The 278,137-nt window shown below is 38.6% G+C and overlaps 2 protein-coding genes and 102 non-coding genes across 106 annotated transcripts in view; 103 read left to right on the top strand and 1 right to left on the bottom strand.

Annotated features, from left to right (window-relative positions):
* Positions 1 to 20, top strand: part of TRNAD-GUC (transfer RNA aspartic acid (anticodon GUC)) — a 72-nt gene extending 52 nt beyond the window's left edge. The window contains exon 1 of the tRNA in view: positions 1 to 20. This exon is cut by the window's left edge and continues 52 nt beyond it. This is a non-coding gene — a tRNA (tRNA-Asp).
* Positions 21 to 196: 176 nt separating this feature from the next.
* On the top strand, positions 197 to 269 carry TRNAV-CAC (transfer RNA valine (anticodon CAC)). The gene has a single exon. It is a non-coding gene; the product is annotated as a tRNA-Val (tRNA).
* Positions 270 to 356: 87 nt separating this feature from the next.
* Positions 357 to 428, top strand: TRNAD-GUC (transfer RNA aspartic acid (anticodon GUC)). Its single transcript has one exon. It is a non-coding gene; the product is annotated as a tRNA-Asp (tRNA).
* A 178-nt stretch (positions 429 to 606) lies between these two features.
* Positions 607 to 679, top strand: TRNAV-CAC (transfer RNA valine (anticodon CAC)). Its single transcript has one exon. It is a non-coding gene; the product is annotated as a tRNA-Val (tRNA).
* Positions 680 to 1,175: 496 nt separating this feature from the next.
* TRNAD-GUC (transfer RNA aspartic acid (anticodon GUC)) lies at positions 1,176 to 1,247 on the top strand. Its single transcript has one exon. It is a non-coding gene; the product is annotated as a tRNA-Asp (tRNA).
* A 176-nt stretch (positions 1,248 to 1,423) lies between these two features.
* TRNAV-CAC (transfer RNA valine (anticodon CAC)) lies at positions 1,424 to 1,496 on the top strand. Its single transcript has one exon. It is a non-coding gene; the product is annotated as a tRNA-Val (tRNA).
* An 88-nt stretch (positions 1,497 to 1,584) lies between these two features.
* Positions 1,585 to 1,656, top strand: TRNAD-GUC (transfer RNA aspartic acid (anticodon GUC)). The gene has a single exon. It is a non-coding gene; the product is annotated as a tRNA-Asp (tRNA).
* Positions 1,657 to 1,832: 176 nt separating this feature from the next.
* On the top strand, positions 1,833 to 1,905 carry TRNAV-CAC (transfer RNA valine (anticodon CAC)). Its single transcript has one exon. It is a non-coding gene; the product is annotated as a tRNA-Val (tRNA).
* Positions 1,906 to 1,992: 87 nt separating this feature from the next.
* TRNAD-GUC (transfer RNA aspartic acid (anticodon GUC)) lies at positions 1,993 to 2,064 on the top strand. Its single transcript has one exon. It is a non-coding gene; the product is annotated as a tRNA-Asp (tRNA).
* A 336-nt stretch (positions 2,065 to 2,400) lies between these two features.
* On the top strand, positions 2,401 to 2,472 carry TRNAD-GUC (transfer RNA aspartic acid (anticodon GUC)). Its single transcript has one exon. It is a non-coding gene; the product is annotated as a tRNA-Asp (tRNA).
* A 336-nt stretch (positions 2,473 to 2,808) lies between these two features.
* TRNAD-GUC (transfer RNA aspartic acid (anticodon GUC)) lies at positions 2,809 to 2,880 on the top strand. The gene has a single exon. It is a non-coding gene; the product is annotated as a tRNA-Asp (tRNA).
* A 176-nt stretch (positions 2,881 to 3,056) lies between these two features.
* TRNAV-CAC (transfer RNA valine (anticodon CAC)) lies at positions 3,057 to 3,129 on the top strand. The gene has a single exon. It is a non-coding gene; the product is annotated as a tRNA-Val (tRNA).
* A 338-nt stretch (positions 3,130 to 3,467) lies between these two features.
* Positions 3,468 to 3,540, top strand: TRNAV-CAC (transfer RNA valine (anticodon CAC)). The gene has a single exon. It is a non-coding gene; the product is annotated as a tRNA-Val (tRNA).
* An 87-nt stretch (positions 3,541 to 3,627) lies between these two features.
* TRNAD-GUC (transfer RNA aspartic acid (anticodon GUC)) lies at positions 3,628 to 3,699 on the top strand. Its single transcript has one exon. It is a non-coding gene; the product is annotated as a tRNA-Asp (tRNA).
* A 176-nt stretch (positions 3,700 to 3,875) lies between these two features.
* On the top strand, positions 3,876 to 3,948 carry TRNAV-CAC (transfer RNA valine (anticodon CAC)). The gene has a single exon. It is a non-coding gene; the product is annotated as a tRNA-Val (tRNA).
* Positions 3,949 to 4,035: 87 nt separating this feature from the next.
* TRNAD-GUC (transfer RNA aspartic acid (anticodon GUC)) lies at positions 4,036 to 4,107 on the top strand. The gene has a single exon. It is a non-coding gene; the product is annotated as a tRNA-Asp (tRNA).
* Positions 4,108 to 4,285: 178 nt separating this feature from the next.
* On the top strand, positions 4,286 to 4,358 carry TRNAV-CAC (transfer RNA valine (anticodon CAC)). Its single transcript has one exon. It is a non-coding gene; the product is annotated as a tRNA-Val (tRNA).
* A 496-nt stretch (positions 4,359 to 4,854) lies between these two features.
* TRNAD-GUC (transfer RNA aspartic acid (anticodon GUC)) lies at positions 4,855 to 4,926 on the top strand. The gene has a single exon. It is a non-coding gene; the product is annotated as a tRNA-Asp (tRNA).
* Positions 4,927 to 5,102: 176 nt separating this feature from the next.
* Positions 5,103 to 5,175, top strand: TRNAV-CAC (transfer RNA valine (anticodon CAC)). The gene has a single exon. It is a non-coding gene; the product is annotated as a tRNA-Val (tRNA).
* Positions 5,176 to 5,263: 88 nt separating this feature from the next.
* TRNAD-GUC (transfer RNA aspartic acid (anticodon GUC)) lies at positions 5,264 to 5,335 on the top strand. Its single transcript has one exon. It is a non-coding gene; the product is annotated as a tRNA-Asp (tRNA).
* Positions 5,336 to 5,511: 176 nt separating this feature from the next.
* Positions 5,512 to 5,584, top strand: TRNAV-CAC (transfer RNA valine (anticodon CAC)). Its single transcript has one exon. It is a non-coding gene; the product is annotated as a tRNA-Val (tRNA).
* An 87-nt stretch (positions 5,585 to 5,671) lies between these two features.
* On the top strand, positions 5,672 to 5,743 carry TRNAD-GUC (transfer RNA aspartic acid (anticodon GUC)). Its single transcript has one exon. It is a non-coding gene; the product is annotated as a tRNA-Asp (tRNA).
* A 177-nt stretch (positions 5,744 to 5,920) lies between these two features.
* On the top strand, positions 5,921 to 5,993 carry TRNAV-CAC (transfer RNA valine (anticodon CAC)). Its single transcript has one exon. It is a non-coding gene; the product is annotated as a tRNA-Val (tRNA).
* Positions 5,994 to 6,080: 87 nt separating this feature from the next.
* On the top strand, positions 6,081 to 6,152 carry TRNAD-GUC (transfer RNA aspartic acid (anticodon GUC)). The gene has a single exon. It is a non-coding gene; the product is annotated as a tRNA-Asp (tRNA).
* A 337-nt stretch (positions 6,153 to 6,489) lies between these two features.
* TRNAD-GUC (transfer RNA aspartic acid (anticodon GUC)) lies at positions 6,490 to 6,561 on the top strand. Its single transcript has one exon. It is a non-coding gene; the product is annotated as a tRNA-Asp (tRNA).
* A 336-nt stretch (positions 6,562 to 6,897) lies between these two features.
* TRNAD-GUC (transfer RNA aspartic acid (anticodon GUC)) lies at positions 6,898 to 6,969 on the top strand. Its single transcript has one exon. It is a non-coding gene; the product is annotated as a tRNA-Asp (tRNA).
* A 176-nt stretch (positions 6,970 to 7,145) lies between these two features.
* TRNAV-CAC (transfer RNA valine (anticodon CAC)) lies at positions 7,146 to 7,218 on the top strand. Its single transcript has one exon. It is a non-coding gene; the product is annotated as a tRNA-Val (tRNA).
* Positions 7,219 to 7,305: 87 nt separating this feature from the next.
* TRNAD-GUC (transfer RNA aspartic acid (anticodon GUC)) lies at positions 7,306 to 7,377 on the top strand. Its single transcript has one exon. It is a non-coding gene; the product is annotated as a tRNA-Asp (tRNA).
* A 176-nt stretch (positions 7,378 to 7,553) lies between these two features.
* Positions 7,554 to 7,626, top strand: TRNAV-CAC (transfer RNA valine (anticodon CAC)). Its single transcript has one exon. It is a non-coding gene; the product is annotated as a tRNA-Val (tRNA).
* Positions 7,627 to 7,713: 87 nt separating this feature from the next.
* On the top strand, positions 7,714 to 7,785 carry TRNAD-GUC (transfer RNA aspartic acid (anticodon GUC)). Its single transcript has one exon. It is a non-coding gene; the product is annotated as a tRNA-Asp (tRNA).
* A 747-nt stretch (positions 7,786 to 8,532) lies between these two features.
* TRNAD-GUC (transfer RNA aspartic acid (anticodon GUC)) lies at positions 8,533 to 8,604 on the top strand. The gene has a single exon. It is a non-coding gene; the product is annotated as a tRNA-Asp (tRNA).
* A 176-nt stretch (positions 8,605 to 8,780) lies between these two features.
* TRNAV-CAC (transfer RNA valine (anticodon CAC)) lies at positions 8,781 to 8,853 on the top strand. The gene has a single exon. It is a non-coding gene; the product is annotated as a tRNA-Val (tRNA).
* Positions 8,854 to 8,940: 87 nt separating this feature from the next.
* Positions 8,941 to 9,012, top strand: TRNAD-GUC (transfer RNA aspartic acid (anticodon GUC)). Its single transcript has one exon. It is a non-coding gene; the product is annotated as a tRNA-Asp (tRNA).
* Positions 9,013 to 9,188: 176 nt separating this feature from the next.
* Positions 9,189 to 9,261, top strand: TRNAV-CAC (transfer RNA valine (anticodon CAC)). The gene has a single exon. It is a non-coding gene; the product is annotated as a tRNA-Val (tRNA).
* Positions 9,262 to 9,348: 87 nt separating this feature from the next.
* TRNAD-GUC (transfer RNA aspartic acid (anticodon GUC)) lies at positions 9,349 to 9,420 on the top strand. The gene has a single exon. It is a non-coding gene; the product is annotated as a tRNA-Asp (tRNA).
* A 178-nt stretch (positions 9,421 to 9,598) lies between these two features.
* TRNAV-CAC (transfer RNA valine (anticodon CAC)) lies at positions 9,599 to 9,671 on the top strand. Its single transcript has one exon. It is a non-coding gene; the product is annotated as a tRNA-Val (tRNA).
* Positions 9,672 to 10,167: 496 nt separating this feature from the next.
* On the top strand, positions 10,168 to 10,239 carry TRNAD-GUC (transfer RNA aspartic acid (anticodon GUC)). Its single transcript has one exon. It is a non-coding gene; the product is annotated as a tRNA-Asp (tRNA).
* Positions 10,240 to 10,415: 176 nt separating this feature from the next.
* TRNAV-CAC (transfer RNA valine (anticodon CAC)) lies at positions 10,416 to 10,488 on the top strand. Its single transcript has one exon. It is a non-coding gene; the product is annotated as a tRNA-Val (tRNA).
* A 335-nt stretch (positions 10,489 to 10,823) lies between these two features.
* Positions 10,824 to 10,896, top strand: TRNAV-CAC (transfer RNA valine (anticodon CAC)). Its single transcript has one exon. It is a non-coding gene; the product is annotated as a tRNA-Val (tRNA).
* An 87-nt stretch (positions 10,897 to 10,983) lies between these two features.
* Positions 10,984 to 11,055, top strand: TRNAD-GUC (transfer RNA aspartic acid (anticodon GUC)). The gene has a single exon. It is a non-coding gene; the product is annotated as a tRNA-Asp (tRNA).
* Positions 11,056 to 11,231: 176 nt separating this feature from the next.
* On the top strand, positions 11,232 to 11,304 carry TRNAV-CAC (transfer RNA valine (anticodon CAC)). The gene has a single exon. It is a non-coding gene; the product is annotated as a tRNA-Val (tRNA).
* An 87-nt stretch (positions 11,305 to 11,391) lies between these two features.
* On the top strand, positions 11,392 to 11,463 carry TRNAD-GUC (transfer RNA aspartic acid (anticodon GUC)). The gene has a single exon. It is a non-coding gene; the product is annotated as a tRNA-Asp (tRNA).
* A 178-nt stretch (positions 11,464 to 11,641) lies between these two features.
* TRNAV-CAC (transfer RNA valine (anticodon CAC)) lies at positions 11,642 to 11,714 on the top strand. Its single transcript has one exon. It is a non-coding gene; the product is annotated as a tRNA-Val (tRNA).
* Positions 11,715 to 12,210: 496 nt separating this feature from the next.
* TRNAD-GUC (transfer RNA aspartic acid (anticodon GUC)) lies at positions 12,211 to 12,282 on the top strand. Its single transcript has one exon. It is a non-coding gene; the product is annotated as a tRNA-Asp (tRNA).
* Positions 12,283 to 12,458: 176 nt separating this feature from the next.
* TRNAV-CAC (transfer RNA valine (anticodon CAC)) lies at positions 12,459 to 12,531 on the top strand. The gene has a single exon. It is a non-coding gene; the product is annotated as a tRNA-Val (tRNA).
* An 88-nt stretch (positions 12,532 to 12,619) lies between these two features.
* Positions 12,620 to 12,691, top strand: TRNAD-GUC (transfer RNA aspartic acid (anticodon GUC)). Its single transcript has one exon. It is a non-coding gene; the product is annotated as a tRNA-Asp (tRNA).
* A 176-nt stretch (positions 12,692 to 12,867) lies between these two features.
* On the top strand, positions 12,868 to 12,940 carry TRNAV-CAC (transfer RNA valine (anticodon CAC)). Its single transcript has one exon. It is a non-coding gene; the product is annotated as a tRNA-Val (tRNA).
* An 87-nt stretch (positions 12,941 to 13,027) lies between these two features.
* Positions 13,028 to 13,099, top strand: TRNAD-GUC (transfer RNA aspartic acid (anticodon GUC)). Its single transcript has one exon. It is a non-coding gene; the product is annotated as a tRNA-Asp (tRNA).
* Positions 13,100 to 13,276: 177 nt separating this feature from the next.
* On the top strand, positions 13,277 to 13,349 carry TRNAV-CAC (transfer RNA valine (anticodon CAC)). The gene has a single exon. It is a non-coding gene; the product is annotated as a tRNA-Val (tRNA).
* An 87-nt stretch (positions 13,350 to 13,436) lies between these two features.
* Positions 13,437 to 13,508, top strand: TRNAD-GUC (transfer RNA aspartic acid (anticodon GUC)). Its single transcript has one exon. It is a non-coding gene; the product is annotated as a tRNA-Asp (tRNA).
* Positions 13,509 to 13,845: 337 nt separating this feature from the next.
* Positions 13,846 to 13,917, top strand: TRNAD-GUC (transfer RNA aspartic acid (anticodon GUC)). The gene has a single exon. It is a non-coding gene; the product is annotated as a tRNA-Asp (tRNA).
* A 336-nt stretch (positions 13,918 to 14,253) lies between these two features.
* On the top strand, positions 14,254 to 14,325 carry TRNAD-GUC (transfer RNA aspartic acid (anticodon GUC)). The gene has a single exon. It is a non-coding gene; the product is annotated as a tRNA-Asp (tRNA).
* Positions 14,326 to 14,501: 176 nt separating this feature from the next.
* On the top strand, positions 14,502 to 14,574 carry TRNAV-CAC (transfer RNA valine (anticodon CAC)). Its single transcript has one exon. It is a non-coding gene; the product is annotated as a tRNA-Val (tRNA).
* Positions 14,575 to 14,661: 87 nt separating this feature from the next.
* On the top strand, positions 14,662 to 14,733 carry TRNAD-GUC (transfer RNA aspartic acid (anticodon GUC)). Its single transcript has one exon. It is a non-coding gene; the product is annotated as a tRNA-Asp (tRNA).
* Positions 14,734 to 14,909: 176 nt separating this feature from the next.
* On the top strand, positions 14,910 to 14,982 carry TRNAV-CAC (transfer RNA valine (anticodon CAC)). The gene has a single exon. It is a non-coding gene; the product is annotated as a tRNA-Val (tRNA).
* Positions 14,983 to 15,069: 87 nt separating this feature from the next.
* Positions 15,070 to 15,141, top strand: TRNAD-GUC (transfer RNA aspartic acid (anticodon GUC)). The gene has a single exon. It is a non-coding gene; the product is annotated as a tRNA-Asp (tRNA).
* A 585-nt stretch (positions 15,142 to 15,726) lies between these two features.
* TRNAV-CAC (transfer RNA valine (anticodon CAC)) lies at positions 15,727 to 15,799 on the top strand. Its single transcript has one exon. It is a non-coding gene; the product is annotated as a tRNA-Val (tRNA).
* Positions 15,800 to 16,295: 496 nt separating this feature from the next.
* TRNAD-GUC (transfer RNA aspartic acid (anticodon GUC)) lies at positions 16,296 to 16,367 on the top strand. Its single transcript has one exon. It is a non-coding gene; the product is annotated as a tRNA-Asp (tRNA).
* Positions 16,368 to 16,705: 338 nt separating this feature from the next.
* TRNAD-GUC (transfer RNA aspartic acid (anticodon GUC)) lies at positions 16,706 to 16,777 on the top strand. Its single transcript has one exon. It is a non-coding gene; the product is annotated as a tRNA-Asp (tRNA).
* Positions 16,778 to 16,953: 176 nt separating this feature from the next.
* TRNAV-CAC (transfer RNA valine (anticodon CAC)) lies at positions 16,954 to 17,026 on the top strand. The gene has a single exon. It is a non-coding gene; the product is annotated as a tRNA-Val (tRNA).
* Positions 17,027 to 17,113: 87 nt separating this feature from the next.
* TRNAD-GUC (transfer RNA aspartic acid (anticodon GUC)) lies at positions 17,114 to 17,185 on the top strand. Its single transcript has one exon. It is a non-coding gene; the product is annotated as a tRNA-Asp (tRNA).
* Positions 17,186 to 17,361: 176 nt separating this feature from the next.
* Positions 17,362 to 17,434, top strand: TRNAV-CAC (transfer RNA valine (anticodon CAC)). The gene has a single exon. It is a non-coding gene; the product is annotated as a tRNA-Val (tRNA).
* Positions 17,435 to 17,521: 87 nt separating this feature from the next.
* Positions 17,522 to 17,593, top strand: TRNAD-GUC (transfer RNA aspartic acid (anticodon GUC)). Its single transcript has one exon. It is a non-coding gene; the product is annotated as a tRNA-Asp (tRNA).
* A 178-nt stretch (positions 17,594 to 17,771) lies between these two features.
* On the top strand, positions 17,772 to 17,844 carry TRNAV-CAC (transfer RNA valine (anticodon CAC)). Its single transcript has one exon. It is a non-coding gene; the product is annotated as a tRNA-Val (tRNA).
* Positions 17,845 to 18,340: 496 nt separating this feature from the next.
* Positions 18,341 to 18,412, top strand: TRNAD-GUC (transfer RNA aspartic acid (anticodon GUC)). Its single transcript has one exon. It is a non-coding gene; the product is annotated as a tRNA-Asp (tRNA).
* A 176-nt stretch (positions 18,413 to 18,588) lies between these two features.
* TRNAV-CAC (transfer RNA valine (anticodon CAC)) lies at positions 18,589 to 18,661 on the top strand. The gene has a single exon. It is a non-coding gene; the product is annotated as a tRNA-Val (tRNA).
* Positions 18,662 to 18,748: 87 nt separating this feature from the next.
* On the top strand, positions 18,749 to 18,820 carry TRNAD-GUC (transfer RNA aspartic acid (anticodon GUC)). The gene has a single exon. It is a non-coding gene; the product is annotated as a tRNA-Asp (tRNA).
* Positions 18,821 to 19,156: 336 nt separating this feature from the next.
* TRNAD-GUC (transfer RNA aspartic acid (anticodon GUC)) lies at positions 19,157 to 19,228 on the top strand. The gene has a single exon. It is a non-coding gene; the product is annotated as a tRNA-Asp (tRNA).
* Positions 19,229 to 19,564: 336 nt separating this feature from the next.
* On the top strand, positions 19,565 to 19,636 carry TRNAD-GUC (transfer RNA aspartic acid (anticodon GUC)). Its single transcript has one exon. It is a non-coding gene; the product is annotated as a tRNA-Asp (tRNA).
* A 176-nt stretch (positions 19,637 to 19,812) lies between these two features.
* On the top strand, positions 19,813 to 19,885 carry TRNAV-CAC (transfer RNA valine (anticodon CAC)). The gene has a single exon. It is a non-coding gene; the product is annotated as a tRNA-Val (tRNA).
* Positions 19,886 to 20,223: 338 nt separating this feature from the next.
* Positions 20,224 to 20,296, top strand: TRNAV-CAC (transfer RNA valine (anticodon CAC)). Its single transcript has one exon. It is a non-coding gene; the product is annotated as a tRNA-Val (tRNA).
* Positions 20,297 to 20,383: 87 nt separating this feature from the next.
* TRNAD-GUC (transfer RNA aspartic acid (anticodon GUC)) lies at positions 20,384 to 20,455 on the top strand. The gene has a single exon. It is a non-coding gene; the product is annotated as a tRNA-Asp (tRNA).
* A 176-nt stretch (positions 20,456 to 20,631) lies between these two features.
* On the top strand, positions 20,632 to 20,704 carry TRNAV-CAC (transfer RNA valine (anticodon CAC)). The gene has a single exon. It is a non-coding gene; the product is annotated as a tRNA-Val (tRNA).
* Positions 20,705 to 20,791: 87 nt separating this feature from the next.
* TRNAD-GUC (transfer RNA aspartic acid (anticodon GUC)) lies at positions 20,792 to 20,863 on the top strand. Its single transcript has one exon. It is a non-coding gene; the product is annotated as a tRNA-Asp (tRNA).
* Positions 20,864 to 21,041: 178 nt separating this feature from the next.
* On the top strand, positions 21,042 to 21,114 carry TRNAV-CAC (transfer RNA valine (anticodon CAC)). Its single transcript has one exon. It is a non-coding gene; the product is annotated as a tRNA-Val (tRNA).
* Positions 21,115 to 21,611: 497 nt separating this feature from the next.
* Positions 21,612 to 21,683, top strand: TRNAD-GUC (transfer RNA aspartic acid (anticodon GUC)). Its single transcript has one exon. It is a non-coding gene; the product is annotated as a tRNA-Asp (tRNA).
* A 176-nt stretch (positions 21,684 to 21,859) lies between these two features.
* TRNAV-CAC (transfer RNA valine (anticodon CAC)) lies at positions 21,860 to 21,932 on the top strand. Its single transcript has one exon. It is a non-coding gene; the product is annotated as a tRNA-Val (tRNA).
* An 88-nt stretch (positions 21,933 to 22,020) lies between these two features.
* TRNAD-GUC (transfer RNA aspartic acid (anticodon GUC)) lies at positions 22,021 to 22,092 on the top strand. Its single transcript has one exon. It is a non-coding gene; the product is annotated as a tRNA-Asp (tRNA).
* Positions 22,093 to 22,268: 176 nt separating this feature from the next.
* On the top strand, positions 22,269 to 22,341 carry TRNAV-CAC (transfer RNA valine (anticodon CAC)). The gene has a single exon. It is a non-coding gene; the product is annotated as a tRNA-Val (tRNA).
* An 87-nt stretch (positions 22,342 to 22,428) lies between these two features.
* On the top strand, positions 22,429 to 22,500 carry TRNAD-GUC (transfer RNA aspartic acid (anticodon GUC)). Its single transcript has one exon. It is a non-coding gene; the product is annotated as a tRNA-Asp (tRNA).
* Positions 22,501 to 22,836: 336 nt separating this feature from the next.
* TRNAD-GUC (transfer RNA aspartic acid (anticodon GUC)) lies at positions 22,837 to 22,908 on the top strand. Its single transcript has one exon. It is a non-coding gene; the product is annotated as a tRNA-Asp (tRNA).
* A 336-nt stretch (positions 22,909 to 23,244) lies between these two features.
* Positions 23,245 to 23,316, top strand: TRNAD-GUC (transfer RNA aspartic acid (anticodon GUC)). The gene has a single exon. It is a non-coding gene; the product is annotated as a tRNA-Asp (tRNA).
* Positions 23,317 to 23,492: 176 nt separating this feature from the next.
* TRNAV-CAC (transfer RNA valine (anticodon CAC)) lies at positions 23,493 to 23,565 on the top strand. The gene has a single exon. It is a non-coding gene; the product is annotated as a tRNA-Val (tRNA).
* Positions 23,566 to 23,652: 87 nt separating this feature from the next.
* Positions 23,653 to 23,724, top strand: TRNAD-GUC (transfer RNA aspartic acid (anticodon GUC)). Its single transcript has one exon. It is a non-coding gene; the product is annotated as a tRNA-Asp (tRNA).
* A 176-nt stretch (positions 23,725 to 23,900) lies between these two features.
* On the top strand, positions 23,901 to 23,973 carry TRNAV-CAC (transfer RNA valine (anticodon CAC)). Its single transcript has one exon. It is a non-coding gene; the product is annotated as a tRNA-Val (tRNA).
* Positions 23,974 to 24,719: 746 nt separating this feature from the next.
* Positions 24,720 to 24,792, top strand: TRNAV-CAC (transfer RNA valine (anticodon CAC)). The gene has a single exon. It is a non-coding gene; the product is annotated as a tRNA-Val (tRNA).
* Positions 24,793 to 25,129: 337 nt separating this feature from the next.
* Positions 25,130 to 25,202, top strand: TRNAV-CAC (transfer RNA valine (anticodon CAC)). The gene has a single exon. It is a non-coding gene; the product is annotated as a tRNA-Val (tRNA).
* An 87-nt stretch (positions 25,203 to 25,289) lies between these two features.
* TRNAD-GUC (transfer RNA aspartic acid (anticodon GUC)) lies at positions 25,290 to 25,361 on the top strand. Its single transcript has one exon. It is a non-coding gene; the product is annotated as a tRNA-Asp (tRNA).
* A 176-nt stretch (positions 25,362 to 25,537) lies between these two features.
* Positions 25,538 to 25,610, top strand: TRNAV-CAC (transfer RNA valine (anticodon CAC)). Its single transcript has one exon. It is a non-coding gene; the product is annotated as a tRNA-Val (tRNA).
* An 87-nt stretch (positions 25,611 to 25,697) lies between these two features.
* Positions 25,698 to 25,769, top strand: TRNAD-GUC (transfer RNA aspartic acid (anticodon GUC)). The gene has a single exon. It is a non-coding gene; the product is annotated as a tRNA-Asp (tRNA).
* Positions 25,770 to 25,947: 178 nt separating this feature from the next.
* TRNAV-CAC (transfer RNA valine (anticodon CAC)) lies at positions 25,948 to 26,020 on the top strand. Its single transcript has one exon. It is a non-coding gene; the product is annotated as a tRNA-Val (tRNA).
* An 87-nt stretch (positions 26,021 to 26,107) lies between these two features.
* TRNAD-GUC (transfer RNA aspartic acid (anticodon GUC)) lies at positions 26,108 to 26,179 on the top strand. The gene has a single exon. It is a non-coding gene; the product is annotated as a tRNA-Asp (tRNA).
* A 176-nt stretch (positions 26,180 to 26,355) lies between these two features.
* TRNAV-CAC (transfer RNA valine (anticodon CAC)) lies at positions 26,356 to 26,428 on the top strand. The gene has a single exon. It is a non-coding gene; the product is annotated as a tRNA-Val (tRNA).
* A 1,156-nt stretch (positions 26,429 to 27,584) lies between these two features.
* Positions 27,585 to 27,657, top strand: TRNAV-CAC (transfer RNA valine (anticodon CAC)). Its single transcript has one exon. It is a non-coding gene; the product is annotated as a tRNA-Val (tRNA).
* A 747-nt stretch (positions 27,658 to 28,404) lies between these two features.
* Positions 28,405 to 28,477, top strand: TRNAV-CAC (transfer RNA valine (anticodon CAC)). Its single transcript has one exon. It is a non-coding gene; the product is annotated as a tRNA-Val (tRNA).
* Positions 28,478 to 28,564: 87 nt separating this feature from the next.
* TRNAD-GUC (transfer RNA aspartic acid (anticodon GUC)) lies at positions 28,565 to 28,636 on the top strand. Its single transcript has one exon. It is a non-coding gene; the product is annotated as a tRNA-Asp (tRNA).
* Positions 28,637 to 28,812: 176 nt separating this feature from the next.
* Positions 28,813 to 28,885, top strand: TRNAV-CAC (transfer RNA valine (anticodon CAC)). Its single transcript has one exon. It is a non-coding gene; the product is annotated as a tRNA-Val (tRNA).
* Positions 28,886 to 28,972: 87 nt separating this feature from the next.
* On the top strand, positions 28,973 to 29,044 carry TRNAD-GUC (transfer RNA aspartic acid (anticodon GUC)). Its single transcript has one exon. It is a non-coding gene; the product is annotated as a tRNA-Asp (tRNA).
* Positions 29,045 to 29,222: 178 nt separating this feature from the next.
* TRNAV-CAC (transfer RNA valine (anticodon CAC)) lies at positions 29,223 to 29,295 on the top strand. The gene has a single exon. It is a non-coding gene; the product is annotated as a tRNA-Val (tRNA).
* An 87-nt stretch (positions 29,296 to 29,382) lies between these two features.
* On the top strand, positions 29,383 to 29,454 carry TRNAD-GUC (transfer RNA aspartic acid (anticodon GUC)). The gene has a single exon. It is a non-coding gene; the product is annotated as a tRNA-Asp (tRNA).
* A 584-nt stretch (positions 29,455 to 30,038) lies between these two features.
* Positions 30,039 to 30,111, top strand: TRNAV-CAC (transfer RNA valine (anticodon CAC)). Its single transcript has one exon. It is a non-coding gene; the product is annotated as a tRNA-Val (tRNA).
* A 335-nt stretch (positions 30,112 to 30,446) lies between these two features.
* Positions 30,447 to 30,519, top strand: TRNAV-CAC (transfer RNA valine (anticodon CAC)). Its single transcript has one exon. It is a non-coding gene; the product is annotated as a tRNA-Val (tRNA).
* An 11,123-nt stretch (positions 30,520 to 41,642) lies between these two features.
* Positions 41,643 to 42,256, top strand: LOC149941535 (death-associated inhibitor of apoptosis 2-like). The gene is made up of 2 exons (XM_090176955.1): positions 41,643 to 41,707; positions 41,923 to 42,256. The coding sequence occupies exon 2, from the start codon at positions 41,930 to 41,932 to the stop codon at positions 42,245 to 42,247; it is 318 nt and encodes a 105-aa protein (XP_090033081.1). The 5' UTR covers positions 41,643 to 41,707; positions 41,923 to 41,929; the 3' UTR covers positions 42,248 to 42,256.
* Positions 42,257 to 57,332: 15,076 nt separating this feature from the next.
* On the bottom strand, positions 57,333 to 267,290 carry stan (Protocadherin-like wing polarity protein stan). Of its 3 annotated transcripts, none has more exons than XM_090179748.1 (37): positions 265,718 to 267,290; positions 262,094 to 262,817; positions 255,315 to 255,765; positions 245,355 to 245,519; positions 241,758 to 243,456; positions 79,698 to 80,053; positions 71,881 to 72,055; positions 69,262 to 69,387; positions 66,565 to 66,802; positions 66,286 to 66,490; positions 65,709 to 65,818; positions 65,475 to 65,639; positions 65,251 to 65,405; positions 65,144 to 65,167; positions 64,890 to 65,056; positions 64,679 to 64,825; positions 63,997 to 64,285; positions 63,657 to 63,928; positions 62,864 to 63,047; positions 61,923 to 62,024; positions 61,742 to 61,836; positions 61,470 to 61,679; positions 61,204 to 61,390; positions 60,884 to 61,138; positions 60,530 to 60,815; positions 60,313 to 60,460; positions 59,884 to 60,256; positions 59,744 to 59,810; positions 59,622 to 59,688; positions 59,481 to 59,560; positions 59,159 to 59,327; positions 58,999 to 59,094; positions 58,676 to 58,931; positions 58,373 to 58,597; positions 57,918 to 58,298; positions 57,690 to 57,849; positions 57,333 to 57,527 (listed from the first exon to the last, which is right to left on the bottom strand). In XM_090179748.1, the coding sequence occupies exons 1-37, from the start codon at positions 266,598 to 266,600 to the stop codon at positions 57,503 to 57,505; spliced, it is 9,717 nt and encodes a 3,238-aa protein (XP_090035874.1). In that variant the 5' UTR covers positions 266,601 to 267,290; the 3' UTR covers positions 57,333 to 57,502. The 3 variants fall into 3 exon arrangements, with proteins under 3 accessions (XP_090035874.1, XP_090035875.1, XP_090035876.1); XM_090179749.1 differs by having other exon boundaries at positions 58,373 to 58,585; XM_090179750.1 differs by lacking the exon at positions 65,144 to 65,167.
* Positions 267,291 to 278,137: the final 10,847 nt, after the last annotated feature.

Genomic DNA, 278,137 nt, shown 5'->3' with positions numbered 1-278,137 from the left:
TTCGATTCCCCGCCGGGGAGGCATAGCTAGCTGCATTTTTAAAAGATGGCAGAGAGGCATTTTGGTGTCAGCGATTCTGTTTCATCACGATAACAAAAGCGTCCGTTTGGAAAAAAAGTACACGGTTTCGGGCCTTGGTTAAATTGCAATTCTTTCTCCTAGACGATTTCCCTCCGTTTATAATCCGGCTATTGGCGTATCTATGGTGTAGTGGTTATCACGTCCGCCTCACACGCGGAAGGTCCCAAGTTCGAGCCCTGGTAGATACAGACTGATTTTCTTTTGGCTTGTGTTAGAACGAAATATTCGGAGTTTTCTACAAATTTTTAAAAAATTCAAAAAGTGCTACTTTCGGGTCCTCGGTAGTATAGTGGTGAGTATCCCCGCCTGTCACGCGGGAGACCGGGGTTCGATTCCCCGCCGGGGAGGCATAGCTAGCTGCATTTTTAAAAGATGGCAGAGAGGCATTTTGGTGTCAGCGATTCTGTTTCATCACGATAACAAAAGCGTCCGCTTGGAAAAAAAAAGTACACGGTTTCGGGCCTTGGTTAAATTGCAATTCTTTCTCCTAGACGATTTCCCTCCGTTTATAATCCGGCTATTGGCGTATCTATGGTGTAGTGGTTATCACGTCCGCCTCACACGCGGAAGGTCCCAAGTTCGAGCCCTGGTAGATACAGAATGATTTTCTTTTGGCTTGTGTTAGAACGAAATATTCGGAGTTTTCTACAAATTTTTAAAAAATTCAAAAAGGCTACTTTCGGGTCCTCGGTAGTATAGTGGTGAGTATCCCCACCTGTCTCGCGGGAGACCGGGGTTCGATTCCCCGCCGGGGAGGCATAGCTAGCTGCATTTTTAAAAGATGACAGAGAGGCATTTTGGTGTCAGCGATTCTGTTTCATCACGATAACAAAAGCGTCCGCTTGGAAAAAAAAAGTACACGGTTTCAGGCCTTGGTTAAATTGCAATTCTATCTCCTAGACGATTTTCCTGCGTTTATAAACCGGCTATTGGCGTATCTATGGTGTAGTGGTTATCACGTCCGCCTCACACGCGGATGGTCCCAAGTTCGAGCCCTGGTAGATTCAGAATGATTTCCTTTTGGCTTGTGTTAGAACGAAATATTCGGAGTTTTCTACAAATTTTTAAAAAATTCAAAAAGTGCTACTTTCGGGTCCTCGGTAGTATAGTGGTGAGTATCCCCGCCTGTCACGCGGGAGACCGGGGTTCGATTCCCCGCCGGGGAGGCATAGCTAGCTGCATTTTTAAAAGATGGCAGAGAGGCATTTTGGTGTCAGCGATTCTGTTTCATCACGATAACAAAAGCGTCCGTTTGGAAAAAAAGTACACGGTTTCGGGCCTTGGTTAAATTGCAATTCTTTCTCCTAGACGATTTCCCTCCGTTTATAATCCGGCTATTGGCGTATCTATGGTGTAGTGGTTATCACGTCCGCCTCACACGCGGAAGGTCCCAAGTTCGAGCCCTGGTAGATACAGACTGATTTTCTTTTGGCTTGTGTTAGAACGAAATATTCGGAATTTTCTACAAATTTTTAAAAAAATTCAAAAAGTGCTACTTTCGGGTCCTCGGTAGTATAGTGGTGAGTATCCCCGCCTGTCACGCGGGAGACCGGGGTTCGATTCCCCGCCGGGGAGGCATAGCTAGCTGCATTTTTAAAAGATGGCAGAGAGGCATTTTGGTGTCAGCGATTCTGTTTCATCACGATAACAAAAGCGTCCGTTTGGAAAAAAAGTACACGGTTTCGGGCCTTGGTTAAATTGCAATTCTTTCTCCTAGACGATTTCCCTCCGTTTATAATCCGGCTGTTGGCGTATCTATGGTGTAGTGGTTATCACGTCCGCCTCACACGCGGAAGGTCCCAAGTTCGAGCCCTGGTAGATACAGACTGATTTTCTTTTGGCTTGTGTTAGAACGAAATATTCGGAGTTTTCTACAAATTTTTAAAAAATTCAAAAAGTGCTACTTTCGGGTCCTCGGTAGTATAGTGGTGAGTATCCCCGCCTGTCACGCGGGAGACCGGGGTTCGATTCCCCGCCGGGGAGGCATAGCTAGCTGCATTTTTAAAAGATGGCAGAGAGGCATTTTGGTGTCAGCGATTCTGTTTCATCACGATAACAAAAGCGTCCGTTTGGAAAAAAAGTACACGGTTTCGGGCCTTGGTTAAATTGCAATTCTTTCTCCTAGACGATTTTCCTCCGTTTATAATCCGACTATTGGCGTATCTATGGTGTAGTGGTTATCACGTCCGCCTCACACGCGGAAGGTCCCAAGTTCGAGCCCTGGTAGACACAGAATGATTTTCTTTTGGCTTGTGTTAGAACGAAATATTCGGAGTTTTCTACAAATGTTTAAAAAATTCAAAAAGTGCTACTTTCGGGTCCTCGGTAGTATAGTGGTGAGTATCCCCGCCTGTCACGCGGGAGACCGGGGTTCGATTCCCCGCCGGGGAGGCATAGCTAGCTGCATTTTTAAAAGATGGCAGAGAGGCATTTTGGTGTCAGCGATTCTGTTTCATCACGATAACAAAAGCGTCCGTTTGGAAAAAAAGTACACGGTTTCGGGCCTTGGTTAAATTGCAATTCTTTCTCCTAGACGATTTCCCTCCGTTTATAATCCGGCTATTGGCGTATCTATGGTGTAGTGGTTATCACGTCCGCCTCACACGCGGAAGGTCCCAAGTTCGAGCCCTGGTAGACACAGAATGATTTTCTTTTGGCTTGTGTTAGAACGAAATATTCGGAGTTTTCTACAAATTTTTAAAAAATTCAAAAAGTGCTACTTTCGGGTCCTCGGTAGTATAGTGGTGAGTATCCCCGCCTGTCACGCGGGAGACCGGGGTTCGATTCCCCGCCGGGGAGGCATAGCTAGCTGCATTTTTAAAAGATGGCAGAGAGGCATTTTGGTGTCAGCGATTCAGTTTCATCACGATAACAAAAGCGTCCGTTTGGAAAAAAAGTACACGGTTTCGGGCCTTGGTTAAATTGCAATTCTTTCTCCTAGACGATTTCCCTCCGTTTATAATCCGGCTATTGGCGTATCTATGGTGTAGTGGTTATCACGTCCGCCTCACACGCGGAAGGTCCCAAGTTCGAGCCCTGGTAGATACAGACTGATTTTCTTTTGGCTTGTGTTAGAACGAAATATTCGGAATTTTCTACAAATTTTTAAAAAAATTCAAAAAGTGCTACTTTCGGGTCCTCGGTAGTATAGTGGTGAGTATCCTCGCCTGTCACGCGGGAGACCGGTGTTCGATTCCCCGCCGGGGAGGCATAGCTAGCTGCATTTTTAAAAGATGGCAGAGAGGCATTTTGGTGTCAGCGATTCTGTTTCATCACGATAACAAAAGCGTCCGCTTGGAAAAAAAAAGTACACGGTTTCGGGCCTTGGTTAAATTGCAATTCTATCTCCTAGACGATTTTCCTGCGTTTATAATCCGGCTATTGGCGTATCTATGGTGTAGTGGTTATCACGTCCGCCTCACACGCGGATGGTCCCAAGTTCGAGCCCTGGTAGATACAGAATGATTTCCTTTTGGCTTGTGTTAGAACGAAATATTCGGAGTTTTCTACAAATTTTTAAAAAATTCAAAAAGTGCCACTTTCGGGTCCTCGGTAGTATAGTGGTGAGTATCCCCGCCTGTCACGCGGGAGACCGGGGTTCGATTCCCCGCCGGGGAGGCATAGCTAGCTGCATTTTTAAAAGATGGCAGAGAGGCATTTTGGTGTCAGCGATTCTGTTTCATCACGATAACAAAAGCGTCCGTTTGGAAAAAAAGTACACGGTTTCGGGCCTTGGTTAAATTGCAATTCTATCTCCTAGACGATTTTCCTGCGTTTATAATCCGGCTATTGGCGTATCTATGGTGTAGTGGTTATCACGTCCGCCTCACACGCGGAAGGTCCCAAGTTCGAGCCCTGGTAGATACAGACTGATTTTCTTTTGGCTTGTGTTAGAACGAAATATTCGGAGTTTTCTACAAATTTTTAAAAAATTCAAAAAGTGCTACTTTCGGGTCCTCGGTAGTATAGTGGTGAGTATCCCCGCCTGTCACGCGGGAGACCGGGGTTCGATTCCCCGCCGGGGAGGCATAGCTAGCTGCATTTTTAAAAGATGGCAGAGAGGCATTTTGGTGTCAGCGATTCTGTTTCATCACGATAACAAAAGCGTCCGCTTGGAAAAAAAAAGTACACGGTTTCGGGCCTTGGTTAAATTGCAATTCTTTCTCCTAGACGATTTCCCTCCGTTTATAATCCGGCTATTGGCGTATCTATGGTGTAGTGGTTATCACGTCCGCCTCACACGCGGAAGGTCCCAAGTTCGAGCCCTGGTAGATACAGAATGATTTTCTTTTGGCTTGTGTTAGAACGAAATATTCGGAGTTTTCTACAAATTTTTAAAAAATTCAAAAAGGCTACTTTCGGGTCCTCGGTAGTATAGTGGTGAGTATCCCCACCTGTCTCGCGGGAGACCGGGGTTCGATTCCCCGCCGGGGAGGCATAGCTAGCTGCATTTTTAAAAGATGACAGAGAGGCATTTTGGTGTCAGCGATTCTGTTTCATCACGATAACAAAAGCGTCCGCTTGGAAAAAAAAAGTACACGGTTTCAGGCCTTGGTTAAATTGCAATTCTATCTCCTAGACGATTTTCCTGCGTTTATAAACCGGCTATTGGCGTATCTATGGTGTAGTGGTTATCACGTCCGCCTCACACGCGGATGGTCCCAAGTTCGAGCCCTGGTAGATTCAGAATGATTTCCTTTTGGCTTGTGTTAGAACGAAATATTCGGAGTTTTCTACAAATTTTTAAAAAATTCAAAAAGTGCTACTTTCGGGTCCTCGGTAGTATAGTGGTGAGTATCCCCGCCTGTCACGCGGGAGACCGGGGTTCGATTCCCCGCCGGGGAGGCATAGCTAGCTGCATTTTTAAAAGATGGCAGAGAGGCATTTTGGTGTCAGCGATTCTGTTTCATCACGATAACAAAAGCGTCCGTTTGGAAAAAAAGTACACGGTTTCGGGCCTTGGTTAAATTGCAATTCTTTCTCCTAGACGATTTCCCTCCGTTTATAATCCGGCTATTGGCGTATCTATGGTGTAGTGGTTATCACGTCCGCCTCACACGCGGAAGGTCCCAAGTTCGAGCCCTGGTAGATACAGACTGATTTTCTTTTGGCTTGTGTTAGAACGAAATATTCGGAATTTTCTACAAATTTTTAAAAAAATTCAAAAAGTGCTACTTTCGGGTCCTCGGTAGTATAGTGGTGAGTATCCCCGCCTGTCACGCGGGAGACCGGGGTTCGATTCCCCGCCGGGGAGGCATAGCTAGCTGCATTTTTAAAAGATGGCAGAGAGGCATTTTGGTGTCAGCGATTCTGTTTCATCACGATAACAAAAGCGTCCGTTTGGAAAAAAAGTACACGGTTTCGGGCCTTGGTTAAATTGCAATTCTTTCTCCTAGACGATTTCCCTCCGTTTATAATCCGGCTGTTGGCGTATCTATGGTGTAGTGGTTATCACGTCCGCCTCACACGCGGAAGGTCCCAAGTTCGAGCCCTGGTAGATACAGACTGATTTTCTTTTGGCTTGTGTTAGAACGAAATATTCGGAGTTTTCTACAAATTTTTAAAAAATTCAAAAAGTGCTACTTTCGGGTCCTCGGTAGTATAGTGGTGAGTATCCCCGCCTGTCACGCGGGAGACCGGGGTTCGATTCCCCGCCGGGGAGGCATAGCTAGCTGCATTTTTAAAAGATGGCAGAGAGGCATTTTGGTGTCAGCGATTCTGTTTCATCACGATAACAAAAGCGTCCGTTTGGAAAAAAAAGTACACGGTTTCGGGCCTTGGTTAAATTGCAATTCTTTCTCCTAGACGATTTTCCTCCGTTTATAATCCGGCTGTTGGCGTATCTATGGTGTAGTGGTTATCACGTCCGCCTCACACGCGGAAGGTCCCAAGTTCGAGCCCTGGTAGATACAGACTGATTTTCTTTTGGCTTGTGTTAGAACGAAATATTCGGAGTTTTCTACAAATTTTTAAAAAATTCAAAAAGTGCTACTTTCGGGTCCTCGGTAGTATAGTGGTGAGTATCCCCGCCTGTCACGCGGGAGACCGGGGTTCGATTCCCCGCCGGGGAGGCATAGCTAGCTGCATTTTTAAAAGATGGCAGAGAGGCATTTTGGTGTCAGCGATTCTGTTTCATCACGATAACAAAAGCGTCCGTTTGGAAAAAAAAGTACACGGTTTCGGGCCTTGGTTAAATTGCAATTCTTTCTCCTAGACGATTTTCCTCCGTTTATAATCCGACTATTGGCGTATCTATGGTGTAGTGGTTATCACGTCCGCCTCACACGCGGAAGGTCCCAAGTTCGAGCCCTGGTAGACACAGAATGATTTTCTTTTGGCTTGTGTTAGAACGAAATATTCGGAGTTTTCTACAAATGTTTAAAAAATTCAAAAAGTGCTACTTTCGGGTCCTCGGTAGTATAGTGGTGAGTATCCCCGCCTGTCACGCGGGAGACCGGGGTTCGATTCCCCGCCGGGGAGGCATAGCTAGCTGCATTTTTAAAAGATGGCAGAGAGGCATTTTGGTGTCAGCGATTCTGTTTCATCACGATAACAAAAGCGTCCGTTTGGAAAAAAAGTACACGGTTTCGGGCCTTGGTTAAATTGCAATTCTTTCTCCTAGACGATTTCCCTCCGTTTATAATCCGGCTATTGGCGTATCTATGGTGTAGTGGTTATCACGTCCGCCTCACACGCGGAAGGTCCCAAGTTCGAGCCCTGGTAGACACAGAATGATTTTCTTTTGGCTTGTGTTAGAACGAAATATTCGGAGTTTTCTACAAATTTTTAAAAAATTCAAAAAGTGCTACTTTCGGGTCCTCGGTAGTATAGTGGTGAGTATCCCCGCCTGTCACGCGGGAGACCGGGGTTCGATTCCCCGCCGGGGAGGCATAGCTAGCTGCATTTTTAAAAGATGGCAGAGAGGCATTTTGGTGTCAGCGATTCAGTTTCATCACGATAACAAAAGCGTCCGTTTGGAAAAAAAGTACACGGTTTCGGGCCTTGGTTAAATTGCAATTCTTTCTCCTAGACGATTTCCCTCCGTTTATAATCCGGCTATTGGCGTATCTATGGTGTAGTGGTTATCACGTCCGCCTCACACGCGGATGGTCCCAAGTTCGAGCCCTGGTAGATACAGAATGATTTCCTTTTGGCTTGTGTTAGAACGAAATATTCGGTGTTTTCTACAAATTTTTAAAAAATTCAAAAAGTGCCACTTTCGGGTCCTCGGTAGTATAGTGGTGAGTATCCCCGCCTGTCACGCGGGAGACCGGGGTTCGATTCCCCGCCGGGGAGGCATAGCTAGCTGCATTTTTAAAAGATGGCAGAGAGGCATTTTGGTGTCAGCGATTCTGTTTCATCACGATAACAAAAGCGTCCGTTTGGAAAAAAAGTACACGGTTTCGGGCCTTGGTTAAATTGCAATTCTATCTCCTAGACGATTTTCCTGCGTTTATAATCCGGCTATTGGCGTATCTATGGTGTAGTGGTTATCACGTCCGCCTCACACGCGGAAGGTCCCAAGTTCGAGCCCTGGTAGATACAGACTGATTTTCTTTTGGCTTGTGTTAGAACGAAATATTCGGAGTTTTCTACAAATTTTTAAAAAATTCAAAAAGTGCTACTTTCGGGTCCTCGGTAGTATAGTGGTGAGTATCCCCGCCTGTCACGCGGGAGACCGGGGTTCGATTCCCCGCCGGGGAGGCATAGCTAGCTGCATTTTTAAAAGATGGCAGAGAGGCATTTTGGTGTCAGCGATTCTGTTTCATCACGATAACAAAAGCGTCCGCTTGGAAAAAAAAAGTACACGGTTTCGGGCCTTGGTTAAATTGCAATTCTTTCTCCTAGACGATTTCCCTCCGTTTATAATCCGGCTATTGGCGTAACTATGGTGTAGTGGTTATCACGTCCGCCTCACACGCGGAAGGTCCCAAGTTCGAGCCCTGGTAGATACAGAATGATTTTCTTTTGGCTTGTGTTAGAACGAAATATTCGGAGTTTTCTACAAATTTTTAAAAAATTCAAAAAGGCTACTTTCGGGTCCTCGGTAGTATAGTGGTGAGTATCCCCACCTGTCTCGCGGGAGACCGGGGTTCGATTCCCCGCCGGGGAGGCATAGCTAGCTGCATTTTTAAAAGATGACAGAGAGGCATTTTGGTGTCAGCGATTCTGTTTCATCACGATAACAAAAGCGTCCGCTTGGAAAAAAAAAGTACACGGTTTCAGGCCTTGGTTAAATTGCAATTCTATCTCCTAGACGATTTTCCTGCGTTTATAAACCGGCTATTGGCGTATCTATGGTGTAGTGGTTATCACGTCCGCCTCACACGCGGATGGTCCCAAGTTCGAGCCCTGGTAGATTCAGAATGATTTCCTTTTGGCTTGTGTTAGAACGAAATATTCGGAGTTTTCTACAAATTTTTAAAAAATTCAAAAAGTGCTACTTTCGGGTCCTCGGTAGTATAGTGGTGAGTATCCCCGCCTGTCACGCGGGAGACCGGGGTTCGATTCCCCGCCGGGGAGGCATAGCTAGCTGCATTTTTAAAAGATGGCAGAGAGGCATTTTGGTGTCAGCGATTCAGTTTCATCACGATAACAAAAGCGTCCGTTTGGAAAAAAAGTACACGGTTTCGGGCCTTGGTTAAATTGCAATTCTTTCTCCTAGACGATTTCCCTCCGTTTATAATCCGGCTATTGGCGTATCTATGGTGTAGTGGTTATCACGTCCGCCTCACACGCGGATGGTCCCAAGTTCGAGCCCTGGTAGATACAGAATGATTTCCTTTTGGCTTGTGTTAGAACGAAATATTCGGTGTTTTCTACAAATTTTTAAAAAATTCAAAAAGTGCCACTTTCGGGTCCTCGGTAGTATAGTGGTGAGTATCCCCGCCTGTCACGCGGGAGACCGGGGTTCGATTCCCCGCCGGGGAGGCATAGCTAGCTGCATTTTTAAAAGATGGCAGAGAGGCATTTTGGTGTCAGCGATTCTGTTTCATCACGATAACAAAAGCGTCCGTTTGGAAAAAAAGTACACGGTTTCGGGCCTTGGTTAAATTGCAATTCTATCTCCTAGACGATTTTCCTGCGTTTATAATCCGGCTATTGGCGTATCTATGGTGTAGTGGTTATCACGTCCGCCTCACACGCGGAAGGTCCCAAGTTCGAGCCCTGGTAGATACAGACTGATTTTCTTTTGGCTTGTGTTAGAACGAAATATTCGGAGTTTTCTACAAATTTTTAAAAAATTCAAAAAGTGCTACTTTCGGGTCCTCGGTAGTATAGTGGTGAGTATCCCCGCCTGTCACGCGGGAGACCGGGGTTCGATTCCCCGCCGGGGAGGCATAGCTAGCTGCATTTTTAAAAGATGGCAGAGAGGCATTTTGGTGTCAGCGATTCTGTTTCATCACGATAACAAAAGCGTCCGCTTGGAAAAAAAAAGTACACGGTTTCGGGCCTTGGTTAAATTGCAATTCTTTCTCCTAGACGATTTCCCTCCGTTTATAATCCGGCTATTGGCGTATCTATGGTGTAGTGGTTATCACGTCCGCCTCACACGCGGAAGGTCCCAAGTTCGAGCCCTGGTAGATACAGAATGATTTTCTTTTGGCTTGTGTTAGAACGAAATATTCGGAGTTTTCTACAAATTTTTAAAAAATTCAAAAAGGCTACTTTCGGGTCCTCGGTAGTATAGTGGTGAGTATCCCCACCTGTCTCGCGGGAGACCGGGGTTCGATTCCCCGCCGGGGAGGCATAGCTAGCTGCATTTTTAAAAGATGACAGAGAGGCATTTTGGTGTCAGCGATTCTGTTTCATCACGATAACAAAAGCGTCCGCTTGGAAAAAAAAAGTACACGGTTTCAGGCCTTGGTTAAATTGCAATTCTATCTCCTAGACGATTTTCCTGCGTTTATAAACCGGCTATTGGCGTATCTATGGTGTAGTGGTTATCACGTCCGCCTCACACGCGGATGGTCCCAAGTTCGAGCCCTGGTAGATTCAGAATGATTTCCTTTTGGCTTGTGTTAGAACGAAATATTCGGAGTTTTCTACAAATTTTTAAAAAATTCAAAAAGTGCTACTTTCGGGTCCTCGGTAGTATAGTGGTGAGTATCCCCGCCTGTCACGCGGGAGACCGGGGTTCGATTCCCCGCCGGGGAGGCATAGCTAGCTGCATTTTTAAAAGATGGCAGAGAGGCATTTTGGTGTCAGCGATTCTGTTTCATCACGATAACAAAAGCGTCCGTTTGGAAAAAAAGTACACGGTTTCGGGCCTTGGTTAAATTGCAATTCTTTCTCCTAGACGATTTCCCTCCGTTTATAATCCGGCTATTGGCGTATCTATGGTGTAGTGGTTATCACGTCCGCCTCACACGCGGAAGGTCCCAAGTTCGAGCCCTGGTAGATACAGACTGATTTTCTTTTGGCTTGTGTTAGAACGAAATATTCGGAGTTTTCTACAAATTTTTAAAAAATTCAAAAAGTGCTACTTTCGGGTCCTCGGTAGTATAGTGGTGAGTGTCCCCGCCTGTCACGCGGGAGACCGGGGTTCGATTCCCCGCCGGGGAGGCATAGCTAGCTGCATTTTTAAAAGATGGCAGAGAGGCATTTTGGTGTCAGCGATTCTGTTTCATCACGATAACAAAAGCGTCCGTTTGGAAAAAAAGTACACGGTTTCGGGCCTTGGTTAAATTGCAATTCTTTCTCCTAGACGATTTTCCTCCGTTTATAATCCGACTATTGGCGTATCTATGGTGTAGTGGTTATCACGTCCGCCTCACACGCGGATGGTCCCAAGTTCGAGCCCTGGTAGATACAGAATGATTTCCTTTTGGCTTGTGTTAGAACGAAATATTCGGTGTTTTCTACAAATTTTTAAAAAATTCAAAAAGTGCCACTTTCGGGTCCTCGGTAGTATAGTGGTGAGTATCCCCGCCTGTCACGCGGGAGACCGGGGTTCGATTCCCCGCCGGGGAGGCATAGCTAGCTGCATTTTTAAAAGATGGCAGAGAGGCATTTTGGTGTCAGCGATTCTGTTTCATCACGATAACAAAAGCGTCCGTTTGGAAAAAAAGTACACGGTTTCGGGCCTTGGTTAAATTGCAATTCTATCTCCTAGACGATTTTCCTGCGTTTATAATCCGGCTATTGGCGTATCTATGGTGTAGTGGTTATCACGTCCGCCTCACACGCGGAAGGTCCCAAGTTCGAGCCCTGGTAGATACAGACTGATTTTCTTTTGGCTTGTGTTAGAACGAAATATTCGGAGTTTTCTACAAATTTTTAAAAAATTCAAAAAGTGCTACTTTCGGGTCCTCGGTAGTATAGTGGTGAGTATCCCCGCCTGTCACGCGGGAGACCGGGGTTCGATTCCCCGCCGGGGAGGCATAGCTAGCTGCATTTTTAAAAGATGGCAGAGAGGCATTTTGGTGTCAGCGATTCTGTTTCATCACGATAACAAAAGCGTCCGCTTGGAAAAAAAAAGTACACGGTTTCGGGCCTTGGTTAAATTGCAATTCTTTCTCCTAGACGATTTCCCTCCGTTTATAATCCGGCTATTGGCGTATCTATGGTGTAGTGGTTATCACGTCCGCCTCACACGCGGAAGGTCCCAAGTTCGAGCCCTGGTAGATACAGAATGATTTTCTTTTGGCTTGTGTTAGAACGAAATATTCGGAGTTTTCTACAAATTTTTAAAAAATTCAAAAAGGCTACTTTCGGGTCCTCGGTAGTATAGTGGTGAGTATCCCCACCTGTCTCGCGGGAGACCGGGGTTCGATTCCCCGCCGGGGAGGCATAGCTAGCTGCATTTTTAAAAGATGACAGAGAGGCATTTTGGTGTCAGCGATTCTGTTTCATCACGATAACAAAAGCGTCCGCTTGGAAAAAAAAAGTACACGGTTTCAGGCCTTGGTTAAATTGCAATTCTATCTCCTAGACGATTTTCCTGCGTTTATAAACCGGCTATTGGCGTATCTATGGTGTAGTGGTTATCACGTCCGCCTCACACGCGGATGGTCCCAAGTTCGAGCCCTGGTAGATTCAGAATGATTTCCTTTTGGCTTGTGTTAGAACGAAATATTCGGAGTTTTCTACAAATTTTTAAAAAATTCAAAAAGTGCTACTTTCGGGTCCTCGGTAGTATAGTGGTGAGTATCCCCGCCTGTCACGCGGGAGACCGGGGTTCGATTCCCCGCCGGGGAGGCATAGCTAGCTGCATTTTTAAAAGATGGCAGAGAGGCATTTTGGTGTCAGCGATTCTGTTTCATCACGATAACAAAAGCGTCCGTTTGGAAAAAAAGTACACGGTTTCGGGCCTTGGTTAAATTGCAATTCTTTCTCCTAGACGATTTCCCTCCGTTTATAATCCGGCTATTGGCGTATCTATGGTGTAGTGGTTATCACGTCCGCCTCACACGCGGAAGGTCCCAAGTTCGAGCCCTGGTAGATACAGACTGATTTTCTTTTGGCTTGTGTTAGAACGAAATATTCGGAATTTTCTACAAATTTTTAAAAAAATTCAAAAAGTGCTACTTTCGGGTCCTCGGTAGTATAGTGGTGAGTATCCCCGCCTGTCACGCGGGAGACCGGGGTTCGATTCCCCGCCGGGGAGGCATAGCTAGCTGCATTTTTAAAAGATGGCAGAGAGGCATTTTGGTGTCAGCGATTCTGTTTCATCACGATAACAAAAGCGTCCGTTTGGAAAAAAAGTACACGGTTTCGGGCCTTGGTTAAATTGCAATTCTTTCTCCTAGACGATTTCCCTCCGTTTATAATCCGGCTGTTGGCGTATCTATGGTGTAGTGGTTATCACGTCCGCCTCACACGCGGAAGGTCCCAAGTTCGAGCCCTGGTAGATACAGACTGATTTTCTTTTGGCTTGTGTTAGAACGAAATATTCGGAGTTTTCTACAAATTTTTAAAAAATTCAAAAAGTGCTACTTTCGGGTCCTCGGTAGTATAGTGGTGAGTATCCCCGCCTGTCACGCGGGAGACCGGGGTTCGATTCCCCGCCGGGGAGGCATAGCTAGCTGCATTTTTAAAAGATGGCAGAGAGGCATTTTGGTGTCAGCGATTCTGTTTCATCACGATAACAAAAACGTCCGTTTGGAAAAAAAAGTACACGGTTTCGGGCCTTGGTTAAATTGCAATTCTTTCTCCTAGACGATTTTCCTCCGTTTATAATCCGGCTGTTGGCGTATCTATGGTGTAGTGGTTATCACGTCCGCCTCACACGCGGAAGGTCCCAAGTTCGAGCCCTGGTAGATACAGACTGATTTTCTTTTGGCTTGTGTTAGAACGAAATATTCGGAGTTTTCTACAAATTTTTAAAAAATTCAAAAAGTGCTACTTTCGGGTCCTCGGTAGTATAGTGGTGAGTATCCCCGCCTGTCACGCGGGAGACCGGGGTTCGATTCCCCGCCGGGGAGGCATAGCTAGCTGCATTTTTAAAAGATGGCAGAGAGGCATTTTGGTGTCAGCGATTCTGTTTCATCACGATAACAAAAGCGTCCGTTTGGAAAAAAAAGTACACGGTTTCGGGCCTTGGTTAAATTGCAATTCTTTCTCCTAGACGATTTTCCTCCGTTTATAATCCGACTATTGGCGTATCTATGGTGTAGTGGTTATCACGTCCGCCTCACACGCGGAAGGTCCCAAGTTCGAGCCCTGGTAGACACAGAATGATTTTCTTTTGGCTTGTGTTAGAACGAAATATTCGGAGTTTTCTACAAATGTTTAAAAAATTCAAAAAGTGCTACTTTCGGGTCCTCGGTAGTATAGTGGTGAGTATCCCCGCCTGTCACGCGGGAGACCGGGGTTCGATTCCCCGCCGGGGAGGCATAGCTAGCTGCATTTTTAAAAGATGGCAGAGAGGCATTTTGGTGTCAGCGATTCTGTTTCATCACGATAACAAAAGCGTCCGTTTGGAAAAAAAGTACACGGTTTCGGGCCTTGGTTAAATTGCAATTCTTTCTCCTAGACGATTTCCCTCCGTTTATAATCCGGCTATTGGCGTATCTATGGTGTAGTGGTTATCACGTCCGCCTCACACGCGGAAGGTCCCAAGTTCGAGCCCTGGTAGACACAGAATGATTTTCTTTTGGCTTGTGTTAGAACGAAATATTCGGAGTTTTCTACAAATTTTTAAAAAATTCAAAAAGTGCTACTTTCGGGTCCTCGGTAGTATAGTGGTGAGTATCCCCGCCTGTCACGCGGGAGACCGGGGTTCGATTCCCCGCCGGGGAGGCATAGCTAGCTGCATTTTTAAAAGATGGCAGAGAGGCATTTTGGTGTCAGCGATTCAGTTTCATCACGATAACAAAAGCGTCCGTTTGGAAAAAAAGTACACGGTTTCGGGCCTTGGTTAAATTGCAATTCTTTCTCCTAGACGATTTCCCTCCGTTTATAATCCGGCTATTGGCGTATCTATGGTGTAGTGGTTATCACGTCCGCCTCACACGCGGATGGTCCCAAGTTCGAGCCCTGGTAGATACAGAATGATTTCCTTTTGGCTTGTGTTAGAACGAAATATTCGGTGTTTTCTACAAATTTTTAAAAAATTCAAAAAGTGCCACTTTCGGGTCCTCGGTAGTATAGTGGTGAGTATCCCCGCCTGTCACGCGGGAGACCGGGGTTCGATTCCCCGCCGGGGAGGCATAGCTAGCTGCATTTTTAAAAGATGGCAGAGAGGCATTTTGGTGTCAGCGATTCTGTTTCATCACGATAACAAAAGCGTCCGTTTGGAAAAAAAGTACACGGTTTCGGGCCTTGGTTAAATTGCAATTCTATCTCCTAGACGATTTTCCTGCGTTTATAATCCGGCTATTGGCGTATCTATGGTGTAGTGGTTATCACGTCCGCCTCACACGCGGAAGGTCCCAAGTTCGAGCCCTGGTAGATACAGACTGATTTTCTTTTGGCTTGTGTTAGAACGAAATATTCGGAGTTTTCTACAAATTTTTAAAAAATTCAAAAAGTGCTACTTTCGGGTCCTCGGTAGTATAGTGGTGAGTATCCCCGCCTGTCACGCGGGAGACCGGGGTTCGATTCCCCGCCGGGGAGGCATAGCTAGCTGCATTTTTAAAAGATGGCAGAGAGGCATTTTGGTGTCAGCGATTCTGTTTCATCACGATAACAAAAGCGTCCGCTTGGAAAAAAAAAGTACACGGTTTCGGGCCTTGGTTAAATTGCAATTCTTTCTCCTAGACGATTTCCCTCCGTTTATAATCCGGCTATTGGCGTAACTATGGTGTAGTGGTTATCACGTCCGCCTCACACGCGGAAGGTCCCAAGTTCGAGCCCTGGTAGATACAGAATGATTTTCTTTTGGCTTGTGTTAGAACGAAATATTCGGAGTTTTCTACAAATTTTTAAAAAATTCAAAAAGGCTACTTTCGGGTCCTCGGTAGTATAGTGGTGAGTATCCCCACCTGTCTCGCGGGAGACCGGGGTTCGATTCCCCGCCGGGGAGGCATAGCTAGCTGCATTTTTAAAAGATGACAGAGAGGCATTTTGGTGTCAGCGATTCAGTTTCATCACGATAACAAAAGCGTCCGTTTGGAAAAAAAGTACACGGTTTCGGGCCTTGGTTAAATTGCAATTCTTTCTCCTAGACGATTTCCCTCCGTTTATAATCCGGCTATTGGCGTATCTATGGTGTAGTGGTTATCACGTCCGCCTCACACGCGGAAGGTCCCAAGTTCGAGCCCTGGTAGATACAGAATGATTTTCTTTTGGCTTGTGTTAGAACGAAATATTCGGAGTTTTCTACAAATTTTTAAAAAATTCAAAAAGGCTACTTTCGGGTCCTCGGTAGTATAGTGGTGAGTATCCCCACCTGTCTCGCGGGAGACCGGGGTTCGATTCCCCGCCGGGGAGGCATAGCTAGCTGCATTTTTAAAAGATGACAGAGAGGCATTTTGGTGTCAGCGATTCTGTTTCATCACGATAACAAAAGCGTCCGCTTGGAAAAAAAAAGTACACGGTTTCAGGCCTTGGTTAAATTGCAATTCTATCTCCTAGACGATTTTCCTGCGTTTATAAACCGGCTATTGGCGTATCTATGGTGTAGTGGTTATCACGTCCGCCTCACACGCGGATGGTCCCAAGTTCGAGCCCTGGTAGATTCAGAATGATTTCCTTTTGGCTTGTGTTAGAACGAAATATTCGGAGTTTTCTACAAATTTTTAAAAAATTCAAAAAGTGCTACTTTCGGGTCCTCGGTAGTATAGTGGTGAGTATCCCCGCCTGTCACGCGGGAGACCGGGGTTCGATTCCCCGCCGGGGAGGCATAGCTAGCTGCATTTTTAAAAGATGGCAGAGAGGCATTTTGGTGTCAGCGATTCTGTTTCATCACGATAACAAAAGCGTCCGCTTGGAAAAAAAAAGTACACGGTTTCAGGCCTTGGTTAAATTGCAATTCTATCTCCTAGACGATTTTCCTGCGTTTATAAACCGGCTATTGGCGTATCTATGGTGTAGTGGTTATCACGTCCGCCTCACACGCGGATGGTCCCAAGTTCGAGCCCTGGTAGATTCAGAATGATTTCCTTTTGGCTTGTGTTAGAACGAAATATTCGGAGTTTTCTACAAATTTTTAAAAAATTCAAAAAGTGCTACTTTCGGGTCCTCGGTAGTATAGTGGTGAGTATCCCCGCCTGTCACGCGGGAGACCGGGGTTCGATTCCCCGCCGGGGAGGCATAGCTAGCTGCATTTTTAAAAGATGGCAGAGAGGCATTTTGGTGTCAGCGATTCAGTTTCATCACGATAACAAAAGCGTCCGTTTGGAAAAAAAGTACACGGTTTCGGGCCTTGGTTAAATTGCAATTCTTTCTCCTAGACGATTTCCCTCCGTTTATAATCCGGCTATTGGCGTATCTATGGTGTAGTGGTTATCACGTCCGCCTCACACGCGGATGGTCCCAAGTTCGAGCCCTGGTAGATACAGAATGATTTCCTTTTGGCTTGTGTTAGAACGAAATATTCGGTGTTTTCTACAAATTTTTAAAAAATTCAAAAAGTGCCACTTTCGGGTCCTCGGTAGTATAGTGGTGAGTATCCCCGCCTGTCACGCGGGAGACCGGGGTTCGATTCCCCGCCGGGGAGGCATAGCTAGCTGCATTTTTAAAAGATGGCAGAGAGGCATTTTGGTGTCAGCGATTCTGTTTCATCACGATAACAAAAGCGTCCGTTTGGAAAAAAAGTACACGGTTTCGGGCCTTGGTTAAATTGCAATTCTATCTCCTAGACGATTTTCCTGCGTTTATAATCCGGCTATTGGCGTATCTATGGTGTAGTGGTTATCACGTCCGCCTCACACGCGGAAGGTCCCAAGTTCGAGCCCTGGTAGATACAGACTGATTTTCTTTTGGCTTGTGTTAGAACGAAATATTCGGAGTTTTCTACAAATTTTTAAAAAATTCAAAAAGTGCTACTTTCGGGTCCTCGGTAGTATAGTGGTGAGTATCCCCGCCTGTCACGCGGGAGACCGGGGTTCGATTCCCCGCCGGGGAGGCATAGCTAGCTGCATTTTTAAAAGATGGCAGAGAGGCATTTTGGTGTCAGCGATTCTGTTTCATCACGATAACAAAAGCGTCCGCTTGGAAAAAAAAAGTACACGGTTTCGGGCCTTGGTTAAATTGCAATTCTTTCTCCTAGACGATTTCCCTCCGTTTATAATCCGGCTATTGGCGTATCTATGGTGTAGTGGTTATCACGTCCGCCTCACACGCGGAAGGTCCCAAGTTCGAGCCCTGGTAGATACAGAATGATTTTCTTTTGGCTTGTGTTAGAACGAAATATTCGGAGTTTTCTACAAATTTTTAAAAAATTCAAAAAGGCTACTTTCGGGTCCTCGGTAGTATAGTGGTGAGTATCCCCACCTGTCTCGCGGGAGACCGGGGTTCGATTCCCCGCCGGGGAGGCATAGCTAGCTGCATTTTTAAAAGATGACAGAGAGGCATTTTGGTGTCAGCGATTCTGTTTCATCACGATAACAAAAGCGTCCGCTTGGAAAAAAAAAGTACACGGTTTCAGGCCTTGGTTAAATTGCAATTCTATCTCCTAGACGATTTTCCTGCGTTTATAAACCGGCTATTGGCGTATCTATGGTGTAGTGGTTATCACGTCCGCCTCACACGCGGATGGTCCCAAGTTCGAGCCCTGGTAGATTCAGAATGATTTCCTTTTGGCTTGTGTTAGAACGAAATATTCGGAGTTTTCTACAAATTTTTAAAAAATTCAAAAAGTGCTACTTTCGGGTCCTCGGTAGTATAGTGGTGAGTATCCCCGCCTGTCACGCGGGAGACCGGGGTTCGATTCCCCGCCGGGGAGGCATAGCTAGCTGCATTTTTAAAAGATGGCAGAGAGGCATTTTGGTGTCAGCGATTCTGTTTCATCACGATAACAAAAGCGTCCGTTTGGAAAAAAAGTACACGGTTTCGGGCCTTGGTTAAATTGCAATTCTTTCTCCTAGACGATTTCCCTCCGTTTATAATCCGGCTATTGGCGTATCTATGGTGTAGTGGTTATCACGTCCGCCTCACACGCGGAAGGTCCCAAGTTCGAGCCCTGGTAGATACAGACTGATTTTCTTTTGGCTTGTGTTAGAACGAAATATTCGGAGTTTTCTACAAATTTTTAAAAAATTCAAAAAGTGCTACTTTCGGGTCCTCGGTAGTATAGTGGTGAGTATCCCCGCCTGTCACGCGGGAGACCGGGGTTCGATTCCCCGCCGGGGAGGCATAGCTAGCTGCATTTTTAAAAGATGGCAGAGAGGCATTTTGGTGTCAGCGATTCTGTTTCATCACGATAACAAAAGCGTCCGTTTGGAAAAAAAGTACACGGTTTCGGGCCTTGGTTAAATTGCAATTCTTTCTCCTAGACGATTTTCCTCCGTTTATAATCCGACTATTGGCGTATCTATGGTGTAGTGGTTATCACGTCCGCCTCACACGCGGAAGGTCCCAAGTTCGAGCCCTGGTAGACACAGAATGATTTTCTTTTGGCTTGTGTTAGAACGAAATATTCGGAGTTTTCTACAAATGTTTAAAAAATTCAAAAAGTGCTACTTTCGGGTCCTCGGTAGTATAGTGGTGAGTATCCCCGCCTGTCACGCGGGAGACCGGGGTTCGATTCCCCGCCGGGGAGGCATAGCTAGCTGCATTTTTAAAAGATGGCAGAGAGGCATTTTGGTGTCAGCGATTCTGTTTCATCACGATAACAAAAGCGTCCGTTTGGAAAAAAAGTACACGGTTTCGGGCCTTGGTTAAATTGCAATTCTTTCTCCTAGACGATTTCCCTCCGTTTATAATCCGGCTATTGGCGTATCTATGGTGTAGTGGTTATCACGTCCGCCTCACACGCGGAAGGTCCCAAGTTCGAGCCCTGGTAGACACAGAATGATTTTCTTTTGGCTTGTGTTAGAACGAAATATTCGGAGTTTTCTACAAATTTTTAAAAAATTCAAAAAGTGCTACTTTCGGGTCCTCGGTAGTATAGTGGTGAGTATCCCCGCCTGTCACGCGGGAGACCGGGGTTCGATTCCCCGCCGGGGAGGCATAGCTAGCTGCATTTTTAAAAGATGGCAGAGAGGCATTTTGGTGTCAGCGATTCAGTTTCATCACGATAACAAAAGCGTCCGTTTGGAAAAAAAGTACACGGTTTCGGGCCTTGGTTAAATTGCAATTCTTTCTCCTAGACGATTTCCCTCCGTTTATAATCCGGCTATTGGCGTATCTATGGTGTAGTGGTTATCACGTCCGCCTCACACGCGGAAGGTCCCAAGTTCGAGCCCTGGTAGATACAGACTGATTTTCTTTTGGCTTGTGTTAGAACGAAATATTCGGAATTTTCTACAAATTTTTAAAAAAATTCAAAAAGTGCTACTTTCGGGTCCTCGGTAGTATAGTGGTGAGTATCCTCGCCTGTCACGCGGGAGACCGGTGTTCGATTCCCCGCCGGGGAGGCATAGCTAGCTGCATTTTTAAAAGATGGCAGAGAGGCATTTTGGTGTCAGCGATTCTGTTTCATCACGATAACAAAAGCGTCCGCTTGGAAAAAAAAAGTACACGGTTTCGGGCCTTGGTTAAATTGCAATTCTATCTCCTAGACGATTTTCCTGCGTTTATAATCCGGCTATTGGCGTATCTATGGTGTAGTGGTTATCACGTCCGCCTCACACGCGGATGGTCCCAAGTTCGAGCCCTGGTAGATACAGAATGATTTCCTTTTGGCTTGTGTTAGAACGAAATATTCGGAGTTTTCTACAAATTTTTAAAAAATTCAAAAAGTGCCACTTTCGGGTCCTCGGTAGTATAGTGGTGAGTATCCCCGCCTGTCACGCGGGAGACCGGGGTTCGATTCCCCGCCGGGGAGGCATAGCTAGCTGCATTTTTAAAAGATGGCAGAGAGGCATTTTGGTGTCAGCGATTCTGTTTCATCACGATAACAAAAGCGTCCGTTTGGAAAAAAAGTACACGGTTTCGGGCCTTGGTTAAATTGCAATTCTTTCTCCTAGACGATTTCCCTCCGTTTATAATCCGGCTATTGGCGTATCTATGGTGTAGTGGTTATCACGTCCGCCTCACACGCGGAAGGTCCCAAGTTCGAGCCCTGGTAGATACAGACTGATTTTCTTTTGGCTTGTGTTAGAACGAAATATTCGGAGTTTTCTACAAATTTTTAAAAAATTCAAAAAGTGCTACTTTCGGGTCCTCGGTAGTATAGTGGTGAGTATCCCCGCCTGTCACGCGGGAGACCGGGGTTCGATTCCCCGCCGGGGAGGCATAGCTAGCTGCATTTTTAAAAGATGGCAGAGAGGCATTTTGGTGTCAGCGATTCTGTTTCATCACGATAACAAAAGCGTCCGCTTGGAAAAAAAAAGTACACGGTTTCGGGCCTTGGTTAAATTGCAATTCTTTCTCCTAGACGATTTCCCTCCGTTTATAATCCGGCTATTGGCGTATCTATGGTGTAGTGGTTATCACGTCCGCCTCACACGCGGAAGGTCCCAAGTTCGAGCCCTGGTAGATACAGAATGATTTTCTTTTGGCTTGTGTTAGAACGAAATATTCGGAGTTTTCTACAAATTTTTAAAAAATTCAAAAAGGCCACTTTCGGGTCCTCGGTAGTATAGTGGTGAGTATCCCCACCTGTCTCGCGGGAGACCGGGGTTCGATTCCCCGCCGGGGAGGCATAGCTAGCTGCATTTTTAAAAGATGACAGAGAGGCATTTTGGTGTCAGCGATTCTGTTTCATCACGATAACAAAAGCGTCCGCTTGGAAAAAAAAAGTACACGGTTTCAGGCCTTGGTTAAATTGCAATTCTATCTCCTAGACGATTTTCCTGCGTTTATAAACCGGCTATTGGCGTATCTATGGTGTAGTGGTTATCACGTCCGCCTCACACGCGGATGGTCCCAAGTTCGAGCCCTGGTAGATTCAGAATGATTTCCTTTTGGCTTGTGTTAGAACGAAATATTCGGAGTTTTCTACAAATTTTTAAAAAATTCAAAAAGGTGCTACTTTCGGGTCCTCGGTAGTATAGTGGTGAGTATCCCCGCCTGTCACGCGGGAGACCGGGGTTCGATTCCCCGCCGGGGAGGCATAGCTAGCTGCATTTTTAAAAGATGGCAGAGAGGCATTTTGGTGTCAGCGATTCTGTTTCATCACGATAACAAAAGCGTCCGTTTGGAAAAAAAGTACACGGTTTCGGGCCTTGGTTAAATTGCAATTCTTTCTCCTAGACGATTTCCCTCCGTTTATAATCCGGCTATTGGCGTATCTATGGTGTAGTGGTTATCACGTCCGCCTCACACGCGGAAGGTCCCAAGTTCGAGCCCTGGTAGATACAGACTGATTTTCTTTTGGCTTGTGTTAGAACGAAATATTCGGAATTTTCTACAAATTTTTAAAAAAATTCAAAAAGTGCTACTTTCGGGTCCTCGGTAGTATAGTGGTGAGTATCCCCGCCTGTCACGCGGGAGACCGGGGTTCGATTCCCCGCCGGGGAGGCATAGCTAGCTGCATTTTTAAAAGATGGCAGAGAGGCATTTTGGTGTCAGCGATTCTGTTTCATCACGATAACAAAAGCGTCCGTTTGGAAAAAAAGTACACGGTTTCGGGCCTTGGTTAAATTGCAATTCTTTCTCCTAGACGATTTCCCTCCGTTTATAATCCGGCTGTTGGCGTATCTATGGTGTAGTGGTTATCACGTCCGCCTCACACGCGGAAGGTCCCAAGTTCGAGCCCTGGTAGATACAGACTGATTTTCTTTTGGCTTGTGTTAGAACGAAATATTCGGAGTTTTCTACAAATTTTTAAAAAATTCAAAAAGTGCTACTTTCGGGTCCTCGGTAGTATAGTGGTGAGTATCCCCGCCTGTCACGCGGGAGACCGGGGTTCGATTCCCCGCCGGGGAGGCATAGCTAGCTGCATTTTTAAAAGATGGCAGAGAGGCATTTTGGTGTCAGCGATTCTGTTTCATCACGATAACAAAAGCGTCCGTTTGGAAAAAAAGTACACGGTTTCGGGCCTTGGTTAAATTGCAATTCTTTCTCCTAGACGATTTTCCTCCGTTTATAATCCGACTATTGGCGTATCTATGGTGTAGTGGTTATCACGTCCGCCTCACACGCGGAAGGTCCCAAGTTCGAGCCCTGGTAGACACAGAATGATTTTCTTTTGGCTTGTGTTAGAACGAAATATTCGGAGTTTTCTACAAATGTTTAAAAAATTCAAAAAGTGCTACTTTCGGGTCCTCGGTAGTATAGTGGTGAGTATCCCCGCCTGTCACGCGGGAGACCGGGGTTCGATTCCCCGCCGGGGAGGCATAGCTAGCTGCATTTTTAAAAGATGGCAGAGAGGCATTTTGGTGTCAGCGATTCTGTTTCATCACGATAACAAAAGCGTCCGTTTGGAAAAAAAGTACACGGTTTCGGGCCTTGGTTAAATTGCAATTCTTTCTCCTAGACGATTTCCCTCCGTTTATAATCCGGCTATTGGCGTATCTATGGTGTAGTGGTTATCACGTCCGCCTCACACGCGGAAGGTCCCAAGTTCGAGCCCTGGTAGACACAGAATGATTTTCTTTTGGCTTGTGTTAGAACGAAATATTCGGAGTTTTCTACAAATTTTTAAAAAATTCAAAAAGTGCTACTTTCGGGTCCTCGGTAGTATAGTGGTGAGTATCCCCGCCTGTCACGCGGGAGACCGGGGTTCGATTCCCCGCCGGGGAGGCATAGCTAGCTGCATTTTTAAAAGATGGCAGAGAGGCATTTTGGTGTCAGCGATTCAGTTTCATCACGATAACAAAAGCGTCCGTTTGGAAAAAAAGTACACGGTTTCGGGCCTTGGTTAAATTGCAATTCTTTCTCCTAGACGATTTTCCTGCGTTTATAATCCGGCTATTGGCGTATCTATGGTGTAGTGGTTATCACGTCCGCCTCACACGCGGATGGTCCCAAGTTCGAGCCCTGGTAGATACAGAATGATTTCCTTTTGGCTTGTGTTAGAACGAAATATTCGGAGTTTTCTACAAATTTTAAAAAAATTCAAAAAGTGCCACTTTCGGGTCCTCGGTAGTATAGTGGTGAGTATCCCCGCCTGTCACGCGGGAGACCGGGGTTCGATTCCCCGCCGGGGAGGCATAGCTAGCTGCATTTTTAAAAGATGGCAGAGAGGCATTTTGGTGTCAGCGATTCTGTTTCATCACGATAACAAAAGCGTCCGTTTGGAAAAAAAGTACACGGTTTCGGGCCTTGGTTAAATTGCAATTCTTTCTCCTAGACGATTTCCCTCCGTTTATAATCCGGCTATTGGCGTATCTATGGTGTAGTGGTTATCACGTCCGCCTCACACGCGGAAGGTCCCAAGTTCGAGCCCTGGTAGATACAGACTGATTTTCTTTTGGCTTGTGTTAGAACGAAATATTCGGAGTTTTCTACAAATTTTTAAAAAATTCAAAAAGTGCTACTTTCGGGTCCTCGGTAGTATAGTGGTGAGTATCCCCGCCTGTCACGCGGGAGACCGGGGTGCGATTCCCCGCCGGGGAGGCATAGCTAGCTGCATTTTTAAAAGATGGCAGAGAGGCATTTTGGTGTCAGCGATTCTGTTTCATCACGATAACAAAAGCGTCCGTTTGGAAAAAAAAGTACACGGTTTCGGGCCTTGGTTAAATTGCAATTCTTTCTCCTAGACGATTTTCCTCCGTTTATAATCCGGCTATTGGCGTATCTATGGTGTAGTGGTTATCACGTCCGCCTCACACGCGGAAGGTCCCAAGTTCGAGCCCTGGTAGACACAGAATGATTTTCTTTTGGCTTGTGTTAGAACGAAATATTCGGAGTTTTCTACAAATTTTTAAAAAATTCAAAAAGTGCTACTTTCGGGTCCTCGGTAGTATAGTGGTGAGTATCCCCGCCTGTCACGCGGGAGACTGGGGTTCGATTCCCCGCCGGGGAGGCATAGCTAGCTGCATTTTTAAAAGATGGCAGAGAGGCATTTTGGTGTCAGCGATTCTGTTTCATCACGATAACAAAAGCGTCCGCTTGGAAAAAAAAAGTACACGGTTTCGGGCCTTGGTTAAATTGCAATTCTTTCTCCTAGACGATTTTCCTCCGTTTATAATCCGGCCATTGGCGTATCTATGGTGTAGTGGTTATCACGTCCGCCTCACACGCGGAAGGTCCCAAGTTCGAGCCCTGGTAGATACAGAATGATTTCCTTTTGGCTTGTGTTAGAACGAAATATTCGGAGTTTTCTACAAATTTTTAAAAAATTCAAAAAGTGCTACTTTCGGGTCCTCGGTAGTATAGTGGTGAGTATCCCCGCCTGTCACGCGGGAGACTGGGGTTCGATTCCCCGCCGGGGAGGCATAGCTAGCTGCATTTTTAAAAGATGGCAGAGAGGCATTTTGGTGTCAGCGATTCTGTTTCATCACGATAACAAAAGCGTCCGCTTGGAAAAAAAAAGTACACGGTTTCGGGCCTTGGTTAAATTGCAATTCTATCTCCTAGACGATTTTCCTGCGTTTATAATCCGGCTATTGGCGTATCTATGGTGTAGTGGTTATCACGTCCGCCTCACACGCGGAAGGTCCCAAGTTCGAGCCCTGGTAGATACAGAATGATTTCCTTTTGGCTTGTGTTAGAACGAAATATTCGGAGTTTTCTACAAATTTTTAAAAAATTCAAAAAGTGCCACTTTCGGGTCCTCGGTAGTATAGTGGTGAGTATCCCCGCCTGTCACGCGGGAGACCGGGGTTCGATTCCCCGCCGGGGAGGCATAGCTAGCTGCATTTTTAAAAGATGGCAGAGAGGCATTTTGGTGTCAGCGATTCTGTTTCATCACGATAACAAAAGCGTCCGTTTGGAAAAAAAGTACACGGTTTCGGGCCTTGGTTAAATTGCAATTCTTTCTCCTAGACGATTTCCCTCCGTTTATAATCCGGCTATTGGCGTATCTATGGTGTAGTGGTTATCACGTCCGCCTCACACGCGGAAGGTCCCAAGTTCGAGCCCTGGTAGATACAGACTGATTTTCTTTTGGCTTGTGTTAGAACGAAATATTCGGAGTTTTCTACAAATTTTTAAAAAATTCAAAAAGTGCTACTTTCGGGTCCTCGGTAGTATAGTGGTGAGTATCCCCGCCTGTCACGCGGGAGACCGGGGTTCGATTCCCCGCCGGGGAGGCATAGCTAGCTGCATTTTTAAAAGATGGCAGAGAGGCATTTTGGTGTCAGCGATTCTGTTTCATCACGATAACAAAAGCGTCCGCTTGGAAAAAAAAAGTACACGGTTTCGGGCCTTGGTTAAATTGCAATTCTATCTCCTAGACGATTTCCCTGCGTTTATAGTCCGGCTATTGGCGTATCTATGGTGTAGTGGTTATCACGTCCGCCTCACACGCGGATGGTCCCAAGTTCGAGCCCTGGTAGATACAGAATGATTTCCTTTTGGCTTGTGTTAGAACGAAATATTCGGAGTTTTCTACAAATTTTTAAAAAATTCAAAAAGTGCCACTTTCGGGTCCTCGGTAGTATAGTGGTGAGTATCCCCGCCTGTCACGCGGGAGACCGGGGTTCGATTCCCCGCCGGGGAGGCATAGCTAGCTGCATTTTTAAAAGATGGCAGAGAGGCATTTTGGTGTCAGCGATTCTGTTTCATCACGATAACAAAAGCGTCCGTTTGGAAAAAAAGTACACGGTTTCGGGCCTTGGTTAAATTGCAATTCTTTCTCCTAGACGATTTCCCTCCGTTTATAATCCGGCTATTGGCGTATCTATGGTGTAGTGGTTATCACGTCCGCCTCACACGCGGAAGGTCCCAAGTTCGAGCCCTGGTAGATACAGACTGATTTTCTTTTGGCTTGTGTTAGAACGAAATATTCGGAGTTTTCTACAAATTTTTAAAAAATTCAAAAAGTGCTACTTTCGGGTCCTCGGTAGTATAGTGGTGAGTATCCCCGCCTGTCACGCGGGAGACCGGGGTGCGATTCCCCGCCGGGGAGGCATAGCTAGCTGCATTTTTAAAAGATGGCAGAGAGGCATTTTGGTGTCAGCGATTCTGTTTCATCACGATAACAAAAGCGTCCGTTTGGAAAAAAAAGTACACGGTTTCGGGCCTTGGTTAAATTGCAATTCTTTCTCCTAGACGATTTTCCTCCGTTTATAATCCGGCTATTGGCGTATCTATGGTGTAGTGGTTATCACGTCCGCCTCACACGCGGAAGGTCCCAAGTTCGAGCCCTGGTAGACACAGAATGATTTTCTTTTGGCTTGTGTTAGAACGAAATATTCGGAGTTTTCTACAAATTTTTAAAAAATTCAAAAAGTGCTACTTTCGGGTCCTCGGTAGTATAGTGGTGAGTATCCCCGCCTGTCACGCGGGAGACTGGGGTTCGATTCCCCGCCGGGGAGGCATAGCTAGCTGCATTTTTAAAAGATGGCAGAGAGGCATTTTGGTGTCAGCGATTCTGTTTCATCACGATAACAAAAGCGTCCGCTTGGAAAAAAAAAGTACACGGTTTCGGGCCTTGGTTAAATTGCAATTCTATCTCCTAGACGATTTTCCTGCGTTTATAATCCGGCTATTGGCGTATCTATGGTGTAGTGGTTATCACGTCCGCCTCACACGCGGATGGTCCCAAGTTCGAGCCCTGGTAGACACAGAATGATTTTCTTTTGGCTTGTGTTAGAACGAAATATTCGGAGTTTTCTACAAATTTTTAAAAAATTCAAAAAGTGCTACTTTCGGGTCCTCGGTAGTTTAGTGGTGAGTATCCCCGCCTGTCACGCGGGAGACTGGGGTTCGATTCCCCGCCGGGGAGGCATAGCTAGCTGCATTTTTAAAAGATGGCAGAGAGGCATTTTGGTGTCAGCGATTCTGTTTCATCACGATAACAAAAGCGTCCGCTTGGAAAAAAAAAGTACACGGTTTCGGGCCTTGGTTAAATTGCAATTCTTTCTCCTAGACGATTTTCCTCCGTTTATAATCCGGCCATTGGCGTATCTATGGTGTAGTGGTTATCACGTCCGCCTCACACGCGGAAGGTCCCAAGTTCGAGCCCTGGTAGATACAGAATGATTTCCTTTTGGCTTGTGTTAGAACGAAATATTCGGAGTTTTCTACAAATTTTTAAAAAATTCAAAAAGTGCTACTTTCGGGTCCTCGGTAGTATAGTGGTGAGTATCCCCGCCTGTCACGCGGGAGACTGGGGTTCGATTCCCCGCCGGGGAGGCATAGCTAGCTGCATTTTTAAAAGATGGCAGAGAGGCATTTTGGTGTCAGCGATTCTGTTTCATCACGATAACAAAAGCGTCCGCTTGGAAAAAAAAAGTACGCGGTTTCGGGCCTTGGTTAAATTGCAATTCTATCTCCTAGACGATTTTCCTGCGTTTATAATCCGGCTATTGGCGTATCTATGGTGTAGTGGTTATCACGTCCGCCTCACACGCGGATGGTCCCAAGTTCGAGCCCTGGTAGACACAGAATGATTTTCTTTTGGCTTGTGTTAGAACGAAATATTCGGAGTTTTCTACAAATTTTTAAAAAATTCAAAAAGTGCTACTTTCGGGTCCTCGGTAGTTTAGTGGTGAGTATCCCCGCCTGTCACGCGGGAGACTGGGGTTCGATTCCCCGCCGGGGAGGCATAGCTAGCTGCATTTTTAAAAGATGGCAGAGAGGCATTTTGGTGTCAGCGATTCTGTTTCATCACGATAACAAAAGCGTCCGCTTGGAAAAAAAAAGTACACGGTTTCGGGCCTTGGTTAAATTGCAATTCTTTCTCCTAGACGATTTTCCTCCGTTTATAATCCGGCTATTGGCGTATCTATGGTGTAGTGGTTATCACGTCCGCCTCACACGCGGAAGGTCCCAAGTTCGAGCCCTGGTAGATACAGAATGATTTCCTTTTGGCTTGTGTTAGAACGAAATATTCGGAGTTTTCTACAAATTTTTAAAAAATTCAAAAAGTGCCACTTTCGGGTCCTCGGTAGTATAGTGGTGAGTATCCCCGCCTGTCACGCGGGAGACCGGGGTTCGATTCCCCGCCGGGGAGGCATAGCTAGCTGCATTTTTAAAAGATGGCAGAGAGGCATTTTGGTGTCAGCGATTCTGTTTCATCACGATAACAAAAGCGTCCGTTTGGAAAAAAAGTACACGGTTTCGGGCCTTGGTTAAATTGCAATTCTTTCTCCTAGACGATTTCCCTCCGTTTATAATCCGGCTATTGGCGTATCTATGGTGTAGTGGTTATCACGTCCGCCTCACACGCGGAAGGTCCCAAGTTCGAGCCCTGGTAGATACAGACTGATTTTCTTTTGGCTTGTGTTAGAACGAAATATTCGGAGTTTTCTACAAATTTTTAAAAAATTCAAAAAGTGCTACTTTCGGGTCCTCGGTAGTATAGTGGTGAGTATCCCCGCCTGTCACGCGGGAGACCGGGGTTCGATTCCCCGCCGGGGAGGCATAGCTAGCTGCATTTTTAAAAGATGGCAGAGAGGCATTTTGGTGTCAGCGATTCTGTTTCATCACGATAACAAAAGCGTCCGCTTGGAAAAAAAAAGTACACGGTTTCGGGCCTTGGTTAAATTGCAATTCTATCTCCTAGACGATTTCCCTGCGTTTATAATCCGGCTATTGGCGTATCTATGGTGTAGTGGTTATCACGTCCGCCTCACACGCGGATGGTCCCAAGTTCGAGCCCTGGTAGATACAGAATGATTTCCTTTTGGCTTGTGTTAGAACGAAATATTCGGAGTTTTCTACAAATTTTTAAAAAATTCAAAAAGTGCCACTTTCGGGTCCTCGGTAGTATAGTGGTGAGTATCCCCGCCTGTCACGCGGGAGACCGGGGTTCGATTCCCCGCCGGGGAGGCATAGCTAGCTGCATTTTTAAAAGATGGCAGAGAGGCATTTTGGTGTCAGCGATTCTGTTTCATCACGATAACAAAAGCGTCCGTTTGGAAAAAAAGTACACGGTTTCGGGCCTTGGTTAAATTGCAATTCTTTCTCCTAGACGATTTTCCTCCGTTTATAATCCGGCTATTGGCGTATCTATGGTGTAGTGGTTATCACGTCCGCCTCACACGCGGAAGGTCCCAAGTTCGAGCCCTGGTAGACACAGAATGATTTTCTTTTGGCTTGTGTTAGAACGAAATATTCGGAGTTTTCTACAAATTTTTAAAAAATTCAAAAAGTGCTACTTTCGGGTCCTCGGTAGTATAGTGGTGAGTATCCCCGCCTGTCACGCGGGAGACTGGGGTTCGATTCCCCGCCGGGGAGTCATAGCTAGCTGCATTTTTAAAAGATGGCAGAGAGGCATTTTGGTGTCAGCGATTCTGTTTCATCACGATAACAAAAGCGTCCGTTTGGAAAAAAAGTACACGGTTTCGGGCCTTGGTTAAATTGCAATTCTTTCTCCTAGACGATTTCCCTCCGTTTATAATCCGGCTATTGGCGTATCTATGGTGTAGTGGTTATCACGTCCGCCTCACACGCGGAAGGTCCCAAGTTCGAGCCCTGGTAGATACAGACTGATTTTCTTTTGGCTTGTGTTAGAACGAAATATTCGGAGTTTTCTACAAATTTTTAAAAAATTCAAAAAGTGCTACTTTCGGGTCCTCGGTAGTATAGTGGTGAGTATCCCCGCCTGTCACGCGGGAGACTGGGGTTCGATTCCCCGCCGGGGAGGCATAGCTAGCTGCATTTTTAAAAGATGGCAGAGAGGCATTTTGGTGTCAGCGATTCTGTTTCATCACGATAACAAAAGCGTCCGTTTGGAAAAAAAGTACACGGTTTCGGGCCTTGGTTAAATTGCAATTCTTTCTCCTAGACGATTTCCCTCCGTTTATAATCCGGCTATTGGCGTATCTATGGTGTAGTGGTTATCACGTCCGCCTCACACGCGGAAGGTCCCAAGTTCGAGCCCTGGTAGATACAGACTGATTTTCTTTTGGCTTGTGTTAGAACGAAATATTCGGAGTTTTCTACAAATTTTTAAAAAATTCAAAAAGTGCTACTTTCGGGTCCTCGGTAGTATAGTGGTGAGTATCCCCGCCTGTCACGCGGGAGACTGGGGTTCGATTCCCCGCCGGGGAGGCATAGCTAGCTGCATTTTTAAAAGATGGCAGAGAGGCATTTTGGTGTCAGCGATTCTGTTTCATCACGATAACAAAAGCGTCCGTTTGGAAAAAAAGTACACGGTTTCGGGCCTTGGTTAAATTGCAATTCTATCTCCTAGACGATTTTCCCCTGTTTATGTTGCGGTCTATAGTGTATCTATGGTGTAGTGCAATGCCGGGTCACTATCAGTTAGATCTCTCAGGGTTTTCCATTTGGCAGTTGACGCGTTTGCTAAGAGACAGACGTGCACGGAAACGGGCCGAAAATCTTGCATCTGGTAATTGGGCCCTAGACAAGGCATCAGCTAAGATGAGCTGCTTGCCAGGTACATATACGAGAGTTACATTATAGCGATTTATTCGAAGAAGCATTCGTTGAAGTCGAGGTGATATCTTGTCATAAGGCTTCTTGCTTAAACCGATTAATGGCTTGTGGTAAGTATTAACTTCCACTGGTCGACCATACGTATAATAGTCGAAGTTCTCGAGGCCAAAGATTACGGAAAGCATTTCTTTCTCTATTTGCGCTTACCTCTGTTGCTTGTCAGTTAGAGAAACAGAGCTATACGCGACTGGTGCGCCATCTTGAAGAAGGACACAACCAAGGCCATTCTTGCAGGCATCCACGGAGATGACCACTGGTTTTGCTTGATCGAAAAACTTTAAAAATTTTCTGAATATTTGAGTCCCAAAGCCACGGAGTTTCCTTTTTCATCGGCTGTCGTAGAGTATGAGTCATGTTAGACAAATGGGGAGTAAATTTCGCTTGATATGTGATCATTCTAAGAAAACGATACAGGTCTTCTTTACTCTTTGGCGCGGCGTATTTTAGAATTGCCCCCACCTTTGAAGGGTTAGGTTCAATGCCCTGATCCGAGATCACATGCCCCAGTACAGAATTCGTGACTTCGCTTGTTGCACTTTTTTCGGGTTAAGTTTAAAATTTTCTTTCCTAGCTATAGTAAGGGTTCTTCTGAGAACTACGCAATGATCTGTCAAGTTCTTAGATCCAAGGGCGGTGTCATCGAAATAAGGGTTAATGTTTGATTCGCCTTCGAAAATTTCATCCATCGCCCTCTGGAATTCTTCGGGGCATTAGTAAGCCCAAAAGGTTGCACTAAGTATCGATACCTTCCCCAAGGTGTAGTAAACGTTGTCAAATAGGACGAGGCTTCGTCCAAAGGTAATTGCCAAAAGCCATCTTTGGCATCTAACAATGTAAATATTTTCGAATTGTTTCCATTTCTTCCATGCGTTTGAGTTCGGCTTGTACTCTGTCATGTAACGCCAATGGGATTTTTCGTTGTGCTGCAACATGTGGAGTTGAGTCTTGTTTCAGTTGTATCTTGACTACTCGCTTTAAACGAACCATTCCGGTAAACACGTCAGAAAACTCTTTAAGTATATTTTCTGGGGTTTCAGAGCTTATGAGTTACAGTGTGTAATTTGTTGACTCGTTCAATAAGACCTAAACGAACACATGCTTGAAGGCACAGTACTGAATATGAGTTCAAACTAGTAACGATGAATCTAAATGTCTCTTCTTTGCCTGTGGAGTCCGTTCTACAGTTCATGTAACATGCTCCAACTATTGGAATTTCGTTGTCGCAATAATCCAATACACGCTGCGTCGTGGCTCTGACCGTTGGTTTCACTGACCATTTCAATAGTTCAATCTTTGGGATAACATTAACTTGCGCGCCTGTATCCAATTTAAATTTGACATTATAGCCATTCACGGTTACTACTTCGAACCATTCTTCTAGGTTTGTATCGTTTCCGTTAATCACATTTACGGTTGTCAGCGCATCGTCATCCTGATCATCCAAATTGATAACTTTTAACGCACCCAAATATACTATACTTTACCATCATGTTCAGATAACGCTTGCACTCGACGCTGGGGTTGTTTGTTCACGTTCTGAGATTTTGTTGTTTCACAAAATTTAAGCCAATGGTTCTTAAAACCACATTTATGACATGTATCCCCATATGCCGGACATTTCCGCGGTGCATGTGTACGACTACAAGATCGACAATTTTACTGACTTGTATTTTCAGCAGGCTTATTCTTCGGTTTATTAATTCCCACATTTCGCTGATTCTGACCTCTTGCGATAGCATTAACCTCAATATTCGGGCTGTTCTGCGGCTTTACATTCACTCACTATGTCCATTAGGCTTTTAGGTTTCTTGCTAGTTTCACGCAGTAACCTTTCTTGCAAGGGTTTATCAAATAAGCCTTGTATCAATTTATCCTGCAACATTCTATCCATACGAGTAGAGCATAGCGCCGAACCAATTTTCAACGGCGGCGGCGGGAACGATAATTAGTTCGGCGGCGGCGTGGCGCGCCGATTTTCAGAAAATAATCGGCGGCGTTGAAAAAAATCGGCGGTGGCGGCGCCTAAGGGGAAAAACTGCCCCCCCCCCCTCAGAAATAGCGCCAGCCTTTTAAAGACCGCTAGAACTTAAATTGTTAAACACATTTAAAAAAATACATGTTTAATAGAATGTATTTTATTAAAATAGGAACCACTTGTTTCCAAAACAAAGAAGAGGTAACTTTGGTTACATACTATCAGATGTAACTTATTTAATCATAAGTGTGCCTGAAAGAATTTTTTCATAATGATACCTTGTTGCAAGGATATGACGTTATTGACGTCACTTCCCAGTCGATGACGGTTTTATCGTCATCAAAACTAGTTCTCGCGTAGGGGGGGAAGGAAGTTAAAACCAGTTTTACGCGACGTTAGTGCTGTATTTTCTTTGGTGGCTGTCAAAGACTATATAAAGTTACGCGTAGCTTTATATAGTCTTTGGTGGCTGTGAAACAAGGTCTCATTTAAATTTTTAATACAGATATGTTAAACAGAGGCACACTTATGAGTAACTATGTCACATCTGATACTATTAAACTAAAACATTTACGCTAGTAATAACAATACTGTACTAATTTACTACCATTTCACTAGTATTATTATCTATACAGTCTTTTTAGAAACTTTTGCTGGGCGCCGCCATTATCGTACAGACAACCAACGAGCCAGCCCTCTACAGCATAAATTTCATCCCCCCAAATCCAGTTTTTCCCCGCGCATTTAAGTCTATTATCACAAATTATTTCATAAACCACTACTTCTACAAACCAAAACCACTATTTCTGCAAATAGAAGAACACCATTACTAGAAATCAAAAATCAAAGGAATTTTTAAAATGTAATAGAATAGTTATTGCTGAATGCAGCCAATGCAGCTGATACGTTTCTGTACTTATTACAAAATACGAGGCGAGGCAACTCCAAAGCCGTTTTCGTTTCTCTCTCTCCTATCCCAGCTATTTGCTGCAGAAAATCTTGTTGCGCGCGGTGCAGTGGTGCCAGATCTTTTGGAAATTATTAATTATTTTTAATTTTATAACGCTAGTACGGTGCACCCAACAGCCTAGGAATCGTAGCACTACCAAAAGAAAAATCTATCTAGTTTAGATCTCAAAACGTAATTATTATACTTTAATAATGAAAATTAATTCGGCGGCGAAATGAAAATGTTTCGGCGGCGGCGGCGGCGGCGGCGGCGCCGCTGAAATTAAATTTATCGGCGGCGGCGTTTCGGCGTTATCTAAATAATCGGCGGCGGCGGCGTTTGATCGGCGGCGCTATCCTCTACATACGAGTACCATAGTTACACTCTTCTACCGCTAGGCGCAGCCTTGAGTAATAGTCTTGAAATCGCTCACCTGATGTTTGTTTCATTTCCAAAAACACAAATGAAGCATATATTTCGTCTTGATAATCTTGAAATTGCTTGTCAAATTCATCCAAAATTGGTTTTAGTGTGAGAATAGTGGCTCCTTGCAGTGGCTGTAGTGCTAGCGATCTGTTTCTTGAGCTCCTCACCATATACGTGCCTAAATATCGCCGTTTTAATTTCGTCAGACGCCTTTGCTTTATCTATGGCTTGTAAAAAATCCTCAAAATCTTGCCGCCAAAATCTCCACTCCTCCGACGCGTTTGTGCCCGCTTGTGCCCGCTTGGAAAGGCTTAACAGGCGGTATATTTCCAGCCATGATTTGTTCGAGTTCTAGGACTCGTTACAAAAAAAACCCATTAATTATAAACGTTAAATCTGAAAGTGAGGTTCGTTAACTACTGTCTGACACCATGTTATATCCTGGTCTCGTTTACTTATATGTTAAACCATGGACATTAGCATATCCATGGTTAAACTAAAGGACTATAAAATAACGACACAAGCTCTTACATGACTTGAACTAGAACTATCTTTATTTACAAATATCACAACCACGGCCAACTTCGATCGCGCGTACCGCGCTTTAGCGGCCCCGTCAATCGCCCTAATTTACCGTGTATATATTTTCCCACCACGCTTTCGCTACGAAAAAAAATTAACGTTAGTCAGATAGGAAAAATCCACAAAAAACAATTATTTTTAAATAAATTTTGAAAAACATTGAATTAAACCGAATGTAGGTCAATATTTAACTAATAGAATTTTTAATATTTTTTTCATGATTCAAATTTTTTAACGGTGTTTATAAATTATAATGGAGTTAATCAGAAACCAAGTACATCCTCTAGAAGAGAAGGGTGTTACCCATGGGGGCGTGAGATTTGAAGCTCAAATCTCACGCTCCCAAGGGTAACCAGTGCTGCCACCCACGCCCCATAAAATCTCGATGTTATCTATTGGAGCGTATCAGCTCGCTATCAATGCTTCGTCTCTCCGAGCCCCGTAAATTTCTGAGCCCTTCGCGATGTTATCAGAAGCATAGAAATGCGACTCCCCACGCCCCGTAAATTCGAATCGCCATATTTTCTACAATCTCATTGCAGTGTTACCAGCCCAAACTCTATAATTTCTTTATCGCTTCCCAACCCTTTAATTTCTAATCTATAGGCAATAAAAAACAAGTCATTTACATTTAAATTTTTTATTTTAGAACTTTGCTTACATGATTACGTAAAATCGGTTCTATGAATAATTGGACATTAAATAAGTTCTATATCTTTGTTTATTCGTTTAGAGGTTTTCATTTGTTCCAACCAAGCACTTGTCAAATTTCCAAAGAGATGCGATGGTAGTCCAGGTCGAGCAACGGCTTCTGCGCGGACTCGTTGTTTATCAATTTCCGCTTCTACTTTGCCTAAGTTTACTTTGTGAGGGTTTAGACTGCAACGTCTAATATGTCGACTCAGTTGTGATTTAAACGATGTATTGCACGTTGTACACGATGTACGTTTACATTTATGGGTTCTTAATCTATAGCTACGTATTCGTTTCTCGCAACTTGGACACTGAATATATTTGTTTCGACCCATTTGGAATATATTCAAAGGAGACAAACACGTACTTTTTACTCGAACCGAGTCTATTCATAAACTGTTCTCGATTTTTGGGGGATCTCCGTATATAAAGTTTAAAATGTGTGTTCTGATTGTAGAAATAATATCAGCCCTATTTTGATTTTCTTCCAAGTTAAGTGTTTCAGATAACGTTTACTTATCCCGCACCTTCCATCCATTTTTTCACATTAATTTGATATAACCTTGTATCTTCCTACAATTCAGTTTTATGCTATGTACAATTCCCTTATTCATTACATCATTCCAAATTTAGTCTAATTCATTCACGGGCGTTGATCTTCTGAAATGGATATTCCAATAAAAGCTTTTTCTTATATCATCGCTTCTGATTAATCTGAATCTTGCCAATATAAAAACATAATATGCTATATCTGAAATGTGAAACGGGGCACCGACGGGGCGCAGGCAGTTCCATACTGGGCTATTTGACCATCAAAATGACCAAATACACGTATACTTGAACATTTCCTTGACTTTATGACTGAAAAATTGTTTAAAGGTCCATCTACTTGGTTACACAATTTGTTAAATACTTGGCTTTAAGGCCATCTAAATTAAAGTTAGAAGCGTAGCACTTTGAAAATGCGTTATTCGGCTGAGAAAAATAGTGCTGCTGAAATTATACTCCTTGCATAGTTGCAACTTACCAAACACGTTTTTACCAAGGCTTAGTGTGTTATTTAATATTATAATTCCGACACCACATTGTATGATCTTCCCCAACGCGACCATTATTAACATTTTTCTATTAAAAATTAAGAATTTAACATTAATTATATTAAATCAAAATAGCTCATTATTGAAAATAGAAATAAAGTAAGTGAAACTATCAAACGATTTTTCACTAGCTTACGTGTTAAGGAAATGCGTGGTAAGTTTAACTACCCTTTCACTTGAAATTAATTTAAACAATATCTAATACACTATTTTGTGGTTAAAAATAAACTAAAATAATCCCAGCAAACACAAGTGGTCCCTGGGACGTCCTACGAATGTCTCAAAAGTGCATTATACGTCCAAGTCCAAACGGATATCCAGACATTGTCGTTGGGACGTGACAAAAATTATATATTTTAGAATTAATATCCAAAGTACATCCAAAATATCGCTAACCAATTTGGACATCTCCTGGATGTCCATTTTAGATCTAAATATCGGTGAATTTAATGGACGTTAGGACAACATCCTTTTATGTCCAAAATGCCAGATTACATCGAAATGTGAATGACGTATGTAGGATGTCCAGGAGATGTAAGTTTTGAAATGTCAGGATTTACATTTGCACGCGTATGCAAATTAATAATTAATTTTAAATAAATGTGCAACGCGAATTTAATTTTGGTTTAGATGACTTTTAAAATAAATATTTATTAAAAATATTATGTTACAATAATTCAAGCAGGACATATTATTGCTACTAGCCCTTACATCCTCTCCCGAAAATTAAAGAAGAAAACGATCCCCTTTGTACAGCCCTCTTGCAATAGTAACAAAGTCGATACGTTGTCTGCTAGAAGGAGTCAACGGTTAAGTCTTAGTGCCTGCACGATTTACGAACCTTGCGGTTAAGTGACATCGTGCCTCGTGGTTCTACATCATTTCTTTTTGCGGGAATTTCTATTATTTGAAAGCATATTGTTAATAATTAAACATTTATTAAGTGCGGATCTAAGGTAGAACGTGTACTTCACGACATTACGTAAATCCAAATAATGTAATTTAAATTAATTATTATTTTGGTACTTCCAACCGCATTGTAGATTTCGCGCAGTTATTCCACTTTATTCCCGATCGGCGGAAATTAGTCTTAATCATGGGCCGATGGAGTAACGGGAAAAAAACGCATCTGTCGTCTACTATAACTCAGGAAAGTCGAGAAACTGGTTTGTTGTTGCGTATTTTTAAGTCATTGTGCTATTTTTCAGAGAAAAATAATTGTCAAGTGCTTGAGATATATTTAAAAAGATAATTGAAACCTATAAAAAAAAACTTTGAAACCATATCTAACTGCTGAATAGATTTTTGGAATAATTATCAGGCACGTAGGAACGTTTTGGATTAAGGGGGGTACAAAATTGAATGTTGAATTGGGCGCCCCCTTCATCGGCAGGTTTTTAGCACCCCTTTTAAAACAATTTGGCACCCCTTCACAAATTCAAGGGGGTAGAAAAATGTCGATTATTTTATGGCTTTGTTTCTTACTTTGAAGGTTTAAATTACCTTTTTAAATAACTCAAGAACTTGACAGTTATATTTTTCTCATGAAAATATCATCATAACTTGAAAATCCGCGCAAACGAGTCTCCCGAAATTCCACAGACGACAGATGCGTTTTTTCCGCGGGTTGGCTATCCCTGTCTTAAAATAATGGGATTATATAGGAAGATCCACACAAAAAACCCTTATAATAACAATTTAATACTTTAAATATTATTTTAATCTACACATTTAATATTGCTTCAATATTTGCCTTAAAGAGTTTTTTAAATTCTAGAATTTAGTATTATAATTTTTGAATTAAACAATTAGATTCTATAACAGATATGCCCAGAGGCTTATTTAGCTATTAGGCGAAGAACGAGCACGCCTATGTGCACCGCGTTTTGAGGGGCGCTTCAGATCTCAATATATCCCATGAATTGATAGTTCGAGACGAGGGGCTGATCAATAGATGAAATTAGAGGTGAGTCGAGCATCCGGTTAAACTGCATTAGGCTGGTTGGGGACAAATGTTTTCGGGCCGGAAATGGGCGGGTTTTTAAAGTTGCATATCGAGTGGGCTTGGGTTTGGACCGGTTTTAAATATGTCAGGCTTGGGCATTTGTCTGTAAAAACCCATTACCCAATAGGGACATGGCACTGTGACGTTGCAAGACGTCACCTATGTTTTTTCCTACATATATGGGTACAGTTTTCATCCATTTGATATCCATTGGACGTCCTTTTCCAGGTCCAGTGGACGTCTCTGGCATATCCATTGGACGTCCTTAAGTACATATTTAGGTACAGTTTTCATCCATTTGATATCCACTGGACGTCCTTTTCCAGGTCCAGTGGACGTCTCAGGCATATCCATTGGACGTCCTTAAGTACATATTTAGGTACAGTTTTCATCCATTTGATATCCACTGGACGTCCTTTTCCAGGTCCAGCGGACGTCTCAGGCATATCCATTGGACGTCCTTAAGTACATATTTAGGTACAGTTTTCATCCATTTGATATCTACTGGACGTCCTTTTCCAGGTCCAGCGGACGTCTCAGGCATATCCATTGGACGTCCTTAAGCATACCTTATTATGTACAGATTTCATCCATTTGGTATCCACTGGACGTCTTTTACCAGGGTAAGTGGACGTCTCACGGACGTAGAAACCTGGGACATTTGAATGGTTTTAGTACGTCCCTTGGGCGTAATCTGCAGGTTTTTGGATATAATACGGATATCCAAAATGTCCAAACTGGATATCTAGTGGATATCCGTGGGACTAGCTTGGGTTTGCTGGGAAACTGAAAGAGTTTGTTCAGAAATTGATATTAGTGTTTAACTAAAAGAAATAGCGTTTAACAAAAATTGTCTTATATATGTTAAAAATAATAGCATGTTTCTTAAATATTATTATAAGTAGTAAAAAAATATATGTTAGATTTACAGGTATAGCGATTCGCGATTAGAATTTTATTATCAATGATCGTTATCTAGTTATCTAATCTCATTGTATGCCATTTCTTATCTTGATAAGTTTACGTTTCACGGATATTTAAAATATCAATCTGTCAAAACCCGTATAATACATAGGAACGTAGAATTTCTTAGTGCCATTATCACGTTACAGCGTGGTTTTTGTTATGGAACCAATTACAATAAGCTATAAACTTGGCTTATCTTTGATAAAAAAAAGTCTCTTATTCCCCAAGAACATGTATATTTATCGAGAATGTACTAGCTCTATTAGATATTTTGGAGGAAGGACGAACTAAAATTTATGCTTGTTTACGAAATTAATTAGCGTATTTAAAAAAAACATTTATTCTTAACAAATGCATTTATGTTAGGGTATGATTTATGGAAAATGTACTTTAATTTCATGGGTTAGGCTTAGAAATTTAGTCTTAGCTATTTACACTTTACAGGTTTTTAGGTCTAGCTTTAATTTTTTACGTATTGGAAAATGTATTTCAGCGTATTATAAGTAAACTTTTAGTCTTAACAAAGTCCACCAGTTAGGAAATGGTTTATGGATAGGAAAATATTTATAAATACTAAAGACAGAAGCAGAAACTAGGAGATCAGAGGAAAAAGAACCAACGCGATCGAAAATAATAATAATAATGCCTTTAATATACGTTTTGCGTTCTTTATTGCATACTATTACCATATTTTAGTTTGGGCTGACTGTATTTAGAACAATCCAAATTAATTAATATTTTCATGTCTTTTTGTTGAAACACTTCTACAGGCGCACATAGGCCCAAAATAGGCACAAATAGGACTAAAATAGATTAACGTACATAAAATGAACTGGTAAAAAACCAGTAAGCATCGAATATATTTCCTAATTAATTAATATTTTCATACAATAAACTATAAACTTGGCTTATCTTTGATAAAAAAACGTCTCTTATTCCCAAGAACTGGTTTATTTTTCGAGAATGTGTTAGCTCGATTAGATCTAACATTTATGCATAGGAGCTCGTGACGTACCGATTCTCACGTGACTCGTTCATTTTTCCGTGCGCGCGTACGATTGATAAGATAACTGAACTTTGACTTAGCGAGATCTTTGTTTTATTTTACGCTACAATCGGAAAGGTTTAAGTAGAAATTCTGTCTTGTTTTATGTTACATTTTCAGCCTTTTGGAGCGTTCATTGTACATACAAAGTAAGTATTTTTCATGAATGTTTATTGTATTAGACAGTATTTGAACTTTAAGGCATATTATACTCATTATATTAAATTTAGGCTTACCAGATAGGAATCTGAATTAGAGTTAAAACATGAATTTTAGTATTCAGCTTTTTTTTAGGCCAAGATTAGCGTAGAAAGTAATTTACTATTTTGTTTTTGTAGTAGACTATATATTTCAGACAATTAGCTTATTGAAAAAGCGTTTAAAATGAGAATGGTATTTTGAAAACGTTTCTACCGTAAAATTGTAACTTTTTTCACTGTAGTTCGCAAAATGGTATTAATAGTATACTAATTTAATGTAAATTTCTAATAATTGTATTGTTTTCTAGGATATGACTCCATCAAAAGCTCTCGAGAGGAATCTACAATGGGTTTTTTTTTCAAGTAGGTTAATTATGTGACGTCAACAATGGGTTTTTTTTTCAAGTGGGTAAAATTATATGACATCAATGGGTATCATTAGATGCAGTTTCGAGCACGAGACGGTTTAATCTCGAGTGTCTAGAGCTGTTATCTCAGAGAGAGACAGCCAATAGAATTTGAGGGTTATTTGAAGTTTAGATCACGTGATGAATTAATCTCAACAAGATAGGAACTGATTAATCTCCCACGCGTCACATCTCTTCGGTGCATTGACGAGTAAAGACCTGCTGTCGGATAGTTCCGTCTTATTTACAGCTCGACAAAGGATTTCCAACCGTAAAGTAAGTAACTATTTTTTCTTTGTAATAGACTATATTTTTAGACATATTTAAAACAATTAGTATATTGAAAAAGCGTTTATATTGAGAATTTTAGCGTAGAATTTTAACCATGTAGGTTTAGTGATTTAGGTTTAGTAGGTTTAATGAGAAAATTAGGCTTAGCATGTAGGCTATAGAAACTAGCTATATGAAAGTATAGAACATATTTTGTCTAGATCAGCTATGGAAAATGAAACGTATCGACTTGAAACGTTTCGTCACTGGAAAAACCCACACGTCACTAAAGAGAAACTAGCGAAGGCTGGATTCTACTACATTCAACGTGGAGATGATGTACGATGTTACAAGTGCCATGGAATCTTAGGCAACTGGGAATCAGGAGATGTACCAGAACTTGAACATGCCAGATGCTTTCCAAACTGTCCGTCGAGGGATAATTCACCCTTGGAAAAAAAGTACCTCTCGCAAGAATGGGACATTCCACCTACGCCAAAAGCAACTACTGTCATCGATAAAAGCTTCTCACCTGCACCCATATAGATATAAGAAATGTATATAAAGGTCTAGATAAATTTCGGGGCGTCTAAGCCTAACATAAAATACGGAATTGACACCTAGCAGACACCGAGGAAGGCATGTGACCAAGAGCGCGAGCTCTCTTAGCATTTTAGTACTAAGTGCTTGACCTTTCCGCAGGCCTTAGTCTTTAGACACCATCTGTTGGTGACTTTTAGTATATTTTTTAAGCAGGAGACGATGGCTCTCGCGACGATTGCACGAGCTTTCTTACCGATAGATAGCGTCTTATAAGGATAGCCTGCAGAAATTACGCGTTTCTGCTAGCTGTCACCTCCGTATTCACTCCCTTTGAAATATTTTATCTAGACCTTTATATACGTTTCTTATATCTATGCCTGCACCTGAAGAAGACGACGTTTGTGACTGTCCCTCGTATGTCAGACGATACTGCTGTTAGACACTACAAATACGTAAGTTAGAACTTTTAATTAAATTATTTATACAAGTTGCAGAAGGTAGTTCGTTTCAACCCTTTAAATGAAATTGTATATATCCATTTCGAATTAATTACAATGATATAGATAAATTACGATTTAAACGGATTATATATAATGTCGGATTAGTCATAGAACCAATTTTACGTAATCATGTAAACAAAGTTCTAAAATAAAAATTAATTAAATTTAAATAACTTGTTTTTATTGCCTATAGATTAGAAATTAAGGCGTTCGGAAGCGATAAAGAAATTATAGAGTTTCGGAATTATAGCGATAAATTCTAGTGATCCGGGGGAGGGGTGGAAAAAATTACGGCTCTTCGTTTTTTCCAACTGCAATTCTGATGTACCCAAAAATGGACCAAAATTGACCAAATGTACCCTAAAAATGACTAAAGTCACCATTTTCGGCCCTATGTACCCCATTTCGGACCAAAAGTACCCCAAACTGGACCTATTAGCTTTATTGTAATGTTAAACTCCCATAGAGATTCCCCTAAAAAGAATAAACTGGCTGTCCAATTTTGGGTACATGATACGATTTAAACGGATTATATTTAATGTCGAATTAGTCATAGAACCGATTTTACGTAATCATGTAAGCAAAGTTCTAAAATAAAAAATTTAAATGTAAATGACTTGTTTTTTATTGCCTATAGATTAGAAATTAAAGGGTTGGGAAGCGATAAAGAAATTATAGAGTTTGGGCTGGCAACACTGCAATGAGATTGTAGAAAATATGGCGATTCGAATTTACGGGGCGTGGGGAGTCGCATTTCTATGCTTCTGATAACATCGCGAAGGGGTCAGAAATTTACGGGGCTCGGAGAGACGAAGCATTGATAGCGAGCTGATACGCTCCAATAGATAACATCGAGATTTTATGGGGCGTGGGTGGCAGCACTGGTTACCCTTGGGAGCGTGAGATTTGAGCTTCAAATCTCACGCCCCCATGGGTAACACCCTTCTCTTCTAGATGCTGCCAGCAACATAGTATTATTGTTTAATACTTGAAACACATGTAAATAAATAAATAAATAAAACAAAAAGTGAAAAGAAGATCACTGTAACTTCAAGTTAAATATATTATTTTAACATTTTTTTATTAAATAATATTAAGTTAAAATATATTACAAGCGCAATAAATTATAATTTTAGGTTTCAACAAGTTTTAAGCTTTCATCTTTTTAAACCTGGAATAATATTGTATATTTAGAAAGGGCCGGTTTGTAATTTTATCTGACTGAAACTTTTTCCATAATAAAGGTACAAACCTGAACAGAAATCATCCTCCTTGAAATGCAGGCTGAAGACCATCTATCTTTTACCTATTTAGTTCCAAAGATGTACCTAAGCATCTTTCATCTTCAATTATATTAGTTTTAAATCTAATTAGATTTACAGAAAATACTACCTAAGAACGGTTATAAACTCGTGGAATTGATATATATATATATATATACCATTAAAAAAGATTTGGTATTATTAAAGATTTATAAATTTTAAGAGATACATTATTTACGCGTCAAAACGCTCTAAACACCTCTACAGCCTTCAAAACTATGTATTCTAATATGGCACCTTCGCGTAAAAAACGCGTCTGTTTTTCTTCATTTAATATTTATAAGGTAATTTTTTTAATTATGAATTATACATAAATATATTGCGAAAAGATAGTTTAACTTACTATACCTTGTTTTTTCTAAATAGGAAAGTGGAAAACCGAAGACAAAACATTTTTCCGCGATTTCGCTTGTATTCCCCGCCTTTGGTGATAGTAGGTTTTTGGTCGTATGTAGCGCCCCTATCGGGATTATTCATACACGCAAATTAACATTAGATGCGAGGCGATTTACAGGGCCGCTAAAGCGCTGTACGCGTGATCGAAGTTGGCCGTGTCACAACTAAAGGATTGGCAACTCGACTAGAGGGCCGGACATAAGAAATACATAACAGAGCTTGGCGCCTTAGACCGCTCGGCCATCCCGACATGAACACTGATGTTAAAATTCTTCCCAGAAATATTATAATTTGACTTTTGACGGCCGAGTGGTCTATGGCGCAAGACTGAAGGCTTTGAAATCCTTATCTCGTTCTATTGCTGAAGGCATGTGCATTCTAGTTCTAATACGAGAGCGTGGGTTCAAATCCCACTTCCGACACCGACGTTTTTTTCATTTAATGTATTTCCAGTCCGAAGTCAAATATTTATGTTCCGGGGGAGAATTTATACGGCCGTGTTCATGTCAGGATGACCGAGCGGTCTATGGCGCCAGAATCAAGGCTTTGAAGAAACTTATCTCGATCAGTTAATGAAAGCAAGTTAATTCTGGTCCTCGTACGAGAGCGTGGGTTCAAATCCCACTTCCGACATCGACCTTTTTTAAATTAAATGTATTTGCTGACAAAATCCAAATATTAATGCTCCTGAGAAGAATTTAAACAGCAATGTTCATGTCAGGAAGGCTGAGCGGTCTAAGGCACTAGACTCCAGGTTTCGAAAACCTTATCTCGATCTGTTGATGGAGGCACGTCAATTCTGTTCCTCGTACGAGGGCGTGGGTCTGAATCCCACATCCGACAACGACCTTTTTTTAATTTAATGTATTTCCAGTCTAAATTCAAATATTAATTTTCCAGTGAGAAATTTGTTAGAGGTTAGGATGGCCATCGTTCATTTAAAAAAATTATCTTTTAAACAATAGGAAGTGCCCATAGAAATCTTATACTCCTACCTAGAATGCTCCCGTCTACGGGAGAACCTGACGCCAAGACATTTTATAGCAACGACTAATGATTATATAGTCTTTGCTTAAGCTTCAGCCAATCAGCGGCCATTCATTGACTACGGCAAGCCGCTAGCGCCATAACATGGCGGTTAAAAATAGTAGAAGCTCATAAGATTTTTACAGGATCCATCCGATCCAAGCTCGCAGAATTCCAATGGGTTTTTGCTGGAGTTTTTCAGATTTTCACATTAACCACTTCAACGTTTTTGGATTTTTATTTAATAATAGTATTAAGATTTTTTGAACTTTTAGTTTTTTTTTGACATTTACTTATTATAAGGAATATTTGAAATCCACTGTGAGGAAGATAAATAAGATTTCGTTTAGGTTCGCTTTGAAAATATTTAAGCCTAGGCCTGACATAGACCCAACTTTGAAAATAGCAGGCAATGTCAATAGCAGTTTTGAGAAGCAGTGACTGAAAGTCCTTAGTATTAACCTTTGTATTTAAAGGTTATTTCACATTTGAAGTAAGTAATATTATATTTACTAGGGCGTCACAAAACCGCAACGGGTATTTTTGACAAAAACCTGAGCGGAACGAGCTAGCGACAATATAAATAATTCAAATATTGAACACACATTTAAAGAAATTAAGGTAATAACTATTATTTTTATGACATACATATCATAGTAGTTTCAGCCTCTCCAGTTCGTTTTTTTTTGAAAGCTAGCCCGGTCTTACTATTGACTTTCAAAAGTTGTTCTACGTTAAATCCGGGATCGAAAATTATGCCGTCCAATGTTTTTACGCGCGAAACGGCAACGTATGCCATGCCGAGAGCGAATTCGTTGGGTCCGAGATCAACAACTGCTTGCTCAAGTGTTAAGCCCTGAGAACGATGAATTCTGATTGCGTAAGCAAGTTGCAGTGGGAATTGCTTACGAGTACAAGTGGCCGCCCCCTTTTTAAACGAAACGGTGACTGGTGGGATCGGTATCAGATTGTTGTATAACGACGAAACAGAGTATGTTGGAAAACTAACAAGCACACAAAGTGGCAACTCGTTTAAATACTCGCGAGTATCGGCGGAAATATAGATAATGTCAATGACTTTGCCTATAGTACCATTGCCAGTTTCCCTATCTCTCAATAAAAAAAACCCTCGAAGGGATTCCCCTCATCAATTACTGTTTTCGAGATATTGCGAAATTTCTGCGAATTATCAGAGCCCCCTCCCCCTCCACTTCTCTACAAAACGTTCCCGTACAACTCGCTCCTATCCCCACCGAGCGCCCGCCCTCTACCCTCTCGCTCTCTCTCTCTCTCTCTCTCTCTCTCTCTCTCTCTCTCTCTCTCTCTCTCTCTCTCTCTCTCTCTCTCTCTCTCTCTCTCTCTCTCTCTCTCTCTCTCTCTCTCTCTCTCTCTCTCTCTCTCTCTCTCTCTCTCTCTCTCTCTCTCTCTCTCTCTCTCTCTCTCTCTCTCTCTCTCCCTCTCCCTCTCGCAACCCGTGGCTCATACAATTCCTCTTTCTCTTCCGCCCCCCCTCCTTTGAAACTTACTAACGGACGACCGTTCCTATCCCCGTCTAGCACCCCCCTACCCTCTCGCTTTCTCTCTCTCTCTCTCGCAACCCGTGGCTCATACCATGCCTCTTTATGTTGCGTCCCCCCCCTCCTTTGAAACTTACTAACGGACGGACGGACGGACGGATGGACGGACAGACGGACAAAACTTTCCCATTGAACTCGCTGCTAAGAGAGCTACGCTCGCTCCGCTCAATTATTATGTTTTTAGAAACTTAGATAAACAAAAACCTTATGAAAGAGTAATTATATCCCAGAAAAAATACATAACACTTAAGAATGACACTTATGACGAATTGACGACAGTCATTGAATTAAACAGCAACAATTATACTGATAATTGTCTTATTTTTCAAAACTTTACCTTCAATTTAATAATATGCTTTTTCTCTGAGAAGCTTAGCCAAGATAAATGTCTCGCACTCTGCTTAAATTTAACATTCCACTGTTAAACAACATATAAGAGATATTACTCAACGAAGACCGATATTTACAATGTTAAATAAAGTGTTTTTAAAAAAGTTCAAGTTCAAGTTCAAGTGTATTAATAGTTATCAGTAGAGTTACATTTTAAGGATATTGCAGTAATTATAGTCCTGAGTTGTTGTTCCACTAGGCTCACTGAACTTCCTGAAGTAATTTTTAACAAATCATAAATTTGAAAGCCCGCCGTTTGTTAACATTTCAAATTTCCCCGAGGCTTAAGGAAACCCAAACTTTTACCTGTACAACGACACATTACCGTCCACCGCAAATCATTTTCTACATGTGAAAATGAAGCATCGAGGAGCCATAACAACAAACAACGCAATCGTTTGCATATAAGAGAAAAATCTTTACGAGTAAAGAAACTGTCTAACATGTTTAAAAACTACATTTGTAAAAAAATAATAATAATAATAATAATAAAAATAAATAGAACTAGACATACAATAGGCTGGTAAAGAAAAAGGGAAAAAGTTCTGGAGATATGTCAAAAGGTTACGACAAGAAGGGAAAGCTATTACCACCAAATTCAAAGGCGTTAAAGCTAGGGATGGATCTCTTCTGTTCACGCAAAAGCAGATAGCTCAACGGATGGGATAATTTATAGAAGACTTGGAAGAGGATCTTCTCACATCCGTCACATCGGTGCCTCCCAAAGAAGTTCCGACCCCCGGCAATACGACTGCTGAATACCAAAATTTTGTTGACAAGGATTCGCTCTTAGCAGACTTTACTGTTATAGAGCTGAAGATTGCACTTAAGAGAATACGTAACATAATGGAAAAGCTGCTGGCCTGATGGTGCATATGGCGAGTGTCTACTAGCTCTAGGCCCTCTTGCAACGATATCCGTAGGGGTAAATGTATTCCGAACGACTGGTATGAAACCCGAGTTACCTTAATTTTCAAGGGCAAGGGTAAAGATGAAACTGACCTAAGTGTCTATAGACCAATCGCTATAACATCAGTTCTTTATAAGGCTTATGCAATTCTATTGAAGAATCGTATGACAAGCTAACTTGAAACTAATGGCGCATTAAGTGAAGCACAAGCGGGTTTTAGAAATGATCGGCGTATCGCGGACAATTTGTTTATTTTAACTAGTTGGATTGAACTATCACGAAAATATAACAAACCACTATTTCTAGCTTTTCTAGATTTGAAAAAGGCACACGATAGCGTTAACCGAGAACTGTTGTGGCAATCGCTATTAAATAAGGGCCTTCCAAAAGAATTTATTCTTCTGATCTCAAATCTATACTCTTCCTGTAATTATGTATATAGTTTAAGATATTTTTATTCTGACTCCGTTCCCAGTAGAATTGGCCTTCGCCAAGGCTGCCCTCTGTCCCCTATACTTTTTGTGATATTTATTGATGACCTACCACGTAATATTGAAAAGCTACACCTAGGTGCCAGTTTACCAGGAACCCAACTACCAATGTCTAACCTAAATCTCTCGTGTCTGCTGTACGCAGATGACATTATCCTCTTAGCAAATTCTTCCAAAGATCTACAAAGCATATTAGATGCATGCTCGCAGTTTGCAATTTCCAAAGGTATGAGTTTTAGTATGGAAAAATCCAACGCGATGATTCTCAATGGCTCTTTCCCAACTAATGAGGAGTATGATTTTAAACTTTGCGGGGAAGCGGTGTCTGTTGTTGATAAGTACACTTATTTAGGTATTGTAATAACATCTAAAGGGGAGCACTTTTACAGTGAAATGTGGAGAATAGTTAAGGGCAAGAGTAGTAGGCTACGTTGGGCAATCAGCAATATGGCCTCGTTTTCCTACAATAGATACTCGGTGGGTCGGACGCTGTGGAAGACTGTAGCTGTACCAGCCCTCACGTATGCTAATGAGGTACTTTGCTTTGCAGGGGATACGAATGAGTGTCTAGAGAGGGCTCAGAAGATGTGGGTAAAATGCTATTAAATAGTGGCCCTTTCGCCGCCAATGCGGCTATACAAGGGGAAATGGGCTGGTCTTCCATGGCCTTCCGGGAGTGTAGAAGTAAAGTCAAATACCTGGGACGTCTAAAGTTCTTGGACCAAAACCGTCTAGTCAAACGGGTATATGACTTTATCAGAAATAATGGTCACGACACCGATTGGACTAAAAGGGTGGCTCAGTTAGATATGATATATAGTGTTGGAACTAGTAGGGGCACATGCTCAAACTACAGGGAGTGGTTAAGGTGTACTGAGTCTGAAATGAAAGATGAAGCGGAGGTATTTTGGAGAGGCCAGGTCAAAGCCAAATCCAGTCTAAAAACGTTTATGTCTAAAATCAAACCCCGTGTAGAGAACTGCTATAACAACAGCTATAGCAGTGGGCTCCTTTTCCAAGCTAGGACAGGGTCGCTGCTGACTGGAGAAAGGCAGGCCGAACTCGGCCCATATAGTCCGGTATGCAAACTATGTGGGGCAGACAAGGAAAATATATGGCATGTGTTGATAGAATGTCCCCAGACAAAAGTAGATGAGGATATTCGCATCTGGAGGGTCACTAATAAAGGAAAACCCCTGGAATCTCTACTCGGTTTAAAGGAGGACCCTTGGGACCATGGTGTAGTCTCCCATATACTGTGCTCCTGGAACAGACTAAAACTAGCTTGGCGAAGGACAAACTTGAGTTGAAATGCTAGTCAGTAACCCCCCCCCCCCTACTCCAGTACAGTGCTATATTTGTGATTTTTTCAAAGTTTATGTACATGTGTTTTTTATTTTGTTGTTTAATTCTCGCTGAGCTCCGCAAGGAGCCGCTCTGTTCAAAAAGAGTGTAGTTCAACTACGGCAATAAAAACCTTTAAACCTTTAAACATTAAACTCGATCACGGCCCCCTGCACGCGCTCATGTGAGGGGGCCGTGACTCGATTGACGTGGGCCAATCAAATGCGAGTTCTTAAGGTGACGTAATCCATAATCGAATTATTATTTTCAGTAACTCAAACTAGATGGCAACGAGTCGTTGCCGTAGTCACTCTTTGAATCGTGATTGGCTGATAATGACGAAACCTCCGAAAATGTAATTGGCCCATTTTGTATTTATACGGAATCATTGCCTGTTCCACACTAGCTTCTTTTTTATCGCGGTATGAAACCGGAATAGTTGGCTCGCGTCCAGAGTTAAGTTTAAACCAGTTCCGATAACGTGATCGGTTCACTTCGTCGTAGTGTGAACAGAACTAGCTCACTTTATTATCAAACCGCGATCGGCACGGCTAGAAAATGTTCGGCGTAAAGAATGTCATTTTATTACTACTAGAAGTACCGTATACGTAATAGACATAACAGATAATTAAATAACAAAAGAAAGAGAAAATATAGAATCGAAAAATTAGGTCTACTATTTAGGAATGTTGTTGTCGACTGCATCTCTATACTCTTTCTTTAATTTTATCGCGGCACTGAATATAGGTTCTCTCGTATCCATTCTTATTCGAGGGTTATTAAAAAATTGTTGTATTATTTAAAAAAAATAGCTCGATAACTGATATTTATTTTAGATAAACGTTCACCTTCATACTGTATATTGATTATATTTAAATAAGACTTATTTTTTTTTTAATATTTAATTTGTTAGGTGACCAAAAGTCATATTTTACTAACGTTATTCGATATAAATATTTAATTTAAAGATTGCAAAGAAATACTTTTTAATAAAATGTTACGGGCACGATTGGTGCGTCCACACGCACTTTAAAATGACGGAAAGCGCACCGAATACGGTTAAAGCGGGTCGAACCCGCACCAAATTTTGTCGTGTGAACACGGTTGTCCCAGGCTCGGCCCACTCCTAAACCGCTCTAAAGTGTCCGTGTGGAAAGGGCTTATGTTATAAGATTTCTATGGAAGTGCCATTCTTATCATTTATAGCGTTTTCCATTTGACTGCTCTAGATCGATCTGATCAACATTTTATGTTCCATTTGCGTGCTCGGATCTGCTCCGATCAAGTTTCGCGTGTTCCTTTTCTAGCTCTAGACAGATTTCGACAGATCAACGGATCGAGCTCGAGATCGGAGCAACTTTTTGCGTGTTCCATTTAGTTCGGTTGGCAAAATGGCAGACCAAAACGCGAAAATTAATATTAATTGCAGATGAAAAACAATAAAGCGCGGGAATATGTTAATGTTATGTTCCATTTGCGGTTTTACTCTAGTCGATTGGGGCGAGATCTATGACGTCAGAGACAGATTCGGAGCGAATCTCGAGAAATCAAATGGAAAACGCTATTAGTGACGTACAGTCCAAATATTGAGATTGATATTTAACCAGATAATTTTTTTGAATCCAATAGTGACGAAAACTTTGTACAGCCAGATGTTGATAATTATTATCAAACATTAGTGACAATTTGCTTCGCCTATAACAACTCCCGCTCGGATTCATTTAATTCTACGCATGACGTCATAGTTCTGTTAGACGACAGGCGAGAGCAATTTTCGCATTGAAAATTATTGGTTTTTTTGGCATTTTAGAGGAAATTATTATTATTGTGCAATCAATTTTTAGTTCAGCCATATTTAACATAATCGTCATAAAAAATATAAAAATCATATATTAAGCTTAACCCTAACAAACTTTTTGCTATTCTTTGTTAGCGAATAACACTTACCTTTTTAATTTCTAAAGAAACCAGATAACCTAAAATTCGATTAGCATCTCACTACTAAACACTTATTCCATTAATTTTGTCACAATTAACACTTAAGCATCTAACTCATTCTAATTCGGGAAACTAAAATATATCTAAAATTTTAATTTACCCTGAGACAAAAGGTACAAAAAGTTCTACTTTTAACTGAATTTTTAGACACCTTCACAGTTCATACTTAACTAACTTTTTAAAAAAATTAATAAAACAACAGAAACAATTAGCTTATTAAACCAAATTTACCCCAATATCCTAACTAAAAAATATTCATAAGAGCACTCCGTTATACAAAGAACTATTTAATGTAAATAAATCGCTTTAAAGCTCTACTCTAACCTCTAAATACAAGTTCCCTTACATCTACTTTGTTACGACTTATCTAATATTAAAATTAGAGTGACGGGCGATATGTGCATCTTCTAGAGCCTAATTCAACTCATCTTATTAATAAAAATTTACTAATAAATCCTTTTTCACACAAAAATTCAATTCATGATCTAAGCCTTTACTAAAGTAACTCATCTCTACCTGAGCATAAACTACACCTTGATTTGAAGTGACAAAACAAACCTATCTATAGTGAAAACTAACAATTTATTTAGCTAAGTAATCTAACAACAACGGTATATAAACTCAATCACTTAATTAAACTAAGGTAAGATTTATCGAGGTACATCGATTACAGGACAAGTTCCTCTAGGAGGATAAAACACCGCCAAATTCTTAAATTTTAAAATTATTCCTTAAAACAATATAAATTAGCATAGAAGGGTATCTAATCCTAGTCTTTACTCTAACTTTTCATCCAACAAACCATAAAATTCATAAAATAATAATATTTCAATAGTTAATCCTATTTTTTTTTTAAATCAAAGTCAAAATGCGCATAAACAAACTTTATATAAACCTTACGTATAACCGCAGCGGCTGGCACGCTTTTAGCTTTCTAATTCACTTTAATCTATATATAAAAAAATTAGATAAACATAAATAATATTTCTACCTCCAAAGTCTATCAAAAACATATAAAACTTTAAAGCAACTATAAAAGATTTTAGCTTAAATTAATCTATCCCATAACTCAAACAAAACAATAACTCTTTAAAAGAATACCTAACTGAACTGCTTAAGAATAATATATATATATATATATATTAACATAATCTAATTTTCCTTTTTCTTGTTTGGGCTAGAAAAGAAAAAAGATAAATTAAGTTTAATAAGACAATTATTCCCTGTGCCTTCAAAGAGCACCGTGCAACAACACCAAAACTTAAAAGTAAGCTAATTAAGCTTTTAGGCCCATAACCTAACGATGAGAATAACTCCTTTTATAATCATAAAACCCGCCAACCTAATTTTCCTAATAATAGTTTTATTAGGGTCAATAATCTCACTTAGAGCTACATCCTGATTTTTAGTCTGATTTGGCCTAGAAATAAACTTGATTTGCCTTATCCCCTTAATCATTAATAAAATAAATTTTAGTCGTTCAGAAGCTGCTATAAAATATTTCTTTGTTCAAGGGGTAGCTTCTTCCATACTTATCATCAGATCCGTACAAATAGAAATAAATTTTTCATTCTCTTCTCTTACGCTCTTAGCATTAATAACAAAAGTAGGAGCAGCCCCCCTACATTTCTGAGTCCCCACGCTCTTAGAGAGCGTAAGTTGGATAAACACATTTATCATCCTCACGTGACAAAAATTGACCCCATTACTCCTAGTAACCTTAACAATAACAAAAATAAATCTCTTATTTTATATTGCACTATCATTAATTTTTGGAGCCTTAAGAGGGTTTAACCAAACTTCTACAAAAAAATTCTAGGATTTTCGTCTATCTCCCATTTAGCCTGGCTCCTAGTAGCGCTAAAACTTAACCTAAAAATCTTTATAATTTATTTTCTTGTCTATTCAGTTACCTTAGCTATTTTATCAAATATTTTAAGTAAACATAATATTAGCTCACTTAACAAAACTATATTTATATTCAAAGGATCCAAGCTACCCCTCTACCTGCTGATGTTAAGTTTGGCGGGAATACCCCCTATAATCGGATTTTTCCCAAAGATCCTCGTTCTAGCACTGCTACTTACAAATGCGAGATATTTCCTAATTCTCTTAATGTTGTTAGGTTCTATAATTAACTTATATTTTTATATACGAGTTACTTACACTGCCCCCCTAAACTACAAAAAGAACAAAACTGACTCTCAATTTTATTCCTTTTGTTAGGCCCTCTAATTATGCTAAGCTATTAAGGCTTTAAGTTAAAAAAAAAACTATAAACCTTCAAAGTTTACATTAATCAAAGTTAAGCTTTAACAACGTATATCTTAAAATTTGCAATTTTAAATTTTTTTAAACTATAAAACCATAGTAAAAGGAATTACCCATCAATAAATTTACAATTTACCTCCTATTTTCAGACATTTTACCGCGATGATTATGCTCAACTAACCATAAGGATATTGGGACACTATATATAATTTTTGGAGTTTGAGCCGCGATGGTTGGCTCTGCCCTAAGCATCCTAATTCGAATTGAGTTAGGGCAACCAGGTTCAATAATAGAAAATGAACAAATTTACAACGTAATTGTTACATCTCACGCTTTTGTTATAATTTTCTTTATAGTTATACCTATTATAATGGGGAGTTTCGGAAACTGATTAGTCCCCTTAATACTAGGAGCCCCAGATATAGCTTTCCCCCGTTTAAACAATATAAGATTTTGGTTACTCCCCCCTTCTTTCCTATTACTTTTAAGATCCACCATAGTAGAAAGTGGGGCCGGAACCGGGTGGACAGTTTACCCTCCCCTCTCAAGAAACTTAGCCCATAGAGGGCCCTCTGTTGATCTCACTATTTTTTCTTTGCATTTAGCAGGTATCTCCTCAATTTTAGGAGCTGTAAATTTTATCACAACTGTTATTAATATACGAACCCCAGGAATAATTTTTGAACGAGTACCTTTATTCGTCTGATCAATTAAAATTACAGCAGTTCTCCTCCTTCTTTCACTACCAGTTCTCGCAGGAGCTATCACAATACTCTTAACTGACCGTAATTTTAATACTTCTTTTTTTGACCCTGCGGGAGGGGGTACCCAATTTTGTACCAACACCTATTCTGATTTTTTGGGCATCCAGAAGTATATATCTTAATTCTCCCCGGATTCGGGATAGTTTCCCACATTATTAGACACCAGACAGGAAAAAAAGAACCATTTGGAACGCTAGGAATAATATACGCAATACTAGCTATTGGTATCTTAGGCTTTGTTGTTTGAGCCCACCACATATTCATAGGAATAGATGTAGATACACGGGCTTACTTCACCGCTGCTACAATAATCATTGCTGTACCTACAGGAATTAAAATTTTCAGCTGATTAGCAACAATGCATGGATCAAAACTAAATTTAGACCCCTCTCTTTATTGAAGCCTAGGTTTTGTCTTTTTATTTACTATAGGGGGACTCACAGGGGTAATCTTGGCAAACTCCTCACTATATATTATTCTCCACGACACCTACTATGTAGTCGCACTTAGTACTAAAATCCGCTCTTGGTCACGTGCCTTCATCGGTGTCTGCTTGGTGTCAATTCCGTATTTTATGTTAGGCTTAGACGCCCCGAAATTTATCTAGACCTTTATACATGTATACATTTCTTATATCTATGGGTATAATGTACAACTCCATATAACTTGAAAAACCTGCAAAGGAAAAGTTGCGACGGGCTTTCGTTTTGCCATGGCAACCGAAAACGTTTTTGACAACAAGTTTTGAAATTTTGCCATTTAGAATAACATGGGAATCTGAAGAATTCAAAAACGTTTAAAATACATTAAAATTGATTTAAAAATTTAAATTTCATCAAGTTTAAATGCAATTTGGTCAATTTGATCAAATTGAGTAAAATGGAAAAATGATAAAATGGTCATGAATTTTAATAATATTTAAAATTTTATGTAAAACAGCAATATTTTTTCAAAATTGAAAAAAAAATCCAAATTGATCAATTTTTATCAAAATTTATTAAATTTGATAAAAATAGATAAAACTTGATTATCTTGTTTTCTCTCTTGCTCGAAATAAGAGAGGCGATCGCCGCTAAACGCTGAATGCACCCCCCTTGGGATACTACTAAATAAATCCGTAAAATATATTAACTTCATTTTCCATTATATCCATCAATTTTCAAATTAATAACTTCCAAATACTGAACTGTGAATGATTATGTAAAATAAAAAATATACTTTTTTAACTCAAAACTTACACCAATTCCATTGCTCCATCATTGGTGTAGGAACAACAAGCAGCAAGAAATTAGCTGTTCTCTCTTCAGGAGCAACGCCCCCATGTACACGTGATACTCATCATACTCTCCAGTTTCTGTTTTCGATAGCGCAACGGCTTTTGGGGCACTCCGGGAACAGTCCAAATAAAAACGCCGTATGGAAGCAATTGTCTCCAAACCATGGAGAAAATTTAAGATATGTTGTAAGACAATTAACATTGACACTTGCACGATAATGAGTGCTGACCAAAAGAGGGTACTTTTTTCATTAGTGAAGTCGCTCTGGTTTGTCAGCTAGCTGCTACGAAGGCAGACCCGTTGTTTACTCTTTTTATTGTCAGCCCAAATTCTCACGTGATAAAATGGTTTTCAAAGCGACTCCTTACTTTTTCTCCATGACCGCCCTGATCCAGTCTTAGGAGTGAAGAGCTGAAGTCGAACACCATGATTGATATTGGCGGTAGCTGTGATCCTCTACTTAAAGGGAATATAACCTCTAGTATTTCTGGCGCCAATGGCTCCAATAATGGTCACTCCCTAATATGACTTTAGACATTTTCCGCTGCTTAGTTCTTCTCCCTAAAATTATTGGAATCTTAGAGAGCACCCCAGACTCCATTTAAGTAACTGGTCATGACCAGATATAAATTGGACTTTTACTGGCGGCACCGCCGCCCCGTATTTACAAGACAGGTTTCATGTGCTCCAGGAGTGTTCAGTTTGTTAAATAGAACACAAATTTCTTGTAGCAAATGAACGTAAGAATTATTTTTATTTGTTTCTTCATTTTTATTATATATATTTTCAATATTTACATTAACTTTTGACATTCATATTTACAATTTCATAATTTGAATTAACACATTATCAGTACATAATTATATCATTGTGAAACTCGCACGATGAAGAGTCCGTTTTTCACTTTTCTTCCATAAAAGAGTATATAAGTCTTTCAATTTTTGGGCTACCCACTATGTTTGCCTTATTTCAGACTTCCCTCGTGAAATTATTCAGACCGACGTTTCATTACTAGCCCTTAAAAGCGAACACAAGAATGTAAGAATTATCGCGGAAGATGCGCGAAATTTCTAGTTAATTTACCTCATAGCTTTTCCATAAAGAAAGCAAAATTCAAAACAAATAAGGTTTTTGTAAACAGCCTGTTGTAACATACATAGTGTTAAATTATTCACTCACTCTGACTCGGATGATACTTCAGTTGTAGTCATAGGAGGTATGACCATTCGTTGGGATAATACTTGATTAGCAGTTGAATAAAGATGTTCTTGACTGTTACTAGGCAAACTATCTCCACGTTCTGGTACGGGAATAATATCATTGGGACTCGGAGAGTTGTCTAATCAATGTGATTTTTACAATTATAGTATGTGTTAAATTTTACAAACTTATTTTACATTTCTATACCTTGAATTGGGGAAATTCTAGATCCTAATGACAGGCTAACATCTGGTAAATTTCTTTTAGGAATCGCCGTTCCCTCCGCAAGGTTTTCCTTGGACCACGCTAGAGGGTGTCTATCTCGTGGTGTTAAGTTTAATCCTAATCTTAAGGAAGACAGACTTTCACAAGGAGAGCCATTACGCCCATTTTGGCCACTGGCAGCGGCTGCAGCTCGCGCTATTCGCTGATAAGGGCTGGAAGGGGAAAATAAGGAAGGTGGCGTTGTCCCAGTTGTTGTTGGATTGGCCGGAACTGACCAATAGCTAGTATACGTGGGATAAGGAGCGATATTTGCATTCAATGTCCCTGTTGACGGTGGAAGTGTAGGCACGTTAAAACCTTGCACTGTAGAAATTTAACAAAATCAAACCATCAGTGAAAAAGAGCTACAAATTGGAATTTTTGGGGAAAAACTTTACATAATTGGGCTTGAGAATTCTCCGCTTCTTCAACTATATTGGGCTTTGAAGTAATCTCTGGCAAGGCTCTGAGGGTTCCCAAGTTCGTTTTTTCTTCTCTGTCATATTCCTCTTCATCTGAAGAATGACTGGAAGCTAAATCCAGAGAAGCGTGATCGACAGACATCTCACTATCCGAATCAGATTCACCATGTCGATGCTGGCTCGCTTCACCTGTATCAGGATCTTTAAAAAATTAGGCAAAGAATCTAAATATGAATTTTAATTTCCGTTAAGTTTTGAAACTAAAAATTTAATACAAACCTTCTTCCTTATTCTTTCTGGATTTATAAAAATATGCCCTTTTTTTACGTCCATGTCGTGTTCTAGAGTCAGACGCTGCGTGACCACCCACTCCCGCTAAGGACGTTGAAGTCGATGTATTCCTCAAATGGGAGTCAGAACGATATGGGCTGCTTGATGTTTTAGTTGTAGAACGACTAGTTGTTGATGAGGTGGAAATGCCAACGTTACGATGAAGAACGTCAAAGGAGGAATTGTTGTAAGCCAAAGCAGAACGCTACGCAAGAAAACATTCAAATAAACTTGGACTCTCAAAGTACCCTTTTTATATAGAAATAAGTTACTGATGTTATAGTAGTCCTGGTACCACCAAGGCTCTCGTCGTAAGGGACTTTTTTCCCTCTCAATCTAGCCCAAGCTAACACTAACTGCTGGCGAACCTATGAAAAAAAACGTAATGAGAATTTTTTTTAAACTCTTGGAAGTAAAGAAAAACTATTTTACCTTGCAATTAATTATACAGTATCCAATAAAAACGTAAACGCCTTCAACCAAACACGATATAGAAAATGCAAAATGTAAAATCTCCAAAGATTCATTAACTGAAAGAACGGCGAGAACCCATGTTGAACCTAAAATTGGCAAGAGCACAATCCCGAGCCATAAAAGAGTCCTATAAAATTTTTAACTAACAGTTACAAATGAGGCAATCCAATAGTGCAGCTATATGCTAAATTTTATGGGTTAAATTTGACACAACATCACTGCTGGTTGATAATTAACCAACCCCAATTATTTTTTTTATATATTTATTGCAATATCTTACCTCAAGTTGCCAAAATCTGTCACAGATTCTTTAATTTGAACACTAGCTCTCATTGCCATAGCAAACACGGCCAAATTTATCTGAAAACCAAAGATATACAATTAATCTTACTTTTTTTTTCAATTGCCAAAAAAAAATTACCAAAACAACAACGCAAATGGGTCCAACCAAACTCCAGACGACACTCTCGTATATTGATAGCCAACAGCTTCAAAATTAAAAAATTAATATCTTTTTTTTGTATTATAAAAAGAAACACTTACAAGTAGTAATTTCCATACTGATCTGCTCTGACACCAACTGAGAGCCCAACAACGATAGCAGGGGCGCCTATACATTATAAAGTATGTCAAATATTTCCATTATCTCTATTAAAACAAAAATTAAGACAATCAATAATTACCATAGCCAATGGAATAATAAAATCTCATTTGCCCATGATTGATATCTCTCATTTCAGTCAGCATTCGGTAGAGGTGAATCCCCTCTAAGAGCATCCAAGAGAAGATACAAAGGAAGAAGTAATGGAGGAAAATTGCTAAAATCTTGCACGGAAACTCTTGTTTAACGAGTTGTTTTCTGGCCTTGAGCGCAATCAGGAATAGAAGTTGGGCAAAGAAAATGGCCATCACTAAATTCTTGTGAATGGTATTGCTATTTGTCTGCAACCCTCTCAAGATACAGAATGCCACAAATGTCAAACTCAGCATGAACAACGAAATTCCGATACCCAAATATGAAACTATATCCTGAGTCATACTTTCATCCGCAATGTACTGTAGTAATAGAATGAAGTAAGAAAACTATGATAAAAATTGTTTCCACTACGCACTTCTCTATCAGTTTCATCCATAAGCAATGCAAAACTAGTCAAATGTCCGCACGAGCAGTTAACGTATGTTTGTTTTTTGGAGTCCACCGGAAAAACACCTTCCGATTCAACTTCACACCCTACCGTTGACCATTTTCCACGCAGGCTTCTATACAAAGTATGGATAAGAAAGATTGCGAAATAATTTTAAGATATAATAGAAAAAAATAAAACTTACGATCCACTGAAATCCCAGAAAGCGCATTGGGGACTGGTATAACCATCTTGATGTAACAAAGGAAACCTCAAACGAATGTTTTGCAGCAAATTTTTAGATAAATTTATTGAATGATTGACTGGTTGAATTATCAATGAGATCAATGGAGAATTAGCTTTAACGGGAATTCCGAATCTATGGCGAATGGAAAGGTCATAAACTTGAGGTAGTAATTTTCCAAGAGTAGGGTATATTGCGTAAGCAATCACTGCTTTATCGCGATCCATCGCTGACGGCGTTTTAAAAGCTACATTAAATGAAAGCAACAATGTAAAATTTTCATTAAATAACACATAACATTAAATAGAAACTTACATCCACCAGATTTTATCCCAATTTCACTTAGAGGCAGAATAATTTTGGTGATGTCATCATTGAATCGTTGTCTCACTGGATAGTTGTTGTATTTGGGAATTATGACACCGGGAACACTGAAATCTTCTTTCAAACTAGAATCCAGAAATTCTGATGGTTCGTGTTCATCAATTACTAAACTCGAACCATTTATATCGCTGACTGTACTAATGTAACTCCACATATCAGTTGGGGACACAGTGTCCAAGCCAAAAACTGTACAATTACATTAAAAATAAATTAAAGCTCAAACCTCTTTCTAGTCAAAGGAGATTGAATACCTAGATTTTGGGCTGTAACTTCAAATGGTTCAGTGAAAGTATCAAATTGATTTCGGGCCAGTGTTTTGCCATATTTTTCAAACAACATCATCAGATGTTCTGGTCCATACCCGGTTAAAGAGACAATTTTCTCCCAATTATTTAAAAACTTTGGTTCCAAAATGGTACTGGCTACTTCAACCAAATTCTTTTCAATGAAATCAATTTCAATTAATACATAACTAACAGATTTATAGAATAGTAAGTTAATAAAATATAAATTTTACCATGATGAAATCTCTATCTTGCCTATGAGTCAAATTAAGTCCATCTTGTTTGGTTTCGTATCTCAAAATGTGATGTAGCAATCGCCCAACTATCAAGACATCTCTTCCATACATTGGAGAAGTCATATTTGTAGCGCTACGAAGCTCAGCAGACAATTTGATAGCCATATAAGTGCTTAAAGGTAGTTTGTTTCTGTCCAATATGTTTAGCTGAAAAAATAACTTTCAAATTAATATTAAATATCGATTTGATGACGGATCGTTTCAATTACTTGAGTGGCCAACTCTAGGAATGTTTCTGAAGTACAATTAAATAAGTTTGGCGGTCGCCAACCACTATCTTGTTCGCAAAATCGATACGCTTTACCTGTGGTATATATATATATGCGTGTTGAAATTAGTTTGAGACATATTTTAAAGTTTTGTACTACTAAAAAATATTAAAAAACTGACCAACTGAGCCTTTGGGACAAGAATGTACAGCTTCTCTCTCAAAGAGAGTTCGATCCCACCAAATTTTTTCTTCAAAAGATCTTGGACATCCATCATAAATTACTGAGGAAGATATAATGTAAGGTATTAAACAAGAATTTAATAGAAGCTCGCCTAAAATCCCTGTCAAAGACCAATGGTCTACTTTGATTTCGCGCTATTTGCTAAGAAACGAATAATATAAGTTGACTGTACTGCCAAAACTTAAAGTTGAAACAAGTGCGTCATGGGAAGGAAATTGTTCCAGTAAAGGGATAGTTAAAGGGAATAGAAATGCAGGTATTTGGTGTGGAACACCAACACTTCCAATATTGGCCGCTCCATTTTATTTAGATCTTTCTGGGCGCTAGTTAGTGAATTCTTAGGGGTCTTCTGTAAATAATGTGTTGAGGCTATATTCCCTTTAAGGGTTGAATACTGGACGTTTTCATTAAGCTACGACCAAAAAACTAACAAAACCGCCATTTGTTTAAGAAGCGCTTTGAATATTTGGTACAACAGTTGCTGAGCAAGGTATTCAGAAATACCCCACAGTGATATCAATTTATGCTGTGATATCCCAGTTCCACGCATAAGCGTGCCCTTTTATTGAGAGCATCAAGTTCCCTATATGATTTTCGGTTCATGGTTACTGGAGTTCAATAAAACGGCAATTGAAAAAAGGCGCTATCGCCAATATTGATAGAAGATTAAAGGGCCAAAGAATAATTAGCTCCTCCACTTCCGTAACTCGTATTAGAATATAAGACCAATCATATTCTTAAATTTTTCTAGCCCTATTTCCAGAGCCTAGCGGGGCGAACTAGTGAAATTCATACGATTAACTGACCCTTTAACATTAACATTTGTAGTAAACCAACGGAATCGTAATTCAAATTTGTTAAAACGGAAACGTTTTTTACCTTCACAGCCTCTAAGGGTGACTTCGGCGAATGGATTGGAACAAGAATCACATCGACGGCCAATAACTCCGTTTCGACAGCGGCACTGACCAGTAATCAGATCGCATCTATTACTAAATGACCCAGTGGCGTAACAATCGCAGTCAAAACAAATATCACTGCTCAGAGGCTGATAATGATTTTCCTAAAAATAAAAAGATACTTTAATGGGTTTGCTGCCCAAAAGTAGGAACAGGACCTTAATATTGAGAGTTATGATTATTAAATTATATTTAGTGTACTATCGGTTATAAGTGCAAATCATTCGTCAGGTTCTGGTAGGCACTATCTATGCTACTACAAACTACATTTAAGAAATTAAAAGAACATTCTTTTATGGTAACAATATAATTATTACGTCTCCTTAATTATTTGTATAATAATATTTAAAAATAAGTTATAAAATATAATAGCTAGCAAATAGTGTACAGGATTTATACAATGTACCCATGAGCATTCATTTACATCATTGGTTTGCCATTAAGTTGCTAAGATGGGAAGAGCATTGTTATTATGACGTTGGTCATGCGCACTGGTAAAAAATTGTTATTCATAGTTGAAATAAATACATTCATGATATAATATTAATTTATCCACTAAAAATCATGTTAGTTCCATTGGTGTGATGTGCCCCCCTGTAACCCACCAGGATGAGATTACTCGTGACGAACGATTTGTATTCGTTATACAGAAGAGATAAGCATGTGCGCTGACCTCCTGATAAAAAGATCCTGGTCAAAATCACTGGAAATACCTCGCATTCGCATTCCCCCGTAGTCTTATTACAATCAGCATCATATCCTTTGTCCACGTCGCAATTGCAGGGACCACAAATGGGATAGCCCCACCAGTTGGACGGGCAAGGTTGGTCCAACGCGTGCTCGCAATACTCGCCAGAATGCAGAGAGTCACAGGAACAATGATAGCCCCGTTTGTGAGTCTGATGGAGGTCGTCGATTTGGCAAACGGCGGTCTCCGAACACGGATTCAGTTGGCAAACTGGTAAACACCTCTCCCCAACGTATCCTAATTATCAGTTTTCAAAATTAGAATAAAAAAAACCAGTAAAGAGCAGAAATAATATAGATTCTTACCAGGGTGACATTCGCACGTGTAGTCTCCCCAGGTGTCCTTGCAGTCGCTGTGAATGGGGCATGGAGAAGAGAGGCACGGGTTGACGGAGTAGCACCCGTCCTTGACGTTATTTTCGACAGTGGGCCGAAGCCAAGACTCGGTGCTACTTCCAATTTGCACCGCTTGAATGCAACCCTCGAATCCCATCACAGGCTCGGACTCTTCCGCGTTGTCTTCGCTTTCTAGGCTGCCAAGTGACACCTTCCCCACGAATGTGCCTCCTATGTTCACATCCATTTCTTTTTTAACCTGAATAGTGCGAAATCAACGTTAGCAAACCATAAATACCTAAAAACATTTGAAAAGATCGTTTACACCATCAGAGGTTAATTTTTAAATACATGAAGTCTGTTTAACCAAATGGCACCAACAGTATGAAACGCAGGAATTTTAAATTATTTAACACAAAGGTTTATTTTCCTCAATTGAATATTTGTTTCAAGTTTTACAAATAAATAAAAATAGAGTTAGAAGTTGGTTTTTTGTAAAGAAACGAACTAATCACTGCCATTCCGCGAAAACGTTTAAATTGGCGCCATCTGGGATAAATAAAAGCATTTAAATCGAACTTCTAATGGCTTTGTTATAAAGGTTTGTTTCCCTGTAAACAATTTACGAATCTATCTTATAATCAATTCTTACGTTGTATTGTCCATAATCGAGCGTCAAGGTGACGTCGCTTCCGATCCATTTGGCCTCGAGATGGTGCCATTTCCCGTCATCAACAGCGATGTCCTTAAGGACGACTTTTTCGTCGTTGTAACTGTAGGCGATCCGGCTGTCTGAAAGCTAGTAAGAGAAGGTGAGGGCGTTAAGAATAAGGAGACCAAATTAACAGCTTGCCGGCACGAACCTCTAAAATGACGTTTCCCGTTTGACCGAGCTGAATTTTCATCAGCAACCCGCTGGGTTTTCTCGTACGGAACGAGAGACTGTTAATCCAGGGCATTTGAACTGGCCGTAAGTGAGGGGTGAGTATTAGCAAACTATTTCCGGCGAAATGTCGAACAGGCTCCATTCCTGTAGGGATTCGAAAAGAAAAACTTTAGAATGCTTATTCGAATAAGGAATACGAAGATAAAAACAGCTGGTGTATAAAAAAATTACCAGGGTCTAATTTTAACCATAGGTCTGCGTGTAATGAAAGGTTAGTCAAATTAGTTGATTAAATGTCGTTAATAACTAAAAAGTACGGTAAATTAAAAAAAACTGACCTTTGCCGCAATCAATTCCGCTGAAACCGAGGGGACAAGTACACGTGAAGGATCCCCAGCCTTCTTGGCAATTACCTCCGTTTCGACAGGGATTGGAAGAACAAAACCCTTTCTTCTGGACGCAGCCGGCAACAGTACCATTATTCGCTACAAAACTGATTCAGGAATGCGTTTTAGAACTAAAAATTTGGCGATGTTTATTTAGAAAATAGAAAGTAATCTACCCATTAAGATCGATTAGATCGTGGTCAATGTACAAGTCCATAATGCAACCGACAAAATGGCGACTGGTGACAGGAAACTCTGTGGGCAATGACGGAAGACCGCCTAGTTGCAGAGGACCAGTAAGATCCAAAAACCGATAGCAAGTTTGCATTAAGTCGGCGCATCTATCAATTAATAATATTCATTAGGTACTCTGTTTAGTTGGAAGAAAATAACCGGTTTCGACACCTCACCTCGCTTCCAAACGGTAAGTATTCGAACTGGCACACTTATAACTAGGAAGAGATTCTGAAAATTTTATAGCTAGCGCGGAGTCGCAGTTGTCCACTGATAAAGTAGCGGTCTAAAAATAAATAACGATGGAAAATTATGGTATGATAAATATTATAAAAACCAAAATTTTTAGTTACATTCTTGACCAGAATCTTCTTACGGAGCGGTTTGCGCGCGGGCCTAACTCTACCATATAAATAATTACAACCCGTTCCTCACAAGAATAGTTTGCTACTGGTGCGGGAAATGGAATACTTGGAAATTAACTGTGTCTCGTCGCGCCATCTTAATATCAAGCGCGTAAATTACGGAAGTCCCAATAAGGTTGTACACTACGATTCGCCATTTAAAACAAAATAGTTACATTGGTTATATACATTTTTGTGAAACATAGTTTGTAGCATAGATGGCGCAAAACTGAAACTGACGAGCGAGTTGAGCAGAAAAACTAAAGAGTGAGCTGACCTCTCCGTAAAAAGATCCTGGCTCGACATTTAAACCGCGTTTAAAAGATTGTTACGATAAATGTACGCTTACTTTATTGAGATAGGTGACTTGTATTTCGTGCCACTGTCCATCGCTGACCCCACCAGGAACGAAGGCTTCCACTCGGGTCACGTTGACGCCCAACGAGAAGAGAAACACCACCTGAGAAGAGACGATCTCCAGCGCGATGAAATCGTGCTGGTCGTTGTAACGGCCATTGTATAATAACAACGCATTCTTCTCTCTCGTAGCGAACCTGATTAGCGACACAAATTTTCCCAATTACATCTGCCACTGTCGACTTATATTTCATAACAGCGTCCATTTTACCTGAGTTTAATTGACAACCGGTGTCTTTGTTTCACGGATGGAAAAGTCAGGAATGTTCCTCGGTAAAAGGTTCTGGCTCGCAGCTCGCACAATTTGGTACTCCACGAACTGTGGGTGCAATTTTCGCAAGACAACTGTCCGTCGTCCACGGAGTCTTTGTGGGTGACGCATTGAGAGCCTCCTTTGCAAAGACCGGGGATACACGAGTCTTCCCACAGATTCACTTCGCAATTTTTCCCTACGTTATAATGTTAAATGGCGTTATTTATGTATTACAAAACACAAATAATGTCTACAGAGTAGTTTAGTCTTTACTTAAAGACTTTGTTTCGCGTCAAAGTATGCCATTTGAACCAACCCATGACCAAAAATACTGCTAAAGTGGTTGTTTGCTAGTATGAATTATATTTATATACACCTAGTTCCAGCAAAACAAATACAACTTTCTGTATACGGTGAAAAGAGTATTTTAACTATTTTTAAGCCGCAGCAAAATTATGAATGGAATATTCACGCAATCAATTTAATTACATACACAAAGGGTTGTTTGAAAATTTAACCGGTAGCTGGATAAGATTTAGCACTCAATAAATGAAGGAGCATGAATGGAATGATCCTAAATTACTATCTAAAATCAGTGTTTGGTCGACGGAAAATGGCGGGTACTAGTTTCGACGCGAAATAAAGTCTGCAAAGTAAGAAATAAAGACTCTTTAAAATATCATTTTCCCCCCCGAATTCTTGTCAGATTGTGTCAAAGGTTAAGGATGGAAAAGTAAAAGAGGCGGCTCTTCAGAAATGAAAAGCAATTGAAAAGAATAGGCGCTTTTTAGTTCTTTGTCGGGGAAACTGTAAATTCGATTTGACCCCGGACAGGCCAGCCAGACGAAGATCAAACCGACATCAAAGGGACAAAATAACAAAAAAAGAATGATCAGTGAAAGAGGAGAGGGGCTCGGGTCGGGGATGTGGAGAGAGAATAACTCCCAAACCGGGTCGAGTCGAGGTTGGGGTCTATTAAATATATACAAAATAATAGTAGCTTCAGCATGTTTCCTACTGAGAAATCACGCTTAGATTTCCGAGTGTCAATGACGGATTTAAGTGGTAGGCTACGATGGTTACAACCTACTCGTAATTTTGGAGTAGGCCCCTAAATATACTGGTATGGCGTTTTTAAGAATTACTTGGGGTTTGGGGACCATTTTACATTGTGTCTCCAAAATAATGCGACTTTCTTTTCAGCAAACAGAAAATAGTACGTGAAAATTGATTATTTTACGAAATATAAATAAAAAAGTCGTACGCGAACCAGTTTCTAAAATACTTTTTTTATTGTCGCGCGTACTCGTCTTTGTACCTTTAAAACTGCCTCTACTTGCCGTGAGATGACGCGCATCACATTCGAGACAATATTTTTAAAATTACTACCAGCGATACGTGACCATCTTGGGGTAGGTGGTCTTTACATTGTCTAGCCTATGTCGAAAAGATCCTGGAGACCCTGTTCTGAGACAGTCGTTAAAAAATTTAACCACTGAAAATTGTCGATCCACGAAAATTTAGCAATCGCTAAGAATTAAAGTCGTCAAATTCGACGAAAAAACAACGGTAACGTAAGTTGGCCATCCCTATCCCGATCGTAGATCTTCTTCGTACTGTCATATAAATCACTCAAAAGCATTCTCTTTAATGAAACCTTGTTCAACGGATATGACGTAAATTAAGTCACTTCCATCTCCGTTACCAAAAATGCGTCCTAAATTTTAAAGAACGGAAACGGAAGCTAACCTGGTATTGAAAACGTGCTTATACAATCTATGGTGCCACGAGATCACGGGATTTTGCTTCCCAGCTGACCTTTTCAATAGCACCAGGGTTATAAGACATTTCCATTTTAGGGTCCACTTAAGCCACGTTCACACTTACCCCCATAAAATCGTTTCGTTTGTAGCGTTTTCCATTTGATTGCTCGAGATTCGCTCCGAATTTGTCTCTAATGTCATAGATCTCGCCCCAATCGACTAGAGTAAAAGCGCAAATGGAACATATTCCCGCGGTTTGTTGTTTTTCGTCTGCTAGTAATTTGAATTTTCGCGTCTCGGTCTGCTATTTTGCCAAAAAATCGAAAAGGAACACGCAAAATTTTTCTCCGATCTCGATCTCGATCCGTTGATCTGTCGAAATCGACAGATCTGTATTGGGCGATCTCGGAGCACCCGAGAGCAGTAAATGGAACACGAGAAACTTAATCGGAGCAGATCCGAGCACGTAAATGGAACTTAAAATGTTGATCAGAGCGATCTAGAGCGCTCGAGAGCAGTCAAATGTAAAACTACATTAGATACCTTATTTGTAAAACTAGCGTGGGAAATTGTGTTGGTTCGCTTTGAATCGCTTTTTAAAAAGGCAAGGCCGGGAAGTAAAATTGCTTGTATTTTCAAATATAACCATACTAAAATTCAAAATTACGTCAAATAATATTACTGTTAGTATTGTAAAATGCCATTAAGCCTTGGCTATAACCGAACCCTCGAGTGTGGCCGGGGCTTTATTGTACGTTTCGAGTGAAACAAGGCCTCATTGAATGGTTTGTTACGGAAATGTTACACAGAAGCATACTTACGAGTGATTATATTACATATGGTTCTGTGATGAAACGAGAAATGTAATCAATCCATAAACGGGGAGACTCACCTGTAAAACCTGGTTTGCATAGGCAAGTGTATCCGCTTTCTCTCCTTAAGCAAGTACCGTTGCCACCGCATGGGCTGGAGTAGCACAAGTTCACTTCGGTATCGCATTCGTACTTGTGATTCATTCCTGTTACGATATCGAATTTAAAAAGAAATCATTAAAATCTACTAAAACATTTCTTTGTTTCTTAAATCGTGGAACAGAACAATATTTATATTATTTCTACTGTTTTTTTCCCGATATTTTCAGATTCAAGAGCACTTAATGCTAATGTGGCTACACTGATAACATAGTTTCCTAATTGGTGCAAACGTTCTCATCGTAGCTTTAGCTGCCATGTTGGTATACCATTTTTATCTGTAGGGAAAAACACGGGTGACGTTCTATGACGTCATAGTCCCTATTCGCCTGATTTATATTAAATATATGAAGTTTCCCTGACATTCCCCTGACTTTGGTTAACCATCTAATTCTTTGATTTCCTCCTGAGTTTTGTCAATGGTCTAATTCTTTGATATTTCCAGACTTTTTATCAACAGCCCAATTTTCTAATATTTCATTGAATTTCAAAAATATATAATTATCTGATATTTCCGTGACGTTTTGTCAACAATCTAATAATCTGATTTTTCCATGACTTTTGTCGGCAATTTAATTATCCGATATTTCCCTGGTTTTTTGTCAACAATATAATTATCCTATATTTCCCTGGCTTTTTGTCAACAATTTAATTATTCGATATTTCCCTGGATTTTTGTCAACAAATTAAAAATCCCATATCTCCATGACTATTTTTGACAATTTAACTATCCGATATTTCCCTGGATTTTTGTCAACAAACTAATTATCCCATATATCCATGACTTTTGTCGACAATTCAACTATCCGATATTTCCAAATTATCCCATATCTTCATGAATTTTGTCGACAACCTAATTATCCGATATTTCCCTTACTGTGACTTATTGTGAACAATCTAATTATTTCTATGTTTCCAGAATTGTATGAACCGCGTAAGCCTAGCCTAATATACAGTTGAAGCTGAAAAGTTCCCCAAAGTCTTGACGTACTTTTAAAATGAGTCGAAAAGAAGCAGACACAATAAAAGGTGGGAAGGAAAAAAAAGCGCTTTTAATGAAATAAAAAGGTTTCTGAGCGTGCCGGTGGAAGGTAAACCGTCACTGGCGAAATGGACAACGTTATTTACTGTCGGATTACGCTCTAGGCGAGTTAAGTACCTACTTGGAAACAAGAGGTACGACAATAAACAAGCCATAATTAAGAAATAAGAAAACAAGAGACGCGTGAAAGAGCTATTTCTAAACCAACAAAAAAAGATTTCTTTTATCGTTCGCGTTACTTAGACTTTAATTCGAGTCGTAGGCTACTGTTGTCGGTCAACTTGTCTGTCAAGTTTTATCTCAACAAATAATTGCGGTGTGAGAACACGGCAATAGACTTTTCGATAAATTCCTAGCTAAACAAGCCAAATACTTTTGTAGGACTTGCAAACTTATATATTCATTGGTGTTAAAAATTCTGCTTTTGATTGGTATTTTCTGAAGCGTCAAATATGAAGTCGATTTTCAAAATATAGATAGATAGTATATTTCAAAATATAGTAAGTCTTTAAACTGAACTATTTACAAAATCAACGAGGTATAGTTAATTAACTATTGATAATGGTTTGTATAAAACTATAACCGTTAAATGATTGGGATTTTGATTAAAAAAAATCCACTATTTATCCAGACAACTAGGTTGGCAGGTTGGCAGATAATCTTTTTTGAATCTCCCTGGTTCCTGAAAAATCGGGTCAAACCTTCTGCCTCTCTATACACAAAAGCCTGACAAAAGTAAATAACCACATAAGTAGTATTTTATAGAATGGTGTATCGGCCAATTTTACGAGCGAAAAAAGTTGGCAACAAACGTCGCGGACAGTTAAGACTAACCTAAATAAAGGGGTTGTCAAAAATCCTTTTTCTGATTCAATACACCGTCTTTCTTAAGCCCTAAAGGTGCTAAAATACGGAGGTAAATTCTATATCGCGCCAATTTTAACAATTTGGTGGTAAGGGGATCAATACTGACTTAAAACAAGATTTAATCTATGTTTTATGTCAAAATTATTAACAAAAAAACCAAACTAAAAAATTCTAAAACCTTAAAAATTGTTTAGTTTTTTAAAATTTTCCACTTTTCAGAATATTAGTGCAATCTGGTAAACCAACGGGTATTTAAAAATTAGCTTCTGAAGGCGTTCCCCCGTGGACGGATCTTATCCCTCGTAAAATATGTATATTATAATATATAGAACATGTGGTCTTTTTAGAAAATTATTAACACCTTACCACAACGCGGGAAAAGTTCATTTCACGCCGAGTAATTAATCTTAGTGTTTGCCAAGCGCGAATTTTTAAAAGTCGTTATCTTCCTTTTAACGTTCTTCGGCGCTTTTACGATTAGTGTAGGTTGCCTGCTTTAGAGAAAATATATTTTACCGACAAAAAACTCTGGTGAAAGTATACGGGGTTAAAACAGTTTAGCTGTATAGCGAGTATACTCGAAAAATGATGGAGATAGAGAGATACGGTGGAAGGATACGAAGGCTCTTACCAGTGAATCCCGGCGGACATCGACAGGCGAAAGTGTTGACGGGGTAGATGGGCCGGAAGAGCAACGTATCGGAAGCGACGAAACCGGAAGCGTTTCCAAACTTGAGGACGGAGAGACATTCTTCGAAGTTGACGCAAGGCTCGCGGACGCAAAGGTTGTCGTCGAACGGAAGAACCTGTATCAACGACAGTTCGAGGCTTAAGTGACTTTTCAAACCGATTCCCGCGCCACTTCATTACGCTTAATTATGTACTCTTTGAATTAAGTATGCCGTAAAATCCTTTGATAGCGATAAATAGGCCAATATTACGTGAAACCATATAAATTATATATTTTACGAGTGAAGTTAATCGCTCGAAACGTGTAACTTTGCAGGCTTTCTCCGGTTTTTCTAAATATACGATTGTGGGAACAAGCTATAGTGCTTGGCGTAATATATCGTATACTATTACATTAAGAAAATGTGCTTAATAAATTAGTACATAGCATTTTGGCGGTAATTATTGCCCATTAAAATCTACGTCGAGACAGCCTAGATTGTGTGTACTTAAATAATAATCAGCTAGATACCCAAGGCACAACCTTAGGCCAAGGTCATCTAGCAACTTTCAATGACTTTCTTCCAGGTGGCCAGGTTACAATGCGTAAGACGGTGGTGGAAAGCTCTCCTTGCCACGCTCTTTATTACCGTTAACCTCTACAAGTTTTTATGGAAAGGAAAACTCCCTCTAACCAGTAACCATTGAGGAGTGAACTTGCAAACTACGAAGAAGGAGTAGTTAAAAGTTTTCACCCAGTGTCCACTCTTCCAAGCCATATCAACATGTTTCCGAAAAACATATATCAACCTATGTTTCCGAAAACATATATCAACCTATGTCTCCTAAAAACATATATCAACCTATGTCTCCTAAAAACATATATCAACCTATGTCTCCTAAAAACATACATATCAACCTATGTCTCCTAAAAACATACATATCAACCTATGTTTCCTAAAAGCATCGAAATCAACCTAAGGTTCCAAAAAGCATCAAAATCATCCTAAGGTTCCTAAAAGCATCAAAATTAACCTAAGGTTCCTAAAAGCATCAAAATCAAATTAAGGTTCCTAAAAGCATCAAAATTAACCTAAGGTTCCTAAAAGCATCAAAATCAAATTAAGGTTCCTAAAAGCATCAAAATTAACCTAAGGTTCCTAAAAGCATCGAAATCAACCTAAGGTTCCTAAAAGCATCAAAATCAACCTAAGGTTCCTAAAAGCATCAAAATCAAATTAAGGTTCCTAAAAGCATCAAAATTAACCTAAGGTTCCTAAAAGCATCGAAATCAACCTAAGGTTCCTAAAAGCATCAAAATCAACCTAAGGTTCCTAAAAGCATCGAAATCATCCTAAGTTCCTAAAAGCATCAAAATCATTTTAAGGTTCCTAAAAGCATCAAAATTAACCTAAGGTTCCTAAAAGCATCAAAATTAACCTAAGGTTCCTAAAAGCATCGAAATCAACCTAAGGTTCCTAAAAGCATCAAAATCAACCTAAGGTTCCTAAAAGCATCGAAATCATCCTAAGTTCCTAAAAGCATCAAAATCATTTTAAGGTTCCTAAAAGCATCAAAATTAACCTAAGGTTCCTAAAAGCATCAAAATTAACCTAAGGTTCCTAAAAGCATCAAAATTAACCTAAGGTTCCTAAAAGCATCAAAATCAAATTAAGGTTCCTAAAAGCATCAAAATTAACCTAAGGTTCCTAAAAGCATCGAAATCAACCTAAGGTTCCTAAAAGCATCGAAATCAACCTAAGGTTCCTAAAAGCATCGAAATCATCCTAAGTTCCTAAAAGCATCAAAATCATTTTAAGGTTCCTAAAAGCATCAAAATTAACCTAAGGTTCCTAAAAGCATCGAAATCAACCTAAGGTTCCTAAAAGCATCGAAATCAACCTAAGGTTCCAAAAAGCATCAAAATCAAATTAAGGTTCCTAAAAGCATCAAAATTAACCTAAGGTTCCTAAAAGCATCGAAATCAACCTAAGGTTCCTAAAAGCATCAAAATTAACCTAAGGTTCCTAAAAGCATCAAAATTAACCTAAGGTTCCTAAAAGCATCAAAATTAACCTAAGGTTCCTAAAAGCATCGAAATTAACCTAAGGTTCCTAAAAGCATCGAAATCAACCTAAGGTTCCAAAAAGCATCAAAATCATCCTAAGGTTCCTAAAAGCATCAAAATTAACCTAAGGTTCCTAAAAGCATCGAAATCAGCCTAAGGTTCCTAAAAGCATCAAAATCAAAATAAGGTTCCTAAAAGCATCTAAAAGCATCAAAATTAACCTAAGGTTCCTAAAAGCATCTAAAAGCATCAAAATCCACCTACTTAAGGTTCCTAAAAGCATAGAAAACAAGTTAAGGTGAAAGTGCTAACCACTCTGGCACCTCACCATCAGATTAAGTGTATACTTCTAGAATAAGCCACTGGGTCAAAATTGGCCGATAACAATTTAAGGGTGAATTGCGTTGTTGGAAAAACCAGTCCCGTTTTAGTCATTCCAAGAACGGGATTGGTTTCTGGGAAAATCTCTTTTGCGGAGATCTCTTTATTTTGAAGAATAGAATGACGCCGCAGAAAGAAGCGAAAGGAGGAGACGGATGAGAAGATGGCGATGACACTTTCTTTGGAGAGAAGAGTCACCATCCGATTTCTGGAAATTCCCCGAAATTGAGATCATAAAACTATTAATCCGCAACCACGAAAAGATGAGAACCAGCTGACAAATCCCCAAATTATATCTTTTGGTAAAACGGACTCAACGATGACCGCTTTTGGACAAAGCTAGGCTTTATTAAAGTAGGGGAGATAAAGGGAACGGATCTTGAAAGTATAAAAAAACGTTATTTCGGCTTTTGAGATTGGAAAACAACTTCCCAGAAATTTGATAAAATGGTTGAGTTCGCATTTTCCGTAACTTATCCATTCCAGATAATAATATTTTCAAGATTTTATACTCAGTCAATGTAGTTGACGTTCTTATGTTCTGACCCTATAACTAGATTGATCAACAAAAGTTGAAATATTAGCAATACAGCAATTGATATACCTTTCTTTTTGGTGTAATTATGTAAAATTAAATAGGCTAATATAAAGGTATCTGCCTATTAGCGCAGTTCCCGTTAGCGCAGTTCCCATTAGCGCGGTTTCCCAATAGCGCGGTTTCTCAAAAGCGCGGTTTCATTATCCAAATTTCAGTGTATATAACTTTGAATATGGAATGACTAGGTTAGGTTAGGTTAGGTTAGCCGGGCTCGCCGCACTCGCGTAGGCACTGTAGGTTAGGTTAGGTGTTTTCAACCCATTTGTTGAGATAGGGAAACCACGCTATTGGGATCTGTGCAAATGGGAACCGCGCTTTTGGGACACTGCGCTTTTGAGAACTGCGCTTTTGGGAAACCGCGCAAATGGGAACTGCGCTAGTGGGCATTAACCAATATAAATAGTGTTCTATGCCTGACGAAAAACGTGCGTAGCGCGCAAATTAAATATTTCAAACTGTGCAATTGTGGATTTTATTTTAAATCTTAAATAGTGTTCTACAAAATACATGATTTCGTATAGAAAGGTTTTTTGCTTAGCAATAAACTTCTTCGTCGCGCACTGTTTATAATTAGAAATTTGGAAAGTCATCTAGTGTTGTTTAGCGCCATCTACAATGTAGTCGGAGCAAAAACTTTCCTCATAAAATCCTAATAACCAAAGTAAACTTTCTATAACCCAAGTGAACACTTTGATATACGATATATATTTTAAAAATATTGGTTTAGTATTGAAAGAACACGAGAGTGAGAGAGAGAGAAGGAGAAACAGAAATCAAATCCGTGACAGCTATCAAAATAAATCACCGTTGCCCTGACAGATATATTATCGTCAAAAAATATCAATAAATGTCTTCAAAAATATGATATCCCAACTGGATATTTCGGCGTCTGCAGGAGCCCTAGGCCGATACTTATCAACTGGACGATTTAACTTGGACCAGTCCGTATTTATTTTGGCAGCAACTCGAGAAGCTCCCCCGCCCGAGGGGACTTCTCAATGACAGACGAAATAATCGCTTCCAACGTGAAATCTTTTTCCTCCCTTGAAACGCGCGAGCCGAGGCTAAGAAACCAGTAAAAACCATATTTCTTTCGCGCTTAATCCAAAATGACCGATTCCCCGATCTCAAAAATTACAGTAAGCCTGATATAATAGTTCGTATCGGGGGAAAAGGCAGAGATACAACTTCATACCGTACTGGTTGTCTTGGTAACGCGGTCGCGTTCGTACACCGATTGAAAGCAAACCGAAGCAAACCGGCCATTTTTATCAAAATTTGTCTCGTCAATGGTCAATGCGTGGGTCAAAATTGATCTTATTTAATGGACGTGGGAAAAGATGCCGTTAGAGCGAATGGAAACCATCGTAAAAAGTCTCTTACAAAGGGCAAAAGCTATAAGTACATCGAGTTGACGGTTGAGATCGAGGTTGTACCAGCTAGCTATTACGGTAGTACCAGCGAGTTAGCAAAGACTCTTTAATTAGGAGGCAAGCTCGCCTATCGCCAGTAATTGCCTTCGCGGATTGTCGGCTATTCAGCGTCGCCCGTGGCTACCGCTACAGTACGTAATGGTCAGCGAGAGAGAGGGGAAATCTTAATGGTCAAGAGGGGCCGAAGAGAATGACCATTTAGCAGTTAGACCTCGTAACGTAAGCGAGGGTTTCCCCGGGCGAGGGCCGTTTGGAAAAGAAATAGACGCGCGCGGAGGGTTCCCACTCATATTGGCCCCCCACGCGACGCCCCACGCGACACCCCTCGCTAATAATTTCTGTCCTCCCAACAATTAATTTGACAGGACCCTTCGTCTTGGCTCCATTGGCGCCCCCTCTTTTAGTCGAGGATAAAAACAAAAGTATAATTCAAAAGGGAAATTACCCGAGGGATAGTAATGGCCGTAATTTCGGCTACTCTCCCCGGCCTCCCTCCAGATCTGGGCCTCTTTTCATTCTAAGACGAACGCCTTTCACAGAGCTAGCTGGCGGAATCTCTCCCGAATGGATTTGCTCAAGCGTCTTCTAGAGGATGAATTGCTCGGCTTCCTTGACAACGACCATTTCCACTTCTTACATCGTTCTTTTTCATTCGTTTCACAAATAAAGGATGGAATATGAAATTAGCCCCCCTCCCCCGTACTTCTTAATAATCATAAGTAACTAAATAGCGATAAGTGTGACACTGCATGTTCTTCCAAGGCGTTCTGCGGTCCAGGGGCGGCTCCAGGATATTTTTAGGTGTAGGCTAATAATGTATATTAATTGTGGGCTACCCTGTTCCTCAATTATGGGCCCCCCTGTTCCTCAAATATGGGCTACCCTGTTCCTCAATTATGGGGCCCCCTGTTCCTCAAATATGGGCTACCTATTTCCTCAAATATGGGCTACCCTGTTCCTTAATTGTGGAGCCCCCTAATCCTCAAATATGGGCTACCCTGTTCCTCAATTGTGCACCCCCCCCCCCCCTGTTTTTAATTGTGGGCTATCCTGTTCTTCAATTGTGGGCTACCCTGTTCCTCAATTGTACTCCCCCTTTAATTTGAGGTCATAAAAATCGTCTTGAGCCTCTTCGATGTGTGGGCCCCTAAGTGCAAACAAACGTACCCTGCTTCGGTTGCATATCGGACGTACAATTACTACTTATCTGATTTGTCGTCAAAATTACTGCCAGGTTAGTTTGATGGCGATAAATTCTAAATCAAGTGAAAATAATATTTATTTTTTAATTTTACGTTTTGATTTAATAACTCATCATTATTTGGCCGAATCAACAGAGAGTTGATAGCTGTAGCATCATTATCTGACAGTTCCAAAGACTAGTAACAACCACTAGAGTTGTCAGTCCTGAGCAGGGTTATGTTTAATATGGTCAATTGGCCAAATATTTCCTATACCTCTAGTTACCGTAAGTGTAAACTTCACATTTCAGCCATCAGGTTTAACTAACGTTAAAAACACATTCGCTTTAAATATTTTCCAATACGATGGTAGTTCTATGTGAAAATTCAATTCATTCAATACGATGGTAGAAAATTCTATTCAAAAGTACCACGCAACACGACAGTCAACAAGCGACAGAGGTCGAATTTCCAAGCCGGCGATGCCTAGAGGGTTGACGAATCCAGAGGGTGGGTCCTTGTTGAGACAAGCAAATTAAATCGCGCGTGACTCTACACGAAAGTAAAGTATAAGGGGGAGAGAGCCGCCCAGGGGTTACGTAATTTTTGAAGGAGGGCCGTGAGAGTCTGCGGGGAAGAGAATCTGCAGGGAAGGGAGGAAGTTGATAAAGAGAAACCAAGAGGAAGATAACGTAATAACAATCTATCCCTCTCTCTCTCTCTCTGCTCCCCCTCTTGTCAAAATACCGTCAAAGATAGCGGGTAGGGCTGGGAAAGCCTCCTCCGCTAGCAAAACAAGGCGCGCGTCTCTCCTTCCCGCGCTCCTCGCGTTATCGTGTCGCTTTTAATTGCAGATTGCGTCACTTTAATTTCGCTTCATTTCCAAGCCAGGGGGCGTCGTCGGCGCGAACCTGCCTCGCGGAGATTGCCTCTAATTGCGTAATGACGTCGCTGTTCCGAGAAAGGAGCCTAAGATCGAACCCGACTCGGACACGGCGCAAGCTGGCGCTAGCGAGGCCCGGAATGGAGCTGGGAAATGACGTCGCCACTCTAATTATATCCAAGTAGGGAAAGGGTAGCGATAATTGTTAGATAGAGGTCGCCACTAGAACGGCCTTACAGGGTGGAGGAGTTAAGGTCGTAGGCCCCGTTGTAACTCGCGTGTTGGTGGGCGTAAACCTTTCTTATTTTCGGGGGAGGGGGGGCGATTATTTTTAACGACTTTCGTGATATCGTGTACCTCACTTTAAATGGGGGGACTTTTTTTTCCCGTGATACCTGGCACGAAACCGAATGTCAAGATTTTTTCGTGGCATTATGTGATTTTTATTTTGTCGCGGGATACGGGGGTTTCATAAACGCCCAAAATATCCGTCGGGTAGATGTACACGAAAGATCGTAAACTTTGTCGCCGAAATTTGATGGTTTTTGGGAGGATCTATTAAGACGAAGTCGTTAATTAATAAAATTGCGACGCTCGCCTATACCCCAAACTACTAAAAAATTTAAAAAATACACTTAACGAAATAACTATTTCCAAACGGGGAGGATTAACGGGACATTGAAGGAATAAAAATTGCAATTTCATAAGTAATTTATGGATCCATAAAATCCTAATATAGCTGCAAATTAAATTTAAATGTAAAAGCGTAAGTCTATAATTATATTTCAAAAGTGTGTTAGTTTAAATAATTCTACGATGAGTGGAAATAATTCTACGATGAGTGGAAATAATTCTACGATGATTGGAAATAATTCTACGATGATTGGAAATAATTCTACGATGATTGGAAATAATTCTACGATGAGTGGAAATAATTCTACGATGAGTGGAAATAATTCTACGATGATTGGAAATAATTCTACGACGAGTGGAAATAATTGTACGACGAGTGGAAATAATTCTACGATGAGTGGAAATAATTCTACGATGAGTGGAGCACGTAGAATTGGCGTCAAAGATAAGCGATTTACGATTTTTACGTTAAAAACAATGCACGCGCTCTCCATGGCGACGAAGACCAAAAGAAAAGATAACTGAATCTTAAGTCCAATGAGTGACCATTCTAGAAATGGCTCGCGGTAAAGCTATTATAAAAACCAGAGAAACGTCTTTACCTCGAGCCCGGTAAGTTTAGTCAGCACGGCCCTGTTGAGATAGACTCGTTCTTGCAAGAACTGTGGATTGTAGAAGTCCTCCATGTCGCGACTTCCGACGCGTCGGGCCGAAAAACTGACGTTGAGGATTCGATCGGCGTCCACGTCCGTGTCCTCTTGGACGTTGAAGATGAAAACGTTCTCCTTAGGACAGGGGACGATGGCCGCGATGCCTTCCACGAAGAACTCGAACAAGGGTGACAAGAAACCGGTCAAGGTCGTTTGGTTCAATCGGACGGTGACGCTGTTGAAGAGCATGGCTTCCGTCACCAGACGAACTTCCAATTGGGCCTGAGCCAGCACTTCGTTCGTGCCATCTGTTGGAGAAAAACACACGATTAAACATCCACTTTACAAGTATTCGCCAATTCTTCCAGCGCGAGTGCGTCAATTAACCCCGAGAAAGAAACCAATTTATTCTATTTACTTTCCATCTATAATATATTATTCGCGAAGAGACACGTTTTTAATCCATTGGGAAATAATGAAAGGCTGTTTTTCCTCAACTCGGCGATAATCGGACCATCAAACGCATCTGACAGATAGAAAGGTCAGTATCCAAGAAGAGCCGAGGGCGACTACCTTTCCAACCTAATAAGTCCGTTTTGACGCGCCCTGAGGAATTCAGAGACAAGCCAGACATTTCCATTGAATTATAGATACACCCAAACATTCGCCAAGACGTTTTCCCAAACTACAGAAAGAAGGTACTAAAAAATGTATAATATATGAAACGCGAAGAGATCAATGATTCGCTGGGAAAACTAAGTTTTTTTTAAGGAAATATTAAGAAAATATACGCAAGTAGACCCTCGCAATATTGAGATTGATCTGTACTTGGTTCTTTTTCAAATTTTTACACCAAGGTTTCTTATTACCAAAAAGTCTAAAGCTACTTATTATACAGGGTGTTTCAAAAGATTATGCAAAAATTTGAAGGAGTTGTAGGGGGTGAGTTGACATGTATGCCTGTTTTTTCCCCCATTTTCCTACTATGAGTTATAAAAACCAAGCAGCAGGGACTGTTTAAGTTGACTTTTTTACGCTGGTTACCTCGATTTGTTTACAGAGTCCTTTTTTACCTATCACACGAACCCAAACCTTAATGTTCGCGTTTTCCCGCTGCTTGGTTTTATGCTTGTCGCTGCCTACTTCCAGGGGCTAGTAGGCCATACTTTGAAGCTCTCTGGCGCACTTTTAACTCATCGTAGGAAAATGGGGAAAAAAACAGGCATACTTCTCAACTCGCCCCCTACAACTCCTTCAAATTTTTCCGTAACCTTTTGAAACACCCTTTATTTCAAAGATGATTTTAAGCAGCGGAATATTTGCGAATAATATTTGTATAAGGAAGCAATTTAATATAGTCGTAACGTATATGTTGCTCTAAAGGAAAGCGTTTTTAGCGAGATACCGGTATAATAACTACGAACGCTCACTCTTTTTGCTGGTACATTATCTGACGATGCTTTGTCTCGGTGATAGTCGCCCAAGGCGCTCATTTTTATCAAGAAGACGGCGGAAAATGGGACAATGAGAGAAAAAACTTGTACAAACGTCTCCGAGGGAAAATGATTGAGATGTTTCGCCGCTGAAGGTCTCTCCCTCTTTTCCATCTGATACATCGTCCGCACAAAGAGCATTCATTTTTAACGCGCGCCTTGCCCACGTACGCCCTATTTCTCGCGAACATTTTGTTCTTTCGGGTCCCTGTTTCGCGGTGGCCCAGACGCCAGATTATTTGCCAACGGGGAATATCCAGACTCGCTTTTCTTCCCGGACGACGACGAGGTCGAATCGGCTGACACATTCTCCCAGCGCGATACGTATCGTATTTGTCACATGACGAATGATTCTGGCCTCAAAAAGTACCTTCCACCCCCCCTCTTTGACGTACAATGAGAGTTTAGAACATGTCAAAGATTTTATAATACATAGCTTCGTGTCTTTTTGAATGTAATAAATAATAAATTTTTTACGTCAAAAATGTCCGCAACTTTTCAAATAATTTGCTTTCTTTATTGTTGCGGCATAAATTAATATATTAATTTAATTTAACCCAGAAGTTTACAATACATCTTTGCTAGGCTAGGCTAATACCCAAGGCTCCACCTTAGGCCTAAGTCATCAAGCGACTTGAGATGAGTATCTATCAAAACAAGCTCTAAGACGTTTGTAAAGAGAGCTACTTTCCCCGTCAAACCACGGCTGTGTAGGCTACAGTACACCGCGTGTAAAATGTTCCTAAGGATATTTACTTGTTTATAAATCATATATTCGTGATATAATAGCTAAAGAAAGTCAGTATATTGTGTATTTCATCCCGCACTATTTTGACATCTGAAATGCAATTTGATTACTAAGCGGAAGCCTACGGAATATTAATAATAATACCACCTTAGACCTAAGTTATCATACGACTTTTAAAGCCATTAATTCAGGTGGCTAGGTTACAATGCGTAGGAGGGTGTTGGTAAATCCCTAATGCCACGCGAGCCAACGGCTCCCTACACTAACTATTACCTTTAACCTCAACAAGTTACATGTTTCTAGAGTAATATTAGATGGTCTCCTAAGAAATAGACCAAAATTAGGTTATTCCCCTGTAGAAGTGTTCCACCCGCCGCACACCGGTGTTCAGGAAGAAGTCAACTACCAGGGGCACGCTTACTAAAACATCTATAGTGATGTGAATTTACAGGTATAAATAAAAACGGTAAATTTACCAGTAAAATTACCATGCATTTTTTATTTAATCAAAATAATGGTTTGATGTCACGATAATTATTATTTTAACATAACCTTAGTTTACATGAAGTAGCGGAGTGGTTAGCACTTTCGCCTCGCAGCAAGAGGAGCTGGGTTCGATCCCAGCTTGTGGCACTGGGTGAAAACTCGGAACTACTCCTTCCGCGTTGAGTTCGCAAGTTCTCTCCCCGCTGGTTTAAGGGGTTTTCCCCCGAGCTCTTCGGTTTCCCCTTCCATAAAAACTTGTAGAGGTTAACGGTAATAGTTAGTGTAGGGAGCTGTTGGCTCGCAGGACTTGCCACCACCCTCCTACGCATTGTAACCCGGCCACCTGAATTAAAGGCTTCAAAAGTCGCTCGATGACTTAGGCCTAAGGTAGTGCCTTGGGTATTAGCCTAGCTAGATGATTATTTTTATCATAAATCTTTTTAACCATTTTAAAATAGATCCATGGAACGAAACTTCAAAATTCAAGATTAAAGAAACCTAATAGATAACCCCTTAGAAATACATTTAAATGTATGGAACGTTAGTGCCGGAAATTCGGAGTCTTCGGTATCTGATTATGAACTCATGTCCGAAATAAAGATATCGTCTTCGCTTTCAATATCAGAATTTCCGTAATTAGCTTGTAAAACTGGTAATGATTCTTTATGCGATGTCTTTAAAAGCTTAAGGTTCGCTTTTTGGCTCGTTTATTTGAAGTTTAACAAAATAATTGTGGGGTGGTTTTTGCTTTATAAAAAAATTGGTAAATTTACCGTAATTTTACCATTTCTCACATCTCTAGACATCCAACGTTCGTTTATCCCTGAACGTAGTATTTTAAACAAACGACGTTAACGATATAAATTAACCGCATTGCTCTAGCCATCCCCGGTATAAAAGAAGAATTCTCGAGGAACACGAATCCAGCGTGACACTCCTTTTTGGCTGGAGCCAGTTCTCTTTCCCTAGCTCTTCTATTCTCTCTGGTGGCGGACAGAAAAATAGCGGCGGAGATAAGAAGAGGCTGTTACCATTGGCGAGAGACGCCTCCTTATCTCCCGGGCCACCGCAAAAAGAGGAGCCCCAGAACGGGAGCGGCCGACAATGGCATCAACACCTCGACAAAAATGGATTCAGCCCGCAACTCCGCTATCTGTACTCTGGGCGAGGGCGCAACGAGCGGGAATCACGGCGTATCAGCCGACACGTTTTTAGTACAAAAGAGAGAAAAACGTTAGGGAAGAAATTGAATACGCTCGCTTATTTCGAGGATACAAGCGAAGATATTGGCCACGACGTGGTCCCAAAATTAGTTGACGACGGTACGAAGGAATGGTACTTGTTATCAATGTGGGTCGCACCGTATCTCGGTCGGAACACATTCGATTAAGCTTCACTCAATGTACGGGTCAAAGTATATAGCTTAGTTAATAGCTGGATGTTGGTAACAACGCCAGTCTATATTTACGTTCCATATCAGAGTCAGTTAGTAGAAATAATTACTGGTAGTTACGTATGGAATGACGTAGAATTGACCTCTTACGAAGAGGGAAATACGAGACTTAAAGGGAATATAACCACTGGTATTTATGTAGCCTCCTATATCCGAAAAGGTACTAATATTAGCTATACAGGGTTGCCACAAAATTTTCAGATTCAAATTCCCTGACTATTCCCTGACCATTTTAAGAGATTTTCCCTGACTTATTAAAGCCGAAATTTTTCTTTTAAATTTTACTTTTATCAGAAGTTAATAAATTTAGATGGACTTATATTTCAGTAAAAAGGTTATTGCAATGTTGAAAAAATTAGCCAAACATTCAAGGAAATAAAAGATAATCGTGGAATTTGTCATACATCTAGAGTTAAATTACCTTCAAAAAGTGCCCAGATAAAATTGAATTCCCTGACTTTTCCCTGAATTTTTACCAATTCTTAAAATTCCCTGACATTTCCCTGACTTTTTAGGCCCATTTTTAAATTCCCTGACTTTTCCCTGATTTCCCTGACGTGCGGCAACCCTGCTAAAGATTTTGACATTTTTGGCGCTGCTTAGTGGTTTGCTAATTTGTTGGTGTTATAATTAAAAGCCTGATGACTGTTTTTAAAAGCCGATAGATTGCGCGGCGATCATTGAAACTCGCGTCATTTTGGGCTACAAAGTAAACGAACTGGCGTTGGGTACGTGGAAACGGTCAAAACAAATTTCCGACCTAACATAATGGGGTGTCATTTATGAGTTCCCCAAGCAGACTATATTTTACGGCAGTTTTGCAGCGTGCAGAAACCGAAAAAGATAAACAGTTTTTGTAGCGCATAGAGGGCGCAGTTTACCGGGTCTTAGTAGAAAGTCAATATCGCGTCGTCACCCCAATATCGAGAAGGCGCCGGACCATTTTACGACACCACGTCCGACTGTTCGTACGAAATACGTCATAGCCTTTGGTCAAGCAGCGCACGCCATTCGCTTTAAGAGGTGTACCACAGGGTGCTCTATCTCTACGCGGGGTAGCCCCAGACAATGACCCGCAAGAACGCCGTATAAAAGTTACTCCATCGCAAACTTAGATTCTCATAAAAAAGTTTCTCAGTGACATAAACGCTTTATGGAAAGTGGTAGCGAGCCCTCTATTAGTCCGAGATGCGGCCTATTTTTACGAGTTGCCCGATATTTTTATAGCATCCTGGACGAAGTATGGGCCCAGGGTGCGAAGATAATATATATATACATCTATATATATATATATATATATATATATATATATATATATATATATCAAAAGGGGGATAAGAGAGGAGGGGGAAGAGCCGGTCCAATTTGCTGCTTTATTATGGTTTATCGAATCGAAGGCAGGGTGCACTGCCTACCGTTATTACCCGAAACGCGCCATTCGTCGGCGTTTCTGATTACCGAAGCTTTTAAACGTGGTTCGTTCCGCAAGCAGACTTTACCCTTTCCGCTAGCATTATATAAAATGTCCAGCGAGCTTTAAATATAATGTAATATAGTGGCGCCGTGCAACGGTGAAAGAGCGAAAGATATAAAAGCATAATGCTCTCGTGCCGTTAGAGGCAGAAATTAGGGGGAACTTTCCTAATAACGGTAGCTTTTAGTTGTAAAAGGGCTGGTCGACCAACATTAGCGCCATCTATGAAAGGGGGGAGCAAATGGACGCACTCTGCCGACAAAATATAAAAGTTAATCTTTATCAGAAAGACCTTTATAGTGGGTTATTATAAGTGGAAGAGTTTTTCCCGAACAAGCTCAATTTATTGTCATTTGGCGAAAGGGCAGTTGCTTTCTTAAGCAAACCTCCACGATGGTTTGTATTGTAGGTCATCAGATATTGACCGGGTTACTTTTGGCTATGGGTTATTTAAGTACATATAATTAACTTAACACGACTCAATTATATTTAATTAACGGATCCATCGGCGTTTGAACATTTTTAGTTATTTTGAGGTAGGTCCTTCCCTTTTCAAAAGTTGTGGAATTTCGTTATAACAAAGTCACTATTCGTGACCGAAAACTATCGCTACGCCGTCTTTGGTTCGCCATTGAACCCTAGATAGGTAGCGGCTAAAGCAGACGCTATTAGTTTTTCTCATCGTTATTCTTAAATTTGACTTTATAAATATCGATACTTGCATTTTAATATAATATTTTCATCGTTTGCTTATATTTTGATAAGTTTATTTAAGAAAAAATATTCTTATGACTTTTTAATTTGTCTGTGGCAGACGCTAGATCATCGGCGCGACCTCGGAGAAGCTAAAGCTGGTACGCCCATAGTTCCTATGTCTATGGGTACGCCACCTAGGCGTCGTTCGTAGTTTAAGTAATCGCCACCTACCGATCGAGTTTTAAATTGAATATATGAAAGCTGTCTGTTCATTCAAAATTCTCTCCGCACAACAAATAAAAATTTCGGTTGAAATTCAAAGGTCACATGCTATTTCTCCACATATTTACTTGACGGATATTAAGGCAGATGGCGCTATATTTCCTAAGCTAGAAGCTTATATACAATAGTATTAGGGGAAGAATATAATATAGCTCCTACGGTAAAAGAAGTTTAAATGAAACAGGTTCAACGCCGATACCAATGGGTGATAAAAATGTTTGGCGCCACTGTATAGGGAAATTCGAAAAAATGTAGGGTCTTCCATAAAGATTGCTTTGCGGGTTATATTCCCTTCAATCGTATTAGGAGATGAAGACTACAGTCGCTATTTGGTAAAATTTGTAATTTTTAATTACAAAATGCACATCAAACATGTAGATTTCTTCTTCTTCTTAATGACTGCACCAAAGCTGCCAGAGGCTGCTTATAAGCACTCAGAGGGGTGACGTAAATATTTTTTTATTTTATTGAGGAATGTGGTTCCAGTTGGATATTGTTCTATTAGAAAAATGATGTTTTCGATAAGATGTATTTACACGAGGCACAAAAAGTTTACGATAGTGCCCTCTAGTTATTGTTGAGGTTTGTTTGTCGTGTGAAAAAATCCGATTCTCGGAGTACACTTTGTTGAATTGAAATTATTAATGATTCCGAAAAAAAGATCGTTGGTTATTTCTGATGTATGGTTTGAATGTGACCTGTTTCACGGGCTAGTTTCCAGAATAGGATTGGTCGTATTGGCTAAATTGGGCCGGATTTTTCCAAACGCCGGTGTGGCCCTTTAAAGTATTTGAGCGCGCGCTTCTCTTTTCATTTTCGACGCGCGCCAAATCGCGCGAGCCACAATCTAATATATCAACTCTTTTATACATGTATTTGTCGATATTACATTTAAGAATTAACAATAGGCCTTTCTATAAAGTAGCATTGGCCTTCTTGTTTAGATGTATCGGGCACGTCACTCGTGACGTAGAAGTGACGTTTCACTATGATAGCCAACAGACGCTAGCATCTAGGAGCAAAAAAAACTAGGAGAACGCAGCTAGGCTTAAAACACGCTAACGAAGGGTTGTGTACGAATTTCATTGAACGAGCGTCACGAGCCTTTACACTGAACGTTTTACGGGCGGGGGGGGGGGGGGAGACAATTTCCGAATTTTCCCCTTCCGACGGCAGCAGGCGCTAAAGCGTCTAGCCAATGAAAAATGTGCGCAAGAAAATCCACGAGTTTTGACGGGTTGCGTTCTCCTTGTGTTTGTTGCTCCAAGCTAGCATAAACTCTATTAATGTCTTATTCAACTTGTTTAAAAGTTCCTCGCGCGCGCCTTGATATTTTAGCGTAAACGGGCTCGAGGAATTTCGCGCGTGCTCCCTAAAATAAATAAAAAGCACGAGCCTTTTACGCTAAAATATGAAAGAGCGCGTGAAACATTGTAACAAGTTGAGCAAGACACGAATTAAAATTCGACGAATCGCCCTTTTTATAAAGATCTAACTGAACTCCTACGTATCTCGTGACGAAAGGGATGTATTAAAACAAGTTCGGCAAACGTAATGACTTTATAGAAAGGCTTATTAGCGAACACGTTGAAAAATAAAGATTGGTATATACAAGTCATTGAAGGGGGGTGGGGGCAAACCCGCAACTGCAATAAAAATGCAATTTGAGCATCGCCAGCCAAGAAATGGAACACTGTCCTTATTCCAAGGGATCTGACGGTATAAAGTCCATTACTCAGAAGAAAAAGGGGCGAAACATATTACGAGAGAATAACAGGCAGGATGGAGGGAAAAAACTCTTTTCAAAAAGCCGTCTAATACAAAATAGATGCAAATTCTCGGGGAAGGGGAACCGTTTTCCAAACATTAATCAGAGACAGTCCGGAAAAGACTCGGAGTCGGGGAAAAGTACGCTCGGACACTTCTACCATTCCGCCATCCTCGGTTTAAGCCTCGTTTCGAACCAAACAAGGCGGCCAAGGCCGTAATAATAGTTCCACATCGGCCATGTAGATATTTGGGTATTTTTAAATTAAACATACCATTGTAAAAATGAACCGTAATTTAAAAGTCAATCGGATCCAAAATTATAAAAGCGCGTAATTTTTTTTAAACGGGGGGCTGTTGCGCCCCCTGTTTACCTGACAGAACTGAAACTTGCACACAGTATAACAGTAATATAGATAAAAAATTAATCGGAATTTATAAGTCAATCGGATCCAAAATTATAAGACTGCGTATTTTTTTAAAAAGGTGTTTAAGGGGGTCGGATGAAAGGGGCTGACAAATCGCCACTAACTACTTTTAACCAGCGAAACTTGGTTTGGCGGGTAGAGGAAACACTAATGAGTATATTTAAAAAAATGGTATTGATATGTTTACTAAATAAAAAGATATGGAAAGTGTTGCAAATGTGGACGCCAACAACGACACTTTACAACTATCTGACGAAAACAATAGCTAGGCTAGGCTAATACCCAAGGCACCACCTTAGGCCTAAGTCATCGAGCGACTTTTGAAGCCTTTAATTCAGGTGGCCGGGTTACAATGCGTAGGAGGGTGGTGGCAAGCCCTGCATGCCACGAGATCGAGCCAACAGCTCCCTACACTAACTATTACTATTATTACTATATAGATGTGGAACTAAAAAGAAGTAGAAAGTAATACTCTCTTCCTCCGTCTGAGCGAGGGAGAAAATGCCATTCAAATACTATTATATGTCTGGAGAGACGGAGGGGAGCGGGGAGAGAATGGCAGGGAGTCAAAAAGAACACCGGGAGCGCGGCGTGGAAAGGTATCCCCCGAGCGATGGAGAGTGGGGTACGGGGGTGGGGCTTCTCAAAAACATTTCCCGGCGCGCGCGTCAACGAATTAGAGCCCGTGATTTATGAGAGTTCCCCAAGGTACGCCATTAATAGGGTTCCGGCGGAGGTAAGGGTGTCCCCGCGTCGTGGTCCCCGCTCTGTCTCCGCACGCACGTTCTTTCGAGAAAAGACCCCCGACCGTGTCTGTCTCTAGAGGCCGAGTTTGTCCCTGAAATGAACGTGGTGGCGGAGACAATCCAGGATCGATGCTTTATATACCTTTCAGTAGAAGCGTCATACCCTTTTCACGTCTCGCAGCGGAGGAGATGGATAGGTAGGTAAACACCCTCCAGGATTAAGGTCCAGGGTCGAGTATAACGAGCGGAGAACGGCAGAGAATGTCGTTTAGTCGAGCTAAAAAGTTATCTTTTTTTTATAAACAATGTTAAGAAGGGGCGATTTTGCCAGCGCGGGTGGAGATTTCTAGTTTACGTTGCCCAATCTCAAGGCACTATACAGGGTGTTTCAAAAGGTTATGCAAAAATGTTAAGGGGTTGTAGAGGGTGCGTTGAGAAGTGTGCTTGTTTTCCACCATTTTCCTACGATGAGTGAAAAGAGCGCCAGAGCTTCAAAGTGTGGCCTACTAGCCCCTGGAAGTAGGCTGCGACAAGCGCAAAACCAATTTTAAGTAAAAATTATTAAAAACGGGAGAGTTAAAACTGAGCCATGAGATAACTACTCTGTCGCGGGAAGAACATTTAAAAAAATCGAGAATATCTGGAAAATGTTCAAGCCCCAAAAATAATGCTTCAAACCGATTCTAAGACAACAATAGACGCTTCAATAAAAACCTCTTCAAGGAAATTACCAAGAAGTAATATTCAGGGTTGCCACAGTTTTTTCACAATCAAATTCCCGGACCTTTCCGGTTTTTCCCTGAGCATCTCCGGATATTTTCCCTGACTTATTTTTTGCCAAGATTTTGTATTTTTTAATCTATATTTTAGTAAAAGTTTCCTATTTGTAACCGAAATTAAATTCCCTGACATTTCCCTAATTTTTAGACTAATTTTTAAAATTCCTCAATTTCCGCCTGATTTTTATACCCATATTCAAATTCCCTGACTTTTCCAGGTATGTATATATATATATATATATATATACAGGGCGTCCACTAAAAAACGATCCAGGGCGAATATCTCAGAAACCGTTTTCTCTAGCAATTTAAATTTTTTTATGTTACGTAGCACGTGCAGGGGGCCAAAGAAGAATGATAACCTCGATGACCTTGAACCATGTCTTCAAGGTCATCCAAAAGCTATCTCGAGAAGCGTAATTGTCAGAAAGTTGGTTCCAATTAGAAAAGTGTTCCCCGTCACGTTTTATGCCTACATAGCGTGAACATGATCGGATTCGACCAATAGGAAGTCGAGAAAATTGGTACCAAAATCACAAAGGTCGTAAAAGGGAAAATTGCAAGACAGCGCTAATAACTCCAAAACAAGTCGTGCTACATTATTGAAATTTGCTAGACAATCGCATTATAATATTTGGAAAATTGTACGACCTTGAACCATGTCTTCAAGGTCATACTAAAATTATCTCGAGAACCATTAGGTTTAGATAAAAAATTCCAAAAACACAACGTTCTGTTTACAGGTGAAAAGTTTCCATTATTTCAACAAGCACTATATAAAGAATAACTTGCAAGTCCTGGCTATCGGAAATATTACTTCTTGGTGATTTACTTGAAGGATATTATATTTAAGCGCCTATTTGATTGGATCCGAGAAAATTTTAAACCCGTAATCAATTTGGATTCATTGTGAACCGATTTCGCATAACGACTTGGCTCTTAAAAACAAAATATGTACCACTATAGAATCTATGACAAATAAATGAATTGAATATCCCCGCCAATTAAATTTCGAAATTTTCATTACTGTTTAGCTAACAGAATCTGGCTCGGATAAGTTCAGATCGGTTATTTGGGATAATGAATCAATCAAATACAATTTAAGATCAGATTGCTTTGTGTGGGAAATATAAAAGATAAAACTGATCGGACTAAGCAATTATCTGAACATGTTTGAGAATGATGACCCGAACAACCTGATCAGTTTGTCGCGGGAGGCGCTAACCGAATCAGATGGAGCCTAAACAAATTTACTTTCTTTCCGATACGCGATAGTAAAAGGGGATAATGGAGGGTCGCAGACAAGACTGGAGCGACCAACGAGGCCGTTAGTAGAATGTACAGACATTAAGGCACCTGTTCAAACATCCCAAGTTTGTTATTTGTCTCGCATCTTGCCGCCGAGATAGAGAAAACCCACACAAAGTTAAACACGTTCGGTAAACAATGACTTAACGCGACGGACGACAACTTCTAGATCTAGTATTTTATTAGTCGACAGAGCTGACCTCTCTCGCCGTAATAAAGTGCTCATTTAATACAAAATATCGTACAACATTTTCTGATCTCAAAGTCAAGAAAGAAGAGTAAAAAAATAGTAAAAAGAGTATGGTATAGACATAAACACGGTTCATACCGCTATTGGCAACCCGATTTCCCTGATATTTCAAGATTTTTCCACGAATATTTCCCTGATTTTTCCAGGTAGCAAGATAAAATAAAGCTAAGATTTACAGAGTTATTCATTTCATGATTGTCATTTAAGTTAAATTCGATTAATATTATAATACAGGGCGTTTCAAAAGGTTATGCAAAAATTTTAAGGAGTTGTAGGGGTTAGTTGAGAAGTATGCCTGTTTTTTTCCCCATTTTCCTACGATGAGTGAAAAGAGCGCCAGAGAGCTTCAAAGTGTGGCCTACTAGCCCCTGGAAATAGGCTGCAACAAGCGCAAAATCAAACAGCCGGAAAAGCGAACATTAAGGTTTGGGTTCGTGTGATAGGTAAAAAAGGAGTTTGTAAACAAATCGAGGTAATCCGCGTAAAAAAGTCAACTTAAACAGTATTTAAAGTCCCTGCTCGAAATGTTTGTTTCCCCGCAAGTAAATTGCGAATCCGTTACTATTTGATATTTTTAGAGATGTGAGCCGGTATAAATTTACCAAATTTCTTATAACTACTCAAAATTATTTTGTTAAAATTCAAATTAACGAGCCAAAAAGCGCACCTTAAGCTTTTAAATACATCGCATAAAGAATCATTGCCAGTTTTACAAGCTAATTACGGAAATTCTGATATTGAAAGCGAAGACGATATCTTTATTTCTGACATTAGTTCAGAATCAGATACCGAAGACTCCGAATTTCCGGCACTAACGTCCCATACATTTAAATGTATTTCTAAGGGGTTATCTATTACGTTTCTTTAATCTTGAATTTTCGTTCCATGGTTCCATTTTAAAACGGTAAAAAAGATTTATGATAAAAAAGAACTGCTACTTCATGTAAACTAAGGTTATGTTAAAATAATAATACTATTTTAATAATTATTGTGACATCAAACCATTATTTTGATTAATTATAAAATTCATGGTAAATTTTTGTTTTATTTTTACCGGTAAATTGACATCACTACGTGGCTGTTTGGAAAGACGGGTATTATAGTTCCCGGTAAAAGTAAAAGGAGACTTGGTCAGATTGACAGACGCTATATACAGTTTTCCAAATACGCGATCCGGGGTTTGGAAGCAGACTTGGTTGAGCGAATCGAAGAAACAATGGGTTATCTCGGATACAGCTTTGTTCGCGCGTCCAGATCCTTCTCCGGTGCGAAAGAAGAGAGTCGACGCGAAGGGGAGATATCGGAGCGAGATCCCCGAGCGCTTTTCTCAATACATACACGGCGCCCCGATTATCTGACAAGCAAATGGACTCGCACCCTGGGACTACCGCGGAGAGCCGACGCGAACGGTCAAGTCTCTCGGACTGTCAAAGAAGAGCTACATCCCTTCTAATATCCCGAGCTTCTTCCTCTCCGGCTATTGTTTGCTCTCGACTGATGCACGCTTCGGTTAATATATTAGCAATGTATCGCTTTTTGTTGTTCTATACAAAGTATCCTGTATACGTTGTTATCAATGTTTTACACTTTATTTGTTGGTAGATATACTAAACGTATCGTTGATTACGAGCGATTATGGCAAAAAAAAAAGAACTAATTTGTAGATATTAGCGGTTCTTACGGCCGATACCAGATGGCGCTATATGATTGGGGAAAATGGAAGATTTCCGTTAGAGGAGGAGCTTAGGCGCTCTGGTAGGTAGACTCGAGCGTTCTCAGTGTAGTAAATAGGTTCTTGATAATATATTTAGTGACGAATCTTCTTACATTTCGCTGATTTTTCAAAAAACGTTTTGGGGAAAACAATTGTGCGGGCTGAAATTTGTCATTAAAGGGAACTATTAAATCTATTGCATCAGTAAAATATAGGCCTTTTTCCTTATTTGTCCAAAAATCGGCGCTGTAAATTTGTATTCCGCTGATCAGGGGAGTCGACGTAAACAAACAAAATGGCGGAGCCGAGGGTTAAACAATAGCGCTAGCATCCTTTGTTAGGGGAATACATTTTAAAGCCGAAATCGACTAAGTTTTCGTTTGATTTTCCATAAATAGAGATAAGGTACCACAAAGTAAAGCTGACCAATTTTACATCGAATCACTTTGGTTCTGAATGAGCGAAAAAAACATTCATGGTTAAAACCACTTTTTTTTATTAAAACAATTATTGAGAAATGAATTAGAAATATTGAAAATTTTAAATACTATTTATTTGCAAAACGAAACTAAAACTTTTTCACTTTTTGTCATCTGCTACGTCATCTCACGAAGTAATGAGGGCTAGATATAAGCAATTGGGGGATCTTAAAATTAATTTGGCACGTGAAAACACGCCGCCATGTTAGGGTGTAAAAGCCGGTAAATGATCCTCCCGAGTCCTATACCTCACAATGTAAAGGTACTGTCACGCGCAAAAACGTAATTTTGAAAACGGTCAATTTGAGCATTTTCGAAGTATTGATGGCCAGATATAAGCAATTTGAATTTTTTTTTGTATTAGTGGATTTAACCGGATTAAAAAAAAACCCGGTTTTTTTCCAACCCTGATTTATGCGTTTATTCCCATTCGACCGAAATCCCATTCGACCGAAATAATTTTAAAATGTAGCCCAATTGGCGGGGTGATTTGGTATTTTATTTATAAGGTATGTACTATCGAAGATCCATGGTTAGGTTAGGTTAGGTTAGAGTTGGTTAAGTTTACTATTTCAGTTTTGGTTCAGTTACTTTTCTTGACTAGGTGAAGATAAAAATATAATTCATGCTCATTCCATTTTATTTTCAAATAAATGCATAGTACAAAGATATATAGCCAATTTATATAGCAGCGTTCGGTCGAATGGGACACATAAAAACCGCCTTCGGTCGAATGGGATTTCGGTCGAAAGGGACTAAAGCGATTTATGGCGTCTCTTATCCTGGTCCTAGAACGTCCGCGTGTCAACATAGACATTATAAGTATAAATTAATACAGTCTTGATAAATACTCCTCATCTCGTACACGGGTAATAATGAAATAGAAAGAGTCCAAAATAAATCGAAAACAAGAGAAAAACGGGCTGTCTAACCATCGCGAGTGACGCTTCCTTATTTATTAAGTTTAACACACAACGGCCAAAAACTTGGCCTCTTTATAAAGTTTCCTAAAAGTCATTTATAACGGCGCCTGATACCCCAAATTAATTGTCTTCAGATAAAAAGGAGAGTGCGCTCTTGGTCCAGGGGGGGAAGGAAGTTGACCCACCACCCCCGCCGCGGGGGTTTAACTAAAACTAGAAAGCGAGGCGATCATGGGCTTGAACGTCCTATTTCTCCAAATCAAACTTGAGGAAGAAACTGCAAAAACAATAGCCCAAGGAAAGACAAAACAATGGTTTCGTAAATGTACCAGTCGCGGGGGCTGCATCATTGCGGATTACATATAAGAAAGAACGTATTTAGGTTCGTAAGAACGTTCAACGGTGAGATTGGCTTCTTCTGCCTGGATCTTGTACCTCTCAGAATGACCACGCCCTAAAATCGGCAAGTAGGGTAATTTCGAGGGGCTAGCCACTTTTTTAAATTCTGTACACCGATAACAGCGAGTACAGCCTTTGGTAGTGCTGTACGTTATCACTTTAGTACAGTCAAAGCTACGGGCTTGTACACCGGATAGTGGTCAGCCCCTCGGGTCATTTGGAGGTTGCAAAAACCGGGATATTGTCAGTATTGAGCGTTGAGTTTGCAAGTTCACTCCCCACTGATTAGAGAGGTTTTCCCCGAGTTCATCTATTTCCCTTTCCATAAAAGCTTGTTAAATTTAACGATAATAGTGAGTGAAGGGAACTGTTGGCTCGCGTGGCATGAAGGGCTTGCCACCACCCAGCGTTGCCAGACGTACGATAATTATCGTATTTTTCGATAATTTCAAGCTAGATTTTGAGACGTACGATATTTAGTACACATTATTTCGATAATTCAGCTTGCGCGTACGATAATGTAAGATATTTTTCTGAATTTGGCTGAAGCCTTGTTAAAACTGCGATTTTTAAACCTAATATTTTAACCGGTCGAACTTTAAGTGTTATTAAAAATTTTGATTTCACATGTTCAACGTTAGTATTTCCCACAAAATACAAAATTTACTGAAATCGATTATTTTTTTGGATTTGGTAGAATAATTTGATTTTCATGACCTGGCAACGCTGCTACCACACTACTTGGGTATTAGCCTAGCTGATTATTATTTTTGTTGTATTACTTAGAACCCGTATCTATGAATTTATGTACATTTTTAATTAAAAAATGAGTTAAGGGTAATAACTTAAGCAGTTGGTTTTGATAAATATTTAAAAATACATTTAAAAAAATATTGATTAAAAATAAGATATCATCCGCGCACTTTCGCACCGTTTAAACTATCTAATATAACATTTAAAAAACTATCAACCTCACTAACCCAATTTGTAATATTTGATAAAATTGGTGCGCAATATAGTAACGTATTTAGCGATAAAGAACTAAATGCATTGACTACGATAAAAGCACACCATTAAAAGAAAACTGGTCCATAAAACTTAAAAAAAAAACACTTATCAAATAAAAAGGTTTGCAAAGTCTGGAAAGCGAAACCTTTAAATGATTCTCTCCATTTCCGAGAGATGGCGCGACCTATCGAGATAGTGAAATAAAGAAAAACGAGACGAGATTTATCCAAGGCTCTTAAATTTCAGCCTTTTCTTAAATTAGTTACTCTTCTTCCCGACCAAGGCCGCACTCAAGTTTGCCTTTTAGTATGATTTAAAACGGCTCCATACGAGAGCCCAAACATTAACTATCACAATTCTTCCCAAAACATTCCCAATTTTTTTTCTTCCACCAAAAAGAAAATCTATTTGAACCTTTGAAACTTTTCGTAATAAAATATTCGAGCAAAAGTGTCTAAAGAAGGAAATAGTCCCTGTGAACTTATTCGCTTTCCTTCGGGCCTTGGCCTAATTATGACGTTCCAGATATTTCGGTATATTTAACAAAAGAATATGAAATATATCGAGATAAGTATCTATGAAAAACACTTCGAAACGAAACAGTTTCAATTTGAGAGATTTTCCAATTTAAACGTTAAAGCGTAGACCACATCACGGCTCAAAATATATAGTCTGTATTACTCCGCCTATGGACGTAAAATGCTAACATTAAACCAGGGTTTTTTCAAATTAATTAATTAATTAATTTTTCAAATAACTCGAATTTTTTTTAAATCGGATTTTTATTGATTTTTTAAATTTTTGATTTTAATTAAAATTTCAAAGTTTTATATAATTCAGTACCATAATTTTACCTAAAACAAATGTTTTAATTTTTAAAGACTTAATCTATATATATGAATAATGAATTTATTAAATTTAAGCTAATAATCATATAGAAGTTTTTATTTTTTAAAACCCATTTTGGTACTTAACAAAAAAATTCAGTGGAATCTCCACCCACAGGTAGAATCCAATGCAAAATTAGGGGGGGGGGAGTAGAAAGATTATATTTAAACCTAAATTATAGCAATTGGAAACGTTTTTCTTTTTCAAAAATACTATATAAAATTGATTTAAATCAGCCAGCCCTGCATTAAACATTACCATATGTAACATAATTACTCATAAAGGTGCCAGAAAGAACTTTTTCTCAATGAGACCTTGTTGCAAGGATATGACATAATTGACGTCACTTCCCAGTCGATGACGGTTTTATCGTCAACAAAACTAGTTCTGGCGGGGAGGGAATGAAGTTACGCGACGTTAGTCCGTATTTTCTTTGGTGGCTGTGAAACAAGGGCTCATTTAAATTTTGAATACAGAAATGTTAAACAAAGGCACACTTATGAGTAATTATGTTACATAAGACATTACTTAATCATATACCTTTTTTCCGATGTTTTAAGTTCAAAGTTTTTACTCTAAGATCTATTTTATCCGAGTATTTCGTAAGTTTTATCATTACTTTAAATTGGTTAGGGCTTAGCTTTTTTGCCCCCTTTTTACTAAGGACTTTTCTACTTTTTCGCGTAATTTAACTGCATTATAGTCCAAAAGTGGTTTTTATTAATTTTAAGTTTTAAAATGTTACATTAATAACGAATTAATCTCGCACTATTTTATCTCTAAAACACACAAGCAGACGAATTCAGATGCTCAGGCTCGTTCAAATGAACAAGCTACAGAATTAGTAACTGTGGGATTTTTTTAAAATATAATATAATTTTCGCTAAATCACACTTTAGAAGTTATTTTTTTAAAGACAAATAATATTAAAAACGCAAAAATACTAAAAAAAGTTATAAATGGTGACTAATATTTGAAAAAGTTACTTATAGAGACAGAATTTTAAAAAAAAAGTGATTTTAAGTGAGAAAAGTAACTAAGCCAGAGGGTTGGCAAGAACCAGCCAGACTGAATTAAACCACCCTGGTTAATCCGGTTGTAACCACCGAAAAAAAATTAATGGTTAAAACCACTTTTTTTTATTAAAAAAAAACGATAATTGAATTAGAAATGTTGAAAAAACTAAAACTTAACCTTCACTTTTTGTCGTAAGTAATTAGGGGATCTTAAAATTCATTTGGCTCCCGAAAATACGCCGCCATGTTAGGGTATAAAATAAATAAGTCTGCTATACCTCCTGTCACTCGCAAAAACGTAATCTTGAAATCCGTCAATTTGAGCATTTTCGAAGTGATGAGGGCTAGTTATAAGCAATTTGAGAATTTTTTATTTATGGTTTTAACCGGCATAAGCTACTGGTTACAACCGGTTTTAACAATACTGGATTTTTAAAATTTTTGAATAGTTTGAAGAAATTAGAAACACATTAGTTAATCAGAAATCATAATTAGGAAGTTATAGTTAAGAGCGCCACACTGCCGTTTGAATTTCTAAAATTTTCCCACTTCTGAAAAATGCCAGAAAATGATTGGTCGGATCCGCTATGACGAGGTAAGGAAGGGGAGAAGCTAATCGCCCTTTAAGAAGTAACTTTCACTAATTGCCCCTGACCCCCATCACATCCTTCATGGTCGCCATATAATATTTTATCTAAACCTCGAGCTGTACTTAATATAATTCATTTTGCCGCATTAAATTAAACATCGAACGACTCCCCAATTTCAGGGGTGTCATAAATATTTACATAGAGACATCGATCAAACTCTCGATTAAGTTGGAAGCAGTCAATAAACTAACTGAAAGTACACCCTTCGAATTCCACGAAGTTAATGATATTCCTTCTCGGGTCATTGCGTTTAAGCGAGGCTGAATTCGCCATTACAGCTCCCCGGACGGAGAGAAAGATGCCGAGTCAAAGTAATACCGAAGTAGCCATATTTCAGTCCTCTTCTCATTTTTGATGATACCTATTTCCCAAAATTTCGATTGGATCCTTATTTCGATTTCTTTATCTCTCTAGCTAGACGTTCGCCGCGCTCTCCGAACGTCTCCGCGGCGCCTATAGTTAAGGCTTCGTCTCGGTACGGGTGATCCGGCTCGGTGAAAGCTCCCGCTCCAAAAGTGTACTTTGTAAGCCTCGGCCAGAGACAGATTCGCGGAATGTCCTTTTTTTTTCGTTTTCCAAGCGTCCGGAGAAGATAGGTCGTTTGCGAGAAAGGAAATGGGCCTTAAAATATCGCGCACGACGACCGGTGAGATTTTTTATCTCATGGCGCGTTTAAGAAAAAGGAAACTGCGATATTATTCGCCAGTGACCGACAAAAAAAATGACCCAGAAAATGGCGTCCGTTAAAAAATAAAAGCGCTTATAAAAATAGATTTTCCGAAATGGTCGCTGCGAGTTTAAAAGGGCTTCCTGTATATCGCTGGGAATTATACTTTTAACTTTTAAATCCGTAGTTAAAATTAGGTTGAGTCAATTTAATGAAATTGGGAACAGCGCCATCTCTCAATTCGTAGTCAAACTAATCGACATAAAAAAAAGCCACGATATTAAGCGATAGCTGAAGTAAATGAACCGAAGTTATGCTATACTCGCCATGTTGGAGGCGTTTTCCTTATGAAGTTACATTTTGACCTCAATTTTGAAATTTTGCGCGCTGCTAGGCCGAAAAATAAATGTTATGGTTTTTATGAAACTATTTTTTATACATAGAAATAGCTATACCCACAATTCCCAAGTGCAATTTATCGCGTCAAAAGACGGGGATGGAAATTAGCTTTTATTTGACTCGATTTTATCATCATTTTCAAAAGGAAAACGCCCTCCGATTCTGAGCGCTATTTCGATAACTTCGGTTCATTTACTTCTGGCTATAGCCATTCACAGGCTGCAGGAACGGTTAGGAGAAATCAGTGATTTGTATATACCATAACGTCTCAAAATTTACCTCAGTCTAACGATGTAAAAATTATACTCTGTACGGGACCCGTGTGATAGTTTTATAATGTTGAACTTCGCTCATCAACTATTTTGTTTTGTAACGAATTTTGAAAAATCGGCATAACCAATAACATTAGTAGGATAGCCAGACGGATACTTCTTACTAATTGATATTATTATACTTCTGCAGGAATCCATACCTCTACTTGGAATGCTAATCGCCGCAGATTTTCGTCTCGATGTGGCTGACGGTTTTTTTGACGTCTCTATGTTAACTTAACAAACAACAACGTGAGAGGGGATTTATTATCTCGTAGGTGGGGCCAAAGCCGTCAGCGTGATCTTACCATACGCGATACGGCAAGATAAGCATTCCAAGTAGAAGTATGGATGCCCGATTCCATATATATGCACGACTCCCAGACCTCTGTTTCTACGTACTTAATGGTGGTTTTTTTCCCCCAATAACGAGGTCTGGCCAGTGAAAGTTGATCGCAATTAACCGGAACAATTAGTCAGGTTTTTCGAATTTTTGCCGGTAGAGGGCCCCACCCGAGCGAGTAATGGCATCAAAGATCCCGCGTTCCGTCGTGTAAGGCGGCGAATTCTTCGATACAGGGGTCGGAGTAGATGACATTAAGCATCGGAAAGTAAAGGCGGAATTTCTCTTATTTTCGATGGGGGTTCGGGGTCGGGGCAGACGTGAGCGGCATGATAATAACAAGATTCGGTCTCTGCCAAAATAAGATTAGACTGGCGCGGAGAACTCGGATGGAAGATGAAAGAGAAAAGCCGACGGAAGGGCCACGGAATAGAGAAAACGTGTAATATTTATTTCATAAGCTTGAAAACTATATTTCAGCTCGATGCCACTCCACCTAGAGCATAGCGACGATTTGATTTCGGTAGGCGGTGGGTTTGGCGAAAATTACTCGGCGGCGGTGCTTTTTTCAGCGAAGGGGTAAAAATTGATCCCCCTTTTGAAAATTTTGGAAAAAACAAATTCCAAAATGTTTTTGATGGCAAAAAAACGATACGAAGAAAAGCGGTGGGATCATATGCGAGGGGCAGGTCACTTCCTTGATTAACGACGCACCCCTCAAAAGATTAAATCCGATTTAATCGTGATTATTTTGATTAAACTCAATTTAATCACGATTAAGTTTCTTAAATCACGTTTAATCATGATTAGAATGTTTAAATCTGATTTAACCATGATTAAATCTGATTTAACCATGATTAAATCTGATTAAAATGATTAAATCTGTTTAAAAGGAATAAATCCTGATTAAAAAGATCTCGTGATTAGTATGATTAAATCGTACTTCAGTTTTGATTTTAATGATAAATCCTCGATTCGACCGATTATATTGATTAAATCGTGATTAAAAAGATTAGATCATGATTAGAATGATTAAATCTAATAAAAAAGATTAGATCATGATTAGAATGATTAAATCTAATTAAAAAGATTAGATCATGATTAAAATGATTAAATCTCGTTTAAATCGTGATTAGATTTTTTAATCTTGATTACCCTGATTTAATCATTTTACTATGATTAAGACGCACCGAAAATGAAAGTGACCTGCCCCTCGGCGCTATGCTAATAACACGACATCCATATCCAAAAACACACTTCTCCAGACTTATATATTTGTTTGTTAGTCCGGCATTTCATATATGGTACCGAAAATATTATCTGATAAAGGTACAAATTTAATAAATTTCGTTTCGGTTGACACTATGGCCAAAGATAGAATGGTCCTTGTGTACCAGCAAACTGGATACTATGGAGCCATCTTATGTAGTAATAAAGTAATTTTAGAATTAAATTAATATTTAGTCAGGCTGGAACGGGAAGTTTAATTTTTAATTTTAGAATTAAATTAATATTAAAATATTATGGCTGTGTTTTTCTCGCCATGTTTAAGTTTTCGAATGTAGATGACGACTTAAGCGCCGGACTATATTTTGGCCTTTTGACAACTTGTTTTTATTTGCCAAGAAAGACAACTTAAGCGCGGGTCTAATTCGATGTGGAAGAAAAATAAAACCCGAGGATCATCATATTTCAGAATGGAATTGGTAGAAAGCCGGGGGGCCTAGTCAAATGGATACAGCCGTATTTTACAGCTAAGCCTATTTGCAATTTTCTATACCCTTGATAGAAGTTCATTTCGTTATAAGGCCATATGTAACATAATAAGTATGACAATTTCTATTATTTTAATGCTTATTTCCTGATCGAAGCATTTTTCGGCACTGAAATTCTCGCCCAACTCCGACGTTGACCTGGACCTGGACATCCAAAATGAGTAGTATATTATCGTCTTTGGTAGTAAGTATATTAAGCCTTGGGCATATTTAGACGTTTATGGGCTCTGTGTTGAACCCTAAACCTTGATTGCTGAAAATCAGTTAGTTGATAATTTTAGAAGGATGATAAAATTAGCGAATAAGTAGATCAGTCCATTAGAAAAGGGATAATCAAGCTAAGCCCTAAACAAATTTTAAGAAATTTTAAAAAAAGGAACTAATAGCTCGTACCGATAGGTCTTCGAGCAAACAAATTTGTTTAGGGTTTAGCTTTATTATCCCCTTTTCTAATGGACTAATCTACTTATTCGCTAATTTTATCATCCTTTACAATGCAGTCCATAGGTGGTTCCTTTTAACTTGAAAATTTTAGAAGATTGTCATACTTATTTTAAATAATTTTTTTCATAATTTAGTTTTGTCAATTTACATACTTATTGTTATTACGTTACTTACGGTGTAGCGCACGTTTAGGGCATAATTAGATGTTTAAGGGGCTCCGTATTGAACACTAAACTTTGATTTCTGAAAATCAGTTAGCTGATAATTTTGGGAAATTGTCATACCTATTTTAAATAATTTATTTATTTACTTACATACTTATTTCTATTACTCTACTTATGGTGTAGCGCGCGTTTAACCCGGTCATTTAAGAATTACAGAGCGCGAAAGTCAGCTTTGGAAGCTTTCAAGGACAAATCCGCATCCCTAATGAAAACGGAAATAGCTTCAAATTAAAGAACAACGAAATGGCCTCTCCTGAAAATAGCGCGAATTTTATCCAAAACACTCGATCAAAAGGACCTCTTGGGATTATTATTGACACGTCGGAAACATCCTTTTCCGAGTGGGGGCGCCACCCGCGCTTAAGAAGGCCGCCTCCGACCGGTCTCGACAAAACGCGTCGCCAGCCAAAACGATCACCAACACTTTTACCGGAAATTTGCTGACGTCATATACGGAAAGAGGAAGAAGGGGACGGAGGTCGTTTCTCCCCCCCACCCACTCACTTTCAGCCAGGCCCTCCCAAGGACCATGGGCTCTCCAGCGTCCCGATCCGAAAAATCCCTGGATCCGCAAAGCAGCGCGTAATCTTCAATAAAGAGAGAGCTCCGCAGATTCGGAGGCAACTCTTTGATGCAATTGCCATATTCAAAAAGAGGAACCCTTCAACGGGGTCACGGTTCGGTAATGACTACGCGCTCCCGAAGAGAAAATAGTCCCGTAAGACTTCGTTCCCAACAGCCGAGAGAGAATATCTGAAGACGAACCGAAGAGAGATAAAAAAAATATCCCTATTTGGTAAAACCCCGCCACCGCTGTCGAAGCGATTTTTACGAGATATATATATTTTTTTTCCTTTTTCTATTAAAGTGATTTCTATGAGGAAATTTGCCTGACTCGGCCATCTTTTTATTTGCGGGACTATTTAAGGGGTTACAGGACAAAAAAAAAGCCCCACACTGCTTTAAACTACGTTTTTTTTACAAAATAAGGATTTTAAGTGGTTAGAAACTGAAATTCTGGAATATTGCGGTAAAAAAACAAACGATAATTAATAGTTAAAGAGAAATTTCTTTTTAATCAAAGAAAGCACTGTACATGCGTACATTTTAGATGGTGAAGGATCATCTCACGTCTAACAGAAATCAAACCGGCGAAATCACCTACTTCAGGTTTGATGTAAATGCAGTGCCGCTACTCAGTGAGCTTAAATTTTAGTTTAAATAGTTGCCAATAATTTTTAAAATAATCTAAGCGAATCTACCTTAATGGGAAAATTCCTAACTTAATATATTAAAAATACGAATTACCATATTTTTTTATTTAAAATAACAAATTATGCTAAAATATTAAATATTATTTTGAAATTTCACTTGGAAATGATATTCTTTCTATTAAAATTAAAAACCAATTTACTTTTAGTAACCAAATTTCCAAAATACTAACTTATAGTAATAAAATTTTCAAAATAGTAACTTTCAGTTACCTATTTCAAAAATAGTAACTCTTAGTTACCCGATTTCAAAAATAGTAAATCTTAGTTACCCGATTTCAAAAATAGTAAATCTTAGTTACCGATTTCAAAAATATTAAATCTTAGTTACCGATTTCAAAAAAAGTAACTTTTAGTTACCGATCCCAAAAATAGTAACTTTTAGTCAAAAATGTGACTTAGTATCAGCACCATAAATGTAACATCCACGCTTACAATAATAAATTAATGTTTTCTAATTTTCTCTATATAATTTCCGATTCCAAAAGATGAGCCAAAACAGCGTTTAATGAAAATATGTCTTACACGTCCGGATATCTAATGGAAGTTCCCGATGAATTCTACCTGGAATATTTTTATTTGGGCTGAAAGGAATGAAATATTTTCATCATCCACCGCAATTTCTCCGCGGCGATGAATTGAGGCGCAAGATGGAAAGATTCCGCTTTTATTCGAAGACGCTGGAATTGGTTTCTTATAAAATCAGAAAAAGAGAAAATAAAGTCGAGCTCTGGGATAAACCCGACAAGAGAAGGACGACACGGGAAAAAAAGAGCCGATGTCATTTCCTGTATCTAAGATGAAACTTATTTCTTCTCATCTTTCTTCTTTCCTTATTTCAAGATGAAGATGAACCGAAAGAAAAGGATAGAGAGGAGAAAAGGAATACAGGACACACAGGCCTCGCTTTTTTGAAAGGATGAAAAAAATTCGGTTTTGAAGATTATACATATATCGGATCCCTGTCGTCGTTTCAATAGAGCAACTCTGCTATTGTTTGGAGGGTCCTTTTTGGACGACTGATAATAATTATTATTTTTCATCTATTTTAAGGACTCCAGGGTTGCCATAGTTTTTTCACAAACAAATTCCCCGACTTTTACAGTTTCAATGACCATCTCCGGATATTTTCCCTGACTTATTTTGTACCAAGATTTGGTATTTTTTAACCTATATTTTAGTACAAGTTTCCTATTTGCCACCGAAATTAAATTCCCTGACATTTCCCTGATTTTTAGACTAATTTTAAAAATTCCCTGACATTTCCCTGATTTTTAGACTAATTTTAAAATTCCCTGACATTTCCCTGATTTTTAGACTAATTTTAAAAATTCCCTGACTTTACCAGGTTTTCCCTGACCATCTCCGGAGATTTTCCCTGACTTATTTTGTGGCAAGATTTTTTTAACCTATATTTGTGTAAACGTTTCCTATTTGCAACCGAAATTAAATTCCCTGACATTTCCCTGATTTTTAGACTAATTTTTAAAATTCCCTGACTTTTCCCTGATTTTTATACCCATATTCAAATTCCCTGACTTTTCCAGGTACCGTGGTAACCCTGGACTTTTTGGTGGACTGAAAATTTACGCGAGTAAAGGGTAATGGTAGGATTAGCAAGAAGTTGAAATAAATTTGGGATAATACACGCTGTAAATATAAATTTTAACGCTAAAATAAAAAAATTAAAGGGCGTTTATTCCATGAGTTGATACAATTGCCAATATTAAATCCAAATCGAATCAATACAGTTCCAATTTGGATCAAATTCGGCTGGGTACTAAATTTGAAACAAAGTCGAATGTTGATCCGCTCAATTTTGGAATTAAATTTGATCCACCATTTTCGTCTTTGTTAAACCTGGTGGCAGAAATGCGAACCTAATTCGTACAGTACTTTCGTAAGGATAGAGCCAGTTAGACGCAAGTCTTTGTTAAACCTGGTGCCAGAAATCCGAACTTAATTCGTACAGCACTTTCGTAAGAATAGAGCCAGTTAGACGCAAGTCTTTGTTAAACCTGGTGCCAGAAATGCTAACTTAATTCACCCACTACAAATATAAAACTTTATACTCCCTTTAAAGTAAAAACAAAGTTAATAGTTTGATAGATTTCGTTCCCGCTAGATGGCGGTATATTTTATCAACTTAGATCGGCTGTTGTTTCTTTACGGAAAACAAGATTTTATTCTCTATACGCGCTGGCGTGTCATTCGCGGCTAGTTTCTGCAGAAAGAAACACAGTCGGTATCTCGATAGCAGCCCAACTACAAAAGTTTCTTATTTCAAAGTAGGTCTGCACTTGAAAGCTAAAGGTTCCGAAGAATGGAAGCGAAAGTGAAAAGAAAGTCATAGATCCGGAGTTTCTTTTTCAGGGGGGGGGCGAAAGGGGAAGACCACCCCCGAAAGAGAGTGAGCGGACGAAATCGAGAGGAAGTCAAAATCATTTTCCGGAAATGCACTTAACACACACTGTGGGCGCGGTCCCCCCCCCCCACGCATTCTCCTCCAGATCCAAAAGGGAAAATGAGAGAATAGAGAGCCAAAAAGAACAGTCCGATCAAATACAGTCTTTTATCTTGGCCGCCCTATCAACATTCTAGGTTAGATATTTATTAATAGATTTCTCCCTCTTAATATTCACGAAAATTTTAAAATAAATTCATTGTGACTAGAGAAAGGCTTTGAACATTTTATAGGAAAAATAGGAATTTTAGGGGCGAATTATAGGAAAATATAGGAAATTAATTAGGAAACTAAATAGGCGAATTATAATAAAATAAAGGAAACTAAATAGGCGTATTATAAATTCCCTGACCCTTTGGAAACCTTTTCAAATTCCCTGACCTTTTGGAAACCTTTTCAAATTCCTCGACCCTTTGGAAACCTTTTCAAATTCCCTGACCTTTTGGAAACCTTTTCAAATTCCTCGACCCTTTGGAAACCTTTTCAAATTCCCTGACCCTTTCGAAACCTTTTCAAATTCCCTGACCTTTTGGAAACCTTTTCAAATTCCTCGACCCTTTGGAAACCTTTTCAAATTCCCTGACCTTTTGGAAACCTTTTCAAATTCCCCGACCTTTTGGAAACCTTTTCAAATTCCCCGACCTTTTGGAAACCTTTTCAAATTCCCCGACCTTTTGGAAACCTTTTCAAATTCCCCGACCTTTTGGAAACCTTTTCAAATTCCCCGACCTTTTGGAAACCTTTTCAAATTCCCCGACCTTTTGGAAACCTTTTCAAATTCCCCGACCTTTTGGAAACCTTTTCAAATTCCCCGACCTTTTGGAAACCTTTTCAAATTCCCCGACCTTTTGGAAACCTTTTCAAATTCCTCGACCTTTTGGAAACCTTTTCAAATTCCCCGACCTTTTGGAAACCTTTTCAAATTCCCCGACCTTTTGGAAACCTTTTCAAATTCCCCGACCTTTTGGAAACCTTTTCAAATTCCCCGACCTTTTGGAAACCTTTTCAAATTCCCCGACCTTTTGGAAACCTTTTCAAATTCCTCGACCTTTTGGAAACCTTTTCAAATTCCCCGACCTTTTGGAAACCTTTTCAAATTCCCCGACCTTTTGGAAACCTTTTCAAATTCCCCGACCTTTTGGAAACCTTTTCAAATTCCCCGACCTTTTGGAAACCTTTTCAAATTCCTCGACCTTTTGGAAACCTTTTCAAATTCCTCGACCTTTTGGAAACCTTTTCAAATTCCTAAACCTTTTGGAAACCTTTTCAAATTCCCGGACCTTTTGGAAACCTTTTCAAATTTACTGACCCTTTGGAAACCTTTTCAAATTCCTTGACCTTTCGGAAAACTTTTCAAATTCCCTGACTTTACCAAGTTTTCCAGGCCGTGTACGAACCCTGTCCTTAGTAAGCGGTTCGACTCGTACGTTCTTAGTAACCTAAATAAGTTCTTGGTCTAAATTTGTCAACTTGTTTCCTACCCAAACCAGCCACCCTCGTTGCTCTAATGTTCGAAAACAAGCCAAGAAACACACACACTCAATACGATACCCCTATTACGCCACGTATCACGTTCGCCCGAGAGGTTCTTTTTTGGCACGCTAGATGGCTCCGCTGGAGCTCCAGCCTCTCAAATGTTAAACAAAATCGGCTAACGTGAAACTATCTACTCCCTGCGAAACAATACGACGGAAGGCAACGATGACGAGCGACTGTACTCCCATACGGAGCTGCAATTCGAACTATCGGGTGACCTCTATTTGGGGACAATACGTGACGCGCATTATTTATTCGGTCAGAACACTGAACGCGTTTTCGGCGAGGGTAGAAAGTAGGGTGTTTTTATCTTAGCCCTCACAGATGCCCACTCACTCCCTTCCCCGGCGAAAATGTCAAAATGTTGACGCGCAAACAGAGCGAAGAAATATGTAAGAGCCCCCCAGCCTCGGTCCTTTCCAGAAACCCCCGATCGCTCGTAGAACGGGGAATGTTCAAACACGGACCAAAGCACACGACGCGAAACACGCGGCTGATAAAAAATGAATTACTTTTATATATTATTTTTCTTTACGGCAAGACGAAATGACGAATGTTTGAATGTCGTTCTGAAACTCGACGTCTTTGGTTTCGATCACCGAAACCTTTCAAGCCAAGATACCCGTTATAAAAAATACAATACATTGTAAAAAAATGAATTCAGATACGAAATAATATAAGGCAATTCGCGACCAAAAGCTATCGCTACGCCCTCTTTTGGTTGCCGTTGAAAACTAGATAAGTAACGTATACGGACGACCAATGAGAAGCGACGTTTTAACTTCAAAAGTCGCCTCTCATTGGGCGTCCGTACAGATTCCAGGATTTTCAAAACACACGGCGATTTCGCGTTGGCGGCGTCTGCTTTTTTCGGTGTAGTTTTTATTTTCTTAAAATTTGAGTTTACATTTTTCTAATGACTGTAAATTGGAAAAATATGTAGTTTTGAAAGCTGAATAGTTTGAAGTTACTGTATTTTCCGATTTCATTATCCCTTTAAAAGGTAATTTATGTTTCAAATTATTATTTTTCCGGAAAATTAACATCCCTAATAATTTTAGTGCAATGGTATGTAAAGTACAATTTAAATTCATCTTCAATTAATTTAATAATTAACTAAAAATTAAATTTAATTGAGTTTGAATTTCACACTTCTAAAGTCGAAATCAATGTTACCCGAGACAACTAAAGCGGTCTGTATTTAACATTAATAAACATCAGAGTAGCTTCATTATCTGACCAATAGATGGCTTTAGTTATCTTCCGATTTTTAAAGGCGCAATTTTCAAATAAGAGTACCCACAGATAAAACATTATCTCGCAACTTACTGACTAAAACTTATTATGTTAATTTACATAGAAAAATAGGCCATTTTATAAAATACTACTTATTGCTTATGTGCTTTTTTACTTTTGTTTATATAGAGGCTGAAGGTTTGGCCCGATTTTTCATAAACCAGGGCGGCTCATTATTATCTTTCATCTGGCAAACATGCAACACTGGTTGGCTGGTCGATCGAGCTAAATAAATGTAATATATCTATCCCGAAGAAGGACGGAACATGAGCCAAATTATTAAAACCAAAGAATAATTAAAGTTGCCAGTCTTACAGCAATAGCTTCAAAGTCTTTGCCAAAGGTTTGTCCGGTTTAGCTCGGATTTTATAGAATGGTCTATTAGCAGGATTTCCATCATCATTTTAAGGTAGAAGCGGATGTTATTACCAATGACTGTGGTTGAATTACTTACTTTAAATTCAATTTTTAAGTGTGAATTAAGTAATGTTTTACGAGCCCTATTAAGTTCTTACTTCAAATTAGTTGCACACACCTCAAATCTAATAATATTTTTCACAGATCATTTTATTTAGCGGACTATATTTCCGGCGGAAGTCGAACAATCCCCGCCTTTGGTTGTGGTCAAAAAAATTTTTAAATAACTTCCCCGCTATAAAAGGTTAATATTGCCATTTATTTCAATCTGACGGTTTCATCCATGGTAACACGGAGTCAGTACGAGACTAAAGATAGCTATACTTATTCGAAGAGAATACCTCGTCTGATCAAACACGGGCCCCGGGAACTTGTACCGGCTTCCTCTCTCTCTTTTAGGGCCTGGCAATTACCACATTTTTCCCCAATTTGACGCTAGCCGACACTAGATTATAGACGCTACCGCAGCGCCCCCTAGACTCGTTTCTGTCGCGAATAGCTTTAGCCTCTGCTATACTTCCCTGCTTTTTAATAACAAAACGTAAATATAGATGGCGAAAGAGTGTCAAGGCAGAGTTAACAATCTCTCCAGTACCTGAAATCATTTTTGATATTATATTCATTTTAAAGAATTTTGCTCCCAAAATAGGTCTCGAGATATTGACTTTGGCGCCTAGGTTCCGCAGTTAACTTTGATGTATTTTTCATGTAAATGCATTAGGAGGAAAACCGTATAACGAACGAGAAAATCGTTATGGTTAACAAGCCAAAACAGTTTCGTTTATACGACCTAAATGCAAAATTTCTACAAAAAACGACCCTTTCTCGGAAGAAACTGAAATTACGATAAAATAACCCCGAGTATGTCGACGTTACGTACGAACGTAAAAATAATGTTCAGAAGGGAAATTCAACAAGGTAATAAAAAAATTTAATATCTAGGGTTTAAAGGGAGAAAAAATAGTCCCCCTGGAAAATGCCAAAAAAAAGGGGGTTAAACAACTTACAATGTTAGTACGCTGGTAGAGACCGTAAGAAAAAAGTAAAATTCTGAAAATATAGTCCTCTTTGAGTCAAAATCGTTTGGCACTGTTGGGACTAGAGAGAGACGTAATTCGGCCCATAAGAAACCGTTATAAGAATGAAAATAAACCGTGTCTAACAAAACTGACCGCTATTTCGTAAATACGACCGAAAAAATGTTGGCAATGTTGTGTCCCCCAAAAAAAGGGATATTTTCTAGGCATAAAAGCCCCGCAAAATCGCGAATTTCGAGATGTTGACAGCAACGAAAGGAGGTAAAAAGAAATAAATAGGAGTCTTTCGGTTTGTTATTGAATTTCGCAAATAAGCCTGGCTTCGCCCAACGGCGAAACATTTTACGTATTAAAGTGCGGGCGAAATTCTAAATAAATAAGGTCATAAAAATATCGCGCATATGTTGTAGATCTTTAAACTTGAACGCGCCCGAGAGGGCCCAGAAGACGAAACGACAATCTTTAGCAAACTTTTATATTTACTTCTTTTGGATTAATATAAAAGGATTCTTAATATTATTCAGCCGTATAAATTTAAACATCCTACATCCGAAAAGTTACATTTCAAGAATTCTTTGCCATTAAAAATTAAATTAAAATAGATAATTCTTCGCCGGTATAATTTCCTCAACTGTATAAAATTGAAGGCCAAACAAATGAAAACATCCAAACAAAGGTGTAAATTAACTTCACCCGGGACACCCGTGAGCTGCGGTTGGAACACTTCTACAGGCATTTTTAGATGAAAATAGACAAACATTTTAAAACCCCCAATAGCTTGATAAGAACCCGTGATTCGTAACCAATAAACGCCATAAGCCATAAAAATTAAAGGCTTAAGTCATAGTCAATGAAAACCATAATACATAACCAATAAAAGCCATAAGTCATAGCCAATGAAAGCCATAATACATAACCAATGAAAACCATAATACATAACCAATAAAAGCCATAACTCATAGCCAATGAAAACCATAATACATAACCAATAAAAGCCATAAGGTCATAGGCAATGAAAACCATAATACATAACTAATAAGAGCCATAATACATAACCAATAAAAGCCATAAGTCATAGAAAATGAAAACCATAATACATAACAAATAAAAGCCATAAGTCATAGCCAATGAAAACATAATACATAACCAATAAAAGCTATAAATCATAGGCAATGAAAACCATAAGCCATAAGCACGTAGTCCATAAAAATTGCACAATCACAAAAATCGATTCAGTAGAGAAGTGGTATAATACAAACATTAGCAATCTCGAGCTCTACATAAGAGCGGATTTAAACTTTACATCGGCCGTTTCTTTTTATCAATTCTACGAAAGTAAAAGTCGGGCTTTTAATTTTTTCCCTCCCTAAGTTTTAAAGTTTGGAAAGCGGAGATTTAGCATTTTTCTAGACTTGACTGCGCGTACGGAAGAAGGTGTCGCCTTTCGTCTTCGCTGACCAGCGACGAGGGTCCATTCCGTTAACTAAACAAGACGAGGTACGAAGGTTTCCGGACACCAGAGGCGAAAGGCGGAACGGAAAAGAGCAAAAGTAGGTAATTCGATATAGGTCCTGCGCTGGTGGGTTTTGGAAATCTCTTAAAAGCGTTCCGTGTTAGCTCGAGCCGGTGAACGAGTGAGCCGAGAAAAGGGGCGGGGGTAGGAAGCGAAGGTAAGCAGATTAGGCCCGCTGCGAAGAAGCACTTTGCGAAAAGTCTTTAACTCCCCCCCCCCCCCTTCTCCTTCTAACGCTAACAAACCTCACCCGACACTTCAAACCGAAACTAGATTAGCCTATCGTTCAGGTTGCTAAAGGTATCGGGTAACCTTTGGGGTTTCGACGCGCCCCCGGTTGCTAGCGCTTAGATAAAGCCCAAAACCGCTAAGAGTCAGTTTTCGCCAGTAAACTGCGCCGAGAAGTTTTCTTCTTTAAGGGATTGGCGGGGAGCGATGGCCGGCTAAAGGACTGCTGCTGGAAAAAAAAAATATATATATATATATATATATATATAACATCTCATATCTCTCTCTTTACACGAAGGAAGCTAAGAGAAGAAAAAATGTGGTGATAGGTCTCTAAAATACACACGAAGATTGAAACGAAAAGATATTGAAACGTTTTAGTAGATTTTAGCTCCCTGCCAAAAAGGTAACGTCTTCATACGATGTTGTTTTTGAGAAATATACTTTAGTTCACTCTTTGGCGAACCCCTGGAAGACGGCTTTACCGTATCGCTTTTGAGCCCATCCAAAAGGCTATAAACTGGGTTAACGTCCATCGCAATAAATAAAATATACGGAATATATTTTACTTACTGCTAAACATCGGGCGAAACTACATTACCAATATGATTTTAAAATATATTATAGAACTGAATTATAGAAGAATATCTATAAAATATCCGTATCCATTTCGAGAAAGTCTTATTTAAGGGGGTTCTAAAGAATATAGTTATGACGCGTATTAAAGGTGTTACAAAGTTTTCTAAAGAATATAGTTCAGAAAAATGTCGCGTGCTGAAAGGGCTCTATAGATAAATATCGAAGTTATTCTAAAGAATATAGTCCAAAAGTAATCCCCTAAGAAAAACGACGTGTACTAAATGTATTCTATAAATAATACATATGTCTTTGTAAGCGGTCAATTACATTGTAAGTAAAACAGCTCAATGTATTTGGGCCATAAAAAGCAAGTTGAGTTTTTTTTTGTTAGAACGAAATGCATCTAGATTCAATCCATCTTATAGCGGGCGACACCAATATCTTGATTAAAAGAGCGCTCCCAACAAGGACTCGGAACAAAACTAGAAAACAGGCGTCTTCTAAGAACAACGTTCCGAAAAACCAATTTCCGATAGATCTCCGCGACGCCGAAGCGAGCCGAGAAACACCATCGAAGGAGACACGATAGAACGGCCAAAAACAACATTACATTTTGTCCCGCCTGACCACCCCTTCCAAAAATAGAGTGACCACGAAAACTCCCTAGGGTACGCGGAAGCCCCAAAACATTTTAAAGTCAACTCCAGCGGACTCTACGCTTCCAAAAAGCAAAAGTAGCCCTCCCTAACAGTCGGACGGCGCTGTCCGCCAATAGATGTCAGCACCAGTCAGAGCCCTCTCCAACACGAAGTAAAGCCCGAGACAGCTTTCCTAATGAAATTTCAACTACGAGCCCGAAAGTCCTATATGTATATAACATTTTCCTCATTTTCACAATACAACTTATACATAGGACTCTTTCTAGCACCGGATATGGTTAACTGATATTTTCAACGTTATAGGAAAGACTGTCTACCTAGAGTTAAAATACGCTACCAACTAACCGACGTTTCGTAGAGGAATCTTATTTTCCCCCAAATGGACGGGATAAAATGTCAGCGAAGGGGAAGTTACTGTCTCGGCTATTATACGCTGGGAGCTACTATCAACTAAGGTTGTCACCAAGACGCGCGGGTTTTGGTAAAGAGAATTTCTTATTACGAGCGACGCTGATTTCGAGGAAGAAAAGACGCATCCGAAAGTCGACGACACCGCCACTACCAAAGATATGCCACCGAAGAAGGGCGCCATCTGGTGAAGGTTTTTATCCCAGGGGTGTCGAGGAGGGGTGGCACTAAATAATGTAAGGGAGTGACGCGGGTCGCCTTAAAGGTTGCTTTCCCGATAGACCTCGAAGCCGCGAGAACATTAAATTATTGATTCTACTTTGAAGATAAGGAAGAGTCTGCTCAAAAACAGCGCGTCAAACCCTCTTTAGGTTTCAATATTTGAAACGGACCGAAAATAAATTCATATTACATACTTTCCTTTATTGATTATCAATATTTATTTATTTACAAACATATCTTTAATAATAATTGATACGCGATACAGCGAAACGAACGAAGCGGATTATTATCAATTTATTATTATCTCCTTCGTATATAAATTAACTTTTCCCTGGACACCGACGCGATGCGGTACGAACACTTCTACAGGGGCTAGTAGGTGCAAAATAGACCAAAGACTTGGCGTAAATTTTCGATGGGGAAACCGAGACTAAAACCATCAAAATACGGCGTTAATAAGGAGATATGGGATATAGAAACGGAAAAGTGGTATAGGTAAAGATGAGAAAATGAAAATTAGGCCCGAGGTAAAAGGGGAAAAGTAGAGAAATAGGAGGGCGACTCGGAGCGGAAGATTAATGGCTTATAATATTAACCGCCATTTCCTCTTCTGCCCATTATTCCGCGGTTTAATTCGCCAAGAGCTTTAAAGTTATCAAAGTAAGGAAGGGGCAAAGAGAGACGTCGGGATGAAGCCGAAGCTTATACTGAGAAGCCTACAACACGGGGGTGGGGTAGATCTATCCGCGCGTTACCAATTCAGCCAAAGGAGGTTTCCACGCGTGTAACTTTGGTTCTCCCGCGCCCCACCCGTCCTTCCAAGCCAGCGTGGAAGAGACAGGGCTAACCAACTTAAGGCCAACCAAGAATCCGGAGGAATATCATAGCCGCCCCACCTTGACGCTAGGGCATCCACTATTGTTATTCAAAAGGAAAAGAGAAGTCAGTCTCGAAGGAGGGTGCTCCGGAAGGCGGCGGGCCAGTGCAGTCGGCCCGTTCCATATCTGGAGGGGCGTATTTGGCGGATTGCGGAAGAGCGTCCTTCTCGGTAACGCAGATTGACAAGGTCGGTTGCGAGTCAAATCGCCGGGGAGGTTTCGGATCTCCGACGGAAAGCGTCCCCCACTGATACAGCCCCCCCCCCCTCATCCTTCGCTCCTTTTAAACAACAAAGGAGGAAAATGCTGGAGAACGAGAGAGCTTGGAAAACGGAATTGGCTGCAGTTTCTAGGAAAGCTTCTTTGATAAGGCGCGTGGTTCGGAGCCTGGCCGCCGCTATTTACCCTTTCCAGGATTCCCAAGACTCCGGCGATAAGAAAAGACGCTTTTAGAAATACGAGCGGAGCGTCCTCCTCCCGCGCTTCTCCCATCACTCGAAGCGGGCTTGTCTCCTCGAAAGGGGATCCGAACTGATACGCCCGACCACCAGCAACCGACTCTCTCTAATGGAATGTTTAATATTTGATCCCGCTCTGGCTAAATAGTTCCGCGAGCCACCACTATGGACCAATGCACCTATACAGCCCTACGTACGACGAAGTTTATTACTGCCAAATATATATGGACAGTTAATTGGCGAATAAACGAGCCATCAAAATGTACCAAACCCTTAAATATTGTCAACCTATATTCCAAAATTTGGTATACACTGCAAAGATTGACAATCTATATTCCAAAATTTCGTATACACTGCCAAGATTGTCAACCATAATTCCAAAATTTGGTATACACTGCCAAGATTGTCAAACTATATTCCAAAATTTGGTATACACTGCCAACATTGTCAAACTATATTCCAAAATTTGGTATACACTGCAAAGATTGTCAACCATAATTCCAAAATTTGGTATACACTGCCAAGATTGTCAAACTATATTCCAAAATTTGGTATACACTGCCAAGATTGTCAAACTATATTCCAAAATTTGGTATACACTGCAAAGATTGTCAACCTAAATTCTAAAATTTGGTATACACTGCCAAGATTGTCAACCATAATTCCAAAATTTAGTATACACTGCCAAGATTGTCAACCATAATTCCAAAATTTGGTATACACTGCCAAGATTGTCAAACTATAATCCAAAATTTGGTATACACTGCAAAGATTTGCAACTTATATTCCAAAATTTGGTATACACCGTGAAGATTGTCAACCTATATTCCAAAATTTGGTATACACCGCAAAGATTTTCAACCTATATTCCAAAATTTGGTATACACTGCCAAGATTGTCAACCTATATTCAAAAATTTGGTATACAATGCCAAGATTGTCAAACTATATTCCAAAATTTGGTATACACTGCCAAGATTGTCAACCTAAATTCTAAAATTTGGTATACACTGCCAAGATTGTCAACCTAAATTCTAAAATTTGGTATACACTGCCAAGATTGTCAACCTATATTCCAAAATTTGGTATACAATGCCAAGATTGTCAAACTATATTCCAAAATTTGGTTATCAACTCAAATACTTCAATCCTAAAATTTTTGTAAAACAATTGTCAATTGTGGAGCAATATTAAGAATTTTTTTAAAGACTGAATTCTTGCCTTTAATCCTAAGGATGCGACCAGAAACGGCGCGCCTATATATCTCCTTTTATCTACGGCGTAAGACAAACTTCTTATATAGGAATGCGAAGAAGGATCCCTCTCATCCCCCGGAATGGACGGTTCAGTTGCTCTTGTAAGCAGAAACGAATTTACACGATCATAGTTTCGCTTCGAGGAAGCAGTCCGTCAGAAAAGCTACAACACTCTTAATAGAAGAGGAAGAGGAGACCGGGATAGAGATCTTCACGGCCTTCACGCAACGGCGATTTAGAGAATCCGTCGAAGGAAAAATCTCGATACATCTTAACTTATATATTTGTTCGGATCCGAAGCCTCTATTTCGATTACACACGCTGGAACGGAAATCTTCCGGGATTAATCCCGCGAAACTCTCTCCGACTCAACAAAATATCCACTCTCTTTTACACAACCCCTCCTCCGAGTACTCGTTAAGTCCTACTGGATTTACTACCGTAACGCCAACTTCACTTGGCGGTATAGCTATTGCCAACGAAACGAGTAAAGTCTATTCGCGGAAACTTCCGAATTTGAAAAATAAATTGCCAACCAAAACCTGGAAACCAGGCAGTAATGACAAATAGACGGAACATAATTTAGAGAAAGAGATACGGTTGGATGCAATTGGAGAGACAATTGAACGATAAATTCTAATTTGAAAAATAATTCCAACTAGTAATAAATTCGAGTTGGATTTCCGATATTATTAACTAAAAGTTAAAAGATGACCTTCGTGCCAGAGTTACAGCACAATACAGGGTTGTTCTGATTTTTTATTTTCAATTAATATTTCATTAGTTATAAATAGCAAGAAATAAAATAATTATCTACTTGGAATGTCTAAGGAAGACTGTGGCTACGGTGATTGCCATAGAAACGGTCGTGGTTTACAGCCAAGATATTCAGATTCAACGTGCTATGTTAGACGTTAAGCCTTGGCTCGAATATAAATTCACCTTATTTTGTACTTTATTAACCATCTAAATAATTAAATTTATGCGTATCTAGATCAGTTTCGCGGAAACATAATAAATTATCCAAGAACCTTTTGGGTTTCAGCGGCGGCGGCCAGATAATGAATTTGAAACACACGTTACGTGTTACATTTCAAATAAATTAATTTAATTTAAATCAAGTGGTTTAAAAAAAATCATTGTTTTAAGTCACGCATTATACTTCAATGTATTTATGAAATGTACAGAATAGGTTCTTTAGAAAATTCAATTCAATTTTATTATTAAATAATAATTCAATTTAATAAAGATTAATTTAAAATATAGTTTACGTTATCGCTGTACTCAAATTATTTATCAATTTGTCAAGAAAAACAGGCATAAAACCTTAAAAATCAATTAAAATTTTAGTTGTTAATTTTCCGGAAAAATTAAACATTGAAACCAAAATTAATTTTAAGGGTTTTTAATGTTTTTAAATTTTAATCGATATAAAATGTCTAATAACAGTAAACATACTATAAAACATTAATAGTGAATAAGTTTAAACTAGTCTAGAGCTTTAGTTTTACTTTTAGGTTCGAAAAAATGAGGCGAAAATGCCGCTTTATTTAAATTTGTAAACCATATATTAGACTAACCACGTAATGAAAACTTTTTTAATTTTTTTTTTCGGAAAAATACGGAACATTTCCTAGAAAAAAAGGCCTCGGTCATTTTCGGGAAAATTTTCCGACTTACAACACTAATTAAAATCCGTAAAATTCCGATTTTTATCAAATAAAACTTTTTTTTAAATAAACAATTTTAATGAAAGTTCCCTCGAGGCTCGACTGTAAATCAAAAAATAATATTGACTGAAACTAAAGAAGCAATGTTTCCGGAGCTTAAACTGTCTGCGTCGAATTTAGTCGTTATTTCCATTTTGAAACTCTTACCCGTGGGCCCTTTAAATAAAACCATTCCATTTTCGACTAAGATTTGGAAAGAGCTACCTTAGAAAGGTTTGGTCGTTATATAGTACGTCTCGAATTTTAATCCCTAACAGTCCCTGCAGGAAAAGTCCCGTATTTATCTAAGAAAGCGGGCTTAGGTGTAGTTTAAAACCTCTATTTAAAATGGACGCGCCGAATCTGCGAAGTGGTTCGAAATTAGCCCACGAATGCCACCCACGACAGGAGCGCCGAAGTGCAGATATTCTGGAAGGACGCAACTCCGGACGCCGCCAGCAACAAGCAGCTAGGATCAATCCCAAAATTAGCAGTCGTGCCCCGCAGCCAACGTGGGAAATATTTAAAGCAGACGAGAGGGGGTTCCTTTCTAGCCCCCAAAATTAAATTAAGAAGGGGAAGGCGACGAAATCGTTTTACGAGATTCGGCGGCGAGTCTGAGTGTCTTTGCGCGAATAATTAAATATTTCCGAGTTATATATGAAAGGAGATAAATTTGCAATTTTGACTTTACACGCGAAGCCCACTTCGAATAAACAGATCGTTCTCTACGTTCCGTTTCTCATCCAGCCTCCGGTTACCCTTTGATATCTCTCCCTAATTAAATTAAACACCCAAGGATGGACGGGAGTACCGTGTCTCCGTCTGTATATCATTCGTTGTCGAGGACCTCAAAAGTAAACAAAGGGGCGATGTATCCCGTTTCGCGATAATAATTCATGGACGTATCAGACTCGGCTGTAAACAACGCAACATAAAAAAATTACCGCAACTACATCAAAAACAACAACAAACCGGAACGGACAATCAAAATTAATTTTTATTATTTTTACAGGGTTCGTACAAAATTTCCAGAATTAAATTCCCTGACATTTCCAGGTTTTTCCTGACCAAATCGCCCAATTTTCGTCTCCATTGGTTACTGTAGAACCCTACCCTATCTATAGTTGGTTACCATAATAACTATGGAGCAAATGCGTACGAAATTTTCGGATTTAAAATCCCTAATTTTTGGCAATATCCTTGACCTTTGGGTAATATTCCTCCTAATTTTAATAATAATTATAATCAGCTAGGCTAATACCCAAGGCACCACCTTAGGTCTAAGTCATCAAGCGACTTTTGAAGCCTTTAATTCAGGTGGCCGGGTGACAATGCGTAGGAGGGTGGTGGCAAGCCCTGCATGCCACGCGAGCCAACAGCTCCCTACACTCACTATTACCGTTAACCTCAACAAGTTTTTATGGAAGGGTAAACCGAAGAGCTCGAGGGAAAACCCCTTAAACCAGTGGGGAAAGAACTTGCAAACTCAACGCATGTTTTCATAGGTAAAAGTAAAAAGTGAAACCATATTTTTTAAATATCACGAACTGAATTATATTTTAAGAGAGCATACTGAGAACGTCTGGCTCCTATCCCGGGAAAAGGTGGCAGCCATGAGCGCCCAAGAGAAGATACCTCATTTCTCTGCGATGCATTGTTTGCTAAGAAAATCCGTGACTTATCCCTGACTTTTTACGATATTATTTAAATCCCTGACTTTTTACAATAATATTTAAATTCCTGACTTATCCCTGACTTTTTACAATATTATTTAAATCCTTGACTTTTTTCACCAAATTGGAAATCCCTGACTTTTTACGATATTATTTAAATCCCTGACTTTTTACGATATTATTTAAATCCCGGACTTATCCCTGACTTTTTACGATATTATTTAAATCCCGGACTTATCCCTGACTTTTTACGATATTATTTAAATCCCGGACTTATCCCTGACTTTTTACGATATTATTTAAATCCCTGACTTCTTTCACCAAATAGGAAATCCCTGACTTATCCAGGTTATCCAGGATCCGTAACAGCCCTGAAATGTTTCCGGAGTTCCGGCAGGACGTGGGTAAACGCTATTGACCACGCGCGGAGCAGTGATTCCAGGGTTCGAGGTTTAAATTACGATAAAGCGTAAATAAATTCTGGTTCATACCACGAAAAAAAAATTTAAAACTAGTAGCACACTTGTCGGTTGCGGCTGGATTTTTACAAAAGAACGTTTTGAAATCTGGGATAAATTCGTCGTGGTTGAGAAGATTAGGGGGCGAAAATAAACATAGTTCAATTTGTTTTCAATCATAAACTCGATCGAATCGAAATGAAGAGGGGCTGAAACGAATTCCGAATAGAAACGAAGAAAACAAGACCAGGATTCGGCGGGAGAGAAAAATCCAATGTTATTACAATCCAATTTTCTATTATCTTCCCCCACAGTGGCTCTCCCCGGCTACGTATTCTTCGAGGGTGAACGAAAAATTGAATTTCCCTATTATATATATATAAATATAACATATAAACATATTTGTGCGCATAGATTTCTCCCGGATAATTCGTTGGCATCCATATCCACGGCGCACTCTTATATCCATATTTTTATATCAAAGAAAATTCTAAAGATTGCGTTAAAAGCACTCCTAGGACGAACGAAATTTAAAGCCCAACTATAAATCACTCCCAAAAAAACCTAATAATTCAAAACCCTCGGTCTAAACTTGTATAAAAATATAATTTCAGTATTAAGAAAAAAGACGCGACGTTTTATTCTCTTTTTCAACAAAATCACGACGCAGTTATATCAAAAACCCCATCACGGGCGATTTTTAAACTTAAATTAATATCATACGAATAACGTTTTCGTTTTTTTTCTCGCAGAATATTAATCTTAGAAAATTTTAAGAAAACGCAACGGTCCGCAACTATGATCCGAATTCGTTTTAAGCGTCGTTTTGGGAATATGAAGACGTAAAGAATAGATACTTTAGAGAAGGATATTTTCGGTAAGAGAAAAATAATAGGCGAAGGGTCGAGGGGTCGAACACTTGCCATTATTTTGTACGGGATTTCGGGATTTCGTAGAGATTTTGGCGATTTTATCATTATTTTTGAAGTGCTTTTGGGATTTCAATGTTAATTTACCATAGAGAGAGAGTTAAAAAAATTGGCGATTTTAGACAAAGTGTACGGGATTTTGGTAAATGTCCTACCCCTCGCGAAGGGTATTGGGGTCAGGGTATACCACTTACAGTCGCCACTTCACAGCTTTACTTTGGAATTAAATGGCGGAGCCGACTTTAAAGGGGAAATAAAACGGGAGAAAGTTACGAATTGTAACGCGAAAAAGATTTAAAAGAAAAAAATATAATCTTCGATAAAAATCGAGTTTTATCAGCGCCATATTCAAAAAGAAAAAGGCCAAAATAATAACAGGCGCGGACTTCCCGGAGTGACTGACTTTCCCGCGAAAGTACCGACGTTAAGTCCTCTTTACATAAGACGATCCAAAGAATATTGTAATGCATTTTTCTTGCTAGAATATATTTTGGCTAACCCCCCACCCCCTTCGATTTTCTTTTTAAAAAGTATTGAATATTTTGCACTCAAGTGGAACGCTAAGAAAACTGTCTACTAGGCATTTTCGAAGATTTTTTTCGAAATAGGGGGATGGAATTTCTGCCCAATTCTAACCCCCCCCCCCCCCCTCCACTTTTTTCCGCTAAAAAAACTTAACGCTACATTTGAAATATTCAAAAAGGTATTGCAATGTAGGGTGGGAAAAAAGGGAATTTTTATTATTACTATAGAAGGTTAAAATTCGCGAAAATCTCGAAATACGGGAAATACGATAATATGGAACTTAAGTTCTTTTTGCGTTTAAATTTGAAGCTTGAATTTATTATAAATTTTAAAACAATCGCGTTTCTTCGGTCGGTTTTAAAACGCAATTTATATGACGAAAATAAGGAATGTTTACTTAATTTAAAACTTCAATTTTGTTTCCGGGAAATAAGCGGCGCGGATATTTGAAAACTCTTTCATTCCATCGAGATTTCACGCATCGATCCAATATATTAAGCGCGCAACTAATTTAGAACACGGTATTCTACAGGTATATATCGTCATATATAAGCTGCAGAATTTGGATTTTGGAGTCTATCAAATTCCAATCAAGACACGGATAAATCCCCGTGTTTCTGTCTCCCCCTCCATTTTGGAAACAAACCAATTTAAAAACAAAATACGGAATACCAAGGTGGTAGGGCTAATTCCCCCAGAAAGCAGAGCGAACTATATATAAGATGATATATAAAATGAAAAATTCAAATAAACTGGTGGTATCTCCCCCCAACGCCACGCCGGACCACGGGCGCCTCTCAATCCCCCCCAGCCCACCCCGCGCCGAAACTTTCTATATTTACGTAAATTGGAAGTCGATTTCCTAATATACCGAGGCGAGCCAAAACCCAATGGAACAAACACCACCGTAACTTACGAACAAGATGATAAAGACCGCATACACGCTGCGCAGACTTTAGTTCACCTTCTTAAATTCGGGGACGTAAAATTAAAGATCAATTGGTAATAGTTGATTTTATAAAATAAAAAGTGGTCTTGCCCAACTTGTTAAAATGTTGCTCTTACGTCACAAGACCCAGCTTTATTAGTGTATTCCTCGCACGAGCGATTGGCACGCGCTCTAGAAAAAGCTATATTCCTCTGGCGACTGTAGCGCGGGCTCGTAGGCTTGTCAAAGTAAGAGACTGTGACGTAAGAGCAACATTTCAACAAGAAGGCCACGTTAGTTTATAAAAAGAACTATTCTATGAAGTAGCTTGGCCCTCTTGTTTTAATGTAGCTCTTACGTCACTTTTTTTAGCTCGTGCTAGCGCGCGTGCGTGCGTGCGAAGACTTTACTAATAAAGCCTTTTTTGTGACGTCAGAGGTCGACTTTTTCTATTTTATAGAAATATTTATTGATACCCATGAAGAGTTCAGTTACACTCACTCAACGCACGATGGCGCCTCTAAGATTTTATTTAACTCGTACTGTTGCTTTACTAAGTTAAAGGTGGAAATAGAGCCTTGCGCCGCCGATCCAACGCCGCCGTCGCTGATACTTTCTCTGGCGTCGAACCGCCGACGCCGCCGCCGCTGATTAATTTTGATCCCGCCAACAAATCTATTTTGAGATTTACTACGTAACTAATTTTACTTTCCTTCAAAAATATTTTCTAACTTTTTTTTTCCAAATTTTCAAAAGGGGGGAGAAATATTTGCCCCTTCGAGCCGCCGCCGAAAAAAATCGGCGCGCCGCCACAGGGTGATTTTCGTGAAACGTCGCCGCCGAACCAATTCTAGGTGGAAATCCGGTTGCGTGGCTTCAGTGTACGTCGAGGGAGAGAGCTCTCATTACCACGACTACGGAATTATAGGCCGTAATGTATTACGTACGTCCGCGTACGAATGAAGGGTGCGGGATAAAAACGTCGAAAAGAGACCGATCAACCTGACGTTTTCGATGAGGCTTAAGGAGATTAAACAGCGCAGACTTTACCCCCACACCGTAGCTTGGATTAAGTATCAGTCAATACCGGATTGAACTACATAATAAGGTGAAAAGAGAGAGGAAAGGGTGAAGCTATACACAATAGCGGGGGGAGGGGGTCAGGGGGATTCGCAAACCATCAATAGAAAAGGTGGAAGTAATCCAAGGGAGCGGAGCGCCGTTGGGTTAAAGGCCTGGCCCGCGCTGTAACGAATATATACGAGCCAACTATTCGAGTTAAGCCTTTGCCATAGACCCGGGCGACCTGACATACTAAGGAATATATAGTATCTATATATTTTTGGGGCTTTTGCTTTCGCAGATTGGCCCCTTATAACCTTTCCTCTCTGGCGGCGTCGGTTGCCCAGGGAGCCCGCCAGATTATTTAATCAAAAGTCCATTTCCAGGGCAAAATTAGCCCGCCGAATTCTCTATATGCTTTTTCCCCTCTGCTTTCAATCTCGCTCTAATACGTTCAATGCTTTTTTCTTTCGTCACGATTATTCTCGTATATGGCGAAAGCGAAAAGCGTTATTTCTTCATCGCGTAAAGAGAAATCAAGCACGTTCGCACTGGCGTTCAACATTACGAATGTTAATTACTGTACGTAGTAATTGATCAAATTAAGTTGGGATACCGAATTTTGAAATGGGGGCTTGATTTGAACAGGAATAGCGGGTTTGTTTGGACTAGATTTAATTTACATGAATTTTCTTCTACCAGCAAAGTATTCGCGGATTAACGACGGATTGCACTTCCGGTCAAATTATTCTAAGGTTTATAACTTTCGTTATGACTTTAATGACTATTTTACATTTTTGAACGGTTTCACCTCCTGTCAAACCATTCACGATTTTAAGACGAACTATATGACCATGACGTCTTGCACTTCCGGTCAAATATTATAGTTTACGACTACAGGTACTTCCGTACAAACTATTTTAGAAATTACAAATACTGGTATTTCCGGTCAAACTGTTTTAGAGTTAACGACTACTGATACTTCCGACCAAACTATTTTAGAGTTTACGACTACTGATACTTCCGGTCAAACTATTTTAGAGTTAACGACTACTGATACTTCCGACCAAACTATTCTAAAGTTAACGACTACTGGTACTTCCGGTCAAACTGTTTTAGAGTTAACGACTACTGATACTTCCGACCAAACTATTCTAAAGTTAACGACTACTGGTATTTCCGGTCAAACTGTTTTAGAGTTAACGACTACTGATACTTCCGACCAAACTATTCTAAAGTTAACGACTACTGGTACTTCCGGTCAAACTGTTTTAGAGTTAACGACTACTGATACTTCCGACCAAACTATTCTAAAGTTAACGACTACTGGTACTTCCGGTCAAACTGTTTTAGAGTTAACGATTAATGATACTTCCGACCAAACTATTCTAAAGTTAACGACTACTGGCACTTCCGGTCAAACTGTTTTAGAGTTAACGATTAATGATACTTCCGACCAAACTATTCTAAAGTTAACGACTACTGGTACTTCCGGTCAAACTATTTTAGAGTTAACGACTACTGATACTTCCGACCAAACTATTCTAAAGTTAACGACTACTGTACTTCCGATGAAACCGTTCGTGATTTTACAAATCAACGATATCTGATCACCTCACTTGCTAGTTTCTAGCGCCGCTAATGCGAACTAGACACCAAAACGATGAAACAGCGGAGAGAGGAACGTACCGTGCTATACACCGATGGGGTTAAATGATATTTTTTTCATACATATTTTCTTTCAATCTCAACTTTCATCAAAAGGATCTTAGTCCCCTTTGAGCCGAGTTTCGTCATTCTTCCAATTCTGTATCCAATTTGAAACGTACGTCAATGAAAATAGGCTTCGCCTCTCTTTATCGTATTCCAAAACTTCAGCGCGGCTAACACTATTCGCAAACAATCTCAAAACCTAATTCAATTCTTTTAACTCCAACTTAACATTTTTCAGGACGAGAAAACAAGGCTGAATATAATCTCTAGCCGCTGCTAAAGAGAAAAAGGAACTCCTATTTCTTTTAAAGTTAAGATCCCAAGATTCGCGGTTTCTTAAAGGGATGGAAAAACAAAAGAATTATTTTTCTTTGGTCTAGATAAGACTAATCTGGATTTAACGCGGTAAAAATAAACGAAAAAATAAGTAAATCTTCTTCGGAGGCGGCAACGAAAGCTACACTGGCTCCATCTCGATACCAGTTGCGGAATCTTTAAAAAGTAAAAACAAGGATTCTTGGCTTTTTTATTCATTTACGAGGGTCTTTCCTAATTATAGAGGCCTTAGAGCGGATAATTATTCTCAATCTCCGAAGATCACGCCCCCACGCGGCCAGCGCTCGCATCCGATAAAATGAAGTAGTTATCACCCTTTAAGCTTCCTTCTCCGCATTTCTTTCGTGAGGCATCCTTATTTTTTTCTTCTCCCTCCCTTTTCATCGGGCTGCTTCGGGAGAGGCGCCCAAAAATCTTGGGGGTTTTAATTAAAGTTTCTTCGCCTCCCAACCCGAAAGAGGTGGAAACCTAATTTTAACTTTTAGGGAACAAAAATATTAAGATCGACAAAGGGGCTTGCCTTGGCTTACTTGGTAATTAAAGGGGAAAACGGAAAGATATTCGATCCGCATTTACGGTAAGTATCAGGTAGAGCATAGCGCCGAACCAATTTACAACGGCGGCGGCGGGAACGATAATTAGTTCAGCGGCGGCGTGGCGCGCCGATTTTCAGAAAATAATCGGCGGCGTTGAAAAAAATCGGCGGCGGCGGCGCCTAAGGGGAAAAAATGCCCCCCCCCCCCCTCAGAAATAGCGCCAGCCTTTTAATAGACCGCTAGAACTTAAATTGTTAAACACATTTAAAAAAATACATGTTTAATAGAATGTTTTTTATTAAAATAGGAACCACTTGTTTCCAAAACAAAGAAGAGGTAACTTTGGTTACATACTATCAGATGTAACTTATTTAATCATAAGTGTGCCTGAAAGTATTTTTTCATAATGATACCTTGTTGCAAGGATATGACGTTATTGACGTCACTTCCCAGTCGATGACCGTTTTATCGACATCAAAACTAGTTCTGGCGTAGGGGGGAAGGAAGTTAAAACCACTTTTACGCGACGTTAGTGCTGTATTTTCTTTGGTGGCTGTCAAAGACTATATAAAGTTACGCGTAGCTTTATATAGTCTTTGGTGGCTGTGAAACAAGGTCTCATTTAAATTTTTAATACAGATATGTTAAACAGAGGCACACTTATGAGTAACTATGTCACATATGATACTATTAAACTAAAACATTTACGCTAGTAATAACAATACTGTACTAATTTACTACCATTTCACTAGTATTATTATCTATACACTTTTTTTTTTAGAAGCTCGTTATGAGCGATTGTAACGGGTGGGACAATTCAGTCCGCTCGTCCATTTGATTAATCAGGTGCGAGATATGTGTTACGGCCACGCCAAGGGGGGATACTTGGGGATAGGGTTAGGACACCCGTGGCGGAAGTATGACAACCACCCGTTGGGGGATTAGTGGTCGTCCTCACACGGCCATCCACAAACTCTGCCTCCCGGACGCCTGGGATTACAGGAGTGAGCCACTACTCCCGGCTTTACACTCTTTTTAGAAACTTTTGCTGGGCGCCGCCATTATCGTACAGACAACCAACGAGCCAGCCCTCTACCGCATAAATTTCATCCCCCCAAATCCGGTTTTTCCCCGCGCATTTAAGTCTATTATCACAAATTATTTTATCTTTGTATCAAAATGTAATAGAATAGTTATTGCTGAATGCAGCCAATGCAGCTGATACGTTTCTGTACTTATTACAAAATACGAGACGAGGCAACTCCAAAGCCGTTTTCGTTTCTCTCCTATCCCAGCTATCTGCTGCAGAAAATCTTGGTGCGCGCGGTGCAGTGGTGCAAGATCTTTTGGAAATTAATAATTATTTTTAATTTTATAACGCTAGTACGATGCACCCAACAGCCTAGGAATCGTAGCACTACCAAAAGAAAAATCTATGTAGTTTAGATCTCAAAACGTAATTATTATACTTTAATAATGGAAATTAATTCGGCGGCGAAATGAAAATGTTTTGGCGGCGGCGGCGTTTCGGCGTTATCTAAATAATCGGCGGCGGCGGCGTTTGATCGGCGGCGCTATCCTCTAGTATCAGGTAACGATGGAAGAATGAAAAGTTTCCAATGGTAATCTTTTCCTAGTACACTGAAGCCAAGCGTTAGAAACACCTCTACAGGGGTTTCGCCTATTATTGGTCTACTACTTTTTTTACGCAATTATAAAGCAATTTAAATTGTAGAAATTTCCAAATTTAAGAAGTATTTGGCCTGTTATTGAATAAAAAAACGCGCGATCCTTTGACGCTAAAATATGAAAGAGCGCGTGAATCATTTTAACAAGTTGAACAAGACACGAATTAAAATTCAACGAGTCGCCCTTTTTATAAAGATCTAACCTTCGAAACTGAACTCCTACGTATCTCGTGACGCAAGCCCGTACACGGGGGGCGCCAGGGGATGCTCAGCGCCCCCAAATGAGTACTTGAGCATCCCCAATCCGACTGACCCAAAAAAAATCGATTGCTCAATTACCGAAAGATATGATATAAAATATTTGTATTTTAATCAAAAAGGAAAATTACTTTTACTAGAGAGCTAGTATCAGTAAATATTTGAAACCATTTTACTAAAGTTTCTGAAAATTGCTTTCGCACGTCTCACTGCACTAGAAAAACTTTTCAATTGTAGAAATATTGAACCAGCTTATCAAAAATGTTTTGACGGATATTTTAGGGCTACAACCGGATTAGTATATTTACTAATTTCATAGGTGGGGAGATAAAAATTACTCAAGGTATTGGCACCCCCAAAAAGAATTTGAGCGCGCCCGAGTTTTGGCGGCTGTGTACGGGCCTGTCGTGACGAAAGTGATGCATTAATACAAGTTTGGCAAGCGTAACGACTTTATAGAAAGGCTTATTAGATTAATATTTCAAATAAGGAACTCAAACAACGGGTCAATTCCGCAATTCCGCGATCACCCAGATGGCGGTAATAACGTTCAAATAACGCCACATTCCAGATATAAGGCATCGTGCTAGAAAAATATTTACACAGCCAATAAGTTCGCGGGAGAATAAAGCTAGAGTAAAAAGGGGGGGAAGATATCGGAGCTCTGTCTAATGGGGAGTTAAGGCGAAATTATAGCGGGAGGAAGTGGGGGATAAAAAATTCGACCCTCGACCCGGAACACTAGAATCAAAAGGAGAAAGGGGGGGGGGGTGGAAACCGAAGCAAGATTGATCCTCTTATTACGTGTCACGGAGGTCGGAAGACAGTGAGATCAAAGGCGGGTTTCAGTTACTCCAACAAAAGCTTTAAGCCTAGTTCCCACTTAGCGAAAAAAACAATTTTCGCGCTGAAAATTGACGCTCGCGAATAAAATTTACGATTTTTTTCAAATTCGCCGCTAAAAGTCGCGTCTCCGCGGTATCTAGCGAATGTTCTATTTTTTGACGTCCACACCTTGGCGATAAAAAGCTTCAGCCAATCAGAAAACGCGTTCCCTCGATCTATTCCGCTCCCGTCCGTCACTTATTAAGCCTAGGTCTTTAGAAAAGCGGCTCGGCCAACTTGACCGAGATACTGAAGTAAAGGTAATTATCTCACGAATAGAATCGTTTATTTATTGAAATTATCAACAGGAACATCCATTTGGTTCATTTTGAACTGATGTTTTATGTTAGGCCTAAAAGAAAAGAGACTTAAAACGGTTTTAAAATTCACAATTTATTTATTTAAAAATCCAACGTTTCGGAGGAACTGTTCCTCCTTCTTCAGGGATTTTTACAAGTCTGACAGTAAAAATCCCTGAGGAAGGAGGAACAGTTCCTCCGAAACGTTGGATTTTTAAATAAATAAATTGTGAATTTTTAAAACCGTTTTAAGTCTCTTTTCATTTAGTTTTTCACAATGTGCTTCTCTTCACTTCTATTAGGCCTAAAACATTACTAAAAACCCGCACGAGTTGTTTTCAGCGTTTTTAAATTTTCACGCTAAAGTGAGAACCGCTTCCCCAGCGACCGAAAAAACGCGTCTTTTTTCATTGCGCGAAAATTTTATTCGTCTCGAAAATTCGCCAAGTGGGAACTAGCCTTAAGAGTAAAACTGACGTAACATTATATTAAAAGGAGAAGTCAGTGTGGGGGGGGGGGAGACAGGGGCTTTCCTAGGGAGACCACCAAAAGAGAGGGAGGAATTTCAAGAATAATACAATTTATCTTTGGTCTACGGAGAACAATCTAACCTCTCCATTCATATTGTATTCTTGTATACCGACAAAGTGGATCATCACCGGATAGTTAAGCGAAGAGACAATGAAAGCCGTGAAGTTTGCTCGCTTATTTAGCGACGGGGAATCGCGGTGATCGAGAGAAAGCTTAACGAGATTTCCAATACCGAGTTTCTCTCTGTTGGTGAGGACGAAACTATTCGCAATTTGGTCCCTTTGAAATTTTCCGAAAGACACCGGGGCAACCGAAACTATCTCGAAAGAGTCAGGATTGGCTCTAGCTAGGAGACAAGCCGTTGTCCGGCAACGGGAATTTTACAAGAACAAGAAAACTTCTCCTAAATGAGTTCTTCTTCCGAATACTTTCGCCGACAAATTTCTATAATGGAAGTATTGCATTGGACTAATTACCTAAGAATCAAATAAACCTACTTTGAAAAGTGTCGAGAAATTTCGGTTTCAAATTTTAACATTTATAATTTTATTTCAAAAACTTGTATAAGTATGCTGAATATTATAAGAACAGCTCAAAATATGTTTGAAAATGTTGGTTAGCTAATGACAGAAGTAAATGAACCGCAGTTATCAGACTGCTATACTCCCCATGTTGGAGGCGTTTTCCTTACGAAAATAGATTTTAACCTCGAATTGGAAATTTTGCAAATTTAGATGGACTTATATTTCAGTAAAAAGGTTGAAAAAAATTAGTCAAACATTCAAGGAAATAAATGATAATCGTGGAATTTGTCATACATCTAGAGTTAAATTACCTTCAAAAAGTGCCCAGATAAAATTGAATTCACTGACATTTCACTGACATTTCCCGGACTTTTTAGGCCCATTTTTAAATTCCCCGACTTTTCCCTGCAACCCTGCTGGGCGCTATTTCGATAACTTCGTTTCATTTACTTCTGCTAATGCCGAATAAAAATTCAAAGAAGAAAAGACTACCAAACACGTTAAGCGCTAATGAAGTTTAAAAACATCCGCAATATTCGAGGATTAGATGAACTCTAAACCGCTACTTGACGAGAGGCGTAATGAGAGGAAAGCTCGCAATTCAGGCTCTAAATTGTCGCCGCGATTCGCCGCTTTCGTCATTTAAGCCGCAAAATTTCGTAACTAATTAGGCTTAAGAGCGTCAGGAAACGAGCCGCGTAACGTCGAGTTTTCGAATAATAGTTCGGCTAAGGTCCTCGGCTTTAGTAGGCGCGCCAAATAAACAGAGCAGCTAGAGACGACGCCAGCCAGAGGACCATTTCCGCTCGACGTCTTTCGCGAAAGATCCATCGCTAATTCCGGATACTGTAACCGGAAATCTACCAACCAGGGAAAAGATATCGCTAATAACCGTAAGCGAGCGAAAAAACCGAGATAGAGAAGAGTTGGAGGGAATCCCTGGAAGAGCAAATTGCCGGATTACGTTCCGCGTGTACGAGCTCTTCATAGAACTGGACCTCGGCGACGCGGTGGTTTCCGATGGAATGCAAAAAATGCAATCTTGATCTCGCGGCGGATATGAAAGAGAGAAGTTATCCCTTAATAAATTATTCATGCTCGAGTCTTAATGCGAACGCGAGGTTTTTTCGTCATTCCAGCCGATATTACATATCCTACGTTCAAATTTCTTCTTCTCTAAGAAAAAGACTTCCTGGTTCTTTTCATTCTAGGGAATCCGTGGTTCTTTCATTCTATCGAGTAATTGATAGTATCAAAAGTATATAATAACACCTTTGAGGGGAGAAGTATTCGCAGGGTTCGTACAAAATTTCCGGAATTAAATTCCCTGACATTTCCAGGTTTTCCCTGACCATTTTTGTAGAATTAATTTATGTTTTGAGGTAAAATCTTGAAAAATATTTATTATGTATTTTTAATACAAAAATTGTTTGCCGAAATTTGGAAACATTTTCAAATTCCCTGACTTTTCCCTGACCTTTTGGAAACATTTTCAAATTCCCCGACTTTTCCAGGTTTTCCAGGTCGTGTACGAACCCTGATTCGTCTAGATCAGCGGTTCCCAAAAGGTGTTCCGTAGAACCCTGGGGTTCCGCGGAAGGGTCACGGGGGTTCCGAGAATTCTCAGCGCGGCCATCTTCGTTTGTGTCAAGAGTCTTTTAAAATAAGTAAAAAAATGAGTTGGGGGTTCCGCCAGAATTAGGCGGATAATTTAGGGTTCCATAATAAAACAATTGGGAACCGCTGGTCTAGAGTATACCACTTTCGTTAAAGGGAATATTGGCTTTAGATATTTCTGGTGTTGGTTGGTGAATTATCGCTTAAATTGTTAGTGGTCTTCCATAAAGAATGCGTTGAGGTTATATTCCCTTTAAGTTTGGATTGGATAAAAAATTCCGCGAAACAACGGATATAAAATCGTTATTTATTTAGTTTTTTATAAATTCGCAATTTAAATAAATACTCTGAATTCTACGTTACCTAATCTATGAGAAAAATACGCGCATTATTCAAACACAAACTTTTCGTATATTTTATTTCGCGAAATAGTGAAAGTCGGTGGAATGCGGCGATGTAAATAAACAAATAATACCGTTTAAGTCCTAAATTCGTCGGATTTTTGGAAAAGGAGTATCTTAAACTTGCAAAAAGATACAGTTTATTCCCGAAACGTTTCGTTCCGTTAAGCTCCTTAGAGGATTTTTGTAGAATTCAAAATACTAATTTCGAATTCTTAGCGGATGGAGACAGCGTAAACAAACATTTTTTCATTTCTAACATTCAGCTAAAAGCGCGTAACGACAACAACCGAGCTAGGTTTACGAGGCGTGGAAAGCTGGTAAATACGTTTCCTGTAGCTTTCACTCCACGGTGTCCGAGTTTCGCATAAATTACATTATCGCATCAGCGTTAAATATCCAAAGTGACTTTGGTCTCGTTAGTGGAAGACGCTTCATCAGCTCGTAAACTCGCTTTAAACTAAAACCACGCCTCATTTAGGCAAGAACCGTTCATCATTTATAAATAAATTTGCACGTATTAGTATTAAGACGCGTACATCTTGCAGAAAGTCCGCGAAAATATCATCGCTAAGGGAAAGCGTTACATCCTCTAAGGTTGAAATATCAAATTTTGGCAGCTTACCAGGCGACGTGTCTCGAAGGCTGGCGTTGCCAACGAGGTAGAAATTCGAGCTATCCACGCCTTGTCGCGCCGCGAAATTAAACATTGAAGCGATAGAACAAATCCAAAGAGGCAATACCTGTCAAGTTGCCGAAAACGACGAACGCCAATAGGACGAGGGGGTTAGGCTCGCTTCATTTCGGGCTAACTTTGCAAAATTAGGGTTTACCGAACAACGGACGGCGCCAATCACACTCAAAGAGCAAACTTTATAGAATGAACCTGTCACTTCACCGACCTAGATCCACTAGAGTTTCGGACACGTCTAAAAGGAATGGTCGCGTACTAAAAAAATACTCTTTTAAATTGGACATTGATTAAAATACGACGTCATCTCTAAATTTTTTCCCATTTTTATACTTTCTAAGGTTGTCGTCGTCCGTTACAACTTGGAAAACTTTTTCCCTTATTAGAAACTAGATTAAAACGTCAAACGTGACGACAGAAGCTTACCTTATCAAATTTAAATTAGCGGGATTTAATAAAAGAATGATGCCAAAATATATCAGGGATGATGTTATTTTACTTCGATAATAAATATATTATACAAAGAAAACTTAAACCGCTAAAAAGCGACATTTCGTCGACAAAGAAACAAACCGCAACAATAAAAAAAGCAATATAAAGTTTTGGGATAACGGCCATTATACTGGCATCAAAAACTCGACCCCAAAAGCTTCCCGGGGATCCTAAAAAACAAACTTGACGGGTCAAAATAAGCTTCTCGGAGAAACCTGTCGACGTGAGAATCAACGGAAGAGAGGATGGGGAGTCAAGTTGCGTTCGACGGATTTTCTTTGGCTAGAGGCGCAAACGGATCATTATAGGGGAAAGGGATCGGCGACACCGAACGGGTTGAGTTTGTCGACTGCCGAGAGGACGAGGGGGGGAGTGCCAAAAACAAATAAGGCTTAATTATACAAAAGCGCAACGAAGCGGCGAGCTGAGCGAACCTTCTAAAAACAAACACGAGGCTTAAAAGCTAACAAGAGGAGGCGACAAAGCGGATGGTCTATTATTAAGCTTTCCCGCCTTCAACGCCGCACTAGCGAAACAACCGTCTCTATAGGAATGTGGACTAAGGCGGCCGCCACCCTGCCCCCCAAAACTGCCCCCCAAAACTCTAGTTACACCGAAACTTCTCAATATAAAGCGTGCCAGGGAGAAACGGGTCTCGATGTTTGGCTTTCAGGTAGATCGGACCCGTATTACGAGCCAATTTTACATAAGCAAAGCGTTTCTATACGAGGGGTTTCCATACCCCCGCCCCTCGCCCGTCTTTGTTCGGAGGAGGAGTTGGCCCCTACAGTTTCCACTTCCGCTCCAGAGAGGAATTTAAGACTTTTAAAACTTAACTTGATATGGGATTTTGGACGGCCTCTCTCTCGACGGAGAGTTTGTTTGGATTTAAAGTTATTTAAAAGTTTGGCGACGAGATTAACCAATTTGGTTCGGTTGGCCGATATACAGTCGGCCGTAACTTCCCAAATTTTCGTTTATTTCTATTCATAGGATTAGGATCTATTTTAAGTATAAAATGGCTATTCGTCGTATTTTCAGATTAAAATTTCGAAGGACTTTCCAAACAACCAAAAGCTTTGAATCGAAATGTAATAGGCGGAAAAATATGTTTTTTATTTGAAAATATAATGTAATTTCGACCATTTCTGGCGGAAAACTAAGAAAGCATTGACGTCGTAATTTACGTCATTGGCGACTTCAGTTGGGGCTTCCGCTTTGTCGCGTAAAGTAACACCTTAATAATTACTTTTAAAGTTAATAGATGGCGGCGGTGTTATTGTAAGTCTTTTAATTAAAATAAACTTTAGTAAATTCGAATACAAATTCTTAATTTGCATATATTAATCCGAGTATAAACGGCATTAGGTAAGAATATCAAATGGACAGCGTTTCAAATTCATTTTCAATACACGGTTTTCCGAGAAAATTGAACCGAATATTTAAGTTTAATTATAAGGTTTTCGATCACAACGCTATAGAAAAGGAAGGAAAATTTACATCTGAACAGCAGGCCCGACAAGCGAGGGAGGGACGGGAGCGGGTACCAGTTACCGGGGCCCGTTCAACCCGACGGGCCCGTCTGCGAAGTATCGTTCTCCAACGTTGATCCCCGAAATCGTATATTTATCTCCGACAACAAAGTCTCTCAAGGGGCCCGAAATCATTGTTTAACCGGGGGCCCGGGCCCGCTCTCGACGGGACGCGCTGAACGGAACAAATAGAATCGAAAAGCGCGTAAAAATCCCATTAACAATTCCATTAAAAAGAAGCGGAATAAGGTGAAAAAAGAAAGATAAGGTAAAGCGGGGTCCAAAAATGGTCACCTTTGTAAGCCTTGGACTGCAAAAAAGAAGGCGCAGTAAAATAAGCCCACGAGCAAATAAGAAGAAAAGGGGTGCGCTACGATTTAAATGCAAATAGAAATGTCAGGATCTTTCTTTTCTATTTATCCAGGCTGCGAGCCGAGATTCGAAAGTCGAAACCATCGCAATTAGGGAAATTCTTTAGAGCGCCAAAGCGGATTGCTTATTAAAGATACCTTTAACGACTATGAATGCTAAAATAGCGGAATTTTTAAAAGTTTACTTTATCCAGGTATAAAAGGGGAGAAACTTTTCGATATTAAAAGGCGCGTTGAAAGAGCTCTTATATTGAATTCAATTGTAACTTTCGGTAAAATTTTAACGCGGGATAAAAAACTAAAACTGAAGTTTATTAAAAAAAAATGCTATATACAGGTTTGCCACAGTTTTTTCACAATCAAATTGCCTGACTTTTCCAGGTTTTCCCAGGGTTCGTACAAAATTTCCGGAAATAAATTCCCGGATATTTTCAGGTTTTCCCTGACCAAATTGACAAATTTCCCTTGAAAAATATTGATAAATGTATTTTTAATACATCTTACAAAAATATATTTGCCGGATTCTTTTTGGGGTCATTTTAAAATTCCCTGATAATTTGGAATCATTTTCAAATTATCTGACTTTTGCCTGACCTTTTGGAAACATTTCAAAATTCCCTGACTTTTCCAGGTTTTCCAGGTATAACAGGTCGTGTACGAACTCTGCTGACCATCTCCTGAGATTTTCCCCGACTTATTTTGTGCCAAGATTTGGTATTTTTTACTTATATTTTAGTAAAAATTTCTTATTTGCAAACGAAATTAAATTCCCTGATTTTTAAACTAATTTTTAAAATTCCTGACTTTTCTCTGATTTTTATACCATATTCAAAATCTAGCAATTTAACTGAAAATTGTGAGTGGCGGGATTTAAAAGGGCCAAAATATAAATATTATATTATTTTATAGGACATTTTTGAAAATAAAGTATTTTATATGAATTATAGAACTTCTGGGGGCCCTGATAAAATTAATGAATATATGTGAGATTGGGTTATATATATATATATATATATATATATAACCCAATCTCTCATTTTGGTCGGTATTCCAATAAAATTAATTGGCAAGAAATAAACAGGCGAACGAGGGGCGGAAAGATTTGTCGGTACGTCGGGGAATCAAAAGAAATAAAAGACTGACGGAAACGAGAAAGTGGAAAAAAAAACCCGCGCTTGGGAAAACTTTGAGGCAGTTTAAAAACCTTTTCCTCAATTATTTTAATTGTGCCTGGAGGGCTGCTTTCCGGAGGAGACTAAAAGTCTCCGAGGCCGGAGCATCGAGGAGAAGCTGAAGAGCGTTTGAATAGAAACGAAGTGAATTCCCGAGGCGACCCGGCCACCAGGATTACCCATCCGCAGTCTTCACGGACGAGGCTTAACTGACAGTCGACGGCGAAGAGCTTGGGATGCTAAAATCCTCCTTCGGTAATAGTCTTTCGCGTTTAAAGATATCGCTATTTATTTCAAAGATAAAAAAATAGGAGGGTAAAAATTCGATCTTCCAAAATAAGGAATATCGGAGGCAGGAAGACCGTTCCGTTGAAACATGAAGGGGGAATCTTAACTTTTAATTAAAAATTGACTGTGTCTTGATTCTCGAGAGGTTTATATTAATGGGGTCGGGGTTTAACCTTCGTTGCTTCCTTTAGTAAAAAATAAAACCGCTAGAGCAAACGTTACTTTAAGATAAAATTGGCCTACGATTATGAAAGTAGCGAGTCGTAAATGTACAGACCAAATTGGCCTACGATTATGAAAGTAGCGTGAGTAACGTACAGACCAAATTGGCCTACGATAATGAAATTATCGCGCGAATAAACTTTCGCCAAAATTGACAATTTCAAGCCATACTAGTAACGTTGAGAGTATCGTCCTCTTAGTACATACAATTTAATAAATTGGAACTATTTTTCATGGCGCAATTGGCAGGCGACGCGCGGCGTCGTTACTGGAGATCATGATTCATTATTACGATGTTGATAGAGCGTCGAAATGGTTCTTTCGAGAAGAAACATGACATTAGCGCTTCGCATTTCGGTCATTCCATTCAGCTAATATAACCGGGAGAAATCGATGTTACATTAACCGATTCCTGGTGCGCGATCCGCGACCAACGCGCCTCACAGGCATCAGCAGACAACCGTTCGAATGTAAGATGACGCGAAAATAGCCGGTCAATTTCTCGCCAAACAGCTAGCGTCTCTCTCTCTCGTTCCGATTTGCTCGAAACGAAACAAAGAAGGCGAATAAAAGACGCGGGAAAATCAGCGGTGGGCGCGTCACGCTCATTTTAGAGCTGGCTTGAGGGATTGTGGTCAGAATGAACGGCGGAACTTTTAAATAATTGGAAGGAGAAATCGGAGAATAGCAGAGCTGCCTCTGTATTTAATTATTACTCAGCGAGATGATCGATACTCCAAATTTTACATCGGTTAAATGAGCGGAACAGAGTTTTAAGTTGATTTACAGAATTTTATAATATTTTTGAAGTTCTATAATTTATTTCGTTTCTTAACTACATGATATAATAAAATGTATTAAATTATTAATATCTTTTAAAGAACTGTGATTAGTTTTCTATTATCGGTGAACTCTTTGATGAGACGAGCGTTATCTCTTATTTTTTATTGAGCTAAGCGTGTGAGAGTTTGAGAGGTAATCAATTCAAAATTGAGCATTCACTTTCTTTAGAAAATTGAGCTAGAAAAGAAATAAGCTTTTCTTTTGTTTTGAGAAGACATTATCTCAACCGCTTTTGATAAGAAAGTGAGAGAGACCAATACGTCAGGTTACTGTTAGCACGAGCGGATCTTGAGTTGAGAATGTATATTGAAAAAATGCCCATCACTGAGAGGGGAAAACGGCTAAGCCAAGGCTTAGCGGCGGTACTCAGTCTGCTAACTAGAAGGTGACGCAAAACAGCTTCGGGGAGGGAGATACGGCGCATAGACAAGGAAAAGAAGAAAGGTTCGAGCTGCCGCTGACGGAGAAATGGTTCTTTTTGACTAATGGAGCGTAATGACGCCGCTGTTAGACGCAATCTGCATGCATCCATCACGTCACAATACGAGCCGGCATCCGCTCTCTCTCGCGTCCAACGCGTTAAGCCTTGTTTACCCCGGTTTTCTTATTTATTAGGGCCTAGGCACGCGTTAAGGCGACGACTTGTAAGATAAATTTCGGTACAGAGAGAGAGCAAATATTTTTGTTAGATCTTGTTTTCCTTAAATAAGACGAATGCCTATAAAATTGCGCGCGAATTTGGGTTTTGCTGTTTCTACAAACGCGCCTATTACTCCCCACGTTTTCCAGAGATAAGCCTTTGCGAAATTGCGTTGTTACGCGAAATAGTTTTCGTCAAGTTCGTTCGCTGGAAAACAACCTTCGAAAGGCGTAATAAAGAACCACCTAGGCGTTAAAATTGCGATTACACACGCGCGTTTAGATAAGAATAAACCTAAAATAAACTAAATCCGGAAAAGGGTTGGATAAGGAAAATGTTAAATTCCAAAAACTAAACAATTCTAAAGGTTTTTACGAGGAAAATTTTAGAACAAAATTAAAATAGTGAAGTTAGGTAATTGTCGAAATAGAACACGATTTTAAACAAAAGTTATCCCCGAAATATTATTTCAAACAATTCTTTTCAAAGATTCAACTTTGTTTTGAGATCCCAGTCCGAGAAGGCATCCGAAAATTAATAGACTTTTAGCACTTTCAGAGAACGCACCTGAAGCGATGAAATTCGCCCTCAAAAATACAGAGAGATATGACAGGAAAGAGTTTTAATTAAGAAATTTCGCTTCGATTCCGAAAGTAGTTTTCCCGTTACGCGTTTCGGCCGCTAGAGGGACGTAGTAAGGGGGATGGAAACGTCGAAGGCGTACAGTCTACGCTGGAATCGGACAGGAAATGAAATGACCCGAATCTTATTAAGCGAAAGAAAGTTGGGCCAGGCGCTACGAGATATTCAAAAACAAAAACACTAAAATCCTTTTAATTAAAATGTTCCCCTCTCCACGAGTGTAACGGACGTGTCCCCCTCTTAGCCTGAATACAAAAGAATGATAACATTTTTGGGCTCCTTCGAGACGAATCCGCGTCGAGACAATTTCTCTCGGTTTAATAAGCTTCAACTGGAGAAGATCTCTTTTTCTCCGAATGTCTTAATCTGGCACGGCTCGAGGCGTCCTCTATCGTGTGGAGAAGGAATTACCATTCAATTTCATCCGGAATAAAGAAGACTGTCAACCTAATCTCAAAACGAGTCTTAAGAAATTGGTGAAATGTTATACCTAGATATGCCGGATATTTTCAGCGCATATTCTTCGGTCGCGTCGCTTGAAGAAAACGTTGAATTGGGGCCAAAGACAAAAGGTATTCTAATGGGGAGTGACTTTTCTGTCACAATTACGGAAAGGGAACAATGAAAGACTATAGCTTTCCATTCCATTATGGTAATCAGCTTCCAAAACAAATGTCTCCGATTGGTTCCGAGTGACTAAGGATGGGATGACAAGCCAATTCTATTTTTACTTAATTTTATTGTTAGTAATCATAATTGGGGTTGTACAAGGGGTGTGGGCTAAGTCACAAGTGACTTGTAAGCCCGGGTGTTTACAATAAAAAATTGCTAGTCTATATAACAGGAATAAAGAAAAAAAAATAATGAACAAAATGACTCTTGTAAAATTGAATGCACAACTGTGATAAAAAGTAAAAGGTAGATATAAAAGACATAAATTAAATTGACAAATTTTACCTAACAAAACACAAAAGAATTAATATCAAGTCGATCCCTGATTCATAACATATAATTTTAATTTCCGCTTAAATATGGCCTCATTAGTATTAATATCGATTGTATGTATAGCAGTATTAAACAATTTTATGCCATTATAGAGAATATATGTTATTTTTTTACTGGTTTTAAATATACGAGACTCAGATTGCGCTGTCTACTTAGGATCGGCGATTAAAAATAACCATTTTATGGTGGTAATTTATCTTAATTTGACGCGGAATAGGGTAACCTTTTTTTTAGTATTGTCTTATGGGTTAAAAGCAAAGAAAACGCGTACTTAATTTCAAGAATTAATAAATGCAAGAAAAACGAGAACCACTGTGGATCTATTAAAAATAACATTAAACAACGCTGAAGAGGTATAAAAGACCAACAACGTTTGGGAAGCTAAAATATATTTATTTATTTCAAACTGATACAAGAGCTACTCGATTTTTATCCATAATTTTCAAATATCGTTGTGGCCCTTTAAGAAACTTGAAATTTACACCGAACTATATTACTAGGAAAATATAAAAAGTTTTAAAATTAATTTCATTTAAAATTTATTTAGGCAAAGTCCCAGTAATATTTAATATACCAAGCGCTTCTCCTTAATAGCCTTAAAAAGAGGTCAAAAACTATAGATCCTTTTTAAAATATCCTCTTCACTGGAGACTGGAGAAAAAAGGGGGGACCAGCTCAAAACGTTGATTAAGATTTAAGGACATAACTAAATGAAGATTAAAGGGTAGAGCAAAGCCATATCCCAGATCGGCACTAACCAGAAAGGAGAAAAACGCAGCCCAAAAAACCCGAAAGACTAACCGGGGTACTATAAGTATAAGAAAGGAGAGAAGCCAACTTTCCCGGTAACTCAAATATATGACCGGCAACGAGAACATCGCGAGTAAAGCGAGAAATAAGAGATAGCAGAGATCTCTTCTGGCAATGGACTGGCGGAAAGTTAGCGACAGCTTGCAGTTGCCCGGATTTCGGCACCATGCCCAGCAGGAAAACGAAATGATTCTACGATGAACAAAAAAAAAGGAAGAAAGAACGCCGTAGACGCTGATGGAGAAGAAGCTCAAGAGCAAAAGGAAGATGAAGAAAAAACCAAAAGGCGATGCTGTAAAGTCGCCTTTATAGGGGTAGACAGATCCGAGAGTGGCTCCACCTGTCCGTGGCAATTAGGAAATTTATTTCATCGTAAAGATGGCGGGGATTTTTCTTTCTTTTCCCCTTTTACGGCCGCCATTCTCTTTCCATCGTACGTACCCCGTTTGCCGCCTAACATTCCGCAAATGCTTCGGGAAATTAAAAAAAGAGAGACGCAACACAACGCTACCTGAAAGGGGGGAAAAAATGTCAGAAATGGGAGAATAAAATGCCGTATACAGAAACCGCGTTTCTAAGGAATGTGGATAACTCCGAGAGTTCATACTCGAATGTTAAATGAGACTGCGGGATGAGGAGTGAAATGTTGCAGCGTTATTTTATCTCCCAGTTTACAAAGTTTCTGACATTCGTGCTGGCTACGTGGCCAAAATAAATATAGTTGGTCTACTTTGGCCTACTGTAAATTATTTGCGACGTGGCTTTATCCGAATAAAGAGAATGAAAAACGTACGTCTCTTTTGCAATTTCCAAGTTAAAGACGGAATTTCCAAATTGCTTAAAGAACAACGAAAGATACGATTCAGTCTTTGATTAAAAAGAAAAGTAAGAAATTCTTAAAATTTCACCAACGCAAAATCGGTCTTTCGCGTACGTATTATAAAAGCTAAGCCTTAAAGGCAATAATATTAAAAAGGAATCAAATTAAATTTGACTCGGGACTTACCATTAAAAACGACTAAAAGAGATTTTAGCCTTTCGCTTCGAATTCAAAGGGAAATTGGGACTAATTTGGAAGGACGGATTAAAAGTCGATTCTTAGAATTTCACCCCAAAAAAAATTGAAAATTTGAGCTGAAAAAATGTAAAGAACTTCGAGAGTGTTAAACTAAATTAACTTTAAGCTATCTGAATTTTTTTAAAAGACAATAAAAGACTGCGCGAATAATTTTTGAAGGTATATTTTCTCCGCCAATTTTGATTATTTATTTATTTTTTTTGGTTGCACTTTTAAAAATGTGTTAATTAATTGGATTCCGACAAAAAGAAAGTACCAAAGGTTAAACTGAGCGAATAAGAAAATTTAATTTTCAACAATTATGGAAATGAACCGTTGAATTTTATTGAAGTGTATAATATCGTTCCTCGCCCCAAAAAAACATGGTAAAGTCTTTTAAAAATGTGTAGCCTTTTGCTTTTCGTTTCAGTGAAATGAGGGGAAGACGTTGCGGTTCGTGAAACGGAGCTAATCTGAAGCGTGCAAATTTCCTTTTCGCAACATTAAGAAACTTCAAACGATTCGAGAACAAAGATAATAAAGGTTAAAGTAAGGACGTCAGATAATTAAGGAAAATTACTGTTTCGTAACACCACGTTTTATCATTTGATTTATGCTAATTATTTTGTACTTTTAAAGTTTGCCCGAGTTATAACGACAGGGTAATTTCAAGAGGAAGTAAATTAAGATATATAATGGCTTTGATACGGCTAAAATTATAAAAAAATTACAAGTTTTAATGGTATCTGCTTGATAATTAAATAACTTTTAAGTCGAGCTGGGAAAATGAATGAAATGTCGAAATTAACATTCTTAGTGGTTTTTTGGCAATATGGCTACTTTTATGTCACTTGATATTGTTTAAGCACAACGTTAGGGAAACTAGTTTGAAAAATACTAAAAGCGCTAATAGTTTATAAAGAATTGTACAGATGGCGGTAGTGGGTTTACGAAATTTCGGCTGCTATGAAAATAATTGTCGATAGACGGAATCAGTTAATTAAAAACTAATATTAAATAAAATAAATATTAACGTTTAATTCGCAATATAAAGATAATTAATAAGGTTGATGAGTTAATTTTAATAATTGTTTAACCATTGAATTACCATTTACGTTTTGCGATTAAAAGTAGATGAACTTACGCAATGAAGCATTTAAGGGTGGTACCATAAGCTAATAAGCCCTTATTGTTACTTACTTCAATATATTTTTGCCGATACCAAATTACCAATATACGCAACGGTCAAGACACGAAAATAAATTACTTAGACGTGTTATACAGGGTACTAGTCTCAGCCGTGGTCCAGCCTTGATACTCATCCCTATACATAATACCTTAAGTCTATAATATTTTTCCTTAAGTTTGTCACTTTGGGGAAAATTTAAGTAACGGAGTGACGTCATCACGAGAAGAAAATCTCCCCCTAGCGAGGCGCTGTCAAAGGTTACGTGTGACGAGTTAGCAAGCGGACGCAAAACGGCGATGAAGCCCGTAATGCAGTCTGTCTTGTGAATAGCTCTCAGTAAAACTTTTGCGTGTGAAGAATAGGAAGTGTCACACTTATTTAACAATATTATTTACTATGATAATACTTAATGACAGGCGTTTTGTTAAAAGTTGACCTAATTACGCTTATAGATCTGGACTATTATATTATACCACATAATGCGTTTCTGCCAAGAGTTTAAGCCAAATATAAACGTACAAAACACTTAATTTTGGCGATAGTCATTGACATATTTAGATTGAGGACTAAAAAAAAACCCCTAACAACTAGTTTTCAGTTACCTAAATACTGTAGTATTGTTATTTTTCATAAGAATGACAAAAATCAATTTATCTCGAAATGCAATTTTTGGAGATAATGCGTTTCTGAAACGTAGGACTCTGTACGTACAACAACAAATAATTACCCGAAATTAAACCATTCCAAGTGTGAATATCGTCCAGACTTTGTCAGTAGTACCGGGTCAAGTGTATTTCTATTACCCTTTTGAATATATATAGATCGCCAGCGAATTCATTTTCAGCACCAGTAGATACCCCAATATCGTCTATCTTTACGCGCGCTGAATTGGACAGCGACTCATTACCCTTATAATAAATTACAATTTAAAGAAGGGAGGAAATTTGCGTTCGGAAGCCGGCAAAGCGCGATGGAACATTCACCCTCCCCCAGAGCCAAGGAAACGGAATGAGTTGTGGAGAAATGTAAATTTAATTAATCCAGCACCCCACCGCCCAAATGTATCCAAACATTTTAACGTAGGAAACTTTGTTGAATCCGGTATTGTTTCAGACGACCGAGGTGAAAACGACTTAAAAATTAGTTCGTGAAAGGGCGCGTAAATTCATTATAACGCAAACTCTCTCCTCCTTCCATTTTAAAATTGCAATTACTCGGCGCGCGAATGTGAGCGTTTAACGAGATTTTAAAATATTAAAATATTTATGGAGGCGACGAAAAGTTTATTCTACATTTTCGCCGATCAGTTTTAAATTAATTTCGACAACGATAAAACGCGTAAGGGTAAAAATTCCTCATTAAATTAATATATTGCAGCTTGAATTATAAATGGTACTTGGTCTTTCGAACGGGAAATGCGGAGAGAACGAGACGCCTGGGGCGATTGCCAACGCGCCCCGCCCCCGCCCACTTCGACATCTTAGCGGCCTCTGACAATAATTAAAATCCCATCCGAAAAATTGACGGCAGGGGGACTTTTAATTGGAAATCGTGGTGACGAGTTCCCCTTCTCCGGGAATTGATATTATGCAGTGGTTGCGAACGGCGGAAGGAAATATTTAAACGCCGGTCAAAGGTTATTTTACGTAACTCCATTGGTGGGTTTGAGAAAACTAATATAATTCAAGACAAATTATCATGGATTATAAGTAGAGGTCGGCGTTTGAATAAGAAATTATACGATTGTTTATATTTATCCATAACCGAAAATTATTCAGAAATATTCGAACAGGGTTGCCACAAAATTTTCAGATTCAAATTCCCTGACTATTCCCTGTTTTCCCTGACCATTTTAAGAGATTTTCCCTGACTTATTAATGCCAAATTTTTTCTTTTATATTTTACTTTTATCAGAAGTTAATAAATTTGTATGGACTTATATTTCCGTAAAAAGGTTATTGCAATGTTGAAAAAATTAGCCAAACTTTCAAGGAAATAAATGATAATCGTGGAATTTGTCATAGATCTAGAGTTAAATTACCTTAAAAAAGTGCCCAGATAAAATTGAATTCCCTGACTTTTCCCTGAATTTTTACCAATTTTTAAAATTCCCTGACATTTCCCTGACTTTTTAGGCCCATTTTTAAATTCCCTGACTTTTCCCTGATTTCCCTGTTTTCCCTGACGTGTGGCAACCCTGTCGAAAAAAATTATTAATTTTGCATGTTAAATCATTGTTTAATCGTATAATTTATTCGTATAAATCATATAATACTAATTTTAATGATTAATTGAAATTTTTGCGGTTAATTTATTTGTTCCGCCGACCTCTAATTATAAGGTAAAGCGAAATTATCGAATAAATTTGGAATTTGATTGGACATCTTGTTGCAATCTTTGATTTGTTGTTTAGTTTCAGCATTTAAATAATGTTATTCTATGTTGTAGTCTCCTCTACAACAAAGGTCAAAGGTTACTCTTTATTTTTAAAACGTAGGTATACTTTAACAAGATGGAACCTGGCATATTAATAGGGACCAAATATCATAAAGACCACGTAAACGACGATAAACTGTGGGCCGTTTGTAAAATATTATACATGTATATTAAGTCTCAAAATATTATCGCAAAATGGACCGCGTAAAAAAGACAAACTAAACAATAGTATTCTTTCTTTCTAGCGGTTTAAGATAAATCAAATGTCCAATTTCTTGGTTACAATTGCGCAAACAAGTCAGTTTCAATTCTAACCGACGCATGCGCCGTTAGACAAAAAAGCAAATAGGGATGGTACTTTGACGTCATACCCCCGCGTAATCTAGGTGACCTATGAAGTCAGCTTTCCTAATGTTGCGAAAAGTACCATAATAATAGTTATTTTAAAAACCTATAGATGGCGGCGCGGTTATTGAAACTAGCTGATTGATACTGCAACTGACAAATTTAAAATGTATTATGTTATATGTGATCTAAAAGCACTCGCGTGCATTTCTATAGAGAACCGTTGATACGAAATCGACGTACGCGTGGACTTGCCGTCGAAATTTCATTTTGGGGTCGAAAACCCCCATTTTAATAATTTAATGGGCACGACACTGGCACGGTTAGATAGTGAAGTAATCGAAATAGCGCTCAGAATCGGAAGGCATTTTTCTTATGAAAATGATGAGAAAATCGAGTCAAATTAAAGCTAATTTCCATTCTGAACGCGATAAATTGCACTTGGGAATTGTGGGTATAGCTATTTTTATGTATAAAGATGATGTTATAAAAACAAAAAGGTTTTTTTTTCGGCCTAGGAGCGCGCGAAATTTAAAATTCGAGGTCAAAATGTAACGTCATAAGAAAAACGCCTCCAACATGGGGAGTATAGCGGTGTGATAACTTCGGTTCATTTACTTTTGGTGAAACCTAATACCAATCGAATGACGTCTCAATTACAAGTCTATCGAATACCGTTGAAAAGGAAAACGAAGTTTGGCGGGGACCTCTATAAGTTGCTCTTTCATATTGGGAGTCCAAAAAACCCCTTTTCATAATTTAACGGGTTAGCTAGTGAAACCTAATACCAATATAACGAAATCTAAATTAAATGTCTATCGAAAAACATTAAGAAGAAATAGACGTTTCGCGGGAACCTATTCGGAGCTAGCGATGCGGCGTATTCACCACGCCACAGTCCACCACAGTCAATGACAGCGCCAAAAGTAACATTATCTTTACCCCCTTCTATATGTACAAAAGGATGAGGCTTAAAACCAAAAACCACATCCTTAAAATAAGCTAAAAAAAACATCTAAATGAAAAATAGATGGTATACACGAAGCTAGTTTCAATATTCATCCCAGACTTTAAAGAAGAAAGAAAAATTTCCCTCTCTCATTTTAGCTCATTCTATCCGTTACATTCCGACGCCTTCTTACTTTTGGTTACTCGGATCTTTCGCGACGGAGAATAATAGCGGAAAAATCCGGGCGGAAAACGGCGTAGCGTATAAATTTCCCCCTTTGAACGTTTCGCTACTCTTGGCATTAAAAAATTTCCTCTCTTTTACACAGCCACGAGCGAAAGAGGCGGCATATTCAACCCGGCCCACCTCGACCCACCTTCGAGCAATTAATCGCCCACCCCGACGTGCCCACCCGACCGAAACGTCCAAAAACTCCCCGAGAAAACACTCGTAAAAATGTTAGACTGAACCCGCAAAGCGTAGACCCGCTCTGGGAATGGCATGTCGGGAGATATATCGCCAAATTACGTATTCCGAATATATACGCGAGAGCGGAGGGTCAATCTAAGACGACACTAGGGTTACGGGTAAGGTAAAAGGGTAAAGTTAGTAGAGCTCAATCGGGAGCCCGACCACGAGGTAAAGGGGGAAACGCGAATAAATCATCGACATTATAACCTGACACTTCCGTCCCGAGGCTGGCTGGAGGAGTCGCGGGGTTGGCCTTGAGCCATGTTGATGACCCGCCCCTGAAAAGTCGTCTTTCCACGTTCGCTATTTTCTCCGATTCGTGCCAATGGAGACGCCTTTATCTCGAGGTTTACTCGTACATACGCAGTTTTAACGGCGCGTTCGACCGTGTAAAGAAATTTAAGTTGGTTTTTCACCTTTACGAGATCGACTTTTTAAGGCTATCTTGATCTTTGTTGTTCTGCCCCCCCCCCCTTTCAATTTCCGATAATGGCTCCCCCCCTCATCATTGAAATAATCTCGAGAGAGTCGGATTATATAAAGGAGGAGAGATTTAATCGGTTTTCGTTATGAATTCACTTCGATAATTGTAGAGAATTTAAAGGCGATTTCACAAACTCCTTCCTCTAACACCAACGCGCGTTTCGACTGAGAAAGTTTTGACGTTAATTACGTAATTACGTTCGTAGGTTGGTTCATACCATCTATCTAATGGACGTCATCGCATTTATTATTAATATTGAACCCACTGAAAATGTCGAATTAAAATGAATACACGGTAAAAATAAATGATGAGAAAATAAAATATTTGTGGTTGTTTATAAAGGTTTTTTTTTGTAATAGAAATACATTTAAATTCCAAAATACTTCTTTACGATATAAAACCAAATCCTTCAAATAGAGCTCGACGTTTGGATAAGAAATAATCACCTTATTTATTTTTATCCACAAACGAAATTTATCCGGAAAAAAACGATTATTTTAGATGTTAAATTGCTATATAGCCGTGGATAATATATATGTATAAACAGTTAATCGTAATTTTATGGTTAATCAAAACTTTAGCGGTTAATTTATCTGTTTCGCCGAGCTCTACCTTCAAATATATTTTTAACTATGCAAAACTTCTAATATAATACAACGATTAGCATATTTCATTTAAAGCAAAAATAATTAAAAATGCTTTTCTATTTGTTCAAAAATTTAATTATATAAACTCTCCAAATACTCCAATTAAAATAAATTTAAGTTATACGATATTTCTAGAAATAAAAGAACTTTAATTGTAAGACGAAACCAATTAGGCAGTCAAACTATAGCATAATAGCCTGTAAATTTTAATTTACCTAGGAAAATACTCAAATGGCTTCCCTAAAATTCACCTCGAATTACGAAATAGTCCCATTTCGTTTTAACCGACGGTAGAATAAAAAAGTACAGAATCTCCGACACTAGAGTCACTTAAAAGTCTGGAATAAAGGCGAGAAGACGGTATAATATTCACCTTACTTGGTAGCGGGGGAAATACGCGGTGAGATAAACTTAGTGAATAAAAATACCCAGTAATATATGGACGCGTTTTGGGCGATAATTTACTTTTTTTTCGGCAGACGCGCAGTTTTTGGGGCTGAAAATCTGATTAAGAGAAACAGGGGGCGGAAGAATAATTTGAGAAGAGGGATGAAGGGAGGGGGGGGGCTAAGAACGGGAGCTACCGAGTGAAATATACCGAAAGGGGGCTTTTTTAACAGGCATTGATAAACTTAACTACGAGATGGTCGTCCCCCTCGTTCATAATCTAATGGAGAAATTGCATGCCCCTAGCGGCGAAAAAAACCACACACAAACCAGGCACAAATCCCGCATATTTTGGTTAGAGAGCGAGAGATGCTTGGAAAAGGAAAGCAAATTGGATTTTTCTAGCAGACCTCCCTCTCTACTCATTTTTGTACGGTGCAAATTCGCGTACAGTTGCCCTAAGTGGCCAAAGCTTTTCTTCATTTGTAAAACCGATTATTCAGAAGGCGAAAAAGTTATAACGATTTATTAGATTAACAATGATCCGATTAATTTGAACGGAAAGGAATTATTATTAAGAGCCATTAATCTTATAATTTTGACGATTTTGTTCACAGGGTTCCCACACATTTTCCATTTTGAAATTCCCCTACTTTTCTAGCGGGGTTCGTACAAAATTTCCGGAATTCAATTCCCTGTCATTTCCAGGTTTTCGCTGACCAAATCGCCAAATTTTCATTGACCATTTTTGTAGAATAAATTAATGTTTTGAGGTAAAATCTTGAAAAATATTGATTAGGTATTTTTAATACATCTTTCAAAAATTTATTTGCCTGGTTTTTTCGGGGTCATTTTAAAATTCCCTTACTTTTTTGGACCATTTTAAAATTTCCTTACTATTCCCTGACCATTTGGAATCATTTAAAAATTCCCTGACTTTTCCAGGTCGTGTACAAACCCTGTCTAGGTTTTACTTGACCAATTTACAAGATAATTATATTTTCCGTGGCTACCAGTTTATCAGATAAAAACGATTTGAAAATAGCATGGATATCTTTGAGGGTTTAGAAAAAATAAACAGATTTAAACAAAGAAAAAATAAACAACTATTAATAAAGATATAAAAAATTAAAATATTATTACCAATTATAAATCCAAAAGAATTAATTCCCTGACAGTTTTACATGTTTAAGAACATATTAATATTAACACCAAATTATAAAAATTAAAAATTAAATTCCCTTACTTTTTTACGTGTTTAAGAACCTTTTTATGACTTTTAGAACCGTTTTCAAGCTCCCCGACTTTTCCAGAGGGGAGCCATATTTTAAAAGTTTGTTTTATTTGTACTAAAAATACTAAATCGATTCCATACATCTGTTGAGTATTTTCTCAAAAAATACGTTTTACCAGAAGGTATATAAATTAAAGTGAAAATATTTTTGAGAAATAAGGTAAGAAATATATAATACAAAGCGAGCGTTTGAGTTTAAAAATAAATAATACCTTGAAGGCCATACCTACCCGCGTACAATCTGGGCAACAAAACAAATTGAGCAAAACCCAGAAAAAAATAAATCACCCCGTGACCCCCACATACAGAGAGGCAAGAAAAACTCAAAATCTTTTGTTAGCCAAAAGAAATAAAAATCGGGATATGCTAAACCACTAGATTTGGAGGCGAAAGAATGCAAATCACACGCCAACAACGAAAGTAAAAAAGATTCCGTCCTAAAGAAAAGAACAGGCAGATATCTTTTATAAACGATGTTAAAAATGTTAATATCTTTCTTCGCGCCATGTCCTTTTTCTTCCGAACCCGCGGAAGTAAAAAGGGCCCGTTTGATAGGTGGCAACGGCGGAGAAAACCCCGCCATCTAGCGGCGCCCTTTTTGAATAATGGATGATATTTCCGCGGTCCGAACGCTACTTAAGTTGCCATATCCCAGCGGCAGGTGGAGCCACTATGAATAACACCCTCCAACGTGAACCCCGGGAGAGAAGGCCTTTTATTTTTGGAAGACTCTCTAGACAAGCAGATTATATAAGCGTTGGATTTTCCCGCGAGAAATAAGGGTGGAAGAGGCGAATTTTGTCAATCTAGCGTTAGAAGCGGTTACGGATTAAGCGTACCGAAAATCAATAATAACGCTGCTTTTTTTATTTTGTCGAGACGATCCGATTACGTGTGGACAAAGCGAACTCACTCTCTCGCCTTCATCGAAAGTAATTTGCATACTTTATGAATATCGATTATACCCTCGAGCTTCTCTAGCGGCGGTCTTTTCTTCTATTATGGAATTAAAACAGACAGAAAATGCTTCTTTTTTCTGTCTTAAGTTGGAATAAATACGCGTTATTTTTTTAAAGCGCATTTAAGTGGCATTTCGAATTCAAAAATTTGAATATATAGAGATACAGTACAAATCTTTCGAGAATAAAAAGAACTTAATTACATTTTTTAACGTATTTTAACAGTGAGGGTCCAAATAATTTAGATTCTAGGATTGTTTTTGGGTGGACGACGAGAGTCGAATTAAATTAGATTCTAGGACTGTTTTTCGGTGGACGACGAGAGCCGAATTAAATTAGATTCTAGGACTGTTTTTCGGTGGACGACGAGAGCCGAATTAATATAGATTCTAGGATTGTTTTTGGGTTGATGACGAGAACCCAATTAATTTAGATTCTAGGATTGTTTTTGGGTTGATGACGAGAACCCAATTAATTTAGATTCTAGGATTGTTTTTGGGTTGATGACGAGAACCCAATTAATTTAGATTCTAGGATTGTTTTGGGTGGACGACGAGAGCCCAGTTAATTTAGATTCTACGATTGTTTTTGGGTTGATGATGAGAGCCGAATTAATTTAGATTCTAGGATTGTTTTTGGGTGGACGACGAGAGTCGAATTAAATTAGATTCTAGGACTGTTTTTCGGTGGACGACGAGAGCCGAATTAATATAGATTCTAGGATTGTTTTTGGGTTGATGACGAGAACCCAATTAATTTAGATTCTAGGATTGTTTTTGGGTTGATGACGAGAACCCAATTAATTTAGATTCTAGGATTGTTTTTGGGTTGATGACGAGAACCCAATTAATTTAGATTCTAGGATTGTTTTTGGGTTGATGACGAGAGCCCAATTAATTTAGATTCTAGGATTGTTTTTTGGGTTGATGACGAGAGCCGAATTAATTTAGATTCTAGGATTGATTTTGGGTGGGCAAGAGTTTAAATAATTTAGATTCTAGGATCTGTTTTCGGCGGGTGAGGTCTCGACTAGATTAAATACTAAGATAGTTTTTGGTTGGGAGAAGGCCCAATTAATTTAGATTCTAGGATTCTTTTGAGTGGGCAAGAGTTTTACTTATTTAGATTCTACGATCTGTTTTCATTTATGCGAGTGACGTCTTGACTAAATTAAATACTAAGACAGTTTTTGGTTGGGCTAGGGTGTAAATAATTTAGATTCTAGGATTCCCTCCTCCTTCCTTTCCCATTTGGAAAGTATTACTGGTAAGTTTCGTAAAATTTTTATTTTGATCGGAACCAACGGAGAACTGCCATAATGGGTCCCTGCCGCGGAACGCAGTCCAATATTCGGCTCGCGAGTTTCAGTTTGGTGGCTTTGCGAGCAGGAGCAATTCTAAATCAATTTCGAATATGGCGGACGATCAGATATTCCACTTAGACTGCGACCCCCCATCTGGACGTGCCCCCCCTTAATCGTTCTAATTATTAAGCACAACAGAACAAGGGCTACATTGAGAGCGGAATCCAATCATACTGCGAAAACAGCGTCCGACCTCCCAAAACGATACACAGGATTCTGAAGGATATGTTTGGAACTGGTTGATGGCTACTTAGAGGAGGGAGCCATGGGTGTTTACCACCTACTTCAAATCCCAAAAGCCTACGAGGGAACTCTCAGCCCAATATCATAATATCGAAAGGCCAACGAGCGCTTTCCTCTCGCAAAATATTAACCCAAAGCTCGGAACTGTTAGCTTATTGAATATACACTACGTATATCATATTATTATACGTGCATTAATTGGAATTTCTAATTATCCCTATTATTGGATTTTGAAGTCAAAATAACAAAACAAAATTTAAAATAGTATAAAAAGAATTTATATGATCAATATCAGATGGAAAAGGTTGCAATTGTTAATTTTAAATAAATCTAAAGATTTAGTTGAAATTTAAATTTATAAATTTAAATAAACCAAAGCAAAGGTTTTTATATAATTTATTCCTTCAGTTTTTAGTAATTTTTTAATTTTGGCAAATGTTATTTATGAGCTCACTTTCCATTTAAATTCGTTTGAGGTTACTATCCCTTTAAGAATTCTTGAGATAGCTTTATCTTAAAATATTATTGGATTTAGTGAATCTTAAAAATGTTTTAAGTTCACTAGACCTTTAAGAATTTTCTCGATTCACTATACCTTTAAGAAATTTTTGGATTCACTATAACTTTACGAATTGTTTGGATTCACTATACCTTCAAGAAGGGTTTAGATTCCCAATCCCTTTAAGAATATTTTGATTAACTATAAATTTAAGATTTTTTAGATGCACTATACCTTTAAGAACTTTTTCGATGCACTATACCTTTAAGAACTTTTTCGATGCACTATCCCTTAAATAGTTTTTGTGTTCACAATCCCTTTAATAATTTTTCGGTTCACAATCCCTTTTATAAGTTTTGAGTTCACAATCGTTTTAAGAATTTTTTAGGATTCACTATACCTTTAAACAAAAATGGTTAAACCCGAGGGGCAGTTCACTCCAATGATTATTAGGAAACCCTCGTATGATTAAATCATGATTAGATTAGATTAAAATTAAATCTGTAGCTTTGGCTGTACAAAGATTAAAAATGATTAAATCATGATTATTAGGACACCCTGTAACAAAGGGATCTGCCCCTCGTTTAAACCCTACGAATATTTCTGTTATTTATTCCCCTGTTCCAGAAATATAAATAACCCTTCTGATTGGCAGAAGCAAATTTCGTTCGTCATTCGCGCACCAAAAGCCAGCTGGTGATGGTGAAAAACACATTGCAGTTAGTTGCTAACGACAGCCTGTAATCTCATTCCAATTTAGTCAATATCAAAACGAGATCGAGTGGTATCATCTCAATCCCGAGCGATGGCTTCAGATAAATGGAAGGCTACAGCGCCGATATCAAGCTGTCCCGCCCATTAAGATATTGCGTATTAATTCTGTTAATCTCTTCAAAATATAATTCGTATCGAGAGCGAGAGCCACGTGCAGCCATCTTACTACAAAGTCGAAAGCGAAACGGGACCCGGCGGCGGGTTCGGGAAGGGGGCGCGTCAGCGAGAATATAATAGTTCATATTTCCCGTATTAGAGGGCGCTATAGTGCACTTCCAAGTTCCGAGTCGCTAATTACCCCAATATCGAATATTAGTTTCTCCAGGCTGTAGCCGAGGGGAGAGGGAAAATTACGATACGAAACCGTATTGATATAGGTCGAGTTAAGATTAGGCCTTAGCGGCTTCTAAGCCCGGGAGGGGGGTACGGTATAGACGGTTTTAAGCTATTAACGTATAGTTTAAAAGGCGAACTCTTTATGCTATAGGTATGAGCGTAATAGGAATAAAACGAAGCGCCTACGGTTTTAAATAATTTATAGATATTAATTCGGAAAGAGGCGAACCCCGCGTTACCTTAATAACAACAAGGCGGAAACTTTTCGAAAGCGATGAAAAGTTTATGGTAGTTTTCTATACCGGATTGAAATTTTCCAAATTTCATCCTATCTAAACCGTAAAATATGTATAAAAGTTTTAGACTTACAAGTCGTAAATTTTGGGGAGGCGAAGTAGCTTTTAGATAAGTGCTGGAAAGTGTAGATTTTACGCGCTCTGAGAGCGATAGAGTGAAGATAGAGTAACGACAAACGCCCGGCTGGAAGATGAACTGGCGCAAAAATGGAAAACACTTACCTAGAAAGAGAAAGAAAAACAAAAAATATTAAATTTTGAAACCTTTAAAGTCAACGTTATGTTTAGGAAAATTAACTTTGTGGCGAGAAATATTAAGTATTCTTACTAAATATAAATGCCATCAAGAATTTTACATAATCTATTTTATGCTTTTAGCGGCTACGAATTTGTATATATAAATATAGCTAAGAGTAACTTTGTAATAGGAATTTATTACTTAGTTTTAGTGTTGTTAACTTTCCGGAAAAATAAAATGCGGAAAAATTTATAAAAAAAATTTCCGCAAATCGGTAAAATAAAAATTTGAAACATAAATTACTTTTTAAAGGCTTTTAATGTTCTTAATTTTTTATCGATATAAAATGTCTAATATCAGTAAAATACTACAAAAATTTAAAAGGCCTCGGTCATTTTCCGGAAAATTTTCCGACTTACAACACTACTTACAAGGAGACGACCCGAGGTAATAATCACCGATTTTGTTCAAAGTCGGGTATAATGTACATTTCCATATAACTTGAAAAACCTGCAAGGGAAAAGTTGCGACGGGCTTTCGTTTTGCCATGGCAACCGAAAACATTTTGGACAACATGATTTGGAATTATTTCCATTGAAAATAACATGGGAATCTGAAGGATTTTAATTGACCAAATTGCATTTAAACGTGATTAAATTTAATTTGTAAAATCAATTTAAATGTATTTTTAACGGTTTTGAAATTTTCTTGCAACTTTTCCCTTGCAGATTTTTTAAGATACATGGAAGTGTTCACTATACCCGAGTTTGAACAAAATCGGTGATTATCACCTCGGGTCGTCTCCTTGTTAGTTTGCTAAAAGTTAAACACGATATCATTCGAAATACACAATCATTCCAAAAAAAAACAGGAAGAAAATATAAATAAATAAATAAATATGTAAAACGTTTTATGGTAAAAAAAAAATCATTATAAACCCTCGTAGACTACTTTTTTCGTGATACCCGTCCCAAAAACCAAGATAAATCCCCTCTAGTTATTTGATCATTAATCAAACCCCCTTCCCCGCGCAAGTCCCTCTTTTCTTAAAAAATGGAAAAAAAACGGGAAGGGTAGGAGTAGGATCTCCAAAATTTATCAGAAACCCGTTGTTGGAACCCAAATATGATCTGGATAACGTTCGTTGGGCCGCGCGAAACCCCCGACGAACCCCCAACCGTCACTGATTCCGAAGAGTACGCCTGTTTTAAAGGGAACCAGAGGAATCCCAGTTTAATCGCGGAGAAGCGAGGAGGCCAGAGATGGAGAGCCAGCCTGATGGACTACCCTGTCAGTTCGATTATCCATCGCGGGGGCCCCCCTCCCGGCCCCCAACCCCAAAAAGAAGATATCCATTTCAAGCCGCCAATGTTGGGGAAACACGGAGAGAGGGAGGAGGGAATCGAAGCCAGGGACTTAGCGGACAGTTCGGTGGAAGGCGGGGAGTACGAGACGCGATGTAGCCGGATCCCGCCTTTTCCCGAACAGTCAGTTGACTGGTAAATACGGTGTATAATATTATAAAACGTTTTGGATGGATAGTCGCGGAGGGTTCGATGGGGAAACCCCAACAGTGGCTCCATCAATGGGCGAGTAAGCGCAAACCTTATTGCTGGAAGACCCTATTGTTAGTCAAAGAATGGAAGAAGCGGCGGCCAACTTCGATAAGTTGGCGGGTCCATCACTGGTAATGTCTATTGGCCGGTTTGCCGGCGATAGACTGGCGGGAGGCAGGATGAAGGATATTCCTTTTAAGCCTATTTTATTCGGCCTCTCCTTATATTAGAAAGTAATGGAAGATTGGCTGATCCGATCTCTCTCTCTTTGGCTTCCAGGCCTCCCGCGCGCTCCCTGGCGACCGCGTACGTCGGTGTGTCAAGCTGGAAGGCTTTTCCCGGACCGAATAGCGAAGGGAATGTCGCGAGCAAATTTGTTACTGCGGGGTTTCTAATATATTAAAGTAGACCAAACTGACAAAACCCGTTGAGCAAGTGCCCTGACTACACGCCCACGCGGAAACCGAGGTAATGGAAATACCGAGGGTTCGATTGAATACATATCTCAACTTGACGTTAGGACCGACTAGCCAGCCACCTTGGGGATATTTGCACGCTAATGTACAGGATGTTTCAAAAGGTTATGCAAAAATTTTAAGAAGTTGTAGGGCGTGAGTTGACAAATATGCCTATTTTTTACCCATTTTACTACGATGAGTTAAAAGAGCGCCAGAGAGCTTCAAAGTGTGGCCTACTAGCCCCTGGAAGTAGGCTGCAACAAGCGCAAAACCAAGCATTCATGTTCTTTTAGTTTAAATATCCCTAGTTCATGTTCTTTTAGTTTAAATATCCCTAGTTCATTTTATTTTAGTTTAAATATCCCTAGTTCATTTTCTGTTAGTTTAAATATCCCTAGTTCATTTTCTTTTAGTTTAAATATCTCTAGTTCATTTTCTTTTAGTTTAAATATCCCTAGTTTAATTTTGTTGAGTCTTAAATTTTGTGCAATATGTTAGTGCCCATTGAAAAACGCATAATTAATTTTAAAGACCTAGATGGGTAGTTCCCTCTTCAGAAATATACTGACAACGTGAATCATCATCATAGTTCAAAGACAAGTGTGAAATAGTTGAAAAATTATGAATAATTACAAAAGATGTATTTAAGGATAAAATCAAAATTCAACGTATGGAGAGATTTTTGTAGTCGAACTTAAGTAAACGGCAGGGCCGGCGGATAATGTGGGTATGGTGGGTAGAAGTACCCACCCGGGAAATTCCGGGTGGGTATTTTACCCACCCGGAATTGATGTCATCAAAGTCGGTACTATGTCACAGAATAGCTAGGTTTCCACAATTTTCCAGGGACTACGTATTTTTCCTATCCCCTCCTTGATTAAGTTAATTCATTCAGTATAAAAACTGCAGAAGTAAATTTGTAAAATAGGTTATTAAATATTAGTTTTTAATTCTAATGAGACAAGCGTGAATCGTAAAATGCAGTCTTCCCAAAAGGGCAAATCACAACTTAAGGATAGACCTTTGACAAGTCTTTTCATTTCCTTCGCGTCCATCCCCTTTCTATTTCTGAAAATACGGTAAAGACTGACTTCTATCGGGAAGTGATGCGGAAGTTAAATACAACACTATCTTTATCTCATGCTTTAAATATCGGTGCTGTTGAAAACTATGCACGCGGCACTGCCCCGATTGAAATAGATTAAAGTAAATCATCAAAATCAAAATTTAAAAATACATAAAATGACAAAAGCATAATTTTCATAAGTGTATTTAAACGTTAATGTTTGTCGTCATTAGTCTCTTTGTATCAAACATTTATATAAAATAGTTATTAGCTACCTCCCGCTGTGAAGTAGGAATTATAAGTGCATATGCATACACTATAAATTTTAGAAGGTAAACGATACTAAATGTATATTACATATATGATATTGAGTTGATTATTTGGTTAGTAGTGGGCTCTAATGTAAGTGTTCAAAAAATAAATAACTGATTCTCCCTAAACTGCTTATTTGACACCAAAGCCATAAAGTCTCCATTTATTTTTTAAATAATTGTAATTTAAATAATCGGTGCCTAATTTTAAGGAACGAAGTCTTCTACCACAAATTGGGGTAGTAAAAGTACCCACAGTTGTCAGTACTACGTTTTATAACGTTGTCTCTACCTTTCTATATAATTGAGTTTAAATATTAGTACCCAGATCCTTCAAACATCGTTACACGTAGCCATATGAATTTTAATAGCTACATGAAATCACGCGTCAAAATATTTGGAAAAATTATTGAATCAGTTCATTTTCGAAAATGCAAAGCGCAGTACAGTTTTTGCATTGCGCAATTAATACTATGTAATAATAAATTTGAATAATACTAAATTTTTGTAGTTTTTACCTCTATCAATTTCTCTTAATTAGTATTATATAGGCCTATCTTTTTATGTAGGATAGCCCAATAAATCCCCCCCCCCCTTCTTCTGACTACCCACCCGAGATTAACACGATCCGCCGGCCCTGGTAAACGGTATAAATCTTTAATTTAAACGAATGAAGACATTTATAAGAACGTATCGAAAACAAGCAATCGAATCTGTAGGAATATCCAAAGCCAAGCCCAACGAAATAAATATATTGCGAAACGGTATCCTTATTCCTAAACCCACCAGGAACCCTTTGGCTATTTCGCAGACATATTAAACTGCACGCTTACGAAAACTCGAGATAAAACGGTGTGTATTAGTACACGCTTAAATCGGTTTACTTCGGCAAACTCATTTTTCAAAATAATATTTATCCGCATAGTTCGTCTTCCTACGCGTATTATCTTCGTTGGAGACCGTAAAAGTCTCTCCATTATACTTTAAAAACAGGCCGACCAATCAGTCAAAAATAAAGCGTCCACTACACAGCCGAGCAGAACGTGATGCCCCGCCAACGCCAAAATATTTCCGACGATTTTACACACGAGGCCCTTTTTTTCTTAAAATGGCCCAAAAATAAATTCCACCGTGTAGAAAACAAACGCGTAGATTTCACCCGATCCGCCGCTTTATCGGAACTACGAACTAATAGCCCGCCAAATGGGGCTTCATTCCATTATATTCGTACAGGTATAGACGCGAAGCATTCTCAAAAAACATCATTTCTTTTTCACGGCTTTATTAGAATATTCGCGCCAATATATATATTATATATAGCGAGAAGATGGTTCCAAGGAAATCTCCATCACGGACTGGTACTAAAAACATCTCGAAAAACCCAAATTCCTTCATAGATGGCGTTGGAAAACTTTCCGAGGGCGGCGGCGGCCGAAGAGGCGATCGGTCATCGAAGAGCGGAGATTTGGATAATCGAGTTCCTTTATCATAAGAGTGGAGAGGATGCGCCGGAAGAAGGATTCGGGATTGGGATGAGGATGAAGAGACGCAGGCCTGTAGAGAGGAAGCTTATTTTTTTGATGGACTCGAAGCGCCCTCTATAAACTTGGATATTTCTTTTTCGCGCGAGCCACGCACAGTTTTGATTTATTCTCGCACTCGACCAAAAATGCTTATTTTTCGAACTCTTCCCCCCTCCCCCCTCTGGCTACTTAAGTCCACCAGCAAACGATAACGCATTCCCATATATCATATTGAAATTTATATAAAGTTGTCTCGGCGACAAAAATATTCTTCTCATACGTTACGACAGGTTACGACAGTCATAACCGCCATCTTTAAAAGTATAAAATTTGCAAATTTTTTTTTGAAGTATCGAATTGATGACCTTTAAATTTGAAGGTTATAAGTCAATCCAACCCAAGGGTAGCGTTACTTCGATTAAAATTTTACGAAATTTAATATAACACGAGTTTAACGATATCTATACACTTGCCAAAAGAGGAATTTTAAAACTGTTACATTCTCTAACTGTTCTTCAAAATTATTTTGGTACAGCTTTGTTGGTATCGACTCTAGTTTTCCAAATACGTGGCATTTATGTTTAAATCATGTTCAACACAAAAAGTTGACGATAAAAATTTCTTAATTCTTCTACTTCTCCAAAATATGTAAACTTACATTAATAAAGTTAGACAAATTAATATGTTAATTAAGGTTTGTTTAATCAGAAAGATTTTGTACGAAAATGATTGGATTGCGTGTAAATTCGCCATAAAATGTCTTTTTGTCTAACACACGGATCAATTAGGTTTGAAATCTGTGTTTTGCAAACATATTGGCTCGTATGAATAGGCATATGAGTTTACAAGTTCTCTGGTTAAATAGGTTTTCCCCCGAGCTCTTAGGTTTCTCCTGCCATAAAAACTTTTTGAGGTTAAAGGTAATACTAAGTGTAGGGATCTGTTGGCTTGCCACCACCCTCCTACGCATTGTAACCCGCCCACCTGATTTAAAGACATTAAAAGTCGCTAACTGACTTAGGTCTAAGGTTATGCTTTGGGTATTAGCCTAGCTGATTATTATTATTAATATTTCTACCACTAAAACCCAAAAGCGAATACTATCGCTTTAAGCCTCCATTACCACGGACTCCCAAACTGGTGGACGAAAAAGTTAAAAGAATAGAAAAGCTAAGGCTTAAGAGATGGATTTTAACAGTCTTCCCTGTTGATTGCGATAAAACTAACCGTCGATACCATTAGTCCCAGTGTACGCGCAGTAAGTAAGTAAGTTGGAAAACTCATTTCAAATAAAAACAAAAACGGTAAGTGAAAAAAAACTGTAAAAAAGTAAAAGTGTAAAGTGAGAGGACTAAGAGAAAATAAAATAATCCATCGGTTGGCTGAATTCGGGGCTTTTTCGCTGATATATAAATATATATATATATATATACATCTATGCTTTTTAAATAAAAACTACTTGTTTCCCTTCTTTCTGCCGGTGCTCCTTAATAAAAAGAATACACACACATTCTTCTCGTAATAGTTCCCCCGGTAGACAGGGGACCCGTATTTCCCATTGGACGGCAGGGGGAGTCTAAAAGTGGAAAGGCATTCAACCTTGAAATTATCCGTTCACATTTCCAAGGAATGGAAAAAATATATAGAGCCGAAGAACGAAAAAATACGATATAAAACAATCATTTTCTTAAGAGCACTATACTAGATACGCGTACGCTAGTTTTCTCCAAAAAAAATAGAAATAGTCTAGGGAATATACAACCGCCTTCGCAATAAAATGTTAAAATTCCCAGGCGCGTAGTGTCAATATTTGCTTGACTGAAGTTTAAATCCTTTTACATTCTATTCTTCCAAATGATAAATTTAATCATGTTGGTATTCGAATAAAGGACCTATCTGTTTTGTTGTCTACACTCAAGTCAAACCTTCGGGGTTAAGTGTATTTTATCTCTATCATTCAGTAGCGCACTTATGGGTTGCGAGGCCCTAGGCAAATATGGAAAGTTCTAAAAACGCGACGCCATATTGTAACAGTTCAAAATATAATCCTTTACTACAATGACTTCATAAAATTTAAATTTGGTTTAATATTGGATCCAATCAAATCTGGAAAGGATTAATGGATCAAACTTTGATCCAAAATAGTTTTAATCCAGAAAGAATTAGCAAATTTGGAATACAAATATTTTAATCCAGGAATCCAGAGCGATTTTTTTTTAAATTTTATCCCAAATATTAATCCAATAAGATTTGATGAAGTTTTGTGCAAGATTTAATACAATTTTTTGCAAGAATTACTTAAATTTGTATTTTATCCCCATTTAATCTGTTAAAATTTGATCAAATCTGGATAAAATTTTGATAAATCATACTGGAAACTAAGCCATCTATAAATGTTAATTTCAACTTGTCATGTTGATCAGCCCGGCGAGGTCCCTATAAGCGCGAGGCCCTAGACATTTGCCGAGACTGCCTATGCATAAAAGCGGGCACTGCTATCATTTATAAATAACAGTCCTCAGGAATCCATACCTCTACTTGGAATGTTTATCCTGCCGTATCGCGTATGGTAAGATCACACTGACGGCTTTGGCCCCGCCTACGAAAAAAAAATCAACTCTGCGCGCGCTCCCCTCTCACGTTGTTATTTGTTAAGTTAACATAGTAACGTCAAAAAAATGTCAGCCACATCGAGACGAAAATCTTCCGCGATAAGCATTCCAAGTAGAGGAACGGATTCCTGCAGTCCTTTATTTCTAAAAGGTCCCCCGCTACGTATGGCGAGCTTGTTCTTGAGATTGTGTGGTCAAGCCTATGGATTAATTCAGTAGCGCTCTTTTTAGTGGGAGAGCTGGGGAAGCATTGTAGAAGTGGGGGAAAACAGTAAACAAAAATGCCTATTCTCGGGGCTTTCCCGTTTTGGCTGGTGTCCGGGGCAGAATATCCCCAAGTTCCCCGTCACCCTACACGAAAAAAAAACTTAATAAAACATTTATTAAAAACAACATTTTTCTAGATCGTGAAAGATTCGTGTTTAAAAGAACAATTTGATCGCATCCTAATTTTTGGACGTTTATAAATGGAAGAGTGATGCGCCGAATATGGGCGAGTTTGCGGTCGTGCTCCGATAGAGATGGAGAACAGGAAGGCGAAAGCCAATGGCGGAGGAAGAAGTATTACCTTAATTGCATTACGTATTCGTTTTTCCACAACACGCCGTAACGAGAATTCCTCGAAGCGAAAAGCTCTAATTGAATGCAACCATCATAGAGTTCTTTCACTCCCCGCTCGTCGTTCAACCCCCTTCTCGCCCCCCCCCCCATCTACTCTACAGATGCACTTCGACCCACCTCTAACACCACTCGTACCTAGGCTGTTCTCTGTGGGCACGCTTATCAGTATGAAGTAAAATACGCTTAGTAGGATGAGTCAGATATTGACGTATGGTTTCACCATTAAAACGTCGAGGGGACGGTATCATTAAGCGAATTGATGACCGGCGGAACGCGTCATTTATAGGTACGAAATGGGCTCCATTTATATGACGAGACAGACTATACCAAATCAGGAACGGTAAATACGTAATTGAGTGAACGGAGAATATATACTGATAGGTGAAAACTTTAGAACTGAAAAAGAAGGGAAATGCAATTTTTTATAAAGGAATTAATCTATACCAGGTGTTTCAAAAGGTTAAGCTAAAAATTTGAAGGAGTTGTAGGGGGTGAGTTGAGAAGTATGCCTGTGGTTTCCCCATTTTACTACTACTAGCCCCTGGAAGTAGGCTGCAACGATCGCAAAACCAAACAGCAGGGACTTTAAATACTGTTTAAGTTTACTTTCTGACGCTGGTTACCTCGATTTGTGTACAAAGTCCTTTTTTACCTATCACACGAACCCAAACCTTAATGTTCGCGTTTCCCCGCTGCTTGGTTTTGCGCTTGTTGCAGCCTACTTCCAGGGGCTAGTAGGCCACACTTTGAAGCTCTCTGGCGCTCTTTTCACTCATGGTATACATAAAATGGGAAAAAAACCGGCATACTTCTCAACTCACCCCCTACAACTCCTTAAAATTTTTGCATAACCTTTTGAAACACCCTGTATAACGAAATGTCCCCGATTAATATTAAAAATATTTCGCACTTTAAGTTTGACACGACAAAAATTATAAATTTATTAATTAGCTCACCCTTTACCCATTATAACTATAAATTGTGTTCACTTATGGGGTATTTTCTAATATAAATTTAAAATTGTTCCATTAACTTAAGTATTATAATCGTTGATACCAAAGGTCTACAAGTCATCCATGAGACGGTAATGGCACGTCAAAAAAAAATACTAAATAAACCAATTTTATTATTATTGTTATTATTCCCGGAACAAAAACCACGCCCCATCCGCCTTTATACGTTTAATTTTGCCCTCATGTATGATTACCGGCTTTTTTTATCCAGGAATTATGACCACAGAGGCTTCATATTATCCGTTAACCCGAATACCAGTCCCAAACATTTTGTTTAAAGAAACGAATAATACGACCCTGGGATAAGCGGGATAACCAAAACAGAATGAGAAACAAGATTGGAGTTATCTTTCTAATTGGGAGATTGGCCGACACGGAGAAAAACAAGAATATAAACAAGAGGACCCCCGCGCGGCAATTTAACAGGTTAGTCACCCAAACTCTATTATTCCCGATAAGAAAGGGGGAATATCACCGAGGCAACCAGACACGACACGATCGAGTATCGTTCGGACTCATCATTGACCAAAACAAGCGTCCAGCCGGGAGGACAACCGAAACGACCGTGGCCGGCGGCTAAAAACCAAACCCGCTCTATTAACGGGACCAAAAATAGAGCAATTTCCTGGACGGAAGAGAGCTTCCAGGCGGCGTCGCGGCCTCCAACGGGCGACTGCGGCCGTACATCGGGATAAACCCCCGAACAGACTGCGAAGGGAATAAAAACTAACGGGCGAGGGGCGAGGGAGGGAGGTCAGACGACGTGTGCTACGTCTTCGCCAATATAGCCGGACCGAGGCGCCGTGGGGGCTAGTCTCATTTGAGGGGTTATAACCCCATCTCCCGACCATCTAAAGGGCTTTATCCATTTTCCTTATATCAATGGCGGCGCGCTACGCCAAATCGGCACGAATTGATGGACATAGAAAGACTAGATCGGGATACCGAGTCAACTCGATAGTTCCGTCGAGGGCGGGGTGAAGGGTAAAGTCAGCGACTAGCCGAGCCCGTCTATTTACTCGCGAAGGATAGTGTTTATTAAAGGGCGGGACGGCGCGCTCTTTGATATTTTATACTCGCGGGGATTGTCTCGTTTTAATAGCGGATGAAACGCGCTTCGAGTCTAGTAGAGTACTAGACTATCGCCATCTATCTCGCAAACCATTCAACTTCTTGGAATGACGTTTCCGCTTCAATACTCCGTAAATGAAGTATACAAAACCAAACGGAACAACTAATATAAAACCCCTGGAAGGTAGCCGCTTCGAACGGCACCCGTGTACAACGGGTGTAGAGAAACTAACGGCGTTTTGTCCTTCCAAATCAAAAATAAGAGTAGTCTATTGAAGCACGAGTTAATTGGTTAGATAAGAGCTAAAATAAATAACATAAAAGGAGATAAGTAATGTTCGCTGAGACAGCAACGGCTGACGCCAAGGAGGAAAAAGAATAACATGTAGAGAGGATAATAATATGAGGTTATTCCAAACGAACTTCGGCGGCTCAGTCTCTCTCAGGGTACAAAGGCGAAAGAGAAGAGATGGGCGGGGTAGGGTGAGCGCGAGCCAAGAAAAACACGAAAGGAACTGGCTTGAGATAATAAAAGATGTAAGGACCTAGTCAGGATGGAGAGAGAGAACAGCGGCATCTGTATGACTTGTTTTTCCATCCTTATCGATCTTTATTTATATTAGGCAAACCCGATCCGCGGAATAATACATTACATCACGTACGTCGTCTTTCTTAACGTTGGTATAGCCACGCATAGTTGGGCCGTATATATAAGATAAAGTATATCGGATGATGGTTTAAGCCTCGACAGCGCGCGCGTGTGCCTAATAATTAAAAGACATCGACAATTAATTGAGACAATGCACGAGAGAGAGCAATTACTTTGGCCGCCAGCCACGGACAAAAGCGAAGGCCGACACGAGAAGCAAATTGAAATTTATCGTTCATAACCCGCGCCGAGTCAGATAAAAAGATGCGAGACTAAGCGCTTCTCTCGTGGCTAAAGAGATAGAGAGTTGTGAAAAAAACTTTTCTTGTACGATAAATTAATTAAGCAAAAATGGTTAGGATATTAATAACGCCTTCACTGGTCAATAGTTGTATCTCTTGGATATTTTATGGAAGGCAAGTGGACTTTCACCGCGGATCAATGACGTTACGTTTCAACGAGACAAGAAATCGTCAACTCGTTATTCAGGGTTCGTACGAAATTTTCGGATTTAAAATCCTTGACTTATCCAAGTTATCCCTGACCATTTTGTGGCAATATCCTAGACGTTTTTATCAATATTCCTGGTAAAATACAAAGTGAAACAATTTTTTTTTTAATATCACAAACTTAATTATTTTACAACAGTATACTGAGATCGCCTTTGTTGTATCTAGGGAAAAGATGCCAGACATCAAGCGTCCAAGAGAAGATACCTCATTTTTCTCAGCGATGCACAGTTTGTGCACTAATAAAATCCCTGACTTATCCCTGACGTTTTACGATATTATTTAAATCCCTGACTTATCCCTGACTTTTTTCCTCAATTTGAGAATCCCTGACTTATCCAGGTTATCAAGGATATCCAGGTTCCGTACGAACCCCGTTATTACCGCTAGTATATATAATGATCCATAATCGGATTTCTGCAGGGAAGACTGTTGGACGACAACAAAGGGACAACGTCAAAGATACGTTCCTAAATCATCCTTTACGCGAAGAGTAAACAAACCAACAATGCAATAGGACGGAAAAGGAAACGTTGGCCGTTAACAACGACGAACAAACACGACGGTGGAAGAAGGAGAGCTCGAGTCCAACCCGAGATTCGATCCACATCGTGAACGGAAACGCTTACTAAATAAACTTTCGTTGTGACGACGGCGAAGAAAAACAACGAATCATTGACAGGAGACGCAAAAATCAATACGCGCTTTATTGTTGCCCTGCCCAATTTATATCGTCTTTACGTAGAAACGTTGGGAATTGTACGCCCAATACGCGCGGACCACACTGACAGTTGGCCATGCCGAGAGAGATCTTATAGATCTAATCAATAATGTAAAAGAAAATATATTCTCTTTCTCTATGTCGTGCCGCGATGCTAAGTTTTTCTTCCGTCCTAACTTCCCGGGTTTATACTTCCCCTCGCGGCTGCTCTTACGTTCTTAGCGCCACCCAGCGCCGGGGGGAAGAAGCTAGAATGACAAGGAGGTAGTCGAAATAAAGTTGGAAGAGATACGACTAGTCTTAGCCTACTCGCGAGGTATTCGCCTGACAAGAACGGCTCGAAGAATAAAACGAAAATAACGGTCGACTAATTGTATATCTTCCAAGCGATACAGTCGCGAAACTGAGCAGATTTCGCCAATAGTTTTACGACTGGAGCATTTGGAATAAAATGGTGATGTTTACACTGGGAATGGAAGCGAGCTACTTTGGGGACGTTTTGGCAGCGGGGCTTTTTAGACCAATCGTTTTTCAATAAATTATTGATGTAGGCTTAGCGAAACTCTCCGATTTGCCTTCTCTTCCAGACGTTGGACTTTATCGAATTCGAGAAGTCATCGGCTTGTTACCTTAGTCGTAAAGAAACCCGAATTAAGGCAAGAAATCTTAAATGGTTCGCCGCATTAGGATTACGTGACTGACTCTGAGATAAAACTCCTCTCGGAGTGTCCGAAGACTTTATCTTGGTATTTTTCGCAGCCTTTGGCGCTCGCCGATAAATAGTTGACGAGGAAGGTGCCTAATGGATTTAAAGGCAAATAAAGAGTTATTTCCAAGTCGTGCCCGCGGACGGACGAACTCGACTTAAGTCCCGTGGCCCCCTGGCGACGGTTTCTATCTTTTAAATTCTGGGGGGGGGGGGGGGGGTAAACCTCTTTAAAGGGTGGACTAGTAGTATTCCTAGGAGCTTTTTTGCGCTTTTCTGCTTCAAGTGCCGGCAAGTAGATATTTGGATTCCAAATGATGCCTTTTAAACCGAAATAAAAAGAAACTTTATTTATATATTGTATTAAGATTTAAAAGTTTTTTCAGTAAATCGACGTAAAAAGGAGAGGTGTTCGCTGATTTATAATAAAAAATAATATTTAATTTAAGAATATATAATTTACGTAAAATTTATAATTATAAAATCGCCTACATTTTTATTCACGTAAAATTGAATTTATTTATAATTATAAAATCGCCTACATTTTTATTCACGTAAATTTGAATTTATTTATAATTATAAAATCACCTAAATTTAATTTAGTTATAATTGTAAAATTATCGAAATTTAATTTCTTTGTAGTTTGCGTAAAATTTGATTTTATTATAAATCATCTAAGATTTTATTTAATTGTAATTATAAATCATCTAAGATTTTATTTAAATGTAATTATAAATCACAAAATTTTATTTAAAATTATAAGTCACAAAATTTAATTTTTAATGATAAGTAAATATATAATTATGAGTAAATAAACTTGTGATTTATAATTATAAATAAACCACCTAAAATATTATTTAATTACAATTATAAACCACCTAAAATTAGATTTAATTACAATTATAAACCAAGTCAAATTTTATTTTTGAATAATTATAAACCACCTGAAGCTAGATTAACTTATAATAAAAGAACAACTATTTTATCTTCAACATTCCATCTTTCAATTTCTACCGTTTTTACAGGTACAAATTATCGAAATTTCCCTTCGACCTCTTTCAGTCTAATAACTCAACAACTGTCATAAACCGTCTCGTCTCCGGCGAATCGATTTGCACGGGGTTAAACCCGGAAAATACCTACCCGCAGTTTAACATACGTGCGCGGAGTGGAAAACACGGCAACATAACATTTGCGGTTATAACATAAAAATAATCAATACCAAAGGAGTCGGGGGTTAATTTAAAAAAAGGGGTAATCTGTTCTATATCATGATAAATTCACGCTCATAAAGCTTTGATAATTACTCGTTTCATTCGAGGGGGGAGGGAGTGGGGGAGGCAAAACATGCACGAGCAGCCAGTCGAGTACGCGTACACGCGATTCAATTAAAATAATGTTGCGCTTGGCCCGATTAATATTCTCATTATACAAAGCATGGTTGCTATAAGTACAGAACCATCACAATTATATTAATACCCCTTTTTCCCCTCGACGAAGTTGCCGATCCGTGGCGAGAGATGGCGCGCTGTAAAGCCACCGCGATATTATTCGCATTCTAAATAACTTTTGAATGGAAGGCTATCGCGGTATCCTGGCGTCGCGGGATTGGAAACCACGGGGCCCCTAACAACCAGTTTTGCGGTCGACCCGTCTCCATGGAAACGGAAAAAGAGCAGCCGAATATCTCCCCCCCCCCCCCTCCTGGATGGTTTCGTTTCAATACGCGAGGAAAGACAGTTTTTATATATTTTTTCCTAGCAATGCGCAGCGAAAAGAATAATTTTAATTTTTATACGATATTAATATTAAAATAGTGCTGTTAATTTTCCGGAAAAATAATGTGCTCAAAATTTCCGGAAAGTTTTCCGCAAATCGGAAAAATACAAAATTAAAACAATTATTACTTTTAAGGGTTTTTCACTTTTTATCGCTATAAAATGTCTAATAACAGTAAACATACCACAAAACATTAATAGAGTTACATTGTTAATCAGTTTAAAGCTAGTCTATAGGTTTAGTTTCACTTTTAGATTCGAAAAAATGAGGCGAAAATGCCGCTTTATTTAAATTTGTAAACAATATATTAAGACTAATCATGGAATGAAACCTTTTTTTATTTTTTTCGGAAAAATACGGAAAATTTTCCGGAAGAAAAGGCCTCGGTCACTTTCAGGAAAATTTCCAACTTACAACACAAGTAATCTTTCAATTAACTTTTGCGGCCAAAATATTATTTTGCTATTCAAATTAAACAGTAAGTCATTTAGGATGTCGTGGTTAAAGGCCTAGGTTTTCTTCTGCTTGTCCCCCTTTAAATTAGGCCAACATGTCCAGCGGTTGGCCTACCACCAGGGTATTTGTGCTCCATTAAGTTAATTTAAAGGGGGACAGGCAGAAAAAAACCTAGGCCTTTAAACAAAGTACAACATTAGTAGAAAGTAATGCCAAATATATCATAATTATGTAGCGTTTTTGTTCTATATTTATGGCGGCTCACTTAATTTCACATTGGCGCTAAATACGTTAAAACAAGTCGTGACGATTTTTAATTAGTTCCTACTCCCTTCAAATTTTAATTCCGTTTTCAGAAATAAACTGCTGCTTTTTCTATTTAAATTTTAGACACAAAGCATTGAGTTTTCACCGCACCGTTCCTAAGCACCCAATCTTCCTATAGCCATATTGGACCTCAATCTGAAGCGTGCTAAAGTGGTAAAGGGTTTGAAAAATGTACGTGCGCAGTCTGGCGAGCAGCTGGGAAAACACCGCGTGAGTCACGTGACGTCATTATCGATTTCTCCAAAGTCGTTATCAAATGAGAGGGCGTCAAAAAAGAGGGGGGGAAGCGAAACGTTAAATACGTCACAGAAGGCCATTCACTCTTCCTAGTAAATTATTTCGTTCTCAGGATTTTGATTTTCCGAGAAATAGTACAAAGAAATAACCTTGCTCTAAAAGCCTAAAGTGTTGCTAAATTTAGCGAAGGCAGTTCTGGGAAAAGCTTTCGTATATTGTTTAACATGTTCTAATCTAGCAAACCACGTTTTTATTTGGAAGGAGCTTTATAGGGTTAATCTTTTGTAACCCGAAGGCGAACGTTATAAATTTTTGTAGGATTAGCAACGGGATTTGGGAAGGTTTTAGTCGTTAAGCTTTGACCCGAAGGATAAAAAAACGGGGGAAGAATTGAAAGAAGTTTAGTGAAACATCTAACACCTAATGGAGCGTCTAACTCGATTAGAAAACGCTTCGTTAAGTACGGCTCGATATAGAGTCATTCTCCTGTTCTTTTCAAAACATTAACTCTTAAAAAAACGGGAACGATTTTGCGCATTAAAATTGAAACACGTCTCGGGAAAGAGATTAAAAAAGAATATGTCTGAGAGTCGCGGCATTTTCTAATTGGCAGGGAAAAGCCAGGAACGGTTTCGGGGCTCGAAGTTCTTCTTTTAATGTAATTCCCGGAACTAGGTCCCCCTTTTTCTAGAGCGAGTAAACCCTGACGATATTGAGGTCCTTCGCAGCCCTCCAAATGAACAAACAAGTGGGCCAATTGAATTAAGCGATCTTATTTACAATTAAAGACGGTGCTTTATCCAATGAAGAAAAGCAGACAGTCTTTTCTCTCTGGAAAGACCTTTTCTTTCCGTTCCGTTCTTTATTCGGAGACACCTAGCGGAAGTTGAGGCAACGTTGGAAATCCTTTCCAAGTACAATCACCCGATAGTATATTCGATAGCCAAGAAAGGGGTGAAAACCGCGCCGAAAACGCTCTTGCGTCTAGTGCCACGTTACTTTCCTACCGAGGAATTATCCGCGTTTGGAAGTCAGCTCGCGTTGCCGTAGAAATGCGTAGAATCTTCGGAAGAAATTTCCTATTAACTTCTCTAAATAGTACGAAGGCGGATAAATAAACTAAAGGCGAAGCTAATGAGGTTTTCCCGAGAATGTCTTACATGTAAAATTGACCCTCCGAGCCCGCCATTATTTAAACCGTACGCCGCCATTTCTTCGTTGCGTAGGGACCGGCGACTTCCGTTCCAATGGCGCCGCCCAAATTCAACACAATGAAAAAGGGACTAGTAAGGTGGATTAATGAAATCGACATGCATAAAAGATTTTTTTCTTCGTCTATATAAAGTTGTTTTTTTAGAGCAACGCGGGCAAAAACACCTCGCAGGAGAGAAAGAATAGCAGAAACGGAAAAATAAGGCTTGGCATTAGGGTTTTTTTTCAGCCGAGAAGGTTAACTGGAAATGTACGTTTATAAATTAGATTTCGGAGGCCCCGCGCCGAAGAGGAAAAGTTTTTTAGGGAAGCTGGCCCGGCCCTAACAACTCAATTTGTTATTTCGCCTTCTATAGCCTCCGTCAGTTGCGTAAAAGAAGTCGGAGACTAACTATATTTTCCCTATAAAGATAAAAATGAAGAGAAAATACTGTATATTCTTGTATCCGAAGTAGCAAACTAGCTCTTAAGACGTTCAAAGCTACCGCGTGCTGGAATATTTTCCACGCTCTAGGGGGGGGGGTGTAAATCAAAATAAGAATATAAAGGAAGAGACCAAAAACTAGAAGGTTAATATTCTGGATGTAGTTCTGGTGCATTTGTATTGCCCCAAAGCTCTGCTTTCTCTGAAAAATATATTGGCCCAAGACGTTTCACTTTTAGATATTTAAGTTACAAGGGCAAGAAAATGTAGAATTGTGGATGGATAAAAATTCCGGAGGTTACAAACTAAAATATGTCAGAATAAATATTGGACATTTAAACATGTGTTTATTTAAAATATATGGTGGCCACAGAAAACTCAAAAAAAATCTTACAGGAAAAATAGGAAATTTGTATTCGATTTATAGGATAGATATTTCGCAAAAGTAAAGGAAAATATGGGATAAATTCCATAAAAAAAATATTATTATTAAAAAGCACTTATGAAGTGAAAATGTATGGTTTCTACGGGGAATTTGGTTTAATAATTTAAGATTTCTAATATATCTAAATTTTTTCTAACTTTGTAGATTTTGATATAAATGCAACTGGTAAAGCCCGAAAATTTCCACAAATATAGAAACAAATAGGAAAAAAGTGTAATTATAGGAATTTATAGGAAGACGAATTATAAAATATACGAGGTGTGGTCACTCTGAATATAAAATTAACTTTGCTGAGTTCAAGATATTTCGGTTTAAAAAAGCTAAATTTTAAAGTTTACACCACATAACCTTAATTATCTTATACAGGGTTGCCACAGTTTTTTCACAATCAAATTCCCTGACTTTTCAAGGTTTTCCCTGACCATCTCTGCAGATTTTCCCTGACTTATTTTGTGCTAAGAATTGGTATTTTTAATCTATATTTTAGTAAAAGTTTCCTAATTGCAACCGAAATTAAATTCCCTGACATTTCCCTGATTTTTATACCCATATTCAAATTCCCTGACTTTTCACGAATTCCAGGTTTTCCAGGTACTGTGGTAACCCTGTTGTAATCTTAATATATTAATTTAATTATTTTTTCTCAGTCAACAGCTGTTTCTATTTTATCGATTAGAATTCTCTCTTAAATAATTGCCTTTTAGATTAATAACTTTACACGCAATTGTACACTAGTCAAAACAATTCTACGAACAACAGTAAAAATCAAATATATCAGAATGGTTCGGCTACACAGTGAAGCAACAAAACTGGTTCGCTTTATTTCCAGGTCGGTTGTCAAAAAGAGTTGTAGAAGATATACGGAGCCATAAATTTCGGTGGCAAACACAGCTTATTAATCCCCCCGAAGCAACTGACCCGCGAAGACCCTTTTGGAATGATAGCGAGAGACCGCGGTCCTTTTCCAACGAGCGGGCCGTTTTTCAGGCGTGGTATTCATCAACTCGCAACGGCGCATCTTCAAACGAGAAAGAAGCCGAGCTCACCTTCGAAGAAGTTTAGCCCCATTTGAACTCGCGAAGGAAGCCCGGCCAAACGGAATTTCCATCGGGTTTTTATGCCCGTCCGGGGAACAGTCTACGATTCAAGCGTAAATCTCGATTCACAAAAACCTTCCAAGGCGTATAAAAGGGGAGAGAAAAATAGCGTCATAAAAATAAACTGCTATATAGAATCAGCTAGCCTTCAAGCAGCACCAACATTGTCTCTCTCGGTATTTTTGGAGGGCCAAGTTGCCACTTGTTTATCCACTAACTACATTCCTAACTTTGAAAGATGGTCGCTCTCACGACGTCAGTGTAAGATGGTATTCGCCGCGACTCGGGATGATTGTCAAATGTAGGGTACCGGTGCAGCAACGGATAATATACAGGGTGTTTCAAAAGTTTATGCAAAAATTTGAAGGAGTTGTAGGGGGTGAGTTGAGAAGTATACCTTTTTTTTCCATTTTCCTACGATGAGTGAAAAGAGCGCCAGAGAGCTTCAAAGTGTGGCCTACTAGCCCCTGGAAGTAGGCTGCAACATCCAAGAAACCAAGCAGCAGGGAAACGCGAGCATTACCTTTTTACGCTGGTTACCTCGATTTTATTACAAAGTCCTTTTTTAACTATCTCACGAACCCAAACCTTAATGTTCGCGTTTCCCCGCTGCTTGATTTTGCGCTTGTTGCAGCCTACTTCCAAGGGCTAGTAGGCCCCACTTTGAAGCTCTCTGGCGCTCTTTTCACTCATCGTAGGAAAATGGAAAAAAAAGGTATACTTCTCAACTCACCCCCTACAACTCCTTCAAATTTTGCATAACCTTTTGAAACACCCTGTATATTCCAATAATCAGGTGTATTTTGACCTTTTACGAAAACTCGCGCGGATTTGGAGTTTTTTCCCTTTACTGACTTTTGCGTAATGCGCCTTTTTTTTCATTTTATACCCCTTAAGTACTTTCAGCGTTATTTTTGTTGTTACAACGGTTGTTTTATGTCCATACACAGCCCGGCTTGACGCCCAGAAGAACCCGATTTCAGTTACAGCTTCGTACTTTATTTCACAACCAAAATAAAGCCCGAGAAATAAAAGCTATTTTCAAGCGAGGTCTAAACGCCACCGGATTCAAAGAGGGTTCCATCTTACGAAAGAACGGAACTAGCTGGATTTCAACGAACCATTACCCCCCGAAATCCAAATCGCGTAATCCAAGGACAAGTCAATTTTTAAATGGTTGAAGGGGGAGCTCCTCCTTGGCGTCAAAGGACAGCGGCGTGATCATTTGGGTAGAGGAACTGTTCGCCAGGCCTCGACGCGGGGTCGGCTTAATCAAATTAAGAAATACTTAACACGCGAGAGACGCTCGGGTCCCGGGCGGGCCCGGGCTTCCAAGGCCCGTCGTCGTAAAGTAGCTTTACCTCCGCATTGATGGTTTTTACGGGACCATTTTATCCTGGCACTAAAGTCGAAACGACCTAAAATCCGAGCTGGAATGTCATCAGGTTGGACGTCGCCTCCCTCCGACATCCCGCCAATCGATTGACAATGGCAGATCCTCACCTATAAAGTTAGCCGCCGTAGGCTTATTACCGGACAGTTCACTCGGAAAGCGGGACGAAGGTAAAGTCCGTCTTCTCCCGTCGATACGACTTAATTTAGATCATCCGCTTTCTTTTTAGTTTCGCGCTAAGGCCTACCTTCGAAAATGGGAAAACGTAAAACTACGAAGTGATCGAGCAAAAAAAGGAGAAGCCGAATAAAAAACAAGTTTGATAGGATATCACTATTGGTTGCACCCTTTAAAGGTTCACCATAAGTAACGTAATAAATATAAGTATTCCACTTCCTATTCTCATAAGTTATTTATTGTTTCGCCAACGACCATATAAATCGTTATGTTTCTAAAGAATAACAAAGCAAATTAACTATTGAATTTACGATTATGTTAGTTAGTTATTTTCCAATTTGGATTTGAACGTGTTTTCGCTTATATTTATAGCCATCAAATTAATTTGGCAGTAATTTCGCCAGCCAAAAGAAAAATTAGCTAGTTTCCCGTTTACGCAATCACTCTACAACAGACTATCATTAATCGAAATCGTTCAGTGTCATACCATAAGTGTATAATATGGTTACATAAGTGTGACACTTCCTATTCTTCCCACGCAAATGAAATAAAAAATAATAGCTATTAATTCAGGTGGCCGGGTTACAATGCGTAGGAGGGTGGTGGCAGGACGTTAATGCTTGAAGAATCGTCTGCTGCGAATTGTTTGTAACGTAATTAGCGCTCTTAATGATTTGGGTACATTTGTTCGAATTTCATTCGTCCGAACGGTGGTACAAATGTCCGAATGATCATTTGTCCGAATGCCGGAAAACAGGATCGTATGTCCGAAAACGTATTTCATTTGCCCGAAAATTTATCACAACTTTTGTTGGTGATTTAGTCGTTCAATTTATCTTAACTTTACTGGCGAATTTCATTTTTTCGAATAATCATTTGTCCGTTTTTTCGAACATTAGGAATTGGTTGTTTTTTTTTTAAATATTGTTAATATAAGAAAATAGTAACATTAACGTGAACCTAACCTAACCTAAAATATCCACAACATTCAACGCAATTCCCACTTACTATATCGGCCAAAGGAAAAATGGACTTAATAGGATAAAATGATTAGACATTATAAAAAAACAGCAATAATAAATACTAATTTAGCGACAGAATTCGGACAAGTGATGCTACCGATTCGGACGAATGAAACAAACAAGTTGTCCAATTCGAACAATTGAAACATTTGTTATTTCGGCGGTTCGGACGAATGAAATTCGAACAGTTGTTCCGACGATTGAAATTCGAACAAATGTACCTACCCCTCTTGATACTTCTGGTGGAAGAAATTATTTGATCCGCCATAAATATGGAACTTGGGCCTTTACTATAAGATTAGTTTGATAATGCGCGAAAATTAAGACATTTTTCTGAAATATGTTTTACAATCTTTAATATCTACCAGTGTTGGGAAAAAAACCCGTTTTTTTTTCATAAAACCCAAAAAACCGGTTTATTTGGTTTAAACCAGGTTTTTTGGGTTTAAACCAGGTTTTTATTAAAAACTGCTTTATTTTACTCTTAATCTATTTTTTGCTTTTGTTTCACCGTGCATACATATTACAAATCAACTTAAAATTAAGAGTATTATTACAAGTCTCACGTGACCAGAACAAAGTTTTAGTTATAGTTTCATTTTTGATTTTGTATAAATGCAGGGTGACCAGGAAAATGCCTCAAAAATGTTATTGAAAAAATAGCTAATTTTCAAGTGAATTAAAGGAAAATATAGGAAAAACCATAAGCAAAAATAAGGATTCTTATCGAGAAACAGTAGATAAAATTATGTAAAATATAGAATTAAGAAGGGTACACGACTATATTATATACTACATGAGAAAACCTAAGGGCTGAATAGGAATGTATTGAAAATATGGGAAATGTGGTCACCTTGTACATTTTTTAGAAATGTAATCAATCATTTTGGTAAGAAAATGTACTAACATTTTGAAATATTTTTTAGTTAATTAAAACAAACAAATTATTATAAAAACCATTGGTTTTTTTAAAAAAATCACTTCGTTTAAACCGTGATTTAAACCAAGGTTTAAACCAGCCAACCCTGATATCTACTGCCACGCTATGAATTATGGGACACATTTTGGCACTTTTGAAAAGTACCAATGATAAAATAACTTGGGTGAAGCCCTTAAGTAAATCCCGTGATTGTATGTTACGAAACCACGCGAGATTACATTCAAACTCGCTTAATACGCCTACCGAACACAAACAGTACCGTTTCATTAGTTTCGAACCAAAGCGCGATAATTATGAAGCGAAGGTTAAAAAATTTAAACGTTAAAAAGTTTCGGCGTGTCATCAAATATTCCGAAAGAGTGATAAGAGAAAGCCTGGTGTTTTTTTTTAAACCGGCTTCGAAGAAAGGTTTAAAATATTACTTTAGTATAGGTGGAAAAAGTAACGATGTAGAGAGCGAAAAAATTTACAATATTTTTTGGTTTAAGTTTAATGGATCTCCGAAGAAAAATGAAAAGGGAATACGCTTTTAGGTTCAATCTTAACATTTTCTCAACATTTTTTATTTTTCAACGCGAGCGTCTCGAAATAAAAAACAATAGAACTATCTTCTCATGCTTCCACATTCGAATATAATCGGAAAGTCCGAATTGAGTGATGGGGGTGGAAATGGGGGATGAAAAATATCGGAAATTTAGGAGGAAACTACAAAGGGGCGGGGGGGAGGGTTAAGAGAGGTCCAGTTTAGCAGAGGCGCTAAGAAAGGAGAGTCTGAGGAAAGCGATTGGAAAATAAGAAAAATCGAAATTTTTGAAAAACCCAATTTTTTAGCGAGAGATCGAAAACGATTTTTCTCCAAATAAAGATTTATTCCCATATCGGGATCGTTTTATGTAGATATAGACAGAAGATACGTGGGGGGATTGTGTCAGAGTATAGCTCAGCTTTGAAGGGGTAGGAGGGAGGGCAGCCCATTTAAGCGAATGAAAAATTGGAAGCATTTATCTCGGAATTTTTACGACCTTATCGCGCGATAAATGAGTTTTAGTACAAAATATTAAAGTAATATATTTCAAATATAAAATTTACAAATTTTAAAACTGGTTGACCTATTATAATAAACGACCTCGGGGGGGGGCACGACATTTTCACAAAATAGGGGGCCCCTTCGTCTAAAGAATTAATTTTTTGCTCCGAAAATTGTACTAATGCTTGATAACCAATAAAAAAGTTATTTTTTTTTATAAAGGGCCCTTTTGATATCCTGCGGGGGGGGGAAACGTTGTCGTTACGCCACTGAGAAGATGGCACTTTTAACTTAATTTGTAGTACGATCTTACCAACTATTTTGTCCAATATTTTTTAAATTTCGGCCGTTAGTAGCTACGTATCGTTTTTTTTTCTACCAGAGAAAATTATTAATTTCCGTATACTTCTGCTGTTAAGCGCTTAAAACGTACTTTCGCAAGCTACCGCTGATACTAATACTTCATATAACTAGTCTCTAAAACTATTACACGTGGAAAATGATATACAGGGTTGCCACAGTTTTTTCACAATCAAATTACCTGACTTTTCCAGGTTTTTCCTGGCCATCTCCTTAGATTTTCCCTGACTTATTTTGCGCCAAGATTTTGTATTTTTTAACCTATAATTTAGTAAAAATGTCATATTTGCAACCGAAATTAAATTCCTTGACATTTCCCTGATTTTTATACCCATTTTCAAAACTCCTGACTTTAGTACATAATCCTATGCAGTGTAATTATAACATTTTACGTGGTTAGGAACAGTAATACGCGCGGTATATTTTGAGCTGTATGCGGTGTACCCATCTGCGGTTTGGCGGGAAATTCGCGGCCAACGGAATCCGCGTCGATTCAGCGAAAGTACGTGTTTCATTTTTATGGCCTAGATGGTGAATTTTCTAATAAGTGATACCTATTATAGGCTTTAGATTCTACTAATGAACTTTCAGTTAGGGAAAAAAGGGGACGCGATAAAAATAGGGTTAAATTGTGACAAAATAGGGATCAATGTAAAACCAAAAGTACTTTATTTGAACTATATTCCCAAATTCCTTCCTAGGATTTAATAATGTTTCCAAGTTTAAGGCGCCACCTAGTGTACTATGTTCTAACTATTTTATTATATTTTAAACTGATGCTTTAACATATATTAAGACTATGTTGGATTCCCCGAATTACACGAAAATAGGGTAATTTAGGGGCCAAATCTCGATTTTAGGGTAGATAAGGGACCTTGTGAGTAAAATAATAATAATAATAATAATAATCAGCTAGGCTAATACCCTTGGCACTACCTCAGACCCAAGTCATCAAGCGACTTTTAAAGCCATTTATTCAGGTGGCCGGGTTACAACGCGTAGGAGAGTGGTGGCAAGCCCTTCGTGCCACGCGAGCCAACAGCTCCCTACACTCACTATTAGCGTTAACCTCAGCAAGTTTTTATGGAAAGGGGAAACCGAAGAACTCGGGTGAAAACCCCTTTAACCAGGGGGGGGGGGGGATAACTTGCTAACTCAACGCGGACGGAGTTGTTCCGAGTTTTCACCCAGTGCCACAAAGGACCTGGTGGGAACCCTGCTGGGCCCAGGAAGTAATTTGAATTTCCATCATTCCAAAACCAATTTGATAATGGGCCGACATCAGGGGACCAATTGTAAGAACCTTTTCGTGGACACCGTTTAGCGAGTTCTTCAACTATTCTTGCTGGATGACGTCAACGCTTTTAGAAGAGTATTCGTAAAAATGGGGTTAACGGGATAGCACGATGTTAAACCGAGGCTTAAATCCAGCGTGCGTCTTATCTAAGTACCACATTACGACAAGGTAAAAGAGGATTTTTAGAACACGCGTGGAAGAGGGGGGGGGTACGAAATGATAATGATTAGTTTTTAAGTGGAGCACAGTCTAACTTAGGGCGCGTTAATGACATTTTTGGGGCCGGGGCAGCCAGCAAAGAGAGAGAGAGAGAGAGTGGAAAAGCCAAGGCAGGTGCATCACGGATGAACGGAGTGCAAGAGGGCTAATTCCAGCGAGCTCTTCAGAGTCCATCCAAGCAGGATATACATCTAGAATCAGCCCGGTTCTCTAAAAACGTTTTTCGTCTCTCTCCGGCTCCACTCTCCGCGAAACGGGGCTTTAGACAAAAAGAGAAATGGGAGAACAAATTCTCTTTAGCGCAAAGCCAATAAATAGGAACAAGGGCGAGCCAACTTTTCGACAGACGTACCCCCCCCCCCCCCCCCCCGCTTCCGTGGCGATTACTTCCGTTCTATTTAAGCGAGGGAGTTCCCCCCCCCCCACCTACGGCTAAATTCGCTTCGACTTGTCACGTGATTTATAGGGGACGCTCCAAACGCCCAAATCCTTGGAAAAAAATAACAGAGAAAAGCGCGTGAGAGGACCACGCGACCCCAGCGCCGAAGGAGTCACTCCAAGATGCAATGGACTGATGCCTAAATAAAAAACTCTATCCAGAGGACAAAGTTTTTATCCCCCTTCACATATATTCAATCGCTCCCCCCTTTATAGATATATAAAGAAAATGAACTAGGGATATTTAAACTAAAAGAAAATAAACTAGGGATATTTATTTATATAAAAACCATATAGTTTTCCAAGTTGAAATAAAGTATTTCTCTCCGCATTATATTTCCATACCAAAAGTATTTCTAAAAATCAGTGGAAGCCTGCGAATAACGTTAGCAGACTACTTCTCTCGTCAGATCTACCTTATGTACTTTTGATATTAGCTTTCGGTGAATTTCATTTAGTATTTTAGCGCTATTTCTAACAGGCATTTCTCTACCTAAACCTTATGAACTAACAATTTCCTATTTTGAATAATAATGAAGCTCTAAAATATCTATACAAGCTGTTTCAAAAGGTTATGGAAAAATTTGAAGGAATTGTAGGGGGTGAGTTGAGAAGTATGCCAGGTTTTTACCTATTTTCCTACGTTGAGTTAAAAGAGCGCAAGAGAGCTTCAAAGTGTGGCCTACTAGCCCATGGAAGTAGGCTGCAACAAGCGCAAAACCACACAGCGGGGAAACGCGAACATTAAGGTTTGGGTTCGTGTGATATGTAAAACGGGACTTTGTAATAAAATCCTGGTAACCAGCGTAAAAAAGTAAACTTAAACATTATTTAAAGTCCCTGCTGCTTGGTTTTGCGCTTGTTGCAGCCTACTTCCAGGGGCTAATAGGCCAGACTTTGAAGCTCTCTGGTGCTCTTTTAACTGATCGTAGTAAAATGGGAAAAAACAGGCATACTTCTCCACTCACCCTCTACAACTCCTTAAAATTTTTGCAGAACCTTTTGAAACACCCTGTATACAAAATACATATACATGTATCCTTGCTTCAACGTGTATAAACTATAGACCTAACCTTATTGACTATAAGTGTCTCAGTCGCCAGAGTAGAGAGTTACGTAGGAACGGTTTCTTACCATTTACCACGTTAACCGTAACAGCTGGAATTTGGCGGGGATGACCTTGATATCTTATTATCAGTTTCGGAATGGTTGCTATAGGTAATTGTCCGGTCACTATACTTTTAATAGGCAGGGTTGCCACAGTTTTTTCACAAACAAATTCCCTGACTTTTACAGTTTTTCCCTGACCATCTCCGGAGATCTTCCCTGACCTACTTTGTGCCAAGATTTTGCATTTTTAATCTATATTTTAGTAAGAGTTTCCTATTTGCAACCGAAATTAAACTCCCTGACATTTCCCTGATTTTTAGACTAATTTTTAAAATTCCCCGACTTTTCCCTGCTCTTTATACCCATATTAAAATTCCCTGATGTGGTTTCAACGGGAATAGACGGCAATGGTTCTAGGACAAATATTTAAACGGAAATGGGATGGGAATGGATACGGTTTCAACAACGGAAATAGACGGGAATGGTTGGAAGAAAATATTTAAAAGTAAATGGGATGGAAATGGCTATTGTTTCAAGGGAAATAGTTCTACGACAAATATTTAAACGGAAATGGGATGGGAATGGATATCGTTTCAAAGGGAATAGGTGAGTATGTTAATGTATCGACTTTCAATGCAGGTATGTTCCACCTCAAAGATATTTCTCAATTCAAATCCACAATCAGATTTTCTCTGCTGAACATACTTATAAGAAATAGTCTTTGTAATCACCATAATAAGCCGACAATTTTAAATACCAAAACAGCCCCGCGTGTAAAGGACCACCAACTAAATATTCCAGACAGGTAAAAGGTTTATATACATTTCTAAGTATAAATTTCCATTCTGAAAACTTGCAGCTTATTCAGCATGCACGAGATAGTTACATGATAGTACTTCTCTTAAAATGGTATAAAGGCAGGCTATCGTAGAGTCTCTTCGCAGTAGAATAAGACCGAACCTCTGAAAAGAAGAAATTATATTCCGCTTGCATAATCGCGAATGAAAGAGAGAGATTCGAATCTGGGAAAATAGAATGGAAATCAATGGACAGAGAGAGAGCTATCATCTTAAGACGGAATAAGAATGCTTATATCCGGTTGGGAACGAGTCTCTCGAAGAGCATTGGTTCCCGTTCGATCCAAAAGTATACCACTCTCCTTTCCAACACAGTCTCTTCTTTTCAGAAACTTCCATTCCGTTTCAGACTACAAAACACCAAAAGCAAAGAATTCGATGGAAGAAAAGGTAGCCAGGATTGAAACGGGAAAGAGGGAATACCTTCGCTTTTGTCTACCCCTCATACCTTCGCCCCCCCCTCCCCCGGGAGCGCGCATTCGATAGAGATAAAAAAAATGGAACCAGTTGAAGTTGGAGTTAAAAAGCGACCACGCTAAATAGATCACCAAGAATTCATCCCATTTTAAAAACTACGATTTCGATTGTCTCTCCGTTTTGTAGTATGTTTACTGTTATTAGACATTTTATACCGATAAAAAGTTAAAAACATTAAAAACCCTTAAAAAGTAATTTATGTTTCAAATTTGTATTTTTCCTATTTGCGAAAACTTTTCCATTTGAAGTGGTGTTTGAAGGTAACTAATTTTTGATTCAGTCCCTCTGATAATATCCTTGATTATAAAGAAATAATTAAATGTACGAGATATGTAACAAAAGTTGCCAAAGTTATTCCAGATTCGCATCCCTTACTTTTCCCGGTTGTTTCAGGTTTCCAGGTACTGTGTTGAAACCCTGTATAAATATTTGTCTCGTAATCAGTGCCAACACCGAGATAAGTTCATTACTGAAAATCAAAAGAATGCAAAACCTCAACAAGTAATTTTTTTCTATTTCAGAACTATATAGTTGTTCGTGGGGAACTTTAAAGATTAAAAATTATACATTGGTTTAGTTCAGACCCGAAACTTTTGTTTCTTTTGAAATGACTCCCCCCTTCAGATCAAAGCGAAACTTTTCGCATCCAACTTGAGGTTTTTGGGAGGCAATTCCCGCGAGAGCACGATGGTCAGCGGATCGAAAAAGCATGAATTTATAGGGGTCGAATCATCAGCTACGTCGGTTGGATTCAACCACACCGGACAGGGAGGTCAGTATTACGTCGCTAGTAATAACTGGAGCGTCGCTATAGAAGTTCGCTTTCCAAGTAGGCAGCGTTACGGATGGCGGGATTAAGCAACGGTTAAAGTTCGACGGAATAGTCAAGAAGAGGGTGCTAAGACGGAAAGGAGGGCGGAGTTCGAGAGATTGAGACGCAATCACGTTTGCCTTTCTTTTATTGATTGCCAGCACTCCCTCCCGCGCTCTCCTTTCTAGATATACGTCTTCTCTTCAAAGCCGAATTCCTTCCCAACCGTTTCTCTTTTACTTTCATCTTTCTTCCAAGACGGAGAATTCGAAAGGAAGAAACCTATCCTAGCCCGCACTGGGATCGTCTGGTGATGTTAGCGTCTACTATATCACTTTAGTTCAGTTCACTCGCCGGGGATATTCCCCCTTCGACAGTCTAGCCTCTGATCTTTCCATCCCTTCCCAATTTTTATACGGGGGGAAGAGGTTACCCTAGGGTTGGAGAAACATTTCTCCATCTGTAGAATGTATGGCATGATCCGAGCGGGTTTTATTTCGTACAGACAGGAGAGGTAATTTTCTCTTCCCGTTCGGTTTCTAGTTCTAAATTAGTCCAGCAAGATGGGTTTCAAGAAAGAGATGCGAAACGCGATAGCGTGTTGAACTTAGACTGAAGACTTAGCTTGATAGAGAATGCGCTTATAATGCTTCTAAGCTAGATACAAACGTTCAATCGTTTATTCGAAAAAGGATCGAAGGTCGAATTCTAAGAGCAAAGGTTCAATTTGAAGAGGCATCACCGTTCTTTAATTAAAGTGACGGGGAGGTTTATATTTACTCTAATGGATATTTATCAATTAATTTAAACCAACCAAGAAGCGAAAAACGGAGAATATTTGAAAAAATTCTTTTTAGGAGCTAAATTAGTAAAAATCTAGAATAGTATGACCAAGAGAAAATAGGGGAGTGTAGCTCTTAAAACAAAATTGACCTTTCCCTTCGCTCGCTACCTTGTTTGAGGGGCTCAATTTTTCAAACTTCCCCACCGCGAGCGAGAACCAATAAAGACGCGCGTAAGTCACGGGACCCCAACGTCATTTTTCTCGGGAATATAGTTTATCTCTCGTTTTTTACGAAAAGCGCGCTTAAATGTCCGAAATTTAACCCTTGGTTTCTTTTAATTTTTACGTAGGTGACTTCGGTTTTAAGAGTGCGGTAGTTTTATAAATATATCTTTTGTAATTTTGTTCTTTTACGGTGATTACGGGGAAATGATTTAAGCTGAAGGATACCACGGTAAAACTGCAGCCAGGCAGACTGCTACAAAGCTTAGCAGACACGTGACGAAATATCCCTTTCATCTAAATTTCGTATTTGAAAATATAAATTTACTTTTAACACGCCTTTTGACTATAAATATAATATATAAGTTAAATATATCATATAAAACAATTATTTATTCGGTTTCAAATTAAAATTAAAAACGAACTATTTTTTGAGCGCATGGTAACAAAAAAACGAGATGCTCATGAAAATGTGAAGAGGCTTCTGCGGGAGGGGGGGAGGGCGACAGCTATTCTTGAGGATTTTTTTTGCCCCTCAAACAAGTCGACGCACGCGTTCGGCGAAGAGCTACACTCTCCCCTATTTTCACTTGGTATGACCAGTACTGTAGCGCAGCACAGCTGGTAAAATCGCGAAAAGTTTGGCAAGTAATGTAGTGTAATTGGTAAAATCACGAACAGTTTGACCAGTATTGTAGTGTACAACAAAAAAGCGAATTTTGACAAATAATGTACCACACATGGTAAAATACTGAATGAAAAGTGAAGCAATCCTAATAACTGAATCTGCTAAGACTAGAATATATTTAATCCTATATTGCGGATAAAGCTACAAAATCGGGTTCAATTCAAAGCATCCAAAAGCTCGGAATAAGCACTAATTTCCCGAATTACAAATCGTTCAAAAATGATGGATATACCTCGTTGAAAATAAGTCCAAAATCCAGAAAAAAAACGCGGTAATACGCAACACAGAAATACGAACGAGATGAGATGAGAGTCAATAAGCTAATTAGGGAATCAATAAGCGTCAGAGAAGGACCCCCCTTGTCGGGGACGCCATCCAAATATAGAAGACGAAAGAATCGCATCTGTCATCCGCAGAGAATCCCGCTCGAATCACTCAATTCCTCCGCTGCTGAGAAATAATAGATCCCCCTTCCCTTCAATCCCCCCACATTTCTATCTCTAATCCCCCCCGCCAATAGAAGGACGTCCTTCACCCTATATCCACCCTGGAGGTACGCGCATCCGGTACAGTCTGCTCCGTCGGCTTAGCGGAAGAATCGACAGGTGATGTAAAGGCGGCGACTGAGGGAATAAAGGATGAAGGGAAGAGAGAAAAAGAGATGACAGAAATCGACAATGGACCAAAAAATAGCATCCACAACTCGACGGAGCGAGGACGTCCGAAGAGCGGAAGAAGAGAAAAATGCGATCCAAATCGGGCCTTTCACTTTGGCGCGAGAAGCGTTGGAAAAGGCGGCCAGTTCAGGCCTGGAAAGAAGGATGAGTGAGAGGGAAAGGACAGAGAGGTCCGAGGATTCTCTTTCTTTCTATTATTGCCACTAGAGCGCCACCTTCGCAGCTTTTCAGCGGCGAAGATTAATGTTAAACCGGAGAAGGAGAGAGCGCCACCCTGCCTACACAATCCAGACCCTACTTTCAACTTTCTCTTCCTTTTTTGGCTGTTGGAACTCTATCCAGTAGCTTTTCTTTTTATAGTTTTCAAGTGACAAAATCAGTGCCGTAAAAGATTGTAACTTCCTAAATATTAGATACTAGAGAACTATACAATCAAATATTTTTTTGGGCACAAATTTTCTGAGATATTAAAGTAACTTAGTAAGGGGTAACTTTTTGGATGGGATACATTTTTTTAGGGTTGTTAATTTTCGGGAAAAATAAAATGCGGAAAAAAATTGAAACATAAATTACTTTTAAGGGTTTTTAATATTTTTAACTTTTTATCGATATAAAATGTCTAATAACAGTAAACATACTAAAAAACATTAATAGTGTTAAATTGTTAATCAGTTTAAAGCTAGTCTAGAGGTTTAGTTTTACTTTCTGATTCGAAAAAATGAGGCGAAAATCCCGCTTTATTTAAATTGGCAAACAATATATTAGACTAATCATGGAATGAAAACTTTTTTTAATTTTCCGACTTACAACACAATTTTTTTTAAAGATAGGGAACCAAAGTTTGTAAAAAGTTTGGAACGCTATAGCGAAATTAGCGACCTGGTTCCGAAGTGGTATTTAACCGGGTTTGTACGAAAATTTCGGAAAGAATTTCCCAGACCAACTTTCTTAAGTTACCATGACTATTTATGTACAATTAAAGCTTTGAGGGGGAAAAATGCAAAATATTTATTGCATTTTTAATACATCTTTAAAAAATTTATTTGCCTGATTTATTGGGGACATTTTCCAACTGTCCGACTTTTTGGAATAACTGTCCCCCGGATTTTTTCTAACCATTTTCCACTTCCCCAACTTTTCCAGGTTATCTAGATCGTGTACGAGCTCTGTTTAACACGCACTAAACATTTATATACCCCCGTACCATAAATGAATACACACCGGGGAACCGGAGATAAATAATTCGGTAAATAAAGGTAAATAAGGTAATTTAGTAAGTGTAGGGAGCTGTTGTCTCGCGTGGCACGAAGGGCTTGCCACCACCCTCCTACGCATTGTAACCCGGCCGCCTGTTTAAAGGCATTAAAAGTCGCTAGATGACTTGGGACTAAGGGGGTACACCTTAGGTATTATACTAGCTTGTTATTATAATTACTATGGTATAAAAAGGTGAAAAGTGGTAGATAATATATTTCCATGAATTATTTACAGTATTTAAAACTTAAACCTACACTTATGTAGTGAAAGCAGGTCGGCCTTTGTGGCATGGCATGGTTAAGCAGACTTTTGTTATCAAACAACGACCTTAAACAGCCTGATAAATAATTTCAACAACAGCATGTCTCACTCCTCCGTAACGGAAAGTGGCAAGTCTCTGACTTAGACTTTAAGATTTAGAAAAGACTTGTAGAGAAATGAAAATAAAGTTTAAGATCTTCTAAAGTTGATATATTTTATATATTATTGAACAATAATTTATTAGTGATAAGCGCAATATCCGCAGGGTTAGTACGAAATTTTCGGATTTCAAATCCCTGACTTATACAGGTTATCCCTGACCGTTTTTGGCAATATCCCTGGCCTTTTTGGTAATATTCGTGGTAATTTTCATGATTTCATACGTAAAAGTACAAAGTGAAACCATATTTTTTAAATATCACGAACTTAATTATATTTTATTAGAGTATACTCTCGGGAAAAGATGCCAGCCATGAGCGCCCAAGAGAAGATACCTAATTTTTCTCAGCGATGCAGAGTTGGTTCACTAATAAAATCCCTGACTTATCCCTGACTTTTTACGATATTATTTAAATCCCTGACTTTTCCCTGACATTTTACGATATTATTCAAATCCCTGACTATTTACGATATTATTCAAATCCCTGACTATTTACGATATTATTCAAATCCCTGACAATTTACGATATTATTCAAATCCCTGACTTTTTACGATATTATTCAAATCCATGACTTTTTACGATATTATTCAAATCCCTGACTTTTTACGATATTATTCAAATCCCTGACTTTTTACGATATTATTCAAATCCCTGACTTTTTACGATATTATTCAAATCCCTGACTTTTTACGATATTATTCAAATCCCTGACTTTTTACGATATTCAAATCCCTGACTATTTACGATATTATTCAAATCCCTGACTTTTTACGATATTCAAATCCCTGACTATTTACGATATTATTCAAATCCCTGACATTTTACGATATTATTCAAATCCCTGACTTTTCCCTGACTTTTTACGATATTATTCAAATCCCTGACTTTTTACGATATTCAAATCCCTGACTATTTACGATATTATTCAAATCCCTGACTTTTTACGATATTATTCAAATCCCTGACTTTTCCCTGACTTTTTACGATATTATTCAAATCCCTGACTTTTTACGATATTATTCAAATCCCTGACTTTTTGCGATATTCAAATCCCTGACTATTTACGATATTATTCAAATCCCTGACTTTTTACGATATTATTCAAATCCCTGACTTTTTACGATATTCAAATCCCTGACTTTTTACGATATTCAAATCCCTGACTATACGATATTATTCAAATCCCTGACTTTTTACGATATTATTCAAATCCCTGACTTTTTACGATATTCAAATCCCTGACTATTTACGATATTATTCAAATCCCTGACTTTTTACGATATTATTCAAATCCCTGACTTTTCCCTGACTTTTTACGATATTATTCAAATCCCTGACTTTTTACGATATTCAAATCCCTGACTATTTACGATATTATTCAAATCCCTGACTTTTTACGATATTATTCAAATCCCTGACTTTTTACGATATTATTCAAATCCCTGACTATTTACGATATTATTCAAATCCCTGACTTTTACGATATTATTCAAATCCCTGACTATTTACGATATTATTCAAATCCCTGACTTTTTACGATATTATTCAAATCCCTGACTTTTTACGATATTATTCAAATCCCTGACTTTTTACGATATTATTCAAATCCCTGACTTTTTACGATATTATTCAAATCCCTGACTTTTTACGATATTCAAATCCCTGACTATTTACGATATTATTCAAATCCCTGACATTTTACGATATTATTCAAATCCCTGACTTTTCCCTGACTTTTTACGATATTATTCAAATCCCTGACTATTTACGATATTATTCAAATCCCTGACTTTTTACGATATTATTCAAATCCCTGACTTTTCCCTGACTTTTTACGATATTATTCAAATCCCTGACTTTTTACGATATTATTCAAATCCCTGACTTTTTGCGATATTCAAATCCCTGACTATTTACGATATTATTCAAATCCCTGACTTTTTACGATATTATTCAAATCCCTGACTTTTTACGATATTCAAATCCCTGACTTTTTACGATATTCAAATCCCTGACTATACGATATTATTCAAATCCCTGACTATACGATATTATTCAAATCCCTGACTTTTTACGATATTATTCAAATCCCTGACTTTTTACGATATTCAAATCCCTGACTATTTACGATATTATTCAAATCCCTGACTTTTTACGATATTATTCAAATCCCTGACTTTTCCCTGACTTTTTACGATATTATTCAAATCCCTGACTTTTTACGATATTCAAATCCCTGACTATTTACGATATTATTCAAATCCCTGACTTTTTACGATATTATTCAAATCCCTGACTTTTTACGATATTATTCAAATCCCTGACTTTTTACGATATTATTCAAATCCCTGACTTTTTACGATATTATTCAAATCCCTGACTTTTTACGATATTATTCAAATCCCTGACTTTTTACGATATTATTCAAATCCCTGACTTTTTACGATATTCAAATCCCTGACTATTTACGATATTATTCAAATCCCTGACATTTTACGATATTATTCAAATCCCTGACTTTTCCCTGACTTTTTACGATATTATTCAAATCCCTGACTTTTTACGATATTCAAATCCCTGACTATTTACGATATTATTCAAATCCCTGACTTTTTACGATATTATTCAAATCCCTGACTTTTCCCTGACTTTTTACGATATTATTCAAATCCCTGACTTTTTACGATATTCAAATCCCTGACTATTTACGATATTATTCAAATCCCTGACTTTTTACGATATTATTCAAATCCCTGACTTTTTACGATATTATTCAAATCCCTGACTTTTTACGATATTATTCAAATCCCTGACTTTTTACGATATTATTCAAATCCCTGACTTTTTACGATATTATTCAAATCCCTGACTTTTTACGATATTATTCAAATCCCTGACTTTTTACGATATTCAAATCCCTGACTATTTACGATATTATTCAAATCCCTGACATTTTACGATATTATTCAAATCCCTGACTTTTCCCTGACTTTTTACGATATTATTCAAATCCCTGACTTTTTACGATATTCAAATCCCTGACTATTTACGATATTATTCAAATCCCTGACTTTTTACGATATTATTCAAATCCCTGACTTTTCCCTGACTTTTTACGATATTATTCAAATCCCTGACTTTTTACGATATTATTCAAATCCCTGACTTTTTGCGATATTCAAATCCCTGACTATTTACGATATTATTCAAATCCCTGACTTTTACGATATTATTCAAATCCCTGACTTTTTACGATATTATTTAAATCGCTGACTTATCCTGGTTATCCACGTTCCGTACGAACCCTTCATCAGAAAAAAGTGTAATTTGAGTAACTCGGTAAAGCAAGCAACGCGTAGAGAGGAATAGCCTCAAATACAGCAGGCTGGGATGGTGTGGCTAGTTGGGGGAGGTCACTTGTAGCTCTGTCTGGCTGGGGACATGTAGAGAGGGTGGAAGGCGAGAGGAATGGCTAGTAAATGGAGAGCTCAAACAAGACGAGAGGTCTCTCCGGCCAGCAGCGACGGGCCTGTTTGGCGCGGACAAACAGCGATCCTTCCCCAATGAAGGGAAAAAGAGAACCCAAATACGACACACGAGGCTGTATCCGAAAAAAAATACCTTTTCTCTTCGGTCTAGTTCGTTGCCGATCGATTTCCAGGCTGAGATCAGCACTGCCGAGGCTTAGCGAACTTATAAAGAAGGCACGTGCTCCTTTCGCCTTCGAACCCGAGAGGTCAAACTCTATAGGTTTGCCCAACTAGGTTGAGTCGCTTAACGCTACAGTTACGTTGGCACTGGGTGAAAACTCGGAACAACTCCTTCCGCGTAGAGTTTGCAAGTTCTATCTCCACTGGTTTAAGGGGTTTTCCCCCGAGTCCTTCGGTTTTCCCTTCCATAAAAACTTGTAGAGATCAATAGTAATAGTTAGTGTATGGAGCTGTTGGCTCTCGTGACACGAAGGGCTTGCCACTACCCTCCTACGCATTGTAACCCCGCCACATGAAATAATGGCTTTAGAAATTGCTCGATGACTTAGGCCTAAGGTGGTGTCTTGGGTATTAGCCTAGCTGATTAAGTAGGTATTGCAGTAAGTTGTAAACCGTTTAAACAAAATTATATCGATAATCTTTGTAAAAACAACCACGTCAGCAGCAAAAAACAAAGACAACATAAAAAATAATCCAGCAGATTATAAGTAGATAAAACAACGGCTATCACAAATGCTTGAAATCTCCAAAGTCGGAGACCAACGCGGATTGCCGAGAGATTTCCGATCAGATCCAAGATATAGAGACCTCCTAGAAAATAGCAAAGACAGAACACAATAAACGCATTTCGGAGGATTTGCGAGCCGTTGTTTTAAGGCACTCAGTGGCCCGGAATCTCGGTGGATGTCCGAGGGACGCTCGACCACTTTAATCCGATAAGACCTTCGCCGATGGAAAAGTCCATCTTCGCGCATCGTCCGCTCTCTTCAGCGCGCTCCGTTTTTCCGTCTTCATCCCAGAATTCCGTTCCATGAATAAAGAATACCAGTTGGAAGCTATTGTTTTTCGTAGCACGATTGTCACGAAATCTGGGGGCACCTCGAATGGGACCTTCGGAGACGAAGCCGTCCTAAGACCCACTTGCCTCTTTTTGCATGCTATTCTATTTTTGCCGGGTTTAAGGGCGTGCTTCGAATAGATTTGTTTCCTGGACTGCCGACGCCAGTGAAAACTTCACCCCATCTACGTATACAGGGAAGGTAGCCCTGGCAATATACGTTACTGAATCGCGAGTAACGTATATTACATAGGTTTCGCTATGCTTTTTTCTCTGTCCGGTAAAAAAAGGATTTGCCGGATATCTTGGCTTGTTTACTAGTTTTCTCGAGATTTCCGGTCGACATCGCCATCCATACGAATTAGCAATCACTGGATTTTTTTTTTAGTGGCTCGGTGTGGTCAGACCGTCGCCGCGACACGGTCAATAACCTCTAGACCCATTAAAAGGACCAATGCAAACAGTATATAGTGTTACCTATTCGTATGACCTTTATCAGAAAAATAAACACCGATAAATTTGGGAAATTACGTAATTTTTATTTCCCTTTTCAATTTACATAGCGGACAACGTCAGAAGCGCATTAAATACTGGATTTTCGTCTACTAATTCAGACGCTGTGTTTTATAATAGCGAATAGGTGTTTCCATAAAACAACACAATAAACAATTCAAAGTCAAAAATGTTTTTATCTACGTCACGATCTTAAGCTTTTTAGTACTTTATTGGCACGCGCGTTTCGCACGTGGACTTCAAATTCCAAATTCTTTATTGTCTCCACCGCGTGCCCTTTATCTTCAATAACTGTAGCTAGTGATGTTGAAAAACATTTACACGTGACCTCCCGTATTTTATTTATTATTATCTGCCTAGGGTGCGTCGAAATTCTGAGAAGGAATTCTTCTCTTGAGAAGAGTTCTTCAATATAATTTTTCTCTCCGTAAGAACTCCCTAAACAGCGTTAAATGTAAAAAGATTCTTCTAAAGATGGCGGCTTACGACAATGCCACGAACGTTGTAAACTTAGCCTTTGTCAATAAATATTATTTTTACACAATTTGAAGACAATATATAACTGAAGAAAACATTTGATTTATAATTTAAAGGGAAGACTTCATCGGAAATTAACTTATCATTCTTCTCTGAAATTCATTTTCGTGTACATTAATATCATTATGAATATTTTCTTCAGCATCAAGCAAACGTATTAATATTTTAGCTGCCATTTTTATTTATAATATCCCCCTTTTTGAACTCGTGAGAAGAGATTACGTCACCTCCAGCGAGAAGGACCGTCAAAATTTTGAGAAGTGAGAATTTTTACTATCAAGGGGAGAATTCTTAGAATTTGGACGCGCCTTTGGCAAACTTCCTGTGTTGGTCATTATGTGGATCTATGTACACTGAAAAAACCAATTAACCTCGGTAACATTCTCACTACTTCGGTATTTGGTTTTACTTTTGGTATTCGTAAGTTTTAATGACTTTTTCCAAGTGGGGAAAAAAAAACTTGGACAAAATATGATATTATCTACACACTGTTGAACCACTACAGTTAAATTATATTGCACGACCAAATAAAAACTAGGAAAATCTAGAAAAAAGATCCTTACGAAATAGTTGAGGAATTTCCTCAAGTTAAACCTACTCCTATAACTTTTTTTCCATTATATTATCGAAAAAATCAAACTATTCTACGATGGAATCCCAAAAGGATCATTGGAGCGAACTTTCTCATTTTTGCGAAGGTCACTCGACTGGCCAAACACCGCGAAAGTTCGGGTCATCGAAATTGCAATTCGTTTCCTATATAGTAGCTCAAATATGGATGAAGGCGCCACAGTCTTGCGACTATGAAGGTATAAAAGCCCGTTCGATATAAAGAGCGCCACCAGCGGCGAAAATCGAAAGCAATTAAATATCGCTCGCTACGCATCTTTATTCTCCGTTTTCTACTAAAAGTAAAACAACAATAAAAAAATGCTATTCAATACAACACTTTAGGGGTTTTTTTGGTTTTTCGAAAGCATTTATTTCCTTTATGTAGAAATGCGATAAAAATAAATTTTATTTTTTGATACTAGTTGGCGCGTCAGTTACCACTCTTGGGCAGCTGGTTTTCCTGAAGTGGTGTATAGAATTATTAAAAGTGGGTACCGTAATGGTGAAATTATAGTTTTTAAAACTGTAGGTTCTATATTTTGTATTTTTTTTACTACCAAATATTATTTATCGTTTAGGAACGTTTCATTTAAACTCGTCGAAAAACGATTTTCGGTTCAAATTAACTTAAGGCTCTGTGGACTTTTAGTATATAATTTAATTAGTTTTTGCTTAAGCAAATTTAGCAAAACCGTTAAATTTATTACCGATAACAGGGTTGTCACATTTAAATCAATTTGATTTAAATCGTCTATTAGACTTCAATGTACTTATGAAAATGTACAAAAAAACGTATTTGTAGCAATGCTAACTCAGATAAAAAAAAATTCAACTTGTAATTAAATGTAATTAATTTTAAATTAAATTTTAGTTTACAGTAACGCTTCACACCAATTATAAACCAATTTGGGAACAAAAATAGGCAAACACATTTTCACAATTTTAAATTTTAAATTAAATAAATTGTGTTTTCCAAATCTAAAAATAGGCAAATTTTTTATTTCGTTTCGTAAGGCTTTTACAGGGTGTCTCAAAAGGTTATCCAAAAATTTGAAGGAGTTGTAAGTGGAGAGTAGGCTGCAACATCCACGAAACCAAGCAGCAGGGAAATGCGAACATTAAGGTTTGGTAAAAAAGGACTTTGTAATTCAATCGAGGTAACCAGCGTAAAAAAAAGTAAACTTAAACCGTATTTAAAGTAGTGTACAAAATACACATTTTCCTACTTTATTTTTCTGTGTTTAATTAAACTCATTGCGCTTGTTGCAGCCTATTTCCATAGGCTAGTAGGCCACACTTTGAAGCTCTCTGGCGCTCTTTTAACTCATCGTAGAAAAATGGGGGAAAAAACAGGCATACTTCTCAACTCACCCCCTACAACTCCTTAAAAGTTTTGCATAACTATTTCAAACACCCTGTATAATATTTATTTTTTATTTTGTCGCGTTCAGACTTCCAACTGGGCGGGTACCTGACAGTCCCGAATATAATAAGAGTCAGAACCGCTGGTACAGCACTTACTCAAATTGCTTTTCCTACTAATCATAAAACTCGGGGGGGGGGGCGAGATGAAAGAGACAATAGGTAGGAGAACGCGTAAATGCATCACGTTTCCCTCATCTTCCATCTCTTCTCCACAAACCCGTTTTGTAAAAAGAACGAAAGTTATTTCGCGAGCTTGGAGTGGAATAAAAAAGGGGAGCTTGCAAGAGCGAAAGTTGAATACAAGTATAGCCCTAGGCCTAATTTCAACGTATTAAAATCCGGTCGGATGATCCTAACGGATGACTTTGTCATTTCTCTTCTCCTATGGCTTTTTTCATTCGCCAATAAAGCGGAATACCAAGAGGCATTATTAAAACGCGGGGAACTGGCTGTAATTGCTTCTAAACGCCTCCCCTTCGGAAATGAGCGCGCATATATTGACGTCCGTTATTAAAATACTTACCCTCAAAAAAATCCCGTTTTTGAGTGTATTTTGGAAGGAGTAATATTATTGAGATGGTGTATCTAATATATATATCTTATATATATGTTTGTCCGCTATAGGAATCTACAGTTTTCAACTAAGGTCGACCACATTTGGTATACTATCTCCTTTTCAATGATTGAAGTAAAATTAAAATTTTTATAGATATTTTGTTTTCCAAAATTACAATGTAAGACTGGTCGCCATTTTGTCTATTTTTCGAGTTAAGAACATTTAGTACAACACGTTTTTATAGTGTAACACTTTCAGTGTTACACTGGTCTGGTCAATCATTTCCACATATCTTCCTAAGACTGTTGACATAAAACTCTGGTCTAGTGATGATAAAAATCAACATTTTTTAATCTTCTAGGTACAAGACGTTAATATTATCTAATATATAAAGATGAGTGTTTGTATATGTTTGTCCGCTATAGGAATCTACAGTTTTCAACTTAGGTCGACCACATTTGGTATATACTATCTCATTTTACCCTGACTGTGGTTTTCGACGGTTACGGTCGGCAAACCAACTTTAATTAATTGAATTAATTTAATAATTAGGTATATCCGCTATATACAATATACTACACTTTGATCTTAGCCAAAAGACCCGAGTTTCTTAATTCTAATAATAATAATAATAATAATAATAATAAAAGTAATCAGCTAGGCTAATACCCAAGGCACCACCTTAGGCCTAAGTCATAAAGCCACTTTAGGCATACACACGAAAAAAGTTTAAATTATTGCATTTTTTTTAAAAGCCTTCTTCTACACACACTAGGCCGTATAATAAAATGCAAATTATTATGTAATTAACGTATAATTGTTTAAAACTGTCATTAACCAGTTGGTTGCATTGGGTACGGTGCCATGCGTGGAGACAGTTAGGGCAGCGTTCTATTTTAATGTTGAATATGTCGGAGTTTCGTCACTGGCACTGTTTCCTTGACATTACTAAGTAAGTTCTTTTGTACAAGTATGTTAAATTATAATTTAAGTATGAAAAAAATTCCAAATAGTTAAGTACTCTAATAAAACGGTAGATATACAACGTTATTTCGAGTGCACAAAAATATTTTTGTGCACTCGAAATAACGTTGTATTCCTACCGTTTTATTAGTATATTTGCGCAAGTTAGAGCTAAAACATTTTAACCTTCTATAAAAAGTTAAAAACTCATCGCAATTTTTTTTTAATTTTCATAAGAAGTGATACTACACCTTATAATACAAATATATATATTTCCCCGGGAAATACCGGGTATCCCAGCTAGTTAATAATAAATCGCAAAAACTTAGGCAAGGAATGCTAGTTTCCTCGACAAAAAGGGTTGAAATAAAGGCAGGCGTGTAGAGGGGAGTCCCAATTAAAACTTCGACAAACCGTTGAAAAACTTGGAAGTCTCTCGAACTGAGACCTTAATTAAAAGAGGGTTTACTTTAGTCGATTTTCATCGTCATCGGCGAGCGGGGAGAGCTTTATTTTAAAATCGGAGGAAGCTGGAGATGGATGCTGCAGGCTGGATCGGAGAGACGGGGCTGACCAAAACCAGAAAGGGGGGGACCAAATGGGGGTTTATAATACCGTGACAGCTGACCGCGAAGAAGATCGACCTCTGCCGACCCCTTCTCCTAGTTTTTTTTCTTTCCGGAACAAGTACCGCACCAGGACACCGAGCGGCGAGTCACTCGAGCCTCGCGACGCCAGGCTAAGAGCCCCACTCCGTAGAAGCTTCCACGGCGCTGACTTCACAAAGCGGCTTAATGAGGTTCAAAGAAGGCGTCACTGATTGGAATTTAGCTCCGGAGAGAGAAATAAAATGGGTGGCCACGTCGCGACGGAGAACCAAAAAAAATAAATGTTAAACGGGGTTCCCTTGTCAAGTGAAATAAGAGCGATCGAGGCGACGCTGACGGTTCAAGACGGAACTACTTTGTCATTCCGGGAGAAAAAAGTCCCCGTTCGAGATAGCGGCGCGTCATTAAAAGAAAAAATGATTTGGGCCCCTCCTCTTTCTTTTCAGACCTATTGCGCCTTTGATACGCCAGAATGAACCAATTATTTTTCTACGTTATCTTGAATAAAAAATTGCCTATTAATTCCGCGTACTGCGCGTGTATATCTATTTAACGGGAGTAGCGACAAGAATCGATTAAAATTACATTAGAAGCCTTATCAAAAATATTTAAAATAATAGGTCAAAAATAGGTCAGACGCCTGTAAAAGTGTTCCACTCGCTTTGCACAGGTGCAATACGTAAGAGATCACTACCAGAGTTCATAAACTAGTAGGTTGGTAGTTCTTATATTGATGTTTTTGAAGCGCTTTTAGGTGAAAAATACTACATTAGCCTCTTTTCCTACCGCTGTAATTCGAAGGCATGCATCTTCCTCGTGGGAGTTTCTCTTAGCTTCGTGAAAAATAAATCGCCCAAAGATGATTCTACTACGAACAAAATTTCCACAAGAGGGACTGCTATTCAAATAATTATAAGGTTAAGGTTAGACTGAAGCCCAGTTCACACTATACAATTAATTGGGCCACTTAATTGGAACCAACTAATTGTAAGCATGGAAATTGAATAGAATAGTGTGAACAGAAAAATTGTAACCATTGTTCCAACTTTTCCGTTCACACTGTATAGTTTTCTTGGTTACAATTAGCTGGTTTCATTTAAGTGGCCCAATTAATTGTATAGGGTGAACTGGGCTTAAGTTATTTAATGAATATTTTGTTTGTCTTCTACTCGAGATGATTTTTGAGTAATCAAATTTGGGAACCGAAATATATTAATTAACCATATTATCCCATAATCACCATTCGCATAGGCCAAATTTTAGAGAATAAATTAAAGTGTAACATATAAAACCAATAGATAAAATTTTAAAAAAATTAGTACGATTAAAAAAATATATATTGGACAAACACAAAGAAAACTTGATCAGGGTTGCCACAAAATTTTGAGATTCAAATTCCCTGACTATTCCCTGTTTTCCCTGACCATTTTAAGAGATTTTCCCTGACTTTTTAAGGCCAAATTTTTATTTTATATTTTACTTTTATCAGAAGTTAATTTTAATGAACTTATATTTCAGTAAAAAGGTTATTGCAATGTTGAAAAAATTAGCCAAACTTTTAAGGAAATAAATGATAATCATAGAATTTGTCATAGATCTGGTCTAAAAAATAACCTTAAGAAAGTGCCAAGATAAAATTGAATTCCCTGACATTTCCCTGACTTTTTAGGTCCATTCTTAAATTCTCTGACTTTTCCCTGGCGTGTGGCAACCCTGTTGATTGTAGAATTAGAGAACATGCCGACGTCAGCCACGAAAAAAATAGAAAAATCTGCATTAGCAGAACACAATATGGTCACGAAATCCAATGGAAAAACATCACGCTAAAAAACAAATCTAGTAATTTTATGGAACTTGACATTAGATAATCTAACCTCATTAAACAATATAAAATTAAAAATTTATCCCTCAATAGAAATTTTGTTCCAGGCATAGTGTTTAAATAATTACACTATCTTTTAATTGTTACTTTACACCTCTCCTATTTGGAACTTTTATGGGGTTTTTTTTTGGGTTTTTATTTGACTGGCATCTCTTGGTATTTAAATCTTTTGAAGATGTAACACAGGTTCACTCTTGATAACGGCACCACGAAGGTAACCGAAACTGCAGTCGAGGTTTTTTACGAAACTTTTTAATACTTGTGCACAAGAAAACTTTGTTGGTTTCTAATTTTTTATTTTTTAGTATGAGAATCATTGCTACGATTAGTAACTACGCGACTCACTGTGTTAACTTGAAAGAAAACTGCTATTGTATTGATTGAGTGTAAAATGGTAGTATGTTACAGTTCCAATACCCGTAATTTTCAAAACACTTTAAAAACATGGATTTACCAAAAACCATAAAATATAAACACGCAGATGGAAAAAAATATTTTGATACAAATAGTATTGGTTTAACTCGACAAAAGACCAAATTAGCTTTTAGCCAACTGGAGCTAAAAGGGGTCTGCTTGAGAAACCATCGCAAACTACCAAAATATCGTTTAAACTTCGATTTCGACAACTCAACTAAAATTTGCAAACTTTAGTAAAAGGGGTGTGTCTCTTCACCCCTGTGGGGGGTGAATCCGTTCAAAGAAGAAATTTATATAAGCTAGCGTATTCTCGAATCTGGAACATACTTTCGAGCCACGTGATATAGTGGAGTGGAAGTAGAGGGTTTTTTCGGTCGGTCTAGATAAATGTTAAAAAGCGTAAAATTCATGGGATGCCTCCACAAACAGTTTCCGGCTGATCGGCCATTTCGGAGAGCCATTGCCAGCCTTCTTTATTTCATGCAAATTTTAAGCGACAGTTCCCCATATAATATAATAGGCTTCCAGCGCCGCCTGCCGCATCCGAGACGCCAGGCCGCGCTACGGACAGCCTCTATACCGGTTACTACGCGTCTAATACCATAAACTCGAGGGTGAAAACAGGCAAACTTGGAGGGGACTTCATTGACCATTCATGAAATTCTGCAGGCTTCGATTTTTTTGCTCTTCAACCCAACTTTCGGAGGGCGAGGGCTCTGGAATAACGGGTACCCCAAATATTTACATGTTATTTAAATGAAAAAATAACGGGACTTTGAACTCCAAAATTCTAAATATTTTTCATTCGTTTTTTGGACCTAACTAGGCCTATAAATAGTATGAAACTTAAAGTGTAGATATTTTTTCTCCTCGCTTCTATATTAACCGAAGATTTACTATAATATTTTCAGGGTATATTTTGGTGCTTAATGCGAGTGGCGGTTCTAAAGAAAGCCCTAGAAAGCTTTCCAGTATTACACCAAAAATACATAGTGAAGTATCGCCCCCTATCGTAAAAAGTACTTAACCCACTTCAATCTATGTTGATAAACATATTAAATTGGTAAAGTTGGCTTATACGGTTATACCGCTTTCAGACGATCATAAAATAAGCCGAATTCGGTTCAAATTTAAGCCCATAAATTACGCGTTATAGTTAGAAGCCACGGTTTAAATATTAACGTCTCTAAGCTTCGAATTAGTAGCGTATAGTCTGGACAGAGCATTAGGGAATTTCAAACAATCGGGCCTAGTACAATCGCTGCCAAAATCGACATCTATTGAGTCATCGAGGTACTGCACCAGATCCGCCACTTGCTTTAATTATAATCAGCTAGGCTAATACCCAAGGCACCACCCTAGGCCTAAGTCATCGAGCGACTTTTAAAGCCTTTAATGCAAGTGGCCGGGTTACAATGCGTATGAGGGTGGTGGCAAGCCCTGCAAGCCACGCGAGCCAACAGCTCCCTACACTAACTATTACCGTTAACCTCAACAAGTTTTTATGGAAGGGGCGTAGAATAAAAAATGTGGTTTAATTTCAAATATTAAAAATATCAATTTATTAAATCCGTAACTTTAAAAATTCAGAAAAATATCAATTTATTAAATCAGTAACTTAAAAAAATTCATAAAAATATAAATTTTATAAATCCGAAATTTTTAAAATTCATAAAAATATAAAATTATTAAATCTGTGATTTAAAAATTCTTTGAAAAATTATTAAATGCGATTTAAAATTCTTAAAAATATAAATTAAACCTGTGATTTTAAAAATGTATAATGTAATTTTAAAATTCTTTAAAAATTATTAAATGTGATTTTAAAATTATTTAAAATTAATTAAATGTGAATTAAAAATTATTAAAAATATAAATTTATTAAATGTGAATTAAAAATTATTAAAAATATAAATTTATTAAATCTGTGATTTTATAAATTCTTAAAAATATAAATTTATTAAATCTGTGATTTTATAAATTCTTAAAAATATAAATTTATTAAATCTGTGATTTTATAAATTCTTAAAAATAATTATTTATTAAATCTGTGATTTTATAAATTCTTAAAAATAATTATTTATTAAATCTGTGATTTTATAAATTCTTAAAAATAATTATTTATTAATTCGTAATAATAAATATCTAGTTTAAAAAACAAATGAACTATGTCTGAACTTTGAAAAAAAAAAACTAAAACTCCGGTTTCTCAAAGACCAACTTCGAGGGGAGGAGGGTGGTATGGGGCGGATCTGTCAACAACAACTGCGAACGGAGTCGACGAAGATAAATATCAGTGCATCATTTTTGTTCGAACCAGCCCTTTTTTCTTCTTGGCCCGCTATCAAAACTGGCCTTCAAACTAGGAAATAGTTTTCGTGAAGAAAAAACAAGAGAAAACGAATGCAAAATGCGTGTTTAAAGACAAAAATTACGTAAAAGTCGAAACCTAAAGGTTAGACCCGGTTGACTTACGAGGGAGGGCCACCCTATGTGAATGATTGACAACCTCGACAACCAACCAAAAACTAAGAAAAACCCCCAAAAAGTTGATGCCGCCTCACAAGAGCGTCTATAATTCCAGGGATTTTTATTATATATTTTTTTGGGGTCGAAAGTAGGCTGGCGCGTTTCTACATCGTTACTTTCGTATCAGGTCTGTGGCTCAAAACGGCGCCGCCAGTGAAAAAAAGCGTGACAGCCGAAAGAGGGTCGAAATACCCGCAGAGCCACCTATCGGGATTTTTTGAAGACCGGAGGTATAAAAGTACAAACACCGCGGAAAAGGCAACCGCCGATAACTCGCGTTACCTTACACCGAAGCCGTTTAAAATCCGTCGTTTTTCGCGCCTTTAACTTAACTATACGGTAAAGAGTACGATCGTTTCCGTCGAGTGCACGATCAACATTACCTGACAGAACGGTTACCGAACGATAATGTACACTTTTAGGAGTTTTTTCCCTCAAGTTCGTCCAACTGCAATCACTGACGGAAAATAAAAATTGAACGTCTTCGCTGTGGAGAGCAGTTGGGGAAAAATTCAATACGAGGGCCCCGGTCAATGGAAAAATGTTATAACGCTATATTTCAAACGGACCCCCCAAACAAAGACCGGGGAAAAAAGGAAAAATTCCTGATAGTGCTCGGCGCAGTTATTGAAAAACTATTCTTTATCCCGGAAGGAAGGAAATAAAACTATTTCGCAATATAATCCGTCGGCAACCGGGCTCCAGAAACAATGACCAAGATTGGTCGGCTGCGAGAGGTTGGAATAAAAGTTTGATTTCTTTACCCCGCGGATCGCCGTATTCCTCTCGTTCCTAAAACCCCAACTTCGCCAGAGAGAGAGAGAGAAACTATTTGCAATGGTTTTGTAGGAGAGGTCCTCTTACATACCTTTTTACGGTCCGTGAAGGACCAATAACAAAAGAATTGAGTCACGGCTGGGAGAGCGGAATTTCACCCCAAAAAAGAATTATATCTATGGATAAAAATAACACGGAAATACTAAATGATATATTTATCTGTAACGTTGATATTTTAATGGGATGACGGTTTCCACATCTAAATTATGGGTAAGTTTTAATTGGCATAATAAGAATTAGGCACGACAATAAAACGAGTAAATGTTGCCTAAAGGGTGAAATATCGTTTCAATAACCCGAACTAGGTCAGGAGAATATAGCAATGAAATGAGGGAGGTTAAGCGTGTTACTAGAAACCTAGGAGCAACAAACACAACACCCCACACAAGGAGAACGCAACTTGTCAAAAGTCGTGGATTTTCTTGTGGACATTTTTCATTGGTTAGACGCTTTAGCGCCTGCTGCCGTCAGAAGGGGAAAATTCGGAAATTGCCTTCCCACTTCCGTAAAACGTTCAGCGTAAAGGTTCGTCCAATGAAATTTGTACACAACACTGCCTTAGCGTGTTTAAAGGCTAACTGCGTTCTCCTTGCGTTTGTTGCTCCTAGCTAGAAACCTATCTGATAAAATCCTTCGTTAATTGAAATTCACCTTTTCGGTAAGCATAGCGCCACCTAGCGATCAACGGTAGCTGCGGGATTTCAATAGTGTCTTTTATAAGCGCAAACCGTCTACTTTGCAGAGGAAAATCCCGTGGCTGGCTAAATGATGGCTACTAGGTGAATTTAAAAAGCTAATTTAGCTCCTTTACGAGTTTTAATCCGTTTAATATGGACAATGTCATTGGGTCCAATTAGGTTTATAAGACCAATTAAAATATTTGATACGTCGTACAAAGTAGTGTAGATTAATTACAAGTTTGATATTAAAATCTCAAATATGAAGCTAATGATCTGGCCATACGCGTATCACACTGAGATAAGAACCGCACGTATAGGCTTAATTTCAATCTAATTTGAGCGAGTTGCCTTACGAGAGACCAATTACGGCAATACGTGTTTCGCTATCGAAACCTATAACGCCTTGCAAATTCCCAGCTAAATTTGTGAAAAATATTAAAGACAAAGCTCATTAGTTAGTCTACGGGCGTTTCCAGGAACAGTCCATTTTTCTGAACGCAAATGAGCCCGGCTTCTTCTTGCAGAAATAAACGGCACCATTACCTCAACTCGGCCGCGCAAAGATTGATTTTAACCGCATCAAATATAGAAATAGTTTCTAGGGTAGCTATAGAAACTATGTTAAACTGTTGGTGCACTAAAAATGGCCAGCCTACTATTTATCGATTATTCGATTTGTACATTAAAAATACAAAGCTCTTATCAATAGGGCTGCGCGAGTACTCGAACATTAATCGATTACTCGGCATTTTTTGAGGTCGAGTACTCGAACATTAATCGATTACTCGGCATTTTTTGAGGTCGAGTACTCGAACATTAATCGATTACTCGGCATTTTTTGAGGTCGAGTACTCGAACATTAATCGATTACTCGGCATTTTTTGAGGTCGAGTACTCGAACATTAATCGATTACTCGGCATTTTTTGAGGTCGAGTACTCGAACATTAATCGATTACTCGGCATTTTTTGAGGTGGAGTACTCGAACTCGACCTCGAATAAGTAATTGGAAAATACTCGTCGATTATCGAGTACTAAAAAATTGCATAGACGGGTACCCGAAGCTGGTCTAAAAGTTCAAAGAGGGGTTTTCGCAACTTTTTGGGGTGGAAATAATAAACGGTACCTACAAGACGTACAAACATCAAATGCTTTGAATCACCTTGGGGATGGATCACTATTTTTTAATACGTACTGCGCCTGCGCGGTTTTTCTTCAAACAATATTATTCAGTTTTGTTTTTGGTTTGGAGTGTCACTTCACGAATTCGGATGTCGGCGGCCAGCGTTAGGACTCAGGAGTCTTAACTTCCTAAGCAATATACGGACAGACGGTACATTAATAATTTAAAAAAATGTATATTGTACTGTTATTTTACTATTAATTACTATTATTTTATATCCCACTAGTCACTATACTGTTACTAAAGTTGTGGAAACTGTGGTTCATTTAAAATAAAGGAATATTTTTCAGCATCGAAAGTTAGTTTATACTCATTTTAAATTTAATTTCCTAATTACTCGAATAAAACCAGCTGCTAACCAAGTACTCGATTACTCGACTCGACTTCAATATTACTCGGCTCGAATACTCGATGAAAACATTACGTACACGATACCTGACTCGATTGCTTAAAACAACTTCTCACACAGCCCTATTTATCATTGATAGAATCAAATAGGAACCGAAATCCTTAAAATGGGAATCAACGTAAAATAAAAAAATTTTATTTGAACCTAGATTTTTATGGTAATTTGAAATTTTTTGTTAATTTTCTTTTAGAAATGTTTGAAATAATGGAAAATAGAGTATTTGGATAGGAACTTTAAGTATTCTATGGACCAGTTTTCATAAGAGTAAGCTATGAAAATATGGCTGATAGAGAGGTGGGCAGTATTATCGTCACACAGTTGATCCAAGTGTTTTTCGAGCCAACATCGGCACAAAAATAAAGTCAACCAATGGGTGAAATTTTTTATTAAATAATAATTTAGTTTAAAATAAGAATTTCGGACATAATTTTTGTACTTATTCTTAGTCTACAAATCCATAGAAAGTAGGTTATTTGCTATTGGCATTATACCTTTGAGGTAGTAAGTATATTACGCGACATTTAAATTATCACTGCACCAAAGAAATTATAGAAAAGGAATAGAAACTATAGTTTCCAGGAGGATTAAAGCCTAATATGGGCATTTATTAGCTTTTGCTTTTCAGCCAAAACAATTCTTTGGGTAATATTTTATAAGACGTAACTTACGTCATAACATTACCGGAAGTGAGCGACCCTAACGTATCCCGAGATGAAATTTCTATTCCTTTTCTATTTTCTTTGGCTGTAGCGCGGGATTTATTTATCCCCCCAACGCCGGTAAAAAGTCCCATTCAAACGCGTCGTCACTTTTAACATTGGAGATTTCTCGAGTGAAACTCTGGCGGCAATGACTGCAGATTCAATCGATAGAGAGCGCTGTTTCGAGGCAACCACTTTAAGCCGACGGCCCGAAAATAGGGGCGCGATTTTTTGAGGCGAGAGAGAAAAAATCTTTGAAAATAGTGCTTTTGCAGTTTCAGTTTAGCCCGCAATTCATAAGAGTAGAGAGGAGAAATACGCAAACAGGCGCCGGCTAGTCGTCCTATCTCCCCCCCCCCCTCTCTCCTTTCCAGATTTGCGGCGTATACCAATTTATATTTTTCTGAATAATAACAATAAAAAACAATGGGAGGGTAACATATAAATTTAGAAAATACATCTCCAAAAGCAATTTTTCTTTATTTTTTATTTAGGCCTAATGCGACATTTTTTTAGGACCTACGAATCATTTTAAAAGGTTCTTTGTTAAATTGGAAACTTGTAGAAAATTTACGCCAAAAGCGCTCATTCTCTACAACTATTTTTGGAATACGGGAAAGAACAATTTTAGAAAAATAAAGTTTTAATCATAAAGTGGATCCTTTACTGGGATTTCGAGGCCGAGTTTCGCTAGTGTAGCCCTTTGACGTCATTTTACTCCAATTCTGTTCTCGCACACTAATAAACTAGAATTTTAACCAGACGAACTAATAATAATATAGTAATCAGCTATAGGCACCACCTTAGGCCTAAGTCATCAAGCGACTGTGAGTTTACTAACGACTACTCTTCTTTACTCTGTTTTACTCTGGTTTCGGAGGAAGAGTAGAAAACGTAGCTTACTCTTAAATTTAATTATTCAAATGCCACACCAATAGAGCGCCTTTAAACTTGACTTTCAAGCAGACTAACTGTGACTTCTTTACTCTGGTTTACTCCCTCTTTTGAGGTGGAGTACAAAGTGTACCCCAAATCCCCGCTGTCTTTGGTACGGTGTATATCCCCACCGGTGCAGGCGAATAGTTAGATTTAGGGTAAAAGGTGTACTCTTTTTATTTCCAAAACCAATTCTATCCAAAGGCAAGGTACTATCAGCACCCGGCAACCCAATATACAACAAAAAATATCAAATCAGTATATGTATACGTATATAGGCAGTCTTAAAACTGCAACGCACGTTTTCCCGTCCCTATGACTATAAATCTGTTTCATCTTCGCCGGGAATGGAACCGAGGCACCACCTAAAAGCACCACCGAAAGCGGGAGACACCCCGCGTATCTTAATGGAATATTATCAGATGATTCTTGATTTTTCGTCTCGCGAAGCGGGAAGGGCGGGAACTCCATAATAAAACCATATCCATGCATAGAAAGTGAAATGTTTTCAGCCTATATCAGCGACGTAGGAGGGGGGGATATCCCCTAATTTGGTAGGCGCTGCTCGAGATTAGAATAGGGGGGGGGGCGGGAGATTGGCGATCTCATAAAACGGCGGGCCAAAAATCTCATTGGCCAAAGTGCAGGCCAGGCTTCGGGAGAAAAAGGGGAGATGAGTCAAGACGATTTATATTTCGGAGACGCGAAAACTTGTGCCGAGTCCAGAACAGGCATTAGGCCTACTTTTATTGGACTCCAAAAAGCAACCCCCTCCCTCCAATCCTCTCATCTCTCGAGTTTTTTTTTTCTTCCGGATAAAAACGACTGGCAGAGATCAAGAAAAGGTTCCTTTAGGGGTATCCTCCGTTATAGAGAATGTAGGCGAATAATTTAATAAATTTTCCGTTGTTGTAGTAGTTACTGAGCCCCCACTCAAATATTCCATTTGTTTATAGTAAAATAGGTTTATATTTCTAAAAATATACGACTTTATAGGACTATTTTTTTCAAAATTATATGACTTTATAGGACTCTTTTTCAAAATTATAGGATTTTATAGGACTATTTGTTCAAAATTATAGGATTTTATATGACTATTTCTTCAAAATTATAGGATTTGATGATACTGTTTTTCAAAAATATAGGACCTTATAGGACTATTTTTTCAAAATTATAGGATTTTACAGGGCTATATATGCTATTTCATTTTCTAACTTAATGCATTTAAAAACATTATCTATATTTAGTGAAATAAATCTTTGGTTTTCACTTAAAAAATCGAAACTATTTAACCATTTTATCACAAAAATATACAAGTAGCTAACCATGTTAACAATAACAAAAATATAGACTAGAATGACTTTGTATAGGAATTTATCCTATAGCTAAATCTAGATAACTTAACTGAGTGGCGGGATTTGAAATGGGTAAAATATAAAAATTATAGGATTTTATAGGACTTTTGGTGGATTTAGATAAAATTATAGGATTTTATAGGACTTTTGGTGGATTTAGCTAAAATTATGGGATGTTATAGGGCATTTTTGAAAATATAGGATTGTATAGGAATTATAGGACTTCTGGGGGCCCTGTTGTTAGTAGCTTAAAGGAGGAGCTACAAAATTTTCAAACGCCGGTGTTTCCCTTTAAGTTAGAGCTAAAAATTACAAAGCACTTTCGGCATACCTAATAATTAAAAAAGTACAACTAATTTGCTTGTACCGATTGCTTTTATGATTAACTAAAAATCATTAAAATTATTTTCTAACCCAACCACCCAACTCTTACTAATAATAATAATAACCACCTAAGGAGTGTTTGGTCCTTACAATAGACCAATACTTTTTGGAAGTAAACGTGAATACACAGAAATTCTACTCCTTCCACTTAAATAAATGACAAGAAATAGAGCAGAATAGAATAGAATACCTGTGCGTGTGGTACCATACCAGAATGATTGAGTAAAATCATATCACCTCGGGCAGGAATCGAACCTATGACCTTTGGGTTACCGTCCCAACGCCACTACCAAATAGAGCAGAAGTTGTTTAAAAATGTCTATTACATTTCCCTATCGAAGTGAAGCTGGAATTGTGGTGTTGGCTAGCTTGTTTTCTCCTCGTTCGAAAGGCTGTTGGAAGAAAAGGAGATGGAGTAAAGGCAGCACGTGGCCGCGTAAAAAGCCGTTTCGGGAATTCGGAGAGAGGAATTTATGTGAAATAATATGTTATCTAATCTCGCGGGACCCATTAGGGAAATTTATGGCTAAATTGGGGGCCTTCCCCCTCCATCCCAAGGACCCACCAGACGCCCCGTAACAAAAAGAGAGAGTGACGAAGATATGGGTTTGGGATTAGGTGGAATGGCGGCGGCGTGGGGGGGGGGCTACCTTATTTCCCTCCCCCTCCATTTTTCCATAAATTTAAATAGGCTCTAGAATACCTAGTTTTTGAGAAAGTCTAGAACGAAGGAAAGTGGGGAGCAATTTTAATAAAACGGGGTAATGGTAATGGTAGTGGCTGCCGCCGGCGTCAACAGGGATCAAAATGGAGATGAGCTCGGTTGGTTGCCCATCCTGCGCCAGTACATCTCGCTCAATCTCGAATTATACCTCTCAATGAGATGCGAAAAGCTTTAGAACTTCCCCCACGAAAGGCGTTTTAGCTGGGGTATAGAGCTCCTTCTTTATTAATTTTTAAAGAGATGTACGTATCTTCCTATTATTACAGAGTGAGGAAATGAGTTTTACAATTTAACATAGTGTTTCATTTTGATACCGATTTCTTGTAACGTACACGGTTGAAGAGGTAAAAAAGACCAACAACGTTTGGGGAAACTAAAATATATTTATTTAATACGTTAATCCCGTTGGTCTCAACTTGTAACTTCGCCCTGAAGGCCTATCGGCCGAAGTACCGCGTATCGGGATTAACGTATTAAATAAATATACACGTACTAGTACGCGCCTGATGATGTTACCGAATGGCAACGAAACTAGTAGTGGCAATATTTTAAAATAAATGTTTTATTCATTATGCAAAAGTGGTTTTTAGAAAATTATTTATATAGTATTTTAACGCATAGGGTTGATTCAACCATATCAATATGGTAAAACTACCTCGTATTTATCGAATTTGATAATTTTTAGACCATCCAAAAACAAACTCTTTCCATTCAAACTCGATGAGCATTTCCTTAGAGAGATCAATAAACTGCTCGAAAAGAGAAAATCAAAATAAATTTCAACGAGAGAGACTCGTTATTAATTAATACGAAACCGCAATAAGGCAGAAACATTTGGCGAGTGTGGTGGAAATCCCCGCGGCGACTGCACTCTCTTAAACCGCCAAACGAAACATTCCAGGGCTAAAGAACTTCTGATCCAAGTCTCCAGAAGAGAGAAAAAACGGCGCCACACGGCATACTAAACGAGGAGGAAAAAACGCGCGGAAAACGGGAAAAATTCTTTTGGAGAATATCCGTGGGTTATATTCTGGTAAATTCCAGCGGGAAGGAGTTGAGAATCCCAGCCATTATTTCCCCCCGAAAGAATCTGGAACCTCCAAAAATTGTACCAGCCGAGTTATCAGCCTCATGGTTGATCTCCAGTGTACCCAAGGTCACGCAAATACCAGAACATCCTTTAATATCAAAACTCCAGAACTAAAGCGAGGGAGGGAGTCAGCGAGGAACCAACGAAACCGGGAGGTGGGCTGGAATTAAAGTCATTTTTGACGCCTATAGGAAGATGGGGAGTACCAAAACCGATTATAAGCTAAACACGCTACTCACGATTTCCAAAAATCTTTAAAATTCCTAGCATGGCTCGCCCCTGCCCAATTTAGAACCGTCCCAGACAACCGTGTACCAGAAAGAGGAAACATTTTAACAGCGTTGAAAATGCGACCATCCCCCCCTCTGCCTGGCGTAATGGCATCGTCCGCGTATACCTATCTGACCAGGAGGACACCCAACCGAAAAAACTGGTCTTGATTTTTCCATTACGCCCGAAGGACGTCGCTACTTCGTATCGCATAAAATTCCCATTACTCGGTACGTTACGGAGTTACGTACGACTCGTTTCGACTGTACCTTGTTTCTTTAATCGCGACGTAACCTAACAGCGAAGATACGGTTGGTAATGGCGTACGTTCGCCACTATAGCCGCGACTAGCTAAGGTCACCGACGTTACCTGTCTCGGGGAACACTTCTATAACAGTTTCGTAACGGCGGAGGGTTTGGTTGCAAAGGGACTATAAACACATCTCTCTCTCTCTCTCTGGAAAATCCCCTATTTCTAGTTATATTCGTTGCTGCGTTTGCAGACGCGTTGAGACAGTCGTAATTTCAAAGCCGTAAAGAGGCCTTAGGTATGGCTTCCGCGGCAGATTAAGAGTACACTAAAGGTTGGATGTTGGCTTCCCCGGAGTGCATCGTGTCCGGCGGGGATCGTCGGCTGGGTGGCGCCCTCCAGCGGGGACCCCCGCTTGGTATTTATCGCCCGCTTTTTCCCGATTTATTGACCCAAGGGGTTCACCTTGTCGACAATGCCCTCTCTTACTCTCTCGCCGCGATGGCCTTTTTTACGGGTTTTTTCTCGGCGGGGTGGAGGAGATCCGTCTCGGGAAGGGTGACTTATATATCAGAGTTTCCTGGCCGTGAAATGTTCTTGGCCGCTGAGACGGTCTCGCTCAAAATACGCATACTCGACGGCCTATCTGTTTGGAGCCAGCTTTTCTCCGTGTCACCCATCGTTATTTATTGATAACTATGAACTATGAGGGTGTCAAGGTAGCGTCGTTGTGTTCTAGCACTGGCGTATCACGGGTTATCTACGGGAGATTTTCATACATAATAAAAAAGAACTAAGGGATTTACCCGAGAATCAATTCGTTAAACGGTTTAAGGTTTTACCTTTACCGTACAGACATGGTTCGTACAAAATTTATGGAATTAAATTCCCTGATAGGTTTTCCCTGACCAAATTGCCAAATTTTCCCTGACCATTTTTGTAGAATAAATTAATCTTGAAAAATACTTTCTTTAAAAAAATGTTTTGCCCGATTTTTTTGGGGTCATTTTAAAATTCCCTTACTGACTTTTCTGTTGACAGTCGAATTCCCTGACATTTCCAGGTTTTCCATGACCAAATTGCCAAATTTTCCCTGACCATTTTTGTAGATCTTGAAAAATACTTTCTTTAAAAAAATGTTTTGCCCGATTTTTTTGGGGTCATTTTAAAATTCCCTTACTGACTTTTCTGTTGACAGTCGAATTCCCTTATATTTCCAGGTTTTCCAGGTCTGTATGAACCCTGCTTATGTTGAGCCGATAGATAGTGCTGCGACGATTGAAAATTGTATAAATTGAATAATATAAGGGAAACCACCCATTTATAATAACCGAATGGTACCGGCGCCAAAAATCCGGAATCTTCATAAATCAGAGAGAGATAGAGAGAGTTGAAGGTGTAAACACTAGTCTCGAGGAAGCGAAGAGAATCGTCTATGTTTCGGAGCAGACACGATATTGCACCCCTCGAATAGCAGCAGCCCATCACCGCTTGTCCTTCCCAATTTCTCTTCCAGACCTACGCTTTTGCAAAATTAATGTTCGCGAAAGGCCAGCGGAATCACCGTAGGGATTTCTCTCCCCCGGCCAGGAGCCCGCGTTTAAAGGGCCCAATAAACCTCGCTTTTCACGCTACGCTATCATCGAATACGTCGATACTGCTGTCCCGGATCTAGAACAGGGCCCGATGGATTTTAAGTTAGAAGGAACCAATGGAGATTTCAATATGAATTTCGTACGCTAAAAGGCGTTGATCTTTCACGTTTGGCTGGTTTATAGCAGTTTGATTGTTTGGAGAGAATAATGTCATTTCATTTGAATCATGATTTAAATTAATTGGGTTTTTTTTAAAACAAATTGCTTTATTTAAATGAATTTGAATTTTTTAATAAACTTGTTTTAAATCAATTTTTTTTAATTTCTTGATTCAAATTAAATTGTTTATTGAAAAATCTTTTGATTTAATTTCATTTTACTTTTTTAAATAACTTATTTTAAAGCAATTTGATTTTTTAAATTTTATTTTATATACAGGGTGGCCAGTTTTTAACTTTCAAATTCCCTGACTTTTCCAGGTTTTCCCTGATCATAACCAGAGATTTTCCCTGACTAATTTTGTGCCAAAATTTAGTTTTTTAACCTATAATTTAGTAAAGGTTTCCTATTTGCAACCGAGATAAAATTCCCTGACATTTCTCTGATTTTTACACTAACTTTTATAATTCCCTGACTTTTCAATTTTTTAAAGCATTTTTTTTAAATAACTTGATTTAAATCAATTTTTTTGGTGATTTAAGATTCATTGATTTAAATCACGTAATGAATTTCAATTGAGGAATTTTAAAAAATGCTAAAATATAAAGTTCCAAAACAAAGCAAATTTGGGAAAAATAAATCATTAAATAGAATTTAAATTTAATTAAAATTTCATTTGGCTTTAAATTATACAACCTATAGAAGCAAAGTATTCAATTCGACTGGAAAAGAGCCATTGTTCAAAAATCAATAAAATAAAAAAATTCAATTTAATTGAAAACTAATCGATTGATTTGATTTTTATAAAAAAATATTAAAAACTGGCAACCCTGCGCGCACTTTTAATAGTTTCCTATTAAATATAGTTAATATAAAATAACAAAGGCCTTAAGAACGCGCAGCGACGACGAGAAAGTGAGGATGAAAGCGATATCCAACGGAAAAGAAGGAGAATCATTTTGCGGAGGAGGGTTAAAACAATCTGGATAATAAGGCAATTCATCAAAAGAACGTACGAGGCGCCCTCGTCAAAGAGACGGCCAGTCGGCGAACTACACCCTTATAAATGAAACAGAAAACGCTGCTAAAAGAAATTTGACGAAAAAAAGAATCTCAGTTCGGCAAAAGTTCTCAAAGAGATTTCATTACTTCTCGTGGACGTTATGCATAATTAAATTAAGAAATAAATTACCCTTATTTGATATAGGCTAATAGACTGGGGTATAGTGGGATTTAAGATAATTAATCGTATTAATTATAGGTATAACAAGTTGGTCGTAGCGGAAGAGCTAAAATTAGGCATTCAATATTTTATACGCGGCCGGGTCAAAAACGCGTTTCACTTAAAACCAAACAAACTCTGTATAAAAAACCAGGGTTTTTCTGTGATTTAAATCAAATACCTTTTTTTAAATAAAATCAGATCTAAAATCACCTATTATATATTAATATACATAACGTATTTATGAAAATGCACAGAAGCTCTGATATAAAGGCTTTAAAAGTCGCTCGATGCCTAGGGTGGTGCCTTGGGTATTAGCCAAGCTGATTTCAATTCAGAGAAAACTGAATTAAATTTAGTTTGTATTACCGTTGTACTCAAATTAGCAGTCCATTTGTTAAGAAAAAGAGGTATAGGACTTGAAAATCTCAAATTCAAAATAAATAGAATTACGATTTTTTACCCAAAAAACCCACTAATATCAAAAGAAAAACTATTTTTTAAAACCAACAAAATCAATAAAATTAAGATTTAAAAAAAAATCAAAAATCAAAAGCCCGATACAAACTATTTAATTGATTATGGTCTATACTTTAAAAGCGCATTTTATAGACGTTGAGCGAACGCGTTGAAAATGTTTAAATCCAGATAGAATATATATTTAATGGTAGGATAGATGGTAATTTTCGGCGCGACCAAATTTATATTTTTGTCATATCGACATCGAAATTGATGTCATCGAATTACTTCGGATAATTAAGATACAAGAGATCGCAAACTAAGTTTAAGGCCGGCGATATTTCGTCTCGATAAATTTTCCCGATAACGCTAACTTCAAATAGAGGCGAATTCCTCCGCGGGAAAACTCAGTCAATGAAGATGAAACGGAGAATTTGAAAATGGATCGAATGGGGCCCAATCAATAGCGACTTAAAAGAAGGCTATCCTTTTCCGATGGAAATTGTAAAAGGGCCGACCACATGGCCACCCCCCAAAACTATGACGAAGCCAGCTTTCGAATATAGATTCTTTGCTCAATCGAAGCTGCCCGGGTTACGCGCAGCTACTGATGGAGAAGATCGTAGGACGCAAAATATCAGGAGCGTCTGCATCCGCGATTCGAACTAATAGATGTCGCTAATTACGGCACGGGTGCGCGTGACGAAACCGAAAGATCGGTTTAACACGTTTCGGAGTCACGCTAAAACCCTTACGCTCGGTTGGGGATGGGTTTAGCTCGGGACTCCCTACTCCTCTCAAACGCGAATGAACCTACTAAAATTTACTTTGGAAAGACCAATCCGGGTTTGAAATGTATAGGCCTATAGTTCTATCTCTATAGAAATCAGGGGTGCTTCAAAATACTAAGAATCCTCAGAAATCAATTCCATTTTGGTTTTCAAGTAGAGTTCCAAGTACTTCGACAAAGGATTATGACGTATCTCGGAATAAAGTATTTGAGCAACAAATTTATTTATGAATTTTCGATATGGAACAATAAGGACGAGAGTGGATAAACCGTCGGAAAATCCTTTACCCTTTAGAAAACAAGAGATTTTGAAAATATGGAAATAACTTTGAAAATGGCAAAATCTGCGTTGTAATCTGACCTTAAATACCAAAATCAATATAAAAATCAGAAACTTTAAAATACAAACAGTCCTAGAATTCAATAATCAATATAAAACTCGAATATCTGCGATAAAATCAATCCTAGAATACCAAAATCAATATAAAGAAATTGAAATCTCAGAACATCAGTCCTGAAATCTGAAAAAAATCCGAAAATCTGCAAAAAAATTCAATTCCGGCAGGGTTTGAAATAAAAAAACCCGCTAGTTTAATATCACGAGTCAAAATACGTCGATTTTTGTAATTTTAACTTGTTAGCCTAAATTTTAATAAAACCCCAAAAATCCCAATAAAACCCGATGGGTCTAGGTTTTATATAAAAAAAAACGGGTTTTTTAAAACCCGGAAATTCGGCATATAAAACCACAACAAGGTTGCAACAGTTTTTTCACAATCAAATTCCCTGACTTTTCCAGAGATTTTCACTGACTTATTTTGTGCCAAGATTTGGTATTTTTTAACCTATATTTTAGTAAAAGTTTCCTATTTGCAACTGAAATTAAATTCCCTGACATGTCCCTGATATTTATACCATTATTTAAATTCCCCGACTTTTCCACGAATTCCAGGTTTTCCCTGCACAAAACAGCCTAAAAATAACACTTTCAATTTCCTTCAGATTGAAAATCGCGAACCCAAAATTCGCCAATATCCGCCCAAGTCTACGCCATTACATGGTATGCAAAAATTGAGTATAAAAACTTGAGCAAACTAGGCGTGAAGACATAGGGTGAAGCGAAGAAATGGTTTTCGGCGGAAGTAAGCGCAATGCGGCAAGGCACGCGGGAAGGCGTACATTAAGAACCGACTGAAGAAAGGGTATGATAACTTTGGGCGCGAATTCCGGCTCGTAACCGTGTTAGACGAGCGGCATGCTAATGTATCTCATTAGCTGGATAACCCCAGCTCGCTCGGGGTCCTCCGTCCGCTCCCGACCCCGGGCATGTTCCCAAAGAAAATAGTTCCCTCTCTTCGGCTGCTATACGTAGATACACCTTTTAGCGAGCAGACGCAACCGGAGAGTGTATATTTCCGTTCGGGCCAACGGGGGCTTCTTTTGTCTCACTAAGAACAAAAGAAAACATCAGTCGCCCCTCTCTTTACCGTATAGATTTGATTTCGGACCGAACCAGACAACCGTCACCCGATAGTTCGATTAACGCCAAAGAGAGGATTAAGTTTACTGGTCTCGTACGCGCCATGGAGCTGTCGGGTGAAGACGCCGAGATCCACCCGTGGCGTTCCTTTTCCCCGCCCACCGAAGAAGCGCCTTCTAGCGGGGACTCGTCGACTTTACGAAGTTAGCAACAAACCCGGTTTAGAGGCCCCTTAATCATCTTTGGTAATTTATTAGTCAAGAATTGTTTTCGCCTTCTGCCCTGTTAAAGACGTTATCCTCTCAACCGCGCTAGCCAACAAGAGCCCAGCGAAACCATGCCCTTACTACTACTGCCTCTTCACGACGGAATAGTCAACGCGTATACGCGTTGATTTCGCCATTTAACTTGTCAGTAGGCGCCGGATTTTAAATCCCATGGTGTAACGTAATGGCGTAAGTTTATAATTACGTTTCGTATAAGTGTGTCAGATGACTATTTTCCGCGTGTTAAATATTTTTACTGAGAGCCATTATTTACCACACGTTTTTGCTAGCCTGTGCTAGAGGCGCTGATATTTTCAATTATGACGTAGCGCGCGCAATTTGCACAAGCACTAGAAAATTCCTCGCTACTCTATCACGCGCTCCTAGACTTGTAAAAGTGACTCCACAATGTATTTCAACTTACAAACTTATAGACTTATGGTAAAACGCGTCGATGAAAACAATTACCAGAGTTGTAAAACGGAAAATATTCCGAAAAAAATAAAAATAAAAAGTTTTGATTCCATGATTAGTATCATTAGTCTAATATAGTTTGCAAATTTAAATAAAGAGGAATTTTCACCTATTTTTTCGAATCTAAAAGTAAAACCAAGAATGTATTTATTTATTCTCAGGGAGAATGAATATGTTGAGATTATTTTTAGCGTTTCTCTAATTCCACCCGTTGTGCCCCCCGGTATGCTCCTCCGCTTTAATAAAATCAAATAATACTGCAATCTCATTGGTTCTTAAAAATCACGTTTTCCGACGCGATTAACGCTGCTGCGAGGACGAAAAAATAAGACCGCCTCCTTTTTCTCCCCCCCCCCCCTTAGCGTGAGGGGGTTAGGGCCTCAACGTGTCCGTCGATCGTCTCGACATTCATTCTCCCGGAGAATAAATAAATACATTCTTGGTAAAACTAAACCTCTAGACTAGCTTTAAACTGATTAACAATGTAACACTATTAATGTTTTGTAGTATGTTTACTGTTATTAGACATTTTACATCGATAAAAAATTAAAAACCCTTAAACAGTAATTTATGTTTCAATTTTTTATTTTTCCGATTTGCGGAAAGTTTTCTGGAAATTTTTCCGCATTTTATGGTTCCGTAAAATGAACAACACTAGCCATTACAGTAAACAAACCAAATAAGATGACTTCGGAAAAGTACCTTTGTCACAAACAGTGCCTGACACACTTATTGACATAATTATAGACTTATAGTAGTCGATACAGGCTAAAAGACAATGCGTTCTACGACCTGGCTATTAAAACACTGCCTCTTTTTATCTCTAATTATTTTTTCGGCTGCTTGGGGAGATAATTAATGGCGAATCCGTACTTTATCTTATCCCCCCCCCCACCTCTTCTGTTCCCCCTAATTATCCCAAATTGACTTTTTTGTAAGCAGCAAACGCAGACTTGGATTAGGCCTCGATCATTTCCCGACTTTTTTAATCAACGCTATAAATATTACACGAGAAAAAATATAAGGACAAGGTGTTTTCGAGTTCCAGTCTCTCGATTATAATGAGCCAATACTCGAAGGATTTCGCTACAACGGAAATGAAATTCGAACCCGTTCATTAATAGCGAGGGGGGAATGGAATACAGGGGGGTATTTGGGATATTGGGGAAAATAATTAGGGTTAAGTATCTAGAGCGTGGAATTGTGCAACAGAAAAATTGAAACAATATTTTTATTCTAATTTTTATGTTTTAAATAGTGGATTAAATATGATAATTGATGCTAAACTTAGACATATTAGTTAATTGACCAGAATCTATTCCGCGCTTGGTTGCTTATACGGTAACGGCGTTTGTAGCGCCACGGTGTCAGAAATTGGTAAGATTTCTACCCAAAGATAATTTAATATACGCCTAATCATCGGACGTTTTTTAGACACATGATAGGTATTTTTTAAATATAATGCCCTCGCCGGCATTGTTGACATTTGTGAGATCGGGGCCCCGGAATTGGGGCATTTGCCCATTTTAGTGATTTTTGGGCGATTTTCGAATTTAAATGTACATTATCTTTTTAAATTAAGGCTGACTTGGTTGAAAATTATATTTTTAGTTAGTACTGATCATTTCTGAACTACGTTTTCGGTTGCATTAAGAAATTTAAATTTTAAGTGGGATTTCGGTTTCTCTTAAAATGAATTTAAATTAAGACTTTTCGCTACCTTATTTCCAAAACCAGGTAACTCGAAATTTCGGTTTCTCTAAAAATGAATTTAAATTAAGGCGTTTTCGTTTTGCTACCTTATTTGAAAAACTTCATTTCCGATAAAATTCCTGTTGGGTTTATTAAGGTGATTTAAAGTGTATTCAAATTTAAATGTAATGTATATTTAATACATCGGGGGGATTGTGTGTACTTTAATGTTCGTTTCACGTTGTTTCTTACGATACGGGTCCATTATTTGTCTAGTGATAAAAGTTTCAATGCTTTAAAATTCTTAAGAAAATACGTTTTTTAATAAAAGATAACAAGTTTAATTTAGATATAGAGCCATTCAAAATAATATTTTTGTTACATTGTCGTACATCCATTTCACGCTCCGATGATCCAAAAATAGTTTTAATAATTCTCCAATTTCAGTAGCAAAGAAAAATCAACTAACCCCACAGCTTGACTTCCTTTTAGAAATAATTTATAAAATCGGAGATAACATTTTATTAATTAAATCAATTTTGAGTCAGTCAAATGAAAATTAACTTGCACAGTGTCAATATTGGAAGAAAATTAAAAAAAAAAGATAATAAATCAGCAACTTCTATTCGCAACGACTACTTTCAACAAACGGCAACCATAGCTCCGCGACATAAAACCAACAATGACAAAGATAACTGACGATAATTATTCTGTAGCTGTTTTTATGTTAATCAATTCAAAGCCAGCTGCAATAAGGGGTATTAGAGGACCCGCTGCGGCCAAATTTAAGCATCTTTTAAACCGAAACGCGCGAGAGACAAATATTTTAAATTCCGTGGAAAAATAAGTCTTGCTCCCGCTAACTTTCCTTCGCGCTGTTATATAAAGATGCAGAATTGCAGAGAGTGAGAGAGAGAGAGAGAGAAGAATTAGAATTGGTGATGAGCGAATGAGGTGGATCCGGGCAGCAGCGATGGGAATCGCTTTTAATTAATGATCACCGACGCAAAGTAATGATAAATGAACGCAACCGAGAAATGTCTTTTATCGTTGCATCCGAGCGACCCGGATCCGGCGGGAACACGGAAAACTTTTAACATTAATTAAAGGTGACGCTACTTATAGACAGCGAGAATTAAATTTGCTCAATTTTCACTCTTTCCAAAAATCTACACTTACCTTACGTCTACGTACTAGTAATATATATTTAAATACAGAGTGTCCACTGAAAAACTAAAAATAATAAAAAACTTAAAAATGTTTTTTTGAAAAATTTCAAATTTCTATGGAACATTCCTCGTGCAGGGGGCATTTACTAGTTTAAAATTGAATGACCTTGAACCATGTCTTCAAGGTCATTCAAAAACTATCTCGAGAACAGTTGGGTTTACGGATTTGGTTCCAATTAGAAAGTTGTTTTTCGCCATTTTATTAGTTCAAATAACTTTGATTTGATCAAATTTGACCAATCAGAAGCCGATAAATTGAAAAACCCACAAACTAATATTTTGAGTCTAGCTCCTTTCGCTCGGACAATAACATTTTAAGAATAGCATATAGGACACAACTCAGCCTCCGAATTGGGTACTTGCAAAATGATGTTAATTTCAACAGGGCGATATATTTTCTCCAGGGAAAAAAATTGGAGAAGAGAAAAAACGTTTTGCGAGTGAAGCCGTTCATCCCATCCAGCAGTCTAATGGGCTTAAGAAGGCGCGGACATGACCGAAATAGCAGCCGGGGAAAAGGGGTGATGAGTGAACGGAGGATGGATGCTACAAATGACAAATGCGACCGTGATAGCGGACTTACAGGCGGGTGCGGAGACACCCTCGTAAACAAAAGGAACGTCATACCCCAGCGCCGCTAAGCGGCAAATAAGGAAATCGATGAAAAGCGCATTTGCCCTGTAGCGCGAACGTAACCTGCCAGTGATGCCTATTAACGGTTGACCTCGTTGTACGCTTTGGGAATGGTAAAGGGTCATATCACAAATTACACATCTGACCAATGTTTTTTCTACATTTTTATTTACATTGAATTTTTTTATTAATTTTTTAATATTATATTCCTCTTTTTCCTTGGAAAATTTATAATCTACGTACATTAATAGTGTAAACTAAAATTAAATAAATCTGAATTAAATTTAATTATTTTTTTATCTGAATTTTCATTGCAACAACAACCATTTTTTATACATTTTCATAAATACATACACTGGTAACTTTGATTTTTCCCCCTTCTAATCTGATAGTGTATACTTAAGAAGTAGGATGTTGCCACGGGAACTCAGTTTTTGGCTTCGGTAAATATATTTAAAACATTATTTACGAAACTTTACAATTCCGATATCTGGTAGTAGACACGTTTTTTTAGGAGATTCTTCCCAGGAGGCGCCGATTTTAAACATACCCGTATAAACCCCATTTCAAACGTTGGTGATATTAAAATTACCAATTGCTTGAAGAATTTCGTAGTCATTTTAAATATTTAGAGTTGGCAACATTTATAAACCATATTTTTTTTCCTAAGCAATAGCTTCGGTAAATTAATATTAGCTTAGGTTAAAAGGAACCACCTATGGATTTCATTGCAAAGAGTGATAAAATAGAAAAGTTCATAATGAAAAAGGATAAAAAAGCTAAACCCTAAACAAATTGGAAGATCTATTTGGTCCGAGATTCGCGTCTTGATGTTTGCTCGAAGACCTATTGGTACGAGGTTTTTGTAAGCTTTAAATTTCTTAAACTTTCTTCAAATTTGTTTAGGGTTTAGCTTTTTTATCCTTTTTCATTATGAACTTTTCTACTTATTCGCGTACAATATTAATATTAGCTTGGCTTACTTATATAGTAACGAATTACCACGGCAATATTTGTTTATCCTCAAACATATTTTGAAAGTGCACGTTTCAAGCGACTAACATTAGCAGTATACAAATGATCGGAATGAATTTCCCTGACTTTTCCAGGTTTTCCCTGACCATTTTTGTACGATAACTGAAAGGTTTGGGGTAAAATATTTCGAAATATTTAATATGTATTTTTAATACATCTTTCAAAAACCTATTTGCCTGATTTAGTGGGGTCCATTTTCCAATTCCCTGAATTTTCTCTAATGTTTTATAACCATTTTCCAATTCCATGACTTTTATCTGATGTTTTATAACCATTTTCCAATTCTCTGACTTTTCTCTGATGTTTTATAACCATTTTCCAATTCCCTGACTTTTATCCGATCTTTTATAACCATTTTCCAATTCCGACTTTTCTCTGATATTTTATAACCATTTTCCAATTCCCTGACTTTTCTCTGATGTTTTATAACCATTTTCCAATTCCCTGACTTTTTCTAGCTCGTGTAAGAACCCCGATTATATCCACTAGATGTTTACGTACGCTTTAAAATCTTGGTGAGAAACCAAGGAAGACACGAGAGCACTTGGTATGCAAAAAGAAGTGTACGACCATCATCTCAGGCGAGGTTGACGAGCCGTAATATTATGCAAGAACGACAGCAGCTCGCGTTCAATTATAGGAAAGGAAAGATGACACAACCAATACGTAATGCATAAATAGAGTGGCGAAAAACCGGATATACCAGACGAGGAACGGCGCGACAAAGGCGCCTTGCAGTAGGCACCCTTTTACAAAGGCACCGCACCAGTTAGTCACCATCGCTGACATCTTAACTGACCATGACCAGGGACGGGGGGGGACGACAAACGGGGGAAAAAGCCGCACTTTTTATAGTAGTTATAAACGTTCGTGCTTCCTGACATTAGAGACGCACGTTTCGGAGGGGGGTGAACAAAATTTGGCGGCAAATTGTCTTTACTACAAGTCTGTATACCATCTCCAAGCCCCCCACCCCCCCACAGATTTCCCGAATTACACCAGCTCTTTTCACCCCATCCGTGGGGGGTAACATGGTCCTACAACGCTCGCATTTCAAATTTCGGGAAATTTTAGACGAAATTTTATAAGGTGTCATTCATCCCTTTATATAAAATTATTACGTAGTTTTTGTCGTACCAAGATAAAATGGCAACACTGGGAAAAGCTAGAGCGACGTTAAAACGAAAGGCGTGCTCCAATCTTTACAGTTTATAATCCCTTTAATATCAATTAAGGTTGTCAACGTCGAAATAATTTTTTTTCGCTCGTAAGGCGGAGGTTTTCTGTTATATTTTGGCAAAGTTTTGGCCCGAATTTCCCGAGCCACGCGTGATAGCGGAACTACGGTGATGCGAAATATTAGATATCAGGCGCAGAGTCAGTGGTCCGTGAGGGAGTTTTATCGTAAAATACATCAAGTTAATGGTAGATATTTTTTTATCAAAGAAGGGGATCTTAATTTCCAGAAGGGGGAACCGCCTGAAATCAATTTCGTTTGAATAAGCTTTTCCCTTCGCAGTAGATATAGACGACATTTTGGTAAGGTTTTTTTCGTGGGTCTCGATGGTGGGGGACCTTCTGGTAAACGTTTTATACATTCGTTTCTCGTTAGAGTAAAAGGACTTTGTCCGCACCAGCGAGAAGAGACGCGCGGATGATGGTCGGAGGCCGTTGAGGTGTCCTTAAACCCATTTCGATAAAGACATACGTCGACAGAACTCGCCGAGTTTCGTGGTCGCAAAAACGCCTTATTTTTAACTCGTTCAAACATTTTTTATAAACCCTTATGGTTCACAGCATCGAAAGCCTATTAGTTTTTTTATATTTAAAAGTTCTATAATGGCGAAGTAATTTACCAAAATGTAGCATCGGTCACAAGCCGAACTTTTCTCACTAGGTGAAACATTGGTAATTTTCCGCTAAGAAAACTGAAAAGTTGAAATATCTTTCTCAAGTTTAAAAAGACTATTTGGAAACTGAACGATTTTTTTTTACACCATCAAAATAAAACTTTTTTCTATTCACGAACTACGAAAAGAATCAGCCCAAAGGAATCGAAGGGCGCGCTCTCAAAAGTTACACCGTGGAGGGGAAAAAAGGGAATTCAAAGGAATTGAAAAAGATCCGGCGAACCCGAGACTGCGAGAACAACAAAGCTGACAGAAATAGTTCTTTTTTTAATCTTGAATCTAGCTCCCGAATTACAGGTATCAGAGGAGGCGTCACGTACGGAAGAGATCTACGAGACACACCCCCATTGTTCCATTTCTCAAATAATAGAGAAATTAATTCCACGAAACGTGTCCCGGAAAATACAATACCAAATTTACTCATCCTTGCATACAACTAACATATTGACATAAGTATATAATATACCTCTTACGAAGGAAGTTTCCAACGAGGACGTAAAATCAAACAGTTTTCAATGGACGCGATTCTGCCGACAAACCGCGGATGCATATACCGCATCACGACCCGAAACGTTCAGCGTGCATTACTCCGCATATATATATATAAAATGTAAAGTTTGCAGTAGGCTGGGTTAAGTACTTACATTAAATAAGTGTGACACTTCCTATTCTACACATGCAAAAGTTTTACTGAGAGCTATTCGCAAGACAGACTGCATTTCGGGCTTCGTCGACGTTTTGCATCCGCTTTCTAACTCGTCACACTTAGCCTCGACAGTGCCTCTCTAGGGGGATATTTTCTTCTGGTGATGACGTCACTCCGTTACTAGCTCTCACAGGGTACTAAATTTCCGGAATTAAATTCACTGACCAATTTGACAAATTTTCCCTGACCATTTTTGTAGAATAAATGATAAAATACGCGAAAAAGTAGATTAGTTTATCCTGTAGAATAAATGAATGGTTTGAGGTAAAATCTTTAAAAAAATTTATTATGTATTTTTAATACATCTTTCAAAAATTTATTTGACTGATTTTATTTTGGGTCATTTTAAAATTCCCTTACAATTCCCTTACTTATTCGGACCATTTTCAAATTATTTGACTTTTCGCTGACCTTATGAAAACATTTTCAAATTTCCGGATTTTTCCAGGTTTTCCAGATCGTGTACGAACCCTGTCTCAGTATAATATTCCCCGAAGTGACAAACTTATGGAACAATATTTTAGACTTATGCAGGGTTGCCACAAAATTTTTATATTCAAATTCCCTGACTATTCCCTGTTTTTCCTGACCATTTTAAGAGATTTTCCCTAACTTTTTAAGGCCAAAATTTTTATTTTTATATCAGAAGTTAATGAATTTTAATTAACTTATATTTCAGTAAAAAGGTTATTGCAATGTTGAAAAAATTAGCCAAACTTCAAGGAAATAAATTATAATCATAGAATTTGTCATAGATCTGGTCTAAAAAAGTGCCAAGATAAAATTTAATTCCCTGACTTTTTACAAATTCTAAAAATTCCCTGAAATTTCACTGACTTTTTAGGTCCATTCTTAAATTCCCTGACTTTTTCCCGATTTCCCTGACGTGTGGCAACCCTGTTATGGTACTTATTCAGAAAAAGTATTTTATCGATGTATTATTTTTAGAAAATCAGCCAAATCTGACATATATTTCAACCAAGTATAGAGAGCGTAATACGTATTTCTAAGAGATAAATTATATACTTCTGTTACTACTAAAATTAAAGATAATACCAGAAATTTAAGATTCTGTAAAACCCTACGAGCAGAGCTTAAATTATACAATTAAATCGTACATTAAAATTCCACTTTAAAGGGGCAAATATTGAAGGCTATCTAGCTGGGAGCGAATACGACAATCGGAGAGATATTCTCGAACGAATCGAGGGCAAACTTAGAAAAGAATAAACGAAACGAGTAGAAATTTAGCGGAATCTTCCTCCATTAGTAAGGCGAGTCACGCCATCTCTCGGCGAAGGGGAGAATGAAGCGAAATATTATTTAAGGCGGCCGGCTGGAAAGATCCCTCCGCCGTATTTCAAAACGGGCGAAACGGAAGAGAGAGGAATATGGAACGGTGAAGGGTCAGGTACTGGAGGGGTGCGAGCGACCATTTGAAAAAGCGTGACGTAATCCCAGCCAACCATCCGAGCATTTGAAGAAAAAACCCCTTTTTGTCGGTCCCGGAGGAGCAGCGAGAGATCAGCCATGAATATAGGACGCGGACAGAAGAGCGGCCAAGAAGAAAAGATTGGGGAAGAAACTGCCAGATTTTTTAAAGTTGAAAGGTCACGTGAGGTAGTCGCCGCACGCCGACACCGGGCCTTCTGACAGATATCCGGACCTAACTCTAGATCCCCCCTCCCTCCCACCCGCTTTTCAACGGCAGTATTTGCGTCAAAGAGAGATGTACCGAGGGAATGTAACACCCAAAGGGGACACCCCAAAGAAACAAGGTTGGATAGTCATAATACTATTTCACCACCACGTTGGCCTTGTTACTTTGAAGGTAGATTATACGGGACAAACAGTGTCAGCTAGGAATAAGTCACCAAGCAACTTAGCCGGGTTACAACGCGTAGGAGGGTGGTGGCAAGCACTGCATGCCACACGATCGAGCCAACAGCTCCCTACACTAACTATTACCGTTAACCTCAACAAGTTTTTATGGAAGGGGAAACCGAAGAGCTCGGGGAAAAACCCCTTAAACCAGTGAGGAGTTAACTTGCAAACTCAACGCGGAAGGGGTTTATCCGAGCTTTCACCCAGTGCCACAAGCTGGGATTGAACCTGGCTCCTCTTTTTGCAAGGCGAAAGTGCTAACTACTCCATCACCCCACCTTAAATTTAAGTTGGAAACAAAGTCTATACGGTATAGTTACAAATTAAATGGGGGTACTTTTCGCTAGTTCTGTCACAATTCCGTTCATTACAAAAAACGATTTCCTAAATCTAACAATCACATTGAAAATTGGTAATTTAGCAGGAAAATCTATTTTAAAATCTAGAAATCAACCCAAAAATACAAATTTTAAAATCTCAAAACCACTTTGATTTCCAAAATCACATCGAGATTCGAAATCACGTAGAAGCAAAAAGAGTAGCCCTAATACTCCGGAACAAGCGAATAGTTTGTGGGGCGGAGTAATTCTCATCTCCGGAAGAGGTGGATAAAAACTTTTTGGGGTAAAAAGAGTACACTTTTAACCATTTTCACATTTTGAATTGGTATACCAACTTCTTTAGCTATCAACCCTAACTTCGAAATTCCGAAATAAGCATGCACTTAAAAATAATTTCTGGTAGCACGTTTATCATCCTACAACGCAGGTTACGAGACTAACGACACAGATTTAATAAAAAGAGAAACGTAATAAGCTACAAAAGCGACCATTCTACCGAAACAATTTGCCGTATAATAGGCATTCCTTAATTAATCGTATCAACTCAACGAAATTAGGGGTCAGTTAAGTTTCGCGACAGCGAAAAGAGACTATTTACTTAATGGTCGCGTTGGCTTCGCGAAGTAGCGAATAATGCGGGGAGGGTCACCTGCGCGAGATTTGCTAATTGGCGGACTTCGCCACTCATCGCGGGCCTCGAGGCCCCGGGATAAAGTATCCGCTTTAATGGCCCCCACCAACTGCCGAGAAGGACGCAAAATGAACAAAAAAACTACACACTCTACGGAAGCGACGACCGCTAAACGGCCTTTACAACGGAATAGAAAATGGCCGAATATTTGGAATGCCTTGACCAATGGTCAATAAATTCTGTAGCGGATACATTCCGGGTGGCTTATCGGGCGACTGCGAATCTCTGATAAATATAAAAAGTCGAATAAAATTCCGCGGATTCCCGCCAGGTGGAGCGGTCAAGTTATTTCAAAATTGGAGAACTGGGAAATTAAGAAAAATACCTGGATGGATTTCAGGGTTCGGAAAAAACCGGCTTTTTAAAAAATTAAAAAATCCAGTATGGTTAAATCTGGTTGTAACTGGTGGTTTAACACGGTTAAATCTAGATGTAACCGGTTAAAATCGCTAATGAAAAAATTCTCAAATTGCTTATATCTTCGAAAATGCTCAAATTCACCGATTTTAAAATTACGTTTTTGCAGTACCTTTACATTGTGAGGTATAGCAGACTTATTTACCTGCTTTTTTACCCTAACATGGCGGCGTATTTTCAAGTGTAAAATGAATTTTAAGATCCCCCAATTGCTTATATCTAGCCCTCATTACTTCGTGAGACAACGTAGCAGACGACCAAAAGTGAAGGTTAAGTTTTTGTTTCATTTTGGAAATAAATAGTATTTCAAATTTTCCATATTTCTATTTGATTTATCAAAATTTTTTAATAAAAAAAATTGTTTTAACCATGGATTTTTTTACCAAGGTGGTTTAAACTAGTCTGGCTGATTCTTGCCAACTCTGATGGATTTAGATATATTTCGATAAAATATAAAAAAAAAGTTTGATATAGAAAAGAAGTAAGTGAGAAAACCAATAAAACTGGTTTGATTTAAAATGAAAATCCTCGGAAAAGTTTGAGGTACACCACCCGAAGCTTTTTTCTTCTTATTACTACTTTTTCTCACGGAAAAATAAACCTGTCAAAGTGTCGTTTAGGCTAGTTCTCACTTGTCAAAAAACGCACGAAAACCAGACGAAAAATATCCAAGTTTTGTCTCAACGCCGGGAAAGTTTACCTCGAAAAACCAAAATCCGAGTGTAAACCCTGCTTCCTTTTTACGATGTAAACATTACAGACATCTCACGTCGTTATAGAACCGATAAAATGCTGCCCAAGTCATAGCGTTGCCAATAAAAACACACTTTGATGACTTATATATAGATCTCGAAGGATTGTTAACTTTGGTATCCACTTGATAAATCCAGGGAAAATTGAGATCTCGTTCTGCAAAATTGTTATATGAATTCATCTTTATTTTCCCACCTCAACTTGGGGTCCCTTTTATATCAGGGAGGAGCTAAGCTAAGGGAGGATTATACACATTTGACAAGGTAGAAGATCTTTTCACGGGGGTAACGCCATTGGAGCTCGACTTTAAATAACAATGACCAAATGGCACTAATATCTGAACCGATCCAAATTTTAAAAAAGCTAAAATTATGCCGATTTCATGATAGTTTTTACACAGGGTTCGTACAAAATTTCCAGAATTAAATTCCCTGATATTTCCAGGTTTTCCCTGAACAAATTTCCAAATTTCATCTGACCATTTTTGTAGAATAAATGAATGGTTTGAGGTAAAAATCTTGAAAAATATTTTATTTCAAAATATTTTTTGCCTGATTTTGTTGGGGTCATTTTCAAATTCTCTTACTTTTTGGGACCATTTTCAAATTTCTTGACTTTTCCCTGACAATTGGGAATCCTTTCCGAATTCCCTGACCTTTTGGAAACATTTTAAAATTCCCCGACTTTTCCCTGACCTTTTGGAAACATTTTCAAATTCCCTGACTTTTACCTGACCTTTTGGAAACCTTTTAAAATTCCCCGACTTTTCCCTGACCTTTTGGAAACCTTTTAAAATTCCCCGACTTTTCCCTGAACTTTTGGAAACATTCTCAAATTACCTGAAATTTCCCTGACCTTTTGGAAACATTTTCAAATTCCCTGACTTTTACCTGACCTTTTGGAAACCTTTTAAAATTCCCCGACTTTTCCCTGAACTTTTGGAAACATTCTCAAATTACCTGACTTTTCCCTGACCTTTTGGAAACATTTTCAAATTCCCTGACTTTTACCTGACCTTTTGGAAACCTTTTAAAATTCCCCGACTTTTCCCTGAACTTTTGGAAACATTTTCAAATTCCCTGACTTTTACCTGACCTTTTGGAAACCTTTTAAAATTCTTCGACCTTTCCCTGACCTTTTGGAAACATTTTCAAATTCCCTGACTTTTCCAGTTTTTTCAGGTCGTGTACGAACCCTGTTACCTAAAGCCACGTCACTTAAATTATTGTTAGAAATTGGATTTTGTAACATGACAATATTTATTCCCTTCTCGCTAAAAAGTGTAAGTTGGCGCCATCTAGAAGACATAAAAACATTAAAATCGAACCTCTCAGGGCTTCGCTATAAACGTTAGGGACCCATAGAATCATGGATAACATTTATTTTAGGAATGGTTTAAAACAGATCAAGTACTGCCTCAAATATATATTTATGGAAAAAATAGGGTGATAATATGTTTTTTTTTGCCAACAATGCAATGGACGTTTTATTGCCAATAGAATTTCAAAACTAAAATAACCATTTTCCAACTCACTTTTGTTCCGGTATTCATTTAAAATAAAAACATTAAAAATAATAATAAAATTTCCCGAATTGAAGTGGGGCTTCCACTGAGAACCAGCTGCAAAAATTCGATGTTAACATAACTCCCAAACATTCTACGAGACAAAACCATTAGAAAAGGAAAAAAAAATCGAAGTCTTAAAATTGATGCTGGAGAAAAGGCTTAGAGAATAACCGTAAAAGTACAAACGGTTTTCTGGGACAAGAAATATACGATCAAATTATACCGGGTATTACTTTTGATTGCGTTCTATTCGCCCTTTCTGTATAGCAACGGCGGTGGCGCCACATTTAAAAGAAAATCCGATTTGAGCAAACACCCAAGAACGAACACGAAGTTTTCCATTAATTTGGCGTTTGAATAAAACAAGGTAGTCAGAGAACGAAAAACACAGTTTCACACAATATATTTTTCTTGAATTAATTCTTAAAGGCCTAGTATTTCTTCTGCCTGTTTTCCTTTAAGTTTTCTTCCCGCCGCGCCAATATCCTGGTGGTAGGCCAACCGCAGAACACTTAAAGGAAAACAGGCAGAAGAAAACCTAGGCCTTTAATCATCGACTGAATTTATAATATCTTAAAATAAGTAATGAGCTTTGCTTTTATGTATCGATCGTACGAATTAGGGCTACGTCATAAGATTGCTTTCGAGGTAGTTTAAAACAGGAATTCAAGATGGCAGCGCAATTTAAAATATTGACATTAACAGTATTTCTATTAAGTAGAGAAGGTTTTATCCGTACGTCCTTAATTGTTTATTAAAATGAACACCCCTGTTAATACCTAAAAATTAAAGGGATTATAACCTGCAAAGCAATCTTTATGGAAGACCCCTTCAATTTTTCAAATAACTTTGTACAGTGGCGCCAAACATTTCTAAAGCCAAAGGCAAGAGCGGCCAGAGTTGCAAACGTTCGTGTTCCACACCAAAGACCTGAGGTTACATTCCCTTTAATAATACATAATGTTGCTCCAAAAAATGGGGGCTCTAGGCCCACTTAGACGAAAAATCGTCCCTGCAATTGCCAGATACTTGGTATAACCGCTACAAAAGACAGTATTTTAGAGTAGCTTTCATTTGGAAATTCGCGTTAAACTACGCCTACAAATGGGGCAATTCATAAGATTCGTCAAAATGACGTCCGGTTGAAATGTGAAGAAAAAATCTCCAGAATTGACGAAGGAGAAAAAATAGTATCGCTATTGTATAACAATAAGAATCGAACTTTTCTTATTTTTCTCTGAGGCTGCAATGTCCCAATAAAGAACGATTGGAAAGAAATAAACGAGCTCAGCGAAGAAAACGTTTCTTTCTCGGTTCTCGGCCAAAAGAGAAATTTACAGAAATAAGGGAAAGATTTTTTTCCGTCGCTTTGAATTGCATTTTTACGGAAGGGAGGGATTACGGTGCCAAAAGAAATTTCCTTCCTTTTAAAAAAAAGGCCCACAGTCCGTTTATCGTTTTCGTTTATAGCGAATCAACCCTTTTGTCCATCATTATACAGTTCGAAACCATTCCCAATTGACGGCGAAGATACGGCCGAAGAAAATGGTAAAGTTTAAGAGGGACATTGCTAAGGAATGACCGCTTGTCTTTTCCTCTCGTAACAGTTGTTGCAAATAAAAAACAGTTTGGAAGGAGGAGATATCCGTTATATCCTCGAATCGAATTAAATCTAACAATAAAAATAATGCTCGTTTAGAGAAAGAAAAAGTGTTATTGCCGCGAGAGTCTTGTTCAGTGGTTTCAACAACACATTCGCTCGAGTGTATGCCAGTAATTGTCCTTACAAATGATTCCATTCCTTGAACAATCATGTTTTTCTTATATTACTGATCAACACATTCGCCGGACTTCACGCTAGCAATTGTCGTTACCAATATTTCCATTTCTTGTACAATGTTTTTATTGCTGATAAACCAGTTACAAATGATTCCGCGACTTGTAAATAAATGGTTTTCTTATATTACTGATCAAGCCATTAGCTTGAGTATATAACAGAGTAATTGTTGTTAAAAATGATTCAATTTCTTGTACAAAAATTATTTTTATTTTATATTTTAGTTTTATCGGAAGTTAATAAATTTAAACGGACTTATATTTCAGTAAAAACGTTATTGCAATGTTGAAAAAATTAGACAAACTTTCAAGAAAATAAAAGATAATTTGTCAAAGATCTAGGGTAAAATTACCTTCAAAAAATGGCAAGGGAAAACGTTTTACAAATTCTTAAAATTCCCTGACCTTTCCCTGGCGTTTTAGGCCCACTTTTAAATTCCCCGACTTTTCCCTGTTTTCCCTGACGTGTGGCAACCCAGTTTTCTTACTGATAAACATATTCGCCGAAGTATGCCAGCAATTTGTGTCGTTGCAAATGATTCCATGTCTGGTAAATAAATGTTTTTCTTAAATTACTGATAAACCCATTTTCCGGATTATATAACAGAGTGATTGTAGTTAAAAATGATTCAACTTCAGGGTTGGCATAGAACCAGCCATACCGGTTATAGCCACCTGGTTAAATCCGGTTATAGCCACTTGAAAAAATCCAGAATTTTTTTGGCTTTTTTAAAAAAAAAATTACAATATGAATATTTTTGTAAATTAATAGTTTTTATTTAGAAATTTAGTTTATTTTTTGTTTCATGTTTAGAAACCGGTTTACTTTTACCAGTTTTTCGGTAGGTTTAAAGTTCCAAAGTTCGCTGCCTCGCTTCTGTCGGTGCGTCATACACAAAAACTAGGGGGAATATCTCGAGGAAATCAAAAGAATTCAGTTATTTCATATAGTTATTTCGCTTTATTTGTTTAGCTCCTTATTTACGACAATAACGGCAGACAATTTCTACTTACATATGTAAAAGGCACTGTTTATATTTTAGCCGGTTATAACCGAAAAAGACAGGGTTATAACCTATTAAAACCACTGGTCTGGATTTTTTCAAAAAAAGCCGGCTTTTTTCCGACCCTGTTCCACTTCGTGTACAAGACTATTTTATTTACTGATAAACACATTCGCCATAGTACGCTAGGTACCGTTAAAAATAGTTCAATATTTTTATGTTTTTCTTATAATCCGCATAAAATCCGATAAATGAACGAGATCTTGTGAAATGTTGTTAAGAGGATAATTTAAAAAGATCCGATAGCAACTTGGATCTAAGCCCAACTGATAGATCGCATCGGGGAGCTAGTTCTCTCTAAAAAGCCAACCGTCGATCCCAAATTGGATTACTTATCAATAATTGCCTATCTATAGTCGATTTCGATTAATGGCAGCTGTAAAATCATTATACCGTCGACGACGATTCCAATATTTAGCTTATCGAGGGGGTCCAAATTTCCGGATTACATAATGCGCATTAGGTTCTCTTCAAACAATTAGATTGCTTACGATTTCCAGAATATTATTCCCCCTCACTACTACCCTGGTAACGAATAATCGAAGGTGAAGACGAATAGGAGGGAAGGGGTACAGTCGGCGTTCGATCGAACTGATAGCTTAAACGGCTAGTTATTTAGCGAGGCACGGCGAGCAGTCCGATAGACGAGATAGACTTTGGTCTATTAAGAAGTTCGGGAATTAAGCGGCAGCTGGCGCGCGCTATTAAAATTCGCGGATTGGACGCTGCTGCGTTCATTCAGCTCGAAAAGCTAATTATTATTAATTTTCCATAATAGGCTTTTGCAAAATGGAAAACGATGCTTTCGTGGGATGAGGGCGATTTTTCAGAACTCGGCTCCGGCGGTAACGATAATAGCGCTGCCTGGAATTTATATTAATTAATGCGATTACGTTTATCAGATTGAGGTTCGCGCTTATTAGCCAGATCCTATTTATCGTATCGAACTCGAAAATAAGACGGTTTCAAAAACAGATTTTAACTCGCGAATACCACGAGGTGAAATGGCGGACTTGGCCAAAAGATAAGGAGTCATATTATTTGTATAACCATAAATATATTATGTAATTTCATAAGTATGACTCTTCCTATTTTTTAAATGTATCTTGAGCTATTCGCGACACAGACTCTCGCGTATCACTTGCCTTGATAGAACAGGGTTGCCACAGTTTTTTCACAATCAAATTCCCAGACTTTTCCAGGTTTTCCCTGACCATCTCTTGAGGTTTTCCCTGACTTATTTTGTGCCAAGATTTTGTACTTTTTAACTTATATTTTAGGAAAAGTTTCCTATTTGCAACCGAAATTAAATTCCCTGACATTTCCCTGATTTTTAGACTAATTTTTAAAATTCCCTGACTATTCCCTGATTTTTAGACTAATTTTTAAAATTCCCTGACTATTCCCTGATTTTTAGACTAATTTTTAAAATTCCCTGACTATTCCCTGATTTTTAGACTAATTTAAAAAAATCCCTGACCTTTCGCTGATTTTTATACCCCTATTAAAATTCCCTGACTTTTCTAGAAATTCCAGGTTTTCCAGGTACCATGGTAACCCTGTAGAACCACATTTGAGGGCTATTTTCTTCCAGTACTGACGTAACTTCGTAAATAGCTTTCGGTAAAATATTATACAAAGATACTCACTAATAAAAGAATGTCATAGACTTATGATATAACGGGATACAAATAAGGTATTTTAAATTTCGAAAAACTAATGTACACTCTGTTTGAAAAGTCTTCGACAGGTGAAATTTTTGCCCTCTTTTTAATTCTGCTAGAAAACTATAATAGATAGATCGATGAAACCAATTGCAACTATTATTTATTTTCCAATATCTTTCGTTATTTATCGGTTTCGTCAGCCAAAAATTAATAGTTTGGCGGGAACCGTCAAAACTCATTTTTGACAACTTTTTAAATATTGGTTCTACGGCACTGACTCGCGCGTTTTTGAATTCACAGTGGTCGGTTCATATTTAGAAAGTGGACAAATTATCCCTCTACCAACAACGGTTGAGAAGTTATCGCGTTTCCAAATTGTCGTCGAAGTTGCGTTATTTATAATCGCTTGATGCATTTTAGGTGTTTCCTTGTTTCGACGAAAGTTTGGAAACGCGATAACTTCTCAACCATTGGTTGTAGAGGGATAATTTTTCCACTTTCTAAATATGAACCGACCATTGTGAATTCAAAAACGCGCGAACCAGTGCCGTAGAACCAATATTTAAAAAGTTGTCAAAAATGAGTTAATTAATTTTTGGCGGACGAAACCGATAAATAACGAAAGATTTTGGAAAATAAATAAAAGTTGCAATTGGTTTCATCGAGCTATCTATTATAGTTTTCTAGCAGAATTAAAAAGAGGGCAAATATTTTAACTGTCGAAAACTTTTCAAACAGAGTGTACAAAAAGTGCACTTCCAAAACATATCTGGAATATTATAGACTTATGATCAAAACATCTCTGGAATATTATAGACATGATCAAAACATCTCAGGAATATTATAGACTTATGATCCACACATCTCTGGAATATTATAGACATGATCAAAACATCTCAGGAATATTATAGACTTATGATCAAAACATCTCAGGAATATTATAGACTTATGATCAAAACATCTCAGGAATATTATAGACTTATGATCAAAACATCTCTGGAATATTATAGACTTATGATCAAAACATCTCTGGAATATTATAGACATGATCAAAACATCTCTGGAATATTATAGACTTATGATCAAAACATCTCTGGAATATTATAGACATGATCAAAACATTTCTGGAATATTATAGACATGATCAAAACATCTCTGGAATATTATAGACATGATCAAAACATCTCTGGAATATTATAGACATGATCAAAACATCTCTGGAATATTATAGACATGATCAAAACATCTCTGGAATATTATAGACTTATGATCAAAACATCTCTGGAATATTATAGACTTATGATCAAAACATGTACTTCCCAAAATCCTTTAAAAAACTCATCTTACAAGTTTAAGCAATTCTTTATCATTATTAAGTTAAACCAAGCAGTTTTCAAAACATCCTTTAATCAGTCACTTATTTTCCCAATTTTAAACTTGAGCCAATTATTTGTTAAATTAACAGTTCAAAAGGGGAACCGCCAAATCTACTAAATTACGGCAGTAGTTCCGGCATTTCTGCAACACACACACGATCTCCCAATTGAACTTTCCTCTCAACAATCAAAGTTTTTTAACCTCGCTTGGAAAGTAACGCTCTCTTTGGCAAGTACCAATCGGCTGAATTTCCAGCCAGCTAACGAGAAAAGGCCGGTTCATGAAAAAACACAATATCGCCTGTAGGAATAGAATGGCTCCGTGTCTAAACAACTTAATGCCTCTTAGCCATGCCATTCTCGAATCAAGAAATGACGCTTGGATTAAATAACACATCAGAGTAGCCTTATATATCCAAAAGAACCGCGGCATAGAAATGGGCTTACCCCGCCTTCGAACACGCTGTCAATTTACCTTGACAGCGTTTAATAGTAAAACGCGATTAGTAAAAACCAAGAATGTATTTGGGTAAATGGAGAATAGGTGTATACCTGTTCGGGGAAACACGATCGTGTGGGCGGATAAGATTAGTGTTATTAATTTTCCGGAAAAAAACTTTCCAGAAAATATTCCGGAAAAAATTGAAACATAAAATTTTAGGGGTTTTTAATGTTTTTAACTTTTTATCGATATAAAATGTCTAATAACAGTAAACATACTATCAAATATTAAAAGTGTTACATTGTTAATCAGTTTAAACTAGTTTAGACGTTTAGTTTTACTTTTAGATTATAAAATGAGGCGAAAATGCCGCTTTATTTAAATTGGCAAACTATATTAGACTAATCGTGGAATGAAACATTTTTTTTTTAATTTTTTTTCGGAAAAATACGGAAAATTTTCCGACTTACAACACTAGATAATATCAAGAATGTATTTATTTATACTCAGGGAGAATGAATATGTCGAGATTATTTTTAGCGTTTCTCCAATTCCACACGTTGGGGCCCCCGGTATGCTCCTCCGCTTTAATAAAATCAAATAATACTGCAATCTCATTGGTTCTTAAAAATTACGTTTTTCGACGCGATTAACGCTGCTGCGAGGACGCAAAAAATAAGACCGCCTCCTTTTTTCCTTCACCCCCCCCCCCCCCTTAGCGTGACGGGGTTAAGGGCTCAACGTGTCCGTCGATAGTCTCGACATATTCATTCTCCCTGAATATAAATAAATACATTCTTGATAATACCTTCCATGAATCACGAAATTAATGGCTTCAAAAGTCGCTTGATGACTTAGGCCTAAGGTGGTGCCTAGGTAAGTAGCCTAGCTGATTTATTTATTTATTTTTATTTATTTATTTAAAAACATATTCTCTGTTCAGCCGAATCAATTCTTGTTAAAACTGTAGAAATGAGAATCGCGTTTCAATCAAAGCGAGTAAAACTGTAGAAGAGAACTTGGATCTGAAAAGCAGCATTGTAGAGAGAACGCGTAGCAGTGGCAGTCTGTACGCGATTAGGCTACGGCTCCAATCCTTTCCGTTTCCCTTACACGTTTTCTCGCGCAAGCCGCGTGATAAGAACCTTTCGACGGCGACCAACGCCCTCTGGCGGCCTTACAGAGTCAACAAACAAAACACCCGGAATGAAATCCGTCTCGCAGCCGCTTTTATCATTCAAATAGAGGAAGACTTCTAATAAAAGACACACGCGGAGAGAGAGTGGTAAGCCTTTGGAAGCCGTATTTAAACCCGCGTGACCTATCGCTTTCGGCGCAGTTCGCACCCCCTCTCGCGACCTTCGCAAATGTATCTCTTTCTTATATCAAAGGTATCGGGGGGGGGGAGGGAACCTTCTCCTCTATCATCTTCCCCCCCCCCCCCGCTCGATCAAAAAGCGGGGATGTTACGTCATACACTAGAGCTTTCATCATAGCCGTCTAATATGGATTATAACGCGTGGGGGGTGGAAATCAACGGAGCATGGGGGGAGGCAGTAGCCTTTTAGTCTGTTTAAGCGTTGTTCATATTATTGATTAGCACCGTGAAGCGGGAATCCCGTCTTCAGTTCACTCAATGAGCAAACAATATGGACGGGCTGTCGTAACAAGTTTCACAGAGGGAACAATAGTTATTCATTTTTAATTACGATTTCTTTAATTTATTACTTTGGTGACGGAGGTTAAGTTTTGATCGTCATCAAGTTTAATTTATTAAACTATGGCATCAAAGTTTATTGCCAGCGGTATCGAATATTACCAAAAGTAAATGAACCAAAGTTATCAGACTACTATACTCCCCATTTTGGAGGCGTTTTCTTTATGAAGTAACATTTTGACCTCGAATTTGATATTTTGCGCGCTCCTAGGCTGAAATAAAAACGTTTTCGCTTTTATGAAACCATTTTTAATGCATAGAAATGGCTATACCCACAATTCCCAAGTGCAATTTATCGCGTTGGGAATGGAAATTAGCTTTTATATTTGCCTCGATTTTCTCATCATTTTTATAAGGAAAACGCCCTCCGATTCTGAGCGCTATTTCGATAACTTCGGTTCATTTACTTCCGATATTACGGTTTCAGACTGAAATTTAACCCACGCATTGGAAACCTTTAGGCAATTTCAGTTTTAAATTTAATCTACTAGCTTCGGATACTTAAAACAAGTCGAAACAAAGTCGTCTCGACGATCCTGCAGACCTGCAGATGATGACAGGTTTAGAGACAACTCCGAAAATATTAGTCAATCAAATATTACAAAATTTCCCTTGCTTTAGAGCGCATCGTTACTTTTAAGCTTGTGGAAGTTGGTAACTACGTGGTTCAATTCTTAATTAGCGAATTTCACGTCTACACACACAGCAACAATAAGGGCCAAATCTAGTATTTTAACACAGCGTAATAAAACGGCGCTAGGTCCCAAAACAAAAAGCGAAGGGGAGACGGGAGGCAGGGGGTAAAGTGCGGCCTCTTTGTATCCGCATTAACAGTTTCGCTTGTTCTGCCCCCCGTTCGTTCGATATATTGGACGACGACATCGCAATTAGGCTACGCGCAAAAAAAGAGTCCTAGTAGCTATAAAGAAATGGAAGCGGACCCAGACTGCGAGGCTGGAAAAAAGCGTTTTCTCGCCTCGGCATAATCATAAAAGTATCGCCGACGCACGCCTTTTACGCTAAGAGCGCCACCGTACAAAATATATCTCCCTTCCCCGCCCATTCCCGAGTCGTCAAAAGAAAAAAGGGCTTCGCTTTTTCGCGTCAAGTTTGCTTTGTACTTAGCACGGCGCTCGCTCTTCCTCAAGTACTATACGGGCGGGTGGAACGGCAGGGGGGCTAATCTCATCTACAACCTTTCAGAAAGTACTCTGCCAGTTGTCGAGTACTAGTCAACCGCGCCAAACTTGCTTCGGGAATTATATCGCGTTGGTCACGCTGCCATTCTGAGCGAGCGCCTAGCTAAGGGATAATTTATTTTTGCATTGGATTTATATTTTTATATCTGAAAAATTATGATCAAATATCGTATCGCGATAGCGGTCACAGATTTACCAAAAAAAAAACAAGAAGAATTTGATATATTTTTAAAGGCTGTAAAAATGAAACTTTGCAGGATGAAGGTAGTTTTCGATCAACGCTATTTTCCCAAGTACATCGCGTCAAGTAGCTGAAGAAACTCCGTATTTCACCCACATTATTTTTTATCCCAAAATGTATTTCGCGAAATGAACGTTAGCCCGCGAAGGAGCACGTTTCAAAGGAATAACATTACCAGGCAGCCTAGACAGGGTTGCGACAAAATTTTCTGATTCAAATTCCCTGACTATTTCCGGTTTTCCTTGACCATTTTAAGAGATTTTCCCTGACTTTTTAGGGTTAAAAGATTTATTTTATATTTTACTTTGATCAGAAATTAATCAATTTAAATGGACTTATATTGCCATTTCGAAAAAATTAGCCAAACTTTTATGGAAATAAATGATAGTCATAGAATTTGTCATAGATCTAGAGGAAAATTGCCTTCAAAAATTGAATTCGTTGACTTTTCCCTGAATTTTTACAAATTCTTAAAATTCCCTGACCTTTTAGGCCCATTTTTAAATTCCCTGACTTTTCCCTGACGTGTGGCAACCCGGCCAGGATAGCACGATGAATATCTCTAAAAGATATATTTCATAGTTCTGCAGAAACCGATTTTTACAACCCCGTTACGGATGGGTAAACCATTTGGTCACATTCAAAAAAGCGTAATATTTGGACTCACCGAAAACGCTGACCTCCATGACGGCGTGGATGGGCACGTTCGTATTGAGACTGGGACTGAGAGTTATCTCTCCCGAAGACTCGTTGACGCGCAGCAAGTTGGCCTTGTTCCCGCTGACGACGCGATACCTCAGATTATCCGTCACGTCGGCGTCGAAGGCCGGCACTCGGCCGATCGGTCCAACGGGGAAATAGTTCTTGTAATTGTTGAAGACGATGGTGAAATCGCGCAGAACGGGCGCGTTGTCGTTGACGTCCGTCACCCAAATCTCCACGTCCACGTCGTTTCTCAGCGGCGCCGAGGAAGCCCGGACTATCACGCTGTATTTCTTCTTAGACGATTCGTAATCCGTGTCCACTCTGATGGTCAGCTCGGCCGGTTCCCCGGGTCGGGAGATCAAATTGAAAGCGTCCGCGTCTTGACCACCGACTATGCTGTATTGGACTTCGCCGTTCGGGCCTTCGTCCGGGTCCACGGCTTCGATTTCACCCACGGTCCAGCCGATGGGACTGTTCTCGGGAACGTAAAGTTTAAGTTTGTCCGATTCGAAACGTGGCGGGTTGTCGTTAATGTCCTCCACGTAAACCGTCACCGAGACCGAAGAAGACAAGGCCGGAGCGCCTCTGTCCACGGCGTAAGCGATTAAGTGGTGAATCGGAACCGACTCTCGGTCCAAAACGCGATTGGTTCTGATGATACCGGAAGTGGGGTCTACGCTGAAAGCGTTACCCCCGTCCTCGCCTCCGGTGAAGGTGTAGCGAATTTGTCCATTGAGGCCCAAATCCTTGTCCAAGGCCAGTAATTGAAGCACGCTAGTTCCGACCAGGGCGTCTTCGCTGATGGCGCTGCTGTAAGCGGCGTCTTGAAACTCGGGTGGGTTGTCGTTGACGTCCGAAACTTCTATTTCAACGTTGGTAGTGTCGGATAAGGGGGGTTTCCCATTGTCCTGGGCCGTCACCACGATGGTATATCCGGCGGCCGCTTCCCGGTCGAGGGCTCTGGTGGTCACTAAGGCTCCGGTGGCCGGGTCGATGCGGAATTCGGGGACGTCGTCCATGGTGTAAGTGATCCTGGCATTGGCGCCCACGTCGCCGTCGCTGGCTTCGACGACCAGGACCGTAGTGCCAACGGCGGAATCTTCGGGAACACTGGCGGTGTAGGGGGTCTTCTCGAAGACGGGCCGATGGGTATTGGCGTCGGTGATGTTGACGTAGACGGTGGCCATGTCCGATCGTCCCCCGGAATCGGTGGCGGTGACGGTCAACACGAATTTCTTCTCCACCTTGTAGTCCAACGGTTGTCCCACCGAGATCAAGCCTTTCCCGTTCTGGCTGACGATATTGAAACGACCGCGGACATTGCCGTTGGTCAGTTGATAGATCAACCGAGTGTTCTCGTCCTTGTCCGTCGCGGTGACGGTAATTAAAGGGGTTCCTGGCGGATCAATTTCGGAGACGATGGCGTAGTAGATCTTGGGTTCGAAGACGGGGTCGTTGTCGTTCAAGTCCTGGACGCGGATAATGACGCTGGCCGAGGCTGAGCGAGAGGGGATCCCTTTGTCCGAAGCCAAAACCGAAAAATCGTAATACGCGCCTTGTTCCCGATCCAATTCTCGAGTGGTCACCACCCAGCCCGTTTCCTTGTTGACCGTCATTGGAATACTATTTGGATCGATGATAGCGCCACTCGCGGTTACGGGCTGCAATCAAATGACAAATTATAAGTAGCATCATAAGTGAATAACATTTTTACATAAGTGTGACACTTCATATTCTACACACGCAATAGTTTTACTGAGAGTTATTCACGAGACAAACTTAATTACGGGCTTAGTCGCCGTCTTGTGTCCGCTTGCTAAAGCGTCACACGTAGCTTTGACAGCACCTCGCTAGGGGGAGATTTTCTTCTTGTGATGACGCCACTCCATTACTAGCTCTCAGTAAAATATTACCCAAAGTAACAATAATATAGAATAATATAATAGACTTATGGTAGGATTGACTTTCGTCAAATTAGAAATAAAATTTTATAAAATAGGAACCTAATTGATACATTTAATTGATCTGAAGTATCCAAAAAATATCTAATTTTCCATTTACTAATTTTAATTATCATTAAAATGACATTGAACGGAAGAATAAAAAATATTTAAAGCTTCAACACGTTCTTTATGGAAGACCCCAACAATTTTACCACCGCAACAAACGATTATAAGCAGCGACAAAATTTCAAAAAATATGTTGATTTTCAAACCAAATCCCGAGTTTAAGAGTAGTTTAGGGACCTTGAAGGAAAATAAGCACATTTAGTTAACCTAGGGAGCCCAGTATTCACCTGAAATCTTTTTCTTTCCTGTATAATATACTGTTCCGCATCATTATAATTATTTCAAAATTAACGAGATAGCGACACAATAGCCAACTCCAAACAATGAAGTAGACGTATTTCATTTTAGGCCTATTAACGAAGACCATTAGGCTGGGAGGAAAATTTTACCCCTGACCATTTGGAGATATTTTCCCTGACTTTTAAAGACCAAAATTGGACAGTTATTAACTTTTACATTCATCAAAAGTTAATAAATTTAATCAACTTTTATTTCAGTACAAAAGTTATTTTCACGTTAAAAACCCTTTCAATGATCTAAATAATAATAATAACAGAATTTTAAAGAGATCTAGAGTAAAATTACCTTAAAAAAGTGCCAAGATAAAACTAAAATCCCTGGCTTTTCACAAATTCTTAAAATTCCCTGAGCTTTCCCTGACTTTTTACGACCATTTTTAAATTCCCTGACTTTTCCCTTATTACCCTATTTTCCCTGACGTGTGGCAACAATGATATTACAAATGGGGAAAGAAATAAAACTACGCTTTAGCATACTTTAACATATCAAAACCAAATAAAACTAAATTTATTTTCAAGGGTGACATTTCCTTAAAGCGAATATAACCTGCAAAGCAATCTTTATGCAAGGACCCCTTCAATTTTTCAAATTACCCTGCATAGTGGCGCCAAGCATTTTTAAAGCCAAAGGCAAGAGCGGCCAGAGCTTCAAACGTTGGTGTTAAACACCAAATACCTGAGGTTATATTCCCTTTAAAATGAAATAAACAAAACTAAATAAAACACCAAATACCTGAGGTTATATTCCCTTTAAAATGAAATAAACAAAACTAAATAAAAATATAATTAAGACGGTCTATCATTCTCAATTACAAAACCTAAATTGGGACAAAACGGCTCTATATTGATGAAGAAACGTTGTTTTTATTTACAAACAATGGCCCCTCTCCCCCGGAGCCAATCACTCGGAACGAGCCGGTAAAATGAACAATATCGAGTGAGGACTATTTTTGGGAAGAGAGGTCCTTGTCACGCGGCAACCCAATCGAAAGAAAATTCAATCGCCCGGAGCTGGCTTTGTTTGTGACGATCTACTCGAATAATTCCCAACGACGCGTCGCCAAAAGGACGATTTATATATATATACCTACTCTTCTAGGCCTTGGCGTCTATAGTGGATACTTGTAGAATACGATCTTGAGCCAAGGTCTACGTTAGGAATAATAATAAGGTTCAAAAACGAAGAATTACCAAGAGACTGTATTCGATTTCGGAGTTAAGTCCGTCGTCGGCGTCGTAAGCTTGCACCCGGACGATGCTGTGACCTTCAGGGACGTTCTCCATCACTGACTCCTGGAAGAGCGACGTGTAGAACTTGGGGTCGTTATCGTTCACGTCCGTGACTTTCACGAGAACCTGAGCAGAGAGAGACAACGAGGGGGAGAAAAGAATAGTGTCATCAATCAAAACGCTAGTCTGGCAAGAAAAGCTACGAACAACAACCCACCTAACTACGTTTTCTTCAAAAAAAAACCCGTGTTTTTTACGAGAGATAAGAAAATGCGAGAAAAATGAAGCAATTTCCAACGGGGCATCATTTCCATCCGATATGGCCTAATTTTAGCGACGTCTGGCCATTTCAACGCGCGCCTTTGTTTAGCGGGGAACAACACGAACAACCGCTCGAAATAACACTAGATCATTTAGTCGTATGTCACGTAAACAAAGGCTATTTAACATTAAAATTTATTTAGAAATCCTTCAAATGGTTGAATTTATAAATAAATTTTATTGTCAATTAATAATAATAATCAGCTAGGCTAATACCCAAGGCACAGGCCTAAGTCATCTAGCGACTTTTATTGCCTTTAATTCAGGTTACCCGGTTACAACATTTGCGTATTATTTAAACCGTTTTCTAATCTCATTATTAATTCGGGGGATTTAAAATATTACAAACTCAATGGTTCTAAATAAAATATCGCTTCAATAAATAAAATACACTTTGACAACGATAAAGATGAAAATGTTCGAAACCCCCCTCATTTGGACGGCCATTAATACAAAATGTGGGGAAAAAATTAGCGGAAAATCATTGGGTAGGCAAAAACGTTACGACGTCATTAAAGTCGGTCATTTATTTTTGTCAAAGGGGGATCTGTAGAAATTAAAGGCTACGTCATATTGGGAGGGGGAGCCGTTATAACTCTTATTTAAAATCACTCCACTCAAAAAAAGGAGCGATTTAATTTTAGGCCCGTGATTTATGAGGGTCTCAATTTGAGGGGGGGCTTAACTCTTTCTAGAGAACATATTTGTCAATTAAAATGAGAACTAATTACAGCCGACACCCGGTAATTGGAGTGGGCCGCCAAATTTGGCGCAAAGTGCATTTTTAAAACGGAATTTAGAAGGGCCGCCGTCTAAAGGAAATTTCATCAAATTATGAAGCTTCTTTTTATACGTCGACAAGGATTTTTACGTCGAAGGCTAGTAAGCGATTGTCGAAAAAATGGTTCCGCTCGCGTGCTTTGCCAAAATAAAACCTATGATACCATTTTCGCAGGCCCGTATTAAGGAGAGTGTATATGGGTAAAGAAAGCCATTAAGAAAAAATGACATTTTTTTTCAGCCAATTAACTTAAAGCAAATTTAGTTATGTTACTTTATATACCGCGCTACTGTGAATTTTTTCGACAGAGTGAATGGCTTCGTTTAGAGGTACCGCCTCTTAATAATTCCCTAATCTTTATACAAAATGCCAACGGTAACAATAGTGTTATATTTTAAAAATGAATTGTTAGTAATAATGGGATTGAGTAGATTTAGAATAGATGTTGCTCATTCACGGAAATTAAATGATCAATATTAAACTATTATTTATTAATTACAAAATGAATTGGCCACACTAGCCAAACTGGAAAGATTGTTCGCCATCTTGGAAGATGGACGACATTTGTTGAATACGTGTAATTCAAGGTTATTAAACCAAATTTAATATTCGTCTACTTGTCACGCTTACCTATATAATAAATTTAAAAGCTATCAATCCATTATTCATGTCTGATTAGAACTTATTTCTCATGCGCGGGAAGATTAATCATTAGCCAAAGGTCATTTTTCGAAGCCCCGAAAACTAATTAATCCGATTATTACAAATAATTTAAAAATATAACAACTGTTTCAATGGACTTATAACCAATTGAAAGAAATAGGAATTTCACCATTGAATTATAGGATCTCGTGGAAGCTCTTTTTGCAAATTAAATGAAATATAAAAGAATTTCTATTGATATTATCGGAAAGCATATTTAAATAAAATATGGTTTACTTATTACGAATAGCAAACCATTTTCAAAAAGGATGCAATTTCGATCGAAATATTTTCCCAGCTTTATATTTTCCTGAGTGACCACAAAATTTCAGATTAAAATTTCCTGACTATTCCATTTTTTCCCTGACCATTTAAGGTCAAATTAGCCAATTTTTAAATTTATATTTTACTATTATCAAAAGTTAATCAATTTAAATCAACCTATATTTCAGTACAAAGGTGAAAAAAACTGCTAAAATTTCAAGAAACTAAACCATAATCACAGAATTTGTCATAGATCTAGAGTAAAATAGTTTTTTCAATAAAGTAACGTGGCCTTCTTGTTTAAATGTGGCTCTTACGTCCAGTCTCTTACTTTTACAGTCTACGAGCGCGCGCTACACTCACGAGGAAAATAGGTTTTTCTAGTGCGCGTGCAAATCGCTCGTGCTAAGAATATACTAATAAAGCTGGGTCTTGTGACGTGAGAGTCACATTTATTTTTTTATTCATTTTATTTTATAGAAACATCTATTACCTTATAAAAAATGCCAATATAAAATTTAATTCCCTGACTTTTTATAAATTCTTAAATTTACCTGACTTTAGACGAATTTTTAAATTCCCCGACTTTTTATAAATTCTTAAATTTACCTGACTTTAGACGAACTTTTAAATTCCCCGACGTTTTATAAATTCTTAAATTTACCTGACTTTAGACGAATTTTTAAATTCCCTGACTTTTTATAAATTCTTAAATTTACCTGACTTTTTAGACGAATTTTTTAAATTCCCTGACTTTTTATAAATTCTTAAATTTACCTGACTTTAGACGAATTTTTAAATTCCCCGACTTTTTATAAATTCTTAAATTTACCTGACTTTAGACGAATTTTTAAATTCCCCGACTTTTTATAAATTCTTAAATTTACCTGACTTTTTAGACGAATTTTTTAAATTCCCTGACTTTTTATAAATTCTTAAATTTACCTGACTTTAGACGAATTTTTAAATTCCCCGACTTTTTATAAATTCTTAAATTTACCTGACTTTAGACGAATTTTTAAATTCCCCGACTTTTTATAAATTCTTAAATTTACCTGACTTTAGACGAATTTTTAAATTCCCCGACTTTTTATAAATTCTTAAATTTACCCGACTTTTTAGACGAATTTTTAAATTCCCTGACTTTTTATAAATTCTTAAATTTACCCGACTTTTTAGACGAATTTTTAAATTCCCTGACTTTTCAATTGCCATTAATAAAAACACGCGTAATAGAAACGCAATGTGCACAAACAATCCCTGGAAATCGGAAAATATAGCAGTTTAACGAGGAAGATTTTCACCCCGACTGAAGATGGCGCTACGCAAAATTTGGAGACTTTCTCGATTATATTTAATAACGGCGCGCGACGCACGCTCGGTGTCACGTTCCAATATACACGTGACACCGAGTCATAAAGCCCTTAATGTTGCGTAGCGCCACCTTCAGCATAGTCGGAGTAAAGGTTTTCCTCATTTTAAGAGGACATAGAAAATATAGGTAACAATAGGTGATTTCTTTTCGCTTGTTCCGGGATTTCGGAGGAGGGTAAGAAGAGTAAAGCTATGACGTCATTTTACTCCGATTCTGTGGTGGCGAATATTTTTAGTCGGAGTAAAAACGTTTTTACAAAATGGCTGCCTGTGGCTATTTTAGCAAATAAATTCTGTCTAGCAGACGACCAAATCCGATTTACTCCTTTACACCTCCTTTTCAGAAGCAGTAAAAAGAGTAGCCCTAATACTCCGGAACAAGCGAATAGTTTATGGGTCGGAGTAATTCTCATCCCCGGAACAGGCGAATAGTTCGTTTTAGAGTAAAAAGAGTACACTTTTAGTCCGAGAACAGGCGAAAAGAAACCACCTAGTATAAATAGAGCGTTCTATAAAATCGGCCAAACTTTTCATACAGACTATAGAGCTAGTTCAGAAGGACTAACAACTTTTGTTATTCTTTGGTTTAAGAGAATTCGGCTTATGTCCTGTCTTTACATGAATATTTTAGAGACGTACCTTTTAGGAATGGTAGGAGGGACCCTAGGTGTTGAAGTATGTTTGGGGTTAAGAATATTTTCATGATCTAAGTTTCTTTTTACACCCGTGGATTTGGGACTAGTATTTTGCTTATTTGCCATCATACATTTATTACAAAAATCATTTAAAATAAGAAAAACGGCGCGGAAAGACGGAAATTACTCCTAAAAGTCGACTGCTCTCAATTTCTTACGGGTTTGCCAGATAAATATTTTTCTCTAACACGAAAAACCGGCCAAAACTTCACCTCCTCCGAACTCAAAAGGCGGGAAAGCACACCACGCCGATTTTATGGAACGCTCTATTAAAAGTGTCGTGGTCTTGGAAGCCTCCACTTCATGATGCTTAAATTATCTAATAACGAAATCGTGCAAAATGTTGTACCATCGATTTTGCACAAATGTTAAAGCTGATAAATAAAAAGGTAGAAATTAATCATCGAAAGCTATTAAGTAATCTGATTCGGTTGCAAACTCACGCTTAAAAGAGGTAAAAAATTCATTAGCATTAGCCCATATACCTCGTCGAAAAGGCTTAAGTTTGAAAGAGGAGAGGGGGTTTGCTAAAATGAACGCGAGAGAGGGATAACGTTGATGTATGCGTTCTTAATTGTTTCAACGGCGGAGTGCCGCAGTCAAAGAGGAATCCTCCGGCGACTAAAAGCACCAATAATCAGATTACGACAAAATTTCCAACAGTGGAAAAGGGGGGTGGAGAGAGTCGGGCTTCACACCACTTTTAAACGGTTCCTGCTTTAGAAAAATGAACCTGCACGCGAAGAAGAAGAATATTGGCTGCTAGCCGAAATCCCTTAACGAATGGATGTTTAATTCTCTACGGCTTAAACTCCCTCTCTAGGACTAGTTGACTCGAAGATAGCGCGTATTAGAGATTAAGTATACAACCCCAGTTTGAACGGGGAGCGTTTGGAAGGCACGGAGGGAACGTCTACGAAGTACCGTGAAAGGCTAGGCGTTCCCGTTCATAACGTCGTCCGTAACTTTAGCCGTGGCCGTTGTTTGACTCTGAGAGATAGATGGAATATTCGGCACGCGTTTAGCATTCAAGATAACGGGATTAAATTAAAAACTAATGCCTCCTTAATTAATAGCGCTTCGGTGAATGAGCGAGATTGTAGGCAAATTTGCGAACGTAATAGGTGAAATTCCAGTAGACTGTGGTAGACGACGACAATTCCTAAAGCGCAATCCGGTGGTTATCTTCGAAGTTCTATACCCACTTAAAACGATAATTACGGATTATAAATTAGAAGTGCACTCGGAAAATTTTCAAACTCTGCGAATTTACCTTCAGGGACGTATCAACAACCAAAATGTATATTTTAAAGAGTAAACCAGGGCAAATGGTATCTCGAGGGCGTAGACAATGACGAAATAACCAAATTATTCCCTGGTCGTAAAGCTTCTAAATAATCGGGCATATAGACTTTGTTTCGGGGAATAATTTTAGGGTCTTCAATTTGAACATACCATGACTGGAAACACTCCTACCACGTTCGTAGGATTAATATTTTTTGGAAATTAAAATTAAAATTTTTCCATAATAGGTATTCCATAAAATACGGAAGGTCACGTGTTAATATTTTTTCTACGTCACCAGATATAGTTCTGGGTTGCCACAATATTTTCAGATTCAAATTCCCTGACCATTTACAAAATTTTCCCTGACTTTTTAAGGCCAAAGTTTTATTTTATACTTTACTTTTATCAGAAGTTAATAAATTAAAATGGACTTATAGTAAAAAGGTGATTGCAATGTGGAAACAATTAGCCAAACTTTCAAGGAAATAAAAGATAATCATAGAATTTGCCATAGATCTAGAGTAAAAATAACTTCAATACCTTTTACAAATTCTTAAAATTCCCTGATCTTTCCCTGTAGATATTGACGATAGGGAATAAATAATTTGGAATTGCGAGTCCACGTGCGAAACTAGCGTGTCAATAAAGTATTAAAACGCTTAATAAACTATTAATTTGTTTATTGTTTTATTTTATGGAAACACCTATTCAGGGTTCGTACAAAATGTCAGGAATTAAATTCCCTGACATTTCCAGGTTTTCCCTGAATAAATTGCCAAATTTCCCTGACCATTTTGGTAGAATAAATTTATGTTTTGAGGTAAAATCTTGAAAAATGTTAATTATGTATTTTTAATACATTTTTCAAAAATTTATTTGCCGGATTTGTTTTTGGGGTCATTTTAAAATTCCCTTACTATTTTGGACCATTTTAAATTTCCCTTACTATTTTGGACCCTTTTAAATTTCCCTGACTATTCCCTGACCATTGGGAAATATTTTCCAATTCCCTGACTTTTCCCTGACCTTTTGGAAACATTTTCAAATTCCCTGACTTTTCCAGGTTTTCCAGGTATTCCAGGTCGTGTACGAACCCTGCCTATTAAAGAGAATAAGGACCAATTTGAAAATTCACCGTCTAACAAAAGCTACGACCTTTTAACCGTAACTAGTTTCAATAATCCCTAGCTTCTGTTAAACCTGGTGACAAAAATGAGTAAAGTTAACACTCCCTTTAATAAATCAATAGAGTATTTTCCAAATAAAGAAATATTATAAACGAAATATTCACTAACATCAATGTGATATCATAATTTCACTGTATACAATAATTAATAAAATAGACATATTTCGCGTTCATATATCAATAATGAATTCAGCATATAGGGCTTTTTAATCGCAGTTTCATATTCTTAGCAAATTGATTCACGTTTATACGCGTATTAAAAATACTAAAAGGGGGAATGATTTAGTCATTTTCCAAAATCATTACCCGATTGAAAATGGCTGCGCCCACATATTGGCGCGGGAAACAAAGTCTTTTAACGCCGCCAAAGAAACACTGTTCAAAACAGCAACGGCGAAACAATTAATTTACTACATTTAGCAATTAAAGGAGCCGTTCGTTAATGGGGGTCAATGGTTTAGTTCGGCTTAGTGCGCCACCTAGCGACCGTATAGAGTTCGGAATTACACCGGCCACCGTAATACTATAGCTTTTAACGCAAATTACACCAACGCAATAATGGGTCCCGAAAGGGAACACTCCGATTCGAGATCCTATAAGTAGCCGCCGGAGGAGAGACTCAGCCTTCCCAGAGACCAAATACCCCTCGTACCTGACCGACGCCTTCACCGGACAGCCCGATGACCACCGTACTGGCGGGGTGCAGTCCGCGAGCTGGAAGGATAAACCCCGATTGCGGGTGAGGGTGGGAGCGGATCACTCCCCAACCGGGACATTGGATTAATGGAAACGAACAAGTTCGGAAACTGGACGAGTTGGGACCTGAAGGATGTCTTATATTTTAGTGGCCGCGGATTATACCGAGAGGACAAACACACGTGGAGGAAGCTACCAAAATAGGAGGGAAAGGGGGGGGGGCAAACGGGGGGGGGGTGCTTTGATGATTAAAACGTAAATCTCTCGTTTACGCGCTGCTATAGGCTAGGCGCCCACTGGCTCTCCGTTTCGTATCCGTCCTGCCCTCCGCGAGGCATTGTCTCCGTTACGAAGCAAAGGCTTGTGGAAGGTAGTACGTAGACGTTACGAAGAGCAGTAGGCGCTTGGCCATAGTCTACAAGGAAAGCCTCCAGATGTACACGCGCAGAGAGATGGACGAAGTTGCCTCGCTTTTCCAGTTAATAGGGTTTCGCCTTCAAACAAGGTTATAAATCTAGGGCTGTAAGGACGCCGGAGAGGGATTTAGAGGGCCGACGGAATTAGAAAAGGGATTAAGTAACGGACTGCCTTGTGATTACCAAATTTCCAAGAATACCTGCCGCTACCAAAAACACTTATTCACGCTGGGAAGGTTTACTTTTAATAAAAAAAACAGGTCGATTAGGTCTTATCTGTAGAGCATTTTCACCGGAGGTTTTTTTCCAACACTAGCCATGACCAATTCTACGGAATCCCTCCCACTTCAGAACTCTATAAACTTTACTCTTAATAGACGCTTCTATAAATTCCTCCGCGAGTGTATTCCCCCTTTTGCGTATGAAGGGAGGTTTTGGCCAGATTTCACTCGAAACAGAGTGGCTCGGAAATAGATGTAACATAGTTATCTCACTTACATGGCAAACCCGCGAACCCAGTACCTTGATTAAATATTAAACCTTAATCATTTATTGGTTAAATTTTTAAACAAATCGTTGTATTCAGTGAAATAACGGTATTTCCATGGAATATGTGAATACCAAATTTATAATAATCTTATATTTTGAAATAAACATTTTTCGCTTAGCGTACCTTAGGTTTTTTAAGCCTGGCTATTTAGATAATACTAACAAAGCACAACCCTGAATACAAGCCGAATTTTAAAAACCAAAAGATTGTCGGAGTTGTAAAACTCATTGAAGTATCGACAAATAGTATTTATCCGATTTAACTAGAAGTTTATATAAAGATCTATCGAGGGGTAAGGCACTCTGCGAACTCGGTGTACACTGCCGTACCTTTGACAGTGCTAAATGGAACTCGCGAACTCTTGAAAATATGTACCTTTAACAGTGCTAAATGCACGAACTCGGTGTACAGATTATCTGAGACTGTCTTACCCCTCGAGATCCATTCATTCCATATTAAGTATTATACGAAAGTAAATTTATAAAATTTATAAATATAAATATGGTATCTTGAAAAGTTTAAAAACCAAAACCAGTTAGATTATGTATTTTTTTAAATGTTGAATTTATATCATTCGAAAACTAATTCCATTATTTAAATCTGAAGAAAAATTCGTGGCGTACCTCGGTCGAATAATATAAGCAGTTTCTGTAGGAACAAATTTTGGAATAGCTATACGAAAAATCATCCCCGGTATTAGAAATATTTATGAGAGGGTGTTAAATATTATTGAAACTATAGAGGCCTCAATTTGTCTTTCGACCCGCGGGCAGCTTTCGCTTTCGAACACTTCCCTTCCTTCGGCGAGTGGACCATCGCTATAATGAATGAAAATGTATGTAAATGATCACCGCCTTTCCAAGAGATAGACCCGCTACAAAGACGCAACACGCGGGGTCGAACCACGAGATACGAAAGGTTTAAGGGCTACATAGTTCGGGGGGGGGGGGCACGATGGGTGTCGGACGAAGGCGCAATTCGGGCCCGTTCCTTTGAAGTCCCCCGAGCCGAATAATAACGTCGGCGCCTTCGGGAAATTAGGTAGAAGGCGATTGATTATCGCGCTGGCGACCCGGGACGCCGTGTCCCGGAGACAAAAGGAGCGCGCTGTCCCGGCTGGATGACGCTCTTCTAATCTCAACCGTTCTACGTGGCAGAGGCCGTTTGCTTCAACCGGAAAAGTGCCTCCGCGCTTTAAGTCGCTAATATATTTGGCCAGTATCCAGTAGGCGCGGAATATATCCGCTATACGGTTTTCGGTGGCCAATCCCATTATTAAGAGCGTCTCGCTAGGCGGGGATCCTAAAGTTGGGGATTCGCAGTCAAAGTGTGACACACTGTATTAGCTATCATCGTCTCCCTACAGTCCGCCTCCCATTGAGATTACGTTTGGAGTTGGATTAAGGTTCGAACATCGGCGAAGGGCGTTTTCGCCGGACCGTTCTCGTTGTCAAGCTGCCCTCGCCATTAATTAGGGATATTTGCGGTTGACAATTTCCCTTTGGGATTAAATCGCCAACTCGAAGCGGGTGTGTCCCTGGCTGTCGTTCGTCTAGGGAGAAAGGGTTTCGCCGCAATAAGGGTCAGCGACACCCCCCACTCCGCGCTGTCTCTATATAAGTCAATCGGTTCGAAGAGAGTGGAAATACCTGCGTCGTGTTGGACCTGGAAGGGGAGCCGCCGTCTTGGGCTCTGACGACGAGCCGGTAGCTGCGAGCGGCTTCGTAGTCCAGCGGCGAGAGGACGGAGATGTCCCCGCTGAGGGAGTCCATGACGAAGTGTCCTTGGGTGTTGCCCCCGATCAGCGAGTACCTGAGGGCGGCGTTGATGCCCTCGTCATCGTCGTAAGCCCTGACGGAAGCGATGGTCGGGCTCTTCAGCCAGTTGATGTCCTCGGGTACTTCGACCGTGTAGGCCTTTTCCGTGAATTGCGGGTAATTGTCGTTGTCGTCCAGAACGGTCACTTCCACCGTGGCCGAAGTCGATTTGCGACCCGCCACCGGGCCCATGTCGGAAGCCTGGACGATCAACGAGTAGTACGCGTTCGTCTCTCTGTCCAGCGAGTCTCTGCTCGTTATTATGCCGCTCTTGGGATCAATTCTAGAAGAAATAAAACCAGAAAAACATTTTAATTCAGAATAATCATATCAAAATATTTTAATTCATTCATTCATTGAGCTACCGGTGAGCAAAATGCATGCGAAAAATATGCATAATTAATAATATTGAATATTTAATATAATGAATAATATTGAATATTTAATATAATGAATAATATTGAATATTTAATATAATGAATAATATTGAATATTTAATATAATGAATAATATTGAATATTTAATATAATGAATAATATTGAATATTTAATATAATGAATAATATTGAATATTTAATATAATGAATAATATTGAATATTAGATATAATGAATAATATTGAATATTAGATATAATGAATAATATTGAATATTTAATATAATTAATAATATTGAATATTTAATATAATTAATAATATTGAATATTTAATATAATTAATAATATTGAATATTTAATATAATTATTAATATCAAGAATGTATTTATTTCTACTCAGGCAGAATGAATATGTCGAGACTATCGACGGACACGTTGAGGCCCTAACCCCGTCACGCTAGGGGGGGGGGGGGGGAAGGAGGCCGTCTTATTTTTGCGTTAATCGCGTCCAAAAACGTTATTTTTAAGAACCAATGAGATTGCGGTATTATTTGATTTTATTATAGTGGAGGAGCATACCGGGGGGCCCAACGGGTGGAATTAGAGAAACGCTAAAAATAATCTCGACATATTCATTCTCCCTGAGAATGAATAAATACATTCTTGATAATATTGAATATAAAAAAAAGTTACAAGTCGATGGGATAATGTCTCATGTGAATGAGAAAAATCAATTTACTTCGACAAGAATCGAACTCAGCGACCTTTGGATTAACCATCCCAAGACCACTCCCCATTGGACCACAGAATGAGCAGACCACGAATTTCTCTCAAATGTCGGGTTTCTCGACTTCCTTCACCTTCGCGCTCGGGTATGAGTCGGACATTATAAGCTATTTGCCGTAAGCTTATTGTTAAGTATTCAATCTCTATAATTGAACTCGTCATTGGAACGTGGGATAATAAGCGTTTACGAGGCGCGGATCCGGAATCCTTAAATACTAGTTCCGGTTTTTTTTCGGAGGGTACCTCACTCAAACCAGAAATGAAGGATTCAACGGCCACAGGCCTCAGGGGGCGAGGTAACCAAACCGACTAATATAGAATTAAACAACGTTATTTGTAAATCGCGCATTCGAGCAATTAGCGAAGATGAGAAGCGCTACTCGGGACGGACAGAATAATCACAAGCGGCGCGAATCTTCATTAGGCAAAGGTCGGAACTCGGAAGCTCGCCCGCGGTTTTAATTGCTTAATTTTTAATTTCATTCGAGACGGGGCATTGACATTGAAAATGGAAGCCCGCGGCTGCCGCCAAGAAGAAGCTTAAGTGCTGAAGACGCAACCGCTGAAAGATTTACAAAACATCCCGAAGGTTGATCATCTATCATACAAACATGTAAATATCACATTAATTTGCTAAATATTATCATAAGTAACGCAACAGGGTTGGTACGAAATTTTCGGAAGGGATTTCCCTGACTTTTCAAGGTTTTCCCTGATAAATTTTCCAAATTTTCTCTGATCATTTATGTACAATATAAGAAAGGCTTGGCGTAAAATATTGTAAGATATTTAATACGTATTCTTAATACATCTTTCAAAAATTTATTTGCCTGATTTATTGAGGCTATTTTCAAATTCCCTGACTTTTTGGAATTTCTCTAACTTTTCCCTGATTTCTTATAACCATTTTTCAATTCCCTGACTTTTCCAAGTTTTCCACCACATAATAACAATAAGTATGCCCTGAAAAACTGATTTTCAGGACTATTGCGCAATCTAGTTCTCAACAGAGCCCCCTAGTGTTGAGATATACTACTACCATGGACGATAACACAATACTCAGTTCGAGTGTAGTTCAAGTCAGACCTTGGCGAGAATTTCAGTGTCGAAAAATGGGTCGGTTACAAAATTAGCACACAATAGGAAGTGTCTTATTTATATTATGTTACTTATGATATTATCTCTACCTTTATACTACTATGGATATTGCAGTGCATAGTTAATTAATGTGATACAATTTATATGGAAAAATATCGAACCAGGGTGGTTGATTTTTCGGATTAAAAAAAATAAAAACTTTAAACGATTTCAAAATACTTTTTATTTTATTAATGTTGATATATTTTATGAACCTTTTGTCTTTAATAATTGATAGATAATTTTCAACGTAAATTAAAATTAATTTTGATTAAATTTAGTTACTACTTTTAATTTTTTGTTTGATATTTTGTGTATTTTATAACTAATTTCAAATAATGTATCTGTACAACTATTTAAAATGTGTAAACATGTTGCTGTTCAAAATATAATTTGATGCTACAAAAAACTATTTTCATAAATACATTGAAGATATTTTTATAATCATTTGATGATTTAAAATGAATCAAAAAGAGACTTAAAATAAATTAAAATTTTACTTTTTTTAAACTTTATTTTACTTTGTAAGTAAGTTTTTGGTCAACAAACTCCTTTATAAATTTTCCTAGGTGAAAGTCCCTTGAAAAGTGTTTAAAAATTTTGGTATATAATTTTTGGGAGACTTAACGGATAATAATAAAATTGAAGGAAATTAACCTTCGGAAATAAAAAAATATGAAAGATTTATCTGCCAATAAAAAGAAAGCAATAAATACATCATTAAAATTCCTCGAGTTGTATAGAAACCCTTTTTTAAATTTGTAATTAATTTTTTCCCCGATATCGGTGGCGTTTATCAAGATCATGGCATTCGCATAGTTTTACCGCTTTCTCGCGTGGACGAGGCGGGAGGGTAATTCTTTAAATCTTCTCTGATAAACTCATCCTCATGAAGCGGATAACAAAATATAAAAAAGAGATTGAAAACTGAGAGCCACGGATTTAAAAACTGTCCCGTGTAGGGGGGGGGGGAGGGGACAAGGAGAATCGATAAGTTATATGGTCCCTTCAATTTTTATTCCTCTTTCATCCCCGAGAGAGATATAAAGCGATAGACGATTCGGCAAGGTGCAATATCGATTTTCAAATTTTAATAGGCGAGGTTATCGAAAAATAAATTGCTTTAACCTAAGTAATGTTAGTGCGATTTAATAAGTATTGTTGGTGCGATTTAATAAGTATTGTTGGTGCGATTTAATAAGTAACGTTGGTGTGTTTAAATAAGTATTGGCGGTGCGATTTAATAAGTATTGTTGGTGCGATTTAATAAGTATTGTTGGTGTGATTTAATAAGTGACGTTGGTGCGTTAAATAAGTAATGTTGGTGCGTTTAAATAAGTAATGTTGGTGCGATTTAATAAGTATTGTTGGTGCGATTTAATAAGTATTGTTGGTGTGTTTAAATAAGTATTGTTGGTGTGTTTAAATAAGTATTGGCGGTGCGATTTAAATAAGTATTGGCGGTGCGATTTAAATAAGTATTGGCGGTGCGATTTAAATAAGTATTGGCGGTGCGATTTAAATAAGTATTGGCGGTGCGATTTAATAAGTATTGTTGGTGCGTTAAATAAGTATTTTTGATGCGTTTAAATAAGTAATGTTGGTGCGATTTAATCGGTGATGTTGGTGCGATTTAATCGGTGATGTTGGTGCGATTTAATCGGTGATGTTGGTGCGATTTAATCGGTGATGTTGATGCGATTTAATCGGTGATGTTGCTGCGATTTAATCGGTGATGTTGCTGCGATTTAATCGGTGATGTTGGTGCGATTTAATCGGTGATGTTGGTGCGATTTAATCAGTAACGTTGGTGCGATGTAATCAGTAACGTTGGTGCGATTTAATCGGTAATGATGGTTCGAGTTAAAGGGACTAAAGTCGGAGCGGGTTCGATTTTTCAAAAACTTCCAGCAAAACCGAGTATGTTTTCGGAAATACTTGATACAGAAGGCTATACCGAGAGAATTTCATTTATATATATTTTTTTTCGGTATTACGAGAAAAAACAGTATATTCATAAGTTCGCCTATCGTAACCATCCGAGTGGCTCTTAAATCTTGGAACGTTTCTCGCGCGTCTTTACCAGGACGTGGGGCTTATAAAGTGAGCTTCAGAAGGCTAGAAATTCTTTCATTTCGGCGCCGAAGAAAAACCGAGAAAAGGGAAATATATCGATTTTGGTTTTTCTCCTTTTTCCTGAGTTGGTTCGGCGGCGCGCGAAGGTTTTTTGGTCAACCGAGAGAGGGGGGCGGGAGGGGGGCGTAGAGAGAAATCTGACATCTGTGACTCGAATTCAAGAGTACGAGTGTAAATAGGAATCCGCCTTCGCCATTATATCGGAACCTATCCGCCTTCAGCGATTACTGACATTTTTGTCGCTTCCTTTTACTCGCCCGCAGCGAACGAAAATAACAGAAACTAGAGGGCACTGGCTACCTACGCTCCCATCACTACGTTTTCTATATAAATATAAATACGTAAGTTCCTCTACCCGCCCCCTGGTGGTGGTGGTGAAAGTTATTTTCAATTTACATGAGTCCAAATAGAATTCTGATTTTTTTTTTCTCGCTTCGTCTTAAAACTAGTTTATACACTTTGGCCAAAACTAGGACCATGTCTGGTACAGTGTTGACCAGAAGTGATTTCTTTTTTTTTTTACTTAGGGAGGATTTTGGGAATAACCAGTTTTCCAAAGACGGTTTATAAGATGGTAAAGGGTTGATAGGTTTGGTTTTTTTCCCCGTTAATTTCAAATTATAAACTGACTTCTATTACTTCTATAATTGAATGTACGATAAATTAAATTTCTATAACTCAGTAATTAGTGCTTGTAAAACAGTAGCGTCAATTACGTTTCAAACCGGAACACGGCTGTACGCGGCCAAACCGTGAGAAAAATTAGACAACTGCCCAATTACTAAAGAATTTCGAATTTGAAAAACGTGTTCTTTTACGCCTGAGTGGACAATTATTTTTAGCGCTGTGAAAAAACCAATTATTGTAAGTCAAAACTTTGATCAATTTAGCCATTAGAATAACTAACGCTATTTGCATTCAAGGTCATCTCATTTATATCAATTTGATTTAAAATCATCGATTTAAGATCGAATTATTTTCTCTTAAAATGATCGATTTAAGATCGAATTATTTTCTCTTAAAATGATCGATATAAGATCAAATTATTTTCTCTTAAAATGATCGATATAAGATCGAATTATTTTCTCTTAAAATGATCGATTTAAGATCGAATTATTTTCTCTTAAAATGATCGATATAAGATCAAATTATTTTCTCTTAAAATGATCGATATAAGATCGAATTATTTTCTCTTAAAATGATCGATTTAAGATCGAATTATTTTCTCTTAAAATGATCGATTTAAGATCGAATTATTTTCTTCTAAAATCATCTATTTGAGATCCAAATATATTATCTTAAAATCATCGATTTCATATCAAATTAGTTACTCCTAAAATCATCGATTTAAGATAAAATTAGTTTATCCTAAAATCATCGATTTAAGATCAAATTAGTTTCTCCTAAAATCATAGATTTAAGATCAAATTAGTTTCTCCTAAAATCATCGATTTAATATCAAATTATTTTCTCTTAAAATCATCGATTTAATATCCAATTATTTTCTCTTAAAATCATCGATTTTACTTCTATATATATTTATGAAAAGGTGCAATAATAGTTTCTGTAGCAATGCCAATTAACAACAAACTAAGTTTCAAGTACTAATTAAATACAAAAAATACGCTAATTAAATGTTATTAAAGGGAATATAACCTGCAAAGCAATCTTTATGGAAGACCCCTTCAATTTTTCAAATTACCCTGTACAGTGGCGCCAAACATTTCTAAAGCCAAAGGCCAGAGCGGCTAGAGCTGCAAACGTTGGTGTTCCACACTAAATACCTGAGGTTATATTCCCTTTACGGGGAATAATTAAAATTTTAATTTAAATTGCAAATTAAAAATCAATTTTGCAGTAAAAATACATAAGTGTTTAAAAATCAGTAAATGGAAAATTGATTAAAAAACTAAATTTAACTCAAATCAATTTTTTTAGATTTTATTAAAAAAAATCAAGAACTCGGTATTTATCGACGTATAAGAAAATTCAGTGCTCGCTCGTAGCGTCATAGGCATACGTAGTAGCTAAACCCCGCCTTAAAACCACCGCTAAGACATTATTCTAAGTCACCGATCACCGTAGGCGTCATAACGTCATGGCCGAAACAAACTAGTTACCATGGCAACGAAAATAGGCAAGCTAAGAAAAGAACACTATAAATAAAAAATACTATTTACCTGTATACGTGATTGGGTGCTCCGGGATTTAGAAAACTGTATTCAATGGCCGCGTTGGGTCCGAAATCTTGGTCAGTAGCGCGTACGGTGACCACGGTGGAACCGATAGGCGCCGATTCTCGAATGGTGGCTTCGTAGGTGGCTCTCTCGAAACTGGGAGGGTGGTCGTTCTCGTCGGAAACGTTGATTTGCAAAGTTGTGGTGCCGCTGCGAGGTGGAGTGCCGTTGTCCTCGGCGGTCACTCTCAGGAAATGGACGTCCATGAACTCGCGGTTCAAACTGACCGTGGTGGTGACCACTCCGGAGACGGGGTCGATGGAGAACTGGTTCTGGCTGCGAGCGTCCAAGACGGCGTGCAAAGAGTAATGTAGTTCGTCCGCGTTGGGGTCCTTGGCGGTCATCGTGGTCACCACGTATCCTTTCTCTTTCTCTTCGGGGACCCGCACGATGTAGACGGCGCGCTCGAAGTAAGGGGGCATGTTCCTCATTTCGCGACGACCCCGCCGACGGATTTTGGTGCCTTGAGGGACCGGGTTCAACTCGTTGTTGGCGCCGGGTACGTGGAACAAGATTTCCAAATTCTGTTTCGTTTTCAGATCTCTTCGTCTTCCAACGGCCCCCTTCGAGTCGCCCTCGGCCTTGATCGGACATTGAACCACGAAGGGAACGCTGACCACCCACTGACCAAAATGAACGCATACGTCCCGTTTAGCCACCAGATCACCTACGATGCGAGAAAAGTCAAAAATTATTTTCGGCTCCACGGAATCGATATTACGAGAAAGGGGTCTTCTATGACCGAAATTCAATAATAATTTAACAATATTTTCAAACAATAAAATATGTTACGCGAAAGCGGTAAGTTAAAGTCAAATATTCTGGAAAAGTTAATTTAGAGTGACATGACTAAAAAAATTTACGTTATAAATATTTTTGGAGGCTCATTAAACAAAATCGGGTCGAAAGAACGAAATAAACGAAATAAATTCTAAAACATATCTTAAAATTATCTTGACCGATTTCCAAGGGCGTATCCAACCCCCCCCCCCCCCTTAAATACGCCCTTGCCGATTTCAATATTCAGTTTGAACTTTAAAATAGATCAGTTAAGACAGCTCAAAACGTGTAGGAAAACAGTCTACGCAAAATAAAGCTACACTCCTACATCCAAGTGGTCGTATTATCCAGTTTATTTTGAGATCGGAAAAAGAATTATCTTTTTAAAAGAAATTGATGGAAACAATTGAAAATACTTGGACTACACTGGAGGAATTCAGTGTAGTAGCGGTGGAGACTCGTGCTATTCTAGTGTAGTACTTTTACGAGAGCTAATAGTTTGCTTTAGGTGTATTCATGTGTATTGATAACGCCAAAAATACAAAAATCATAAATGACGGTTTTTTCTCTCTAAATTTGACGTGACAAGGCTTAAGACGTTTCACATTGATTTATGTATCAACTTTGACATAAAATACGTTAACAGCTAAATTTCATAATAAAATGCACTCATTTTCAATGATTGAAGTAAAATTTAATTGTTTTTAGAGATTTGGTTTTCCAATATTACAATGCAAGACGGGTCGCCATTTTGTCTATTTTTCGAGTTAATAACATTTAGTACAACACGTTTTTGCAGTGTAACACTGACTGAAAGTGTAATACTGGTCTGGTCAATCGTTTCCACAAATCATCCTAAAAGTGTTGACATAAAACTTTGTCTAAAATCGCAAAATCTTTCAACTCTCTCTATGGTATATTAACATTGAAATCCCAAAATCACTTCAAAAAGTAATGATAAAATCGCCAAAATCTCTACGAAATCCCGAAATCCCGTACAAAATAATGACAAGTGTCCGACCCCTCGATTTTAGGTACAAGACGTTAATATTATCTAATATATATATATAGGAATCTACAGTTTTCAACTTTGGTCGACCACATTTGATATACTATCTCATGGTACCCTGACTGTGGTTTTCGACGGTTACGGTCGGCAAAACAACTTTAATTACTTGAATTAATTTAATAATTAGGTATATCAGCTATATACAAGATACTACACTTTGATCTTAGCCAAAAGACCGAACTTCTTAATTCTTTAGGCATACACGAAAAAAGCTTTAATTTTTTAAAAGCCTTCTTCTATAGACACTAGGCCGTATAATAAAAGGCAAATTATTACGCTATCAACGTATAATTGGTTAATATTGTCATTAAGCAGTTGGTTATATTGGGTACGGTGCCACGCGTGGAGACAGTTATTGCAGCGTTCTATTTTTTGAGGTGAGTGTGTCGGAGTTCCATCACTGGCGCTTTTACGTTGGTACTTTTGAACAAGAAAATGAAAGATTGTAATATAAGTACATAACATCGGGAACTCCAGATAGTTTTTGCAATTTAAGTACATAGCATCAGGTACCCCAGCTAGTTTTTGTAATTTAAGTATATAACATCGGGTACCCAAGTTAGTTTTTGTAATATAAGTATATAACATCTTGTACGCCAGCTAGTTTTTGTAATTTAAGTACATAACATCGGGTACCCCAGCTAGTTTTTGTAATTTAAGTACATAACATCGGGTACCCCAGCTAGTTTTTGTAATTTAAATACATAACATCGAGTACCCCAGCTAGTTTTTGTAAATTAAGTGTATAACAGCGGGTACCCCAGCTAGCTTAAAATAAAAAAAAATAAGTAATTGGTAGGTTAGAAAGCAATTTTCCTCAAATTCCTTAATAAGAAGAACCCTTTAATAATAATTGGAATTGAGAATTGTTGCCAGTGGAATTAAAAAGATTGAATAATTTTTAATTTGAAACCCGGCCCATTACCCATAGCGAAGAGGGATAGTAAAAAAGAGAGGTAGAAAACGGTTAAAAGGAAAGAATTAAGCTCCTAATTACGGAGGATTCCCCTATAAAAAAAAAGAAACGACCAGTAATTATCCCGAGATGCGACAACCCGGATTTTTCCCCTTTTTTTGTCTTTTTCGCTTCAAACGAATGAAATTAGTCTGCAGCATCATTTTCAGCCATACGGAATCTGGCGCTAACAACCCACGCCATTTCCATAACAATGGCCAACTTCAAGCCATTACAAGATGGGGGGGGGGGAGATATATCAAACCCTTTTCTAAAAGCCAACCCGGATTCCTATATCTTCGGCGAGCTAAAAATAAAAACGAGCCCTATCCGCCAGAAAACAAGAAAAGTTAACATTTCTTTATAAGTCAGAAAAGACAAGCCTGGGGATTGTACCGCGAAATGCATTTATGATATTTCGTGGAAACGAGAGCGAGACCATTAAGAGACGCGAACGCGCGTCCGTCCAGCCATATTTAGCCAATGAAAACGGTAAAATCGATAAAAGAATTCCCCAACAATGAGCAATACCACGCCGCGTCGAGATTGCTTGACCGAGGCTTACTGGAAAGCGAGCTTTTACTCTCTACCTACTTTCTACGTGACTGTCAAGTGACATCGGGTTTGATACTTTATTTAACTATAGGTTTTGGCTGGAAATAGGAGTAGCTTTTAACGATGTTATACGTTGGGCATTGTAGCGAGTTTGAATCGGACGATAGATTTTTTTCTGGGTGTGGATGAGAATGCGGGATAAAATTACCTCCTTGTTTTTCGACGGCGTAATCTCCGTTGGAAGGTACCCCGTACGTGACGTCACATTCTCGCTTGACCGATTCGGGCAGCAGACCCCCCACGTGTATCACAAGTTGGCTCCGACGTAAACAGACCGAATCGTCTTCCAAGGTAACGTTACCCTCCTCACCGCCACCAGAGGGGGACTTAGTCCTAATTTGGTCCACGTTGGCCATGACGGACACGACGGTGGTCGAGTGCTGAGCCCCGCTGGCTTCTTCGGCGACCCTACCGGACGCCGAGCCGTTGGAGCGATGACAATTGACAACTACCGGGATGCTGAGGTAATCCGTGTCAGAGCCGCTGAGTCGAAAACTACGACACTCGACGTACACGACTAAGGTAAATTTGGGACTTCGGATCAGAGGGGTCACTATGGCCGCGGGCAGGATGGACAAGGGCACGCCCATGTACGATCGTCCATCCTCCGCCTCTTGGCACGGCATGGCTTTGTTCAAGGTCACGACGCCCTCCATACGGGACACGCTGACGAACTTTTGGGCCGTGTTCGAAGTCCGCTCTCCGTCCAGTTTGTAAGTCCAGCCGTGGCCCAAACTGACGTTGAAGAGCGTCCATCCCGGCACGTTCCGCGTCTCGTCCAACGACACGGAATAAGCCGACACGCTCCTGGAATGCGAAATTAAACATAGCCAGAGTAACAACAACGTCCATTTCGAATTTAAACCGGCGAACGACCCTAAAAACGAAGAGAATCGTCCCACACTAGAAACGCGTTCCTTGAATCTGGCTTTTCGTTGTTGCGATTTATTCCTACTAAAATAATAATAAATATAATTGGGCATTTCTGCGGAGGAACGCGTCGAGTCGCCGAAAAGGCCCCGCTGCTCCATAGCGGAGCTGTTTCTTTCGATCAAACTTCGGCTAAAACTTCATAAAGGACACACCGTTTCGCCTTGGGCTAAAATCAAGCTATTTTTACGGCTTTTTCTGTTCCACTCTTAAGTTCTTTTTTCTCTTCTTCGAGAAGAAATGGTCGGTGGGAAGTAAGCGAAGGGAGGGTAAGAACGCCAAGCGAGTTTCTCGAAATCTTCAGGTATGAAGTGGCTATTTAGGAAAAAGGGACGCACAACCCAGGCGCGTTCGAAAAAGTAGTCACGAGGCCCGAGGCGATACAACGTTGTTTTTAGGCCCTTTTTTAAACTTCGCTACCGATTGGCGAAAGGGGCAGATGTCGATCGGGCATTACGCGAAAAAGCGACGAATCCGATCCGGAGACGGGACGAAGTGGAACGGCTCATTTCACAGCGTACCCGAAATTTCTTTGTTTCCGACACCTCCCGAAATCCGACGAGAAGGAAATCATGTTGATGGCCACTTTACTATCTACTTTTAGGCTGCGGAAACTGGCGCGTATCGCGTAAACGAAGCGGAAAATAAACTTCGCACGCTCGATTATGTATTTGGTAATGAAACAAAGCCGAACTTGAAGACGACTGTCACGCGAACTTGGCCGGAGGAAAAACGTCAACGGTTTTTCGGATTTCTCGGCGGAATAGCCCTCGCGTACCCGTTCCGTCAACTGCCTAGCCGGCGTCTGACGCTCTACCTTTCCCCGACCAACGATCGCCTTCGCCATGCGCCCTTTTTCTCCTCCGTTCTCTTCCCCCATTACATTCCCCCTATTACACTCCCCTCCTGGTACAGAATTCATCCCCGCCCTACTCGATTCTCTCTTCTCCGCCAACTTCCCCCCCTAAGTTTCCCTCCCCGACTTTCTGCCCTTACATTCCCTTCCCCATTCGAAAAGATCACGTAACCCAAGTTAGTTAGTCAACGCAATCTTTACCATCCCCTTAGCGTCGACGGTACGGCTGTTTCAACATTAAACGGACTATGGCATCTTCAGCCTTTTCGGAATAATATCGTAGATAGGACTGTTTTGGTCGAGGCGAAACTACGGCCACCCCGCGGCGATTTTGAGCGAACAGGAGGAAGGAGGGGGGAGCCGCGTACTGGAGGAGGGGGGGCGGGAAGTCAACGGTGGCGGGTTGAAAACTAGTTTTTTTCGGGCAAAAATGGGCCTCGACAGTACGAAAATTTCGCGTCAGCATCGCGCGCGGTACCCGATAGATAGCGCCGTATAAATGTTTTTGGGCTAATAACGCCGAGTTGTAGGGCATTTTTATTATTTTTCTTCCACCCAGAAATACTTTTAATGGAGGGGTTGGTAAGAAAAACTTATTTCTATGGAAAGAAAGGAAGGCGTTTTTTTTGTTTCAAATACGCGATTCGAACAACGCGCCGCGGTTGGTGGCGTAGATCATTACGTGGAGTTAGGGGGAATGAAAAAAGGGGGGGAGTTCCTTAAGAATTTACGATTAATAAAGTGCGTAAGTATTTAGAGTGGAATAGCCGTGCCTCGGGGGGACGGACGGACGGAGGTACAGCAGCGACCTCCTACGGTTCAAATGAGAGTCAGCATTCCGAGTAAGAAGCAATACCTGTTTTTCGGAGTATTTTTTTAATTTACTTGCTCGTAAGAAAAAAAAATGTTTTTCAACTTTCACAACCACTTTCGGTATAAAAAAGGTTAAAAGAAAATTGGAAACAATAACATTTGTTTTTCTATACCAGTTTCGAGGGCGATATGAAAAGGTACATTTTTTTCAACCGTTTGAAAATTTTCTTATTCGTTTAAATGGTAATTAAATCAACGAGCTGTAACCTTGAAATCAAACTTGCTAGTATTCTACAGAGCATGGCCAAACATTAAGGGTCTTTTAAAGGTCAATTAGTTTGGTCAAGCGCTGTTTTAAGACCTTCGTAGGCTCTATTTCTAAGAAGAAATTTATTCAATTGAATTTTTTCATACTCATAAACTTTCGTAGGCCCTGGGCACAGTGCCCATTGGATAAAACGGCCTTAACTAATTGGTAGTTATGGAAACGGAAAACGTTGGTACATTTTTGGGGTACCAATGCAACGGTTTTTTGGTAATTGACCGATATTTGGGTGTACAATTTATTCGATATATCTAGAGGTCGGGGACGGTTAATCATTAGCCATGTTTAAATTGATTTTTTTCGGGAAAAAAATGTAAACAAAGAAATTTGCCGGTTAATATTTCGAAAAATGATTAAAAACATGTATTATTCGGAAAATTTGAGCTTTTTATCGAAAATAACGTCGTTTTTGCGATTAATTTTACAATTTTATCAAAATATTAATCGGATAATACAGAAATATAAATTACTTGATCAAAACATTTTACGAATAATTTTGAGAGCTTTATCTATTGAATAAAAGTTAACCATCCCCGACCTCTAGATATATCCAACTATTTGAAATTCATTTGCCTCTCAGAGTAAGAGCTTTTTGTTTAATTTCTAAATTTCATACACGAATATAGCGGATACAATAGCAGTCGATAATATAAAACACCAAATAGTAGGTGAACACTTTTAGCTTTTACTCTAAATTAAACTATTCGGTTGCTCTGGTGGAGATAATTACTCTACACTGTGAACTATTCTTCAAGGTCAGAGTATGGGGGGTATACTTTTTAATCTTCCTCGAAAGTAGGAGTACAGATAGTAAACTGATAAAATCGTCCGCTTATAAAGAATTTATCTGCTAAAATGGCCACAGGCAGCCAATTGGAAAAAACGTTGTTCGTTTGAGTAAAATGACGTTATCTGGTTACTCTTCTTACCCTACTCCGAAATCACAGAACGAGCGAAAAATATCCACCTAATAACTTTGGTAGACAATTCTTGTACTCTAGCCAACCACAAAAATATAACTGCACTTTTCGATGGAAAGATGTGAACCGAGTGGGGTATGAACTAATTTGGCACCAACAAAATTGCATAGTGTGAATGGTACTTATACACTTGAGAATGTCAGACCTTGGACCAAAAAAGCAATAGACTCGAATCATAAGCAAAAACCCCTTCCTTCAAATTGCCTAGCCCACCAGCGCTCCTACCGAGAAAATCACGAAATTTTTCTACCCAAATACAAAGCACGAGCGTATAAAAGTTATTCGCTTATATTGGTTCATATTTGGGTGGAAATGTTTCGAATTTCGTAAACTGCAATGCGACGTAAGCGCCACCTTCGAACCAGCGCTGTTACTACAAATGAAATTCAATGTTAGTCTCATGTGGAAACAGTGGAAATCACTGTGTCGCAAGCATGGTCATCGGTGCCTTAAATATTAATCTATAATTAAGAAATTTTCAGTATTTGTTTATTAGTAAAGGAACTCTTTAATTTGTAAATTTTGCATAAAAATCGTTAAATATTTAATGGTTTCGAATTGAAACTTAAAAATAAAGTTTGGTTGGTTCTGAGTACTAGAGTTGTTAATTCCGGAAAAATAAAATGCGGAAAAATTTTCCGGAAAACTCACAAATCGGAAAAATTTCCGGAAAATTCACAAATCGGAAAAATAAAAAATTGAAACATAAATTACTTTTTAAGGGTTTTTAAGGTTTTTAAATTTTTATTGATATAAAATGTCTAATAACAGTAAACATACTACAAAACATTAATAGTGTTACATTGTTATTCAGTTTAAACTAGTCTAGAGGATTAGTTTTACTTTTAGATTCGAAAAAATGATGCAAAAATTCCGCTTTATTTAAATTTGCAAACAATATTAATCTAATTATAGAATGAAAACCTCTTTTTATTATTTTCGGGAAAATACGGAACATTTTCCGGAAAAAGGCCTCGGTAATTTTCCGGAAATTTTTCCGACTTACAACACTAGTTCTGACGAAATACGCGTTAACTAAACAAAGTTTCAATGAGAGAAAAAGAGTTTTTCCTAAATCATCTATATTAAATATTTTTTCAGAATCCAAGCTTATCAAATTGAAACAACCAGTATAGGTATACATCATGTGAAACCTTTCTTAGTCTATGATACAATTTTCAGCTTTGCTGCATCTTCGTTCTGCTTTGATATTTTGAAAATACCACTATATGGTAGGATATAAGAAGCAGGTAAGTAAACCTGCTAGACCTAAACATATAGTGTGGCACGCAAAATCGAAATTTTTTAGATCGATCAATTAACATTAACCTTTGTATTCTAAACCTTGTTTTACAAGCCCTAACTGGAACGTGCTTTCCTTTGAAATAAATTGTTTCATGACGCCCTTGGATGCTTTTCCGTATTACATCGAAACAACCACGTAAAGCACCGCCCCCTATCAGACATTTTAATTTTATCACCCGACGATAAGCTTGGGCGATTTAGAAAATAATTACACGCTGCAATACTTTTAAAAGTACTTAATCTGCCACAATCTGAGTGGGGTAGCGAAGTGGTTAGCACTTTCGCCTGAAAAAGGAGCCTGGTTCGATCCCAATTTGTAGCACTGGGTGAAAACTTGGAAACTCTCCTTCCGCGTTGAATTTAAGGGGTTTCCCTCGAGGTTTTCGGTTTCCCCTTTGCATAAAACCTTGCTGTGGTTAAGTAAGTGTGGTGAGCTGTTGGCTTGAAGGGCTTGCCACCACTGTAATTTAACCCGACCACCGGTAATAAATTTCAAACCACTTTCTACAAAACGACCAAATAACAACCACATTAGGTCGATACTTTTCGCTTGTTACACTAAATGAAACTATTCGTTTGTTCTGGTGGAAAGAATTTCCCTACACCGTTAACAAATCGTTAAGGTCAGAGTGTAGTGGCTACACTTTTTACTCCCCCTCAAAAAAATTACAACATAGGGTTACTCTTCTTATACTAGTCCCAAATCCGAGAAAAATGCTCTTTCCCTCACAAAATCACAAAGTATCCCAGAATTACTTTAATCCATACTTGGTAAACATAAATAACATTTTTAAAACATGACTTTTTTACATAACAGTATCTGTTTAGCTACAACAATGACATTAAAAATGTCAAACACCAAAGCGCACAATTTTAAAATTTAAAGTGATAGGAGCTCCATCTATATTTATTGAAAATTTGCAAATTTTGTGTAATAGACCAAAATATTATGTTTTAAAATATTTATTACCGTAAACCGAATTTTTAAATTGTTTGGATTTTTTACCATTTCCCTTAAAGGGAATATAACCTGCAAAGCAACCTTTATCGAAGACCCCTTCAATTTTTCAAACTTCCCTGTATAGTGGCGCCAAACATTTCTAAAGCCAAAGGCGAGAGCGGCCAGAGCTGCAAACGTTGGTGTTCCACACCAAATACCTGAGGTTATATTCCCTTTAAAGTGCAAGAATAATTTGGTTAAAACACAGCCAGTCAGATATACTTGCTCAACTTGTTAAAATGGGATAACGAAATAGTACAGTTAAAGCCTACGGATGAATTCATAGACTCTCTGGTGGGAAAGCTAATGGAAGCATATTGGAAGGTGGTCTTTCCCATCAAGACAAGAAGGCCACGTTACTTTATTATATCGCCTAGTGAACACGCTGATCTTTTTCCTCTTTTCAAGAACTGTTTGTAAAAAAAATGCAATGCTATATCTACTTGGGAATTAAATTAAAAAAAAACACACAAATTTCGTTACTTGTCTGGTTTTTATTTATCACAAAAGTGTAATTTTTTCCTTTCAATTCGCTGCACCGTGGTCAAACTACTCCAGTTAGAGACTTGTTTCCTCGTAAATTTCTTCATCCTTAAATGGGATTTTCGGAATCAATGTCGCGCTACCTAACGGAAAAAAGTTAGTTAATCATGAGTGGGCTAAATAATTTAATCATAATGGTTTAAAAAATCATATTTACACAGTAAAAGCTACAAATCTGATTTTAATCAGTTTTAATCGTGATTTAATCAGTTTTAATCGTGATTTAATCAGTTTTAATCGTGATTTAATCAGTTTTAATCGTGATTTAATCAGTTTTAATCGTGATTTAATCAGTTTTAATCGTGATTTAATCAGTTTTAATCGTGATTTAATCAGTTTTAATCGTGATTTAATCAGTTTTAATCGTGATTTAATCAGTTTTAATCGTGATTTAATCAGTTTTAATCGGGATTTAATCAGTTTTAATCGGGATTTAATCAGTTTTAATCGGGATTTAATCAGTTTTAATCGTGATTTAATCAGTTTTAATCGGGATTTAATCAGTTTTAATCGGGATTTAATCAGTTTTAATCGTGATTTAATCAGTTTTAATCGTGATTTAATCAGTTTTAATCGTGATTTAATCAGTTTTAATCGTGATTTAATCAGTTTTAATCGTGATTTAATCAGTTTTAATCGTTATTTAATCAGTTTTAATCGTGATTTAATCAGTTTTAATCGTGATTTAATCCGTTTTAATCGTGATTTAATCAGTTTTAATCGTGATTTAATCCGTTTTAATCGTGATTTAATCAGTTTTAATCGTGATTTAATCAGTTTTAATCGTGATTTAATCAGTTTTAATCGTGATTTAATCAGTTTTAATCGTGATTTAATCAGTTTTAATCGTGATTTAATCAGTTTTAATCGTAATTAATGCAGTTTTAATCGTGATTTAATCAGTTTTAATAGTGATTTAATCAGTTTTAATAGTGATTAATGCAGTTTTAATAGTGATTTAATCAGTTTTAATCGTGATTTAATCAGATTTAACCATATGAGCGTGTTATAATAATCAAGGGAGTGATCGGCTTATCAACCTGTGAAAGCACTTAATCACGTAAAGTCACTATTTTAAATTACTCGAGTGACACCAGATGGCTACGGTAAAATATTACTCCCTATATGGGTACTTTATCCATGTCTGCAAAATTCTTGGCTCGTGCGTATTGCACTTCAAAGAGTTACTGAACGCAGCCTACGAAGTCATCCCAGACAGAGCTACGCTCGCTTCGCTCCATAAAAATCTCTATAAACGCATTTGTAGCGTGCAAAGAAGACTACGTCTATTACGAAATGGAACTACAACCGTTCTCATTATCTAGAAGTCGGTCAAACCTCGGTACGAAACCATTACGGAGAAGGTTCTAAAATCGCCATTTGTTTAGAATCCCTTTAAAACTGGAGCCATTAAAAAAGGGACAACAAGCGGAAGAGTATTTCTAAATCCAATTAGAAAAGGATTCTTCACATTTTATCGCTGTACAAAGTTAACTCGAAGTTAATAGTCGAGCAGCGCCCCCTGCTTGAAAAAAGTCGCTCTTTTCTCCCCATCATCAAGCCTTTTAAAAAAATTAAAGTCGTTTTTTCGCGGAACTCCGTCGCTTGTTGAGGGGTAAAAAACGGGCTTCCCCGTCTAACTGCTAAGAGAGGAATAAATATCACTTTCAATAGAACAACAAAAACCAAATGACCAAATAACAAAAAAGGGGTCACGGAGAATTTAATCGCAGACGGTATTCGCTGGTCCTCTAATAACCGAAACGGGGGTAGAGCGTGCTTGGAAATTAATCCACTTTTAATTCATTAATGCGTTTTTGTCCATCCGAGCTTGCTGCGTAACGGCAAAACATAAAGAAAAAAAATTCAGCAAAGGCTTAATAATTTATTTTTTGTTGACTACTTCTCTACTCGAAAGATATTTTTTTTCTACTACGTTCCTGAAGATAATTTGTGTAGGAAAGAACATAGAGATAGGGGTGGGGGGAGGGGGGAAACATATTTTGGTTAGCGTTTTATATATAATAAAACAAGTCGTCGCGTGGAAGGTGAAAAGGTAGATCAGGGTTAGTGCACGACCTGGAAAACCTGGAAAAGTCAGGGAATTTGAAAATGTTTCCCAATGGTCAGGGAATAGTCAGGGAAATTTAAAATGGTCCGAAATAGTAAGGGAATTTTAAAATGACCCCAAAAAATAAATCCGGAAAATAAATTTTTGAAAAATGTCTTAAAAATACATAATTCACATTTTTCAAGATTTTACCTCAAAACATAAATTTATTCTACAAAAATGGTCAGGGAAATTTGGCAATTTAGTCAGGGAAAACCTGGAAATGTCAGGGAATTTTATTCCGGAATTTTTGTACAAACCCTGTAGATCCACTAAGCTATATATTACGCCAAAAGAAACGGTTTTTCGAAGCGTATAAAAGAATTGAAAAGAGGTAACGCAATAAGACTAGGCTGACCTAGTTCTTCCCGATAAAAGGTAGTAACTAATACCCCGGTGAATAAATGTGTAAGCTGATTAGACGTCCCCCCCGCGAAGCGCTTGTTTATTTTCTATTTATATTTAGGGAAAATAGGGAGCGCTTAAATTTAATTTGAGAAAGTCGAGCACACGTGGTAGTCCCAAAACGAATTGCCGCTGGTTTGAGTTTTTAGCCTAAGGCCAAAGAGAGTAAAAAAAAGGGTGCGTCGACGAACTAGTAAAAAATCGTAAACATAGATGGCGCTATTGAAATAAAGGCGGCTACGCAAGTAACTTGGCAGTGGGGAGAAGAGCGAGAAATGGGGTCGCGCGTTTAAAACCGAGATGTCAGTTGAAGCCGTCGAAGGAAGGCGCGAGAGAGAGTCGTCTGTCTTTTTTGTGAACTCGATAGCGTATGGAAATGAGTTATCTCTCGAGAGAGTTTCGCGTAACTCGAAATGACTTGTGTGTTAGAAGAGTTTAATTCATTCCCGCAGGAGATCTGCGGCCATCCGCAAAAGCGGAGGAAAAAACTTTGAAGAGGGAAGCGACTCATCTAGCGTACCAGCCAGCCACAGAGAAGGATCAATTTAAATTATTTCAGATGTATATATATTCTGCCATATTATATATATATATATATATATATATATATATATATATATAATCGTAGATGTTATTAAAATTCCGTATAAAAGTATTTAGTTTTGACGGTTTTGTAATGCAGGAAGCATATTATTAATTAATTAATGATTTAATATCATTCCCCTCTGCGCAATGGTTCCCAATTTGATTGTGTGTTTATTACGTCATCTTGTTAGGAGTTCTTCGGATATTGATGTTTATATACTAAGATTTTTACCTCTCCGAGGGGACAAAGTCTGCCCTGCGAACGCGTTCGCATTTTCTGTGCAAAGGTTAATCATTGCGTACGCAGTTTCTCGAAATCTCTGCGTTCGCAGTTTCTCGAAGGGTTGGCAAAACCACCGTGTGACGGTGAGCGTTAACGGATTCATTTGCGGTTTGGTTAGGAATATAAAAAGTAAAGAAACCATTATGATAAGGCGGGTTTTTTACCTTTTAATAACGCTTAGAAAAAGGATAATTATTTAGAACTCCCGCGGAAACTATATAAAAGTAATAATATAGCGCCACCGTGTGGAGAAATATCAATCAAACCGGGTAAAAAATATAATCTCTTCAATTTTTCGAACTTTAGTCAAATCTTGACGGGACTAAAAAACATCAAATAAACGTATATAAAGCCGTTGCCGTCAATATGGAAGATTAGTTTTTCTTAGTTCTTGGCGGTCAGACGAACTACTACAGGACGTGGTCCTGGTGTCGGTCAAAAGTTATGAGGTAACTTTGCGGTTTTAATTAGTATGTTCGGTCTTCGGTCAAGGAAAGAGTTAAATTGTGTTTCGCGTTTGGAACGTGAGCGAATGGACTTAAGTGTATGAACAGTGCGTGTTTAAAACTGAAAGTGTTAAAGTAATTGTGAACTAACTCAAGTCAGCTGTAAGATAAAATTGATTGTTTTTTTTAATTGGAATAACCTAATTATACCCTTGAAATTATCAACTCAACCTGTGAGGCTAATTAAGTAGATTGGAAGATATTAGTAGCGAACAGCTCTCAGCTGTTAATTAAGACAAGAGTTTATAGTAAGGTAGTTTGAATTTAGTTAAAATTACTCAGTATAATTTATGATATTTACTTAAGTGTAAGTGTGTTTTGGTTTATTTTTCAATCACGATGAACTAAGACAAATCTAGTCTTGGACACTTGAGTACCAGTTCTGCACAATTACGTAGGAGGGATATATATTGTTGGGTTATTGATGAAAGTTAAATCTAGAACGTTATATAGACTGTTCTGAATAAAAATAAACATTTATAATTTTGCATAATTCTGGTTGCCATTTTATTTCTAATCACTCGCCCTACAACATTAAAGTTCTGGCAATCCCGAATCAACTAAATTTGCGATATAACGGCGACGGGAAATTATTCTCGTAAATTTATCGCGCGGCCTTAGGGAATATTCTTTTAACAAAATTTCGATAAACTATCGTTTAATTAAAATCGGCCCGATTCCGTTAAAATTATAAACTAAAAAGCGAACGGTCGTTATAATACCCTCTGTAGCTATTTCTTTCATTAAAATTTGCTTTGTATTATATTCAACTGACAAACTTGTACTGTAAAAAGGGTGTAATTCAATTGTGCATTGTTATAGTACGTCTAACTCACTGTTGTAACTACTTAACTTATGATATTCTGAATAAATTAAAATTGGTCGTTTCGTCTCAATTATTCTAATTATAATTAAATTTTATACCTAAATTGCGGAGATATATCTTTAAGGGTTATTTCGAGAAATTAATACCACTAGGGACAATTCTTCCGAGGAGAGGTATATTTTGGCTTGCCAACTTGTTTTAATATAGATTAGCTTAGGTTTGGGTTAGTTAACACTATATGAATACAAAGGTCTTTTTCTGAAAAATTACTTTGGTTACGTAACAACAGAAGTAAATGAACCGAAGTTATTGAAATAGCGCTCAGAAAATGATGAGAAAATCGAGTCAAATAAAAGCTAATTTCCATCCCCGTCTTTTGACGCGATAAATTGCACTTGGGAATTGTGGGTATAGCTATTTCTATGTATAAAAAATGGTTTCATATAACAAAAACCCTTTTTTTAGCTGCATTTTTGAATAAAGCGATGTATTGTGCCTTTTTCAAAGTTAAATGGTTGTCTTCTAACTTAGATTCATGATGTGGGATGATTGAATTAAAATTGTTTCTTCGTGGTTTATAAAACTAACCATAATTCAGCTATTATAAGTAAGAAGAAAAACTCTACACTTATTTTCCGTTGTGGTGTTATATTCGAAATCGGCCATCTTGAATAGAAGATGGCGACCGTGGACGTAGCAATTAGGTAATGTTTCAACACGTAAGATGTTAAATACCATTGTAACTTTGTTAAGTGTTTAATTAGATTTCGAGAAAAAAAATTTAAAATGTTTTTGAAACATAAAATGACCACCGTCTTGGGTCCAAAATGGCGACCGTGGTCTAAATAATTAGGTAATGTGTTTCAACATCTAAGTAGTTAAATAACGTGGTAATTTTGTTTTAAGCTTTATTAGATTTTGCTAAAAAAGTCCAAAAGATAACATAAAATGGCCGCCAACTTGGATCTAAAATGGTGACCGGGGACGAAACATTAAGTAATGTTGTAGATATTTCTTTCATTACCATGGCTAATACTTATAAAAAGATCTGCTACTTCATGGTTTAAACTATTTTTATTTTTAAAGTTTTTCGGGAGCCGC

The sequence above is a fragment of the Leiobunum rupestre genome, chromosome 6, assembly GCF_980474605.1.
Source record: "Leiobunum rupestre chromosome 6, qqLeiRupe1.1.hap1, whole genome shotgun sequence".
In the NCBI taxonomy this organism is placed as follows: Eukaryota; Metazoa; Arthropoda; class Arachnida; order Opiliones; family Sclerosomatidae; genus Leiobunum; species Leiobunum rupestre.
This window is presented reverse-complemented; position numbering and strand designations above follow the sequence as displayed.

Coding starts and splice junctions, on each gene's coding strand:
- LOC149941535 (XM_090176955.1), top strand. CDS start 41,930: ATGGAAAATGAAACGTATCGACTTGAAACGTTTCGTCACTGGAAAAAC.
- stan (XM_090179748.1), bottom strand. CDS start 266,600: ATGGAGCAGCGGGGCCTTTTCGGCGACTCGACGCGTTCCTCCGCAGAA. Junction 245,520..255,314: donor CCAGGTCCAACACGACGCAG/GTATTTCCACTC, acceptor CTCTCTGCTCAG/GTTCTCGTGAAAGTCACGGA. Junction 63,048..63,656: donor CGGGGGAATGCGAATGCGAG/GTATTTCCAGTG, acceptor TTTTATTTTTAG/GAAAATCATTATCAGCCTCT.